We start from the raw sequence: 244,254 nt of genomic DNA on the forward strand, positions 1-244,254 counted from the left end.
AGCCGGGAATCGAGCCCCGACCTCCGAAGATGGCAGCTAATCACACTAACCACTACACCACAGAGGCGGACAATTACATATTTAATGTTTAAAAATGTAAAAATTCTGGTGGTATGCACCATACAGTACAAAAATATATCAGTGAAACACTTCTTCTTTCAGACAGTGTAATAGATTAACATATTAAAAAAAGGAATTCCGTGTTTGTTAAGAAAAGTACTTGTAGAATTGAGACAAATATTTTTTCCACCTAGAATGAATCCATGCCTTGGCTGGCGGGATGTAGTGTTTACAGTGCACTATGTCTTCTGGTATGGGCTAGAATAAATTTGATACTTTCATTGACCTGTCTCAAGTCTCTTCCTTGGCTTTGACAATATGAAAGTGACCGAGGTATGAGCGATTCTAGTAATTCCGTTCCTTATGAAGTCAGTCCCTGTTATGAATGGTGTGAAAATATCGCTCATAGGGTCGGTTGGTGCATGCATTTCAGTGGGCTTGGCAGACTGATATGTAATAGCAACTTCTGGCTCAGTGAGGAAAGCAACAGGAAACTACTCCTCATTTCCCTAGTATGTCTCTTCAGTGACACCTAGGCTATTTATGACAGCTGTTGGTGGAGCTGTAGAGGATCAAACCAGCCTTCGGGCTGAATACCCAACATACATACATACATACATACATACATACATACATACATACATACATACATACATACATACATACATACATACATAGAATGAATCCAGTCATATGGCCCTGAGGTTCACTCAACCTACACCAAAAATGAGTACCAGGTTAATTCCTGGGAGCAAAGGCGGCCAAGCGTAGAGCTAACCACTCTACTCCATCACATGCCGAGGTTAACAATGGTGGAAGCCTTTACCTTCCAGTCCTCCAAGGGCCTTCATGGCCTGTACGGAGGTGACTTTGCTTTGCTTTTAGAATGAATCCAGTGAGTCCGTAATGGACATCCTGAAAAAATAAACTGAAATTAGTATAACTGAAATCATACTTGGCTTTATCACACTAGGGTTACAGAAATTGGAATTCGGAAACCTTACCTCAGTTGGCTTCGCAGTATATCACACTATTCATCTCCAGGTTCTTAGCTCCAAAGGATCGTCGGTTTTCAGACAGCACAGTGTTGTAACTGTTCGCTCTCCTAAGCTTCACACTAGAGAAGACGAAAGTTAATAGCTGGGGTCACATGAATATAAATATAAACTATATGTGGCTTGCCCGCAAATTGCCACGCAAATAGAATCAATTATCACTCCATGGTTTCCTATTTCTCTATGTTATGTTTGGGCGCCAGCTTTACAGTTTTAAACAAAACTGTACAGCAAAGTTTATATTTACTAGCACAGAGACTTATACTTAAATCACCGGAGTAGGATTTTAAATAATTAACCATTAAGTATCGCTTTGAGACAGAAAATTAACGCAATATTTGGTCAAATGAATTTATTAAACAAAAATAAAAAATAAAAATGAGATGAGTCGGAAAAGTACCTTTTAGCTTGGAGGGAATTAAGAATTTAACGTTACTGTAATTTACTGTTGCTTGCATTGTCTAATTGTGGCTCACCAATTTGTAGCTTCCGTTGAGGTCATCTGTATTCCGTGGTTACTCGTTCCCCTTTTCTCGTTGCAGACTGGCTCCATGGACATCCGTCCTTCCTTCTGCGATATGGTGTGGGGTATCTGGACTAGCACTCCCTAATTGCCTAGTCTTTAAATTAGACATTGGCCCTATACTTGTAAAAATTGATCACCGTTGATCGTATGAGGAGAAAATTCAGTGTTGTGCTTCTTTCGTCTCACCCTGATCCGACAACATCACAGCAGATACGTACTGTGTCTTGAAGCGACAACACACTGTCCCGAAAATAATTATGTCTCGAAGCGACCACTCACTGTTCCAAAAATAATCAAGTAGTTGTGTCTTGAGGATTGCTCCGCGCAAGATAATATACAGGAACTCTCCCCACTCTTGGTAACAGCTCCATACCCTGTCTCTATACAACGAAGCATCTGATTCGTAGATCTCATATATCTTCCCTCTCTTCATTCTTCACCCGTAACCAGTAGCCGTGTCGATGATGTAGTCTCCTAGCTTGCTAGCCTTGCACGCGGGTCGCTGTATAGTACAGTAATCTTGAGTTAAACCCAATGACTCATCATAACTTCTCCGCTTCAATAACTTTTCCGTGCACACAATATGAGATGAAATGACACAAACTCAGACTCAACATATTTACAGTACATAATGAATTCCTATCTTATAATTTAAATAATAAGTGATGTTCTAATATATACAATATTATTCCAAAAGCCTTATTTACAACTGATTGAAGTTAAATTAACATGTGTTAATGAATAACTTCCGATGACGGATCATCTTGATATCGAGTGATATCACGTAGACCGTACAATAAATTAGTATGGCTGGAGAAGCCTGGACGGTTAGAATGTGAAACATCGAGAAACTGCTCTCCGCACCAACGGATATTTAACGTTCATACTTGGAGCAAGGGAGATCTTTCCCTTCAAAAACACTCACATCAAAATTTTCTCCTTTCAATATTTCACTTATCTTGCACATAATTTGATACTCTTGGATATTTCAAGCACTAGTTTAATTTTCAATTTCATTTCATGTTCTCTCTTTTCAGACATGGTTCAAATATACGTATTACTAGAGAAAAGATGTTTAAGAGGTGGTGGAGGAAGTAATCATGATTCGTATTGAAAATGGGCAATAAAAATGCAGACGAAAGAAGGTAAAGTCGGGAAAAAACCGTTAGATCTAAAAATGGCTAACAAAGGATCAATAAGCTAAATACTCCTGAAAAGGCAAAAAAATTACAAATAAAATCATCCCTTTTCTGGCATACAATGACCCAGAATGAGCATATTATGTTGGGCCTTGTCTTCGGACACTCAAGGAAAAGAAAAAATAAGATTTTTCCTCAACTTTCGAGGTCTAGTAATAAGGGTAATTATGGGAGGGGTGGGGCACGCATATGCATTTTTTAAAATTTTGTGCAGCCCTTGTAAGGCAGACCCCCCGATAAGGGTGGGAGCACTGATCTCTATACCTGGATGGCTGGTAGCTTGGGTAGCAGTAAGCCGAATAGAAGATGACTGGCGTCGTAAGATGGCAGCGAGCGCATGGTGCAATAGACCACGAGGAGCGCGCTTGCTTTGTTTATGCTTAGTTCAGTGACGCCAGGCCTCTTGATTGTAGTTCCACGAGTGTTCTGTGCTGTGTTATTGCAAAGTAAATAGTAGTGTATTTTACGAATTTAGGTTCGTTGCCTTGTAGTATACTTGTGGATTACAAAATTCAATTTAAATATGTATGTATTTATCTGAAATATGAATGAAGAAACATTCTACGGGGTATTAACATACCGCAATATTCAGCTTATGGATGTACAAACAGAACCGATCAGCAGAAGGAGAAATCATTTCATCGGGGAGTTTAAATAATAATGTTATTTGCTTTACGTCCCACTAACTACTTTTTTAAGATCTTCGGAGACGCCGAGGTCCCGGAATTTAGTCCCGCAGGAGTTCTTTTACGTGCCAGTAAATCTACCGACACGGGGCTGTTGTGTTTGAGCACCTTCAAATACCACCGGACTGAGCCAGGATCGAACCTGCCAAGTTGGGGTTAGAAGGCCAGCGCCTTAACCGCCTGAGCCACTCAGCCCGGCTCGGGGAGTTTTATACTGTACATAAGAATCTTCCTAGGGTAGTGTTTTGAGTTTTAGGTTTATTGTATCTTATTTCGCATATTCCGGGAGCAAAATAGCAATTAATTTTTGTAGGTTTCCTTTCTCGAGACCCGAACATCTAAGATCATCGATTAGGAGTATCAGGCGGGAGGATTGGGAGCCTTCTAAAACAGCTGTTCTCTGCTCGGATCACTTAGAGGAAGACTGTTTTGATAGAAATGGACAAACTGTACACCTTAGAAGTGATGTACAGCCAACTGTTTTCAATTTTACTGAATATTAACTGCAAGTAAAGATTTACTTATATATATATATTTTTATTTCACACAATTAAACTGACGGTTTCGATTAAATAATTGACGTGACCTTATAACAATCTTAGAAAATGAAGTCTGGAGGAATTCTAGACCTTATTTACATCAGTAATAATTATGGGTTTCAGACACTGGAGTGGTGGGAGAAGGGAAAGTGTGGTGGGTGTTTGTGGCTATTCCATTATACTATTCGTGGTATTTGGGACTCTTTTAACTGGTGTTACATATTTCTGATGATGACTATCAATATCGCTTTGCTAGCTTAATTTAATTAAAGAGGTCTGTAATAGTAAATTAAGCTGCAGGTAATGTGATATATTGACTAGTTTTGAATATTTGCTGGTTTTACAAATGTGTACATTTGCTTTAATGATATTTTAATTTAATAATATGCGCGTTATTTCTTGGAAACAAGAAACAGAAATTCATTATCAAGCACCGATTACGATATGTTGAATCTAGGCCTGTATAGTGAGCTACGTTTATAGGTACATCATTTTAAGAATGCATAATTTCGTGGCATACATGTATACAATTTACAGCAATGTTTCCAGAAACTGGTTTTCACTCGTATTGTGTTACCGATCGCTAATTGCATGTATTCAGCACCTAAGTTAATATTTGCCGGCCGTTATTATACACTCATGTGTATTGCTATCCCGGAGATTTACCGACCTCGGAATGACGTGTCAGTGATCCCAATATCCTTATGCTTTGAGTGAACATGTCTCTATATTTTTAATTATTCCAATGCGCCATTAATTGCGACTTAAAATTGACTATATTATCATTGCTTCCCCATAAGGAGAGCTCTAGGTTGGGTACGCCAACATGGCGAACCGCGCGCTCAACTTGGCGTACTTTCTCCTGCAGCGGAGACCTGCCATCAGCGATCCATGTATAGAGATCAGTGGGTGGGAGGCATCTGCCATATGTACGTAACTGCGTGTTATTGTGGTGGAAAATAGTGTTATGTGTGGTGTGTGAGTTGCAGGGAATTTGGGGACAGTACAAACACCCAGCCCCCGGGCCACTGGAATTAACCAATGAAGGTTAAAATCCCCGACCCAGCCGGGAATCGAACCCAGGACGCTCTGAACCGAAGGCCAGTACGCTGACCATTCAGCGAACGAGTCGGGCCGCATATGAAATGAGGAACAACTAATAATGGAAACATTCCTATGTAATAACAATATTCACTAACAGAAAAAAACCCGGGCGAGTTGGCCGTGCGGTTAAGAGCGCGCAGCTGTCACCTCGCATCCGGGAGATAGTGGCTTCGAACCCCCCTGTCGGCAGCCCTGAAGATGGTTTTCCGTGGTTTCCCATTTTCACACCAGGCGAATCCTGGGCCTGTACCTTAATTATGGTGACGGCCGCTTCCTGTCCTATCGTCGCCATAAGACCTATCTGTGTCGGTGCGACGTAAAAGAAGTAGCAAAAAAAAAAAAAGAAAACCAACAGAAAAAACAGAACAATACCGTAATGGAGCTTGTTTCTCAAATACATTTTTGAACGAGTCTTTCGTACGGAGCTTTCAATAATATTCACAAGTAAACAGAAAAATATAACTAGATTCATAAATAAATGTTTTGATGGAATGTTTTATGTACGAAGCTATCAAACATAATCATATGTTTAAAAAAGTAGAACTTGCTTCATAAACACATTTTCTGAATAAATGTACAATTACTGTATGTAGGCTATATTGTTCATTTCATGATACGAAACGTGAAAAGCTCTACTACCTGATGTACAGCCTGAACATTCTCCCTTGGTAAATGCAGTTCCCTAAAGGAATGTCCGCTTTTTAATGCCATTTCTTAATATAAAACCATCTACTATGGTACCTTCTCCAGATTTACCGCCTCAGCAGTCTCCAAAGACTACCAAACGCCACGTTTTAAGGGGACTTACCATCTAGGAGGAGAATTTGGTGGGGGAGGGGGGATTTGCAAAATTGGCACTCTACCGCTTAAGGTCATTTTTGGGGGGTAGAAAACGTCGGCGCCACTGTTAAGGTAATACAAAATTATTCCGCATTACTACGGATACATCCTGGTAGAAACATCAGCTAAAAAAAATCTCAAAAAATTTAGGCTACCGATAAGAGTAGATTTTTATATTTTTAAATATTTTTAAATTTACGATTTGCTTTACGTCACACCGACACAGATAGGTCTTCTGGCGACGATGGGATAGGAAAGGCCTAGGAGTGGGAAGGAAGCGGCCGTGACCTAAATAATTAAAGTACAGCCCCAGCATTTGCCTGGTGTGAAAATGGGAAACCACGGAAAACCATCTTCAGGGCTGCCACTTGCTCGCTGATAAGAGTAAAAAAGGGAGAAAATAAGAGTTCCTGTGATATGCTGTGCCCGTCGTTTGTTATAAATCATTATGCTTCATAGTTACGCGGCTCCTTAGCTGAATGGTCGGCGAAGTGACCTTCGGTCGAGAGATCTCCGGGTTCGATTCCTTATCGGGTCGGATAATTTAGCCACGTCTAGTTAGTACCTCTGGCTCAGAAACTGGGTATTTGTATTCGTCGTAATGCACACTTACATTTACATACAGCATACCACATTACCGACCGCCACAGAAACACACAATAGTAAACACAAGGTTGGGCGTTATGCATCCGGCATAAAACCGGGTTTTATCTACATCCAATGGCGACCTCTACTTATTGGAACAAGTTTAGGAAGAAGAGGAAGAAGAACAAGAATAATGATTCATAGTTGCGCTATTATGCGCAGAAGTGTACGGAAAGATTCCTGTTTTTCATCAAAGGTTTCAGCTTAAGTTCTCAAGTTCGCCGACCACACAGTATGTCTAACCAGGATCACATTTTTTTTTTACAATATGTTTTTCGTTGCACCGACACAGATAGCTCTTATGGCGACGATGGGGTAGGAAAGGCCTAAGAGTGGGAAGGAAGCGGCCGCGACCTTAATTAAGGTACAGCCCCCAGCATTTGCTTGGTGTTAAAATGGGAACTACGGAAAATCATCTTCAGGGCTGCCGACAGTGGGGTTCGAACCCACTGTCTCCCGGATGCAAGCTCACACCTGTGTGCCCCTATAACTGCACTCCACCTCACCCGGTATGATCACTTTATTAACTTGTTCAGTCTTGAGACTCGAACTCTGACATTCCCTACCAGATGGATGCTGGGATGATACCTAACATTTAGGTCTTGAACTCTGATATTCCCTGCCAGATGGATGCCGGGATGATACCTAACATTTAGGTCTTGAACTCTGATATTCCCTACCAGATGGATGCTGGGATGATACCTAACATTTAGGTCTTGAACTCTGATATTCCCTGCCAGATGGATGCCGGGATGATACCTAACATTTAGGCCGTGAACTCTAATATTCCCTATCAGATGGATGCCGGGATGATACCTAACATTTAGGTCTTGAACTCGGATATTCCCTGCTAGATGGATGCCGGGATGATACCTAACATTTAGGTTATGTCCTTTCCTTCCCCCATTTATTTACAAATACTCCTTACCAGTAGAGACATATCAGTTGCATAGGTTATTGCAAATGAAATCTATAGCCTATATATATATCAAATAAGAGTTTTGTCTGTACATTGTTTAGAATTTGAAAAGAATGGCATTTCTGTATCGGTCATGTCCATAGTAACAAGGAAATGCACTTTTTACTTTTCCGTAATTTCTGTCTGTCTGTCTGTCTGTCTGTCTGTCTGTCTGTCTGTCTGTCTGTCTGTATGTATGTACACGCATCACGAGGAAACGGCTGAAGAGAATTTAATGAAAATCGGTATGTGAAGTCGGGGGATGAGCCGCTACAATCTAGGCTATAAATCATTTTACTGACGCTGAGTGAAATGGTAGTTTAGGGGAAGGCCTAACATTTAATTCTCAAATATTTATATTATTAGTGGTCCTATCGACAAATACTACATAACTAAAGTTATATAGAATTAAATTTCCGATCATTCATGTCATACATTGTTACCGTACCGGCTTTGATAACACAGATATTCATGAATTTGTATTTTTGTTGCCAAGTCCATATCAACGCCGAGCCACGAGAAAATGGGTGTAGAGAATTTAATGAAAATCGGTATATAGAGTCGGGGAATAAGAAACTACAGTCTAAGCTAAAAACAATTTTATTCACCCTGGATGAAAATGTAGTTTAGGGGAAGGCACCTAAAAATTAATTTTTAATTACCTACGTTATTGGTCCTATCAAAAAGTACTACATAAAGTTATAGAGAATACAATTTCCGAACATTTATGTTTTATTCAGTTTTACCATACCGGCTATGATAGGAGTGGTATTTCAGAGTTGGAAGAAAACTAAATGTGAGGGCCTACAATATTGAGAGTGCATATCATTGATCAACAATAACATTACATTGACCATTGTTTGTGGTGATGTTCTTTGTCTCTTATGCTGCCGTTCAACTCCGATAGACGGGATTACTGATGCGTACCGAGTATAACAGCCTGACTGAATATTGGCGGGAAATAGCTGGGGAGTTAGAAAACTTTCTTCTTTAGCATGTCATTCCTCTGGTTCATACATTTCCTGATACCGTACTGCTGGTTCGTAACTCACTGGTTCATCATAGTATTCCAGCTTTTCAATCCCTACTCTGACGCGCTGTTTTGAATGAGCAGTGTGCACTCTTAAGACAGAGGCTCTCTTAGTAGAAGAAGTAGTAGTAGTAGTGGTGGTGGTGGTGGTGGTGGTAGTAGTAGTAGTAGTAGTATGACCTGGTCCAGAATTACAATTTAGGTATATTTCAAATTATAGCACCACAATTTACTAAATTACTCAAAATTCAACCCTGAAAAGAGCCGTTTCTTAAAAAGAGCTTCTTCCTCTTCACTTTTATTAACTTCTACATTCATTTTATTCAAAATTAGCAGTGAAGAGGGTGTTTCTCCTCCGGCTTGAAGGAAAAAATTGCCTCCAAGTCAGGTAGATTTTTCCGCTGCCAGTGTAGTGAATTGAGATTTTCCGACTCATCGGGAACTCCTAGGAAACTGATTAGTAAAAGGGCATAGTTTTTGCCCTGGGACTCTCCACTATTCGATTCCCCCCCTGAAAAAAGACTAAGAGTGTTCCCGGATCACGGCTGTCTGCGGCCTGGTTATTCCAGCTCTGGGACTTTGGACTGTTAGATCGGCAGCGTAGTAATGTTCGTTAAAAGTGAGAAAATGTGTGGTTTTTCATTTGATCACGTATTTCATGTGAAATCATTGCTTTTACTCGCGCCATTCTTACTGACATCGTTGTAATGACCTATGTTCATTTCAGTTGGGTAAACCACTAAGACAGTCTTTCTGAAGATGTAAAAAGGCAGGTGGAGAGTGAGTGTCTGTCATTATAACGCAATTCCCCAACCTGATTGTGACTGATGGTAGGCAAGCGGGCCTACCATTACAATGAAAATTCCCTAACATAGTCTTCATATGAGAAACTTTTTTTTGGTGATTTCTCCATCGCGTTTCTAGGGTAAAGTTAAGAGCTATGCAATTTAATACAGTCTTGCTCACAACGTGTACTTTACCTAACCTACAATTTTGTATACAATGTAGAATTCCGTTGCGAAGCACGGGTACATCAGCTAGTCTATATGTATAAAATAAGAGTTTTGTCTGTACATTGCTCAAAATTGGAAAAGAATGGTATTTCTGTATCGTTCATATCCAAAGTAACAAGGAAATGCACCTTTTACCTTTCCGTAATTTCTGTCTGTCTGTCTGTCTGTCTGCCTGTCTGTCTGCCTGCCTGCCTGTCTGTCTGTCTGTCTGTCTGTCTGTCTGTATGTACACGCATCACGAGAAAACAGCTGAAGAGAATTTAATGAAAATCAGTAAGCAAAGTCGGGGGATGAGCCACTACAATCTAGGCTATAAATGATTTTACTCACGCCACACTGAGTGAAATGGTAGTTTAGGGGAAGACCTAAAATTTAATTTTCAAATATTTATATTATTAGTGGTCCTGTCGATAAATACTACATAACTGAAGTTATATAGAATTAAATTTCCGTCATTTATGTCTTATACATTTTTACCGTATCGGTTATGAACACAAGTATTCATTAATTTGTACGTTTGTTGCTAAGTCCAATTCAACGGCGAGCCACGAGAAAATGGGTGTAGAGAATTTAATGAAAATCGGTATATAGAGTCGGGGAATAAGAAACTACAGTCTAAGCTAAAAACAATTTTATTCACCCTGGGTGAAAATGTAGTTTAGGGGAAGGCGCCTAAAATTTAATTTTTAAATACCTATGTTATTGGTCCTATCGAAAAGTACTACATAACAAAAGTTATAGAGAATACAATTTCTGATCATTTAAGCTTTATTCAGTTTTACCGTACCGACTATGATGAGTAGTATTTCAGAGTCGGAAGAAAACTAAATGTGAAGGCCTACAATATCGAAAGCGCATAAGTAGAGTTTGTGATTTTTAGCATTTGCGATAAATGCGAATATGCCGAAACTTTGTCAGTGTATGTGCCTTCATCTTATATGACCCGTACGGGTGGTTTTTAGCGATTTCGAATTCGCGATAAAATGCGAAATTGGTTCAAAATGCGAAATTATACAATTTATGCGAAATAGATGCGAAACTCTCAGTTTTATACGAAATAAACATATATTTTTAAAAACTACTGCATTTTTCTTAAAAATAAGAAATAAATGTTGTTATTTATTTCAGGAGAAATAATTATTACGGCGCCCATTGCGATCGTAAAGCGGTAACATGCTTTGACGGACACTTCCGTCTTGGTGCACGGAACATCTATAAGTTCATTATCGCAGTTAGCTGGTCGGAGAGATTTATTCTCTTTGTTTTGCAGCCTAACCGATTGATGTCAGATGATACCTGAAGCTATTTTCTCTGTGTAAATAGTAACTCTGAGCTGAAATACGGAAAATAAAAAAGCACCTCATTTTGCCGCTCGTTGTAAACAATCATGGCGGCATGGATGAGTTTATTCGTAACTGGCTTGAAAATAGTGATGTTGAAAGTGGAAAAGATTCTCTGGAAAGTGAAAATACTTCTTCTTCAAATGACAGTAATGAAAGTGATTCCGATTTCAGTTCCGAGATGATAGTGCTAATTGAAACTACGTGACAAAACCAGAATGCAACAAGAGCGAGTGAGAAGTCTAGTTTCTCTTCTTTTTTTTTTTTTTTTTTGCTAGTTGCTTTACGTCGCACCGACACAGATAGGTCTTACGGCGACGATGGGACAGGAAAGGCCTAGGAATGGGAAGGAAGCGGCCGTGGCATTAATTACGATACAGTCCCAGCACTTGCCTGGTGTGAAAATGGAAAACCACGGAAAATCATCTTCAGGGCTGCCGACAGTGGCGTTCGAACCCACTATCTCCTGGATGCGAGCTCACAGCTGCGCGCTCCTAACCGCACGGCCAACTCGCCCGTTGAGAAGTCTAGTAAAATGATACTTGGAATTATGATCTTGTTGACAATAAGCATCTTTCTGTAACGTGTAAACCAGTTTTTGAAATTCAGTCTATAGTGAGGAGGGGGTTGGGTAATAATCTGAAAGAAATGGACTTAGGGAATGAATTTCTAACCCCACAGTTCTGGGATCACGGTACTAAGGAAACCAATACCTATGCCTCTACATTTCTTGCTAATTTATCTGCTTCCCTTGAATCCAGTAATACTTACGAACAAAAACATTGGTTTCCTGTTACTATAGACGAGCTAAAAGCTCACTTTGCTTTGTGTGTTCTTATGTAGCCTATGTGATTAATCAAATTTATGTTAAAGTGACAAAAAATAAATAGTATGTAAGGGAATATTTCCTTTCACAAGTAATGGCAGGCCAAAGGGTGAAATCATTCAATGTGTGGAATTTCTTTCACTGGCTAAAGAGCACTGCAAAGACCAGTCAGTCAAACAGCAAATACACTTTCAAGCACCACGTTCATTCTCTTTGTGTGTTGACCCTTGATCTTAGTCGGTTATTCTTGACATTGGTGTTGAGTAGTAGTTCTGTTTAAAAGTACAGTAGCGATTTATTTTATTGTCTGTTAGCCATGGGTAGAAGCCAAGTGACGATCAAACAGCATGCCGAAAGTCACAAATTGGGACATTTTTATGTAAGGATACAGATGGCCTATATTGATGTGCCGACTCTGCAATCAAAAACTTGAAGAAGAAAAAAATGTTTTGCAAGCTTTCCTTGGCAGCACTTCTGTGCATTTGGGCCTCTACGGACAGTGTCGATGTAGAGTTTTTTTTAGCAAGTACAACATAATTGTAACTGATAGGCGGTCTCAAATGAAGGAGGACACCTTTTAAATAATTGGCATGTTGTACTTAAATCATCATTAAAATTCCTCTCCCTTGTAGGTGTGTTGTACTGTGATAAATAAATACGTTCAAAATAGTATTTTTCACTTTGAAATTGTGTTTGTAAATTTGAAAATAAACATATTCCTGTGTGTTCGTTAATACTTATTGCAGTCTTATGTTGGTGTTTGTCTTATTTTCCATAGTGAATTCAAAACTGCATGACGAGCAATGTGTGATTAAACAGTATGATTTTACTCCCAACTGTTGTGTGTGCAATTTAGCAAATTATGCCTATTTTTAACCAATTTGCTACAAAATGCTAAATTTGAGAAGTTTAGATGCTACAAAATGCTAAATTTGAAAACCAAAACGCTAAATCACTGATTTTTAAATGCTATAAACCGCGAACTCTACGCATAAGGTTTATCAACAATAACATTACATTGACCATTGTTTGTTGTGATGTTGTTTGTTTCTTATGTTGCCATTCAACTACGATAGAGGGGATTACTGCTGCGTACAGGAGTATAATAGCCTGACTGAATATTGGCGGGAAATAGGTGGGGAGTTAGATAACTTTATTCTTTAGCATGTCGTTCCTCTGGTTCATACATTTTCTGATACTGCTGGTTCGTAACACACTGGTTCATCATAGTATTCCAGCTATTCGATTCCTACTCTGACACGCCTTTTTGAATGAGCAGTGTGCTCACTTAAGGCGGTGGCTCACTTAGTGGTAGTAGTATGACCTGGTCTAGAATTACAATTTAGGCCTATTCCAAATTATAGTACCACAGTTCACTAATAAACTCAAAATTCAACAAGAGCCGTTTCTTAAGAAGGGCTTCTTCCTATTCACTTTTATTAAATTCTACATTCATTTTATTCCAAATTAGCAGTGAAGAGGGTGGTTCTCCTCTGGCTTGGAGGACAAATTTGCCTCCAAGTCAGACAGATTTTCTCCGCCGCCAGTGTAGTGAATTGAGATTTCACGACTCATCGGGTACTCCTAGGAAACATTAGTAAAATGGCATAGGTTTTGCCCTGGGACTCTCCACTATTCGACACTCCCCCTCCCCCGCCGAAGAACGACGGAGAGTGTTCACGGATCACGGCTGTGTGGCGGTTGGTCATTCCAGCTCTGGAACTTTGGACTGTTAGATCGGCAACAGAGTACTGTTCGTTAAAAGTGAGAAAATGTGTGGTTTTTCATTTGATCGAGTATTTCATACGAAGCATTGCTTTTGATCACGCCATTTCTACTGACGTTATTGTAATGGTCTATGTTGATTTCAGTTGGGAAAATCACTAAGGCCGTCTTTCTGAGGATGTCAAAGGCAGGTGGACAGTGCGTGTCTGCCATTATAATAAAACTCCCCAACCTGATTGTGACTGATGGTAGGGAGGCGGGCCTACCATTACAGTGAAAATTCCCTAACCCAGTCTTCATTATGAGAAAAGACGTTTGGTGACGTTTGGCTACGAGCTCAAATTCGTCAATCCTTGAGCTCTCAGCTCACAACCACAAAATACCAAAGGGCAGAACGCCCCTAATTACATGGAGCACTAGTTCCCAGCAATCTTGCTCACAAGGTGTACACTACCTGACCTAGAATTCTGTATACAATGTAGAATTCCGTAGCGAAGCACGGGTACATCAGTTAGTAGGCTATATAATAAGTGTTTTCAAGGCAAATAATAATAATAATAATAATAATAATAATAATAATAATAATAATAATAATAATAATAATAATAATAATAATAATAATAATAATTGTTACGGAGTTATCCGTGGAAGGCAGAGGTGAAAGAAGGTGCGGGCTGGAATGGGTCTAACTACAAGTCTTAAAGATGAATTTAAAATTTAAATAAAGGTTATATTTTCAACAGATAACAACATTTAACAATTTTCACTAGGTGAAATAACAAAGAAAATCAGGTACAATGCAACTTTACAAAATAAAGCACAAGTTAAGGGGTCTTTACAAATTCTGGGCTACGAGCTCAAATTCGTCAATCCTTGAGCTCTCAGCTCACAACCACAAAATACCAAAGGGCAGAACGCCCCTAATTACATGGAGCACTAGTTCCCAGCAATCAAAATGTCACGCCTCCCCGAGGCACCTTCAAAATACCAGAAAGAGCTGACCCGTTCTCAATCTTTCAAGCCTATTAAGAGGTTATAAACGGATTTTACTACAAACTGCCCTCAAGGCACACTTATAATGGCACAGGGGTACCTCGTACCCAATCTACTGGGCCTTCTCAGGAAGGAAAACAAAAACGGGTTAAATTAATGGCCCAAAATTACAAAATTGAATGGAGGCGAGTACTTGCACTCCTAAATACACCTTTTAAAACCTAAGTGGCGCTATGCCGATTACACAGGGGCTAACCCCAAGCTAGGGAGGTGACTCGTATGAGAAAACTTTGATACATCAAGGAAGAGAAGAAACGGTTATGAAAACGTAGTCACCTCAACTTCAAAATGAAGGGGAGCTCGAGAGGGTAAGGCACTCTCTATCCCCGCTTTACAGTTGAAGAAATTTGTAGTTTTTACATAGACTGAAAAGGGATTTACATTTTAAAGAGATAGGTTACATATTAAAGGTTTCGAACCTTCCTCGCGAGTTAAACTGCTGAGCTAGCAAAGAGGAAAGAAAGATGTTAATCGGCCATTACCTTGTTGAAGAGCTGCTGCCTGAAGAACGAGGCGCTTCCCGCCCCCTGCTACATATTCACACACTGAGAAAGATGTTATACGAATGGCCCGGAGACAAGAAAATCAGCAGTTTTATACCCTCGTGGAAAATTCGAGACCTTTCAAGAATGATAACAACACACCCCCAAACGTTTATTGGTTACAGTACACAGTTACACACACAATTGAAGAAGAAAGCCCCGATTGGCCGAAAATTAAAGAAATTCGGGAGTGGCTAAGTTCAAAACTGGCGGAAAGAAAGGATTAATATTGCCAACCCTCCATTGACAGAACAAAATTAGTAAAGACCAAACTTATGAATACAAAATTTCTTCAAGAAGGTTCATTCCTTTGCACCACAGTGCATTCTCATAGTTTTTTAGTAGAGACATCTGTTAGAGAATGTCCACACTTCTTGATCAAAGAAAAACAAAAACAAATCAAAAACACCCAGTGACATCTTCTGATAAACAGTAGAGTTAGTTCAGTTTTTAAAGTTCAGGGTTTCTCCAGTAGAGAGGTACTTTAAGGCGGAAAATTCAAATGTGCGGCGTATAGGTGTACCAACCGGTACATAATAATAATAATAATAGTAATAATAGTAATAATAGTAATAATGATAATAATAATAATAATAATAATAATAATAATAATAATAATAAATGGCAGAATTCGTCTTCTTAATTTGTTTACCCTCCAGGGTTGGCTTTTTACCTCAGACTCAGCAAGGGATCCCACCTCTACCACCTCAAGTGCAGTGTCTTGGAGTGTGAGACTATGGGTAGGGGATACAACTTGGGGAGGAGGACCAGTACCTCGCCCAGGCTGCCTCACCTGCTATGCTGAACAAGGGCCTTGTGGGGGATGGGAAGATTGGAAGGGATAGACAAGGAAGAGGGAAGGAAGCAGCCGTGGCCTTAAGTTACGTACTATCCCGGTATTTGCCTGGAGGAGAAGTGGGAAACCACAGAAAACCACTTCGAGGATGGCTGAGGAGGGAATCAAAACCCCCTTTACTCAGTTGACCTCACGAGGCTGAGTGAACCCAGTTCCAGCCCTCGTACCACTTTTCAAATTTCGTGGCAGAGCCGGGAGTCGAACCCAGGCCTCTGGCGTTGAAAGCTAATTACACTAACCACTACACCACAGAGGCGGGAATAATAATAATAATAATAATAATAATAATAATAATAATAATAATAATAATAATAATAATAATAATAGTTAGTTTTTGTGTTTATAATTAACTATGGTTAAGGATGGGAAGGAACCAATTAAACGCCTGTAAGTGTATACCTGTATTATGTACCGGTAAACTTGCAGGGGTGATGGGGTGTGATAAGCTCAGGGGCTCAGCTGCTGGTTTCGCACCCGGAAGGCTGAACTTCGAATTCCGGTCGATTCTGGGTCGAGATTTTCATCTCAAGTATCACGTACCCAAAACCACAATCAGCCTAGGTGGCTCTAGCGACCTCAGAAATACCTGGGATAAAGTGAAGAAAGTTTAAACTTGCAGGGGTGTGAAACATATGTCCCGCGGCCAAATGAGAATTTTCTGTTTTTTTTTGGCTCTAATTAATTAAAGTTCTTCTTCTTCTTCTTCTTCTACCGGTTTTCTCACACTCTGGTGGGGCCACAAATGCGAACTGCGACGAACATATGGATTTGGCCATATTTTACTGCTGGATACCCTTCCCGAAGTAAACCCTATGTGGAGTAATGTATTCATTATTACGTATTTCTGTGGTGGGTGGTAGTGCTGTGTGTTGTGTGTGTGTGTATTGGGACAAATACAAACGCCCGTTCCCCGATCCTGAAGATTTAACCATATTAGATTAAAATTTCCCGACCCGGCCGGAAATTGAATCTGGGATTCTATAAACCGAAGGCCTCAATGCTGACCATTCAGCCAAGGAGTCAGACAAATGTAAATCAATCAATCAATCAATCAATCAATCAATCAATCAATCAATCAATCAATCAATCAATCAATCAATCAATCAATCAATCAATCAATCAATCAATCAATCAATCAATCAATCAATCAATCAATCAATCAATCAATCATGCAACAGAACAGCTCTTCTTTGGCAGGTATCAGTATAATAGAGAACTTGGTCCCAACTACCAGCCAGGTGACTCTACACCTGGAAGTCACCTCAAGATACTGCAGAACGCATTGTCCAAAACCAGATTGAATTCATTCTGGTAAACCAGCTCTTCTGCAACAGTTTCAAATTGGTTTAAACCTATGCTGGGGCAGACATTGGATCAGACCATAATCCTGTGATGGCATGCATCCAACTGCGCTTCAAGACAGTTTGTAAGACCATGAGAACTGCAAGGATAGACATCAGCAAGATTAAGAATGCAGAGATTCATAAGAGGATTCAGCATGACCTGTCTAAAGGTTTTGATAAAATGAAGAACACTGATACAGGTATAGAAGTCTTGTGGACAGAAATGTAACAGATTCTAACAGGCACAGGGAAACAACATTTAACATGTGATAAAAAGATCAAGAAACAACCATTAATGAACGATGAGATACTGGAATTCATGGATGAGCGGCGGAAATGAAAAAACCGAGAGATAAATAAATACAACCAAGTGCACAAAGAAATTTAGAGGAAGATTGTAGCTGCAAAAGAACAGTGGATGACAGAAAGATGTCAAGAGGTAGAATTCCTGCAGCAAAAGAATTACACTTTTAATCTACACAAAAGAATAAAGGAATGCCTTGGGTTATATCATAATAGAGGGCATCATGTTCTGGTGGATAAGAAGAACCACATTGTGACTGACATCACTGACAAACTCAGGTTCTGGAAGTCATATATAGAAGAACTGTTCAACGATGATAGACCTAACGAACATGGTGTGAACGAGGTGAACACAGGTCCTGCCATTTTGAAGGACGAGGTGTGGTGTGTCATCTTCCAAACGAAGAATGGAAAGGCCCCTGGACCTGATGAAGTAGATGCAGAACTCTTCACACTCCTGGACGACAATGGTATCAGTTTTCTGACAGAACAATTCAACAAAATCTACTCAACTGGAATAATCCCAGAAGACTGGCTTAGGTCCACTTTTATCACTCTCCCCAAAAAGGCAAATGCCAGACGATGCAAAGAGCACAGAACCATCAGTCTGATGAGCCATTTCCTAAAGATATTCTTAAAGATCATTCATTGCAGAAACCGTGCTAAATGTGAAGAAGTGATAACTGAAACACAGTTCAGATTCAGGAATGGTCTTGGGACTAGAGATGCACTTTTCTGTATTCAAGTACTTGTCCAGCATTATCTGGAAATGAACAAGGATGTCTATGCATGTTTCATAGACTACGAAAAGTCATTTGACAAAGTTCAGCATGGGAAATTGATGGAAATTTTGCAGAACATCGGACTTGATGACCGAGATATTCGGATTATTGCCAACTTGTACTGGGGTCAGAAAGCAGCAGTCAAGGTTGAGAAATACCTGCCAGAAGAAATAGACATCCGCTGTGGCGTTCGACAAGGCTGCGTATCATCACCTACTCTTCAACATTTACTCAGAGGATATCCTTGCAGAAGCTCTAGAAGAACCATCTACCATAGGTATCATTATCAACGGGGAACGTCTAAACAACCTCCGTTATGCTGTCGACACGGTATTGCTAGCAGACAACGCACAAGACCTTCAAGTATTATTAGACAAAGTGAATATTGCTTGCAACAACAGAGGACTGAAGATAAACATTAAGAAAACCCAGTTCATGGTCGTCAGTAAACGGCAAAACATCCACGTGCAGCTCATTCTCGACAATGAACCCATCGCTAGGGTTCACCAATACCAGCATCTAGGATGTTACCTCAACCAGAAATGGGACTGCAGCCAAGAAATATGGGTCCACATTGAACACGTGAGAAGCATCTTCATGCAGATGAAGAAACTGCTCAACAACCACAACCTACAACTGAACCTAAGGCTCCGTCTAGTCCGTACCTACATGTTACTTTATGGAATGGAAGACTGGACTGACAAAAGAGCCACCATTTAGCAATTGACACTGATGCACAAAGACTGTATTTTAATACTTTAAGGCAACATTCAATCACAGCTGCACATATCTACCTTTGGTTACACATTAGACTTGTCATCAATAACTGAAGATTCTATTAATCAAACTAGTGGATAAACCTAACATATAGCAGAACCCCTAAAAGCACCGCCTATGAATACGGACATTCTCCATTTATATTGGATAAAAATAAGACAATGGACAACGCAAGATGTTAAACTCATTTTAATGAAGTGTTCCTAGTCATCATAATTGATTTTAACATGAACTACATATTTTAATATGTGATTTAATATGTAAATATATTTTTTAAAGTGTTTATGTACCTGTACTTTTAAAATAGGTTAATCTTAATCCACATAAATTTTAGGCCTAAAAGACACACCCACACTCATTTTTAGATTGTACATATAGTCAGCTTTTACTTTGAAACATGCCCAATTTGAACATTGGACACACTCCATTATTATGACTTTTCTATTAGGCAAGGCATATTAACTAACTTTGACTTATGTGAAGGTACTACAGTAATGTACAGCTGAGGATGACTGTATAAAAAGTCAAAACCGGTACTGTAAGTAGAATCTTATATAAATAAAACTTGTATTGATAAGGTGGATTCTTTCTTATCTATAATATACGAGAACTATCAATACGGAAAATGAAACTAATAAATCAAGTCTCTCTTCTGTGTTGCTGCATCGAAATTCAAGATCGCCATGTTGACAGCCAACCTTCACTAGAAGATGGCACATTAAGAAGAAGAAAAGGATAACGCCAAATTCAAATAATTGAATGAAATCAGCTATGTCTACCATCACACATAGTCTTCTAGAACAGAGGTGCTCAGCTGGGCACCTGTTGAGGCTAGCCCAGTGCGGCTGGGCTGGCGTGAGGTAATTGTGGGGAGCTTACATAACAAGCTTACATCACAGTGAAGCGAGAGACCGTACACACTTTGCAGGGAAATGAGGGAGCATTGATGTTCGATTGTGATTACGAAGCTCTACTCCACTACTCACCAAAATGCTGATTGGGATACATTATTTAAAAGAAAACTCTATAATCGCAACAAAAAAACCCTGACGTTTCCAAGATATTCTGGTTTGATTTATACTGCATTCGATATAAACAGTCAAGTTTTATTCTCTTATATTTATTCATACAAAGAAAACTGACACGTTATAATGTTTGTGTTACCATCTACAAAGGTACAGGGTTTAAGCATACAAGCTATGATTTACAATTTCTTGCATGGGAATGACAGTATTTTTGTTTTTAAAAAGTAAAAATTAATATAATTACATAATGCAAGAATTATTTTGCACAGGTTGTAATGTTGTGTGACTTTCTCTGTTCACTGAATTTCTGAAAACAGGCCTCCGGTGATAATAGCTAGCCTCTAAATGGCGAGAGGGAGTTTCATCACGAGTGAGGACATAGATATTTACTATCCAAGATTAAAGTACAACAACAATGTAAATATATCTATCAGGTAGATGTACAGTATGCCTTCAAATAAACAATGTCATTGATGTTATTCCCGGTAAGCATGATTGAATGGTTAGTGACTTTATCAGATAACTAGCAAGATACCCGTGCTTCGCTACGGTATTATACTGAAATTTATAATTGAATGCTTATTGTTTTAGATATATAATCCGCCGAAATTAGCGATCTGACTCGTTTTCTGCGAGGTTCCGCCAAAATTCGCGATCTGACTTTTTTCTGACGGATTACGGCAACGTTCCTCCCATTTTTCAATCTTTTTTTCCAGCAATCGATTTCGAACTTCCCGGGCTAGGTCCAGGTATTTTACCCGGTCAGTTGGGTCTCTAAATCTTTGACATCTTTTTCTATAAGCATTTTAAATATGGATCAAATCATTCAGGAGATCCGGCGTGGTGTCGTCTTGGGTGCCTTGGCGGTACTCAACCCGCGGCCGGACTGCATTCTTAGTCGTTACCCGTCCAGGACCCGTTTCCAGCGCGGTCCGCACATTTGACGAAGGTTCAGAACATTATTATTATTATTATTATTATTATTATTATTATTATTATTATTATTATTATTATTAGATATTCTGGACCCCACAGCAAAATGCAAGACCGCTACTTGGCGATAAATTACATCTGCTGCCATTGTCATTTTTGACAATGTGACCAGTACCATTGTCGCGCGTAGGCAAGTGTGCGGGATTTCTGGCGATACGAATGACATACTTCCGTGCATTATTGAGCTTATTATAGAGGTAAACAATTTGACGGTCAATCTCATTCCTATCGTTTATTTCAAATGTGTTTACATTTTTATTTACATGGCAGGTAAATGTTCTCCGAAGGAAAATATGGCTGTTGAAAACGAACCCCAGGAAAGATTAAAAATGATCAGTTTATGATCAGAATAAGTACATCGAAAATGTACAGCCTGTTTCCAGTCATTCGATAGGGTCAGGAATGGAATGAATAAAGCCCCATCTAGCGGCGACAGTAGGAATTATGCCGGCTGCCGAAGTACTCCTCTGGGGCAATGATCGATGAATGGCAAATAAAATGAAATATTGGACAGTGTTGCTGGAAGGAATGATGACAGGGAAAACCGGAGTATCCGGAGAAATCCCTGTCCCGCCACCGTTTTGTCCAGCACGAATATCACATGGAGTGACCGGTATTTGAACCACGGAACACGGCTGTGAGAGGCTGGCGCGCTGCCGCCTGAGCAACGAAGGCTCCTTATAAGTACATTATGAACAGTAAAATCAATTGGTCTCACCTCCTTTTACACCCCACCGCCGTTGAGTTTATTTACCCCCCCCCCAAAAAAAAATTAAAAGAAGGCGTGTTTCTTTATGTTTAAAGGAGATTCCAAACACCAATGTTCACGTCTATTACCTTCAGTTTTGAGATATAAGTGTCTTCATAAAAATAATTCACTTTTTTCACTTCCTTTCACACTCCTCCCCCTAAATGTTTTTTCCGGCAAAAAATACTTGTTTCTTTAATAGTAAAGGATCTTTTAAATACCAATTATCACGATTCTAACTTCTTCAGTTTTTGATTTATGTGTCCTCATGAAAGGAATTCAACTCCTTTTCACTCCTGCCCCCCAAGAAGTTTTCTCCCCCAAAACGCGTTTTTCTTTGTTTTTAAAGGAGATCCAAATACCGATTTTCACGTCTGTAACAACTTAAGTTTTTATTAGATGAATGTATTCTCATACAATTCAGTCAATTAATTTTCAATTCTTTCACCCCCCCCCCCTTCACTGGATTTTCCGAGAATACGTGTTTCTTTACTTTTAAAGCAGATTCCAAATATCAAATTTCACGTCTGTAACGTCTTCATTTTTGAGATATCAGTAGCCTAATTTAAAAAATTCAACACCATTTTCAGTCACTTTTACCGGCCCCCCCTCCACCCAAGTGGTAATTCCGAAAACTAAAAATATACGTTTCTTTAGTTTTAATAAAGATAAAAAATACCATTTTTCACTTCTGTAACTTGTTAAGATTTTTTGAGATATACTGTGGATATTCTCATTTTGAAATTTCACCCCTATTTAGTTCCCATTAAGTGGAGTTTCCAAAAACAAATCACCTATGTTTCTTTACATTTACAGGAGATTCCAAATACCCACTTTTTACGTCTGTAATATTTTAAGTTTCTCAGATATTCTGTAGATATAGTCTTTCAAAAAACTCACCCCACTTTGTCACCCCTGTTTAACCGCCATTAATTGGATTTTCCAAAAACAAAAAAATACCTGTTTCTTGATTTTTAAAGGAGACCCCATATACAAATTTTCAGTTCTGTAATATCTTCAGTTTCTGAAATATATGTATCCTCATTAAAGGCATTCAACCCATTATTCACCCTTTTACACTCCTCCTATTGGGATTTACAGAAAACAAAAAAATATGTGTTCCTTTATTTTTAAAGGAGATTCTAAGCACCAATTTTTACACCTGTAAACTTTAAAAAAATTTAAGATGTAGGCACACTCATTTTAAAAATTTACCCCCCTTTTTGCCACCCATTATTTGCATTTTCCAAAAATGAAAAAATACCTATTTCTTTATTTTTAAAGTAGATCCCAAATATCAATTTTCAGGTCTGTAATATCTTCAGGTTCTGAAATATAAGTAGCCTCATTAAAGGCATTCAACCCCTTTTTCACTCTTTTCCACCCTTCCTGTTGAGATTTTCCGAAAACAAAAAAATATATTTTTCTTTATTTTTAAAGGAGATTCTAAATACAAATTTTTACACCTATAAACTTTAAAAGTTTTGAGATATAGATACACTCATTTTAAAATTTCACCCCGTTTTCAACCCCACATTAATTGGATTTTCCAAAAACAAAAAATACTTGTTTCGTTATTTTTAAAGTAGATCCCAAATACCAATTTTCAGGTCTGTAATATCTTCAGGTTCTGAAATATAAGTAGCCTCATTAAAAGCATTCAACCCATTTTTCACCCTTTTCCACCCTTCCTATTAGGATTTTCCAAAAACAAAAAAATACGTGTTTCTTTACTTTTTAAAGGAGATTCAAAATACCAATTTTTACATCTATAAACTTTAAAAGTTTTGAGATATAGATACACTCATTTTAAAAATTCACCCCCTTTTCACCCCCACATTAATAGGATTTTTCAAAAACAAACAATACGTGTTTCTTTATATTTAAAGCAGATCCCAAATACAAATTTTCAGGTCTGTAATATCTTCAGGTTCTGAAATATAAGTAGCCTCATTAAAGGCATTTAACCCCTTTTACACCCCTTTTCACCCCTCCTATTGGGATTTTCCAAAAACAAAAAATACGTGTTTCTTTATTTTTAAAAGAGATCAAAAGTACCAATTTTCAGGTCTGTAATATCTTCAGTTTCTGAGATATAAGTACCGGTATCCTGATTAAAGGCACTGAACCCCTTCTTCACCCTTTTTCACCCCTCCTATTGGTATTTTCTGAAAACAAAAAAAATACGTGTTTCCTTATTTTTAAAGAAGATTCTAAATACCAATTTTAACATCTGTAAACGTTTAAAGTTTTGAGATATAGATGCACTCATTTTAAAATTTCACCCCCTTAGCAACGGAATATCCAAAAATCCTCTCTTAGCGAGCACCTACATCTTAATATGAATATATCCCCAAAATTTCATTTCTTTATATCCAGTAGTTTTGGCTCGGCGATGATGAATCAGTCAGTCAGTCAGGACAAGTTATTTTATATATATAGATTTAAAACCAAAAAACCATAAGCAACAGCATATCCGTCTTAACTCCGTATTAAATTAAAACTGCTTCTAAAGCACCTCTTAAAATGTAATAGTGAAAATTGTAATTCATTACGTATATTATAAAAATATTTGAGGTTGAAGGCCTAACTCTTTTCTGCATCTGGTCAAAATGCATAAACTGCAATGAACATAACTAACATTTTTCTTATAACGGAAATTGAAAATGAGGTGGATTTCTGCCCTCTTTCTTTCATTATTTTCTACCTCCATTTCAAACTCAGATATCGCAGCAGTGATCGAGAGTGACTGGGAGAACTTCGCACAACCTTCATGGCCAGTGACATAGCCACGTCACTGTGGTTGAAGAGCATTTGTTGTGTTCGTAGCTTGCCAGTCCGCCCACTTACGTGAGCACCTCTGTGCTAGAGAGATGAGACTTTGCTGCAGGCAAGCACATAGTTCACTCTAAGATACTTTCAATGCTCAGTAGCACATGTATTTGTGAACAGATTTTCTCTCTCTTCAAGCTGAACATTTAATCTGTATTATTTTTGTCCCACCTTCAGTAGTAGACGATTAAGTTTGAGTGGTGTTTATAAAAGTAGAAATATTGCAATACGAAGATAAAGTTGGAATTCAAGAGGACAAATTGGGGCACATATTTGTTTATAGGAAGGGGAATTAGGGATTGGAATAATTTACCACCTCAGCCATCTTCGAAGTGGTTTTCCATGGTTTCCCACTTCTCCTCCAGGCAAATGCCAGGATAGTACCTAACTTAAGACTGTGGCCGCTTCCTTCCCCTTCTTTGTCTATTCCTTGCAATCTTTTCATCACTCCCACAAGGCCCCTGTTCAGCATAGCAGGTGAGGCCACCTGGGCAAGGTACTTCTCCACCTCCCCAGTTGTATCCCCCGACCCAAAGTCTCGCGCTCCAGAATACTGCCCTTGAGTCTGAGGGAAAAACCAACACTGGAGGGTAAACGAATTAAGAAAGATTCTGATTCATTCTTCTGGCTCGGAGACTGGGTGTTTGTGTCTGTCCCAACACTCTTCTCTTCATATTCAGACAACACACCACACTATCAACCACCATAGAAACACACAATAGTGATTACATCCCTCCACATAGGGTTGGCATCGGGAAGGGCATCTGGCCATGAAACAGAGCCAAATCCACATGTGCTCCGCATTTCACATCCGTGACTCCACAGGTGTGGGAAAATCGGTAGAAGAAGAAGAAGATTCATTTATAGGATGAGGAGTATAGGACTGGAATAACTTATCAATGGAAATGTTCAAAAAATATTAAAGTTCTTTGAAAACTTTACGAAAAACCTAGGTAAACAATTGATAGGGAATCAGCCACCTGGGTGACAGTCCTAAAAGCAGATCACTGTTGATTGATTGATTGATTGATTGGTTGATTGATTGATTGATTGATTGATTGATTAATTGGTTGATTGATTCTAATAGGGTAACATTTATATTACTCCAATTCCAGTAAGATGTATAGGCCTATAGCACATTCAAGTTTTCTTGTCTTGATATGGCCCGCTGTGCTCTATTGATTAGATTATACGGTACAGTCAGCATACCAGTGAGAGTTTGATGCCCCTGTTATAGATTAAAAATAAGTATTAGTGAGAATTTATGGGGATAATAAAGAGTGGAAACTGAACCTAGATCAAGTGGATAGGAAGTTAATATCCTAATCCCTAGGCCACCACCACAATTTCTTCAGTTCACTTTAATAAAACCATTTCCATTCACCCAATTTCTCCCTTTATTACAAAGTGACAAATTAATTAGCGTGCATATACAATATTGATATATTTTTCTCTTTTGGTTTGTTAGAACAGAGTATAAAATTCGGATCTGGAATTACAAGCTGTAGTCCAATTACTCTAATAGCCTAGCTCAGTTGCATCGTTAGTCATTGTCTTTCTGTTCCCAAGATAGCAGGTACATTCCCAGCTGAGGTTGATGACATTTGATAGTGTTTTGAAATTACTTCATAACTCTGCCATTGGGAGAGATCACGGATCTCCCAGTGCAAGTCTCAAGACTGGAAAATGGAGGGGGCCGATGACCTTCGATGTTAGGCCCCTTTAAACAACAAGCATCAGGAAAATGGAGGAGGGACAGAGAAAGCAATGGTGACTTATTCCACTATCATTCATCAAAATACTTTATGGAATAATTCCAATATAAATGATCCGTTGTTGGAAATTATAACATTTTCCAGGACAAATATTTCAGGTTCCCTATGGGAATAAATAATTATCTATATCATACTTTATGGATATGAGGAATGTTAAAGATTGGTACTGAATAGTGATACCCCTGGGCCAGAAGGTGTTAACAGTGTGACCAGGGAAGGGCAAAGTAGTCTGGGATTTTATGATGCGGACAGGAGAAACCCAAGTGGGTGCCTGTCTGCCGATGCTAATCACAGTGAATGGAATTGCCTGCTCTTTGTGAAAAAAGAAACAAAACACCCATACAATGAGCACATGGAATGTGCAGTAGCTTAAAGAAAGAATGAGCACATAGTATTGTATAAGTTGCTCACAGGTACACTTTTCTCAGAAACAACTGAACCTGTAGGTATAATGTGTGTTGTGGGTATCTTCAGGGTTTGTATCAATATGAGAGGTAAATTATATTTTGATAATAATTAAAATTAATTCTGATAAAAATTAATTGTGATGAACATACAATACTATTCTCTCTTCTTTTTTTTTTTTAGAACAACTGTACAAGGAATGAGCATCGGTAAATTAGAGATCATGAAACAAAAATGAGCCGGCTGAATATAGAACTTTGAGGAATAAGCAAAATGCACTGTAAAGGAAGTGGTACAGCTGATAACTTCATGCCTTATTACTAGAGCCCTGCACGGATCCAGATATCCACAGACTTATCCGCAGATATCCATGAAGTTAGTGTCTTGGCGGATACAAACTGTAATGGCAGTGCGGATAATTTTTCTGATAATTTCTAAATAATAACGTTTATTGATTTTTCACTCAGGTATACTCTAATTTTTGCTTGTGGTTATGTGACCCTTGACAGTGGTATGGGAGAATAGTGATATGTAAAGAGCCTTGAAACCATAAAGCCGTAAATCTAACCTAAGCTTAACTGGCTCCTGCCCGCAATTAATGGAAGGAACAAAGGTCAATACGCCGGTAGTTGTCGCAAGAGAAAATCCCTCATAAACCTGTGACTGTAGGGGTTGTAGTGCCAGGTGTCAGGCCTATTGTATTATGTTAACAGATCTATATGTTTCAATACCTTGGGTGTAGTTTACTGTAGTTAAATATTTACAATATCTGCAGATAACCATTTTGTGGATGCGGATAACCATTCACGGATGCGGATGCAGGTGCGGATGAATGAAGTGTGGATGCGGATATTATTTTGTATATCCGTGCAGGGCTCTACTTATTACTCAGAAGATGGTAATATGAAAATGAATGAGCAGCATTTATTAAGAGCAAAACAATTGTTAAATCAGTTCTTAGTTTTCAAACCATCAATGACAGAATCATGACTATCTGCATAAATGGAAAAGCACCAGCATAACCATATTGCAAATTTATGCTCCAACCATGGCTGCATCTGACGAAAGAAAGATTCTACTCTGGATCCAGTAGGGGAACCTAATTCTGAAGAGGGATGTCATCTATAGGCAACCAAAAATTATGCACTTACGTATAATAAGAACAATGGAGATATTCAGAATATTACATATTTCATAAACTTTCAAATATCTATACAAATATAAAAGGTGATCCTAATGACAATTATTAAAAAATCTATGTTTCAGTCTTGTTACCAGAGAAGCTACAATAATTGAGATATTCACAAATTTAGTTTTTTATTGCAAGTCCATCAATGGCAAACATCGCCGACATTTGTCATAATAACTAATTAGCTGGTGATGGTGGGTGTTGTTGTAATTGGTTTTAAAATCTAAAAAAGTGTGGTTATTACCAGATATATATAAAGAAGATAATGAAGAAGACTATCAAAATGGGAAGGAAACCATGAAAGAATGATCACTTGAAGAATAGGGAGTGAGGAATTGTAGAAGAGGGGCTTGGAAACTCAGGCATCGAATGCTTTAATATCACTGATCCAGAAGGAAACAACACGTGATGGTCTACAATGTCTGAAGTGCCTAAAACTTATCACCATTATTACGAGGCACGTCCAGAAAGTAAGTTCCGTTTCAATTTATCTCTGCTGCAGCGCTGCGATCGCAGTTCCGCACATGCACGGTAGATGCTCTGTATCAAGGAGAAGAAGCGTGTGCCATTTTGAGATCACTGTCAGCCATGTACGCTTTGTTGTGCTTGTTTACAATGTCGGTGTTGATTGAAAATCCCGCCGCTTGTGAAATCAGATCTGTGATTCGTTTTCTGAATGCTAGGAAAGTGAAACCAATTGAAATTTATCGGCAAATTTGCGAAGTTTACGGACAAAATGCGATGAGTGATTCAATGGTGAGAAGGTGGGTCCGACAGTTCAATGAAGGACGTAGTGACGTGCACGATGAAGAACGAAGTGGGCGTCCATCTTTGGTTACAGAAGAACTGGTTCACGCGATTGATGACAAGATCCAGGAAAACCGCAAGTTTACAATTAGTGCTCTCGCTATGAAATGTCCCCAAATCTCACGATGACTAATTCATGAAATTGTTACCGAAAAACTGAAATTTCGTAAACTTTGTTCACGTTGGGTACCAAAGATTCTTACTGAGCAACACAAAACAAAACGGATGGGTAGTGCACTTCAGTTTTTGACCCGTTATAATGAAGGCGGCGAAGAATTTCTGACACAGATAGTCACAAGAGATGAAACTTGGGTTTCTTACGACACTCCTGAAAGTATTGCAAGTTATGAATCTCATTCCGTATTGACGGTTATCACTTTACAAAAGAAAATATTTATAAAATCCTCCTATCAATACAAGTCAAGTCATCTGTTGAAGCATATTTTCTTTTGTAAAGTGAAAAACTCCTGAAAGTAAGTGGCAATCAATGGAATGGAGGCACACTTCATCCCCAGCAACGGTTAAGCCAAAACAAATCTTGACACCTCGAAAAATGATGTGCACAGTGTTCTGGGACTGCAAAGGCATCTTACTCATTGATTTCTTACCGCGTGGTCAAACAATGAAAGCAGATGTTTATTGCGAGACACTTAGGCAAATGCGCCGCGCAATACAGAATAAGCGCCGAGGATTGCTGTCAAAAGGTGTTGTTTTCCTTCACGACAATGCACAACCACACACTGCAAATGTGACAAAAAACCTCCTACAGGGATTTGAGTGGGACGTGTTTGACCATCCTCCGTACAGCCCTGACCTCGCTCCTAGCAACTTTCATCTGTTCTTACATCTCAAGTCTTTCCTTGATGGTCAACACTTCAACAGTGACGAAGAGCTGAAAGAAAATGTTTCCAACTGGTTGAAGACACAGGCGGCAAACTTTTATGAAGAAGGTATATAAAAACTTGTGCCCCGCTATGACAAATGCCTGCAAAATTTCAGCAGTTATGTGGAAAAGTAGTTTAAGAGTTGTAGAATTTTGTGCAATAAATAATTTTTCTGTATCTGTACACAATTTAGTTTTATTACCAAACGGAACTTACTTTCTGGACTACTTCGTATTAGCTGAGGTGTGTTTGGTACCTTTGTCTATTCTTCTGCCCACTCACTTCCCAACTCCTAGATGGTGTTGAAATATAGTACAAATAATATAACCAAAGAGATTGGAAGAACCTTTTCAAGATAAGTTGATGGAAGTGATTAATGATCATTGATCAAATTAGTAGTCTATGTGAAGATACAAAGAAATCCAAATGAGGAAGGATCCGAACTGAGAATTTTCGATGAACCAGAAGCAATTATTTTGTAACCTGCAGAATTCAAACCCAGTAAACCTGAATGAAAATCCATCGATTAAGGACGCATTGGATTTCTGGGCTAACATTTGGGCAAAGCTTAAAGAACATAACTTGTAGGTTGAATAGCTAAAATATGAAGCAAAGTATGCTGAAGCAGCCATGAATGAAATGAGGTAGAATAAGTTCAAGCTACACAGAACTGTGGAAGGTGCCTGGGTCAAATTCAGTTCAAAATTATTGATATGAAGTGTTCACAAGTGAACATCGAGCTATAGTTCACAGAAATCTTTTGGTTTCCGAACACTATTCTGAATTTTTTTTTCAAGAGGGACATGCTCTTGTTAACAAAAGGCAAGCTATTGAGAGACCCTTCCAAACACAGGCCCTTTACCTGCCTATCTGTGCTTTACACATCGTCGCCATAAGACCTATCTGTGTCGGTGCGACGTAAAGCCCCTAGCAAAAAAAAAAAATAATGTGCTTTACGCTCATGCCAATAATTGCAGAGTGTGTATTTGGGCATCACAAAGAGAATGGAATAATTGAGGAATAAAAAGGATGCCAAAAGATGACTCAAGGCTGTGAAGATCAGATCAGATAGTAATTGATTCAGTTATTTTGAATTTGGCTATGAAGAGACAAAGAAATTTATGCATGGCTTACATTGTTTATAACAAGGACTTTGTGGTGCATTCATATTTTATTGAGATCTTGAAAAACTATAAGTGTGACCCTTTCAACATCCGCTGTTTACAGTCTACCATACAAAGATGGAATGTAAAACTTCACCTGAAAAGTTACTGCCAAGACACCATGACTTGCTCAATGTGGATCAAATGGGAAATCTTTCAGGAAGATTCTTCCAGCACACTATGTTTCTGCTTATGTTTGAACCCACTGCCCAGACATTTTAAAAGAAGTGGAACAGGGTTTGAGGTGTATGCTGGTGAGATGAAGCAAAATATTTCCCATGGATGACTTTTAAGTCTGTGCTAGCATATGGAGACGAGGCAACTGTAGGAGCTCTTAGATATTAAGCAGAAGTTTAGCATGGACATAGTGATGGAACCTGGACTTGACAAATGTAAAACAATCACTCTGACATAAGCAAAGCTTGAAATAGCAGAGGGCTTTGATGTAGGTCCAGGTGAGCTCAAAGAGTGTTTGGTTGAAGGTGAGATATTAAATATATTTTCTTCAGCTTTGTAGTATCAGCCACACTTAGATTAATATCTTAAGTAATATTTAGATGCCAAGAGAAAGATAAAAGCCATTAATACCTGGGTAATACCAATACTTACATATTCCTTTGGAATTCTCAAATGGTCTATGATAGATCTGGAACAAATTGAATGGAATGTGTGACTGGCAATGATAAAGTGTTGATTGCACCATCCAAGGGCAGCCCATTGAGAGCATCACACTTTTCCAAAACAAAGGCAGATGGAATGTTATAAACCTCTTAAATGCCCAAAACAAGCAACTGGAAAATCAACGGCAGTACTTTTCCTCTGTTACAGATATCCCCTATATGAAGCGATTGTAAAAAATGATAAGAAATGCACATGAGCCACTGAGAGCCAAGTGGTATAACTCAGATTTTCCCAATTCTGAGAAATGAAAGGTTTTGCATTTCTTTAAATGTAAATTCATGCTTTACAATAATTAATGACTCATTTCATGAAACAAATGAAATATTAAAATTAAATTTACTAAAGACTTACTTGTACCTTAAATTTCTTTTTATAGTCCCTCAAAGTCATGGTACCACTTCTGCTGTCAGCAATTTACTCATAGTCAAAGGTAAAGTGGTATAAATCAAGAGTTATACCACTCTTCCTTATACATGTTTTGGTGAAGTTGAGTGCAAGGAAAGGATTAAGTGCGTCTTAACCTCCAATATTGTAATTTATTTGTGAACTAATTCTTAATGAAATATAACATTTACAGTAAATGTGAAATTGCACTCATGACTCCTATTACATATTTTTCTCTCATGGTTTGAGTTAAAATAATTGCATTGTTGTTGTTAAATGCTAGAATGCTACCTGCTCAGTCTGGTCTAGTAGTTCTGCAGTATCTATCTCTACCTATAGACTGTAATTAAATTGTTTATCTAAATTTCTCAAAATAAAATTCTTATCATGCTGTTTATTTATTTATTTATTTATTTACTTATTTATTTATTTATTTATTCACGAAGCACAAGATACAGCTACACTGAGCAAATTTCACTTGCCCTGTCAACAGACTAATTAACAAGTGTTAACTGTCATGATAACATATAACAAACGTAACAAAAGATAACAAGATCAGGTACACAGCCTACTAATAACAATGTCCAAATTGAAAACCATGAGAATGTCCATGTTCACAGCCAAGTCATCGTGGGTCAAAATGGCGGTACAACCACTTCACAATCAAGTTATCCGTAAGAGACTGTTTACACTCCTCTCGAATATACTTTTACTTGATGCTATTTCAAGCTCTTGTCTCCTATTAATATTGTTAAAGAGAGTTGGGAGGCAGATTAGGAAAGGTAGTTGAAATATTGAGTGCTGAGTGTGCGTAATGTCTTTGGTTCTGGTGGAGCGGGAAGGAACTCGGAGAGAGAAGAGTGAGACAAGATGTTCCGAGCGGTAATGCCTATTTAAGATCCTGTGGAGGAAACTCAGGTCAGCTACCTGTCACCTGATGTGCATCGGTGACACATTTATTGCCCTTGATACCTGCTGCATAGACAGATTTATGGGCTTGGGTATTGTGTTTCTAACAATTGCAACAAAGAAGGATACTGCTCTGTCTAACTGGTTCATGTTGGAGGTGGGAGGCTGTTGTCCAAATCAGAGAACAGTAGTTCAAGAGAGGTTGAATGATCGTGAGGAAGAGGTGATGAAGAGCAGTGGGATCAGAAAATTCTGTGAAGTGGTAGAGAATGCCTAGTAATTTCATAGCCTTCGTTGTATATGAATCGTTCGTTGTTGAAAGGCACTAAGTCCACATTTTTTACAAATTTGTTTTACAGCGATTTTGCGTTCTAAGAAGCAAGATGCATGTTTTGGTGCTGAAAGAAACCATTTCCTGGCAGCGCTTGTGCCATTACCACAGCCGTCAGGTTAGTCATTCCATGTTGAAAGGAACTTAGTCCTGCACTTAGTTCGTTTCAACATGGAATGTCTACCAGCGCCAACCAACCTATGCAGAGAGCACTGCTGTGTTTTGGATGTCAAGATTGGCGTGCTTGTTTCATTTGTTTCTATGTGGTTGTTATGCTCTGCACATTATTACTCTTCTTCTTGCTGTGTTCTTAAAGATATTTTCATCATGGACAACGAAGTTATGGCAGGAAAGGAATGTAAATGCAACAAAGAAAATTATGCCAGGAATAAAGTAAAGCAATCAAGGGTAAAGGGTACTGCATATACAAGCTATGCAGGAAAGGCAGTTCCTCAGAAAAGTATTGGACCTCCCTGCAGGTATGATGGAAATTATAATTTTTACCTAGATAGTATCTGTTCAACCATTTCACGTTCATAAAAGGGATTCGAACGATTATTGATCCTGAAGTTATGATTGGTTAATGGATGTCGGACAAAGAATTTACCTAGGTAACCTGTTTGTTTTAGGTACAAGCGTCACTGCTTCAATATATTGCAAGAAGAAGAGAGGCTGCAGATATTGAGTGCTTTTTACGATTATGAAACCAAAAATGAACAGGATATCCACTTACAGAGACTGATTGAATGGCATCCCATTAAACGGCGAAGACCTAGGGCTGTTAATCAAGATGGAGAATGATCAAAAGTGGAACGTGAATCAGAATATACATATTTTGTTCTTAAAAATCAGGAGCGTCTGCAGGTCTGTAGGAATGCATTCATTAGTTTACACGGAGTAACACAGAAGCGTGTATTCAGGATTGCTAAGCTGTTGGCAAAAGGCGAAAGCCCAGTGGACAAGAGGGAATTCAATAAGAAGACGCATGCTATATCACGTGAAATCTGCACTGAAATCAGGACCACATTTTCAAGTTTCCAGTCGAAACTTCTCATTATATCTAAGGCAGCTATGGGTACATGTATTTACAATATCCAACCTCCAATACAATAGTTCCAAAGTATACATGTATCATGAGGGGCAGGCCAAGAAAGGGGCAATGAAGTGTGCACATTCATATTGGACTATCTCACCAGCGAGATTAAACCAGGCACGAAGAAACTTCACTTGTACTCGGATGCATGTCCAGACCAAAATAGGAATCATTCATTTATTCATTTCTGCATGGGCTTGGTCGAAGATAAACGATTCGAGGAAATTATTCACCGCTTCCCTATTAGAGGTCATTCCTTCCTGCCTTGCAATAGGGATTTTGGTGTTTTCAAGAAACAAATTAAGTGCTACGACAGAATATACACTCCGAAAGAATACTGTACAATCATTGCTAACGCAAAAAAAGGATGTTACAATAAAAATGGTCAAAGGAGCTGACATCATTGATGTGGATGCGTGGTGGCCTAAGCATTATAGGAAAACAACTCTAAGTGATGAATCAACAGGAAAGGACGTTCCTAGAAGTGCGAAGGTGGTGTTTGCTCCTGCATCATTTTCCTTGTTCCAGTATTTTGCAGATCACCCTGGCAGAGTGATTGCTCGTCCCTTCATTGGGAGTAAAGTCCATCACACATTCTATTTGTCTCAGCCTGGGCCAAGAAATGGTCCTCTTATGAATCAGTTGATGAAGGCCTATGAGAAAGGACGAGTACCAATTAAATCAACGAAAAAGGATGATCTCAAGAAGGTTCATCGTTATGTAATGACTTCTGAGGCAAGTAAAGCATTCTTTGATGAATTACTAGAATGGTCGTCAGTGAAAAAGGTTTACCTGTCTTTTCGAACAGTATTACTTGTTTTGCTAATATGCTTTTGTTCCTCGATATCTGTGACTACAGTGCAGCTGTTTTATTAATGATGGGTTTATTTAAACATACAGCATAACAAAATAATAAACAATTCCATGTGTTGTTTGAAGAAAATAACAGTTATTCCATTTAAGTTACCTTTTATTTTCATGCTTGCATATACATATATTCATTTAGAAATAAAGGAAATAAACCAAGAATGTAAATATTATTGCTTGCTTACAGGTTCTGTTCGTTCCATGTTGAAAGGAACTAAGTCCAGTTACGTATTTTGTCTGTAAAAGTGTTAGTAGCATACGGAACAATACAATTTTTACTTTATTATAACGGTGTGTGTGTGCACTTTACATTGTACAAACAATTATGTCTCATATTACAAACAAGAGCGGAAAAATAGTTTTTTGTGTTTATCTCAAAACTTTAAAAATTGGACATAGTGCCTTTCAACAACGAGCTATTCATATGTTTTATGTGGTTCTTGAATTGAAATTTTGTATCGAATATTACACTTAAGTCATGTTGTTGAGTAACTATGGTGATGGGCTTGTTGAGCAGGTAATATGATGTCGGTAGAGGAGATTTACATAGTGTTATGGTCATGTGGCTGCATTTTTGTGGATTGGGGATAAGTTTCCAAATACAGTACCAGTTTGAGAGGGAATTAAGTGAGGACAATAGAAGAGCTGCATATTCTGTATTCCTGATCTCCCTAAATATCTTGCAGTTGTCAGCAAAAAGTAGGGTATTTGCTGTTTCATTGAGTTTGGATGGCAGATAGTCCATAAACAAGGAAAATAGTAAGGGGTCAAGAGCAATACCTTGTGGGACACTGGAGGTGACTGGTAACCATGAGGATGAAGTGGCTGATATTACCACTCTCTGTCAACGGTTATGTAGGAAGCCAGCAAGAAGGGTCAGAAGGCTTGCATGTATATTGAATCATTCAGAGAGTTTATGGAGCAGCAAAGTATGGTCTATAGAATCAAAAGCTTTTGAAATGTCTACATAGCAGATATCCAGCTGAGGGCATGTGATGCAAAACTAAGCAGAGTGGCCAGGTTTGTTAGATAAGAGCCACCTGGTAAAAAATCATGCTGATTGGTTGAGATATAGGACGAAGTGAATACGAGGAGATGCTGGTGTATAATTTTTTCAAAGATAAAGGATGGTGTGGGGAGAATAGAAATTGGTCAGTAAGATGAAACATTAAATTTGTTGCCTGATTTGAGAAGTGGGACAATATTTGCCTGTTTCCAGGTAATAGGAAAGCCCATGGCAAAACATCTGTTAAATAATTTAGAGAGAGGGATACAAAAGATGCTGGCAGTATTTTTTAGGAAAAGAGGACCTATAGTGTCAGGACCGGTAGCTTTGTTGGTACGAAGAATTTGAATAAGGTTATGAACTTTACTTGGTGTGATAGTTATACTTGATAGGGTTCTGTTTGAAACTGTACCTATGGGAGGAAGCGGTTGCTTTTGTGAGGGAGGGGAGAAGTTAGAGAAGAAATACCTGTTGAACAGTTAATTGTGATCGGCACTGTCTGCTGTTGCATCGTTGTGTTTCTCATTGACAGGAATCTGCTCCGTCCTTCTGCGTGTGTTGATGAGACTCCAGTAGCGCTTGGGATTGCCGCGGACGATTTCAATGACTCTGTCTACGCGTGTTTTGTAGTCTCTTCTGACCATAAACCTCACATGTGGTGGATTTTAATGAAGGTATTGTGAGTGTGTGAGTTAGGGAAATCTTCCCATAGGTGCCAAGCTCTCTTCTTATTATTTAGTATCAGTCTGGTCTCTTGTGATATCCAGTGTTGATATTTGCTGGTAGTAGCCCATTGTGCAGTTTTGAAGCTTGCAGCCAGTCGTATAGCAGGTCAATAGCCGTTTTGATATCAGTTATTTTGAGAAGGCTCCAGGGAAGGCATTCCAGGGCATGACAAATTGCAGGCCAGCTGGCACGGTGTCAGATGTAGGTAGGGCGGAGGATGTTCTGCTGTGGGGCTTTGAGGAGGGGTGGGGTAGGAGGAATGTAGCATCAAGAGACTGGTGGTCGCAGAGGAAAAGGTTTCTGCCTGGGGTTATTGTTTTAAGTTCTGATGAGGAGAACATGAGGTCCAGGGTGTTGAGTCCATGAGTTGTGTACATATTAAACTGTTTCAGTCCGAGGCCATTAATAAAACTGTCTATAAAATATGTGTCACAGTTGTTAGCTGACAGTCCGGTAGTTAGAGAAGAAGTTTAAGTTGCCCATTAAAATTACTTCACTGTGAGAGAGAGCTGCAATGAATGAGTCCAGGCACTGTTCAAGGTCACAGAATGGGCTATTTGGTGGTCTATAGTAACATCCCACAAGTGCAGGGTGTCGAGGAGAGAGTAGCTCCACCCACACTAACTCACAGTTCTGTTCGAGATCTGTCCTTCATTTACATGGTAACACATTGTTCATTGCTAGCATCATTCCACCAGAGTAGCGTGATCTCAGCGGAATATGCTGTAATTAGTGCTGAGTGGTAATTCACTGTCACTAGCCCACGAGAGCCATGTTTCAGTAAGTCCGATCACATCAACTTCTCTTAAGTCGAGCTGGGATAATTCATAATCAGACAGCTTATTATTTAGGATTTGCACATTCTGACAATAGATGTTTAGATCTGCTTTCATTTCACAAGTGGTGGGACCGGGCTTTAAATGGATATCTCCCATAGTAGTAGGAGGCAAAGCAAGTCCCTGGTTGCTGAGCGCCTATATGCCTGGAAAATGGTGTATCCTGTCAGAGAGAATGCGAGAATGTAGTAGTTTCTCTCTGCTAATAACCATTTAAAAGGAGAACTCCCTTTTTCACTTCCACACACTGATTCCTTAACTCGAATAGAACCATACAGAGAACTGTAAAGTGCAACAACTCTGATTATTACCACACAAACAACACAAACTGCAGCAGCACTAAGCTTACACATGTCTGCTCTTGCTGCCATGTCATCTTCCTCTGCTAAAGGGTCGACAGATCCAGGTCCAGATTTCACAGCCGAACTTGCAGTTGTCAGTTAGTTGAAGAAAGTGTGGTGGACCAGAGGGACGTATGGGAGAAGAGTAATCATGTCTTTTTTTTTTTTGCCTCAGTGACCAGTCGCACAGCATTGTTGAGAGGGATGAGCTGAACACCAGACAAGTGAGGATGACCACAAGCATGACACAAAGTTGTAATATCCAAAGTTTTTAAGGGGATTCCTTGTACAAAACGAGATGTCGACAGTCTTTCTGGAAACAAAACTATCAAAAATGAAGCTTGTAGAACTTTCGATTTTGCATGCTCTTCTTTCTAAATGTTACACTTTTCTCTAGATCCTTTGCTGAAACAAAGTCATTAAGGGACATTCTATGAAGGGTAAAGGGCTGTTTTCTCTTTGTCTTTAAATAACATTATACCAATGAAATGGCGTATGGCTTTTAGTGCTGGGAGTGTCCGAGGACAAGTTCGGCTCGCCAGATGCAGGTCTTTTGATTTGACTCCCGTAGGCGACCTGCGCGTCGTGATGAGGATGAAATGATGATGAAGTTGACACATACACCCAGCCCCGTGCCAGCGAATTTAACCAATTAAGGTTAAAATTCCCGACCCTGCCGGGAATCGAACCCGGGACCCCTGTGACCAAAGGCCAGCACGCTAACCATTTAGCCATGGAGCCGGACATTATACCAATCATCCGGGGAGAAAATTTGAGCAGTTTCTGATTTTTTCTCATTAACTTGGAAATCCAGATTGTTTGGCAGAAAGCAGTGTCCTGATAACAGGGTCAACCACTTGGATTTTGTTTCTTGAATTCTTCACAATTTCTATCCAAATTAGCGAACTTCCCTTATAAAGACAATATCTGCTTTAATAACATCCAGATATTACAATTCTAAAGAAAGGAAACAATGCTAATATTTACCAGCTTATTTGCACAGACTTCTTGATTTTAGAGCATAATTCAAAATGTAAAATAACACAGAAAATCATGACCACGTGTTCTTGCCGCTTGACTTATACCACTATTCCCACAAATGCATTTCACTCTGGAGTGAGAGGAGGAATGCATCCAGCGATCTCAAGTGGGTCCTATGGGACGTACCGTTATATAACTTCTCCACAACAAATTTCCATGCAGTGTGTGTACAATGAGTGGTATATCTAAAAAAACGAACATTTCCTGACTTATACCACTTTGGCTCTCAGCGACTCATATCATTATAATTTACAGATGTAGAATTTGATGCCAGAAATAATTTTGTTTCTCTCAATGAGTGCAATATGATATGGAAGCAAAAAGAACTGCATGGTACACACCCAATATGCTAAGCCAACATTATGTTGACCATGTACTGCTGTTGAACTTATGGCTAAAGCGTGATTCATTTTTAAGTGAATAATACCAATATAGTTGATCCGTTATTGGACATTATCAATTTCTCAGCTAACTCATGCCTGGTTGCCAGAGTTTTGCCCCAGTGTGGTAAGTTGGGCTCATCAGTTGGTAAATAGCACACCTACCAAAACACATGGCTAGTGTATTGAAACCAAGTAGTTTGCCATTGCAGTTTTATTGAAGAGCATATCATAGCTACAAGGAACTACAGTAAATGTGGTATATTTTAAAATATATGACAGATGAAGATGCCGCAGATGTACCTTAGCACTAGAAACCATTGATCACATCATTGGTGGTTGTCGCATGCTAGCTGGTGTGGAATACACTAAGAGGGACAATGATGCAGTCAAATTTTGCTTCAAGAACTTTCAGTGGCATGTAGACTCCTAGAAATGAGTGTGGCATACTACATGGTTGAAAATGAGAAGCACAAAATGTATTGCAACACTTCTGTTTTCACTGAACTGACAATCCTGCAAACTGTCCTGATTTTGTCCATCTCAATAAGGGTGAAAGACATTGGTGTCGCAGTGAACCACAATATTCAAACCACCCATGCAGAGAAAATTAATACAGGTAAGTATGCATCACTGTGAGAAGACACTAAATCACACATTGTGATAGGTATCATCCCTTAAGTGCTACTAACAGGTTTGGAAGAATTAGGAATGATGCATCTCATTGCAAGAATGCAGAGATCAGTTTTGTTGCACTTGTGTCATACAGTTAGATTGTTTTTGTCACAACAATGATGCATATTCTATGAATTACTTGACTGTATAATCGGTGAAAATGAAAATCCACAACCTGTTTCCAGTCATTTGACCGGTTCAGGAATGGAATGAATGAAGCCCCCATCTAGCGGCGAGGATAGGAAATGTGCCAGCTGCCGAAGCCTGTCGCACTCCTCTGGGGCAATGATTAATGAAAGATTAATGAAATGAAATGCTATTGGAGAGTGTTGCTGGAATGAAAGATGACAGGGAAAACCAGAGTACCCGGAGGAAAACCTGTCCTGCCTCTGCTTTGTCCAGCACAAATCTCACATTGAGTGGCCGGGATTTGAACCACGGTATCCAGCGGTGAGAGGCCGGCACGCTGCCGCCTGAGCCATGGAGGCTTTACTGTATAATCTGTATTACGTGTAATACCATATTTATTGAATACTGTATACCAAAAAAAAAAAACCAGACAAAATATAAGCGGGGAACACTATGCATAAATATGCATAAATATCACCAAAATAGATTTCGTCGTTGCCGGGACGAAACCTCCTATCTGTTAATATTTTTGGTGATATACTGACCCGCAGCACATACATTATGAAGAGCGAGAATGCCTTGACAACTGTCACACAATATTGGACCTTAGATGACAGAACCTTACCGGCCAAAGTTCTAAGCTAAAATATTTCACATAGGAGGTCTTGTCCCGGCAACGATGATTTATTTAAATAAAGTACCAGTAACAGAATAATCCATAAATAACTCAAATACCGTGTAAACCAGATATTTATTTAGTCCACCTATGTGAAAATGTGTTATCTGCCCCAAGACAGTTGCTCCATTCAAAGCTCAAGAAGAGTCTGCTAGAACAGCAGTATGTCCTCTTGTCCCAATAACTATTGGGTAAATTTGTCTCCAATAACAATAGCAGTTTATATAGGCCTACTATTTATGTTGAAAACTGGTAAGTTTGTAAACAATCAAGAATAAAAATAAAAATAAATAAAATAAAAAATAAAAACTCCAAAATATCAAGATATCAATGATGCTTCCTGGGGAATCTTTATAGTCTATTAAAATGTATGACTTCGGACTTGGGAAGAATCTAAAAGAATCTAGAGTGAAAGATGGCCTAAGAACTCAGAATATTGTTCCACAGATTTCCTATATTACCACGGCTGTTTATCACACTTGTTTAATCATTGACTACAGGGTGTTTCAAAGTTTGAGGTACAACCTTTACAGGTGAGTAGAGGCAAAGGAAACAAGGAGAAATGTCCTAATAAACATAGGTTGGGAATGAATTGTTTCCATTATTTGACATAATCATATTATAGAAGGTTGATTTATACTGTATATGACTGATTTTCTAGGGTACTCACCTTATGAGACCTTCGTTGCCACCACCAGTCATGCTCTACTGCACCCCCAGCATTGTGGACTACAGCCTGATATAAAAATTCCCATCAAAGCAAACTCCAGCAGAGCACACACATGGAAATTATCCAGAGTGTGTGAACGGCAATATTGGAGACATCTTTCCAACAGTCCAAATGCCAGAAATCCATTAGACTGGCATCAGAGCCATTCATAGGAATGTGTTGAAATGGAATTACTCAAATTACTAACTCCCATTCCATTTCCTGATAGAAAAGCAGAGATGTTCTGGTGGTAGGACTTGAGGCCTTGTCAACAGGTTTATGTCTGGTTTAAGTCCACTCCATACAATTGTGGAATGTCTGTCTGATAGATAGATGTGATAACAGATTCCTGGAAGTATCTTGCATTTACTTTCATATTCTTTTTAACCATGCATATCATCGAGTTATTCACACAACGGAATCATCTGACAACCATAAATCCATATGGGAACTGTCCTGGCAGTGTCCAACAAAGTTACTGTGCCACTTGGCATTGACGTCACGATATGTAATCACCCGAATGTGACTACCACCAGTGAGATGGATATATGCTTCATCCATTGTGATGACTCTTCCATTTTGACCTCACCAGCTGTGTTTACTGTGGGTGTGTGTATGAAAAATGAGCATAAAAAAAGGTTCATACCAACATGCCCTCCCCATTAACAGTTTATTTTCGGTGCCACAACACTCACACACCTACAAGGTCAGACACAACACCATTTTTGGCAGGTGACCTGTAGGTCCAATAGTCATTCACCAGGTGGCAGGCATTTTTAAATTGAAGTGTTGATGCCACTTTATTTTAACCTTAATCATCAAGATCTCAAACTAACATACTGCCAATAACATTATGGACTCTCTACTCCATTGATTAAAATTTTGTACACTTTTTCTTGTTTAATTGTGTTCCTTTTTTTGATTGGACTCTCACAGTCCCCTTTTGACTTGTTTTTAACTACACAATTCGCCTGGTTCCATGGCTAAATGGTTAGCGAGCTATCCTTTGGTCCAGAGGGTGCCAGGTTCGATTCATGGCCAGGTCGGAGATTTTAACCTTAATTGGTTAATTCCAATGGCTCAGGGGCTGGGTGTGTTTGGTGTATTCATCATTAGAAATCATCCCAGGTAGGGCCCTCATCTTCACAGACATGCAGGTCACCTAATAGGCCGTCTTGTATTTGTAATGGCATTTGAAACACTTTTCATGGCACCTCACACATCTCTAACATGCAGTTGTTATGACCTCACACTTAGGGTTATCACCTTTTGCCAAATGAATTATGGGACATTCTGTGGAAATAATGGACACTCCTGATTTGAGAACAGGATTAACAAAAAAGAGATGCCAACTTCCATTCCATGTATGGACAAACCAATGTGTGAGGTGCCATTACAACTGGTTCAAATGCCGCTACAAATACAAGATGCTGTTAACATCCAGTGTGGAGCCTAGTACCTGGAACATAAAGCAGGAAACAACGTTTTGCATTTTGTGCCTATAATTTTGAAACATCCTTAAGTATGTGACAAAACAATACTGAAATTGCAAACATACTCTGAACGTCAAGATATGTCTTCATAACATGCAAGATGATGACAGTAACATGTATCTACCTATTGTGGTACAGCATGTGTTCAAAATGTGCACCCTCACATCTCATGCATTTTTCATGACGGTCCTGTATATTTTCAAACATATTGATAAACTTATGTTACACCAAGGACACAAAAATTGACTGTATCTTCTCTCACAATTCAAGAATATTCTTAGGTGGTTATCTGACAGGAAAACAGATTCTTTCAGCATTCCCATCTGGTGGCATGAGATCCGGAGAGTAAGAAGGGTACAAAAATTCCATTCCATAGGAAACTGAGATATTTCCAAAGTGTCGTTGAAGAAAGGCAAGTGACTCCCATGCACTGCAGGCTATAGCTCCATCTTGCTGCATCCATTTTCATTGCAGTGGCAGGTTTCTGGTGACATTCAGCACTGTTTGATGGTCAGATCATTTTTGTCAATTGAGAACTGTCTATTTTACTGCATACCGTTTCACACTTAGGGTTATCACCTTTTGCCAAATGAATTATGGGACATTCTGTGGAAATAATGGACACTCCTGATTTGAGAACAGGATTAAATTACCTTATTTCTTCCAAGTGTATTTGCTATTTGACTTTGCTGCCTGTGAAATTTCACCATGAGATATTGTCACTGTATATGTAATTCTTGTCATGGCATTTTCATATTTATTGAAATCAGAAGTTCACTCTTTATCAGGGATACTAAGCATCTATTTCTCATATCAATCCATTTGCTAGCCATCCAGGAAGATATATGTTAAACAAAATTTGAACCAGGGACACTAAGTACAAAACACACCAATTTTACAAGTTCCTTAAGTTAACACACTTCATTGTGGTCTGTAAACACTTTTAACCACTTCTGTGCTGAACCTTCACCACTTCCCATGATGTTTGAAGGGATGTCTCTAAAAGATTCAGAACTCTTTATAGAGCTCTTTCTTATCAATATCTCTGGTTAACTGAAGACATTGGATTGCAACTTCCAGACAAGAAACAAATGTAGAGTGAAAGTGCTAAATGATCTAAGTGCCAAAATTTTTTAAAACGTTTTTCTCATTGATGTGATCTAATGGCAGCACCAGTACAGTGCTATATGATTTAAGTTCCAATACTTTTACTGGTAGTTGTAATCGTTAACAGACGACTGAACCTGTATGCTCACTATTATATTACTTTTTATTCTTTTACTCAAAACTTACTTTTTGGCACTTAGATCATTTAGCATTTTCCATTCTACATAATGCTTTTCTTCAAACTGAACATTTTGGCATAACATTTTCTTCAGAGGACTGAAAGAGATGTTTAGGAGCTTCATCACATAATTGTAGGAAACTCCTGTCTCAATCATATATTTTGTAGATATTGTTGTTGAAAAATAAAGGACAACAGCAGATAATATGGAACATGTCAGTTTGCCTGAAATATGGAACAGGTGACAAACACTATTAAAATAATTTAGTAGGGAAGAGGAGAAGGTGCAGGGAAGATGAGATGAAAATAATGTAGCAATGTGATAGAACAAACAGAAATATATTTCTGCAATATGATTAAGAAATGAATGATGAATTATCATTCTTTTTAACTGAACATCATGGTTCTTTGAAATAACCCCATTTACTCACATCGTCAAAACACTTTTGAGATACAGGTTTACACTATCAATAAACTGCTGGGGTTTCTTGATATCTTCTTGTTTATGAAATAATGTCAACATGTTCAAAAAACACATACCCTACCGCATGTAAGGTACCACTGTTCATTGTATATATATTTTTATTTGGATCGGCACACGAGTCAGAACACACTTGTTTTGGCACAACAGGAAGTAAGAAGGTAAGTGACTGGTGTTCCTTATTCTTGGTGCTAGATATTCATGATACTATTAATATTTCATTTTTATAGATCAATTTAAATTAATTATATAAAAAAAATCATTCACAATTGGCAGCTCTTCTCTGTAACAAGCACTTGTATAGATAAATACAATATTCCTTTAGAAGATTGTCAATTCCTTGTTGATTTGTACATACATATGCATATATTCTGGAAAACATAACATTATAATGTAAACTCTTCACAAGACAGAAGTGGATTGGTATGTTAATGATTAATAAGGCTTAGATTTCTATGTCCTTTGCACTTATGCTCTAAAAAATTACCAAAATATGATATAAAAACTTAGAAATATATCTCAAAAGAAATTAAATGTTGTCAAACATAGTTTAGAGGAGTTGTTTTATTTGCCATTTTATGAACTTTTTATTGGCCATAGTGGACTTGTTCACCTTGAAAATAAGGTAGAATAAACTCAGTTAATTTTTCCTGCAGTTACCAGAAAATATATTGATAATAAAAGGTGGGTAAGCAAGGTTGATCAGCAACAAACTAGCCACATCCTAACATATTTTTTTCCTTTTTAATTTCATAAATTTCAAACATAATTACTGTATTGATGGGGTGAAAGTACCTTATGGGGATCACTGTAAATTCTGTACTTAGGTAATCACATTAATGAGGTTGTACATCAAGGTTATAGATCCACAGTTATGAGAGTATTTAAGGGTTGTAGTAAGGATGTAAAAAGAGTATCAATCAGAGTATGTTTCCAGTGCATGGGACCCACACCAGTATTACTGTACATGATACGAGATCTGGAAAGATCCAAAGGAAAGCAGCACAATTTGTTCTGGGTGATTTCTGACAAAAGAGTAGTGTTACAAAAATGTTGCAAAGTTTGTGCTGGGAAGACTTGGGAGTAAGGAGACAAGGTGCTTGACTAAACAGTATGTACTCTAGAATAAAAGACTTGAGGATTTCCACCTTTTCAATACAATTCCAATCACACTTGGTGATTAAATTACATTATCAAAATTAGTACCGTAGTACATGTTTTGTCTACTGAGAGACATTTTCAGCTGCTTGTTAATAGTTTAGATTAAAATATACATAACAGACATTAACAGATAATACTGTACATAATAGTCAAAAACATTTAAAATTCCTAAAACTTAAGAAGCATGCACTAAGTACACTTGAATTAAAGAAGAATTTCATGAATAATGGGTTCATATTAACCAAATGCAAGGACAATTTTACCTTATTAAAAATGTTTAAAATGTAACATGAAGAAACAGATGGTGTTTTCCTGTTCTTAAGATTCTGATCATTAGGTCTAAACACCAGTTTTTATTTCTAGTGTACTCAGTGCATGCTCGTTAAGTTTCAGGAATTTTAAAAGTTTTTGACTATTCTGTATAATTTGTTAATGTCTATTCTAATGTAAACTATTAACAAGCAACTGAAGATGTTTCTCATGAGATGAAACATGTCGGCCTACTGCTAATTTTGATAATGTAATTTAATCGTCAAGTGTGATTATAATTGTATTGAAAAGGTGGAAATCCTCCAGTCTTTTATTCTAGTGTATCTCACAGTCAATACAGAACAATTATGAAGTTTGAAATTTGTAATAAACAGTATGTTCTGAGCTATCAATAGAGAGATAGCATGGAATGTTGTTAGTAGACAAATAAGTTTGAGTTTTGCTTTTAAAGGTAGGTATCAGTTAAACAGAAATCCAAGCCCTACAGTATGATTATGAGATGAAGTGGAACTCAAAAGGACAAACTGGGGCAAATATTCATTTATAAGAAGAAGAATATTAGTGAATGCAATAACTTATCAAGGGAAATGTTCGATAAATTTCTAAGTTCTTTGAAATCATTTAAGAAGAGACTAGGTAAACACCTGATAGGAATCTGCCACTTGCAGGACTGCCCTTAATACACATCAATGATGATTGATAAATTGAAATCTAAAATAACTAAACACAAAATCACTTGGCATTATCACCTCATAACATGTGGATAATAGTAGGTTATAATATGACCAAAATTAGCTTTAACCTTTTATGCCATTTCTGGGTCAAATATGACTTAATGATAAAATCTAGTAAAAATACATTTAAATTAGCAAATAAAAATTACATCAGTATGTTCGCAAGAGCTAGAAATGTGTTTAGTTTAACTTAAGTTTGTAGAAAGAATATTGAAAAAGGTGGACCATACGGCATTAATTTAATAATTATTATTGTGATCACAATTCAATACGGATCAAAACCATGAAGTTTATATCCTATGATTGTAGAAAGAGACCGGGATAAATATATGACACATGCCATAGAAATCCAAGCCCTACAGTAATGATTATCAATATGGTACAAAATAATATAAAAAAAAAAAAAAAAAACACATTGATCACAAATACATACAGTAGAACCTTGATTATCCATCTCTTGACTAACCTATCACAGATCATTGGAATATTTGTTGGTCTTTTAAATTTTTTTTTAAAAATAAGCAATAATTCCAGCTAAAATTCTGTGGCTTGAATATAATACAGCACTGCATTTCTTCTAAGGGTAAGATACAAAGCATCCAAGAAGAGATGCTGTGTGAGGCTACAGCTGCTATTAACAGCAGGTGTTATGCTCGTTTGTTATGTAAGTGGGAATGTTATTAGCTGCTGCTGAGACTAGCTTGCTGAACATTCACGATGAATCAACTACAGTCAATTTAGCTTCAGTTCTCACTTTGAGCACCGAGCAAGTCAGCTGCATGGTTCAGGCCATGTAGCTGTTAGCTTGCATTCAGGAGACGGTAGGTTCGAACCCCACTATTGGCAGACCTAAAGATGTCTTTTTGTGGTTTCCCATTTTCACACCAGGGAAATGCTGGGGCTGTAACTTTATTAAGGTCATGGCACAGTCACTTCCTTACCAGGCCTAGCCCTTTCTTATCCAATGATTAGCAAAAATTAAGTGAATAAATAAATATTTTCTGTGATGCAATGTCTTCAGAATAAGTGTTAGTAAGAGAAAATACAAAGTGTTTTAACATTAGAAACAAAAGTTAGAATAACTGAAACATTCAAAAACAGAAAATTGGTGGAGGATTAAGAGACTGTAGCTATATCTCATATTCCTCTACACACTTCACTTGAATCGACAGAAACTTTCATGCAGTTTATGGAGCATGAAGATGACACTTGATTATCAGATATTATTTTACTCCAAAGAATTAGTCATAAAAAATGCTCGTAGTAGAGTTGAGAAGAAAATTACAACCTTAAAAGCAAATAAAAATATGGTAAGAAGAAGTAAAATGGATTATCTATCTTTTTCAACTATTCTTACCTTCATTATGACAGATAATCAAAGCTTTACTTTGTGTTAATATCGTTATGGTAATATGAATTACTAGCTTAAAGTAGGTAGTGTTCCTAAATGTTGAGTAGAGAGTCATGAAAGTAATTCTGAGAAAACTGAAACTACACATCCATGTGTATATGTGGTCCTCCTAGTAAAATGAACTTCCTTGATGTCACACTGGCCCCTTGCAAAACCATTCCTTAATAAATCAAGTATGTTTACATATACAGAGAGCTAGAAATGTGAAAGAGAACATACAACAGGATAAATAAGACTGGTCAGCGTGAGAAGAGGAATTAACAAGAAGAGAAGACAAGGAGAAACATAAAAACACAAAAGGGCTAGGATAATCTCAACAAATATTGAATTTTCATGACTGCATTTTAATCAAAATCAACTTTCATCCTATTAGGACATGTTACATACATATGATATGTGTTGAAGAGATTCACTAGATTAATTTAAAAACTTGATAGGAATGTTCCAATTGTGTACAGGTTGCATCATACAAATTAGCAATGTTTTAAAATATTCAAAACAAATTACAGGCAAAACAACCTGATCATCTGTTCATCTGGAATACAATGAGTCCTATGAGAGTAACACATACAGGGTTATTCACCTAACAAGTTAAACAGAAATAACTTCTAAACGATTAAAGATATCAGCATTCTGTTTTCATATTTGTAAATGGTATGCAGGATCTTGTAAAATAACGTGCTACTTAGTCTCATGGGGTGATTAACAACTGAGATATTGATACTAACTCCATATTTTTAAATGGAATGGCACAAATTCATACAGCTGATTTAAAAGTTCATCTGCGTACAAGTTCAAATATGTAAGTATTTTCAAAATTGGACAATTAGTTTTTGAGATATAAGTAAGAAGAGCATGCGCGGTTTGGCTTGCCGCATCAGACGGCGTGAAGTCGGGCAAGGGCATATTGAGGCGCAAGCAGTTTCCTAGGAGTGAGTTCAGCCTCAGAATGGATACCAGGCACGTAAGCACCTCGCACACATGTGATGGGTTTGCAAAGTGTGTATGACAGGCGAACACATGACAGGACAGAAAGGGTTGATGGGTTTAAAAGGAATAAAATAAGTACTTTGCCTTGAAAGGAACATAACAAAAGCTATAATTGTCACTGGTTTTAGTGTACAGTTCATACTACTCTATGAGTTGAGAAATAAACATAACACAAAACACCGGAAGAGCTCCTTCTAGAGAAGCAAATGTTCAGAGCTGATCGTGGTGAGATGGCAGCAACACTATTTATGTTTTATTTTACACGCATTAATCTCCGCAGAGCTCCAGCACGACTGTAGTAGCATGCATTTGGGAGAGCATAGGTTCGAGTCCTGCCTTACCCAACCTGAAAGTGATTTTCATGGTGTCCCATGTTCAACACCAGGCAAATACCGGATAGGTATCTTTGTGATAGGCCACGGCAGACTTCCTTTCCAAATCCTTCCCATTCCCATCTGTGAGAAAAAAACGCTAAACTGAGCTCAACCTATTATGTGTCAAAACAAAACAATACAACTTAATCTCCCTTCCCTGTCGTGTGTTTGCAGTCATACTGTCACCAGTCGGTGGGACGGAGAATTGGAATTACAGTGTGTTTAGAAATATAAATTTTAAAGTTTTTGTGTGGCTTATCTGAAGGATTTCATTTTTGTTTGTAATATTTTGAGAAATGAAGAAATTGAACTCTGGACTCTGCTCGAATATTTTTTTTATGTAACTGAAATATGTTTGTAAATTTTTTAAAATATGGAAACATCACGATAATATGGAACTGTAAATGAACATTGCGAGATACGAGAATTGTTTTCGAAGTGATTTTTTTTTTTGTATGTAAATTTTATGTAATTTATAATTTAAATTAATGTCAGCAAGGGTGTAACTTGTCCAAAGGTTGATTTGATGTTTGTAATGTGATTTAAAAACGTAAAAGGTTATTTAAATTGAGTCACCCTGTACCACACGTGTGGTTTCCAATGATGAAATTTTGGTGTTTTAATCGTAATGTTCCTGAACTTGTGCAATTGCTAACGATGTTAAAATGACCATATATGGTCACAAGAGTTCCTATTGGCAAAAAGGTCCAGGAATCTAGGGTAAGTTTAATCTTATTGGTTAATTGTAATCGGGCCATTTCCGGCCTGGTGGCCGGCTTGGAAAAATGATGCGTGAGCTCGGCGTCAATTTCCATCCGACCGCCCAAGCGAGCGTTCGCGCTCGAGGGCTACTACCCTCGGGAGCTCCATCTTTCCGCGGTAAGTGTTATTTCAGTGTTTTTGCAATGTTATTTTCAATGTTTTCTGGTTTCGTTTCATTTAGTTTAATTCCTTTTGTGTTTCGTTATTTCTTTGCTTAATGTCATTTTAAAAGTTTAATTTAATGTGTCCGAGTTTACCCTAGGTTCCAATTGCCGTAGTTTCAATTCTTTCATCCATTAAATACTTTCGCTTTAAACTATACCTTTAATGTAGCATCACCTTCATTGTTAAATCAAATTTTATGTTAAGTTACTTAAGTATGTCTTGTTTCCGTGTCGTGGAACTGTATTTTGTAAAACTTTCTTGTCATTTTTAATATAGTTGAGCTAGAGGGTGTTTCTTGTAAGTCTTTTCTCCCCCATAACGTCATACGTTCCCATGGACCTCATAGATAGGGCTTCCCAGCACGTTCCACTATCCTGTCTTAGTTGTCATTTTTAGGCCTGTAAGTGTTCCCTGTATTTGGTTTATATGAATTCTCCGCCACTGCGTCATTTTCCTATCTCATTATTATTATTACTCTTATATTATTTTCTATTATTATTCTTATTTTATCATTATTTTTTTCGATGTTATTATTATTATTTATGTGTAACTGTAGTTGTCCCGAAATTACGGTTACATTTGGTAGCAGAGCGTGGTTATGTAAGGAACGAAGACTTACAATGATCATTCTCGGCTAACTTTTCTAAAATTAATTTTAAATTTTTTAAGTTTGAATATAGGTTGTAAGTGTTCCGTGTGTGTTCTTAATTCCCGCTTTTGTTTTCATGATCCTTGAGAGTTAATCTCACCACGTGTTTTTCGTTCCGCGATGTGCAGTCTTGTGTTACTGTGTTTCTCTTGTAATTAACGGTTGGAGGAAATGGTATGTCACTATTTGTAACAAGTTTTTCGGTTTCGTTAATTTTAATAAATTTTCTTGTGTGGCAAGGTTTCGCTTGACCACGTGTTTTGTAGTAAAGTGATATCTTCACATTTCGTGTGCTGTGTTCGCTTTCCGAAAGTCTTCGTTGATAGATTTCAATATGTTTGATTAAGTCTAGTTTTCTTCCATTTGTGTTCCGATTGTAATATTTGTGTAATTTCCGGTTGTTTTAAACTGCGTCGTAATATCGTGCTAAGTTTTGCCTCGATACTGTATTTGGTACTGTACTCCCGTGTTTGAATTCATGTTTATATCTTGAACAGCTGAAATGTCTTGAAAACAGCTGAGCGTTTGACCCACTGCGAAGTGCACACTCTACATCCTTAATAAAGTTGTCGAGTGTCGCGTTCTGCTTTGTTTTCCTTCTAGACCACGTAAATTGTAGTGTGAATTGTCAGAGTGATCATTGTGTTCTGGTTAAATTTTAGCACGGAGTTTTAGTTTTTCTGTAATTTCTCTTTTGGTAAATTTTTGGCAACAATTTTGAGGTTATGTTGTAAAGTTTCGTATATTTCTTCGAGCGTTTTCCTGTTCGTAAATCTCGTGTTTCGGCAAATTATTTTCTAAATTTTGTTTCTTGTTGCCTGGTATGTTATATTTGGTACTATTCTACGTGTGTGATCTTCTAAAGTAATTTTTACGTTGTATTTTAGCTCAGTATATATTTAAATTTCCGCTCATGTGTTGTGTTTGGTCTTTTGTTGGATCTGGGTTCGTTTCCAAGTAGGTATGGGACTATTTTGGTGACTGTTTCCCAACTAGCTGCTAAATTACGAAAGTTTCCTAGTTTGTCTTGTGCTTTTCCATCGTTTAAGTGTCGGTTTCCTTGTCACGTATATTTATTTACCCGTGTATTCCTATATTTGCTAGGGAGGGTTCTATGAGGACTTGGGTAGGCTCATAGGGTGACACGTGTTCACCATATCTTTAGACCAGGTAACGCTGAGGCTCATTTTGGGCAAATTTGACGGGTTACGGATCTGCACTTGTGCTCGTGACATGTTGGAAATCTAGTGCATCTGGTATGAGATTCCTCGTAATCTTTTTCTTGGTATTAGGTGCCTAGATGGAAAATGATGTCCCTTGTTATTGTAGAATGATTACTAGGAAGATTTTCTGCAAATGTTCATTTTGGTGTCCTTACGCTGAGCTATAAATTGGTTAATTCTTAGTAGGTCTGCAGGTTGTCAAGATTTTATTTCTGTTATTTTAAATTTGTGTCTGGTGAAATTTTGAGGTTATTGTAATTTAGCTAAGCCATTCAGTTAAATTTTCTGCTTGTTTTCTCATGTTCGATTTAATCGATATTAAGAGTTTCTTGCATTACGGGTTCGTGTCTTCTAAATTTATGTACTCAGTTTGTAGAAGTATGGGATTCTGTAGACTGAGTACGGTTCTAAATTTGTAGGTGTGCTGTATCTGTCCTACGATTGTTGTATATGATTGTGCCTTTGGTAGGCATATGTGTGTGTGTACTGAGACTTAGGGTTAAGGTGCTGAGAGGCCGTTCCTCTTCTAGGAGTACGATATTGGCCCTAAGAGTCTCATTGTCGTGTGATAAGTTCAAGGGTACTTGAGGTCAGGTTCTGATGTTCTGTCCTTTTTTTTTGTGGGTACTTCTTGATGTGTCATCGCACAGGTGTTTTGTTTGTATGTGTGTGTACTGTATTTTATGGAGAGTCAGTATTGAGGTCGTCCGTGCCTTTTACCATTCGTTGGTTATGCTGATTCAGGGATCGTCGCACTTGTTTTGGTGGTTTGATGTTGTCTGTGGGTATGTCGAAGGACAGATAAGCTTGGTAGTTTTGTGTGTCATGCGGTTATCTGGTAATCTCTGGTATGGAGGTTGTACTTGTACCTTTTTTATTTTTTATATCAGTGAGTTGGATTTCTGCATGTGCACTTTTGCATCGCTTTTGTTTTTCATATTTGAGTTCCTGTTGATAAAGTAATGCGATTTACATTTGGTATTCCTGGCTTTATTGCGCCTTCATTTGACTGGTGTGACACGTAATACGTTATGTGAGTTTATCTATGTAAAAATTTTATGAGTACATGGCATGGTAAATAAATAGTGACTTACTATCCTCAATTCATTGAAGGTGGTTGCAAGCCAACGTAATTTAGTATTTGTTTCTTTGTTTTGAGTTCCCTTGTAACATTCTAAATTCTTCCTTTTATTTGTTTCGTTCTGTTCCTTAATGTTGGGTGATTAAGAATGCACACTGTAACTTAATTTGGTAGTTATAAGGAATTAGTTGTAAGCAAATTTTAATTAATTGGTGCATACCATTTTACGGGTTCTGTAGTTAATAATTTAGTTAAGTCATGTTAGTTGTAATGGGAAGGGTTATTTATAATCATGTTAGATATAATTTAATGTAATGTCTGTTAGGGTAAGTTTAGAAGTTTATTCATGATTAGTTAGGAATTTTATAATGTTTTTGGCACTAGGGTAAACTCTGGCAAATTTTCTTTTAGTTTTTTTAATTTTCCTAAATTTTGAAATTCTGAAATAGCACTTGCCAGGAGGGCTGGGGTTTCCCAGAAACATGAGAGGGAATCTCCCTAAGGAGGCTTGTTATTGTTAATGAAAAAAAACCACAAAAATCCCACCCTCGGAACTCAACTGTTAGTTCTTCGATAGTTCAGGCCAGTGGCCTAAGTTCTTCAGTTCAAAATTTCTGCTGCGTATGTTTATGTTCCAGTTACTGCTATGCCACTGACTTTTCGAACTGGGATATCTATTTGGAGTCTGCAACGCACCTATTGGCCACTAATGTCTGATGGTGGAATGGAAAGGTGTTTAATAGTGGCAGTAGTCTGTGCTGTGCCACCTACCTTCGCCAGTTATGGACCTATTCACTAAGTTGGGTGGGCTGTGCTGAGGCTGTAAGTGAGCAATGGTTGGACTGCAATAGGGATGGAGACGTTGGCAACGGCCACGGTCAGCGACTTCGTTTGACAGCGATACCTACGCTCTACTTGTTTTTGCTTGTATGGACGTTCCTGAAGAGAATGATGATAAGAAATTGTGGTGCGGTGCAATTTGTGGCGTTGTGAAAATATTCTGATCTCCATTAAGCCTCCCATTTTAAGTTCATTTATATTTTGTTATTTTTGGGTAAAATTTTTATTTGTCAAAATTGAACTCTGGACTCTGCTGGAATTTTTTTTTATGTAACTGAAATATGTTTGTAAATTTTTTAAAATATGGAAATATCACGATAATATGGAACTGTAAATGAACATTGCGAGATACGAGAATTGTTTTCGAAGTGATTTTTTTTGTATGTAAATTTTATGTAATTTATAATTTAAATTAATGTCAGCAAGGGTGTAACTTGTCCAAAGGTTGATTTGATGTTTGTAATGTGATTTAAAAACGTAAAAGGTTATTTAAATTGAGTCACCCTGTACCACACGTGTGGTTTCCAATGATGGAATTTTGGTGTTTTAATCGTAATGTTCCTAAACTTGTGTAATTGCTAACGATGTTAAAATGACCATATATGGTCACAAGAGTTCCTATTGGCAAAAAGGTCCAGGAATCTAGGGTAAGTTTAATCTTATTGGTTAATTGTAATCGGGCCATTTCCGGCCTGGTGGCCGGCTTGGAAAAATGATGTGTGAGCTCGGCGTCAATTTCCATCCGACCGCCCAAGCGAGCGTTTTTGAAAATACTTACATGTTTGAACTTGTACACAGATGAACTTTTAAACCAGCTGTATGAAATTGTGCCATTCCATTTAAAAATATGGAGTTAGTATCAATATCTCGGTTATTAATCACCCCATGAGACTAAGTAGCACGTTATTTTACAAGACCCTGCATACCATTTACGAATATGAAAACGGAATGCTGACATCTTTAATCGTTTAGAAGTTATTCCTGTGTAACATGTTAGGTGAATAACCCTGTATATCACTGTCTATTGATGATGGCATTGTACGAAAGTGAAACCATGGATGATAACTAGGTCAGAAAGGAAAAGAATATAAGCTTTTGAAACATGGTGTTACAGAAGAATGCTGAAGGTGTGATGGATAGATCGAATCATGAATGAAGAGATACTGAAACAAATTGGTGAGAGGAGGTCGATTTGGCTGAATTTAAAGAGAAGATGGAATGATAGGACACATCTTAAGACACCCAGGACTTGTTCACTTGGTTTTTAGGCAAGTGTAGGGGGTAAGAACGGTAGGGGTAGACCAAGGTCATTAATATGACAAGCAGATTAGAACAGATATAGGATGCAGCAGTTATGTAGAAATGAAGAGGTTAGCACAGGATAGGGTGGCATGGATGCTGCATCAAACCAGTCTGCGGACTGATGACTCAAACAACAACGTTGATGATCCATAGTATGATTCTGTTGTATGTAGTTCATAAAATAACTCAGTAACCAAAATGATCAATCATCAAAGATGGAATATTTGAAGGATATCCCAACGTTCTTAAAGTTAGTTTGCATCCGTCCTTAAGGGAGTTAAATGGGGGATATCCTTCGAGGTCGCTGTGTGACACCTGACTCAGCTGTCAAAGACACATGAGTGTCTGTTATCATTATTTCAGAAGACTAGTGTCAAGTGAAAATTCAAGAATTTTAACGTGGACTAAAGTGTTTTACAATGTATTTATACTTTCAACTCAGGATTTACAAACACTATTTTATTTAATGATTGTGTCCTTATTTTAGTTTAACTTGTTTAAATGAATAGCTGAAGATGACAGAGTCATACGGTCTAAACTAGTCCTATTCGTATAGAATATATGTATTGATTAGGTGGAATAAAACATCAAGTTACAAACTAAGATTGTTAAAAGTGAGTTACAGCTATCAATACAGGCAAAAAATAAAAATTATTTCTTACACTGTTGAAGAGATGTTAACTACAGAATAAAAATGGCCAACCAGACACCAGTAGCATCCGAACCCACAACTCCCGATTTCGCGTTGGTTGCTCTACCATTCAGCTATGGTAGCCTTTCCAATAGAAAAAATATGATCTAGGCCACCATAGCTCAATGGTAGAGCAACCGATGCAAAATCGGGAGGTTGATGGTTTGGATCCCACTGGTGTCAAGTTGGCCATTTTTGTTCTGTACTTAACATCTCTTCAACATGTGGTATATGTATGTAACACGACCTAATAGGTTGAAAGTTGACTTCGATAATCTCAATATCTTCATACTGTACATTACAATTTAAATTGTCCTTTCATGTTCTTACGTTCATCCCTATCTCCTCTTTCTTCCCACATTCATTTATCTTGCATATACTGTACAGTTACATATTAAGAAATATGCAGACAACATAGGAACTTTCAAGTGATTTCTTAAAACTAACAAAGTGTTTTTCCTATTATGTGTTCGCTCTCATGTTGCTCTTTTTTCTATATATTAACTCCTTGATTTTTCACTTCTTTTCTTTACCATTCAGAGGTAAAATAACATTTAAGGTTATGATTCTAATTTAAAGATATTAACTTCATTAATGTTTCCGTATTGAAGTGAGATCACGATAAGATATCTATTAGGTTCAACCTTTTCAATACTAATTAGGTACGTGTTTATGTTACAAATACCTTTTATTCAACTTGGGGACCGGTTTTGACATATATAATGTCATCATCAGCCATAAAATTTCAAATATATAAGCAAAGACATAATCTGTAACTATCCATTCACACCATGTGTCATAACAGAAGAGTAATTACATTATATATGTATGTTGAATATAAGGTATTTGTAACATAAACACGTACCTAATTAGTATTGAAAAGGTTGAACCTAATAGATATCTTATCGTTTATGATTCTAAATCATTATTTTTGCTCAACGCAAGAGTTTTATTTTTATATGATATACAGAAGAAAATGCTAAGCTTTCTGCTTCTGATTCAGGTTATTTTTATATGCAGTTAATTTTGGTTGCTGATTGAAGGAAGTTATGATAGCCCATTTCCCAAAATAATAAGTTTAAAGGATAATTAATACTTTATGGTCCAATGGTACTTATATATTTTTCCTACTGGAAGACTGAAATTGATTGGAAGATCCACCATAATACTGTGATCAATCTTGAATCCTTTCCAATTCAGAAAGGAAAAGAAAAGCAAAGCCGATGAAGTTATATACCCTATATCACTTAATTTCTTATACCTTCTAAACTAAATATTTAATATGAACTAAACATGAATAATGGGGCCCTCAGTTAATGTTGCACAGGTAGCAAGACATTCCAATAGAGGTATTTATGACTAAAAGTTTGCCTGCCTAATTCTTCGTCATCCAGTGCAAGAATCAAGTTGCCGTATATTAACCTGTGATCACTCATATATGTTTTTCTCATGCCATCTTTCCTGTGGTAGATTTTATCTAACAAACTCTGATCAGAATTATTTTTGTTTAAGTGGAACATTCCTAGATGTACTATATGGGGCATATGGATTGGAATTCCTGTCATCAACTGAATCATTTCCTTTGGCATCTTCTTATAACCATGTCAGTATTTTTCTACTATATAAGGCAGTCTATACTTAAAACCCTATCCACCTACTCAATTATTTTCTGGGTGTGCCCCTGATTGCTGTCATCATAATAATTATCATGAATGGATGGAAGCAACACATCATTTGAGACAAAATTATGTGGACTTACCTATCACACACAACACCGATCAGAAGCTACAGTCAACACAACATACTGATAAAAAATTTACATCACATTCATAAGGCAAAACTAACTAGAATTTGATTGTACACAGCACATCAAAGCACAGACTAAAGCCCCATTTACAATGCAAATGTAACATAACATAAACTTAAAATTAATGTTAACTTAGAAGTTTATGGCCATGTTATACGATGGAATCATTCACAATGCGTTGATATAAACTTAACTGCGAGTCCGTAAAATTAAGGGATTGCAAACTCCAAGCTCTTGCAGTTAATTTTACATTAAGTTTAAGAACCTACCAATCATAGCAGACATAAACATTGTATTTTGTGCAAAATATAATTACTTCTTTTGACAAAACACTTGTAATTCTCTTTCAAAACAATCCTTGTTTGTAAATATGATAAAAAGAAAATGAATTACAAAGATGCTGTATGGAAAGAGAATACGTGGAAATATATTACAGTACTGTAGCAATGTAATCTGATGGTATTTGGTGGGAGACAAGCTCGCAGCACTAGCGACTGGGTGAGTGACAATCCCCGTTGTAGATAAAACAATGTTCCAATATATTTCTTAACATTATGACAGACTACTGATTTAGAAAAATGATATCATACAAAAACATCTCATCAGAGTGTGATAGCTAGGCGCATACATGCTGGCAAAGGAGGCCAGGGACCTTACACTTCTTTTTTTATAAATGGGGACAGAAATCATAAGATAGTGTCAAAGAGTTCAGGTAGTGATGGGCGAATGATACCCAAGTTCGAGCAGGCTTGAGCCGGCCCGATATGCTACGTAGGCTCAATACGGTATCAAACCTGTTCGAACTGTCAGGCGACCCCACACATAGACTATGCGATGCGCTGTCGGACCAGTCGTTGTATTAGACTACTACACTCAGCATATTTATGTGTGTGGGGTGGTGAACACAACGTTCTCTGTGAAGGGAAAGAGCATTTGTTTATTAGTCTTTCTGGTAGTACGAACAACAGATTGGTAAAAGCAATTTTATGGTGAGCTATTTATTTCGTTAATATTTAACTTTGCACTTTACATTTTGTTCGCTCTTCAGAAATGCTTTTCTTTATAACTTTGTTGTGTTTTGCAGGTTTAATATTGTTAATCATTACTTTCAACTATCGATAGTTAACATGTTTTCATATGCTACGAGTTATTATTTTCTCATTAATAATTATTAATAATATATTACAATATACAAACTTGTTATTACTTCAGACAGAGCAGACAATGACCGGTAGAAAAAGGTCATGGACTAAGGACTACTTTGAAGAGCTTCCAGACAAACAAGTAAAATGCACATGACGTGTAAAAATATTTTAAAACGATAGTAAAAATACATCGACGATGATAAGACACTTAAAAATTCATAATGTTCGTCCTTCATCGAATGAAACCACGTCAACAGGGTGAGTTGGCCATGCAGTGAGGAGTGCGAAGCTGTGAGGTTGCATTCGGGAGGTAGTGGGTTCGAACCCCACTGTCGGCAGCCCTGAAGATGGTTTCCCATTTTCACACCAGGCAAATGCTGGGGATGTACCTTAATTAAGGCCATGGCCATTTCCTTCCTATTCCTAAGCCTTTCCTATCCCATCATCACCATAAGACCTCTCTGTGTTGGTGCGACGTAAAGCAAATTAGCAAAATAAGACGTGGACATATGCAGGTAAAAATATACTTAATAGGCTCCTTTCTTTTTCATGAATAGCACAGTGGACGGTCGCTCGCATTAGACAGGTGAAGGGCTCAGAATGTCTGCCTGGACAGGGTCTACAAAGTTACTCTACTGTTGAGGTATACAGCTTATACCGATTTTACGTGCATAAGCATTACGTTATGAAACCATCAATTTACTCATTGATTGACAATTAGTCTGCCTCTGTGGTATAGTGGTTAGTGTGATTAGCTGCCACCCCCAGAAGCCCTGGTTTGATTCCCAGCTCTGCCACGAAATTTGAAAAGTGGTACGAGGGCTGGAACGGGGTCCACACAGCCTCGGAAGGTCAACTGAGTAGAGGTGAGTTCGATTCCCACCTCAGCCATCCTTGAAGTGGTTTTCCATGGTTTCCCCACTTCTCCTCCAGGCAAATGCTGGGATGGTACCTAATTTAAGGCCACGGCCGCTTCCTTGTCTATCCCTTCCAATCTTCCCATCCCTCCCCGCAGGGCCCCTTTTCAGCATAGCAGATGAGGCCACCTGGGCGAGGTACTGGTCATCCTGCCCAGTTGTATCCCCTGACCCAGAGTCTGAAGCTCCAGGACACTGCCCTTAAGACTGAAGAGATGGGATCCTTCACTGAGTCCGAGGGAAAATCCAACCCTGGAGGGTAAACGAACTAAGAACAAAAATAAATTAATAATAATAATAATAATAATAATAATAATAATAATAATAATAATAATACCAAGCTCAGTAGCTCCAGTCACTTAGTTGCGGCCAGTATCCAGTATTTGGGAGATAGTCGGTTCAAAACCCACTGTCGGCAGCACTAAAGATGGTTTTCCGTATCTTCCCATCTTCACACCAGGCAATTGCTGGGGCTGCACTTTAATTGAAGCAACGGCCCCTTCCTTCCCGTGTCCATCCCTCTCCTATCCCAATGTCGCTATAAGACCTATCTGTGTCGGAGCGAGATAAAAGCAACTTATAAATAATTGTCTAGTAGTTATAAATAAAAGTACACAATAATAATAATATAGATTATTCCCCCCACCCACCATCCCTGATGCACCTCTGACTTCTGGCCAGGACGTAATAGTGTCGAGGATAGTAACAAAAGTATGTTCCTGCAATGGAACAAATAACTCGCATATGTACAAAGAATGTTGCCGCAACATTGTAAGAAGAACTTGTTGTGACGTGTCATCTTTGTAGTGTACATTCAAATTAAGTTATGGAGGCAGTCTGTATATTCTGGGGAGGCATTTGCAATGAATCATCACACATACACAAATTTTGACTGTCTCTAAATTGCAGATACACTTTGAAGGGATTATACGCTCAAAATATACAGAAGTGCACGGCAAACACAGGACGAGGCGGTATCGCCTAGCTCAGTAATCTAACACAGCCTTCTTGAGGTTTCTGGCTGATAACAAGCAAGCCTCGGTCGCAGTGCACCCAAAAGCTCGAGCAAAACTTGAACTTGTTCAAACTATGACGTCATGTGTTCGAGCAGCTCGAGCCGGGCTCAAGCACATCGCTAAGTTTAGGTTTCATCTGTATGTACACAATGAACTGATGAGGGTCATTTCTTGCAGTAGATTACTGAAATCACCTTGAGATAACCTTCTTTGAATCAAGGGATGAACCCATCTTCTGCGCTGTTGTTTACTTCACCTCTTCAAGTACACAGCTCCCAGGAGCAAAGTGAGAGGTTTGAAGTAACATGAATTCCACTAGCATGTTTTTTGATTCCATTGTGGTATTAAAATATAAAACTGCGAGATAGCTTAAAGCCCAACTTTCCTTCTAATACCAATATACTGTAGTTGGTCCATTATTGGACATTATAAATTTTCCAGCTAACTCATTCCTGGTTGCCAGAGTTTTGCCCCAGTGTGCTAAGTTGGGGTCATCAGTTGATAAATAGCATACCTACCAAGACACATGGCTAGTGCATATCGTGGAGGCCACTGCATAGGCTACTTGGAGCCACCGGCAGTGTTCAGTGCACTATGAGAGACTTTGTCTCATTTTCAAAAATTGATGCCTGCCTGGCCATCAGATGATATAGATGTTGATTCCCATAGGGAACCTGAAATATTTGTCCCAAATGAGTAAATTTATAATACCAATATAGTTGGTCCATTATTGGACATTATACATTTTCCAGCTAACTCAGATTTATAATAACAATAGAGTTGGCCGTTATTGGACATTATAAATTTTCTAGCTACCTCATTTATCATTCGGGACAAATATTTCAGGTTCCCTACGGGAATCAACGTCTCTATCATTTCCTTCTAATAACATGGCAATGTTTTGATTGGCTGCTGTGTACTCCTTACGTTCATGTTATGTTCTTCATTGTGGATACCACAAATTTTATGTTAATTTTATGGTTACATTACGTTGTTAAGTTTATGGTTACATTTGCATTGTGAATGGAACTTACCTTCAACTAACAACAGACTGTGATTGTTGCATTCTTAGCAGCATCATCACACCATCACTCCCATGGTAGATTTTATCTAAAAAGCCACGTTTCGGAAATTTGACTGTTGAGAGCCTAATGACTTCCTGTTGCATTTTGAACTGATAACATACATCAAGGAGGTGTTGGCAGAAATACAGTAGTTAATATTAAAAATATACCATTTTTAGATTTTTTCTAATGGCATGAGCAATCACGGGTTAAGAGAGAGAGGAAGATGAAAATGTACATGTAATAGCATAAATGCAATGGCAGATCAATGTGGGAAGAGGGAGGAACAGAAAGAGGAGACAAGGAGAGATATGGAAAAACAATAGGATAAGGAGTGTCTTCATGTCTTCAAAGACTGAGATAGATGGAATCTCTTCTCATTATGAACATGGTCCCAGAATCACAATGCCTGGTGTTTCATGGCTATAGAGATTTTCTGAACATATTATTCAAATCTGATTGGTTTAGAGTGAAATATTCATTAGATATTATGGAAGTTATAATGGCTCTGTTTCAAAAAACTCCTTTTACAAAACTCAACAAATACAGTATGTTGAGATCTTTCAGAAGGTTTTGTAAGAAAATAAAGGAAAAATACACTAAACCCAAGGGACATTCATCTCATAACAGCCTTGACCTGCCAAAACGCCTGCTGATTAGCTACTTGGCCTAGAGATAATGGAGTGTTATGGGATCTGCATGACAGCTTCCACAGTCATATTACTTAAATTTATTGACTGGGAGAGTTGCCTTTTATTTTGATAGCAATGTGCGATGGTAGTAGTTGTTGATGTGGCATCAACAATTATCAACCTAAACCAGGGGTGTAACGAATGTGATACGGTTCCACCTGCCAAAATAAAAATTTGGGTCCCCTCAAATACAATGTAAAACCTATGAATAATTTAATATAAATTTAATTACAGCAGGTAGATGCTATGCAATATATCATCAAGTTATATGAACAAAGGGATTGTTCGCCATTGTAAGATTACCACAATTTCATGTTTCTGTATTGACAGCTAAATGATTATTCTTTAAATCACTATTACAATGCTTCTTGTTGAACAGTATCCTCCTTATTCAATACATTATGGGTAATGTGAATTTTAAAAAAACTTAAATTTCACATTTGTCACATCTATACATGTTTTGATCCTAATCGGATTATCTTCAGTAGACTGCTAAAAATGGCATTACATATTGTAGTTAAAAACATTTAAAATGAAGTAAGAATGATGTTACGAATGTTAACTTTTTCTTAATAGGAACATGTATATGTGACAAATGTGAAATTTAAGGTTTTTTAAAATTCATATTAACCATAATGTATTGAGTAAGGAGGATACTGTTCAATAATAAATCATTTAATAATTTAAAGAATATTAGTTATTTTAAGATTATTTTAAAATAATGTTTAATAGGTTTTATTTGACGACCTCCATGGTTTAGTGGCTAAGCTGCTGAACTTCCAACCATGAACCACTTAGATGTCCATACTTAACTTTAATTGGTTTCATCCTTTCAGTAACTACAGAATTATACGGTACTCTGTTATCGATACCAGTCTCAGTTACAATAATTTATTCAATTAAAACTATGTGAACAAAATTAAATCAATAACTTTTCAAATAAAGTTTGAAAAATATTAAACCTTAAAATTTACAAGCCTATTGTTAACTTTACGCAAGGAAAGCTCATTCAAAACTGAGTTGATTGATTGGTACTACAACTTCTTACTGGCCTTATTAAATATTGTGACAAAAGTGAAATGTTCTGCAAACTTTGTGTATAATACTCTCTCAGATGCACTACACAACAAGAAAGTATCATTTCCTAACTAAAATATGATATTTTGGTATCAATTTTCATAGCTGTAATTATTTTTTTAATAATTTGGTGCAGGTCTTTTCTGAGGAACGTGTTGCGGTGTTGCAAGAGACAGCAAGAGCAAGTATATTTTACAGCTGTGCTGTGTTACATTCAACACAATAAACTGCTGCTAGATACAACCAAGTGGCAATCCCTCTACGAGCAAATTGTAAAAAACAAATTATTTTGACTGATTCTGCAAAATCACCATTCCTGTACAGGGTGACATTAGGCTAAGGGATATATTTTATTTTGTTGTGCGAGGAGTCTGCGGAGCCCTTAAAGAGCCATTGCAGGCCCTGAAGACTCTAACGTTATGCCCCTTACCTAAACTGCGATGTTCAGTTTAGGAAAAGAAAATGCTCCCATTTTATTAGCTGCTATAGCTAGTAAAATGGTTAATGGCTTGACAGTATTTTTTTGTGGAGAAAAAGCCCAAACTAAGAACATCCGTAAATTTTGTGAAACTGTGAGAATAATTAGTGGGGTTCAGCTTACATGCACATAATTTATGGATTAATATTTTTATTACTTATATTTTCATTATTCCTCCTGTCTGAATATAGTTTGAAGATATCCACTGAAGTTCATGTGCATTCTTAATTACTTTTCCCAAATTTCTAAAATGCTGAGAGATGTCATGGAAATGGACAAATCAATAGCATCCCGGAAAATGGAGAAAGACAATCGAGTTGGAATAAAAAGAGTTCAAGGGGCAAAGCAAGGACAAATTTAGTAGAATAACTTTCTGACAATAGTTTCATTTTTCTTTTTTCTGGTGTCTTTCCTTAACTGTTTAACAAAAGGATTAGGAGTGGAAAGGAAGCGGCTGTGGCCTTAATTAAGGTACAGGCCCAGCATTTACCTGGTGTGAAAATGGTAAATCACGGTAAACCATCTTCAGGGCTGCCGACAGTGGGGTTCGAATCCACTATCTCCCGAATGCAATCTCACAGCTGCGCGCCCTTAACCACATGGCCAACTCACTCTGTTAGGGCTAATTATTAAAGCCGACAGATCACCTCAAAAATGAGTTATGGCTCAATTTTGCATATTGTTGCAATTCTAAGTTGCTTCTAGTAGCTAGTGTTGTAATGTGTTGTATAGAAATTACAAACTCTGAAATTAAGATCAACTTATTGATAATAATAATAATAATAATAATAATAATAATAATAATAATAATAATAATAATAATAATAATAATAAGAGTATGGCCTCAGCTGCCGTGTGCAGACATTTTGATTTGACGCCATCTGGCTGTCTGCTCGTCAATTTCAACGTTCCGTTTTACTCTAGGTCCGCTAGATGGCAGACAGAGTAAACCGGATCTCTCTTGGGCGTCTATGGCTGAGATTTAATTAATTTTGTCGGGTAAATACCAAATGTATCACCAGATATCTTTTACATGCCGACATCGTACGACATGGAGTGTCAAATGGACTTTTTTCCGCCCTTTAAAAATCCGACTACCTCTGCTGGGTTTGAACCCGCTATCTTGGGATTCAGAGGCCGACACTCTACCACGGATCCACAGAGGCAGCTATTGATGCCTAGAATACATACAAGATGGCAGGAGTTAAAAGTAAATGTTTAATTATTAGCTGTTACAGAGAAATGATCAGGCTAACAAGGCTGACGACAATATTATAGTGGGAGAGATTCTTTGTTCACAATCTTTCTGGAGAATTGTTTCATTTATCTGGAACAACGTTTTAATCCAAATTACAATCTTAATGAAATCTCAGAAAATCCAAAAATTTTATTTGATGCAATTACGAATATCCCTGTATATAACAAATACAAATCTGGAAAGTATAGAAAATCCAATTCCCCTACCAACACTCCACCACCCCTCCATTCCTCTCCCTTAGCCCTCACTCCTGTTATCAGCCACCACTCTCGCACTTCATTCAGTGCAGTGCAAGCTTCTGCAGTCAAAAGACTCATTTGATGCTGTAAATTAGGGGGACTGCTATTTAAAAAATGACTGGTGCCAAAGACAAAACATTGGTTGCAGGTAGTTAAAAAGAATTAGAGCTATCAAGAGTTCTCTGTAAATTGTATGGTGTCAGCTACTGTGACTAAGCATTCTCACATTTATTTACACACATTTTCTACATTGCTTTTAAAAAAGTATCTTGGATTTTGACCATATTAACATAGCAACCCTGCTTATAGTACTGGTACCTGGCATTGCCAGATGTAGGATATTTTCTCAATTTATGAACAATAAAAATACAAATGTATAAGCATTTTAGGTAATATCACTATTGCAAAAAATCACCACCTCTGTTTGTCACTGCTGGTTCTGATCACAAAAGCTGTGTGCTCTTTATGTTATATCCATTGAGAGTAGCGTCTTTGGCAGGATATGTACGTGGATCTCTTTCACTTTGTTCCTGGACTGCTTTGTGAATAGACTTGAGTTGCCAATGGAAGTTGCACATGCCAAGTGTGACAAGAATTAAAAGGAATTTCACATACACCAAAAAAAGGACAAAAAAAAGAAAAGAAAAGTTGAACAAGAAACTGTTAAACAGTTTAAGATATATTTTCAAATGAGAAGTACTTGTCAAATTATATAAGTTTATACTGATTAATTGATTACCAAGCTCAATAGCTGCAGTTGCTTAAGAGCAGCCAGTATCCAGTATTCGGGAGATAATGGGTTTGTATCCCACTGTCAGCAACCCTGAAGATGGTTTTTCATGGTTTCCCATTTTCACACCAGGCAAATGCTGGGGATGTACCTTAATAAGGCCATGGCTGCTTCCTTTCCACTCCTAGCCCTTTCCTGTCCATTGTCACCATAAGACCTATCTGTGTCGGTGCGACGTAAAGCAACTTGCTTCCTTCCCACTCCTAATCCCTTCCTGTATCATCGTCACCATAAAACCTATCTGTGTGTAGAGCAACTTGTAAAAATAAAAAAATAAAAAATGATTAGTTTGTAATAAATATTTTATACTGGTATATTATTATTTATTAGTTAATAAATGACTGAGAGTGAGTCAAGGCCTCGGAAATGATTAGAGCGTCCCCCCGAAAATGAGGTGCAGTTCCAGATGTTGTTGTTCTTGAGGAACTGTGAAAAATAGAAAATTGTGGAAGTCCTTGATTCACAACCTGACCCAAAAGACTGGAAATGGGAAATGAAGAAGAAGAAGAAGAAGAATATGATGATGATGATGATGATGATGATGATGATGATGATGATGATGATGATGATGATGATGATGATACATGATCTCTTCTTTCCTTCATTAAATGTCTGCAGTGTTTTATTTTTACAATATAAGAAAAGAAACAATTGAAGATGTTTGCCATCTGGAAATCTGGCAACCCTAATAGTACCGGTACCCTTACCAATTCTGCCTTTATGTCTGCACCTCAGTTACTTCTCCACGTAACACTGAAAATAAATAATAAAACTTGACATACCGGTAGCAGTTTTGTCTGTTTTCTTGTAATGGCTGCTCTTCGATATGTTTCTCTTTCTCACTACCTCCTCCTTCGTGCCTATGCTTGAAAACATAGCCTTGATACTTCATGATTTGTAATAATTCAATAATGCTAAATGACAACATACTGGTGTGTTATTATTCAATTCCTTCAGAGATCAGTATAGAAGGCCTAACACCAAGAATGAGTTGAAACATGGAGAGAAATACACAATATATAAATAGAAACCTAGAAAGTTGAGAACAGAACATGTTAGTAGGCCTTTAACAATAGTTTTGCAAGAATTGTGCACCAAAAAGACCTCTTATATCATAATACAGTCTAGGCCATGGTACTTAAAATATTCAATATAAATTATTTTTCCTGTGTGATTGATTAGAATTGTTGTTTGTACACATGTAAAAAGGGGCAGAAGTGTATTGGAAACAACTGTAAATAGTAGACACAACTGCTTGAACAATTAATCACATGTTGCAATAGAATATTTTGAGTACTGATAACCAGAATGCATATTAAACTGTTCACACAACAGGATCTCCAACAGATTCTCTCTTCATAATTATAATTATGAGTGACAAAACTGAACAAATGTAAATATGATATTCATGCCTAAACGTTAGCATTTAGTTTGTTTCCTAGACCTTTCTTACTTTTGAACATTAGACATGACCACCAATTTTATGTAGGGCTAATAATTTGCAGTTTATAATTCTGTCACACTTCTTATAAAATTTTATGTTACAGTGAAGAAACACTTAAAGTTTTTCCAGGTGCACTGATAAAAATAACAACAGAAAGATATTTTATGGCTATCTTGTACTTTGAAGAATGTTATGGTTTGAAATCCACTCCTTGAAGTGAAGTACTGTCAATGGTAATGTTTTGCTCTTGATTACTATTAGACTTAGTCTAATAAAACTACATAGAGAAATATCACACTATCTCTGAGTTAAATGCAGGCTTTGGCTGTGCAGCACATTTTTACACCTCTATCTCCTTTGTCATATAACAATATTGTATTTATGAACATAACATAATTTTGTTTCAAAACAGATGTGAAGAAATACTGTCAGTAGAAAATATTGCAGAAAATAGTAAGAGTGCTTACATATGGATAGAGGCTTCTTAGTCAAGGCTGTAGAAGTATTCTTGGTTTTTCTTCTAAAAGGATTGGTATTGAATTCTCCATCATACATACATATATCTCCAACATGAACCATTATGCCTTTCTATAAATACTATTAAACATATTAAACACAATAATAAGATCAACCACTTGGCTCACATTCTAAGGACATGACAGGAGGTTCGATCTGCTCTGTCTAACACCAGCATTACACAATTCTGTTCAACCTGTTCAACAATTTATAGTCGAAGGCAATTGTTCATAACAGATCTTATGAAGAGTAACAATTTAAGGGAGGATAAGATCATTTTAAAAATATTTTTAGCAGCTACAATTCCAAGATTTTAACTTCTTCTGACTTTATCCAAGAAAAAACAGATGACTTTTTAATATGTTTTTAAAGTGTTCTACCACAATAGAACAACAAATAGTACCAAGAAAACGTTTTAGTGTGTGTGTGTGTGTTAAAATAAATTTACGATTTTAAATGTTTTCTGTAGACCCTATAAGTGTAGGTTGTAGATCCTAGAATATAGGAAGTTTTGTGTTGTGATGTAGAAGTCACTGATGAAGGAAGTGGCATCTCCCGAAACATGTACGAGTCAAAATATTTGCATAAACTTAATGAATTTGAGAATATATTGACAGGGCGGACCCAACTATTACCTGTAGTATTTATGTGAGCTTAGTCAATAAGGACCAACTAAGGACCAAACATGCTTAAATTTGTTGATTCTATTATTTCTTTGAGCATTCAGTCTGCAAGCTGTTGTGAATTAACTGTATGTCACCACAATCCTGCATTTGCAACTAGCTCTTTGGTTTTGTTTAGTTCTGCACCTGTTATTTTTTAATGATTAAAAACCAAATGTAACTATCTTCATCTTAGTTTCCATCTGCTTCCTTTAACCTCCACTATTCTCCTAGGCAATCTACCATCCTTGATTCTGCATCAGAAAGTTGAAAAATTTAGAAACATGAATTCTACTTTTGGAGGGACACATTACCCAGGGATTCACCTAACCTATATTAGAAGTAATACCAGTGTCAAGTTAATTTCTGGGAGCAAGCGGCTATTTCTAGCCAGGTGCAGCCCTTGTAAGGCAGACCCTCTGATGAGGGTGGGCGGCATCTGCCATGTGTAGGTAACTGCATGTTATTGTGGTGGAGGATAGTGTTTTCTGTGGTGTGTGAGTGGCAGAAATGTTGGGGACAGCACAAACACCCAGTCCCCAAGCCAAGGGAATTAACCATTTTAAGGTTAAAATCTCCAACCCAGCCAGGAATTGAACCTGGGACCCTCTGGACCAAAGGCCAGCACACTAACCATTTAGCCATGAAGCCAAACTTATTTTTCACTCATTTAAGGGCTTCGTGGTCTGTATGGAGGTGGCTTTGCTTAATGCTTTTTATAAGGGTGAGTACAATAAACAAGATGGAATGAAACTGAGATTTTAAAAATTGGGTGTAAAATTTTGTAGGGAGATTATAGAAGAAATAAAGGGCATAGAAGAGTTCTGAACTAAACAGCAGCTTCAGGCTTTTATGGATCATAGTAAACAAAAGTTTAAAGAAATTAATTAGTATTCATTCACCGATTCAGTGATCAATAATACACAATAGATTTCAGTTAGGAAGGGGAACTAGAGGCACTTTTCTGTGTCCAAGTCCTTATCCAAAATTGCTGTGATCTTCACAAAGATTCCTGTTTTATTGAATATGAAAAAGCCTTCGATCAACTTCAGTATAATTGCTTAACAGAAGAACTACTGTGGATGAATAGGAAATCCGTTGCATCCAAAATCTCGACTTGCATCAAGGGGCTTACATAAGGACCAACAATGCGGTGACTGAAGACATCAAAATTTCAAGCAGAAAGCTAAAAGGATGCAATTTATACACTATACTTTTTAACTTGTGTTTTGAGACAATCTTTCTTGATGTGTGTAAAGACATCAATCAGTACAGGAATTAAATATAATGACAGGTAGGCTGCAGCAAGAATGTATCTCATGCTGATGATCCGATTTTACTTGTTAATAGCTCTGAAGAATTTCAACTTTTTGTTAAAAAATTAGAACAAATTATTGCAGTATATGGCATAAATAAATATAAATTTATTTAAATATTAATGTATGATAATTAGAAACAAAAATCTGCACATTGTACATATGTTAAAGATTAATGGCACCAATACTGAATGTGTTAATAAATTTAAATTTTTGGGCAGTTGGCTTCATGAAGACTGGGACTCCACTAAAGGAATTATATGTACAATTGAAATGGCTAGAAATTCTTTATACAAATACAAGAAGCTTTTAATTCCTGGGAAATTAATTTGTCTGGCCAGGGTTACTGTAAGGCACAGAGATCTGGATGCTGAAAGCTTCAAAAAAAAAAAAAAAAAAAAAAAAAAAAAAAAAAAAAAAAAAAAAAAAATGGAAGTGTTTGAGGTGTGGACATACCATTACCAATCAAAAGTTTCCCATACTGATCAAATATGGAACAATGACATTTTGTAAAGAATGGGAAAACAGAGAGAATTAATCCAGACAAATAAACAGAAAAGCTTATTTAGGCCACATAATGAGGAATCCCAAATATGAAATGCTTCAACTAATATTTCAAGGTGAATTAACTGACAAAAACTATCTTGGCTCAGAAGCATAGAAGATATGGACATCATTGAGAATCTGTGGCATAGTCAAGAACAGAAGATGTGGACAGCTCACTCCTAAATTATATGCAAAATGTGACTTATAAGCTTGGGTTGGTAGCATCTGTGGTTTCACAAATAATTTGAGAGATGGTTAATTCAGATTCCTATCTCCATATTATCTGCTAGTTAGGAGGTTTTCTTCCTTCCTTGTTTTGCAACAAAATAGGTGATCCTTTTCTCTTTGTACTCACTTTGAGTCCACTACCAATTTGAACTAATCTGCACTGAAACCTGTAGCTTTAGTATAATGTGGTAAATATATTGGCTAGGTAGGGCTGACCACAAGAAGCTTAAGAGACAGCTAGAAACCTATTCCATTGATTTAGGAAGTGCTTCTAATTAACGATACTTGTGTTTTGGTTCACAGCAAAGGAATACATTCACTGAATAGGATGTAGACAAAAGCAATCTCTATTTATATGGCACTTGTGATATGGATTTAATTTCAGTAAGTTCAGTTTCAGATTAACACATTGAGGTCTTGCTCACTTTCATACACTTTAATTCTCTGGACTAGCCATTTTTCACTAATTTCAGATTTTAAAGGTAAATACTAGTTTTGAAGTTTGGTAAATTTCTATTTCACTATATTTGAGTTCATACTTTCTACTTCATATCTATAAAACTGTAATGATATTGATAGATTCCTTCCCATGGAAATAGTGGATTGAAACCGGTAGATTTTTATTTTCTTAAAAAGTTCAATGTAAAACCTTAACTAACAAAATACCTGATGGCTGATATTGAGTTTATTTGTTTTCTAGGCCATTCAGAATTGTTTGTATAAGAGATACATCTATGTAATAATTAGTACATAAATATTAAGTGTGATCTCTTAGGTCTGTTCAGTTGTTATAAATCACTGTTGTTCAGTCTATATTCGCGCACGATCGCCATTATGTGCACACTGCTGTCGAGTCGGAACAGCCCTGAAACGATTGAAAGGAAGAATATGATGTGTAGAGCTGCAGTTCCCTGCCATCTATATTTTTTTTTTGAGAACTACTGTATATGATCCAATTTTTATACTGTAGTGCCGATCAATGCACATAGTTCATTTGTTTTGTAGTAACAACAATGAAAACCAGAGAACGTACGCCGTGCAGGCTTTGTTCTCCGCAATAAATGACACAGTCTGTACAGTGTATGGCCTTCGATCTCACTGTGTTAAGATAGCACAGTCACAGGGAACAGACAGTTCAGTGAGGTCATTGTCGGTAGAAACACAAGAAGTGGATTGTGTCTTCATGCTTTAAATGTGATTAAAATTTGAAAATATTTATATAAGAATGGAGGGGGCTTGAGCTGGGTGAGCCCTCCCCGCTGTCTATGATACTAGTGAGAACAGATGGTCAACTCCTCTATAAAGCCTCTAACCAAATGAAATTCTGAAATGTTATTGCTACATCTGTTAGTGGATAGATAGTGGTAGAAGCACTAGAATTCTGTTATGAAAAGCAGTACTTTGTTAGTACAGATTAATTTTATGACCACTGGCCAAATGTCATCAGAGCATAACATGCCAAGGTCTTGAAAGAGTTTTATTATGAATTCATAGCTGCAGTCACCTGACATCATACAGGCACGATAATAGGAGGTCTGAAAATCGGAGCATTAGGAGGGGAGAGTACTGAAATTGAAGGAAGTTGTGAAAATGGGAAAAATAAGAGATATGACCAAAAAATAAAATAAAAATCAGTTTTATAAAATAAGAGCCATGCCAGAGCTTGCTTGGGTTGTCCTATACCAGGGATGGAAAACTTTTACCGACTAGCATGACAAGGTCTTGTTTATCACTTTTTAGTGTCTGGTGTGCCACTGATTGTTTTTCTTTAAAATCATCATGAAACCCCTCATTTGACTTTATTTAGGTATTAGATTGCATTAAATATAATTCATGTCGCAGACAAGAAATTGAAACACATGTAAAGCGGAAACTACGTCAGATCCAACCACGTCCTCCACCCACCTTTAGATGTGACTTGTGTGGTCGCATGTTTCATGCAAAGATTGGCTTGATAAGTCATCAGCGACATCTCCACAGAGCCAACAGACTTTAAGAGGAACTGCAGGAGAGAAAAAAGTATTCTCGATAACTGAATGTTTCATGATTTTATTTTGCAAACATCACTGAAAATTGAATTTTTAAAATGGTAAATTTGAAAAATATGGTATATATTTTCTTTGACCTAATAAAATTTGTAAAAAATATGGCCATAGAATTAATTGAGACATACTTATTTATTAAAACGTTGTGTTAAAATATGCTATGCTGCCAGATTTTTGACCTATTTATTACATGTTAAAAGCATTAAAATATGTTAGTGTATTGTCTGATGTGCCACAGAAGTCATGTTTGCGTGTCACCTGTGGTAAAGGTTCACAATCTCTGTCCTATACCATACATGTACGCAGCCAAAATTTCTGAATTTTTAAATTTTGTTTTAATATCTTGGCTTTATTAGTTGTCTTATTGTCACTTATGGGCAAGTTACTGTCTTTATCAGTTCCAAAAGAATTACACTTTAACCACTGATCATGACCATGACCATGATGTTTAATCCTTATAACTGCAGTCAAAATCATCATCATCATCATCATCATCATCATCAGTTTTCAGGCTTGCTAATTTGCTTTCTATTGAGCCCTCAATTTTCTCTTTAGATTTAGTGGCTAACATTCGAAAATCACTGTTTACAATGAGCATTTATTTCTGAATAATATGTAGACTTAGGGATTTGAAAGGCAAAACATAGTTTTATAGTTCATTAGTCTGAGGTGTACTTTTTCTGAAAGTTTCATGAAGAATACTTTTGTATAGTGGAATAGGAAGGAATCCTTTTTCACTGTATAAAATTCGAAGGAAGTTACTTTTAATTTACTATGTGCTAATTGGAATTAAATTATTGATGGCCTTGGTGAGAACCTAGCATTGGTGAGATAATGCTTTAACATTCCTTAGTTCTATAAACTAAATATAAGTTACTGTAAATTAAATGATCCAAGACGCTGTTCTTTCCACTTTTCAAAGGTAAAAGGTAAGAAAGAATGTCATCGTTGCAGGCAAGTAATGTTCAGAATAACAACCATCTGGATTAATAAAGAAAGAAAGAAAGAAAGAAAGAAAGAAAGAAAGAAAGAAAGGAAAAGGTTTATTGCTAAGATTGTCTAATAGGTATGTATAGGTTTAGATAGCCTTTCAGTCATATTGTAGCACTATGGAGAAGGGATACTCAAAATATTTTATAGTAAAAGTATTTGTACTGAAATCAAATGTATTTAGAGTCTAAGAAAATAACTGCAATTTTACCAAATAACTGGACTTCATTTCAATGAGTGAATATAAGCTATGATCCTTCAAAAATACTTCTTTTCCCATAATCACACTGAAATTTCTTGTATTTGCACTCGTTTCTTCATTGTACCAGGAGTTTGTGGGCACCCTTGTTGTCTAAGAATCCCACCACCTCCTGAAGGAGTCTGATTACATGCTGTTGGAGGCTGTGCTTTTGGAGGTGGTGGGGGCTCAGGTATAGAAGGGCTAGTCAGAGGTTCTTCCACTGTTGTTGTTGCCGTTGTTGATATTGGCTCATTAGGAGCTACTACATAACTTGGAGGTTGTTGTATCATGACTGGCCCTGTACAATTAGCTCGTTTTACCCCTGAAGTGGGGGAAGATTTGAACTCTTGTAGAGGTAGCTCCACCATAACTCCAGAAGCTGAAGGATGTGATGATGAAGGTGGAAGATGATCAACCAGTGCATGTTTACTTTCAAAATGATGTGTTTCACCTGAACTACTACTACAACTACCAGCTTCAGCTAGTTCCTCTTTTTTCTTATCCCCAAAATGTCCTCCTGATGACCCTCGATCACGCTGATGATAGATTCCAGCAAAAATGAGGATATTGAGCAAAAGCAGGAAGCAGCCTACAGCTATAGTAACAGTCAGTGCAGTGGTGTAGCTCTGATAGTGACTGGACGCCAGTTTTCGTAGAAGGTTGTTGTTGTTATTGTTGTTACTTGAGGCAGGGCGGAGATTACCAATTCCAGTCACAGGATTGCCTCCTGTAGCATTTGGTGGGCACTCGGTGGTGGTTGTGACGTGATCTCGTTTAGTGGTTGGCATCATGCGAGTGCTTGTACTGGGGACAGGAGTCGTACTAGTTGTACTTAATGGATACTGTCCCACGTTTGGTCGCATTAGTGTCTGCTGTCGGACCAGTCCTGTAACATAATGAAAAATGTTACTATCATTATCACTCTTTTCAAAGTTTGTTTGTTGGTTCACTGAGTTGTGATAAATTTTATTTAAGAGGTGGAGAATTCAATGGATATTAGTGTGTGAGAGGTCATGGTATAGGCATTTGCTAGTGTAAAGTGGCACGCTACACATGCCACATTTTGTCTATAACAAGCTACTGTATCTCAGATAATATTGGAAGTATGTCAACAATATCTTCTTGGCAAGTTATATGAAGTATCGTTCTTAAATTTTGTGAGTTGATTGATGCATGCTAATAATTTTTAATAAGAAACCAAACCCCATGGCACTACAGTCCTTGAAGGGCCTTGGCCTACCAAGCGACCTTTGCTCAGCCCGAGGGTGTCGTGTAGTCAGCACGACAATTACTCTCGGCTGTTATTCTTGGCTTTCGAGACCGCAAATAATTTTTAATGCTCTTGTAATATTTTAAAATCATTACTAGTACATTTGTTTTGTATGTACACTTTGAGAATAGCATCTATGAGCGATGACAAGTTACTGAGTGATGCCTAACACCCCTTGTTGATTTGATGGAGTGTCTTTTAACATAACATAGGTGTTGTGTAGAAAGAAAGGCCAATGGAAGATTTTCTTCATACAACACTGTGCCACATGGAGAGGAAACTGTTTATTGGTCTCCCAACTGTGATGCTGTTCTTAGTCTGGAGGAATTTTCCAAAGTGCAACACATAATATGTAGTTTTAAAGATCCGTTTGCACTACTAGGTGTACTGTATGATAGTGATAGATTTTTGTACTCGGTGAGGAGTAAGAAGGGAGCACTGCTGGTTCCGGTAAATACTGCCAACTGAATGGAAATGAAATCTGAATTGAATCGATAATATGATCGATCGATATGAATTTTCTAAACCTTTATTATTTTAACGCCAACAACTGTGTCACACACACACAATATATAGTACTATATAACATTTCTCGATGCGAAACGTGTTCCTAGCATGAATTCTATAGTTTGGCTTTGCTGTGTAAACAACAACAGTATGAGTACGTAAAGTGTACGCCAGATGTCGCACAGTGATGATAAGCGATTCTTAGTTTGTGTTTCATAGGTTGCCAATACGAATCTCGAAGATAACCGAAGTCGACCGATTCAGCACTAGGGTGTAAATCTATCGCTAAAAAGTGCGCAGATAGTAGTTATATTTTTATTCATATGAATGCTTTTGTATATCAGGTGTGTAAAACTAAACTAGAAAACTGAAATCACAAGATTAATTGTATCCTATAATGTGAGAGGGAGCTAACCCACAAATTGTTAAAAAATGAATTATTGACATACTGTATTTTGATATTAGTATTATATTTATTATCCCAAAACATATGAATAATTATTATCCACTTTTACTCTCCCTCGGTACAAAAGAAAGATTTTGAAATATCCCTGATACACAATCTTGCAGTGCAAGAGGGAGCTAAGCCAAGCAGTGACATTATGTCAGCTAGTGGTAGCCAATAGCACATGTGCTTTCAAGCAGCAACTTCAAATCTAACTAAGAAACACACATACACATCTGGGGAGAAGGTAAAATTTCACAACATGTGTGTAGTGAAGATTGAAGTCAGGAAGCCTGGAATTATCCAATTTAAAGAAAACTACTCTACATTGGATATCTGGGAGAAAGTTGAGGTTCTGAACAAAAGTACTGGACGACCGTGGAAACACAAAACATCAACAGATTTCAACCCCACCACAGCTTATTCATGCTTACAAAATGCGGAGTGCTCGTGTCTTGTTGGCAGAAAGATTGCTGCTGAGAAACACAAGGACTTGATGTCCCTGCTCCCTTACATCCCTGAAAACCAATATGCTGTGTACCATGCTCTTTAGTCAGACACTCAAGGTGAAAACAGCGAGGTGCAGGAGGATCCAGATGGCTTAAAGTAAGTAAAGGTTTCACTACAGATGGCTGCTTAGAGTCAGTGTGACTTGAATCCCAGACACTATTAGTAAACCTTAAATGTAACAAGAAATTCATGTTGAAGTAAATCTGAACCTAACTGCATTTTAAAACAAGTAATTGATGAAAATTGGACTGTCATAAAAGAAACCCAGGTTTTAAATATTTTTTTTCTCTTCAGATTTGGCGATTTGGAGCTGATGTTTTTCAGATAAATAATGGATATAAGAAGACAATTTTAATTTTCCTATACTTTTTGGACTATAAATAATGTTTATGAACCAAAAATGTGACTGTTAATGTGCTTAATTTCATGCAATAAAGACAAACGCAAAATTCAAAATATCTCAGTTCCATGTCTGTGTGGATTAGCTCCCTCTCGTATTCTAGTACTCAAATGTAATTTGAAAATTTTCTGTACAGTGTGCAGAATTAACTGCAATATTCACAGTATATATATTTCCATGTGTTGTAATATGTTCTTTAAAGAGCCAGATATCTTGTATATAAGTAAGTAGCTATGGATATTCATGCTTAGTATAAATAGTAATGTTTGAGCAATTTATGTTATAGGTTTTTATATTGCTTCTTCCCATTATAGACAACTAAAGGATAATATGTAATCTGATCATATCTGATATCATTGATTGGTATGTATATTACAAATCTATCCAAAATTACCAGAACTACAATAGTTGAAGTTCCTCTGGCATCCCTTGAAAGCAGGTCAGTTAAATCCACCTACCCTGAAAGATAGTATTTTGAAAATATAGTTCTGTTTATTCCAAGAATTAATCAGAACTTACTTTATGTATATGCTTTATATATTTTAATTATCCACTTAAGGTGCATTTAAATCCTTTTTTAAATCACACAAATGTTCTTAAAGAATGTCAGTCTCATTAAGAATAATTCATTTTGAGTTGTTACATTCAGGTCAGGTACATCCTGCTACTGTATGCGACAGTAGACGGTACTACCTGCGAGTGTCTGGCCAAGGGTTGGGGGGCTGTTACCAAACTTGACAAACTAAGGGAGAACCAATGGCTATGGGCAGAGGAGTTCACCCTTAGGGGTCTTGTTGAAGCCTTTGTGTAGTAAATTATAAATTCAGCAGGAAGCTGCTGCCTTGCAGATGTGGCAGGGTACTGCTTAAGCCTAAGGGGGACAACCCTGACAGAAAATCTTCTCTAACGTTAGGCCTAGCAAGTCAGTTGGAGAGTAATTGCAATCGCTTTCAATACAAATACAAGCCTCGGATCGAAGAGTTCAAGACAACGACAACAGCTAGGTGCGTATGCAGCCTTACAGACTGAAGCTTGACCAGTTACAAAACCTAAAAATCAAGATCCAGTTGCCAGATTGGAACCCAGAATATTCTAACACTGACAAATAAAACTGAAGAAATAGTTGATATGACAGAAAGGAGGAAAATTCTTATCATGGGGATGAGTGAAACCAAATGGAAGGCAACAGGAATAAAATACCTCCATCTAGACTATAAACTATACTGGTCTTGAAATAACTTGGGGAGTCAAGAAATGAAGTGGGCTTTATACTTCATAAAGGTATTGATGTTTGTAGCCAGATTGAATTTTTCAGTGATAGAATAATTAAAGTGTCAGTAAATTGGAATGGAGACAAATAGCATATAATCCATGTCTATGCTCCACAGTCACGATGTTCAAATGAAGAAAAAGGAGTCTTCCTGTCCAACTTGGAAGAACATATGGATTGTGAAAATTTGGTAGTAATGGAAGATTTTAATGCTCAGGTTGGATCAAACAGACTGGGCTATGGATCCTCCCTGGGTCCTCATAGAATGGGGAATAGGATGACAGAGGGCAAACATCTTCTATGTCTTTGTATGAGGAACAATATGGTTGTAAGTAACACTTGGTTCAAGAAAAGGAACACACATAAAATCACAAGATATACTGTAGTTGGGATGATCAATATGGGACTGTGATTGATTATATACTCACTGACCAAGAAGTTTGGAAGATTGTAAATGATGTCAAAGTAATTCTTAGTGAAAACTTGGATGGAGACCACAGGCTGTTGGTTTTAGATATCACAAAGAGAAGACCTTCTAAAGTCTACAACAAAAGAACACCAAAAATAAAAACTTGGAGACTTTCTGAACCAAGAGTGAAGGAAAATGTTTTGAGAAAATGTTTGGAAGACGTTACCAAAGCAAGAACTGAAATCTGCAAATGAGGAATGGGATAACCTGAGGAGAGTATTGGTGAAGACAGCTGAGAGAGTATGTGGAAGGCAGAGCCAAATAAGAAAATCCAAAGAAACAGCATGGTGGAATGAGGATGTAAAAGCTGCTGACAAAGCTAGAAATGGCGCAAGAAGAGCTTTGAACTGTGCCAGAGTGCGAGGAAATCCAAGTGAAATCGAGAATAAACTATCATTTTACAGAGAAAAAGGATTACAGGTCAAAAGAATAGTTGACACTGAGAAACAGAAATACAAAGAAGATCTTGCTAATAGGTCAGGGCAAGACAAACACAAGAAGCTCCTGTATAGCATTGTTAAAACAAAAGAAATGATAATAGTACTATCAACACAGTAGAGCTTCCAAACGGAGAGGTAACTAGAAATGAAAATGAAATATTACAGGAGTTCAGTGGATATTTCAATCACTTACTGAACTGTAATACAACTGATGACAAAAGATAACCCTCTAAACCCTATAAATTATAATGTAGAAAGTTTAACCTGGCTGGAAGTGGAAACCACAATATGTAAAATGAAAAACAACAAGTCTGCAGGATTGGATGAGTTCAGTGTGGACATGATCAAAGCACTTGGAGAACCTGGAATACAATGGTTGTACAGAGTACCGTAATAAATAAAATTTGGGAAGAAAATGAAATCCTCAGTGACTGGAGGCAAGGCGTGGTTATTCCACTATTTAGGAAAGGTGACCGAAAGAGTAACAATTATATCTTCTATATCATGGGTTAAAAATATATGAGACCATCCTGGAGACAAAATCAGAAAATCTTTTGAACCTAAACTTGAGGAAGAACAACGTGGATTCAGACCTCATTTTTTTTGACAAGAATTCTCTTTGAAAAATACTGAGGTAAGAATAGAATGATTATAGTTGTATTCTTGGATACTGAGAAGGCATATATGATCATGTACCATGTAAGCACATATGGGAATGTCTGAGATCAGATAAAAATTAGATATATGGCTTTTCAGGCGTTTGCTCTATTAACCAGCGTTTTGTCTTAGGTCTGACACTAGACTGAGATGTAAAGAAGTGCCAGATGAGATTATAGCTTGGGTAAAACAACTATATCGAGAGACAAAGAGCTGTGCGCAACTTCAAGGAGGCAGGTCACACTGTTTTGAAACCAAGAGCGGAGTCCACCAAGGAAGTTGTCTATCACCACTTCTCTTCATTGCTATAATGGATGAGGTTATAAAAGCAGTGAAAATGAAGGATCAGACAACAAATACACTTGTATTTGCAGATGATGTTATGCTATGGGGTGAGCAGAAACAGAAGTTCAAGCTAAACTAGATCTTTGGCCAGAAGAATTTGAAAGAATGGGAATGATCATCATCCGAACTAAAACCATTGGTTTAGAGATGAGGTGAAATCCTGAAGCACTCCACCTGTGAGTGCAAAGTGAAGAAGTAGACATTATCAATAACTTCAAATACTTTGTTTCTTCTGACAATACCATAAACCAAGAAATAGGCAATAGAATACAAGCTGCATCAAAATTCTACCACTCCATCCGTCAATTATTTTGGGATGACTCATTTCCCCAAGCTTGCAAGCTCACACTGTACAAAACATATTTTGTACCAATTCTAACATACGGACTGGCAGCAGCAACATTGACTAGATCTTCACAAAGTTGAATACAGGCCACTGAATGAAGTTCCTTCGGTCATGTCTCCAAAAGACAAGGAGAGACAAAATAAGGAATGAAAGTATTCAGCAACAACTTGGATTGGGCAGGAGCCTGTTGAAAACCTTAGAATTAAGCAGATTATGATGGTATGGACATATGAGAAGGATGACTCCAATTAGGACAGTTGTTGTTGTTGTTGTTGTTGTTGGTACGAGGCCCAGAGGGAAGCCTTGTGATAGTTGGGAAAAGCAAATTTTCAAAGACCTTATGATGTAAATTGGCAGCAAAAGGTATATCAGCTGTGGATGGACAGAACAAACTGGAAGAGGCTCGTAAACACCCACACCCGGCTTTCCGGAGTGGAAAATCAATGATGAAGATCATGATGATGATGAGTTGTTACAAAGAATATACTGAAGAACACTTCATCCTTTCCAAGTTAATGTATCAAGGTCAACCAGAAAATATGATCATGATAAAAGTATCATTAAGAAACCAACTCTTCAACTCTTCAAGAAACTTGTTGTACCAACTGAAATATACATCTGGAAAGATAGAAGTGAAGAGCCAAGGTAATTAAATGGCCAATATTTCCCAACAACAATGCCCTCAAAACATTCTCAGTGTCTCATAATGTGTTCACATCTCAAATTAGAAAGTATTATAAAAAATTATACATATCCCTTTCAGACCTGAAAGAAAACTGGAGGTGTGAATTTTTGTTTGTACGTCAAGAACTGACTAAAATGCTCCTCAATACACATATTAATAGTTTATTTTACAAAATAAAAACTAACATCCGAAAAACAGGACCCACACAATTGTGCGTATCAAAATTCAAAACCTCGTTGTATCACGTACGATGGTGTAGCTTCAAAATTTACATTCACTAACCAATGTACACAATTCATTGAATATATTCCGGTATTCAGTAAAGCTTCTAGATTGATATAAACGCAGTAAATAAATACTTACTTTCGGCACTACTGCTTCCTGCCATCTCGCCGATCAAGTGTGCTTTTTAAACTCTTCTTTCTTCGCCCTGGCGGTCAAGCGCATACTAAAATCAATTGAAATACACGCCACATGTCCTGCACAATCACTGCAGTCCGGTGTAGCGCCGAAAAAACATCAAATACGGTCAGGGATAACTAAAATACGAACCCGCACAATTGTGCGTACTCGGTCTGAAAGGGTTATATACCTGTCAGCAACTGTGACTGGAGACTAGATGTAATCTACTGTATACTTACTCTGACTGTATCTACATCCAAAACACCACACTATGGCGGACACCCTCTGGGCAGGATAGAAAACAAGGCTGAATTTGAAGAACTTGATGTCAAATATATAAAGAACTCAGAAAAGTTAATGACTCCTAGGAAGATGCTGAATATGTTATGATCAACCACCAATCCTTGGAGAGTACTTGCTGCCCAATGTGCTTTGTTCAGGATTAAAAACAGTGATGTTCAGTATAAAAAATTTGGTATCATACTATATTTACATATGTATGACACGATGATTACTTTGAAGAAACTATGAATTTGTGGTTTTTATTTTAGGCAGTGTCATTAAACAAGATAGGGAAACCAAACGTGATAGCCTATTATGACAAGTATCTTATAAAAAATGAAAAATAGTTCAATGGCCATTTGGATGCTGTAGTGTTTTGCAAGGTTGAGTTTCCAAATGTCACAACGGGATCACAATGGAAGATGACACTAAACACACTAAAGCTCCAGACTCCCCTTTACGAGGGTAGTGTCCGCAACTGGAAGGATTTGGCTTATTGTTGAAGGGTACACTATTTCTGCCTCATATACAGACATCTGCTTCAGGAGAAACTGTATTCTTAAACCTTTCTTTTTACATTCTTCTAATTGTTTCTAGTAGCATCCCTAGGGACTGAAAGTATGCTAAAAAAGATTAAAACCCCACCTTCGTAATACTGTGCTCCTTCTTCTTGAAAATGATGGTGCCGCATACTGAGGTCATCCTCTCCAGGTCTGTGCAGCTGGGGTATCAGGTTCAGCCACAGGGACATTTTGTGACCTCGATAATGGTTCCGCATTTCCGATTTGACCCCTGAAACAGGAGTAAGTCATGGGGCACATCCATTTTGCAAACACATCATTACTGTCAATCCTCCTTTTTCTTTTCTTGCTGTATTGTGTACTCTTTAATCATAAGCAGAAGATGTGTTGTAAGCATTCAATCTGCCACCTGTGTGAGTGCAGATCAGTGGTGACTGATGGTGATGATTATGACTGAATTACATTTTATGGGTTTCAAACTTATAGATTAGTTCAAAGTTACTGTAGAGGTATTCACAAGTGTGGAGGTGTTACTGTAGAGGAAGTCTTTGTAATTTGAACCATTTAACTTTAAATGTCCATAACTCTACTGACTGTAATGAAAATTTCCCCAATTTTATACATGATAATTAGTACAATGTATCAAATAATTTGGTGAAAATAAATGTTAATATTTTCTTTAGGATTTGTTTAAAAGTAATAATTATTCTAAAATTTGTTACCGTGTAATTTGGACTGATAGCGTGTAACTTGGACCAATTGATTGTGTAATTTGGACTGATAAATATACCGTAAACACTAACAGGTATTTCATGTATTTATAATGAAATTCTAAGCAATAAAATACGACACTATGAATTGTGGTTGTCACTTTTGGTATGTAGGACAATGATAAAACAATTCAACCTGAATTTTGGTGCAGTTTTCATGGGCCCACTTTTTGCAACTATTGCACTGAATCCAATCATCATCATAATGCCTGTCATATACAATGCAGGTATTTTTGACTTCTTTTCTTGTGTCTGTAGTAAACAGTTTTTTGACCGCTCTTCAGCCTGGACGCCTGCAGATTATGAGGAGTCCTGTCGTCAACACCACGAATCCTCTCGGCTGTTTTTATTCTTGGCTTTCTAGATTGGGGCTGCCATTTCACCATCAGCTAGTTTCTCAATTGTAATCACGTAGACTGAGTGAACTTTCAGATTACAGTCAAAATCCCTAACCTGGCCAAGAATCGAACCTGTGGCTTCCGAATAAGAGGCAGGCATGCTACCCCTACACCATGGGCCGGCCTCAAATTATAAAACAAGTTCCTTTAGAATAGCCAGTAAAATGACGAAGAAAATTATTACAATTGTTTCAATGGTGTAAATTTCACACTTTTGTCCAAATTACATGACATGCAAAGATTTAATCAAAAAACCAAACTAAATAATATGCTTAAAATTTATTAATGAAACTATGTTAAAACTTACCTAGTGTATTTCATCAGTATTTGTAAAAGCTGAACACCCTCTTGGCTGATATAACTACTTGACAGAATATTTACTTGTCATTATATAAGCTTACAAGGTATGTGAGTATTAAGATTTAGATTTAGATTTCAAGATGGCGACTACTGTGTGTGAGTCTGTGATATCCGTAGTAGATAATGGTGTAAGATGCAGTGAAAAACGTGGCAAATGCAGAAGAGTAGTTAAAAATGGGATTCTGTGTCGTAAGTGTGATGAATGGTACCATTTTCGTTGTGCAAATATTGTAAATAGGACTGATATTGAAGAAAGTGAGTGGCTGTGTCCCGAGTGTAAACAAACTGATAGTGAGGCAGAACAACAAGAAAGAGAGACTTACGAAACTATAATTAAGATTTTAGGAGTGCTACAAGAGGACTTATGCGCTCTGAAACATGAAAATGAATGCTTAAAGGACAGAATAAAGAAACTGGAAGATAAAGAAGACATTGGAGAAGAAAGATCGCCGTGGACGGAAGTGGCGCGTGGCCATATGGGAGAAACTACGTACAACTTAAAACCGGGAAAAAACTCTATGCAGTGCCAAAATAGATTTCAGTTATTGCAGCAAGTTCCAGAAGAAGACACACCAAGTTTTCCAAATAATTTTAAATCCAGTGGAGGTAAGAAAACCAACCGAAAGTCAAGATCGCCAAAGATTCATCTCTACGCAGACAGTCAAGGGCGGGGTATGGCAGAAGGCATCAAGGATGAGCTGCAGAATCCAGAGACTGAGGTTTTAGGACTAATAAAACCAGGTGCCAAAACTGAAGACGTCCTTTCAAGTTGTGATCCTGTGTTAGAGAAGGACAATTATGTGGTGATTGTGAGTGGTACAAATGACATTGCTGCAAATGAAGGTGAGGAACTAATTACGACTCTCAGAGGTAAGATTTCCAAACTACCTGACTCAAAAGTAATTGTAGTAAATGTGCCACCCAGGTATGACCTTTTAGAGGACTCATGTGTGAATAAAGCTGTACATGATGTAAATATAAAAATCAAGAGATTATGTAAGAGTTTTAGAAATGTCTATGTAGTAGATACTTTAGGTCTTGGCAGGCAAATGTTCACTAGACATGGGTTACATCTAAATGGTAATGGAAAAGCAACTCTCTGTAGACAAATTGCTACAATTATCAACAGAGATTTGCAAACTAATCGGTACTTAAGAAAACCCATACCACTAAAGTGGCACATACAGGGAAACTTGTCAGAAAACCCAGACCCTTAAATCAAGATCTATGTACAAGGATCTGGGTTCCAGGGAAGTTCTCAACTCATGAGTCAAACGTTACCCAATTGCAACAGTCAAGTTTTAGGGAGGAAGGAGGTCTGAGATTGTTCTTAGTAAACTGTCAGAGTGTAGTAAATAAACAATTAAAATTCGGTACATTGATGGAATCTTATGAGACGGATGTGGTGATAGGAGTGGAATCCTGGTTGAGAGAAGGGGTGGGTAATACAGAAGTATTTCCAGAAGGGTATACAGTCTATCGTAGAGACCGAGGAGATAAAAAAGGAGGAGGGGTATTTATTCTTGTGAAGGAAACTTATTGTTCGCATGAATGGTTTACTGATGAAAGGGATGAAATATTAGGGATAAAATTAATTTGTGATAATATGAAGGAGGTGGGAATTATAGGAACATATAGGCCTGGAAGAGAGGAAAGAGTTATGGAAATATTTGAGAAAATAATAGATTATACTCATAAAAACAATAATGATAAGGTAATAATTGGGGGAGATCTAAACTTGCCTGAAGTTGAATGGAATGGAGCTGCAAGTGAAGCCCATGAACAGAAACTGGCAAATAAGTTAATTTGGGAGGGAGGATTTACACAAGTAGTACAAGAACCAACTCGTCTCAATAACTTGCTAGATGTATTCTTGGTTAAACCATGGGAAATTGTTGATAAAACTGAGGTAATTGAAGGAATAGGTGACCATAAGGCTGTAATAATGGATGTAGGACTCGTACCAAAAATGCTTAATAAGAGGGTCACAAAAGACAAGAAATTATACAGAAAAACTAAAGTTGATGAATTTGGGACTTACCTTAAATCACAATTCAGTTGTTGGATAAGTGAAGGGAATAATGTGGATACACTTTGGGCTAAATTTAAAGGAATCATTTGGGAAGGAGAGAAGAGATTTGTACCTGTTAAGAAGGGTAAAATGACCTCAGACCCTGTTTATTACACAAAGGAAATAAGAAAATTAAAAAGAAAATGTAGAATAGTAAACAGGAAAATCAAAGAAGGTAGGGAGAATAGAGAAACTAGAAAACAACTAATGAGAGAACTGAATAGAGTGAAAAAGGAAGCAAAAGATAATTATATGAATGGCATTCTTCAAGAGGGTAATGACCACAAAGGGAAATGGAAAAAGCTGTATTCATATATTAGGAATCAAAAAGGAAAAGGAATCCAAATTCCTACAATGGTGGGAGAAGGGGGTGAACACTATTTAACAGATACTGAGAAAGCAAACCTCTTTAGTAGGGAATTCCGAGATTCAGTAGAAGATTGTCAGGACTTGGAAACCGTAACAGAAGATAGAGAGGGAGAGACACATAGGGAAACAAGAAGCTTCTCATTCACAAATGAAGATATTTTCAGAGAAATCCAACTGCTTCAGCAAGGAAAAGCAGCAGGAAGTGATCAAATTACTGGGGAGGTATTAAAGACAATGGGGTGGTATATAGTGCCTTATTTAAAATTTCTCTTTGATTATGTCATAAATAATAGTGTGATACCAAAGGAATGGAAGGAATCTATAATAATACCAATTTATAAAGGAAAGGGTGATAAAAGGAAACCAGAGAACTACAGACCAATCAGCCTGACCAGTATAGTTTGTAAAATACTGGAGAGTTTAATAGCAAAGTACATCAGAGGGATATGTGATGATAAAAATTGGTTCATGAGGAACCAGTATGGATTTAGAAAGAAATTTTCTTGCGAGGCACAACTGGTGGGATTTCAGCAGGACATATCAGATCAGTTAGATTCAGGAGGCCAGTTAGATTGCATAGCCATAGATCTTTCCAAAGCCTTTGATAGAGTGGAACATGGAATATTATTAAAGAAATTGGAGGGAATAGGATTGGACGTAAGGGTTATACGTTGGATAAGAACATTTCTAAATTCAAGGGTTCAGAAAGTCAAAGTAGGAAGTAATATATCACAGGAAGAGAAAGTCTGGAAGGGAATTGCACAGGGTAGTATAATCAGTCCGTTACTTTTCTTAATATACGCAAATGACTTAGGGAACAATATAACATCGAAAATAAGATTGTATGCAGATGACATAATTGTTTACAGGGAAATAAATAACATTGAGGATTGTTCAGAATTACAAAGGGACCTTGACAGTATCCAAGAATGGGTTGAAGAAAATAATATGAAGATTAATGGAGGCAAATCAACTGTTACAACATTTACAAACAGGAGCTTTAAAACTGAATTTGAATATACTTTGGATGAGGTAGTTATCCCAAAAGATGGCAAGTGCAAATACTTAGGTGTGAGATTTGAAAGTAATTTGCACTGGAAGGGTCATGTTGATGATGTTGTTGGGAAAGCATACAGATCGTTACATGTCATAATGAGGCTACTTAAAGGATGCAACAAAGAATTAAAAGAAAAAAGTTACTTAAGTATGGTTCGTCCATTATTGGAATATGCAAACAGTGTTTGGGATCCTCACCAAGAATACCTAATAAAAGAACTAGATGGTGTGCAGAGGAAAGCAGCAAGGTTTGTAACAGGGGATTTCAGGAGAAAGAGTAGTGTATCAGAAATGTTAAAGGAACTTGGGTGGGAAACTTTAAGTAAGAGAAGGGAGAAAAGTAGACTTATAGGATTATATAGAGCCTATACAGGAGAAGAAGCATGGGGAGATATCCGTGAGAGGCTTCGGTTGGAAAATAATTATATTGGTAGAACTGACCACAAGTACAAAATTAGAAGGAATTTTAGCAGAAGCGATTGGGGTAAATTTTCATTCATTGGGAAGGGCGTGAAGGAGTGGAACAGTTTACCAGGGGTAGTGTTTGATCCTTTTCCAAAATCTGTACAGATATTCAAGAAGAGAATAAACAACAACAGAGATAATAAATTAAATGTTAGAGGGCATTCGACCAGTGCAGGATATTGTAAATAATAAATGTGTGTGATTAAATTAATTCCATCCCCTGGTCTAAGGAGTTTGGACAGCCCAAGTAGGGGACTGCCTGTAGGGGTGAAGTACAGTGGGGACTTCGAGGGCCCTGGGACCGCTACGGTAGCTGTGAAGGCCCTTCAGGAACTCTGAAAAGTGGTGGCAAAAGGGGCTCTGGTTAAGACGCAGCAGGTCGTTATGCTACTTAGGTTCCAAAATGGATAAAATATAAATATGTAAATAAATTCAATGTTAATTTTAATCTTATACCAGTTGTATAGTATTATTAGATGTAATTTCACATACCGTACTGTATATGAGTTGACTATGTTTGTAAGATATTATAAGTAGAATTTTGTAAACAATATAAATTTATTAAGGATGATGTGTGTGTTTAATAGAAAAAATTATTAGCATAAATTGTATAATATTGTATTCTAGGAAAATTTTCTTTGTCTCCTGTTAATTTAAAATTTAGTGCTTGACAATAATGTATTTTAGTGTACCATTTGCCACCGAGGTAGACACCTCATTTGCAAATAAAGAGATTTTGATTTGATTTGATTGTTTTTCTCTTCAACCTTAAGTCCATTAGCAAAATAACTTCCAGGAATAAAGCTACCCTTGACTATCTTGTTGACGTTGCCTCAGATAGGGGGTGACCAAACTTTTAAATACCGGTACCAAAATTATTATCGGTTCAAATTACATGCAGGTCCAAATTACATGGACTTCCCCTATATTGTATAAATGACAGGTCTTCCATATGTATTGTAAAAGGGCAGCATATATAAAAGAGACCAGTAGAGAAATGATATTGTTATAACTGTGTAAACTGGTATTACCAAATTTACTGCTGTTGGTAGGTACAAGTGTCCAGGAGGCATTATAAGTAATTTCCTTGAAAATTTAGATGAGTCAGAGGTTGATATTGTGGACAGAATAAGAAAGTTGTTTTGCTAGGAGATCTAAATACAGATAGTGTTTACTGAAACTGTTCCTTGTCAAAAACTGCGGGATGTACTTAGTACACATAACACTAGAGATATTTTGCAGAGTCCAACAAGAATTTTACCAGCCTCATAAACAGGAAATGATTACATTATAACAAATATAGATTCAAATTCTTACTTTGCTAATGTTAAAAACAGTTGTATTTTGTATCACAGTGGTAAAAGAATAGATAGGCCTATATCACATGGGAATTCAGACCAGCATAACACCATAACTAAAGGGACATATCATCATATAAGTAGGCTATCCTCAACATTAATTACTTAAAATGGAGTCTTCAAACTGAAAAGTTGCATCCAATCTTTACAGACAATAATTTTAATAATATGTGGGATATATTATTTGAATATACACTATGCATATGGGATTTTCAACCAATTCAGAATATCATTACAATTAGTACAATTTACTCGGAGCTCACTGCAAAGAGACTTTTATTAGCTTGAAAGCTGAAATGTTAGTAGGAAGCTAAAACCAATCCAGTATTGTAATGAAATCCATGTGGGAAAATTGTAAATAAAATAAGAAGGGGAGATGAACTTCACAACAACATACCTAAAACATATCTTTACAAGTGAATGAATTTAGTCACTTACAAGAAGTGTGCACTACTTTCAGTAAATTTTTGGTAATGTCACTAATGGAAATAATACAGGAAATTGTCCTCATGAGATTAACAAACTGTCTAGATATAAACAACTAACATACAGGCCAATAACTATAAGTACTGGTACTGCTTTAGGTAAACTCCTGTAGAAAATTATTTTAAATTACATGTATCTTTTCGGTCCGCCTCTGTGGTGTAATGGTTAGTGTGATTAGCTGCCATCCCGGAGGCATGGGTTCGATTCCCGGCTCTGCTACAAAATTTGAAAAGTGGTACGAGGGCTGAAATGGGGTCCACTCAGCCTCGGGAGGTTAGTTGAGTAGAGGTGGGTTCGATTCCCATCTCAGCCATTCTCGAAGTGGTTTTCCGTGTCTTCCCACTTCTCCTCCAGGCAAATGCCAGGATAGTTCCTAACTTAAGGCCAAGGACACTTCCTTCCCTCTTTCTTATCTATCCCTTTCAATCTTCCCATTCCCCAACAAGGCCCCTGCTCAGCATAGCAGGTGAGGCTGCCTGGGGGAGGTACTGGTCCTCCTCCACAGTTTTATCCTCTGACCCAAGTCTCATGCTCCAGGACACTGCCCTTGAGGCGGTAGAGGTGGGATCCCTCGCTGAGTCCGAAGGAAAAACCAACCCTGGAGGGTAAACAGATTAAGAAGACGTCTATCTTTTGGGAAACATTTACTTCCTAGAAATTTTTAGTATAGATTCAGGAAAGGTTTTTCAACAGTTGCAGTGGTCTTTGATAGTGTATTCCATGACCAATTGCTAAATAAATTAGAACACTGTGGTGTTCATGGTGTCACTTCATATCTAATAATTTCTTACTTACAACAGAGTAAGCTGTGCATTGAAGTAAATTATGTAATAGGTTACGAGGCAAAGAAAGTTAGATCTACCTTTTATATCACAAACTGTGGTATTCCAAAGATAGATATTTTGGGGATCTTTCCTTTATCTAGTATATGTCAATGAAATGCCAGAGCTAGTTATCTCCATCATTGTTTCATATGCAGATGAACATATGTTACATTATTACTTGGGGAAAAGACAGGAAATGAGGGTTACAAAACCTTAATACGTCCTTAAAATATATCTATTGCCAGTTTTATTATGTTGAATTCTCACAAAACCAATGTGATGAACTTTGATTTTACAAGGAATTGCAATGATGATATAAGTACTCAGCTAAATGGCACAAACCTTCAAATGACAGATTCCACTAAATTCTTAAGCATTGTTCTAGACAGACATCCATCTTGGAAGAATAATTTTAATTGTGTTTGTAAAAGATTAACACTTGGAATATTTTTATTATGTAGGCTGTCAAAAGATGTAGATACAAATATATTATGGTACCATACTGAAAATGTACTATGGACATTTTATTCTACAAAAGAAAGCTTTAAGGATCATTTATCACATTCTGAATCAAAGTAGGAAACATTCTTTTACAACTAATAATATTGTGGCACTTTCTTCTATATAAAAACTACAGTATTCTCTTTTGTGCTTTTTGAGTATTTATGTAGTTTTATATACGGTAGTTACAGTTGCAGAGAGATCCAAAATCATAGCCCAAGAAGCAGAAATTATTACCACATGAGTTTCCACCACAATAAAACATTGGACTATAGCTCATTCATGAAGGGTATGTTACTCTATAACAAATTGGCTAAGCATATCAAAAAATTTCAAACATCATTAAAACATCCATTAATTAACATGTGCTTGTACTCCATAAATGAGCTGTGAAATCAGAAGTTGTGATTTTAATATATAAATTAGAATATATGGTTCTGTTTTTTTTGTATATAAGGTATAGCATAATGTTTTCTGACAACTGTAAAGTTCTATCAACGATAAATAAAAACTGAACTGAATTGAATTGAATTGAATTGAATTGAAGTTTGAAGCATGTTTCAAGTCCATATTCGTGTACTCACCCAGCTCCATATACAATTGATTAATAGAGTCATAGGTGTCCCAGAACGGAGCAGGCTGTGGGGCAGGTTCGTCACTAGGACTAGGCTGGAGTTCAACTCTTCCTGTCGGAGTGCTGTTAGGGTCCCTGAAACATATGACAAAAATTGAAATATGAAACAAAAAGATTATATTTCTGGAGTAATTATTAACAATTTGACTTCCTGTCCATCAATGTTTTAACAGATATATTCTGGGCCATCATTATTTTCCAGGTTGTGAAAATCCTAGAGCTTAATGCAGGCAGGACTGTTTACTTCAAGAAAATGTAGAGAAGGAAGCTACAAAGTGCTCCAGTTGCTGTGGCAAGGTCCCGAGCAAGGCTACCTGCAGTACTCCGTGGCCGTCTGCGGGCACTGATGGTGAGATATCGGTCTTCTTGTGGTGTTGTACACTGCCGACGTCCCGTACTGTAGTGCCTGGACACGTTTCCTGTCTGCTGGAATCGTTGCCATAATCTTGAGATCACACTTTGTGGAACATAGAGGGTCCGTGCTACGACCTGCTGTGTTTGACCAGCCTCCAGTCGGCCTATTATTCTACCCCTCATAACGTCATCAACATGTGTTCGTTGAGCCATTTTCACAACACAGTCACCATTATCACATCTGGAAACATCTGCACACTTACTCGCTACACCGTACTCTGACATGCACCAACACACCTCTGCTATTTCGACTACTGCCAGCGCCACCGTGCGACGTGCCGCAGGTCAAATGCACCCCATGGTCATACCCCGAGGTGATTTAAAACAGCAAACCGCCCACCATAGCGTTGTTTCACCATGTATAAGCATTATCCTTAATTTCTGAGCATGAGTGTAGTTAGAAGTTGTTAAGTTTTGTTGCTACTTGTTGTTTCCTTTAAAAGAGAGAAAAATATAACCTTGTTACAGTTTTAAATTAACTTTAATTTGGTAGTTAGACCCATTCACCCCGGCACCTTCTTTCACCTCTGCTGATCCACCAAACCACGGTAATAATAATAATAATAATAATAATAATAATAATAATAATAATAATAATAATAATAATAATAATAATAATAATAATAATAATAATAATAATAATAATAATAATAATAATAATAATAATAATAATAATAATAATAATACAGTTAACTGGACACAAAAGAATCCCATTGAATTAAGCTATGTCATTGGTTTCTTACCGAGGTGGCCGTGATTAGAATCCTGGCCTAAAGTGAGATTTCTGAAATGGAAAGCCACGTCACTGAGATTCAATTTCCTCTAAAACTGGTGGTCCCGTGGCTCTAATCGCTGTATCAACAGTCATGTAAAACTACAAGCTTGCTTGCTTTCGAAGTACAGTATACTGCATATCTGAATGCATAATCATGGTGTACACTCTGTTGGAACTGTTCATATACTACTAGGGATCTGACTGCTTTTATACACCGTTACTTAGCAAATGTATCTGTATTTTGTATTCTCTTAGTACACTGGCGGAAAATGAAATCCTAACACCAAGAAGACATTAGTTTAGAGGAATGCGATTTAAGCTAAGCAATTGTGTAGAATGCGAGAGGAAGCTAACCCACAAATTGTTAAAAAAAATGAGTTTTTGACATATTTGGATATTACTATTACATATTTATTATTCCACAATATAGGAAACATTATTATCCAACTTTACTCTCCCACTGTATAAAATGAAGATTTTGGAATATCCCTGAAGAGCAATCTTGCAGTGCGAGAGGGAGCTAAGCCACGCGGTACATTACGTCAGCTAGTGGTGGTTAATAATCACACGCACTTGCTGTCATATTTTAGAGTTGACATCATGGCTGACAGTGACAAATGGCTGCTTAGAGTCGGTGTGTCTTAAACCTCATACACTGTTAGTAAACCTTAAATGTAATAAGAAATTCATGTTGAAGCAAATCTGAACCTAACCTCATTGTAAAACAAGTACTAATTGTTGACAATTGTAAAGTAACTGATTTTTAAAATTTAATTTTTCAGATTTGGCGATTTGGAGCTGACTTTTTCAGATAAATAATGGTTATTGGAAGATGATTTTAATTTTCCTATATTTTTTGGACTATAAATAATTGTTTATGAACCAAAAATGTGACTTTTAATGTGCTCAATTTCATGCAATAAAGACAAACGCAAAACTCAAAATATCTCAGTTCTATATCTGCGTTGATTAGTTCCCTCTCGCATTCTAGTACTCAATTATATAGGCTAGATATTTATTTGATTAACCTTTCCAGGTCACAGGTTCAAGTATGCGCGAGAAGACATGTGACATGGTGGTACAGTAATTACCGATGTTGTCGTCACGAGTGTAAATTCAAGCATGCAAACGTGCATGCATTATGTCATACAGATACCGTATACCATTTTGTCGGGTGAAGTTCTATGCCTGTTTCACATGATCAGTCAAATCAGCAACGGTTAATGCTGGTATCAGATAACACGGAATTTGTCGTACCATAATGTCCAATACGTGCTCAATGGGTGAAAGGTCTGGTGATCTCGCAGGCCAAGGCAACTGGTCGACACTCTGTAGAGAATGTTGGGTGACAGCAGCAGTATGAGGACGAGCATTATCCTGGTGGAAAACACCCTTGTACACTGCGAATGAATGGCAGCACAATCTGTTCAATCACCATTCTGATGTACAAACCCTCTGTCAACGTTCTTGAGATAATGACGAGAGTGCTCATGCTGTCAAAGGAAATCACTCCCCAGGTGTAGGTCCAGTGTGTCGACGCTGCAGACAGCTTGTTTCCGAGCGCTCATCTGGCCTCCTGCCATCACTGGCACTGGAACGGCTCTCATCTCAGAACACAACAAATCTCCACTCCACCCTCCAGTGACCTCTAGCTTGACACCAATGAAGTTGCAGATGGCAGTGATTCGGAGTTAGTGCCATGAACGCTACAGGACGTCTAGCTCGGAGGTGACCCCCGGCCCTTGGCCGAACCTAAAATTGTATAAAAAGGCCTGCTGCTCCACCTCCGTGCATGTATATGAATATTTACGCTCGCAAAATATCGAACACGCACTCTTCCTTCCTTCTTATCAGTCTAACCTAGTCAGCGTTCGGTGGCAGACGTATTGTGTGGAGGTGTCAGGAGAGCCGGCGTGGAATGTGAACGGTGGCCAGTGAAGTAATTCGAGAGGGAAGAGGAAGATGATTGGCGTGGATCAATATCGTGTGGCTATTGGAAGATGGCAGATGAAAGGGAAAAAGGAGATAGCTAGAAATAAAGGAGTATAATGGAAACAAGAATGATGGACGAGATGATATTGGCGGCAGTGGTGATTATGATACTACTAGTTATAGGAGGAGTAGAGGTAAACCCCGGCCCGACTTCTAGTGGCAACATGAACTGGGAAGACGTGGAGGTCATTAGAAAAGTGGTGAAAGAAGTGGTGGAAGAAGTATGCCCGTTTGAGCAGATTAAGAATATGATGAAAGAGCAAATGAAAGAACTTGAGCATATAAGGCGGTGGATACAGGGAAAAACAGACGAGATAATGAGTAGAGTAGAAACCAACGAGAGAGAGATCATATCACTCAAGTCAAAAATAAGGGAGATGGAAGGAGAGGTGGTGAAGTTGCGAGCGGAAATTGCTGTAACCGAGAACGGAGGAAGAAATGCCTATTCATATATGGAGTACCGGAAGACAAAGCAGAAGATAAAGTACTGACAACATACAAAGTAGTGGAAGTCATCCAGAAAATTATGAGAATTAATTTTAGCGAAGTTGATATTGATGATGTAGAAAGGATAGGTAAAAAACGGGGTGATAGACCGATAAAACTGAAGCTTTCTCCACCTTGATGGCGGAAGTAGTGATAAGAAATGCAGATAACATACGGAGCACAAAAATTTGGATTAAAGAAGACATTGGTAGAGAAGGGGTAAAGAACATAAACACTCTGAAGAAACATTTGGCCAGGGCTAAATTACAAGGGTTAAGAGCTCATATTAAGGGTCAAAAATTAGTAGTGACCAACGGTACCTGGACTAGAATGTGGACTGCGAAGAAATTACTAGAAATGGAAGATGACAGGAATGACGAAGTGGTAGTGGGAAAGAGAGTGGAGGAAAGACAAGCCAGAGACTGTAAAGTGGGGGATGAAGGATATAGAGGCAAAGAAAGAAACAAGGATAATAAGGTAAAGGAACCAAGCTCGCAGCATGAAGGAAGTAAATTGATAGATTTGTTAACCATAGCGAACAGGGAGATAATGGCAGAGATGAGGAGTGTGATAAGGAAGGAAACCAGGGAGACCTGGGCATTAACGAAGGAGTCCAGGACGGAGGCCAGTGGGAGAGAAGATAGAAGGATACAGGGAGATATTGTAGGAGTAGAAACACAGGACATAACAAGAGCAAGCAAACGAAGTGAAAACACGACTGGGAAGCAAGAAGAAGAAGCAAGAGGTGCCCTAGTGAGAGGGAGAAGTCTGAGCCTAAGAGAGTTATGGGGCAAAAAGGACAGAGTAGACGAAGGTATAGTGACAAGAAGCAAAAAGTTAATGTGTAGTGAGAAGTAAATGGCTGTATACACGATAATAGTGGAGTGTGTGCGTGTTATTCATAACTATGTGAAGAGCGAGTAAACGACTGGTGTGATAGAAGAGGCAAGTGTCCAGGCAGTCAAGTGTGTAGTGAATGAGGAAGAGGGTGAGACAAATTGGTCAGATGATAAGGAGAAAGATAATATCTGGTGACGGTTGGTTTATGAGCTGGGGTCCTAGTTATCCTAGTTATCCTAGTTATAAGTGAGTGAACATGGCTTAATTTAAGGTGGTAGGTTGCATGGGTTTTAATGTTAACAAATATTAATAGAGGTTGAAGAGTGATCAACAAGAAAGAAATGTAAAGTGTAATAAACTGCACATCGGCACTACAGTGGAGATAACACGTAGTCAGGTTAGCAATATCTGGCCGGCAAAAAAAGTGGATCACTTTGAAAATGTTGATTTTCTGTTCGCTAAAACAAATTTTTAAGGACATATTTCATTTTGTGATGTTCCTCTTTATAAATAAATGTTTTCAGCACTCTCTGGTAAGTGTGTAGTGCATATGGTCCGAAATGATCGACTATTAGAGATAACTTTCCATGCCATTAGCTTTTATGACGATCCCTTTTAACTTTTATGGTTTTATGACGGTCCCTTTTAACGTGGTTCCTCGCCCCCTAATCAAGCGTTAAAGTTACTGTAAACATTTGCAGTGATAAGATGTTCTTTGTAAAAACTCTGGGGAGTTCCAAATCAATTTTTGTTCGATCCTTGATGAGTCAAGATGCCTCTAAGTAGAGAAAATGTTGCACGCGTAATCGCCTTGGTTGAAGACGGTCGCAGCCTTCGGTATGCGGCCCATGCTGTAGGAGCATCTTATGGAAGTGTACAACGGGCCGTGCAACGTTATCGTGAACGTGGAACATGCGAAAGGAGACCGGGATCTGGACGTCGACGAATTACGAACGCCAGGGATGAACGATTTCTTGTCCTCCAAGTCTTGAGAGACCGAAGAACAACAGCGGTTCAGGCGAGAAATCGTCTAGAGGCTACAAGAAATGTCCGTGTGAGTGAGAGAACCGTAAGACGAAGGCTCCAGGAGGCTAACCTTACTTCAAGAAGGCCCGCTACAGGGCCACTATTAACGGGGCAGCATCGGAGAAGACGACTCGAGTTCGCGATGCAGCATCGAAACTGGACCATTCAGGACTGGAGCATGGTGCTTTTTACAGATGAGAGCCGCTTCTGTCGGAGATCTCCAGATGGGCGAGAAAGAGTGTGGAGGAGGCCTGGAGAGCGATTCACACCCGTAACTCTCTCCCAAAGGATACCATTTGGGGGAGGCTCTGTGATGGTGTGGGGTGGCATAAACTTTGAATCCCGTACCGAGCTTGTGATTCTTGATGGCGGTTCTCTCACTGCTCACCGCTATGTGGAAGAAGTTATGCAGGATCGTGTTGTCCCATTTGCACAATTTACGGGCGACAATTTCATTTTAATGCACGACAATGCTCGCCCGCACGTCGCCCGTATCGTCACCCGTTACCTAGAAGAAGTTGGAATTCAAACTCTAGACTGGCCAGCAAGGAGTCCTGACCTAAATCCCATAGAGCACGTATGGGATATGATTGGGAGAAGACTTCGGTCTCAGAATATCGAGACTCTGGCTGAACTGAGGGCACGATTGGTGACAGAATGGAACAGTATTCCTCAGGAAACAATTAGGAATCTAGTGCGCAGTGTACCACAACGCCTCCAGGAGGTCATCACTGCCAGAGGCGGAAACACCAGATTTTAATGTCTCTAGTGGTTTGCTAAAACATTTTCTGACAGTGTAAATCAGTGAAAGTGTTAAAATTGGAGTTAACTTAAATACAGTGAAAGACATGCAAATGAGTAAAAATTTCAGGAATTACAGAAACGATAAAATGTCATAATAAAGTGAATGTCAGATACATTTTGAAAGTGAATTTAGTGTTAAACGTGAAGGTAACATAATGTTTGATTAGTATTATCAGTATTATTATTTATTTAGGACACTGGACTAACACTATATCCATTGAAACATTTTTTTTCAAAGTGATCCACTTTTTTTGCCGGCCAGTGTAAGTAGAATATAAGAAAGGTCACTGTCTAAGAGAGAATGTGCTGAGTGCGAACCCGGCCGGAAGTGGAATAGTTTGTGGTCTAGTGCAGACTCAGCCCGACACAGCACTATACTCTGCTCAGTTATATGTTGCCAGTTTTAGTTTCACATTGCCATTAATGCCATACAGTCTATAGATGGAATTACCCTGTTGCAATAGTTCTTTTAGTCTTCGTTTTATCCCTTTTCTTAATAGCAATATTGAGTTTTTACTTTTATTATTTTCAGTACTACTAGCTTTCGTTTATCCCTTGTCTTAATAGCAATATTGAGATTTTTTGAGGTTTTGTTTATATCTGAAAAGATAACATTGACTCATGGACATTTGATTAGTATTATTTCCAGCAACTTTGTTTTTCCACATTTGGTGTTAGCTATGTTTACTATACGAGTATTATTTTATGTGTATAGCATATTAAGCTGTCTAGGTTGGGCACTATTATTTTTCTCCCTTAATGGATCAATAAGGCTTCATCGCTGTAGATCTGGAAGAAAAATAAAGGCTTTACTTACTTACTTACTTACTTACTTACTTACTTACTTACTTACTTCTTATCGGTTGTCCGTGTTAGTATTTCATCACTGCTGGAATCATTTGCCGTCCGGAGACACGAATCCTCGCTACTTACGCACTGTAATTATTGTAAAGGTTACTGTTGACGAAAATTTAAATCTGGCAGCTTGCGAGTACGGGCAGAGGGGGAAGGGGGTGAAGAGGTCTAGGAAGTGAGCGGGAGGGGACAGGGGAAGCACGGTGGAATGCGCATGCTATACTATATCTTTGCATCAGGTAGAGAACTTCCAGTTCACCTCTGATTATTGAACCATTCGTAAGTTACAACTGTAATGTTTTTGTAAAATGGATAGAATATATCCTAGTGGTGCCAAAAAACGTAAGTTCTGTTTAGTATGCCGATTTGATAGTGATGATGAGACCAATGTAAAATATGTTTTGGCATTATGAAATATTAACATGAAAAATAGAGAAAAATTGTAGTCTATTTCAATACTTCCCTATTCATTAATTTAAGTGCAAGTAGTTCTATAACGACTTCAGTATGCTAGTCTGACGTGATGTTACGAAGAAGGGGCCCCACATTTTTAAATAGCCCAGGGCCCCCAAACACCTTCATCCAGCACTGCTGTAGAATGAAAATACATCTGTGAACAATCATTAAGTATGAATATAATTAAAATCACGTTTATAGGCCGCAGAAATACCTTACCGTACTAGTTTTCACAAGATACTGCACAGAAATAATTTAACATCGTTCAGCAGTATTATTTCATGTTTCTCTAATAACGTATATGTTATATCACAGTTTGATGTACGCTATGCTACAAGTTTGAGAAGCGTAAATCTCATTAAGACGAGGTTATGTAGTTCCTTTCATCACAGTTTGATGAACAGTTCTATCCAACACTCTCTTCGTAAAAGGGTTTCTTTCATCTACTCTGTCCAAGAAGGGAGATGGTGAGCGGAGTCTTAAGACTTATACTGTCCCTCAAGCTTAGAGATAGATGTTACTACTGCAATCCTTTTCGTTTTTTCTTTATGTATTTTCTCTGCGTGGTAAACTGCCAGTGACTTGGTAGAATGAGTAGGCTAAGAGGAGACTAAGACGAGAGAGAGGGAGAGAGAGAGATTAATTTCATTAGCGCATTCCGAGCCGGTAATTAAAACATTCCCAAGCCCCTTCTCCTCCTTGACGTTCGAATTACTTTCAAAGCCACCGCACAACGCTTCTGTTAGCATTCGTGATAAGAGTACTAGACAGCAATTGCAACCTAGGGTAGGCCTTGAATGATATGCTTCTTTAAGATATAATGCGTAGGTTGCGTCACGATTGTATTCGTAACAAAAGAAAAGCGAAATGTTGCGTATAAACAGGACAGAGATGAAATATAGAATCAAGATTAATGCGAGTCTGAAGATGTTTCTTTTCATGGTAAGGCAATTTCATTTCATGATTGCCTATATAAGCTGTCAGTAGCTATATGAATTTAAGCCACCAGGGATGGCCTGGAGTCTACAATATGGCAACATTGAAGACTCAGTCAAAAATATCGTGCTGCCAAGCTAAAATTATGCTGCAGAATTTCTTGCGTGTGTCTAAAGAAGTAATTGAACTATGCTTTGACGTATATAAAAACATATTTTAAGAAATAATGTGGAAAGAACTGTATAAAAATATACTTGCTTCATGAGGCATGTTTTAATTTTTGGTTCCAAGGAGTTTTATCATGACTTTTGAAAAACATACTCTTTAACCTGAGAACTGTAATCCGCAACCTGCGTTATTATTATTATTATTATTATTATTATTATTATTATTATTATTATTATTATTATTGGAGATATCCTGGTAGCAATCTATGTTTAAAGCAGTATAGCAAATTTCTTCTAAAATGTAACAATCAGTAGTTTTAAACGATTACCTTCAGTTAACACAAAATATAATTTAAAATAATCAGAAGCATGCAAAACAAACCGCAAAAAGTTGTACAATATAATGCAAACATTTTTTTCTAGTGGTTTAACGTTACGCTAACACATTGAAGGTTTGAAGGATATTGCATAAATCTAGTAAAAAGTAATAAACACCACTACTAGCACTGACTACACTTTAATACCGGGTGGTTCACTCGCGCCTTGCGATCTGGTTTCATGCAACCGGTCGCGTTTAGCCTACTATAGTTCTGAGAAACATCGGTCCCTCTCCCTAAACGGGGGTAATATGAGCGTAATTCAGAAAACTCTGGAAAGGAGAACTCTGAATCTGTTAAAGTTCATGAAGGGGAAAGGAAGAATTCAGTATTTTATTCAATGGAATCGAAAGGTGTCATAAGCATAATATTTAAGTTAATCCACTGTAGTGGCAGTGATTTATTCATTCTCCTGATAGTAATAATGGCAAGGATAAACACGCATGCACCTGATAAATTTGCACTAATATGTTGGACAAATATATTGTTTTAAAGAAACTAAACTCATAAGCCATACATTCTTCATAATCTCCGTAATCTCTGAGGGTGACAATAAGTGACATATTCCACACAGGAAACAGTAAACTTATTTTAATATTGCCATGCAATAGAAACAGAGTCAAGTCTTTCTTATTCCTCTACTCACCCTTTCCTAGCGAAGTTGGCGAGGTAGTGCATGAGCAGGCGAGCTACGGCAGCATCCTGTCGAGTGTAGTTGTGAGGGAAGAAAGGTTGCCCGCCCACCAGGGGCAGTCCCAGGACATACGGTACGTCTTCCCCTCGTACACTGCCCATACGCTGAAAGAGAAAGGGCACGGGTTTTAATAATGAGTTTGTCAGACCGTTAAACTGAATGACATAGAAAATGCTAATAGATTTAAGGCAAAATATTTAAAAAACGCAAACAATACGTTGAGGGGCTGATTTATGAACATAGAGAAATGAAATGTTAGAACACTATATTTCCTAAAAGACATTAGTTATTGCAAGAGAGAATTCGATAAAGATACATATCTGTATGGGAGCGAATCATGGACGATTATTTGGAGGAGGAAAGGAGTAAAGGCTGATGCTACAGAAGAATGTTGAGGATGATGTATAGAGGTAATATCTCAGGAGGGCGGAGTATTACCTAAGTATTAACACAAAAGATTAAGTATGTTCCAATTACTTTATACACTTTGACGAATACTAAGTTACCAGTACAGTTATTTCGAACATTTTGACGAGTACCAACTTACTAGTGAAATTATTTTAAACAGTATTTTTTAATGATTTCAAACTCGTCCATGCATTGTCCTAATATTCTTCAAAATAGGAAGGTAAATGCAGCCGCGCGGATAATGACCAACGGGCGAAACTGATGCATACCCTAGTTTGATCATCGATTGCAGCAGATGCGTTCCGATTAGGTATAATTTTATCTTGAGAATAACTGATGAACTTCCACGAAAGAAAAATATACGCGAGGATGAAAATAGAGGCTAAAGAGGAATGTATATATGTGTCGATCGTGTAATAAATTGGTAGAGGTAATTCCAAACTTAGCTCTGGAGAGGACAATGAGTCGTGATGTATTCACTATTTTTATAACAGTCGCTAGGCTTTAGCATTCAATCGTATGAGCCAATAAAAACCCACAGGCAATGAGTGTGTCAACTACATGTCAGGAACCCTGGAATCTAGCAAAGTAATAAACCACTACAGTCAAACTTCTATAAATCCAATGTCTATAACTCGAATTTCCGATATGTCGAAGGTATTTTCGTTTCGCAGCATAATCTTACTCGTATATATTTTACGTGTAATATATTTTCTATTACGCGATGTTTTTGATATCTCGAAGAATATTTCAAGTCCAGATGTAAAGTATGTTCTTGTAACTCGTTATTATACGGAACATTCTGCACATGAGTATTCATTATACCCACCTAAAACTAGTTTCTGCAGTAGAAACCTGAACGTAAGTCGTCTCCTTATCCACATTGTCTAAACCAGGGCCTCTCAAACGCCCAAAATCTCACGCGTGCAGATAGAGGCGCAAGAGCTCCGTGCACTGTGCATCGCTGCCGCTCGGCATGGCTCGGATCAACGCTTCGTCTCTGGGCTACTCGGCTAAGCTCGGCTCAACTCGCCTATACTCGGCTCAAGTCAGCCCGGATTTGGAGCGCTACGGCGCAAGTGGGGCAGAGGGAGACAGGCGGAGCGAGCGAGACAGGCGTGAGGAAAGAGAGAGTAAGCGCTATTGCTCCAAATCGAGGAGTGGGGGGTCTGCACTCTGGTCAACCAAGGCAAGTCGTCTTTTGCACCGTGCACAGTGCATGCACCACGCGCATGCACCTTGAGAGGCCCTGGTCTAAACTTTAATTAAAGTGTATGTTTTACTAGCCACGTGCCACAGCACTTTGCAAACTTGAGTAGTCGCTTACCATGGGAGCTTAAATCCTACTTTAGGGTGCTTCGCGACTTTCAACAAGCTGTTCACATCAGTAGCGGCGATTGGGAATTGGAAGTGGGCGGCTCCAAAATTTATAGAAATCAAAATAGAACCGGGGGCCTGGAGAATATAGTGAGTTGGGAGAGGGGTGTAGACAAGAACAATGAAACACAATAGTTACAAAATGATAAGTTTTTGATGCTCTGAGTGAATTTCGACAGAAATGTAAAGGTTGACAGTTTACCAACTTAACTGCAGTAATCATAGTTTTATTTGAGATTTTGATTCAATACTATACAATTAAACTTTCACCAAAGGAATAATTACACATGTACGCAACTGAGGTTTTATGCCAGCCAACGAGCTAGAAAGAGGACTATAGAGTGGCTATTGGACCGCCATATTTGAATCTACTTGAACGCCGCGTCCACCATATTGTAAGCGATCAAAACATGTGGGTGTGGTAATAAAGCAAGTACACAGGTTGCGGGAATAAATGTTTCACAGTTTTCTTAATTAGGTAAGCTACATACTTACAGATTGTATAAAAAATAAAATGAACAATTTAGCCCTACTTATAGAGAATGGAAATATAGAACAGAAAACATTGAACAAAATAATATAGAAACATGGATAAATAATTCATAAAATAATAATAATAATAATAATAATAATAATAATAATAATAAATGAAAACAGAACAAGAAGTTGTAGGATAAACAATTTTAAATAATGGTTTAAAAAGAGGACAGTCCTTTTTGTGTTAATGGTCTCAAATCGCATACTTACCTGAAAAATTAACTTCGATATTTTTGGACGAAGACTCTGGTAATGCCGATTCTTTTTGTTTGCCGTATGTTGCACTCACTCAGACACGTTCTTATGGCTAGTGTGGGGTAGGACAAGGCTAAGACTGCGAAGGAAGTGGAAGTTGCCTTAACTGACGTGCTGCAGCCTCCGCATTTGCCTCATGTGAAAATGGAAGCCGCAGAAAACCATCTGTCAGGACAGTCGACAGTGTGATTCGAACTCGCTATATTTCGAGTGCAAGCTAAGAGCCATGTGCCGCGAAGCACGGAGCCAACTCGCTCACTAGTAATGGTGATGTAGGACTGAAAATCCTCATATTACTCTGTATCGTGGGCAGAGGGGATGAGTTGACTAGGAAATTCGAAACGTTGTAGATGTGGCGTTCGACGGCAAGCGTATTTTATCATCGTTGTCCTCCACATATTTTTTTTCAAAATGCTGGGGAACACGGCTCTGTAGGATACAATTTAATAATAAATAGTGCTATTGGTTTTTCGTCCTACCAACTACTTTGTAAGGTTTTAGGAGAAGCTGAGGTGCGAGAGTTTTGTCCCGCCGGAGTTCCTTCACGGGCAGGTAAATCTACTGACACAAGGGTGACGTATTTGAGCACCTTCAAATACCAAATATGTCAACTTGGCCTCAGAAAGCCAGCGCCCTACCGTCCGCGGAAAACCGTTTATCATGTTTCGCTTTTTGGTAATTTCCTACAAGAAAAGAAAAGTAGGCCTACTGTATACATCCTGGATTGTGTTACAAACACAGGAACGTAATTCTGGCAATCGACAAAAACTGTGCACTTCGGTAAAAAAAATCTTCTTTGGAATATGATATATTCTTTGTTCTTCTCGACAATTTGTGCATAATTTATCCAGTTTATTTATTCAGTTTAATCTATTACAAGAGACCCTCCGTGGCTCAGACGGCAGCGCGTCGGCTTCTCACCACTGGATACCGTGGTTCAAATCCCGGTCTCTCCATGTGAGATTTGTGCTGGACAAAACGGAGGGGCAGGTTTTTCTCCGGGTACTCCGGTTTTCCCTGTCATCTTTCATTCCAGCAACACTCTCCATTCTCATTTCATAGCATCTATCAGTCATTAATAAATCACTTTGAGAGTGGCGACCCCATCGTACTAATAGCCTTTATCTGCTTCATTCATTCCATCCCTGACCCGGTCGATGACTGAAAAATAGGTTGTAGGTTTTTCAATCTATTACAAGTAGCGCACTCTAAGTGGAAGGAACTATAGAGATGGCACTTAAACTATGGTGTCGCTGTTTCACCTTGGCACCACCCAGAGCGCTGTAGCAGCCATGTTAGTCACTCTATAGTCCTCTTTCTAGCTCGTTGGTGCCATCAGATACTAATCGCGCTTCCACACGCTGCCACACGAGTTTCCACTACTCGCTGTGGCGTTGAAAAATCGATTAGTTGCGTCGAATAACATTTTGTGCGTATTTGCACTAAGTATTTTTTTAAATACCACTATTTAAATAAATGAAAGGGAATAGGCTAAATAGATAACAGACCAAACCAAACGAAACCAAACCCCATGGCACTACAGCCCGTGGAGGGCCTTGGCCTACCAAGCGACCGCTGCTCAGCCCGAAGGCCTACAGATTGCGAGGTGTCGTGTGGTCAGCACGACGAATCCTCTCGGCCGTTATTCTTGGCTTTCTAGACCGGGGCCGCCATCTCACCGTCAGATAGCTCCTCAATTCTAATCACGTAGGCTGAGTGGACCTCGAACCAGCCCTCAGATCCAGGTAAAAATCCCTGACCTGGCCGGGAATCGAACCCGGAGCCTCCGGGTAAGAGGCAGGCACGCTACCCCTACACCACGGGGCAGGCTTATAGATAACAGACAGTAGGATTTTTATAAATTGCTTTTCTTATAATTCCTAGCTTTAGCTGGCTAAAATGGAATAAAGGTGTTACTTTTTCTCCAGAAAGGGAGGGCTCCCCCCCCCGTCGCCCCCGTTAATCGCCGCTACTGTGTACGGGGTGTTGTGTTAAGTTGCAAGTTCCTATGTCTCTAAAAAAGCACTGATCACGTTTCGCAGCTTTGTTCAAGGGCGGGCATCAGTTATTGGTGAAGACGTGTTTTTGCTGTTAGCCTGCTAGAGAAATTCGTAGAGAGCATAGTGTTATAGCAAAAATGCAAAAGGAAAATGACTTAGGTAGGCCTACTTCTTTTCAAATATGTGAATTTGTAAGTAACCCAGAATGAGACATATCCTTATTAAGGCATAATAAGGTTTTAATGCTCGACAGTGCCGAATTATAAATATTATATGCAAGAAAACTGAATCTTAATGAGGCTCATTATATTTCAAGTTTCATTATGATACAGATTTTCCACCAATCAGAGTTCAGATTTTCATTATGATACAGGTTCTCTACCAGTCAGAGTTCATATTTTCATTATGATACAACTGTTTGACTAATTAGGTAAGGATAGCATCGCACCTGCGCTTCGCACTTGTTTCCAAAATCAAACATGTCGGACACACATATTAACATCAATGCACCTTCTACTTCCAATATTCCACAACCACACGGCATATTCCTGCAAATTCACTTCACCAACTGTGCAATAAACAATTTGTATTTGAAATAAAGCTAGGTTATTATAACCTTCTATCAAAGCTTTGAAAACACATGACATTGACTCACAGAAAATCAATAACCTAGCGCACGCGCTCTACGCTCTGTTCAGTAAACTCAACTGTTAAGCGACATATCGACAGAAATTTATGAATATCTAAAAATAGAGTTATAATTATCGTCGAGCATAAACAGTCGTACACAACTCGCCTATAATGGTAATTAAGACACGAGTATGTTTATAAAATGAGCGAGGCGAGTTTTATAATTTCCATACGAGTTGCCATTATAGGCTTGTTGCATAAGGTACTATCAAAACACTGATTTTAGTACGATATCTAAAAATATGAACATTCTAGATGTAGAAAAAAGATAATAGCACTTGTGACAACAATGAGGAAGTTAATAACGGTACAGTTTATATTTTTCTTCGGTCAGCCAATATGTATGCGCATTTTTCTATACCTTGAATTCCCGATAACTCGAAGTATTTTCAGCCTCTGTAAGCACTTCGAGATATCGAAGTTCGACTGTATGCGCACGAAAGGATAAAACATATCGTAGAAAATGAATATGGATGGAAACTAAACATGCTAAAGAGGTGTATTCGACGATGTTTCCAACAATTAGAAGAGTTTGAGGAAGGCCATATCATCGCAGTATGAGTGCAGACGCATATACCGTTGTATGGCGGTCCTGGGTGCAGAGGGAACTTGATGGAAGATACCTTCATGGGCAAATCTTTGGAAAATATCAGTGGCTGAAACATTTGTGAATGGATGAGAAAAGCTTAGTACAGATTGGCTTTTTTGTAACTTTAATCGAATTTGTATATGGTTCAAAACTTGGGACAAAACTAAGAGAACTATAATTAATTTAATTATGTTTTATAAATCTCTTGATAATGTGAAGTAATTTAAGCTGTGAGTTGAAAGTTGAACTTTGTTGACATTTTTTTAATGAACATTGTCGTATAGAAAGAGACATTAATATTAACAAATCGAATAAGTTAACTTAAGTTATGAAAGAGTCCGCCTCTGTGGTGTAGTGCTTAGTGTTATTAGCTGCCATCCCCGGAGGCCCGGGTTCGATTCCCGGCTCTGCCACGAAATTTGAAACGTGGTACTAGGAATGGAACGGAACGGGGTCCACTCAGCCTCGGGAGGTCAGCTGAGTAGAGGGGGTCCGATTCCCATCTCAGCCATCCTCGAAGTGATTTTCCATGATTTCCCACTTCTCCTCCAAGCAAATGCCGGGATGGTACCTAACTTAAGGCCACGGCCGCTTCCTTTCCTATTCCTTATGTATCCCTTCCACTCTTCCAGTCTTCCCCCGCCCCCACAAAGCCCATGTTCAGCATAGGAGGTGAGGCCGTCTGGGCGAGGTACTGGTCCTTGTCCCCAGTTGTTTCCTAGATCCAAAGTCTCACGCTCCAGGACATTGCCCTTGAGTCGGTAGAGGTGGGATCCCTTGCTGAGTCCGGGGAACGGTAAACGGATTAAGAAAGAAAGAAAGAAAGAAAGAATGAATGAATGAATGAATGAATGAAAGAAAGAAAGAAAGAAAGAAAGAAAGAAAAAGAAATAAATCACCGTTCGTGTAATTTTAATAATAACTAGCTGATGTACCCGTGCTTCGCTACGGGATTCTCAGAAAGACTGTGGTTTTCTTAACTGATTTTAACATAGGTCATTACAAAAACTTCAGTAGGACTGTAGCGATCGAGAGCAATGTTATGATATAAAATACTCGATCAAATGAAAAACCACACACTTTCTAACTTTCAACGAACAGTACTACGGTGCCGATCTAACAGTACAAAGTTCCAGAACTGGAATGGCCAGGTCGCAGACTGCCGGGAACACTCCTCTGCCATTATTCCGTTAAATTGCACACTGCTCATTCCAATCAGTGCCTCAGAGTAGGGACTGAATAGCTCGAATGCTATGATGAACCAGTGTGTTACGTACCAGTAGTATCAGAAAATTTATGAACCAGAGGAATGGTATGCTAAAGAAGAAAGTTATCTAACCCCCCAGCTACTTCCCGCCAATATTCAGGCAGGCTGTTACACTCGGTACGACCGGGCGAGTTGGCCGTGTGGTTAGAGCCGCGCAGCTGTGAGCTTGCATCCGGGAAATAGTGATTCGAACCCCACTGCCGGCAGCCCTGAAGTTGGTAGCCTATTCGGTGGTTTCCCACAAGGTAAGTGCTGGGGATGTACATTAATTACGGCAAAGGCCCCTTACTTCACACCCCTAGCCCTTTCCTATCCCATCGTCGCGATAAGACCTACCTGTGTCGGTGCGACGTAAAGCAAATTTAAAAAAAAAACTCGGTACGCAGCAGTAATCCTATCTATCGGAGATGAGTGGAAACAGAGGACACAAAGCACATCACAACAAACAATGGTCAATGTAATATTATTGTTGATTAATTTTATGAGCTTTCTATACTGTAGGCCTTCACATTAGTTTTCTTTCGGCTTTATAATATTAGGGTGTCTTATAAAATTATTTATATCGTAGACTGTAGTTCCTTATTCTCAGACTTTACACACCGATTTTCATTAAATTCTGTTTACCCGTTTTCTTGTGACTCAGCGCTGATATGGACTTAGTAACAAAAATCCAAATTCATGAATATCTCTCTGATTATAGGCCGTACGGAACTTTACATACCAATTTTCATTAAATTCGCTTCAGCCGTTTTCTCGTGATGCGTGGACAGACAGACAGACAGACAGACAGACAGACAGACAGACAGACAGACAGACAGACAGACAGACAGACAGACAGACAGACAGACAGACAGACAGACAGACAGACAGACAGACAGACAGACAGACAGACAGACAGACAGACAGACAGACAGACAGACAGACAGACAGACAGACAGACAGACAGACAGACATAATTGATCGTAAATGTAATAACTTTCTACGTAACTACTACTAACTTACTACATAACTAAAATGTTAATTCGCGCGGCTGTGAGCTTGCATCCGGGAGATAGTAGGTTCGAATCCCACTATCGGCAGCCCTGAAAATGGTTTTCCGTGGTTTCCCATTTTCACACCAGGCAAATGCTGGGGCTGTACCTTAATTAAGGCCACGGCCGCTTCCTTCCAACTCCTAGGCCTTTCCTATCCCATCGTCGCCATAAGACCTATCTGTGTCGGTGCGACGTAAAGCCCCTAGCAAAAAAAAAAATGTTAATTATGTAGTATTTATCGATACGACACTAATAACAAATATTTGAGAATTACATTTTAGGCCTTCCCCTAAACTACCATTTCACTCAGCGTGAATAAAATTATTGATTGCCTAGATTATAGCGACTTTGCATACCAATGTTCATTATGATACGACCACAAATAACATAAATATTTGAGAATTAAATTTTAGGCATTCCCCTAAACTACCATTTCACTCGGCGTGAATACAGATATTAATGGCGTAGATTATATCGACTTATTACCGCGACTTCGCATACCGATTTTCATTAAGACATGGCTACTTATAACATAAATATTTGAGAATTAAACTTCAGGCCTTCCCCTAAACTACCATTTCACTCAGCGTGAATAAAATAATGTATAGCCTAGATTGTAGCGGTTCATCATCCGACTTTACATACCAATTTTCATTAAATTCGCTTCAGCCGTTTTCTCGTGATGCGTGGACAGACAGACAGACAGACAGACAGACAGACAGACAGACAGACAGACAGACAGACAGACAGACAGACAGACAGACAGACAGACAGACAGACAGACAGACAGACGGACATTACGGAAAAGTAAAAAGTGCATTTCCTTGTTACTGTGGACATGACCGATACAGCAATACTATTCTTTTCAAATTCTGAGCAATGTACAGACAAAACTCTTATTTTATATATATATATAGATTATATGAGGTAGTAGGACTGCATGAAAGTACCTGAGAAGCTACTCCATGGGAGTCTTCTGCTAGTTTTCATGCCTTTTGCCATGACATTTTTCCGGACACTACGACTTTTAGCAGCTCTCTCAATGGCAACGTAGTTTTATGTGTCTCTGTACTCTATGATCTGCTTTAGGAAAGTCTTTCCTGACCCTCCTCGAGGCCTTTTACTAGTAATGAAGCCTTCCACGAAATTGTTCATGAATGCAGAATGGTGGAGTGTATGACTCTACTTAGATAGGTGACATTTAACAAATAATATTCTTAGCTGTGATCTCCTCTGCTTCACATTTTGAAGAACGTAAGAATTTGCAGGTCTGTGCCTTCACACAACGCTGAGCATGGGAAAGCACTATTGATCCTGCATTAGCAATTCTCTATACTGTCGAATTGTTAGACCCCAGTGTCAGTCGTCCAGTTCTTTTTTTGGCCACACACACCGCCGTTAATCGCATCTATCCTGATGGTAGTGGTGACATTTTTATTTATTTTAAGAAGCAAACCAAGGAGGTCGTCAGCCCTTCTTAACATTAATCGTGGAAGGAAAAGGAAGAGGTCTGAAACTCTTGAGTGTGACAGTATCGGCTTAAAAGATGTACGGTCCCTCAAAGGCAGAAAAATGGAAGACTCCCTGGGCTTCGCTAAGCTAACAAGAATGATTGATCAAACATAGCCAGACTTCTTCGCTGATCGAGCAAGTGGCCGTGCGGTTAGGGTCGCACAGCTGTGAACTTGCATTCGGGAGATAGGGGATTCGAGCCCACTATCGGCAGCCCACTGTGGTTTCACATTTTTACACCAGGCATATGCTGGGGCCGTACCTTAATTAAGGCCACGGCCGCTTCCTTCCCACTCCTAATCCTATCCTGTCCCATCATCGCCATAAGACCATAAGACGCAAAGCAAATTAAAAACACCCCCTCCTTGGTTGAATGATCAACGTGCTGGCCTTAGGTTTGGAGGGGAACGGGTACGTTTCTCGAGCTGAAGGTGATCGGGATTAGATATCGAGAAAGAGATTATCTACAATTGTTCAAAAATCAGTCTGAAAATCATGGAATATGGCAAAGAATATGCGGTCCAGAAGGGAGCGGGGCAAGTGCCATCTCCTTTTCAACGTTTATACAGAACAGGTGGTAAAGGCTTCCTGCCTAATCCTAGGCCTTCACTATCTCATCGTCGCCATAAGACATTTCTGTGCCGGTGCCACATAAACCATTTTTTTAAAACTGTCCATACCATTCAGCAATTTATCTAAATCGTCTGCAGACTCTGATAAAGTAACAATATCATCGGCAAATCTCCACCATTCCCAATGCGAGGAGTGTTTGCGTATTACCCGGTTGAATGAGTCCAGCATAATGTTGCGAGTGGTATTCACAGTGCGTTTATTTATTATGTCTACTTTATTTATTATAATGCCCTTCTATGTATATCTAACACTTCAGAAAATTCAAGTCTTCTTAAAGGTTGCCTACCCGAGTACGAAATGAAAATTAGCAACGCGTGAGCGACGTAGGGTTTGAACCCTCACTGTTCCGTGTAGTCAGTGAAATCTACCGTGCATAATTCCACGCAGCTAGTTCATGCGTGAAACTCAAATATTATAACTCCGTATTCAGGAGGCCAGCGAAAGTTCTGGCTTCGGAAAATCACTGATGTGTTACAGCCTTATGTCCAGGTTTTAAGCCTTTATAGAACGCTGTAACGGTAATAATTATATGGCGTAAGCTATCAAACCTGCCGTACAGCATTCACGTGCCATAGATTGCAAAATACTGTGAAAAACAGGTTTCTATCAATTTCGATGTGATAAGACTGTACAGTCCGCCTCTGTGGTGTAGTGGTTAGTGTGATTATCTGCTACCCCGGAGGTCCGGGTTCGATTCCCGGCACTACGACGAAATTTGAAAAGTGGTACGCGGGCTGGAACGGGGTCCACTCAGCCTCGGGAGGTGAACTGAGTAGAGGTGGGTTCGATTCCCACCTCAGCAATCCTGGAAGAGGTTTCCCGTGGTTTCCCACTTCTCCTCCAGGCAAATGCCGGGGTGGTACCTGACTTAAGGTCACGGCCGTTTCCTTCCTACTTCCTTGTCTACCTCTTCCAATCTCCCCATCCCCCACCAACGCCCCTGTTCAGCATAGCAGATGATGCCGTCTGGGTGAGGTACTAGTCATCCTCCCCAGTTGTATCCCCCGACCCAATGTCACACTCCAGGACACTGCCCTTGAGGCGGTAGAGGTGGTATCCTTGACTAAGTCCGAAGGAAAAACCAGCCCTGGAGGGTAAACCGATGAAGAAAGAAAGAAAGAAAGAAAGAAAGAAAGAAAGAAAGAAAGAAAGAAAGACTGCACAAAATGGCGGTGAATTGATATGTCTGTAATTGGTCCTAACCTCTTAAGTTTTCTATGATATCGTGACCACCCTTTTCTATCAAGATCTTGGACCAATCAGATGCGCAAATCTCTACCGACAGCTATAGGGGTGGATATGGTTTATGCATTATAGAAACATTTCTTAAAAGTGATTAGAGAATTGGACTCCTCTCTGCATAAAAGGTACAGTGTTTTCGAGATGGGTCTCACTGCCTCTTTACGGTTTTTTGAACCGGGTGAGTTGGCCATGCAGTTAGGGTGGCGCAGTTGTGAGCTTGTATCCGGGAGACAGTGGGCTCGAACCCCACTATCGACAGCCCTGAATATGGTTTTCCGTGGTTTCCGATTTTCGCACCTGGAAAACCCTGGGGCTGTACCTTGATTAAGGCCACGGCCGCTTCCTTCCTACTCCTAGGCCTTTCCTATTCCATCGTTGCCATAAAACCTATCTGTGTCGGTGCGTCGTATAAAAACCACAACCAAAACACCAAAAAACGGTTTTTGCAATATCCGGGGAAGCCATATTGGGCTAAATGTACATAAAATTGCTATAAGATGTTGCTTAAGATATGCGTAAGAGACATTTAATTCCTAGCAGGTTGCATATGTTTGAGGAACAATAGGCGCAACTGTACCACCCGGTCTGTACAACGTGCTTCAGCCGTCCCTTCCAATGTAGTTTTATGCAACCCACAATATTCATTCCGACCTGGAAACATCTGTCCTGCCGGTATGCTCAGACAACACAACCGGATATCTTGGTATTTACCGCCTCACTATGTTAGGACGCCGTAATATTATCTTTCTTTCTTTCTTTCTTAATCTGCTTACGCCCCAGGGCTGGCTTTTCCCTCGGACTCAGCGAGTAATACCACTTCTTCCGCCTCAAGTGCACTGTCCTGGAGCTTCAGACATCGGGTCGGGGATACGACTGGGGAGAATGACCAGTACCTTGCCCAGGCGGCCTCACCTGCTATGCTGAACAGGGGCCTTGCGGGGGGATGGGAAGATTGGAAAGGATAGGTAAGGAAGAGGGAAGGAAGCGGCCGTGGCCTTAAGTTAGGTACCATCCCGGCATTTGCCTGGAGGAGAAGTGGGGAACCACGGAAAACCACTTCCAGGATGGCTGAGGTGGAAATCGAACCCACCTCTACTCAGTTGACCTCCCGAGGTTGAGTGGACCCCGTTCCAGCCCTCGTACCACTTTTCAAATTTCGTGGCAGAGCCGGGAATCGAAGCCGGTCCTCCGAGGGTTGCAGCTAATCACACTAACCACTACACCACAGAGGCGTACGCCGTAATATTATACTGTTATTAAACACTGGAAGACATGCGTGTGCCTTCTAGATCATATGAACCTGACACGTCGGCGAAACACTAAATTGCTATTGTGACCGCAAGTAAATCTAATACTTGCTATAAGCTGCCCAATGTGCCGTCCGGAACCGTAGTGTAGTTGGTAAAGGTGTGGCGGTGTGGTCTTGCATGTCAGGTGGGAGGCTCGAGTCCGGGGCGAAGATTATAAATTTTTGAAATATTTGTTTAATACGTACCGCATGCAATGTAAGTTCAATGCCCGCTTTCATGCAAATTTTGTGTGAATGAATGTGTTTGCGACTCTATGAAGGGCCGATTAGTTAGCAGGCCGGACACATACAGACCGGAAATAATAGGAACACAACTGCCCTGACAATGTTTTATCGCATCAAATGCTCGATGTGATGACCGTTTTGGTTTATGCATGGTGTCCAATAGATCGTCTTGTGCGCTGGAGCATTCCAGGTATAATTACTCAGCAGGCGTCCGTGATGAGTTGCCGGAGCTGGTCGGGGTTTTCCGGCGCTTGAGTGTAAATGACGTTCTTCAAATGTCCCCACAAGAAGGAATCTAACGGCGTTAAATCCGGTGATCTGGCGGGCCAAGGAACAGGGCCTCCTCGTCCTATCCATTTCCCTGGTAGTTCCTCGTTCAGATGGTTACGAACTGGCAAAGTCGATGTGGTGGAGCTCCATCCTGTTGCAACCACATCGTCAAACGATCGTGCAAGGGCACATCCTCCAGCAGCAGTGGGCGTTCCTGACGCAAAAAGTGCAGGTAGCGTGGGCCCATCCAATGGCCCTCAAAGAAATAAGGTCCAAGATTCCACACCCAACATTCACTCCCCATCGTACTTGATGGGCCGCCCGTCGCACCCAGTGAGGATTGTCCGGACTCCAATAGTGCATGTTGTGGCGATTGACGTTCCCTTTATTGTGGAAGCGCGATTCGTCCGAGAAAAAGATATGCGATACGAATGGTGCATCATTGTCCAGCCTACCTAATAGCCGCCGACAGAACTCCATTCGAGCTTCGAAATCCCGCCCATGGAGCTCTTGGTGTAGCTCAAGATGGTATGGGTGAAATTTATGTTCATGCAGTATTCGCCAGACGACCGGCTGGCTGGTGTTCGTTCACCTGTCATGCAAACGCTCTTGTACTGGTGTGTGGATTATTACAAGCTGCCCCCAGAACGGTCTCTTCTGTTTCACCCGATGAAACGGGCCTATCGCGGACTGGTGACTGGTTGGACATCACGCCTGTTGTCCTTAGGTGTCTTTCAACACGGCGGAATTTCGTAGCAGCCGTGTGTCGCCTGTCGGGATACCGGTCCTGGTACAGACGTAGTTCCTCGCACGCGTTTGGTCTTGCTTTCCCATAAATGAGGAGCATATTAACGTATTCATCTGTGGAAAACATACCGATGACAGCAGAGATTACAGTACATTCAGGCCCTAACCAGCGGAGTATGCGCAAGGCACAAGATGAATAACAGCGTAATTCTACTGCTTGAGCAAACGTGGGCCTGTATTTACGTATTCAAACATCATACCGATGCAGAAGTATTTGACCGATGCAGGATTCGAACCGCCGCTGGCACATTCATCGATTGCTAGGCGTACGCCTAACCACATCCGCTACGCTACACTGCTGGAAACATACTGGTAGTACCACAAGAGCAGAGTACATACGGCATCCGGTTCTGTGTTTAAGACATTAATTACTGCACTGTTACCTAGTTTTATGCATTGATTCCCCTCTTCGTTACATCCGGTCACGGGGTACGACACATGTACGTAGTTACATGGCAAAAGGTAGTTGCTACATGATTTCAAGGCGTCATGTTTTGTGAACGGACGATATAACATTTCGCTAGGGTTGAGAATCGTGTGCGAAATGTGCTCACTGAACGTTAGTAGGCCTACCATACAGTATGCCTGCAGGGGAATAGCACTCCTATAACCATGTGCACGTTAGTTGGGCTGCAGCAAACGATATTGGAAGGGGCTGCTGAATCACATTGTATAAGTATGTAATTAAGCAAGTCAGCTTATCTCAAAGACGTTAACATCACAAAAAAATCAAAAATACTTTACATAATATCTCTGATACCTTGACACGATTATCGCATTCTTTCCTGATCAAAATTATTATTTATTAAATAGCATTTTTACCCGTAATTGATTTGTTACTCTTTTCTAGCATCCTTGGTGCAGGTCTTCGGGGCCGTAAAGATATAGGCCTAAACGTTGACCAAGGGAGTTCGGATTAGGGACGATGGCAGGAGGAGATTGGCGAAAGTAAATAGAAGCAATGAAATATAATTACCATTAACTTCTCACAAGCTGCAAGCCTTTGATGGGAGACATCTAATAATTGCAAGATGAAAGGATGGTTCGCTTTAGTAGTAGAGTTGACACTCCTCTGTAAACATACACTTTGTAACTCACCTGAGGGAAGTCTCGTTCACTGGACTGGTGGTGGAAGTGGAGGAAGTAGGTGCGACCTCCCCTTAGCGTATGGAGATACCCTACTCTTATTAGAGGCGCCACTGTATGACCGTCACTTAACACTTCTAAGGTAGCGTCTCTCACATTAAGTGGGTTTTGTACAGGTCTTTCCCAGTCAGTATATTCATTCTTGAGCGTCGAGAAAATCTCGTTCAAATGATAATAGTAAGCATTTCGGACGTACGTTCTCAATATTCTGTCCCTTCTACTTTCGTTAAAGCCAAATTCTAAGTCCTGAGCACTAAGGTCCAGATAGGACTCCGTGGTGGTGAGACCAAACAGAAGGTCTCTTTCGGGAAAGTCCGCCATCTCGAATCCCGGGGCTGAGGATGCAGCTTGTTGCCCCGCTGCCCCCAGAAGGAGACCTGTCGCCGAGTCGTCGGTCGCCGTCGTCGACGTTCTCGAAGTGACGAGTACGGTGCCGTCGATGAAGGGTGCGAAGCCGGGCAGGAAGCGTGGAGAATCCACTCTCACCGCCATGAGCTCTGCGAGGGACTTGTCTCTCAAGCATGGGGCCAGGTCATCCTCCAGCAGATCTCCGTGACAGCCTGTCCGCTCCGCCACTTTCCGCTTGACGAACAGCGGATCGCGCTGCAAGGCCCAGGGGCTGAGTCCAGAGCCGCTCAACAGGACAACCCGATGTAGCAGTTCTGGAACAGTCAAAATACACTCTCTTAAGATCTGCTATTTCTACAAGACAAGACAAGACAAGACAAGACAAGACAAGACAAGACAAGACAAGACAAGACAAGACAAGACAAGACAAGACAAGACAAGATAAATAATAATAATAATAATAATAATAATAATAATAATAATAATAATTGTAACGGTGGTACACCTTCTCCGTGCATTTGGACTGAGCGCCATTTTAGAAGGCCATCTGTGATGTAAAACCTGAAGTGTGTATTGGAAGAAGTTTTGAACTTTAATCTTCGGTGCCTCTACTATCGACTTATGTGCCCCCTCTGGTGGGAGGACGGACAATTAATTTTCAAAGGAAATCTATTTAATAACAAAAAAATTGTGGGTGTGTACAGGCCATCGGGCTAGAGAGTTCTGGATAGAGGATAGTTGCCTAGTTGTACTTCCTCTTAAAACAATAATCACCACCACCACCTAGAGAGTTCTGGAACTTCCCCTCCGCTATAAAAGCTGCGAGCTTTCAGGCCATGTTGTCTTCTTCATCGCTCCCGTCTAGAGTGCATAAATAGTTCAGGCAGGGGAAAGCCTTGCTCGCCGTCGGAAGGCCCACCAGCTCAAGGTAATGGCAGACATCTTTCAAATATGTGATAGCTCCATTCATAATGTAAATTTCAAAAGTTTAATATCATCTTTTGAATTTATTATTATTAATATTATTAGTAAATTCTGACTTGAGGGAAGGTTTCAAAATTCATTCATAATGTAAATTTCTAAAGTTTAACATCATATTTTAAATGCAAATATATTATTATTATTAATATTATTATTAGTAAATTTTATTCAAATCCCTGCTGGGAAAGGTGTAACTTAGGGAATAAAGAATGTTCATCCTCTTTTAATTCCCATTCAACTTGGTATTGGGGAAACTTTAAATTTTATCTCTACCTTTGGAAATTATTTTCAGCGTCTAGTCACCCTCTGTAACTTCGGGCCATAAGTCCACATAGGGTTTGAAGTGTTCCAGAGTGTATTTTGAAACGAGTGCAACTGTTCGCCTCCCAGCATTTTGTTTACGGCCAAAAGCTTAAACCTTTTCTTTGGATCACTAAGGCCATTTAGTATGGACACTTCTTGTCCCTCTTTAATTAACTATTCATCGTCAAGTGTGAATCGGACTGTCGAGCGGGTAAGACAGTAAAAACTGTTTTTTGTAATGATCTAATGTAAAATTTGGATTAGAAACTTGTTCTTTTGAGGTGCTGGAAGGTTTTTGAGCTCAGTCTCCTAGAGTGTAAGCTAAGTAGAGCATAGGTGCTCTTTGGAATAGTGTAACTTCGGAGCTACAAGTTCATTCTGAAAAATATTGTGTACCTGAATGTTAACCGTTCCTGTTATTTGTGCCGACGAGCTCCTGATTTGTTGTTGTTTATCAACGTTTAAAGAAACAAGAAAAAGAGAAAGGAAATAAATAACATTTCAAATTTTAGTGTTTTAAATTATACTTTGATCTTTTCTCTGTCCACTCTTTCACCCCGGCACCTTCTTTTGCCTCTGCAATATACGCCATCCCCGTAACAACAACAACAACAACAACAACAACAACAACAACAACAACAACAACAATTATAATAATACCGAACAGATGTAACAACACAAATCAATCGTTAGGAGGAAATAACCAACAAAACAAGTTTGAGAATCTCTGTAGAAATTTTTCTTTTACAAGTTGTACTCTCGTTGTTGTTGGGTAGTTATGTTTTAACCTTACTTTATTATTATATTACTGTAAGTGACCACTGCCACCGGGATATTTCCCAATTGCGATGTATTTGTTAATAAATAATTAGGGCCCGGATTTAAAAAAATGCATATGCGCATACGCAAATGCATATTCTGAACGTTAGTGCATGTTTTGAACGTTAGTGCATAATATAGATATATTTTTCTCTTATGTGTGATCAATTATCTAATATTTATGAACGAAATGAAAAATCTAATGAACTCTATTTATTTTGTACATCCCTTGGCAACACGAGAAGCCTTCCTTGATCAAGGAAAGCGCTTTCACTGTCGCAGGCGGATAATGGCCCTTTTCACAACAGCTATTCTATTCTTTCTGACATTCAGTACATAAGCAACTACATAAGTGGAATCAGGCAGTTATTACCAGAAGAATGTTCTAAGCAGTCTGTGCCAGTGTACAAGTAATTCCCAGTTACGTCATTCGACGTAGAACGATCATTTTCAGCGTATAAATTAATTCTGTCCGACAACAGAAAGTCATTCACCCCTGAAAACATTGAAAAACTGTTAATAAACTACAATAATGCATCATTTTGCAAGGAATGGAACACTTTTCTCAATTTAACACTGAGTTAAAATTAAATAATGTGTTTGGTAAGTGTATTTTGTTTTATTTTAGTGCATATGTGCATGCATATTTTTGGAGTTTTTAGTGCATTATGAATCCGGGCCCTAATAATACTAATATTAATGATAATAAGTTGCTTTACGTCAGCCCGACACAGACAGGTCTTATGGTGACGATGGGGCAGAAAGGGGCTAGTTGTGGGAAGGAAGTGGCCGTGGCCTTAATTAAGTGTGTGAAAATGGGAAACCACGGAAAACCATCTGCAGGGCTGCCGACAGTGGAGTTCGAACTCACTATCTCCCGGGTACTGGATTCTAGCTGCACTTAAGCGACTGCAGCTATCGAGCTCGGTTTCTGTAGAAAAAACCCACATTTATTACAAAAAATGTTCCAAACTTTTGGACACATATTGGTCGAATAGAGAAAGTAAAGAAATTTAAATATCTGAGAGAAATAATTCAAGAAAGTGGTGCTGTAGAAGAAAGCTTACACAAGATGGAAAGGGCGTATGGTATCACTGAGAATTTTTACAACAAGAAGTAATCTAAAAATGTTAAAATAAGGCACTACAATACAGTGGTTAAACCAGAATATCCTTACGCAAGTGAATGTCTAGTTTTGAAGTATAGTTTAGATAAACTGGAAGTATTAGAAAGAAAAATCGCGAGAAATATCTTAGGACCAATAGAAAATAGGAAGTGATAAGGAAATACACCAGAACATAGAAAATATAACAGAAACAATAAGAAAATGCTATTTTTTGAACATACAGTATCTGTAGAATGGATGGTGATAACAGATTGAAAAAAGGTATTCAAATATGGTTGGGAGGAAAAGTCAACAACAAGCTGGATTCAAGGGTTCAAGAAAGATTTAGAAATAAATAAAATAAGAAAAGAGGAAACTACAGAAAGAGAGATTTTAGGAAGAAACTTTTAGAAATGGAAAGATTCCAAGGAAGAAAAGGAAAACGGTTTGCCGCAGACGCAGACAGGGGGCGGGGGGAGGCATCACATTGATTGCATTCGCACACGACATACAGCACCAACTCAAGGCCTTGTGGTGTGGGGTGCTATAGGGTATAACCACAAATCACAGTTGGTGCGGGTTCAGGACACTGTGACCAGTTTGACTTACGTGAATGACATCCTGCGACCCGTAACCGTACCCTTTCTGCACGACACCCCAGATGCCATATTTCAGCAGGACAATGCGCGACCACATGTTGCTGCACGAACACGTACCTTCTTGTCACAGGATGTCGGACTGTTGCCCTGGCCCGCCCGTTCACCGGACTTGTCGCCAATCGAAAATGTGTGGGATATGGTGAAACGACGAGCGCGGCTGTGTGATCCAATACCAACCAACAAAGATGAACTGTGGAACTAGGTGCATGCAGCATGGATGGCTATACCCCAGGGCGCCATTCGCGCCTTATACGCGTCGATGCCATCACACATGGAACAAGTTATCAGTGCTCATGGAGGACCCAGTGTCTAATAGGCAACAGGAGACATGCTGAATCTAGCTGACTGAAATGGTAATAGTTTCTGCCTTGAAATCAGCAATAAGTATTTTAAGAAACCACCTGTCCCCCTCTGTGGTGTAGTGGTTAGCGTGATTAGCTGCCACCCCCGGAGGCCCGGGTTCGATTCCCGGCTCTGCCACGAAATTTGAAAAGTGGTATGAGGTCTGGAACGGGGTCCACTCAGCCTCGGGAGGTCAACTGAGTAGCGGTGGGTTCGATTCCCACCTCAGCCATCCTGGAAGTGGTTTTCCGTGGTTTCCCACTTCTCCTCCAGGCGAATGCCGGGATGGTACCTAACATAAGGCCACGGCCGCTTCCTTCCCTCTTCCTTGACTATCCCTTCCAATCTTCCCATCCCTCCACAAGGCCCCTGTTCAGCATAGCAGGTGAGGCCGCCTGAGCGACGTACTGGTCATTCTCCCCAGTTGTATCCCCGACCAAGAGTCTGAAGCTCCAGGACACCGCCCTTGAGGCGGTAGAGGTGGAATCGCTGAGTCCGAGGGAAAAACCGACCGTGGAGGGTAAACAGATTAAGAAGAAGAAGAAGAAGAAGAAGAAGAAGAAGAAGAAGAAACGTATAACTGATCAGCGAGTGTTTCTTCTGCTAAAGTGGTGGCAGTATGGCTGCGACTTTCCTAAAGTAAAAACAGCTTTTGAACACCGAGTTAGTTGCTTAACAAGAAGTTTGAGACGACTAGTTCGGGGCGGATTCACCATGCTCCAGGTATGTACAGCAGGAAATATGCAACATCTGACTAAAATTATTGTTAATTATCAAAGGAAGTCAGCTGTAAAGCCATCGGGAGAGACACAGGTATCACATAGATGAGTAAGAAGAATGTTAAGAAATGAAAAAATACAGATCTATGCTACTATACTATTAATCGCGTTTGGTCTCCCGAGAGGCCTGGTGCAGGTCTTTTTCTAGTAGATGGCGTATAGGTGACCTCCATGTCTGTGACGATGGAACCCTGCCTAAGATGATTTGTAATGGTGAAGACGACACACACACACACACACACACACACAGAGAGCCTCCGAACCAACCGAATTAACCAATTAAGGTTAAGATTACTGACCCGGACCCGAATCGAACCCGGGACTCCTTCGACCAAAGGGCAGAACGCTAAGTATTTAACACCTATGCTACTACAAGCTCTACATGAAGATTTGGAACAATTGAAAGAAGTTAGAGTCCGTAAATTTTTCGGAATATTTCCATCCTGATTTGCGTAACAGAATCTGTAGGCCTATATCTGTTATTACAGTACAGTAGATGTGTTACAGTCCACCTCTGTGGGGTAGTGGTTAGTGGTTAGGAGGCCCAAGTTCGATTCCCGGCTCGGCCACGAAATTTGAAAATTGGTACGAGGACTGAAACTATGTCCACTCATCCTCTGGAGGTCAACTGAGTAGAGGAAGGTTCTATTCCCACTTCAGCCATCCTTGAAGTGGTTTCCCGAGGTTTCCCATTTTCTTCTCGACGCAAACGCCGAGATGGTACCTAAATTAAGGCCACGGCTCTTCCTTGTTCTATCCCTTCCAGACATCCCACCCCCAATAAGGATCCTGTTCAGCATAGCAGATAAGGCCGCCTGGACGAGGTATTGGTCCTCTTCCCCAGTTGTATCCCAAACAAAATGTCTTACGCTCCAGGATACTGCACTTTAGGCGGTAGAGGTGGGATCCCTCGCTGAGTCAGAGGGAAAACCAATCCTGGACGGTAAACTGAAAGAAAGAAAGAAAGAAAGAAAGAAAGAAAGAAAGAAAGAAAGGAAGAAAGAACTGTTACGTGTATTAAAAACCACAGTGATCTTTTCGAGCAGTAATTATAAGATGTAAGCTATTTGCAGTTAAGAAAAGCCACTTGCATTTCTGATAAACTAACTTATGCCGGGCCCTGTATTTGTTGTGCTTTCTGTGGTAGATTTTAGGACATTTAAATGTGTCACTCTTTGAGAATGAATCCGTAGTAAGATGGATTGTCTGTCTCTATTTAATTCTAACTTGTAACCAACGGCAGTGTAGGGCTTTTTCTCCTTCAGAATAAGATGTAACAGAGTACCGATGGACCGTAAAAAGAGCAGGCCATTGTGTGGAGTTACATGAATCCATTTCATTGGATGCCATACTTGAAGAGAGACGTTTCCGTGCGGGCGGGATACCATACATCCTTCGAGTATGGCTTCTTCCGCTTGCTAGTGGAGACGTTGACATATGCGGCCAACACAATAAGGAGACGTATAGAAATGGAGACATACAGTGGCAGCAAGAGGAAGACAAGGTAGCACAGTTATAAAACATGTGCTGAAGCACTTCACTTACGACAGGAGGGAGACAGCCTACCAGCAACTTCTGAAGATAATAAGGCAATAAATAAGTAGTCTAAAGGAATGGGGCAAAATTCCTGCTTGACACAGTTTCATGTATTGATAAAGTAGCTGAGAGTGAAATATAGTGAGATGGAGATCATTGAAAGTAAAGGTTTCGAAGGAAAATCCATGGTGGTGGCAGTTTTTGGCTAAAAAAAACGATGCGATAATTTGAAAATAATATCTAGGCCTATCTATATACGAGCGAGTTGGCTGCGTGGTATTGGCCACGTAGTTGTTAGTTTGCATTCGGGAGATGATGAGTTCGAAACCCATCGGAAACTCTGGAGACAGTTTCCCGTGGTATTTTCACATTAGCCAAATGTTGGTGTTGTATCACGGCCACTTCCTTCCCAGCCCATAACCTTTCCTATCCCAACGTCTGTCGAAACCTGTCAAAGAGCCACGTCGAATCTGCTAGCAAGAAACCTATCTATTTATGAAACTGTCTTTCTTACTGTACGTTTATATTTTTCAGATAATACTTAACTCAGACGATGCATCTAATGATTTTTTTCCAGTTTTATTCCTTTCTCTCTCTATTTGTTTGTTTCGCCGGGCTGAGTGGCTCAGACGGTTGAGGCGCTGGCCTTCTGACCCCAATTTGGCAGGTTCGATCCTGGCTCAGTCCGGTGGTATTTGAAGGTGCTCAGATATGTCAGCCTCGTGTCGGTAGATTTACTGGCACATAAAAGAACTCCTGCGGGATTAAATTCCGGCACCTCGGCGTCTCCGAAAACCATAAATAGTAGTTAGTGGGACGTAAAGCAAATAACATTATTATTATTATTATTATTATTATTATTATTATTATTATTATTATTATTATTATTATTATTTGTTTGTTTCCCTGTTTGTGGAAGTAACATGACACATCTGCTGGTATTTCAGTAGAAGGTATGCTGGAAGACAAATAGGCCACAGACAGTGAAAATGTTTGTAGGTAGGCAGAGGGGGCTCCTAACTATATTTTGCACATATTTCCCCAATGTTAACTTTTTCGAAAAATGTACATGTAACAGAAGTTATAGGGAAAATAGTTTGAATAATTTTTGCTCAGGTAATTTTCCGTAAATACGAGCCAAATATCTGATAAATCTTTGGAAAACCGTTCAATGAAAAGTATAAACACAGTAAAAGCTGTTTAATCCGACACCTTCGGGTCCGAGGGATTGGCGGTTATTGCAGTTTTCCGGATGCTAGGACGCCGTTTCATTATTACTTTCGCAACATGCGACGTGTAATTGGTTGGTTATTAGTTAATACTGTTACATTTTCTCGTACAATGAATTAGCTTATCCTATAAACATTGGTCCAGAGACAGGCGCCACCTAATTCATTTATGCGAAACAACGACAAGTTGCTTCAGCTTAGATTTCCGTAGAACCCGGTGTCCAGTGACGCCTTGGTTGATTATGTTGTTGAATCTGAATGGAATTTCAGCTATTCCTCTTTCTATTTACGTTTGTCATACTGCAGGGAGACTTAAACAATGTCGTGAGATGGGCAGCAGACAATGGTATGAATGTAAATGGGATTAAAATTCAAGTTGTAAGTTTCGCCAATAGGAAAAGTCTTTTCATTTTCAATGGGGAACACTGTAAGTATCTAGGTGTTAATACATTAGGGGAAATTATATTAACGAGGTTGTTAAGAAAGATTACAGTCATATGGTTGTGAGAGTATTTAGGGATGTAAAGGAGAGGGCGTATAAGTCTCTGGTAAGACCGCAGTTAGAGTATGGATCCAGTGTATTGGACCCTCACCAGGACTACTTGATACGAGAACTGGAAAACATTCAAAGGAAACCAGCACGATATGTTCTGGGTGATTTCCGACAAAGGAGTAGTGTTACGAAAATATAGCAAACTTTGGGCTGGGAAGACTTGGGAGTAAGGAGACGAGATGTAAGATGCTCGACTATGTAGTATGTTTCGAACTGGGTTCGATTTCCACCTCAGTCATCCTCGAAGTGGTTTTCCGTGGTTTCCCACATCTTCTCCAGGCAAATGTCGGAATGGTCCCTACCTTTTACCTAGAGGGTAAAATAAATTACATAAATAAATAAATAAATAAATAAATAAATAAATAAATAAATAAATAAATAAATAAATAAATAAATAAATAAATAAATAAATAAATAAATAAATAAATAAATAAATAAATAAATAAATAAATAAATAAATAAATAAATAAATACATAAATAAATAAATAAATAAATAAATAAATAAATAAATAAATAAATAAATACAATTATTATTATTATTATTATTATTATTATTATTATTATTATTATTATTTTGTGTGACTATGCTAACCTGGTGTAGCGCTTATAAGGCAGATCATCCGAACCGGATGGGCGGCATCTGTTGTGTATGGAAAACTGCGTGCTAACGTGGTGGTGGATAGTGTCGTGTGTAGTGTATGAGTCCCAGGAATGTTTGGAAATAGCAAAAACACCCAGCCGCGAACCAAGGAAATTAGTAATTTAAGATTAAAATACCAGGCCCAGCCGGGAATCTAACTCAAGTTGTTCTGAGTCGAAGACCACTACATTGACCATTTAGCTAAAGAGTAGGACAAAGGTAAAAACGTGTCCTCATCCCGAACTGAGGCAGCTTTTACCAGGCACACCCCCAATGGAGGTGAGCTGCACGTACATTTTCATTTTTCGCCCACATACCAGCTACCCTTTTAGTCTTACATTTCTGGTAGTTCTGGGAATCGAACCCAGGCCTACGAGGATGGCAGGTTATAGCGCTAACCGTTACACTACGGAGGTGAACGATAGTTTCGGTATATAGCTGTGAAAAATGAAAATCCACAGCCTGTTTCCAGTCATTCGACCGGATCAGAAATGGAATGAATGAATCCTCCATCGAGGAATTGGGCCGGCTGTCGATGCCTGTTGCATTCCTCTGGGGCAGTGACTAATGACTGACGGATTAAATGAAGTGATGTTGGAGAGTGTTGCTGGAATGAAAGATGACAGGGAAGACCGAAGTACCCGGAGAAAATCCTGTCCCGCCTCCGCTTTGTCCAGCACAAATCTCGCACGGAGCGACCGGAATTTGAACCACGGAACCCGGCGGTGAGAGATCGGTGCGCTGACGCCTGAGCCACGGAGGCTCTGCATAGCTGTGATTATTTCATAATCTCTAGTCTTAAGGGAAGAGTGGATTGAAATCACACTTTCTGGTTGTATTTGACAAGCTAAAAAATAGGGAGAGTTTCATTCAGTAATTAAAATCTTCTAGTGAGGGGTTGAAGTGGCATGAAAAGAACTGTTCAGAATATCCTAGAGCTTCCAAACGAGCGGTCCGAAACCTTTAATTAGTTGAAATGTAAACTTAAAACATTGTTCGTGGCTTTTAAAGAACTCCAGAGCTGCTCCATTGTTAGGTTATTAGACTATGCAACCAAAAGGGAATTCAATTACTTTCGGTCGGCTTGCGGTTACAAAGCAAAGAAGTTCTCGTTCTTTCCTCCAAAAGTGCAACCTCTTCACTCAATGCAGTGAACGAATCAATATGTCTGTCAGTTATCACCTGGGACTGATGTTTGAGGTTTAGCGGGGCGTGGGGAGAGTCGGCCCCGTGGTATAGGAGTAGCGTGCCTGCCTCTTACCCGGAGGCCCCGGGTTCGATTCCCGGCCAGGTCAGGAATTTTTCCCTTGATCTGAGGGCTGGTTCGAGGTCCACTCAGCCTACGTGATTAGGAGCTATCTGACGGTGAGATGGCAGCCCCGGTCTCGAAAGCCCAGAATAACGGCCGAGAGGATGTGTCGTGCTGAACACAAGACCCCTCGTAATCTGCAGGCCTTCGGGCTGAGCAGCGGTCGCTGGGCAGGCCAATGCCATTTCAAGGGCGTTAAGTGCCGTGGGGTTTGAGTTTTGGTTTTGGGGTGGGGAGAGTTGCATGTTGATCATAATTCCGAGGATGGGAATGGAAAAGTTCACAATGAGTGAATCAGAATCAGCAAGATGAAGGGTAAGGGAAAATGAAGAATACCGAAGGAGTTTGGCAGGGAAGATGAAAGAGACAGACCATCAATTCGAATATAATTCGGAGTTGTCTCTTCACCAACAACCTGAGAAACATAATATTTAATTAAAAACAAATACTGTATAACATGCTATTAAATATTTTGTTTTTCAGATACTTTGTAATTTTATAAATCCTACATTAGTTTCGACCGAGTGGAAAACTTCACAGTCATGAATTAAGTCGAAATTCCTTGGCTGAATGGTCAGTGTTGAGGCATTAGGTTCAGAGGGTCATGGATTCGATTCCCAGCCGGGTCGGGGATTTTAATCGCTTCTGATTAGTTCACCTGGTTTGGGGACTGGGTGTTTGTGCTCATCGCAACATTCTCCTCTTCATATACAGACAACACACCATACTGCCAACCACGTCAGAAATACGCAATATTGATTACATCCCTCCATATAGGTTTGGCGCCAGAAAGGGCATCCGGCTGTTAAAACAGACCCAAATCCATATGTGCGAAATAATTCGCAACCGCGACCCAACAGTGTGGGAAAAACGGCAGTAGAAGAAGAAGAAGAAGAAGAAGAAGAAGAAGAAGAAGAAGAAGAAGAAGAAGAAGAAGGATTAAGTCGAAACTGAAATGTTTTGGCTTCCATTATAACAAAATATAAAAATAAAATGTGGTCATCAAACTAGAATGTCTCTATGGATCAGAAGGATTGATTTTGAACAGGTTCTTTTTCCTTTTTTTCTTTTTACAAGCTGCTTTACGTCAACCGACACAGATAGGCGACGATGGGAGCTGCCGTGGCCTCAATTAAGGTAAATCTCCAGGATTTTGCTTGGTGTGAAAATGGGAAACCACTGAAAACCATCTTCAGGGCTGCCGACAGTGGAGTTCGAACCTACTATCTCCCGAATACTGGATACTGACCGCACTTAAGCGACTGCAATCATCGAGCTCGGAGGTTTTGGACAGGAAAACGGTTGTCGAAAACATTCAGAAAAATAACACAAAATCAAAAACCCCATGGCACTAGATCACTGATGGACCTTGGCTAACCAAGCAACCGCTGCTCAGCCCGAAGGCCAGCAGATTACGAGGTAACGCGTGTTCCGCGTGATGAATCCTTTTGGCCTTTATCCCTGGCTTTCTAGACCAGGGCTGTTATCTCACCGTTAGATAGCTCCTCAGTTGACATCAAGTGGGCTGTGTTAACCTCGAACCAGCCCTCAGGTCCAGGTAAAATCCCTGACCTGGCCGGGAATCGAACCAGTGGCCTCCGGGTCTATACACTCAGATTAGATGTACACAATACCAAAAATTAATATTAATAAAATAAAATTAAAATAAGTTTAAGAAATAATTCTATAATGATAGTGCAAAAAGATCCGTTGTTAGCTCCACTTAGAGCTAGGCACCTCAACTGGTTTGGGGTGAGTCTGTCTTGTCGCCTTGCACCAGCTTCAAGATAGGGTGTCCAGTAACCCACGGACGCCATGGACTTGCACGGATAACCGCATTCGGTCTTCAGTTGAAGATCTTGTTGCCCGTTTGGTATTAGTCAAGTTTCAGAATGTAAGAGATCGTCGTACCTTCCAGTAATCTTTGCTATTCTTCCATCCAAATCCCTATTCAGCGTTTTCCTTTTTACTCTTTCTAAATTCAAGCCCGTCCTCAGATTCTTGTGATTATATTTCTCAGCTTCAAAGTTTAATTAGTGAGGTGGTTGGCACTGGGGCGTGGTCTTCTAATTCGACTGTTCAGTTTATGATTCCACCCTTCAATTGAATTGCTCGTCCTATGACGTCGCCGGTAACAGGTCCATAATTCAAATGGATTTTGTAGCCATTAGTCTACGAAGTGGTCAAGGACTTCGACGAGCTTTTCTCCTTCTGGTGGATATATAGGCAGCCTTCTTCAACATTTTCAGGCTTGAGAAGAACAGGGACAGCACACATTTGTACACAGTCTGACGTTTTTATTTTCCTTGTATAGTGTAGTCATACCAATATACTGAACCCTCCTCCAGAGACATTGCGTAAAATGAAAAAAACTGAAAAACACCAGAGGATATTAAATGAGGAGAATATCTCCTTTAAGGTGGAGATAGCCGACGTTGCAAAATCAGTATTTACCGTCTCAGGCTGCCGATCAGGCAATTCTCGGAGAAGCAATCGTAGCAACCGTAAATTTCTTTCTGTCAAGAAGAAGAGCAAATACGACTGGTGCAACTTTTGTTTCACCTTCTGTACTTCCAAGATCGACATGTATAGAACAGATTTGATTAGGACTACTAGAGCTGTTGAATGTCCAGTCCATGAAAAAATGCTTTTCTGTTCTTAAAATCTCCTTTCATTTGCCTCCACCGAACACCAACAACCTATCTTTTACACCATCATCATTCAGGAGAAAATTCTCCCCGTCAGACACTTTTACGATTTCCTCACGAAGAACAACCTCCTCGGAACTTCTTGGCTCCTTTTTATACTCCTTGAGCATGGTTTCTATTTCGGTACAACGTCTTTAAATTGTAAAATTGCGGCGTTCTTGTAACGAATTCGTAATCGCTGTTTATTACAGGCTGAAGTTCTTCGTCAAATACCTGAGGAACTGCCGCACTGTGGCCCTCGTGAGATCGTTTCTTCGCTCGAAATATAGCTTTCTTTACGCCTAAGTTTACCTCGTCAGGAACGCATTGATGATCGATCATTCTCACCACTGTGTCTTTTTGATATACTACTCTTCTTTTACACTGGGATTTGTTCTGTCTTAAACATACCCATCTCACAAAACATCCTTGATTTCCCGTAAATTTCTGTAAGAGTATCCATTATATAAAGCACAAGGGTTGCCTCTTTTCGTCTCAGTGAACTCCAGGTGGTAAGTAAGCACTCAGATAATAACACAAGCTACATCAACGGTCGATGTCTACAGCGGGAATAAGTATGTTGAAAACTATAAAATAATATTACCTCAAAAAACGTTCAAGAGAGAGGGGACGGGTTGGTTATCTGGAGTACGTCCTAATTATCTGTCCCTCTGCTTCAAGGACGCATAATAATAATAATAATAATAATAATAATAATAATAATAATAATAATAATAATAATAATAATAATAATAATTCGAATAACCCTTTTGAGGGTACGATAAGTCAAATTTCGTTACTTTTCTTTGCATTGAACTTTCTTCGTTTACAAACTTCCTTCATTTTCTGAGAATGTTGTTCCTTATTCTCTTGAGTCCATTTTCTTCCAGTTGTTAATTTCTTTCTCTCCTGAAATCGTGCCTTTCGTGTTTCTTCTCTGAAACGTGTTCTGTTTTCTATCGTATCTATTTTAATTCCAGCGTTTTTCATGTCCTTTTCAAATTCAATGAACCACGTTGGCTTGGATTTGTAACTGCTCAATAAGTTGAAGATTTGTTTAATTATTATTATTATTATTATTATTATTATTATTATTATTATTATTATTATTATTATTATCATTATTATTATTATATAGTGTAAATGTAAATATTATTATTATTTTTATTATTATTGTGTTAGGTTATCAGCCGAGAGGCTGGTTGGATCCTCAAATAGCACCACCAAAGGTTATGCGGTTATAAGGAAACCCCAAAAACCAATGGCAGCACCAAAATGAGGCGTACTAGGCAAGATGAGGAGTGAGGTAGTTTGCCATTGCTTTCCTCACTGTGTCAGAAAGTACTATTGCAGCACGACTGACCCTATGAACAGCACCCTTCATAACACTCAGATGCACTAGTCATGCTCTGAATGTCATTACTCAGCACTACCCATACCCTAGCAACTTCCATATTGTCACAGCCATGGATGTTGACTGGGACTTCGGTGGAAGCTACACTTTACTCTGGCCTGTGCCAAGAGATGGATACAAAAGTACTGTATCCATCAAGAAATGACAGCAGGCAATTTTTTATTGTTATTATTATTATTATTATTATTATAGTGTAAATGTACATAATATTTCGCTTTTTATGGCCATTTGCTTTATTACGTATTGTGTTCTCTTTATGCACTGCTTATATTTTTCAGTTTGTATCTTACTTATTCATTATGACTTTGTCTCTTTCTCTTAACCTTTATGCTCCGGATTTCTTTTCTTTTCTTTTATTCTATTTTATTTTGTTGTCCAAATCTGTAATTTTGAGCGTATCTTTGATTTTATACTAGAATAGTACAGTTCTTTTATATATGTATTATCTGTAAGTATAAGAGAGGGCCACTATCCCCAGCTTCACCACTGCTAAAGTCAATAAATAAATAAATAAATAAATAAATAAATAAATAAATAAATAAATAAATAAATAAATAAATAAATAAATAAATAAATAAATAAATAAATAAATAAATAAATAAATAAATAAATAAATAAATAAATACATAAATAAATAAATCAATAAATAAAATAAATAAATCTCCATCCCCTTGTCAACTCTTGTTCTCTTTCGTCCCCTCCGGTATTAGGTTTGTGAGGGCTAGGAGGTCTTTCGTTTTTACGCTCCCTTTCTTTTAGCGACGTCCTCATCCTCACGTTTACATCTTTTCTTCTGTTCAGTAATTAAAGGGGAAGGTTGCCTGGTTGTACTTCCCATTAAAACAATAACCACTACCCACTCCAGCCATCACTAACATTTTTCATTTGGAACTCCTTGGCTTTTGTTGATGGCTTGTTTTGTGTAACCTTTTCTTTTCCTTCTTAAGGTCTTGTTGTATCGGTAATTATGCCCCTGTACATTTTTTATGGTTCTTCGGGTAACCGTGTCTATGTTTAGTTTCCCTTAAGGAACAGTACTTAACCTGATTGTGACACTTTGTAATGGATAAGCCCAGCATGGGGCAAACTCTTTATGAACACTATGAAGTGGGGTCACTCTACGGGTTACCGAGTGTAATTGCAATTGTAAATAGCAGCTGATTGTTTGATTGAGGATAGCCGCTGTGTATTTTGGAGCTCAGACTCTATAATATCTTACCTGTCAGGAGCTTATTATGCTCTTTCAGGTGTAGCTTAACGACTGGGAGTTTCTCCCAAGTAATCTTATACCTGATTAAGGACTTCTAAGTCTAATGCATTGTTGGAGCTGACGAGCTCTTTGTTAACGTGAATATTTTTCTTCTTGTTATTTTCCTACCGCTTTTTCTCACACCTGTGGTGTCGCGGGTGCGAACTGCGTCGCATATGTGGGTTTGGTCCTGTTCTACGGCCGGATGCCCTTCCTGACGCCAAACCCTATATGGAGGGATGTAGTAACTATTGCGTGTTTCTGTGGTGGTTGGTAGTGTAGTGTGTTGTGTGAATATGAAAAGGAGAGTGTTGGTACGGACAAAAAACCCAGTCCCCATGCCAGAAGAATTAATCAGAAGCGATTAAAACATCCTCCCGGCTGGGAATCGAATCCGGGACCCTCTGAGCTGAAGGCCAGCCAACAAGTCGGACCTCGTTGTTAATGTGAATATCCCGAAGTACTATTTCAACTGTTTCTTGTTATGTCATTAAATTACTCTCTCTGAATTTTAAGAAGAAAAATAAATAAAATTTCCAATTTTTGTTAAAGTAAGTGTTTGCTCTAAGTTATCCCCTGTCCAGCCATTCAACCTAGGCGCTTCCTATTCCTCTGTGAGCCACGGAACCACGATAATAATAATAATAATAATAATAATAATAATAATAATAATAATAATAATAATAATAATAATAATAATAATAATAATAATAATAATAATAATAATAATAATCTGCTTCACGTCGCACCGACGCAGGTAGGTCTTATGGCGAAGATGATGGGATAGGAAAGGGCTAAGAATGGGAAGGAAACGACCGTGGCTTTAATGAATTAAGGTGAAAATGGGAAACCATGAAAAACCATCTTCAGGGTTGCCGAGAGTGGGGTTAGAACCGAATATCTCCGAAATGCGAGCTGATATCTATGTGACACAAACCGCACATCCATTTGTTCGGAATAATAATAACAATAATATAATAATATAATGGCTTCAGCTATCATGTTAAGGCATTTTCATTTTACACCATTTAGAGTAGGCTAAATGCGTGTCAGTTTTAACTTTCCGTTTTTTTAGCTCAACAAATGGCAGAGAAAGCGGAATAAGGCAGGCACGATACCCGTACACCACGGATGTGGCTTAGACCCTAAAACAAATGTTACATTTGGGGAGTGTATACAAAGGCGCTATTTCTAACATAAGAAAAATATGGGAAAACTCAAGAAATATATAATAAAAGGCACAAGGAACGTACCCATGATCCGATATGGTAGGCTACAACGTTTAAGGAATTGGACTACATATTTTGGTTTGGATTGCTCATTGCATTCGACAGTATACAACAACTGCAATGTTTGTGGACGAAATGGAGAATATTTGTTGAACTGAAAATATCACGTCTTGAACAGACACTCCTCTTTCCTGTCAGAGCTTGGAATCGAACCGAAGCATACTGGGCGAGTTTTTACCATGTTAGTACCTTAATCACAGTGGCGGACTAGTTCTTTCTTTTCCCAAGACTAAATGGAGCCTGTACCAAGCTCATAACAGAGATTTAATCTATATAAGCCGATTGACCCTAGTGTATAGCGTTTATCGCTTAAGATTATCCTCTGAATAGAACTGAATAAACCATCGAGAGTTTACGATGCATAGCTGATGGATAACGGTCGTTAGGGTGTATTTATAATCCCACACAAATAGAGTCAGTCTGATATTTTGAAATGCATTATATTTAGGAAAGTACCAAAAGGTGATCCTCGAAACCCTTCACGTGATTTATTGTTATTCAAGTGAGTAAACTTTTATTGACGAAACCTACATTCGAACGGGGTAAATATTACATTTCTGAGTTGAAGGCTGAGGACACCTCACAGACGACAAAATGTCCTCACAAAGGGAAGATGTAGCTAGGGAAGATCGGTTATTGCGTAGCACAGGAGCACACGAATCGATATACAGTTGAGAGTCGGAAGGCGTGCGTAGAGTCGGGGCTCTCGGTAGTATACGTATACTACTGCTTTGTGACATATCGAGACTTTCATACAAAGAAGATACAGGGTTCGGTAAGCAGGAACAAAGAGTATCTGAAGTTAAGGATTGGAAACTCCAATTTGGACCACACAAGTTCATTTTTGTTAACTCTCGGATTTGGGACACTATTTACTATGCTATTGCTTTCAGACACAGACAGATCTTACGACGACGACGCGGCAGGACATGGCGACGACTGGGAAGGAAGCGATCTTTGCCTTAATTAAGGTACAGTCCCCCAGCATTTGCCTTGTGTGAATACGGGAACCTCTGTGGTGTTGTGGTTAACGTGATTAGCTGCCACCCGCGAAGGTCCGGGTTCAATTCCCGGCTCTGCCACGAAATTTGAAAAGTGGTACGAGGGCTGGAACGGGGTCCGCTCAGCCTCGGGAGGTCAAATGAGTAGAGATGGGTTCGATTCTCACCTCAGCCATCCTCTAAGTGTTTTTCCGTGGTTTTCCAATTTTCCTCCAGGCAAATACCGGGATGGTACTTAACTTAAGGCCACGACCGTTTCCTTCCCTCTTCCTTGCCTATCCATTCCATTCTTCCCATCCCTCCACAAAGCCCTTGTTCAGCATAGCAGAGGAAGCCACCTGGACGAGGTACTGGTCCTCTTCTCCGGTTGTATCCCCGACCCAAAGTCTTACGCTCCAGGACACTGCCCTTGAGGCAGTAGAGGGGGTTTCCCTTGCTGAGTCCGAGGGAGAAACCTACCCTGGAGGGTAAACAGATTAAGAAAGAAGAAAGAAAGTGAATATGGGAAACCACGGAATACCACTTTCAGGGCTACTGCTTTGTGACATATCGAGACTTTCATACAAAGAAGATACAGGGTTCGGTAAGCAGGAACAAAAAGTATCTGAAGTCAAGGATTGGAAACTCCACTTTGGACCACACAAGTTCATTTTTGTTAACTCTCTCTCAGTTGCTAGATATTTAGCGACTCACAAACACTGGTAAGTTGTCCGACTGTTTGGCTGAATGGCAAGCGTTGAGGCCTTCGGTTCAGAGGGTATCAGGTTCGATTACCGGCTAGGTGGGGGATTTTAATCGCGCCTGATTATCTTTCTGGTACGGGCACTGGGTGTTTGCGTTTTTAAAGCAATTTGCTTTACGTCGCACCGACACAGATTGGTCTTATGACGACGATGGGATAGGATATGTCTAGGAGTGGAATGGAAGTAACTGCGGTCTTAATTAAGATGCAGCACCTGCTTCGCCCGGTGTGAAAATGGAAAACCACGCAAAACCATCTTCAGGGCTGCCGACAGTGGGCTGCAAGCTCACAGCTACGCGCCCCTAACCGCACGACCAACTCGCCCGGTGTTTGTCCCAACACTTTCCTCTTCATATTCATACAATACAAGTCACTGCCAAATACTACAGAAACACGCAAGAGTGAATACTGGGTTGGCATCAGGAAGGGTATCCGGCCGTAAAACAGGGCCAAATCCACATGTTTGACACAGTTCGCACTCGCCACCCCACATATGTGGAAAAAATTGGTAGAAGAAGAAGAAACACTGACAAGTTTTAGGCGACGCTATGGTAGGAATGGGCTGGAAAGGGAAGGTAGCAACCGTGATTTTCTTTTGACATTGGCATTTGCCTAGTGTGAAATGAAAAAGAAACCCACTAATCCCCTGACTATGACCACCGATCGTGAACTTCAGTCACACCATGTTCTGAGTGCATGATTTCAGTTACACGAGCCATGCAGCGTAGTCAAGTTGTTCTGTTGGAAATTTCTGATCAACGACCCCACACAGTTTTACCTGTATTGGTAAGTGCATTTGCAATTGATTGAGAAATAAGAAACGAACACTTGGAGTTTAATAGGGGAAAGCACTTCGCTCTTAACTGGCAATGGGATTTAACTCACTTTGAGTCCACTTCGTTCCAGTTCCTAAAACTAGCCTTAAATTCGCGCCGGAGTTGGAAATCGACCCGGGCCAGCCAGACGGGAGGCTACTTTGCTAACCCCTAGACCAAGCCTTTTCAACTGGTGTGACACGAGAGAAAGAAAACAAAAGTGTAATATAGATGTGTGACCTCCGGAGAGGTCTGGTGCAGGTCTTTCCAGTTGAGGCCCTATAGGCGAACTGCACGTGTATGAGAATGGGGCCCTACCTAATTCTAATGACAAAGACAGCACAAACACCCAGCTCCCAAGCCAGAGGATTTAACAATTTAAAGTTAAAATCCCCGACTCAGCTGGGAATCGAACCCAGGACTCTTTGGACGCAAGGCTAGCACGCTAATCGGTTAGCCATGGAGCCGGACAACAAAAATATTAATAATGCAGATATCTTTTATGAAATAACACACACATTATAACAGAACAGTTAAAAATGCCAAAATTAGTACTTTTCGGGAGATATAATTAAGAAACATAATAAACTTGACTAGTGTGATTAGTTGTCATCCCCGGAGGCCCGGGTTCGATTCCCGGCTCTGCCACGAAATTTGAAAAATGATACGGGGGCTGGGATGGGGTCCACTCAGCCTCGGGAGGTCAACTGACTAGAGTGGGGTTCGATTTCGATTCCCACCCCAGCCATTCTCGTAGTGGTTTTCCGTGGTTTCCCCTTCACCTCCAGGCAAATGCCGGGATGGTACCTAACTTGTCTATCCCTTCCAATCTTCCAATCCTTCTCCACAAGGCCCTTACTCAGCCTAGCAGGTAAGGCCACCTGGGCGAGGTACTGGTCCTCAACCCCAGTTTTATCCACGACCCAAAGTCTCACGCTCCAGGACACTGCCCTTGGGACCGTGGAAGTGGGTTCCCTCGCTGAGTCTGAGTGAAAAACCAACCCTGGAGTGTTAGAGATTAGGAAAGAAAGAAAGAAAGAAAGAAAGAAAGAAAGAAAGAAAGAAAGAAGGAAATAAATAATAAACCTGACATGTATGAGCTCACAAAACACTGTAAAATTTACGTACATCCTCTAATATTAATTTCAGATACAGTACTTTGTCTTTAAGTATTTCCGAACGCTTCAATCAACTTCGTTCTACTGTGTGACAACCCTCTTTGCTACTACTGTTCTTCAGTCAGTTGAATTGAATGTCCAGAAAGAAAAGGAATTGGTCGATGTGAGGAATGCCTGTGGTTTGAAGATAGAGCACTAAAAATTAGACATGGCATCATTCTGTATTTCTGTTCAGAAAGTAGGATCCAGTTATTTCTATAGAGGTCGTGAAATTTCTTCCCTTTTCTAAGTATTATTTACGTAAAACAGGATTATCTACAGGGATTATAATGAAATGTAATAACTGGTCACAGCTGTTAACTCTGGAAGGGTTGGTTTATGAAATATTCGAGCACAAATAAATGAGACAAGTTGCTTTACGTCGCATCGACGCAGATAGGTCTTACGGCGATAGGAAAGGGCTAAGAGTGGGAAGGAAGTGGCCGTGGCCTTAATTAAGGTACAGTCCCAGCATTTGCCTGATGTGAAAATGGGAAACCACGGAAAACCATCTTCAGGGCTGCCGACAGGGGGGTTTGAACTGACTATCTCCCGCAGCTATCGAGCTCGGTAACGAGATAATTAAACGTAACTAACAATATGCTTATATTGCACATTAGCTGTACTTCCTATAGGATTTTGTTTTAATTATTCATCAATAAATATAATAGTGTCCGCCTACTTACTTAAAACTATTACAGTGTAAGGTAAGCATAAAAATGTATATATTATAATTTTTGTTTGCATACGTAAACTATGGCAAAAATACTACACCCTGAAGATGGCTTTCCGTGGTTTCCCATTTTCACACCAGGCAACCTTAATTAAGGCCACGGCCGCTTCCTTCCCACTCCCAGCCCTTCCCTGTCCGATCGTCGCCACAAGACCTATCTCTGTCGGCGTTACTGTGTGTAAACACTAAAAGTGTCTTAAATTTTTTCTTTCCATGTACCCGTTGTCGAGTAACGTAAGTCTACATTAAAACTTTTGTTCGGTTCGATTTCACTCATGGATATCCTTAATAGTCGTGTTGCTCTGAATTGATCTGTAGACGAGTAGAGTGGCGAGATGGATCTAATATTGAACAAATAGGCGTAAAGCACGATTTGGTACACGGGCAGGAGATGGGACTGAATGGCTGTGTACAGTACGTGTTTAAACCCATTCACACTTTGATAAACCTAGCGTATTACGAAAGCTGTGTTCTAGAGCTAAGCTTAAGTGGAGGATAGGTCGTTTGATAATGTCGACTGAAGCTGGTAGCTGTTGTGTAGGAAGACATAACTTAGACAAAAGGCTCTAAAGCACATTAGTGTCACATTAGAAGGTATCCAGCTACGTAACGCTCCTACCCTTGCCCCCTTTAGGATTTAATCACTCCTAAACATATAATCTCACTGATATCCCCCATTATTTACATGAGCTAGGAGTAAGAGCTCCGAGAGAGTTAACGGAGATATAATACCAACAGACAGCACCAGCATCAATGGCATTTCAACTATCAATCAACGAGTTGCTACCTAATCAACTGGTGTAATGGAATTGAGTGTATAGCAAATTAACATCCACGACTTTAGATGAATATTGATATACAGTCATGCTTTTTTTCATGAATATTGACGGTGAGTAGAAGTTCTAACTTAAGAATTCTAGATAATAATAATAATAATAATAATAATAATAATAATAATAATAATAATAATAATAATAATAATAATAAATGTCCGCCTCTGTGGTGTAGTGGTTAGTGTGATTGGCTGCCACCCCTGGAGGCACGGGTTTGATTCCCGGCTCTGCCACGAAATTTAAAAAGTTATACGAGGGCTGGAACGGGGTCCACTCAGCCTCGGGAGGTCAAATGAGGAAACGGAGATTTGATTCCAACCTCAGCCATTCTCAAAGTGGTTTTCCGTAGTTTTCCACTTCTACTCCGGGTAAATGCTGGGATAGTATCTAACTTAAGGCCACGGCCGCATCCTTCCCTCTTCCTTGTCTGACCCTTCCGATCTTCCCTTCCCCTCACAAGGCCCATGTTCAGTATAACAGGTGAGGTCGCCTGGGAGAGGTACTAGTCCTCCTTTCCAGTAATATCCCCGACCCAAAGTCTCACGCTCCAGGATACCATCATTGAGGTGGTAGAGGTGCGATTCATCGCTGAGTCCGAGGGAAAAACCAACCCTGGAGGGTAAACGGATCAAGGAAGAAATAAATAAATAAATAAATAAATAAATAAATAAATAAATAAATAAATAAATAAATAAATAAATAAATAAATAAATAAATAAATAAATAAATAAATAATAGCAGTTTTTTAATAAGTTGCTTTACGTTGCAACGAGTCAGATAGGTCTTATGGCGACAATAGGATAGGACAGGGCTAGGGGTGGGAAGGAAACGGCCGTGGCCTTAATTAAGGCACAGCTCCAGCATTTGCGTGGTGTGAAAATGGGAAAACACAGAAAAACGACAGTGGGGTTCGAACCTACTATCTCCCGAATACAAGCTCACAGCTGCGCGCCCCTAACCGCACGGCCAACTCGCTCGGTATAATAATAATAATAATAATAATAATAATAATAATAATAATAATAATAATAATAATCGTGTGGTCCTAGCTGCCAAGTTGCAGACCGTCTGAAGTGGTGACATCGAGGCGGCCTGCTCTCCAATTTCGACATTCCAATTGTGCTGCTATCTAGCAACGACAAGACCATAGGAACACAGAAAAAGGTGGATGACATTATTTCGTTTCAGGCTGTCTCTGTTTTAATTCTTCTATATAATTAAGAATACTTTTCTGGGGCGGACAGGTTGGCGCCTGCTAAGCATCAAGGAAGGATCTCTCCTCTACTACTTCAGATTAGTGCTGGGAACGAACGGAGCGGAGCGGACCCGGAGGTTCCCGCGAGTACACGCGCAAGTGAAATCGTGGCGGGGAACAATCGTTTCCTCCGAAAACTCCGTTCCACTCACCGTTTCCTTCACAGGTAGTAGAGTTGCTGCATTGCCATTTGGACGTTATGTGTATGCTGTATACTGTTTTAGAATGAAATTGTGATGATTGGGTGTAGGTGTAGGAACTATTTTCTTCATTAATGCCTGAATCCATGGCTAAATGTTTAGCGTGCTGGCCTTTGGTTACAGGAGTCCGGAGTTTGATTCCTGCCAGGGTCGGGAATTTTAACAAACATTGGTTGAAACTTAATATATTTTTCTATGTTCCTCAAACTGTAAAAATGTGTTACTTCTGTCTTATGTAATTAAATTATATTAATGGGAACTGCCTCTGAATTGATTAATGGCGTATGACATCACATTAGATATCTCCTACAACACGAGTCACTGTCGGCAGCCCTGAAAATGGTTTTCCGTGGTTTCCCATTTTCACACCAGGTAAATTCTGGGACTGTACCTTAATTAAGGCCACGGCAGCTTCCTTTCCAGTCACAGCCCTTCCGTGTCCCATCGTCGCCATAAGACCTATCTGTGTCGGCGCGACGTAAGGAAAAAAAAAAAACCCCACGAGTTCAGATCTCAGAACTTGTGTTGTAAAACCCATGTTTATAGACGATCTGGTTGTTGGTGTCGCTGGTAGAGTTATTGTTGTCATTATGGTTGGTCTTTTATGGATGATATAAAGGAAAGAGCACGAGGACTGTAGTGGGTGTCTCTTGAACTGAAGGTCCGTATGACTTCATCTTCGCCATAATTGGCCACTGACAGATATCGTATAGTTCAGCGCTCCATCCTTCCTTAGGACTGTACCTATGAGCCACCTGTGGTCACGAACGGCTTACCGCCACCGATATTTTTTACCTATTGTCTACTGTCAACAATGCATTGTCGCTGCGAATGGAATTGTTTACATATTCATTTCTTTGCAATGTTGTACCGATTTGAATATCAATATATGTACGTATATGTTGTTTTATACAAAATAGCAATAAAAACTGCAATTATGCATTTATATACACATAAGTCAAGAATTGCGTGTAGTCCGTGTATATGCATTTATATGCACTATAAAACTTAGCGATTCGATTTAACATGGTATGAATCACCTTTGTTCGTCTCTGTGGTGTAGTGGTTAGTGTGATTAGCTGCAACTTCTGGAGACCCGGGTTCGATTCCCGGCTCTGCTACGACATTTGAAAAGTGGTACGAGGGCTGGAATATGGGGTCCACTCACCCTCGAGAGGCTCACTGTTTAGAGGGGGCTCGATTCCCTCCTCAGTCATCCTCGAAGTGGTTTTCCGTGGTTTCCCACTTCTCCTCCAGGCAAATGCCGGGATGGTTCCTAACTTAAGGCCACGTCCGCTTCCTTGCCTATCCTTTCCAAACTTCCCATCCACCAACAAGGCCCCTTTTCAGCATAGTAGGTGAGGCCGCCTGATCCTTCGCTACAATTGTATCCCCCGACCCAAGTTCTCACGCTCCAGGACACTGCCCTTGAGGCGGTAGAGGTGGGATCCCTCGCTGAGTCCGAGGGAAAAACCAACCCTGGAGGGTAAATGATTAAGAAAAAGAAAGAAAAAAAGAAAGAAAGAAAAAATGAATCACCTTTACTTTTTACGAACATGTTATATCCTGAAACGAACAAAACGTGCAAATATGCCAAATTCCGCCCTCTAGTGATAATAGTTTGGGTGTTCCCAATACTATGCAGAACTTCTACGTAAGTATTGGACCTACTGGATCAATTTTTTTCCTTAAGGCCCTCTCCGAGAGTCGTTATTACAATGTTCTCAATTAATTGTCATTTACTCTAAGTTTGAAATTTCTAAATAGAACTGTGTGAGGTACCTTTGGCCACAGGTGACACGGCGATGAAGTTAGCCAGCGCTGCTCCTGTGCCGTGACCCATGATAGTAATGCGCTCCGGGTCGCCGCCGAACGCTGGCAGGTTCTCCCGCAGCCAATGTAGTCCAGCTACCAAGTCCATGAGCCCGAAGTTCCCCTGCGCACTTCCACGAGCTCCAGTCTTCAAGAACCCTGAAACAAAAAATACGAGCAACGTGCCATGACTGCATGACCCTCAAACAGCGACATTCAATATATACGGAATAATAATACAGTAGAACTCCGTTTATCCAAAATAAAGGGGGCGTAGCCACTTCGGTTGACGTGTTTTATCGGATGACACATGGTAAATATTTTCGGGACTTAAATATCGAAATAAAAAAATGCATAAACTTTGTTAAGCAAAGGTGCATAATGAATACTAACATTAAAATATTTACATAATGTCACCAGCCCTGAAGATGGTTTTCCGTGGTTTCCCATTTTCACACCAGGCAAATGCCGGGGTTGTACCTTAATTAAGGCCACGGCCGCTTCCTTCCAATTCCTGGGCCTTTCCTATTCCATCGTCGCCGTAAGACATATGTGTGTCGGTGCGACATAAAAAAAAAAAAAAAGCAAAAACATAATGTCACTCATTATATAAAATCAGTGATTTTCTACTGAATTTTCTTGGTGCAGCGCTGTCGTGCGGCTACATCGCGCCACCGTTTAATCAACAATACATCAGCTGGTGTAGATTCATCGCTTTGTTCAACAAAGCGCAAAGCAATCTGAAATAATAAAACCATTTTTTGATACTACTGAACTGAATACTGCATACAGTAATTTTATTACAGTACTGTAATTAAAGCATGTGGTACTGTATTTTAATAAAAATTCGAAATCACTCTTACCTCCAATGCACTAATTCCATTATCTAATGTAACTCGATTCTCAGAACTGTTAGTGTCAAGGTCGGAGTCGTCTGCATAATCATGACGAATAATACACTAATACCAATGATAATGAATAATAATAACAACAACACAATAATAATAATAATAATAATAATAATAATAATAATAATAATAATAATAATAATAATAATTCCTGTTTGTTCAAGAAAAAATGTATCATGGAACGAATTAGGGGGTAAGAAACTGTTTTGTTTTATGCTACACGTGTATTCTGGCGTAAGTCATAATATAAAAGTAGGGTTTGCCTAGTAGCTCTCAGCACATATAGCAAGAGAATCAGTCATCTCTACGGCTAAGAACGAGAGGGTAAAAACAAAATATTAAAAACAATTTTGCAGAGCATTTCGGTTAAGCCGGGTTTCGCTTTAGCGAAGTTCGGTTAAGCGTGGTTCTACTGTAATAATAATAATAATAATAATAATAATAATAATAATAATAATAATAATAATAATAATAATAATAATAATAATAATATATAAAGATTACTAAAACATATTTCTTTCCAGTCCATCCGGCCGTTATACTGGGCCGATTTCCTTCATTCATTTGTTATTCTCTTCGGAATTACCTGCCAGTGAATCATCTAGAATTTCAGTCAACATTAAGTAATCCTAAAATCAAATCACTAAATGATCACTCCAGTAACTGCAGGCAATACATTCTGTACTTAGCAGGTTGCTAAGCGATTAACACTTTCTTTATTCTGATATACCGGTATATGATTTTCATCCTTAGTAATATACAGCCATGTTTGATTACTGCTTGTCAAGCCAGAGAGTATACACTTCCTTTGATCATGGAAGCATTCTCTGCTAGATACTCTTTGATTTTCTGACCTTTTCCAGCTTCTAAATAGACTCAACAGATGGCATAACGTTCCTAATAACTTACATGCTTCTAAGAGAAGTGACGTACCCACAGACAGGAAGGTATCAAATATGTAGTATTATGACCATTACTAAAGTCCAGAGACAACCTCTTGAAAAAGTGGGTGTCTACTTACCCCAACCAGTATTCAGTCATGGCCAATCGTATGTTGCACTATCTCGGGCAAGATCGTTTGAAAATTTAAGATCCGGATACGCCCGAATGGTCGAATCACAGTGAATATTGTATGAAAAGAAGTGTTATGAACTATATTATGAATGGATCAATTATTATGTAGCCGACCCCGCTGTGTAGGGGTAGCGTGCCTGGTTCTTACGCGGAAGGCGAGGGTTCGACTCCCGGACAGGTGAGAGATTTTTACCTGCATCTGAGGGCTGGTTCGAGGTCCACTCAGCCTACGTGGTTACAATTGAGGAGCTATCTGACGGCGAGATGGCGGCCCCGGTCTAGAAAGCCAAGAATAACGGCCGAGAGGATCCGTCACGCTGACCACACGACATTTCGTAATCTGCAGGCTTTCGGGCTGTGCAGCGGTCGCATGGTAGACCATAGCCCTTCGGGGCTGTTGCGCCATGGGGTTTGGTCTGGTATTAAATGTTCATAAAACTATTTGAAAAGGGCAGGCAAAACAATATAACTATGACAGGAATATCAAGACGTATTATCTGACCTATTTATAACGAATGCTGCGGAGGAGTACGGCTCCGCTAATAATAATAATAATAATAATAATAATAATAATAATAATAATAATAATAATAATAATAATAATAATAATAATAGGTTTCTTGTTATTATCTAGGTCATCAGCCGCAATAATAATATGCCTGATCTTATTGATCTTATATCCCACTAACTATCCGGCTCCATGGCCAGATGGTTAGCGTGCTGGCCTTTGGTCACAGGGTCCCGGGTTCGATTTCCGGCAGGGTCGGGAATTTTAACCATCATTGGCTAATTTTCCTGGCACGGGGGCTGGGTGTGTGTGTTGTCTTCATCATCATTTCATCCTCATCATGACTCGCAGGTCGCCTACGGGAGTCAACTCAAAAGACCTGCACCTGGAGAGCCGAATCCGTCCTGGGATCCTCCGGCACTACAAGCCATACGCCATTTCATTTTTTTAATCCCACTAACTATTTTAATGATTTTCGGAGACACCGAGGTACCGACATTTTGTTTTGAACGAGTTCTTTTACTTAGCGGTAAATCCATCGACTCGAGGATGGTGTATTTGAGCCTGGATCGAAACCACCAACTTGGACTTACAAACCGTCTGTTGGGGCTAGTAAAGATCCTCCCACACTCTCGTCGTGCTTAGAATGTCGAGATACAGTATGTGCTCTTACAAATTTGAGCTACAAGTGTGCATTTTTTTTTTTTTTGGGAGATATATGACAATAAATGAGGAGGAAAGTTACGAGTGTTTGTGAGTTGTGTTTGTAGGAGAAACAAAAATTCTTCAGCTAGGATTAGTCTGGAACCAACAAACTGCATCCTCTCACATTGTTGAAACAAAAATGTGTGGTTTTATGGGTTTCTTGCAGTTAATCCAGCTAGCACCCATCCATACTGATGAGCGCTCAAAGCACGGAGAAGGACAGGGCTATAAAAGGAAAGAAGCGACCGGTCCTTAATTAAGGTACAGCCCCAGCATTTGTCTGGGGTGAAAATGATAAACACAGAAAAACATTTTCAGGGCTGCTGATCGTGGAGTTCGAACGCACTATATTCCGAATGCGAGTTCACAGCTCTGTGACCCAAACTACGTAGATAACTCGTTTGCAAATAATTATGTTCAAGTCGGAATTAGTAGCTCAGACGGTGGAGCGCTGATTTTCAGGCAGCAAATCTTCTCTTGACGGAAAAAAAGAAATTGTACAATTTCCATACCATCGTATTCGGCTTTAAAAACCATGCCTGTGCGCACATTTTTACAATAGGACCATTCGTAATAAAAGATAAAATACGATAATAAAGGAGAAAGGAACACCGCGGGAGTTGGCGGTGAGCTTGAATTCGGGAGATAGTGGATTCAATCTCCACTGTTAGAAGCCCTGAATATAGTTTCCCGTGGTTTTCCATTTTCATACCAGAGTAATGCTGGGGATGTCTGCACCTTAGTTAAGGCCACGGCTGCTTCCTTCCCACTCCTAGCCCCTTTGATCTCCCATCGTCACCATAAGACCTGTCTGTGTCGGTGCGACGTAAATCAAATTGTAAAAAAGAAAAAAAGAAAAGAAAGAGCACTAGGTAGACAAACAGCGCGCAGATTAATACAGCGTTATGCTGTTGTAGATGTAGCTCTTTGTTCAACTGTGTGCTTTCTATCATAATCTTGGACATTATGAATATATTAAATATTGCAAAAGCGTTTGTTATCAGATTGCAAGTGAAAGGCTATGAAACTTCTTGTGTTTCAGAGACAGAAAGGGAAATTGCTGATGAAGTGTATGATTTGTTAAAACACTACGTTTCATAAACCGTGGAAAGAAAAGTAACTTTAAATTTTGACTTGACTGAACGAAAGCAAGATGGAGATGAAAATGAAGAAGGTGAAATAAATGAAGAGTCAACGAAGAAATCTTCTTCCGTAGGTGAGTCGAGCAGTTCACAGCATTCATAGTAATTTATTTTCCTTAATAAAACCACGCAGAGAAATTTCTACAACAGAAAAAGTGAAAGTCGTGAATTATTGGCTGATTCCAGGAACGCCCAAACATCACAGGCCCTAAAATATGTCCTTAAGCTCGTCAAGTTCGATGACGGTCTTGTGATTAAACTGAACAACGATATCTTAATTATGATTATGATTTAAGACTTTTCTTGACATGTGTTTAAACGTTCTATAGATTTTCTTTTTCTTATAATTTGCTTTCCGTAGCACCGACACAGATAGGTCTTACGGCGACGATGGGAAATCAAAAGGGCTAGGAGTGGAAAGGAAGCAGCCGTGGCCTTAATGTACAGCCGCAGCATTAGCCTGGTGTGCAAATGGGAAACCACGGAAAACCATCTTCAGGGCTGGCGACAGTGGGGGTTCGAATCCACTTCTCCCGGATGCAAGCTTACAGCTGCGCGCCTCTAACCGCGCGGCCAACTCGCCATGTTTTTTGCAGACAATGAATGTATGCATATGTACTCAACCAAAGCCCATGGTACAACAACCCTGAAGTGCGTTGGCCTACTAAGCGACCGCTGTTCAGCGCGAAGACATGAAGATTAATAGATGAAGCGTGGTCAGAGCGATGCATCCTCTCGGACTTTGGATTTGTGGACCGGAGCTGCTACCTCACCGTCAGGTACCGTAGATCTTATTTGTTCTTATAAAGGCTAAGTGAAATTGGAAAATCCATGGCCTGGCCGGGAATCGAAGTCGGTGGCTCTGGGTAAGAGGCAGACTCGTTATCCCATAACCACGGGGTCGGCTTTATTTATGTTTTACTAGAACAAATATAAAGCCATCACTTTGGAAAGGACTAGCTTCATGTTTTCAATTGCATCCTTTTCTGCTGAGTTCTCTTCTCACATCTTTGTCGCATACGTGAGGATTTCAACTAATTGGTGTGAAGCATAGTGAGTAAACACTTGTTCATTTACTAGCACCGTTTGAGCTTTATAGAGAGAAGAAGATGAAAGGAAGGTACGGTGACGTTCTAAGTGGAAATCAGTTAAATAACGGACTCAGAAACGATGAGACGTCAGCACAGAGGGCAGTGTGGGGTGTTAGAGTGAAGCAGGTCGATCTGAAGTCACTGAATCGTTGACTGCTGTTTTCAGGTGTTCGTTTCAATAAATAAGAAGGAAAAAAAAAGCTCATCTCCGTGCAGGAAGTGACGGCTCATGCGGAGTGGAAGGTAAAAGCTTCCACTATCCGTAATATCGGCACTGTATGGGATAGAGTGGTTAGGTATAAATCTAGTACTCATTTCTGATGTTGTCTAAGTGAATCTCATCGCTATGTACCTTTCCAGAAGTGAAAATCTCGTTTCTATTTTCTAAAATTTCCTGACGAGGAATGGAACCCGCGTCCTTCCGGTGATCAGAGAACGTCTTTACAGCCTCGGCTAGGCAACCCCTCATTTCAAGTAAGTGCTAAGATTGCCCTTTAGTAACGCATTGAAAGGTACAACTTGATGGTATGTCAAATAATTGCATTTGACGAGCTGATGACCTCTAATAGTAGTGATGGTGAGAGGGGGAGGGATGATAGTCAAGCGGAATAGTCACTGGCTTCTCAGCCTGGCTGAGTGGCTCTGACCTTAGAATACTGGCTTCCTGAGTAGTCATAGGATATCCGATTCATTTTATTGAATCGATTCACTTGATTTCGTTCAGGTTACTGAATCGATGCAGTGATGCGATTCACGGCACATGAGAGTCACTGTTCCTATTACATCTGTGTGTAGTCCAAATGCTTTGTAAACGTCCTGCGCGGGAATCGGCCGCGCATGTGTGGAGGGGCAATCGAAGAGGGGTGACTCGTCTCCCACTCCTCTCGCTGCCCAGTCTTCGTCTACACATTGTGTCAACAAGCCATTTACGAGACAGCGAATCGGTAAGAGAGAAAGAGAGCGCTAACCAGACCTTCCAACCCACCTACATGACCACGGCCCGCCGGTCATTCAGAAGGACGTTTACTAAGTACTTGGACTATAGTATGTACTGCCTAACAGCAGCAACAGTATTGGATGCATTCAAATTCAAGTTTCTCCTGCAGCCACCTCTTCGCATCAACTTTTGATGTTACAGAGCCTTTCTCCCACAGTGAAAACTCCATTAAAAATATATAGAATTAGACGAAAAAATATCTGAACACACAATCATCAGTGATCTACATTTAGCGTCATCGCCCAGGTGGCAGATTCCCTATCAGTTGTTTGCCTAGTCCTTGATTTCAAAGAACTGTATTCAGGGTTTTCTGATTCAACATCTTTATAGGAAAGTTATTGCATCAGTCGGCTTACTTACTCACCGTCCTCGTACACCGGTGATCTCGTGATTCGATGATTGAAGTCTTGTGAAATGATGCGACATACGAATTGAGAGAATACTGAGTGCTTCTTCCCAATATGGACAGATCATTTTGAGTGTCACGAGCATGACTCATAAGCATAGGGTAGGCTAGAGAGCTTAGTTGAATTAACTGTCGAATGTCAACTAAGTTATGATACTAAGATTCATCAAACTAATAAATAGAATAACCTAATAGCCTACCTACTTATTAGTTCCTTCGGAATTAAGTTTTGGATACCATTTTAACACTACCAATGAATCCAAATATTATTTTAAACCTCCCTGTAAGAAGAGGACGGTAGATAGAGTGGGTATTAATTTCAAATTAGCTGAGAGCGAGAGTCCGTTATGGCATACGATTGTGTCCGTGAGCCATGACTCTGGTATAACGATGAGTGCGCTACTCAGCACTGTCTGCTGCGAGTCATCTCGCCGTTGCTGCGATTCGATTCACTGCTTCGAATCATTCACTCAGTAGCCAAAACTACTCCTCAGCCCGAATACTGAAGGTGTTCAAATACGACATCCTCATGGAAGCCCTTTACCTTGCACTTCTCTAAGGGCCTTCATGGACTGTACGGAGCTATTATTATTATTATTATTATTATTATTATTATTATTATTATTATTAATAATATTATTATTATTATTATTCATCGGTAGGGCCACTATGGACCGCGGGAACTCAACCGTTTGTCTTCTTGCGAGCCCAACAGGTTTTCATTCTTTCGGAGTGTGCTTTCTTCCATGCATCAGAATGGACATGCTTCAGTCGAGTTGGGACTTCTTCTTGGTGAACCTGTATAAGATTGTGTATAAGTGGTTCTCGGAGTTGAATGTCTGTTTCTGAGATTCCATACTTTAAAAATATCTTTATCGATCTCTACCAACCAAGGAGGAATCGTTTTGAGACTTCTAAAGTAGGATAACAAACGTTTACAGATCCTTTCAGCTGGCAATCTGAAGAGGGGTGCATAACATTTTATCCTTCTTTTCCAGATACTGCTACTACTACTACTACTACTACTGGTTCGTGGTATAGGTTACTGTAGTCACGTCCTATTTCGTGAAAAATGGGCACGGCTGAGTGGCCTAGTAAGTGGTCCTGAGAGTCGGGATACCAGTTAATACGGAATGGGAGTGGGCATCTCGGACATATTCTGAGTCATGACCATCCTTGTGCTCAGGCGGCTAGGACTATACAATTCACCGGTGCTTCATAACTCGTTAGAGGAGAGATCCTCACTTGGACTATGTGCAAGTAGGGTAGCATCCTGCTTCATGAATTTACCGAGCTCAGAACATTTTTAAGCAAGCCTCGGACCTATGGGAGTAACGGAGTCCCACTCCCATTTGACAGGCGAGGGACTCCTTGGAAACAACTTGGCGAACGAAATGGAATTCGATGGGGAGCTATCAATATTAATGGGTCTTATGGAAGAAAGAAAATAGAACTGGCTGAGTCAGCAAAGTGGTGTTAGAAAGGGGGGGGGGCAGAGTCTGCGGTAGGGCTGTTTATCAGGAATACCATTGCACGCAACATAGTTTCTGTTAGGCTCGTAAATGAGCGAATGATGATGTGGGTAGATTTGGCAGTTGGAGGGATTAGGACGAAAATTGTCTCAGTCTATTCACCATGTGAGGGAGCAGATAAGGATGAAGTTGACAAGTTTTATGAAGCATTGAGTGACATCGTAGTCAGGGTCAAAATCAAGGATAGGATAGTGCTAATGGGCGATTTTAATGCGAGAGCTGGAAACAGAACTGATGATGATGATGATGATGCTTGTTGTTTATAGGGGCCTAACATCGAGGTCATCGGCCCTCGAAAACAGAACTGAAGGATACGAAAGGGTGATTGGTAAATGTGGGGGAGATATGGAAGGTAATGGGAATGAGAAGCGTTTGCTGGACTTCTGTGCTAGTATGGGTTTAGCAGTTACGAATACATTCTTCAAGCATAAGGCTATTCACCGCTACACATGAGAGGGTAGGGGTACCAGATCCATAATAGAATATATCTTGATCGACTTCGAATTCAGGACATCTGTTAGCAATGTAGGTGTTTTCTGGGCACTTTTTGATGATACAGACCACTATCTGATCTGTAGTGAACTAAGCATCTCTAGGCCTAGGATAAAGAAAGTGAAATCTGTCTGCAAACGAATAAGGGTAGAAAATCTCCAGGACGAGGAAATTAGACAGAAGTACATGGATATGATTAGTGAGAAGTTCCGAACAGTGGACAGTAAGCAGGTTCAGGATTCAGAAAGAGATTGGGTGGCATACGGGGATGCTGTAATAGAAACAGCAAGGGAATGCCTAGGGACAACTGTGTGTAAATATGGGAAAAAGCGAACATCTTGGTGGAATGATGAGTGAGAGCAGCTTGTAAACGTAAAAAGAAGGTTTATCAGAAATGGCTTCAAACAAGGGCTGATGCAGACGGGGAATTGTTCGTTGATGAAAGAGACAGAACGAAACAAATAGTTGTTGAATCCAAAAAAGAAGTCGAGAGAAGAGTTTGGTAATAACATGGGAAGGTTAGGTCAAGCAGCAGGTAAACCTTTTTGGACAGTAATAATCTTAGGAAGGGAGGGGAAAAAGGAAATGAACAGTGTTTTGGGTAATTCAGGTGAACTCGTAATAGATTCGAGGCAATCACTGGACAGGTGGAGGAAATATTTTGAAAATCTTCTCAACGTAAAAGGAAATATTCCTGGTGGTGTCGCGAACAATCGGGCTCATGGCGAGGAGGAAAATGATGTTGGTAGAATCACGCTTGAAGAAGTGGAAAATATGGCAAATAATCACCATTGTAATAAAGCAGCAGGAATGATTGAAATTAGACCTGAAATGGGAAGATATGGGTAAAATGGCTTCATAGAATAAGAAAATTAGCATGGAGTGTTGGTAAGGTACCTTCAGATTAGACAAAAGCAGTAATTGCACCTATCTATAAGCAAGGGAACAGGAAGGTTGAAACAACTATCGAGATATCTTACTGATTAGTATATCAGGCAAAGTATTCACTGGCATATTGAAGGGAGGGTGTGATCAGTGGTTGAGAGGAAGTTGAATGAAGACCAGTGTGATTTCAGACCACAGAGGGACTGTCAGGTTCAGATTTTGAGTATGCGCCAGGTAATTGAAAAAATGCTACGAGAGGAATAGACAGTTCTGTTTATGTTTCGTAGTTCTAGAGAAAGCATATGACAGAGTACAGAGGGGAAAGATGTTCGCCATACTAGGGGACTATGGGATTAAGGGTAGATTATTACAAGCTATCAAAGGAATTTATGTTGACAATTGGGCTGTAGTGAGAATTGGTGGTAGAATGAGTTCTTGTTTCAGGGTACTCAAAGGGGTTAGACAAGGCTGTAATCATTCACCTTTGTTGTTCGTAGTTTACATGGGTAATCTGCTGAAAGGTAAAAAGTGGCAGGGAGGGACTCGGTTACGTGGAAATGTAGTAAGCAATCTGGCCTATGCTGATGACTTGGTCTTAATGGCAGATTGTGCCGAAAGCCTGCAGTCTAATATCTTGGAACTTGAAAATACGTGCAATGAGTATGGTATGAAAATGAGCCTTTCGAAGACTAAATTGATGTCAGTAGGTAAGAAATTCAACAGAATTGGATGTCAGATTGGTGATGCAAAGTTGGAACAGGTAGATTATTTTAAGGATTTAGATTGTGTGTTCTCCCAGGATGGTAATATAGTGAGATTGAATCACGGTGTAATAAAGCTAATACAGTGAGCTCGCAGTTGCGATCAACAGTATTCTGTAAGAAGGAAGTCAGCTCCCGGACGAAACTATCTTTACATCGGTCTGTTCAGACCAACTTTGATTTACGGGAGCGAAAGGTTATCTTATTTATAAGTTAGAAGTAACAGACATGAAAGTAGCGAGAATGATTGCTGGTACAAACAGGTGGGAACAATGGCGGGAGGGTAGCCGGAATGAGGAGATAAATGCTAAGTTAGGAATGAACACGATGGATGAAGCTGTACGCATAACCCGGCTTCGGTGGTGGAGTCATGTGATGCGAATGGAAGAGGATAGTTTACCTAGGAGAATAATGGACTCTGCTATGCAGGGTCAGAGAAGTATAGGATTACCAAGACGACTATGGTTAGACTCAGTTTCTAACGATTTAAACATAAGAGGTATAGAACTAACTGAGTCCACAGCACTAGTTGCAAATAGAGAATTGTGGCGACGTTTAGTAAATTCACAGAGGCTTGCAGACTGAACGCAGAAAGGTATAACGGTCTATAATGGTGATGTATGTTATTACTATTATTGCCTCTCACCAAGGTAGCCCCGGTTCGAATCCCATTCAACGGATGCGCTATTTTGAAACGTAAATTCACAAGCCTGTGGTTTGGATTCCACGTAAAACTGTAGGTTCCAGGATATGATCACAAAATCAACATTCACGTAAAATTACAAGATTGGCGTTTGCTGGTAACTTAAGAGTGCGAACTGCGTAGCACATGTGGATTTGGCTCTGTTTTAGGGACGGATGCCCTTCCTGACGCCAAGCCTCTCTGGAGGGTTTCTGTGTTTCTGTGGTGGTTAGTAATGTTGCATGTTGTATGAATATGAATAGTAGAGTGTTGTACATACACAAACACCCAGTCCCCGAGCCAGAATAATTAATCAGAAGCGATTAGAATCCCCGACCTTGCCTGGAATAGAACCCGGGACCCTCTGAACCGAAGGGCAGTACGCTGACCATTTAGCCAACGAGTTGGACAACTTATTCGTCTCTTCTCTCACAAATGAATTATCGAAAACACGAGAGCAATTTCTTCTTCAACATCTTCGTGCTGTGTTGATACATAATCTTAATGTTCGTAATATCCAGGTAAAGAAGTAGGGAAACTACCTTCCCGCATTTGATCGAGCAGTGGGACGAGTCCGAGAATATGTGAACTGAAATATCTGAAATGGCAGGAATGATTTTATAGTAGGCCTAAATCATCTTTTAACATCTTAATATTGGAACATTTATTATGAGTTCGTTTTGAATGACACATTGTTCACTATTCTGACCAGGTGCAAACCTCTCCGTAAAATGCAACTAAAAAGAGAGATTACTGGCCATCCAATGATGCAGAGTGACACCACGTGACTGAAAACAAAGAGAGGTCACATCCTATGACAGGTGTCCAAACATAATTATTTCCGTCATTCAGTGACAGGACAGGCTGACACTGACAGGCTACGAATCATTTTTGTTCTTTCTATAGCCCACATTTCACTCAGACACGTACTTACTGGGTAGTAAGCAATTCTAACTTTGTACAGGCCATGAAGGCTCTTGAATAAGTGGAAGGTAAAGCCTTCCACTCTTCGCAACCCCGGTACTAATTCGGAAAGAATGATTAGCTCTACGCCCGGCTGTCTTTGCCCGCATGAATGAACGTGGTACTCATTTTTAGTGTAGGCTGAGTGAAAATCAGTGCTCAGGATGCAAAAGTGAAAATTTCCTTTCTAAATTTATCGACTACCTGGCGGGGAATTAAACCAATTTCCCTCTCTGAGAAGCGACCACGTCTTTTCCACCTCGGCTGGCCGCCGCTACTTGCTAGGTATCGGTAAGCGTATTACTGAGGTAAACCAACATAACCTCAATTTTTTATCTTGCATTTTCAGTAATTTATAATTTGCTTTACGTCGCACCGACACAGATTGGTCTTGTGCCGACGATGGGATAGGAAAAGGATAGGAGTGGGAAGGAAGCGGCCGTGGCCTCTACTGGGGTACAGCCCCAGAATTCGCCTGGTGTGAAAATGGGGAATGACAGAAAGCGATCTTCAGGGCTGCAGACAGTGGGGTTTGAACCCACTATCTCCCGAGTGCAAGCTCCCAGCTGCGTGCCCCTAACCGCACGGCCAACTCACTCGGTCATTTTTTGGGAATTACGTTGAGTGTTGTTTTAAAGGGGCCAAAGCAATATAATTGTCGGTCACTTTAAACAACAGACATGGGATGAAGAGGATGGACTCTTCCAGGTATGAGAGTATCAGGCAAAGATTGTGAAAAGGCGTGAAATATACTTTTTAAATATTTGTTTTACGTCGCGCGGGTTCAGACATGTTTTATGACGACAATTGGATAGGATAGGCAGCGACCGAGGTCTTAATTAAGGTACAGCCCAAGCAATTTCAAACCATTTTCAGGGCTGCCGAAAGTGGATTTTGAACCCAGTACCTTCCGAATGCAAGCTGGCAGCTTCAGGCCTCAAACCACACTGCTAACTCACTCGGTATCGCAAAGACGTGATCACGTGATCGAAAGGGTACAAGAGTTGATCAAGAAAATGTGAAAGTGAGCAGGCTGATACAGTTAAGTGGACTCTGGCATGGGCTCCGCGGTTACCAACCAGCTTTCCCCGTGTTGAGAGACACCTTTAGTCGTTTATTACGACTGCAGGAAATACCGTCGATATATTAGTCACCCCCACCCACAGTGGATAACTCTGCAAGCAGGACGCCATCGGATAAAAGTTCATCGGCAACGAAGTGGTAAAGCTGACTGGATGGCAAACACGGCTGCCCTTCTAAGGTGAAGGTCAAACATTTGTTTTGGATCTTCGTCGCCTCGTTTGCGAGAATCAGCTGGATTTTAGAACTTCCTATTCTTCGTGTGGCGGGTGGTCCAAGATCAAGGGGTCTTTTGGCTACTACGTGGTTTTCGTTCTTTTCATAGTATGAAATAATTTGTTATATGAGCAGGGTATGTCTGAATGAGGAGTTGAAACACAATGGTTGGTATCCCTAGTGGGGTTCAGTTAACTTCTTGCATTTACTTACCACCCCGTTCAAGTCAGTACATGGATTTCATTGTTCACACTGTAATGGGATGTTCAATCGCGTACAAAGCGTGAACTTAATTTTTTGCCACATGTAGCTTTGTTTATATTCTGTGAGTGTTCTAAATGAAGTAGGGAGTCAGAAAGCTTTTTTGGTATGTGCACTTAAGAGTGGTAAAATCCATAGTAAGTTATAGAAGATTTTCTGTTTATGTTGTTTCGAGGTGATTGTACAGTGTGTCCCGCTCCCAGCGGGGCCGGCAGTCGACATGCACACGCACGCTCCGAGCAGTGTATTCATAGCCTCATGCTGACTCACTGCATAGCCACGATCACTCGAGTCCGCGTGTCGTATGGAAAGCCGTGAAGCCGTGAAGATACGTTTGTTGCAAGAGCACGTGTGGCTGAATTACAGCAGAATTAATTAGATTAATTACATTAATACATCGTTGAAATGCCAGTGAAATTCACGCTTGGACAAAGAGATTTTATATATAACACACATGTAACAACCAAGTCATGTGCCGGGCTGAGTGGCTCAGACGGTTAAGGCGCTGGCCTTCTGACCCCAACTTGGCAGGTTCGATCCTGGCTGAGTCCGGTGGTATTTGAAGGTGCTCAAATACGTCAGCCTCGTGTCGGTAGATTTATTGGCACGTAAAAGAACTCCTGCGGGACTAAATTCTGGCACCTCGGCGTCTCCGAAAACCGTAAAAGAGTAGTTAGTGGGACGTAAAACAAATAACATTATTATTATTACCAAGTCATGAAGAGAGGTGTGTAGGCGATTTCAGGAGATATTTCCCGGGGTTCCAGTTCCAGGTAGAGAAACAGTTAAAAACAATATAACAACAGTAATTAGAACAGTTACGCATCAGGAACTTATGCGTGTGAACAGCAATTTCATTAGAAGATGCCGGGAATGTTTGAATGCTGAAGGACGCCACTTTCAATAACACCTGTAAAAAAGGTTAGTACTAATAATAAAGGCTACTGGGTGCATACATAAGCAATAAGATCGGTAATAGAATACGCGGGAAATTATGAATATGCCACTCGGAGCGTGCATGTTGTCTCCCGGCCGCGCTGGGAGTGAGAAACACTGAACTTCTCGTACAGGCAAGGGTTGTTCAGCTTCATCTGACACACATAATTCATCGTCCCGGGATAGGTATATGGTAAGTAAGAGGCACTTTTTTCAGAATGGCTGCTCTGGTAAGTACTGTATAAACCATGAACCTCGAGCTGCAGACTGGATCCTTTCTGATGAGTTGATAGTTTTCTCGGACCAGTAAATACAGATGCATCTCTGTTGAGATTTTTACATATACCATGAAATGTTTTACACTCAGAGGAGAACTTAGGGATATTATAGAACTTTTAGTTTTAACAGCCACTGTCATTTTCTCAATTCGTAGCACGGGACTACCATATCTATGAATTAAACTTTGACCAGATAATTGAACTTAGAGGGAAAAACAATAACTAGAACTTAATTAAAAATAATGGTATTTCTCAAACTGTTGAGGTTCCCGTAAATTACGTATAAGATAATTTATGCTCTATGCGACAATTCTCAGGATAAATAAATAAATAAATAAATAAATAAATAAATAAATAAATAAATAAATAAATAAATAAATAAATAAATAAATAAATAAATAAATAAATAATCCGACCCCGCGGTGTAGGGGGCAACGCGTCCGCCTGTCACCCGGCGGCCCCGGGTTCGATTCCCGGCCGGGTCAAGAGTTTTTAATTGTGAATGATTAATATCCCTAGCCTGGGGACTGGGTATTTGTGTCGTCCTTAACGTTCCTTTCCTCATACTCAACACTCTACACTTCTGCAATTCCACTTACACGCAGGTTCATCTCAAATGGTGAAAATAATGGCAAAAGGTCTGTATAGGTCGACGCCACGAACAAATATCTAAAAAAATAAATAAAAATAAAGAAACAAATCATGAATATATGGATGATTTTGTTATAAGTATATATATATAGACTACTGAAATTCGTTATTTTCAGAAGTGCCGCCTTTCTTATAACTGAAGTTTCCAATATTTAGGACAAGGATTCCACCAATGCAACACAGAAAGGATATACTGTAGTACAGTGACTTTAAAGTATCACTCAAAATACTTCATGTTATGGCATTTTAACCCATCCAGAAGAAACTAAAGGAACTGCAAGAGAATGAAGGAAACAAAATACGGTCATTCATTTAAGAATATAATATTAGCAGGAAGCTTGCGTATTTGATGGCATTTCAAAAAATTAAAAATCTGGCACTCGATTTGTTTTAGAGATAAGGCGTACAAAAACAGGTAACACATGATTATCACCGTACGGCTTTGCTTATGGAACGAATTAATTCTATTTAATAATTTTTTTGAGAAATATATAGTGGTGGTGGTGATTATTGTTTTAAGAGGAAGTGCAACTGGACAACCATCCTCTATTAACACTCATCAGAGGAAAAACAGTGGAAGGGGTCCGACACTTCTAAAAATGAAGGTATTGGACAAAGAAAGACAAGGGACATGAAGGCCATGAATATGACATACTCCCTAGACCTCAGTAACCTAACACCTTCGGGTCGGTAAAGAACAAAAATTGACCAAGAGAGGTCAGACAGGATAGATAAAAGTGAGAAGTCTGGCACAATTAAGTGGAAGGTTAGGGCTCATTTAAGGGTCCCATGGTTGCCAACCCACACTCCCAAGTTTAGAGCTTCGTATAGGCAACCTGCGCGTCTGTGAGGATGTCGTCCTACCTAGGATCATGAAAGCTCTATACTCTCTCCCCAGCTGATGGCTATCCGTGGCTGGGTAAGAAGAGGGTTTATTCACTAATTTACACACGAACACGATTCAATCATGAAATCATTCATTCGGTTAAATTCATTCATTCACTCATTCATTAAATTCAATTCATCCATTCATTCATATAACTCTTTCCCAAGTTGGTGGTTATCTGTGACTGGGAGAGAGAACTTTTATTTTGATACAGTTCTTTCGTTTATCCATTCATTCATGAATGCTCTCTCTCAAGTTGGTGGCTATCCGTGACTGGTTGAGAAGAGTGTGTATTCATTCACTCATGTACGAACACAATTCAATCATGAAATCATTCATTCGATTCAATTCATTCACTCATTTATTAAAGTTATTTCATCCATTAATTTACGTGGCTCTCTACCAAGTTGGTGTTTTTCTCTGACTGCAAGAGATAACTTTTTTAAAAATACAGTTCTTTCGTTCATCCATTCAAACATGAATACTCTCTCTCCAGTTGGTGGCTATCCGTAACTGGGTGAGAAGAGGGTTTATTCATTCACTCATGTACGAACACAATTCAATCATGAAATCATTCACTCACAAATTAATATAGTTGTTTATGCATTCCTTCATTCATTAAATTCATTCACAATGTAAGTTGTAATTGTAATAATAATAATAATAATAATAATAATAATAATAATAATAATAATAATAATAATAATAATAATAATATTTGCTTTACGTCCCACTAACTACTCTTTTACGGTTTTCGGAGACGCCGAGGTGCCGGAATTTAGTCCCGCAGGAGTTCTTTTACGTGCCAGTAAATCTACCGACACGAGGCTGACGTATTTGAGCACCTTCAAATACCATCGGACGGAGCCAGGATCGAACCTGCCAAGTTGGGGTCAGAAGGCCAGCGCCTTAACCGTCTGAGCCACTCAGCCTGGCTGTTGTAATTGTAGGATAACTCTATAAATACTGATGACACAAAATCAAGCACTAATACAACTTAGGGAGGGTAGGATACATGCCCTAGACTATATAACTCTGTTAACATCTAGCACAAAGTAGGTAGGTAGGTAAGGGTTATTCTGCCCGAAGGCAGGTCCGAACCTCCGCAGAGGTGTTCCTGAGCCGGAGTTTACGTGCGGTAGGGTGGCCAGTTCCTTTCCGCTCCTCCATTCCCTTACCCCCTACCAACAGCGCGTGGCAACCCATCCAACTCCTGACCACGCCCAATGTTGCTTAACTTCGGAGATCTCACGGGATCCGGTGTTTCAACACGGCTACGGCCGTTGGCATAGCACAAAGTAAATAAATAAATAAATAAATAAATAAATAAATAAATAAATAAATAAATAAATAAATAAATAAATAAATAAATAAATAAATAAATAAATAAATACATTTTAAGGAAAGGACTACAATTTAGAAACTATATTGAAATAGTTAATAAGTTTATGTGTAATGTTTAATGTAGTAACAGGAAAAAGAATACACGTATCAAAACACATTTTGGATTACGATACATCATTAATTCCTCTCCAGTTTCTGGTAATCCGAAACTGGGGGATGAGAAAATTCTATTCTATTCTATTCTATTCTATTCTATTCTATTCTATTCTATTCTATTCTATTCTGATGACTGTTGTTTTGAGGAGCTTAACGTTTAGGTGTTTGGTCTCAGTGTTTCAAAGACAAGATCTCAACACTCCTCTAGCGAAGCTAAGGCTTCTGTTTCGGCCAAGTAACACATAATATGGTAATTAAAGCAACTGCTAATCAAGATATATCCTGCTAAATTATGAGTATTTGTGCATGAAGAATGAGAACCAAGTAAATCCGGGTGGGAACATCATGTGGACATGTGACGCGAGGCTCGTTTGTCCAACTGATTTACAGGAGGGACGTGCCCGGAATAACTGGCACTGTCGCTCGTCAGCTAAAGGTCGTCCCTCAAAGTTGAATTAACAACTGACTACGTATAGGCCACAACAAAGCTGGTAAATGTGGCGCTAGCGACATACAACCAGAAACCAAATGCACAAATCAGACCCGTGTAGTTTGACATCAACAGGGTAAAGAACTCCACATCAACATATCTATCACTAGACAACAGAGCAGATTTTAAGCTTGTCTTGAAATAAATTAGGGAAATACAATACGTCACTGATTGATTGCATGACAGTCTTAGTCCTAAATGTGCACCCTGTGTTACACTTTGACTCAAATCTATTGATTAAGAGTAGTACCGATGCCGAATTAGGGACGAATCTTTTCTATCACTTTAATTTTTACAGTTGTGTCCCAATCCCATGCATTTTAAGCTCTGTATTAAAAAACAACAGAAAAACAAAAACAAAGAAAAGTTTGGCGGTAGGCTGTCACTCTGTAACGGCCACAGGGTTTTGAAGATTTCATAGACTTACTTATTAGAAATAAAATACAAGTATTATGTGGATAATACATTTAATTCAATATTAAAAACGACAGCTAAACTCCAACTGAGTGCGCGAATCAACACAGCGCCATCTTATAACAGAGTATGCGTGTGACGTCAAATAGTTACCAAATTTTTTTCCTTAAGTGCTATTTCATTAAAACTACTTTTAAGATTTTCAATTATTCTTTTTTTTGCAACAGACAGACTTCTCTTTTATCTGTCAACTGCGACATTAAACATGATCGTAAGTTAAATACTTCTTGGCGATATACGCGTTCTACCCGAACACTAAAAGCGTCTTAAAACTTTTCTTTCGTTGTACCCGTTATCGAGGAACGTAAGTCTACGCTGAAAAAACACGAATATACCGTATTTTGAGACACCACGTATGTGGAGAACTTACAGGTTTCGAACGTCGATGGGATAGGAAAAGGTGAAGACTGGGACCGAGTAGCGTAGGCTTCGGCTCTGGCTAGCCTTGTAGCTCTATATTCGGGAGGTGGAGGAGCTGGTCCCCTCCGTGGGCTATCTCGAGAATTGTTTTTCGTCGTTTCCCATTCTCCTGCACTAGGGAAAATGTCTGGACAGATCCCTTTATAAGCCACAGCAGCTACTCCCTCACCTTCCCCGCACCTCATTTACACAATTTGCCTTACGTCGCATCGAGACAGATAGGTCTTAACCCTTAAATGCACGGCATTGCACATTATGCAAAGGAGTTTTTGTTTGCTAGTTTTATCTGCTTCACGATTGTAAAAGTGTGCAGTTACTTTTACCTCGCAGACGAACTCGCTACGGGTCGCTAGTGTATTAAAAATGAACAATCTGTTATTTTATGATTTTTCTTGTTTATCATTTGTAGTGAAGTGTACATTTTTGACAGTTAAGGTAAAAGAAATAAAATGCTATTTACCTCAGAGAAGTCGTGAGCCAGGACATCCCCAAGACTGAAGTATGGCAGTAGCTACAGCAATCGTACAGCTTTGCATATTCCGGTACGTAAAATATTCCAAACTCTTAACATTTTGACTGATCCAAATAAATAATATAAATACTTTTAACAAATATTTAAAAAAATATTTTCTGATAATAATGTATTACTTTTAGAATGAAAACTATTATATTAAAAAATTGCGCATTTAAGGGTTATGGAGACTATAGAATAGGAAAGTGCTAGAAGTAGGAAGGAAGCGGCTGTGGCCTCAATTAAGTTACAGCCCCGCCATTTGGCTGGTGTGAAACTAGGAAACCACGGAAGACTATCTTCAGGTGGTCGACAGTGGGGTTCGAAACAACTAGCTCCCGGATACATGCGCACAGCTGCGACGCCCCTAACAGCACGCCCAACTCACTCGGTTCTCGCACCACAAATCACCTGTACAAATCTCGTTGACCTTAGTGAGGGCGTTACACTCTAGGAGGCCCACGTGCCACTTTAGGGTACAAAATGATAGCTTGTAAAACGGAAAAAAGGAAGCGGCCATGGCCTTAACTAAGGTATGGCCCCAACATTTTCCTGGTGTGAAAATGAGAAACAACGAATAACCACCTTCAGGGTTGCCGGCGGTGGGTTCGAACCTACCATCTTCCGACTGTAAGTGTACAGCCACAATGTCCGTATCGCCCAGCCAGCTCAGCCGGTCAGGGAGCCTTTACATGTTAACTTAAACGACAAGGTGAGGTCTGAATTTTCCAACTTAAAACATTTACTGAACTAACTTTGTCTGGGATCGAACCCGCAATGTTGGGCATAAGAAGCTAGCTCGTTAACCACTCGACCTGCAGCGCAGTAAAAATAATAACTATAGTCTGTTTGTCGAGTTGATGGATTCTTCCCACCTAGTATTTGAAGTTTTCCTCTTCAACGGGACAGGCAAGGGAGAGCGGCGAATTCCTACCACCTCTGGCGGTCACCTACAGGGAGGGTGAAAATACTATCACGAGGAAATGGGTAGTGATAGTTTTTCGAAGTGGTTCAAGGAACAGTTAATCTCCAGTACACCTCCGAAATCTTTGATTGTGATGGACTAATGCGAATAAGGTAATGCAAATATTATGCAGTAGGCGTTTTGCTTTTCGATTATTTAGGGTGACTAGTGAATATAATACGAACATTATAATCAGGAATATTGTTGAAGGATGTTCTATGAATGTGATTAATATGAATCAAGCTGTGGTTGTCTAATTTTTCATGCTACGTGTGTTAACAGAAAGACAGCCGTGAAACCTTTGATAAACCCATTGCTACGTTAGTACATTTCTGGATTATTTTAATTATTAATTGTTTACAATTATTTGAAAATAGTATATAATTTTGCCTATACATAAGCCAGAATTGCTACTTTAATAATAATAATAATAATAATAATAATAATAATAATAATAATAATAATAATAATAATAATAATAATAATAATAATAATAATAATAATAATCCGGCTCCATGGCTAAATGGTTAGCATACCTAGTGATTGTGATACGAGGTAAGGTGATGAGTGTTATTCGGCACCTCATGCAAAGATCACTTAACCATGTGGAGAACTGGCGTCGGGAAGAACAACTATTAGTCAACCCGATAACTCTGGTCCCTTTCACAAGAAGGAGAAAGAGGGAAAGAGATCTCTGAAACTCTTTGGGCAATATCTATCTATCTATCTATCTATCTATCTATCTATCTATCTATCTATCTATCTATCTATCTATCTATCTATCTATCTATCTATCTATCTATCTATCTATCTATCTAATCTATCTAATCTATCTAATCTATCTATCTATCTATCTATCTATCTATCTATCTATCTATCTATCTATCTATCTGAAGAACACGCACTGCACCTGGGTGTAGTGTTAGATAAAAATATAACCTGGAATCCACATACAGAAAGGAACATAACCCGGGTCAAGAACTTGCTGTATGCCTATAAAAGAGCATCGGGAAGACATAGGACCTAAGACTATGAGTGGTAATGTGGATATATACAATTATCATTAGACCGTTGATGACCTGCAGCAATCATCTGGTGGCAGAAAGTAAGCCAAGGAAAAGTCAGTAGTAGATTGGACAGCCTACCAGAGAATGGCATGCATAGCCATGACTGGGGCTATGTGAACTACGCTGACAGAAGCCTTGAATATTTTACTAGACCTTCCATCACTATGCAGTTTCGTAAAAGGACAGGCTAGAATGAGTTCATATAGATTGGCACAATCAGAGTGTTGGATTGCACAAAGACCCAATCTAGGACACTGTAAAATTAACAGAGTAATAACAGAGGAAGATCTACTCATGCCTTCTGACCATACGATACCAAAGTACAACTTTGAAAAACCGTTTGAGACCCAGATAATAAAAAAGAAGACTGGGTTATCAACAAATGGAATACTGAAAAAGAAGATATACAGTAGTGTGGTGGACTGATGGCTAAAAGACTGTGGATGGCCCAGCAGGAGAGATCAACGGGGGAAGACGTGAGAGATCAATTCAGATGAGTCTGGGCAAACACACTACAATCTTTCAAACTGAAATGATAGCTATCACAAAATGTCTTGAAGAAAATCTGAAAATGAACTGTAGGAATAAGAACATTTTCATTTTTACGGACAGCCAAGCGGCCATTAAGGCACTAGAAGCAGTCCGGATAATATCCAGAATTGTCTGGTATTGCCATTCATTTCTCCTGAAGCTCTAAAAGTACAATATTGTCAAAATAATATGGGTACCAGGGCATGCAGGTATAGAAGGAAATGAAAAGGCAGATAAACTGGCCGGGAAAGGGGCAAAAACACATTTTGTAGGCCCAGAACCTGTATGCGGGATTTCCTATGGACAAGTCCGACACTACTGTACATAGGAAAATGGGTACAAAAGAAACAAATGGAGAACTGGAAAAATACTCCAGGATGCAGGCTTGCAAAGGAACTGATAAAGGGAACAAACAAGAAGCATACTAAAGAACTGTTGAAACTCAGCAGAGAAAATATAAAATGGGTAGTAGGACTGTTGACAGGACACTGCCATCTGAAAAAATACATACATAGAATTGGAGTAATAAGAGACAATATATGTAGGATATGTAATGAAGCAGAGGAATCAGCTGAACACATACTTTTCGAATGTAAGGCACTGGGTAGAATCGGACTCTCCACTCTAGGACTACCAGGTAAAGAGGGAGAAAAAATCCAAGAAGACCCAATAAGAACAACCTGAAGCTTTGTGAAGGGAGCAGGTATATCTAGGTCGGAATGAAGGCAAGGAATGGTAGTAAAAGATCTTAGAGGTCGACGCTAATTAGGAACTAATATTTAGAGGCCCCATGAAGAAAAGAAGAATAAGAATAAAAAGAAGAAGAAGTGGTTAGCATGCAGGCCTTTGGTTAAAGGGGTCCTGGGTTAGATTACTAGCTGGGTTGAGGATTTTAACTTTCATTAGTTAATCCCTCTGGCTCAATGCTGGATGTTTGTGCCGTCTTCAATATTAGAATTCGTCTTAGGTAGGGCCCAACCTCACTGACGCGCAGGTCGCCTACAGGGTGTCAACTTGAAAGAAAGACCTGAACAAAGTCTCTCCGGAGGCTACACGCAATAATAATAATAATAATAATAATAATAATAATAATAATAATAATAATAATAATAATAATAATAATAATAATAATAATAATAATAATAATAATAATAATTCTTTTCCTCTTTCTTCTTTTTCCTATCGCTTTTCCTACATCTGTGGGGTCGCGGGTGCTAACTGCGTCGCACATGTGGTTTTGGCCCTGTTTTACGGCCGGATGCCCTTCCTGATGCCAAACCTATATGGAGGGATATAATCACTATTGCGTGTTTCTGTGGTGGTTGGTAGTGTAGTTTGTTGTCTGAATATGAAGAGTAATGTGTTGGAACAAACACAAATACCCAGTAGCTGGGTCAGAAGAATTAATCAGACGCAATTAAAATCCCCGACCCGGCCGGGAATCGGACCCGGGATCCTCTGAACCGAAGGCCTCAACGTTGACCATTATCCAGTGAGTGGCACAATAATAATAATAATAATAATAATAATAATAATAATAATAATAATAATAATAATAATAATAATAATAATAATAATAATAGACACTAATGATTTTTGTCCGGCAGGAGTTCCTTTGAATGCCAGTAAATCTATTGATGAGGCTGGTGATTTGAGAACTTTAAATACCATAATATTTTCACGTCTATTTTATTAAGATTTTACATCAGTTTCTATGTGAAACTATCATTAGTTTACGAGAACATGCAGTACTTTTGGAGGGAGAAGGGAGGGGAAATGAATCCCTTAAACTTTTCGCAAATAAAAACATTTCTTTGACTTACTCCAATACGTTAAATATTCAGTCAAATCTGTACAGCACAAGTTGATACCTTTTTATTAGTTCTTTTCTGATAAGCGTACTTAATGAATGCTAAAAATAGAAACAAGTTGCATTATCAGAACGTCCAAAATTTAGGGGAGAGTGACCGCGTGATCATCTGATCTGTTACTTAATCTTTTTTACAATTTGTTTTTCGTGGCACCGACACAGGTAGGTGTCGATGGCATAGGCTTAGGGGTGTGAAGGACCCGGCCGCGGTCTTAATTAAGGTACAGCCACAGCATTTGCCCGATGTAAAAATGGGAAACCACGGAAAACCTTCTTTAGGGCTGTCGACAGTGGGGTTCAAACCCATCTCCCGGATGCAAGATTACAGATGCGCGCCCGTAACCGGACGGCCAACTTGCCCGCTAATCTGTTACTTATTTCTGGGATCAGGTAGTATTACGAGAACTGTTCTCTGGTGGTATGTTTTATTGCTCTTTTTTTGGAATTCGGGATGTGTAAGAGGTCCTGTATTAATATTAAGTACTATCAAAGTATATTTTTGAAGAAAGTGGGGTATTATCAAGGAAATGTGTCTGTCAGGTCATCAGCCCAGAGGCTGGTTGGATCCTCAAATTGAACCACCAAAGGTTATGCAGTTATAGGGAAACCACAAAAACCAATGGAAGCACCAAAATTAGGCTTATTAGGCAAGACGAGGAGTGAGATAGTTTGCCATTGCTTTCTTTCTAGAAAATATCTCATGCAATTATCCTTTTTAGCGATTTAATGAAATATCTGTCCACTGTCACGGGCAGCTTCTGAACACTCTTATTTACTGTCCTAAATATTGCCTTCTTTCTTTGTATCTACAACACATGCTTTTATGTATGCAATTATTATTTTTGTGTGCTGTTTTCGCAAAAGAAGTGCACAAGTTCGCAGAAGATTCATATGATTTTCTTTGTTCGTTGTAATTAGCGTAGTTGTTGTTCAGTCAAATCAATATTCAGCACATTTAATTCCCCCTCGCAAGTTCAAGGTTTCCGCTTCTTTGTTCTCCAAGTACTGGCTGGGAGAGGTCGTGAAGTACTCTAGGCTGGGGGAGGAGGTAAGGGAACGGAGTGTCTTCATTATTCGCCTTGTGCGAGCAAACAATGCAACCCGCGCTACACTGTCGAGTTGAGTGTTGCCGTCTAAGCCGAGGCCCAAGACAGGGTATAATCCTTTCGCAGATCAAGAATATACTGCTTTAAGCTGAATAGAGAGATATAAGTAACGTTTCTATATTTAGCTTAGCTCTGAATAACGCCATTCACAGGATTTGAAAGGCGGCAAGATCTACGGTTTTGCACGTAAACGGACTCAGGGATAACTCAGCATAATACTAGCAATAAATGGATTTCGTTCCGACTGATATGCATAGCTATGTGAATATTTATCTATATAAATATAATTGTAATTTTGTCAGCAAACTTCAAATCATTGCTACTACTTCGTTTTTATGCCTACTTAAATAGAGAAAAGATGAAAGTAAGTTCAGTTCAGTTTTTGTTTAATAAGTCTGTTAGTTTGTACAAAGCCTCCGTGGCTCACGCGGCAGTACGCCGGTCTCTCACCGCTTGGTTCCGTGGCTCAAATCCCGGTCACTTCATGTGAGATTTGTGCTGGATATAGCGGGGGCGGGAAAGACTTTTCTCCGGGTAGTCCGGTTTTCCCTGCCATCTTTCATTCCAACAACACTCCCCAGCATCATTCATTTCATCTGTCAGTCAGTCAGTCTGTCAGTCAGAGGAGTGCGATGGGCTTCGGCAGCCAGCACAATTCCTATCCTCACCGCTAGATGGGGGATTTATTCACTCCATTCCTGACCCGGTCAAATGACTGGAAACAGGCTGTGAATTTATTTATATCTGTTAGTTTGTACAACTCCGTGGCTGAATGATCAGCGTCGGTTCAGAGAGTCTAGAGCTCTATTCTCGGTCGGTTCTGGGATTTTTAATCGTATCTGATTAATTCCTGCCACGAACCTACTACGCTGGCGTAGCAGGGGGAAAGGTGATACTCCCACATGGTGCGTCCCAGGTAGCGGATAGGGGGGTCCTAACCGGCTTGCCGGCGGGCTTGAGGGAAATAAAATACCTCTCGCGGACCAAACACACAACCCCCTCTGGGTGGGGGACGCCCACGAAGAATACACCCACGGTATCCCCTGCCTGTCGTAAGAGGCGACTAACAGGGACGGCCAAGGGATGATTGTCTTGGAACCATGAAACTACTTGTGATTAGTACCACCACGCGGAGAGCATCATGGGTAGCTTTTACTTGCGCGTAGTACCACTATGTTAGGTACCAAATAGATTTGTGATTAGTAACACACAGGAGCACCGTGCGGTCGGCTTTTGCAGTACCTGTGATTAGTACCACCGTATGAGCAGGACCGTGGGATGATAGCTACCATGGTCCTGCCTTGCCTATGATTAGTACCCACTATATGAGGAACACCACGGGATAGGGGAAGGTCCCTGTGGTTAGTACTCTTATGTGATGAACACCATAGGGTTGCGTTGCCTGTAAATGGCGCCGCAAAGTGAGAAAAACATAGGTCTGTATTATATGTCGAATTTCATAACCTGTGAGTAGTACAATAATATGTGTAATACCGCAAGTCTCTGCTACTTTTGATTAGTACCGCAACAGTACAAATACCATGGTTCTAATTTCCTAGCGATCAGTACCGTTATGAGGGGCCGATAACTTGTATTTTGGACCCCCTTTAGACTGCAAGCATCATCGTTTTAGTGTTATGCTATAGCAGCAGTCCCTTGGTCAGTAATCCTATTCTTTTACGTCAGTTTGTGTGAATGTAAAGCATTGCGGGTGGTATCCACTGATTGTTTTAAATTCATGTCCATCTATTCATTCTTCGTTCTCTCGCTTTGAATTCTGGTCAGTGGAGAATTTTAGACTTTTAATTTGTCATTCCATTTCGTCTAATTTCGTACCATTAGGGGCCGATGACCTCGATGTTAGGCCCCTTTAAACAACAATCATCATCATCATCATCAACGATTAATTCCTGTGACACGGGGATTGGGTGTTCGTCTTTGTATCAATACACTCCTCACCAACCACCACAGAAACACACTATGGGGAATACATCCCTTAACATAGGGCTGGAACCAGGAAGGCGTCCAGACGTAAAACAAGGCCAAGTACACATATAGAACACAGTTGAAATCGCGACCCCACCAGGATGTGGGAGAAATGGTAGAAGATGATGCATGTTGTTTAAGGGGGGCTAACATCTAGGTCATCGGAATAATAATGACGAGTACAGGAGACGGCATAAAAATGAACTGTATCTGCATGTGTAAAGGATAACGAACACCATTCGGAAACGGAAGATTAACTTTTATTGCCATATAACACGTATGAACTCGCAGAGATTGACGAAGGGTACTTTTCCTACTTTGTAAAGAAGTAAACCAAGGGAGCCTGGTTCACTGAAATTGAAAAAGACCTTCACGGAGCAGTGATCACACATGAAGACATCCGGGAACGTGTTAATCTCCAGAAAAAATTTCGAGCATACCAGCGATTCTAAGAAAAGCCGAAGTTGAAAACAGGCAAGAAGCGGACTGATGAAAGAAAGGAGGCTCACAGAAAGCGAATGCAGGAACACTGGGAAAGAATTAAAGCTCAAGGATGCAAACGGTTGAAATAACGTGGTTCACAGCCGGCTGAAACGAATAATAATAATAATAATAATAATAATAATAATAATAATAATAATAATAATAATAATAATAATAATATCTGTTAGTTTCTTTTTTGTTTGTTTCGATATCACGTGAAAACGGCTTAACAGCCTAACTTTTACTAGGATGCTCCGACTTCGATTTCCGGCCACGTTAGGGATGTTTATGTAGATCTAACGGCAGGTTCGAGGTCCACTCAGCCTACGTTATAACCATTGAGGAGCTATCTGACGGCTTGAGATGACTAATCGAAGAAGAACCACTTCGCCAGGGGTGGATTTGAGCACGGACGTCCGAGCTTACAGGATCGCGCCATAGCAAGTACGCTACAGTGACACTGGCTGAAACCCATAGTGTGTTGGTGTTTGATCCTGATGTCTCAACATGGCTCTCAAGTCGGTTTTAAGCCACGTGCAAACTTACCAACACCGCCTCGTAAAACCCATTTGAATTCGCGCGGTAAGCGATCTGATTGGCTAAATTCAGCAGCTGATAAAATCACAACGGCGTGAGATATCGAATTATTTTTCAAATCGTTTATCTATATGGCCACCCCTCTAACGCTCATATACCCGGTTCACGTTGTTTCCGACCACTCTGTGTTATGTTATTAAAAACAATTTGAACATTTATTTATTTATTTATTTATTTATTTATTTATTTATTTATTTATTTATCTGCTTACCCTCCAGGGTTGGTTTTTTTCCACGGACTCAGCGAGGGATCCCACCTCTACCGCCTCAAGGGCACTGTCCTGGAGCGTGAGACATTGGGTCGTGGTATACAACTGGGGAGGATGACCAGTACCTCGCCCAGGCTGCCTGACCTGCTATGCTGAACAGGGGCCTTGGTGGGGGATGGGAAGATTGGAAGGGATAGACAAGGAAGAGGTAAGGGAGCGGCCGTGGGCTTAAGTCAGTTATCATTCCAGCATTTGCCTGGAGGAGAAGTGGGAAACCACGTAAAGCCACTTTCAGGATGGCTGAGATGGGAATCGAACACACCTGTACTCAGTTGGCCTCCCGAGGCTGAGTGGACCCCGTTCCAGCCCTCGTACCACTGTTAAAATTTCGTGGCAGAGCCGGGAATCGAACCCGGGCCTACGGGGGTGGCAGCTAATCACACTGACCACTACACTACAGGGGCGGACTGATCATTTATTTAACATGCATAAGTGTAAAATTCCCTACTCCCTTTAGAACATTTAAAATTGAAACAGTAGAACACAAATTAGGACGAAATACATTTTTTAGTCTATAATATTGTCATTAAAATTTTCGTATAGCAGAATGGTTTAAAGTTTTACAGGAATGTGCTGAATATAACTTATTGACACGCTTCATAAACAAAACGTACGTGTAAACCGTGTAGGGTTCCTTATAATTCCTCTCAGTTGTCGAATACGTACTCTAGTTGTGTCTATTTTTCTGGAAAGATATGGGTGTATTGATATCTATTATTAAGATTAAAACATTTATATACTAAACCGAAACTGAAATAACATTATTTAAATGATTACAGGAGAGATGTGAATGTAGAGTTTGTAGGTATGATTCTCTTATTCACTTTAATTCTATATTTAGGATGTCTCAAAGTGTACACATTGATGATGGCCTAATTGTATTAACTTTGGGGAAAATGTGGACTTCGCTTTGTCTTTCTTTGTTTTGTCTTTTACCACAAACAACACACTCCGTTGTAATCTTATGAATGTGTGGTTAAATGTAGCGTGTCGCCATAAGACCTATCTGTGTCGGTGCGACGTAAAGCCCCTAGCAAAAAAAAAAAAAAAAAAAAAAAAAAAAAAAAAAAAAAAAAAAAAAAAAAAAAAAAAAAAAGTAGCGTGACATCCTGTTCGGCAGCTCCTCGTCTTCACAGGCAAAATCTGTTCTGAATATCATGAACAACCACTTTACAGACGTGACATTTTTAGTTGCTAAAAGTTAAAACCCTGCCGTCAGTGCACGTTATTATTAGAATCATCCGGCTCCATGGCTTAATGATTAGCGTGTTGGCCTTGGGTTACAGGAGTCCCACGTTCGATTCCTGGCAGGGACAGGAATTTTAACCATAATTGGTTAATTCCGCTGGAACAGGGCCTGAGTGTATGTGTCGTCTTCATCATAATTTCATCCTCATCACGACGCGGAGGTCGCCTACGGGAGCCAACTGAAAAGACCTGCAACTTGCGAGCCGAACTTGTCGTCGGAATACGCGGCACTAAAAGCCTACGCAATTTCATTTTTATTATTAGAATAAACATATGTTCGATAAGCACTAAAACCTCCTTTAACCGGAATGGAGGGGAGTTAAACGATTTCGGGCAACCAAAATTTCCGATCGTAAGTAATCTTCTGGTGTCAAAAAGTAGAGAAAGCCTCATACAGCAATTGACATTGAAATCATTGTTTTGATTGACTGTTTTTACAAAATCAATATGTCAAATAGATGCCCGACTCCTTGGCTGAATGGTCAGTGTTGAGGCTGTCGGTTCAGAGGAGTCTCGGGTTCGATTCTTGGCCGAGCGGTTTTAATTCTTTCGGCTTGGCGACTGTGTATTTGAGTTTGTCCCATCACTCTCATCTTCATAATCAGACAACACACCACACTACCAACCACCACAGAAACACGCAATAGTGATACTGATTACATACCTCCACGTAGGAATGGCGTCAGAAAGGGCATCCGGTCGTAAAACTGGGTCAAATCCACACGTGCGACACAGTTCGCGCCCACGACCCAACAGCTGTGGGTAAAGCGGCAGGAGAAGAAGAAGAAGTCAAAGAAATATGTACACAAATTAATATTGAACGAGTACATTCAAACAGGTAAAGAGAAATAAGATATTTCGAACCAAAACCCTTCAATCTGAGATTTTTATTTCTGAACTTTCTTTGACAGGCTTTTCTTTCAGCACTCGCTATCGTTTTATTAGGAGTACTATGATGGCCTAGCTTCATTACTTTGTTCAATAAACTGTAATGCTATCTGCATTTTTTGTAGAAATGCCTTAATTTATGGATAAACTACTCACGCTGTAGGGAAAACGCTTGCCTCTAATGCATTAAATCTATCATCAGTGGTGGCAATACAGGGCACGTATACAAGTACAGGACACGTAATGGCAACGCAAAACACTAACAGGTCCACTCGAACAAGGTCACAACGAACCTTTATTAAGAGTGTAATGAACTGTAAGCCGGCCCCGCGGTGGAGCGGTAGCGTACCTGTCTCTTACCCGGAGGCCATGGGTTAGATTCCGGGCCAGGTCAGGGATTTTTACCTGTATCTGAGGGCTGGTTCGAGGTACACCCAGCCTACGTGATTACAATTGAGGAGCCATCTAACGATGAGATAGCGGCCTCGGTCTAGAAAGCCTGGAATAACGGCCGAGAGGATTCGTTGTGCTGACCGCATGGCACCTCATAATCTGCAGGCCTTCCGACTGAGCAGCGGTCGCTTGGTAGACCATGGCTCTTCGGGGATGTTGCGCCATTGAAGAGTGGGGCAGGGTAGTTACGAATACTAACCACATCTACGTGGTAAGACACTGGCTAGGTAGTGACTCAAGGCCGTATGTCTCAGTGACTCACTCTCGTTTTTATACTTTTCTTTCATCTTTTCGGAATAAATCTTATACTTAGAAACAGCTGATCATTTCGGTTAAACGGTAGGTGTTCATACACCGGAACCTTCAAATACACAACAGGACTACAGACACCACATCAACAGCATGCGCACCGTGCGAGTTGGCCGTGCGTTTGGGGGCGTGTGGCGGTGAACTTGCATCCGGGAGATAGTGAGTTCGAATCCCACTGTCGGCAGCCCTGAAGATGGTTTTCCGTGGTTTCCCATTTTCACACCAGGTAAATGCTGGGGCTCTACCTTAATTAAGGCCACGGCCACTTCCTTCCAACTCCTAGGCCTTTCTTCTCCAATCGTCGCCATAGGACCTATCTGTGTCGGTGCGACGTAAAGCCACAAGCAAAAGAAACAAAAACAACAACAAAAACACGTGCATTGGCCAGGGATAGGCGCGCTTTACCATGAAAAGGTATGAAAACAATTCATGATGATGACACGCGCAGAGAGAAAGGAAGGAACACGCCCCTCTTCTACTCCACATCACCAATACTCCAAATGGCAGTTAACCCATAGGCTTTGTTTTAGTGTGTAAACCCCTAGCCTTTTTTGGGATTTTGGAAATGGAGGTTTTTCTGTATTCCGGTATACTGTACCAGGTATGTCATGGTCACGAGCTGACTGACAGCTTTTCGTGCACGAGAAACAGCTGTCACGAGCGCTAGCCCAGGACGTTATCAGATAGTGCAATCCTGGAGGGGTGTACATTACACTTTCATAGCTACGGTACTCCGTACAATACATTTATATATTCTTTCATATGAGGACGTAGGCCTTCATAATTAAATATGTTCAAATCGGCGTCTGTATAAAATACGCGTGACACAACGTGCTTTGTAATCACCAGAAAAATAAAGAATTATTTTAAAGGTTGTCATAAGTAATGGAATACAAAATAAAAGGCATTTATTTTTAGGGCTTACGATGGCCAACTCCCCAATGAATCAGAACAGTACCGAACACTATACCGCTACTATATCGCTTCTGAAGCAAAGCATGATGCTTTTATAAAACTAAACAAAAGAAAATAGGCTATGATAAAAGCAGCATCTCTTCAAGCTGCCATGTTGATACAGAAGTACACAACCACACACTAACAAATTACTGTGTCAATATCATGCCACAGGCTATGCAGTTGAATGTTACAACCATTACTTGTAGACCAAAACAGATAACCGGAGCCTGTCATCGGTAGGTGTGTACAGCCCTGAATCAGCAACGTGGGGAAGTACAAGCTGACTGATGGGAAGAGACTTGCGCCCTCGTGCACGGTTATTTCTAGCACGGGCACTGTGCTTACGGCGGGCAGGCTTTGACACCCGTGCGGTATGCTAACACACGTCGGTAGATGCAGAGTGGGTCTCGGCCCACAAGTGGCCACGGCTGGTCCGTGGTCCAACAGCTCTGCAGTCTGACCGGCCAACCGAGCAGAGGAGGGGTGGCCATGGCTCCACCGTGGCTCTACGTCTCTGTATTCGGTAGACGGGAAAGGGATGGACCTCATGGCTGGTCCCCACCGTCGGATGTTCTGAGAATTGTTTTCCGTGGTTTTCCATTCTCCTGCACTAAGGTGAATGCCGAAACAGTTCCTAGTTTCTCACCTTCTCGGAGCATCTTCTTCACCGTAACAAATCTCCTGCCCTGAGAGACGGCATCACTGTCTAAGAGGCCCGCCTCCCCCTTCAGGGGAGGAATGAAAACATTTTAGTGGTAGTCAACTGGAGACTCCCATAGACAATTGAGTTTGTCAACATCTGTTACCTAATATTGACCTCGGCATGCAGAGGTTAACTTACAAGAAGTTCTCTGTTGATCTCACATACGTGACGTATAAATATCAGGTGATACTTAGCAAACATGTCACTATCGTTTCCTTCTAGTTAAATACAAAAGGATGCACAAATGCAGATAGCGGTATAAAAACTTTTCGCATACAACCTTTGAGGGTCTTGCTTTAGCAGATGGCCAACCAGTAATTATTTAATTTTAATTTTTTATTAACGAAAATTAACTTAGTAAATGATTTCGAGACATCAACCAAGCAATTTCGATCATCTCAAGTGTAGAACTTTCATTATATATTATCATATTTTTAAAAATGTTACAATTATTACAGCAAGATTTTCCTAAAATAAGTAATGTGCAAATTGAATCTATCACGCATTAGTATTCCTTTGTTAATTAGTACATCAACCTAAAACGATTAAAATATTTGAAAGATTATGGAAATTGTTTGTTTGCAGTCAAAATATACAATGTTAAGTCATCATGGGTCCACCTTCCAGCCAGGTTACCCTACCCCTGAGATCTTATGCGAACCTACTGGCGAAGCTACCGCGACAATATTTTGTTTTTCGTGGTATTTGTTAATAACATTTGTATTTACATTCTCCATGAGGCATTACATAACAAACACACGAATATACAAAAAATAAATATATATACAAAAATCATTCCAAGTACAAACAGAAAATAAGACAGCAATTCCACACCAAAATCTGCTGTTGAAATAGAAAGACTTGTGCTTCTTAATCACATTTCATTACTACACACAGGAAATGTGTGATTAGGAAAAAGTTTATAATTATTCCGCTATCATAACGTTTACACGTTTGCATCTAAAAATAATGCAGGAGAATATCAAGTTGTTCACATAATACTTGAACTAAAAAAAAATCAATCAATATTTCCCTTTTCACACTTAGAGCAGCGAAATGTGTGTCTAGCATCTCAGTTATCATGATCATCTTACAGTATATTCCTAGTTATACTAAACACAAAATAATCTTCACATTGACATAAAATTTGATAGATTTTACACAAAACACATAATAGGAAGACACTTCAGAATTTGAAAAGATGTTTCCCAACAGTTTCTTGAAGACACTTCTCTCTGACCATCTTCCAGCGTTATTTCCTGAGGTGATCCAGAGACCCAGTTAAAGTCGCACTTGATATTATAGTGAATGGCTCCAGCTATTATCTATATGCAAGCGTTTCTGCTCTCGTTGTGCCCGCGATCTAGTTCCAGGTTCAGTATTTTCCTCACGCTGGCACTGGTTGTTGTTGTCCCTGATATCCGGTGGATAGCTTTTGGAGTGTCACCTGGTTAGCGTAACTGCATCGTTTGACAGAATATCTTGACTCTTGTGACCGGTATGCAAACCAATTTCCATACAATCCACGACTGATAGCCGATTGATAGCTTCGTGGGCAGGTATAGAGTGGGTCTCGGCTCACAAGTAGCCACGGCTGGTCCGTAGTCCAACAGGTCTGCACTCTGACCGGCCGACCGAGCAGAGGAGGGGTGGCCATGGCTCTACCGTGGCTCTACGCCTCTGTATTCGGTAGACAGGAGAGGGATGGTCCCCACCGTCGGATGTCCTGAGAATGGTTTTCCGCGGTTTTCCAATCTACTGCACAAAGGCGAATACCGGGACAGTTCCTAGTATAGGCCACGGCCGCCAACCCTTCTCCGATCATCTCCTTCCCCGTAACAAATCTCCCGGCCTGAGAGACGGCGTCACCGTCTAAGAGGCCCGCCTCCCCCTTCCGGGGAGGAATGAAAACATTTAAGTAGTAATAGTAGTAGTAGTAGTAGTAGTATCGTCGCCATAAGACCTATCTGTGTCGGTGCGACGTAAAGCCCCTAGCAAAAAAGTAGTAGTAGTAGTATTAGAACTGGTAACTTCAGCACTAAATGGGATTAAATGATTGGCTCTATTTCCGGACGCCTTTGCTACCAGAGATAAACATAGTACTCAGGTTTGTATAGACTGAGTGGACCCCACCATCATGTGCCTGTCAAGAAGTACAGTAGAGGTCTCGTTTCTTCACTTTTAGACTTAACGGTGAATCGAGCATCCGGGTTAATAGAGCACATCTTTAGCTCCCCGGATAGGCATCCTCCCATAAAAAAATATAGCAGGACCGAGAAAATGGCTGTGCAATTTGGGTCACGTAGTTCTCATCTTGCATTCGGGAGCGAGTAGGTTCGAACCCCACTGTTAGCAGCCCTAAATATGGTTTTCTGTGGTTTCCCATTTTCATATCTGGCTGTACCTTAATTAAGGCCAAGGTCGCTTCCTTCCCACTCATTGCCTATTCTTATCGCATTGTCGCCGTAAAACCCATCTGGGTCGGTGCGACGTACAGCAAATTGTAAAAAAAATATATGGTGGGTTACGAGACAGACTTCATATTCATGAAGTACCATTGAAGTAATGGCAATAGAAACTTTTCCAAGTGTCTGAGAAACTGCCTCCGGTAAGGCAAAGTAATAGTGTCACATTCAACAGCCTTGACAATTCTATTATTGTAGTACATTATGTTTTTATTGCAAACTGTAGCGTATCCCTAGTATATTGTATCTACAGTTTGACGCCTTTCACCCCATCTAAGAAATTGGATCGTCAGCTTGAACACAAAAAAGGATCAGGGTTTTCTTTTCAACACAAGAACAATTCACTCCTTTCAGTGATGCGCATCTCTGGATGATGTAGCAGTCTACTGTGTAAAACAGAGAAATACCGACATATTCCCAGATATGTATGAAACAACCGCCTGAAATGTACCACAGTGCGCCCTTGGAGCTTGAAGTGCTTAGCGCTAGTGGTTGAGTGTTGAAGAGTCCGAAATACTACTGAAACGCTGGCATTCATTACTGAGCGCGCTGGTAGCGTCAAAGTCGAGAAAGCTGACGACTATCGATAACAGGGATTAATAGTTCGGATACTTTCACTCTCATTCCAGAAAAAATCTGAAAAATTAACTATTTTTATTTTCAGAGCAATCCTAAAGCCAAAAATTTACAACTTCACACTGATACGGATACTAGAGTATTACAGTTCGTCGGTTAGCTCCGTACCTACATACAGAACAGTATACAGATGTGATCAAAGACTCCATAGCTTTTATAAATAAATAAATAAATAAATAAATAAATAAATAAATAAATAAATAAATAAATAAATAAATAAATAAATAAATAAATAAGAGGATACAAGACTCCCTAGACTGTATAAATAAACAAATAAAATAAAAATAATAAAAATGTATATGGTTAAATATTAGGCTAGAATTTTATTGGAAATAATGACGAGATTGAATGTTCCTAGTTCTTAGGGACGATCCTCGAAGTTCAAAATATAACAAGAGGATAAGGAAGGCACAAAAAATATGCGCAGAGCCCTGTTGGTTAAAATGATAAGGCACTGTTTTTTCAAATATAAAGACAAATTTAATCCTCATTTTCAGCGGGGACTTAAAAACTATTACCAACATTCCAGACGGCGCTATCTGTGAACTCAGCCAACTGTACAAATGAGGACAGGAGGAATGAAATAAATGAATGAATGAGAGTTTATTGTACATATATCGGCCTATACTGACTCTCGGAGACAAGCAGGATTATACATTTCCCTCCGACTTACTATCGCTAACTTTGGGATCACAATATTCACATTTTATGTTCTCTGCTGATCTCACATGTTGGGTTTCCCTGACGTATAAATACCAGGTGATACCTAGCAAACATGTCACTATCGTTTCCTTGTAGTTAAGTACAAAAGGACACACAGATGCAGATAGCAGTATAAAATCCCGTCTCACACAACCTTTGACAGTCTTGGTTTAGCAGATGGCCTACAGGTATTGGAGTGTCACATGGTTAGCGTGACTGTATTCTTTATCAGAATGCCTCGGCTCTTGCGACTGGTAAGCAAAACAATTTACATACAGCCCATGAGTGGTGTCTTTATAAAAGTAGGAAAGATCACTAGTAAGATAAAGTTGGAATTCAAGAGGACAAATTGGGGCAAATATTCGTTTATAGGAAGGGGAGTTAGGGATTGGAATAATTTACCAAGGGAGATGTTCAATAAATTTCCAATTTCTTTGAAATCGTTCAAGAAAAGGCTAGGAAAACAACAGATAGGGAATTTGCCACTTTGGCGACTTCCCTAAATGCAGATCAGTAGTGATTGATTGATTGATTGATTGACTGATTGATTGATGACAACCAACTGGTAACTTCGGCACTGACAAGGAAATCCTTCCAGCTGTAAGGGTTTCCTTGTGAGTGGAATTGAGCGATTAGCTCTATTACCGGCTGTTTTTCGTACCATATATTAACCTGGCACTCAGTTTTGTATATACGGAGAGGCTGCGTAAAATGTTCAGGAAACATCCGAGGAAGTTTTACAAAAGGTCCAAGTGACAAGTGTATATCTCTACAACTTCCCTCACAACAACCGCTTTTATATTTGTGAAGCGTAGGTATGGGAAAAACATTCCTGTGACTCGGCTTAACGCTGCTTAAACCATTAAAGATACCCACAGACTATGTGTGTAAGAATTATTCAATAAGTTATACAATGTTGTCATTAATGCTTTCACAACCCGTACTTATAGACATGATATTGTACGGGCTTTTGGGCTTGTGCCGTATCAAGAAAATAAGGTGAAATTCTTAACGTTTCGCAGAAAACTGTGCTCTGCGTCCTCAGAAGAATTCTCGACTGTCCACGAGAAAGCCCAAAAGCCTATACAATATCATGTCTAAAGGTTATACAATGTTCTGTGAAAAATTCCATCGAGTGATTTGGCCGTGAAGTAAGGGATGTGCAGCTATGCGCTTACATTTGGGAGACTGTGGTTTCGAACCCCACTGTCGGCAGACCTGAAGGTGGCTTTTTACGTGATCTCCCATTTTCACACCAGGAAAATGCTGGGTCTGTACCGTAATTAAAGTCACAGCCGCTTCCTTCTCATTACTTGCCCTTTTCAGGGCTGCTGACTGTGGTATTCCAACCCACCATCTTCCGAATGCAAGCTCACAGCTGCGCGCCCCTAAACTTACGTATAACTCGCTCGGAACATATACGGTTTAATTGGCGAATTGTTCCAAATAAATTTTAGCTCTAATCATATTCAAGTCACTTCTGATATTCGCTTCCTTCCCACTCCTAGCCCTTTCCTATCCCATCGTCGCTATAAGACCTATCTGTGTCGGTGGGACGTAAAGCAAAATTAATGAAAGATAATTGAAAGATACCAGATTTTGGAGTCTTGCCGGAGGGGCTTGATATCTGATTGATCTCGTTACTGGAGTCAGCGAGATAGTCGCAGCTTAAATACCGGCCAATGCCTATGGGATTTTTGAAATGAAAGAGATACGTCTTGTGGTTCGAATTACATGTAAAGTGGAAGTCTCATAACACGCGTAGAACTACACCCTCTGATTAAAGAGACAATCTTACTTACCAACAAACCTACTGACCCAAAGCTGTCGAAACATTCAAGCACACTTAAATTCCATCATCTGCCTCTTTAGTCGTCAAGCTGACATATTATGATAGTAAGTATTATATGTTGTAATTATTTTCGATATTTAACCTTCCGCTGGGTTAATTTAGTAGTAAAAACGATCGAAGAACGTTTTAAAAGTCTAGTATATGAAGAAGAACGGAACTGACACCGGTAGTTGGGAGGATGCAGCGCCTTGACAAACATGATGAACAACATAAATAAAGGCAAGAGTTCTTTTTTTTGCTAGGGGCTTTACGTCGCACCGACACAGATAGGTCTTATGGCGACGATGGGATAGGAAAGGCCTAGGAGTTGGAAGGAAGCGGCCGTGGCCTTAATTAAGGTACAGCCCCAGCATTTGCCTGGTGTGAAAATGGGAAACCACGGAAAACCATTTTCAGGGCTGCCGATAGTGCGATTCGAACCTACTATCTCCCGGATGCAAGCTCACAGCCGCGCGCCTCTACGCGCACGGCCAACTCGCCCGGTAAAGGCAAGAGTTCAGTAAAAGAGATCCTAGAATAGAAAAATCAGAGCAGAAATGACCTAACTAGCTCTGGAAAACAAGAAGATTCAGTAGATTTGATGCGCCAGCTTTCCAGCAGGGCTCTGCTTGTAGAATTTGTTTCTTCAGCTATCTTCGATCAGATACGGTAATGGATAATATGAAAACAACCGTTATAACACCAGTGAGTGAATGCCATTGAGGATGATGGTGATTATGATCGTAGGACCTCAGCTTTTGTATGCAGGCATTTTGATTTAAGCCCGACTGAGTGGTTCAGACGGTTGAGGCGCTGGCCTTCTGAGCCCAACCTGCCAGGTTCGGTCCTGGCCCAGTCCTGGCTCAATTACGCCAGCCTCCTGTTGAAGATTTAATGGCACGTTAAAGAACTCCTAGGGGGAAACATTCCGGCACCTCGGCGTCTCCAAAATCCGTCAAAAGTACTTAGTGGGACGTAAAAATAATACGGTACCATTAATTACCGGTATTTATTATTTTAATTTAACGCCGTTTAGGTCATCTGCATGTAAATTTCTACGTTCCGCTTTAGTTTTATCAGATCAGATGGCTGACAAATATATTTTTTCCGTCGATTTATGGATCAGTTATTAATTAATTGCCGGAGATCTTTTACATGCCGGCATGGAGTACCTAATGGAATTTCTTCCGCCCTTCAAGAATACTAACTCTGTCGGGTTTGAGCCCGCGATCTGGGACCTGGAGATGATGATGATGATGATGATGATGTTGACGACTCATTAGCGATCGAAACTAAGATAGTGAATGTTAATGGTTTGAATATTCATCCCGACTCGAACTACGCGCAGGGGATGAGAAAATTGTAAAATGTTGTTGTAGTAAGAGCCATAATTGGACGGTATTATTTTATGTGAATATCCTCGCAGAAATATTGAACAATAACTCAGGAAATCTCGTGGCTCTTAGGTTTTTAAAGCACGTCTCAACTTTCTGAAAAGCTTTTGTTTTCATAACTGTTCATGTAGGTACTATATCCATTTACAGAACCTTGTATATCTCAAGAACGTGCACAAAGATGAGAAGATGCTATTATACAGGATTGGACGTTCCTTTCACAGAGATTACTGTTGCAAAATATCTGCTCTTCTACGACTGAATGTAAGTCACACGCGGGGTGACATGAGATTCCTTCCGTTACTCAGAAAAACAGCAGGAGGCAGTATAATATGTGATCTAGATCGACAGATTTCAACCAAGTTGTTTGGCTCAGTTGGGGTAGAGATAAGGGAGGAGTGAGGAAGTCACTGCTGTTACATCCAATTGGGGCTTAGACCAGAAATCTGTACAGAACAACATTCATATGGAATAAACTAGTGATAAATAGAGAATACTCTATTCGGATGAATTAGGAACACAACATTTTAATTCATTTAAAAGTAGATGTACAGTGGAACCCCTCTGTTGGACACTTAAGGTTCGTTAAAAAATGTGTCCAATGTAGTGGGGTGTCCAATCTACAGGGTGGGTGTTCAGTATTTCAAAATTGCACTGACAGTGCAGGAAAGGAAAAACTCTCAGCTGGTGTCTACTCTATATACACTGACTGACAGAGCAAATGCAACACCAAGAAGGAGTGGTCAGAACTTTATGCCAATTGCAGGGTAGACTGACGTCACTGAGGTATGCTCATGATGTGAAATGCACCGCTGTGCTGCGCACGTAGCGAACGATAAATGGGACACGGCGTTGGCGAATGGCCCACTTCGTACCGTGATTTCTCAGCCGACAGTCATTGTAGAACGTGTTGTCGTGTGCCACAGGACACGTGTATAGCTACGAATGCCAGGCCGCCGTCAACGGAGGCATTTCCAGCAGACAGACGACTTTACGAGGGGTATGGTGATCGGGCTGAGAAGGGCAGGTTGGTCGCTTTGTCAAATCGCAGCCGATACCCATAGGGATGTGTCCACGGTGCAGCGCCTGTGGCGAAGATGGTTGGCGCAGGGACATGTGGCACGTGCGAGGGGTCCAGGCGCAGCCCGAGTGACGTCAGCACGCGAGGAGCGGCGCATCCGCCGCCAAGCGGTGGCAGCCCCGCACGCCACGTCAACCGCCATTCTTCAGCATGTGCAAGACACCCTGGCTGTTCCAATATCGATCAGAACAATTTCCCGTCGATTGGTTGAAGGAGGCCTGCACTCCCGGCGTCCGCTCAGAAGACTACCATTGACTCCACAGCATAGACGTGCACGCCTGGCATGGTGCCGGGCTAGAGCGACTTGGATGAGGGAATGGCGGAACGTCGTGTTCTCCGATGAGTCACGCTTCTGTTCTGTCAGTGATAGTCACCGCAGTCGCAGACGAGTGTGGCGTCGGCGTGGAGAAAGGTCAAATCCGGCAGTAACTGTGGAGCGCCCTACCGCTAGACAACGCGGCATCATGGTTTGGGGCGCTATTGCGTATGATTCCACGTCACCTCTAGTGCGTATTCAAGGCACGTTAAATGCCCACCGCTACGTGCAGCATGTGCTGCGGCCGGTGGCACTCCCGTACCTTCAGGGACTGCCCAATGCTCTGTTTCAGCAGGATAATGCCCGCCCACACACTGCTCGCATCTCCCAACAGGCTCTACGAGGTGTACAGATGCTTCCGTGGCCAGGGTACTCTCCGGATCTCTCACCAATCGAACACGTGTGGGATCTCATTGGACGCCGTTTGCTAACTCTGCCCCAGCCTCGTACGGACGACCAACTGTGGCAAATGGTTGACAGAGAATGGAGAACCATCCCTCAGGACACCATCCGCACTCTTATTGACTCTGTACCTCGACGTGTTTCTGCGTGCATCGCAGCTCGCGGTGGTCCTACATCCTACTGAGTCGATGCCGTGCGCATTGTGTAACCTGCATATCGGTTTGAAATAAACATCAATTATTCATCCGTGCCGTCTCTGTTTTTTCCCCAACTTTCATCCCTTTCGAACCACTCTTTCTTGGTGTTGCATTTGCTCTGTCAGTCAGTGTACATAATAAAAACAGTGGTTCTTTGAATTTACGTACAGTAAAGTACACTGAATTTCATGCCTACTAAAACTAAAAAGGAAACCACCGTATTGTCTTACGTTTTATATTGCATATTGTACTGTACAATATTCACTCATTACTGCTTAGCGAAAAACATCACTCACAGGAGGGGTTTATTTTTCGACTTTTGTACGTGCTCATTCTGATTAAATTTTCCTACGTAATGCAAAAGAGAGTTTCAATCATTTTTGGTTGGTTATACACAAACGCATAACGTTCTAACTTATTAATACACTGCACGGATTTTTGATGAGTAGGTAGCTCCTTGGGGACAAAAGCTTTCTCCTTCTTAAGACAAGCTTTATTCTGAAGAAATAACTTTTTGTAGCAATACATCATTATCATCGTGGACTATCAATATATTATCGAAATCACAAAAAGAACCAACGTCTTGCAATTCACTGCGAGGGACTTCAGGGAGACATATCAATTCCAAAACACATTTCACAGTTGTTTCTTTAGACGCGTCCATCCAAGCACCATGGATCCAGCACATTGCATCGAGGATGGTCACACTCCGTGTGAGGGATTTCACTGTACTTTGTTTACACTTATTCCGACTTTAAGTTTTGTCTTACTCTAAGCCATACATTTTATTTTGTGGCAGTGAATTCCTGAGAAACTGGATTGTACTTATGTTAAGCTACATGCAAGGGAATATTTAAACGTGTTTTCATTGTAATTATTATGTTAAACTCAAATCAATTAAATCCACGTCTGAGATGGACGTTGGCGATCTAGTCACGAGCCACTGACCAGCCATCCTGAGCCGGAGTTTACTTGCTTACTTTTCGCTCCTCCCGCAGCGAACAGCATCCATTCAAGTCTTGACCATCTCCAATATAACTTAATTTCATAGTTCTCACGGGATCCGTTGTTTCAACATGGCTATACCGGTGACTATGCCAAACTACTTTTTAACAGTCATGGATTTTTTGTTTCTTGTGTTTACTTCTTCTTCTTCTCCTCCTTCATCCGTTTACCCTCCAGGGTTGGTTTTTCCCTCAGACTCAGCGAAGGATCCCACCTCTACCACCTCAAGGGCAGTGTGCTGGAGCTTCAGACTCTGGGTCGGGGATACAACTGGGGTGGATGACCAGTACCTCGCCCAGGTGGCCTCATCTGCTATGCTGAACAGGGGCCTCGTAGGGGGATGGGAAGGTTGGAACGGATAGGCAAGGAAGAAGGAAGGAAGCGGCCGTGGCATTAAGTTAGGTACCATCCTGGCATTTGCCTGGAGGAGAAGTGGAAAACCATGGAAATCATTTCCAGGATGGCTGAGGTGGTAATCGAACCCACCTCTACTCAGTTGACCTCTCGAAGCTGAGTGGACCCCGTTCCAGCTCTCCTACCACTTTACAACTTTCGTGGCAGAACCGGGAATCGAACCGGGGCCTCTGGGGATGGCAGCTAATCACACTAACTACTACACCACAGAGGCGGACTCATGTGTTTACGAATTACGTTATCTATTCTTCATTCGTTATCACGATTTTTTTGTTTTGATATCGTTTCTCCTAAGCCGGTCCCGCGGTGTAGGGGTAGCGTGCTAGCCTCTTACCCGGAGGCTCTAGGTTCGATTCCCGGCCAGGGCACGGAAGTTTACCTGCATCTGAGGGCTGGTTCGAGGTCCACTCAGCCTACGAGATTACAATTGAGGAGGTATCTAATGGTGAGTTAGTGGCCCCAGTCTAGAAAGCCAAGAATAACGGCCGAGAGAATTCGTCGTGCTGCCCACACGACACCTCGTAATCTTCAAGCCTTTGGGCTGAGCAGCAGTCGTTTGGTAGGCCATGGCCCTTTGGATCTCTTGCACCATGGGGTTTGTTTTTGTTCTAATATCTTGTTTTCAATTAATAGATTGTTGTTATATAATTGATTATTTTTGAAAGTGTATTTTTTTACGTCGCACAAACTCAGCTAGGTCTTTTCATCACGATGGGATAGGAAAGGGCTACGACTGGGATGGAAACAGCCGTCGCCTTAATTTAGGAACAGCCCTAGCATTTTCCTGGTGTGACGTTTACTTTCATTTCAAATTTGCCATAGGCATTGGCTGGTATTTGAACCTCGGCTATTTGGATGAAACCAGTGACAATATCAGTTAGATATCAAGGCCCTCCGGCAGAACTTCAACATCTTAGCGAAAATGAAAATCCACAGTCTCTTTCCAGTTATTCGGCCGGGCCAGGAATGAAATGAATGAAGCCCCAATCTATCGGCGAGGATAGGAATTTTGCCGGCTGCCGAAGCCTGTCGCACTCTTCTGGGGCAATGATTAGTGACTGACCGATGCAATGAAATTGTATTGAAAAGTGTTCCTGGAATGGAAGATGACGGGGAAACTGGAGTACCCAGAGGAAAAGCTGTCCCGCCTCCGCTTTGTCCAGCACAAATCTCACATGGAGTGACCGCGATTTGAACTACGGAACCCAGAGGTGAGAGGCAGGCACGCTGCCGCCTGAGCCACGGAGGCTACACCAACATCCTGGTATCTCTAAAAATGTCGAACGTGTAAAGTTAACTGGGCCATTTCGAACATTAAAATGCTTTTGGTTTCTCTATTAATAAGGAAAATGAGAAAGGAGGCTTTCTAAGAAGTTGGCTCCGTGCGCCTAGTTCACCGTTACCCCTGCCAATAAGGATTCTTGCGGTTTATCGTCGCACTAACACGTACAGGATTTCTGCCTTGCTGGCATGGGAAAGCGCACGACTTGAAAGGCAGCGCCCGTTGCCTTAATTAAGGCACAGCTGGTGTGAAAATGAGAAATCAAACGGACCAACTGAACTCAACATCTTCCAATTGCTAGCTTACATTTACACTTCCTGTGCCACGATATCAACTTTCATGTTGTTGGTGGTGGTGATTATTGTTTTAAGATGAAGCACAACTGGGCAACAACCTTCTCTTAACACAGATGAGAAATGAAATGAAGAAGGTCTGATTCTTCGATGTATTTGCAATAGAACGAGAAGGCCAATGAAGAGTATGAAAATAAGATTCCTTAGGCCTCTAAAACCTAATATGATTGGGGTCGGAAGAGAACACGAGTTAAGCAAGGAAGGTCGGATAGAAAAGATGAAGTGAGGAGCCTGGTATGAGAAAGTGGAAGCAATACCAGAATGCGGACCTTGGTACCAGTCTACGTTTCTAGGATGAGATCCGCTAGGATTTCCTCCTTCAGCCGGCTCTTACGACAGGCAGTGGACATCGTAAATATATTATTATTGTTTTTATTATTATTATTATTATTATTATTATTATTATTATTATTATTATTATTGTACCGGGCGGTACACCTCCACACCGTTTATTTAAAAGTTGCGCCAGGTGAAACTCCTCTTCTGGAGGAAGTCTGAACTTTATCTACGGTCTTAATTTCCAAATTTCTCAGAAGATGTCACTACCTGGAAAATTTTGAGTTTGTGAACTGTGTCATTTTCGACGTACTTTTTTCTTGCTTGTATTAAGAAGTGTGAACTTTCTCTTCTAGAGGACACTACTGAAGATCAACAATAGTGCACCCTAGTGCGGAGTCAAAGAACTATTTTGTTGGAGAAAATTTAATTTCAGGAGTTTGTTCTTTGTTAAATTTCTTTCTGTCATTGTTTAAGTTGGCGATATTTACCCCTTTCTTCCCCTTGTTTTGAATGTATCCAATCACGAATTTTTTCAATTAATTTCTGACCAATCTGGTGTATCTTTCCCCAACTTGAATCTGTTGCGGGGTCCTACCCAATAAAATCTTTGTGGGAGGGTGTTTTCTTTCCCCTAACGCCTAGAACTTTTTGCGAGAGTATTTAAACTGCTGATTTTAGGGTCTCCGAGCCACTTCTGTTCCATCTTTCAGTGTATTAAGTACATAGCAGGAGGCGGGAAGCGCCTCTTTCCTCGGCAGCGGTCAACAATAAGGTAATGGCCGATTAATAAATTTTTTCTTTGCCAGCTCAGCAGTTTAACTTTCGGGGCAGGTTCTAAGCGTTCCCCTATGTAACCTTTTCCTAAAATGTAACTTCTCTTTTCTTCTATTCTCTTGTAAAGCGACATACTGGGATAGAGAGTGTTAACCCTCTCGAGCTCCCACTCACATTGTTTGAGGTGAACTTATTTTTCGCAACCTATTCTTCAGTAATGTAAGTTAGTAATTTCTTAAGTCACCTCTGTAGTATGGGATTAGCCCTTGCATCAGTGGCCTTAGAGCCAAAATAGGTCTTAAAGACAAAGTGTATTAGGAGTGCAAGTTCGCCTCCTCTCAAATTGTGATTTTAGAGGTCATGTATTAACTTTCTTGTCATTTAACAGACCTCAGTAGATTGGGTATTTTGCCCCTGTGTATATGTCCTTTGAGGACGGCTTAAAGGTGGAGTTCGGAGTGGCCTATGATAGGCTTGTATTTTAAGGGAAAGTTGCCCTTTTTGAAAATTGTGTTTCTGCCTCAAGGAGGCTTTTGGATGTAATTGGAAGCCGGTGTTTCTGGCATGTTTGGGGGTTTTCGGCCCCTTTGTTGTATGGTGTTCATTGTAAGGTTGGGCTCATGGCTCAAGAATTATGTTTCTGACTCTTTGAAGCCCCAAATGGGGTACCTATGTAAATGTAATTGTCAATCGTGTTTCGGCTACTAAGTACCTGTTCTATTTGTTGTTACCTAATTTTGAAAAGAAAATATAACCTTGTTAAATTTTAAAATTAATTTCACTTTAGTAGCTTGAGACCCCTTCACCACCCAGCACCTTCTTTCATGCATAACTACCCCCAAAACACGGTAACAAGTGGTAGCAGAGCGTGGTTGAATGGGTCTCAATTTAGCCCCTTTTGACGGCTAAGCTCTGTTTTGATCCGAACTCTAACCATTTTCTCAGTTGCTGGAAATTTTTTATTGAGGTTTTTCAAAATTTTTCTGTTATCATGCCCGGCCCTCGCGATGTTCTCCTCCTTAACTACTTGCGCAAAGAGGAGTTGATCTACGAATTAACTATTAGAAACGTGCAATCTGGAGGCACGGTTGCTATCGACACTAACAAGCTTAGAGACTCCCTTGATTTGCCCATTTCCATCCCCAATTTGGGAGAGAAAGAAATTGATGACTCTCTTTCCACGATCGTCGAGAACATTACTGGGCTAGCATCGGTCGTTAGTTTCTTTGATGAAAATGATCCGTCTCCTAATCAAATTAAGCGTGTGCAAGGCAGGCTATATCATTTTTCAAATAGAGTTAGTGATCTGTTGTCTCTAAAGGTGAATGACGTTCAGAGGAAGGAAGCTAATACGCTCCTTGAAACTATTTCTGAATTGTCTAGTAAAGTCACTCAATTGTTAACTGGGGAAATTCCTCCCAAATCTGATCAACCCACCATAGTGAATGTAGGTAGTGAGGAAGAGTCTCCTAAGGGAGAAGTAAATAGGAAAACCCCCACTGCTCAAACTATTTCTGCCCCATTGGACAACGAGTCTGAACGCCGTGCATCGTTGAGTAACATCCGTGCTGAATTAACTTCTTTGCCCCTGAAACCTCTACCTACTATGTCACCCGGGTTTAGCAGCTTGCCTCATCCATTGGCAATGTTGCTAAGAGGTATCTCTAAGTTTTCTGTCAACACCACCAGTGAAGTTATTTCATTTTTAAGATTTTTAGTTGAATTTCAGGATCACGCCCTTGTGTTTTCTCTTTCCCCTTGTCAAATTTTACAAATAACCTATCCTTATGCTATTGGTGTTCTCTCAGATAAAATAGTAAGAGCTATTGCTGAACAGTCATCTATTGAAGATTTTCACGCACACTTGCTTGCAAATTTCATTCCTGCCCGCGCGAGGTCATCTCTGATTCAGAAATACTATTATCGGGTACAGCGCTTGGATGAAAACTTGGCTGATTTCATACAGGACATTAAGTTTTATACTAGGGTGTTTGCCCTTCATTTTCCTGAAGATCAGATTGTGCAGGCTATTGTAGAGGGAATTTCACCTCCCTATAGGTCATATTTGTGTTTCGCGGCGTGCCCGCAAACCTTCTCGGAACTTGAAGCGTTGGCCGTCTCGGCGGAAGGAGTTAGATACGCCGATTCTTTGCGTGTCGCGAAAGAACCCCCGCCTTCCTTTAGTAACACTCGGCCTCCACCTCGCCGACCAGTCAATCCCCGTAAATGTTATGCGTGCGGGGCGCCTGACCACCTGCGCAATAAGTGTCCTCTGATCAAGTCTAGTAGGGCAAATAATGGAGCTGGTTCATCACAAGGCTGTTTTAAATGTGGGGCTTTCTCACATATCGCCAAGAATTGTCCCAATTCGAATAGCACCCCCTCCTGCTCAACTTCTGGGGTAACTTCCAACAACAATCAAAAGTGACTAGTGGCTTCGGCTGAGTCAACTAATTCATCTTCCCGAGGCTCAGCCCCTGGTAAGCAGATCGAAAATCCTGGGAACGTTAAATCTGCTAATCTGTCCTTTGAATGCCCCAAAGAGTGTCTTAAGATTGCGGCGGATACCCCCGCACCTGTTCCTTTCCTTAAGATTGAGGTAAATAACGAACCTATAACAGCTCTATTAGATTCAGGCAGTGTTTGTTCCATTATTTCGGCTGAATGGTACTCGAAATTGAAGTCTGTTTGTAACCTACCTGTCTATGACTCTTCTCCTGTGAAATGTGTTTCTGCTAATACATCTCCATTAGAAATTCTAGGTTCCTTACTGGTCAAAATTCGTATTTTTAAATTTACATGGAAAATTAAATTGTTTGTGGCCAAGCAATTGTCTTGCCCCATTATATTGGGAGCTGACTTTATTTCTCACACTGGTCTTGTGCTCGATCTCCAGTCTAGGTCGTGCACATTCAAATTTGCTTCTAGTTGTAAAATTCCACTATTAAAGTGTAATTCTGTGTCATGTTCTTCTATTTCGCCTACCCAGGATGAGATGTTGTTAGACCTTAGACATCTACCTGAGGAGCAGGCTGATAGTATTCGCAAACTGTGTCAGTCGTTTCCCGAGGTATTCTCTGATACTCTTGGCGTTACTGACCTGATCGAATACAAAATTGAGGTCACGGATTCGATTCCTGTCCGTTTTCCACCGTATAGGCTATCTCCACCTAAAATGAAGGCTCTGAAAGAAATCATCGATCAGATGTTGAAGGATGGTATTATTAGGCCCTCTAAGTCAGCGTATTCTTCGCCTATTTTTCTAGTCCCGAAACCCCAAGGGGGCTTCAGGCCTGTAATTGACTACAGGGCTCTCAATCGGAAGGTGGTGTTACAATCTGTGCCCCTTCCCGACCTTCATTCTTGCTTTTCATGGTTTCGTAAGGCCAAGTTCTTTACTATCTTGGACTTGAATCAGGCCTATAATCAAATTCCCCTTGCTGAAGAGTCTAAACACCTTACAGCGTTTGCCACGGACTGGAATTTATATGAATACAACCGCGTACCTTTCGGGCTCCCCACGGGAGCAGCTGTACTCACTATGCTACTAGATAGGGTCTTCTCCGACATCAAATTTGAGTACTTATATCACTACTTGGATGATGTCGTCGTGTTTTCGGAGACCTTCGAAGAACATCTAGATCATCTGCGAGAAGTTCTGAATCGCCTTCGTAAGGCTGGGTTAACTGTCAAGTTGTCCAAGGTCGCTTTTGCTAAGCCCTCTATGTCATTCCTAGGGCATATTGTGTCACCTGATGGTGTAGCAGTCGATCATTCTAGAACACAGGCCATCCGTGATTTTAAACCTCCCAAGGACATTAAAGGTATCGCCAGGTTCATTGGTATGGTGAATTTCTTCAGAAAGTTCATTCCTAACTTTGCTAATAGAGCGGCGCCATTGAACCTTCTTCGTAGGAAAGGCATCAAATTCGAGTGGGGACCTTCTCAACAAGCCGCTTTTGAAGATCTGAAATTAGCTCTTTGTAATGCCCCTGTCCTTGCCATGCCTGATTTCTCAAAGAAATTCATCGTCCAAACGGACGCGTCGTCGTCGGCGGTAGCGGCAGTCCTTCTTCAAGAGACTGAACTAGGGAGGCGACCCATCGCCTATGCATCTAGGACTCTATCGGCTCAAGAAGCCAAGTATTCCATCAATGAGCTCGAAGGGTTGGCAGTCTTATTTGCCTTAGAAAAGTTCCGTCTCTATCTGGAACATGTCAAATTCGACCTGGAGACAGATAATCAAGCATTAAGCTGGGTCTTAGGTAGGCCGCGTCGTACTGGTCGTATAGCCCGTTGGGCCATCCGTATTTCTGCCTTCCAATTCAATGTCAGGCATATCCGAGGTACCGAAAATGTTGTCGCTGATGGACTCAGCCGTATGTTTTCAGACGACGTTGAGAAGCATGAACAGGTCGACAGTCCATCACCTCCCGAGTCCATGCTATCTGAGGTTAATGCCATCCTAACAGATGTTCCCATGCTGTTTAGGGATATCGAGAAATACCAACGTGAAGATCCGACGCTGGCTCCGATAATGGAAACCCTTTCTTCTGGGGAACATGTTGTCCCTTATGTTCTGAGGAATGGAGTTCTATGTTGCCCTTCGAGGCATGATAAGATGATGAAAGTTGTTGTTCCAGTGGTTCTTGTACCTATGATCTTCAAGTATTATCATGAGACCCCATTAGGAGGGCATCTTGGTATCTTTAAAACTCGTGAAAAGATTCGTGATATGTTCATCTGGAAAGGTATGGACGGTGAAATCCGTGAATTAGTAAAGGCATGTAAATCCTGTTTGCTTAGTAAACCGACCATGTCCACTAAGGTAGGTCTTTTGTCTTCTCATCAAGCGTCGCGCCCCATGGAGCGCCTGTATATTGATTATGTGGGACCCTTCCCCCAGTCAAAGGGGAATGCCAACAAGTTCATCTTTGTATGTGTAGATGGTTTTACTAGATTTTCCTGGTTATTTCCGACTAAGCTGGCTACCGCTCAGTCCACCATTTCTTGTCTTAATACTATCTTTGCTTCTTTTGGTCCTTGTCAATACATAGTTTCCGATAATGCTAAGGCTTTTACATCTAATTTATTTCGTAAATTCTGTTTTGACTTATCCATCTCTCATGTAACTACTTCTGCTTATTATCCTCAACCATCTCTGGCTGAACGGGTTAACCGTAATCTCAGGTCCGCACTCATTGCCTATCATCATGAAGATCCTTCCAGGTGGGACACGTCCCTGCATTGGATAGCTTTTGCTTTGAATTCAGCGGTTCATGAATCTCACAAGTTCACTCCAGCTTCTTTAATGTTCAAGTTTGTTCCCAACTCGCCGCTCTCTAACCTCTGGTCTCTGAATGACATTCTACCCGAGATAATAGATCCGGACAACATTAAAGATCTTTGGAAGAAGGCTAAAGCCAATCTTAAAGTGTCTCATGAAATGGTTAGGGAAAGGTATGATCGTGGACGGAGACCCACCCCTTTGAAGGTAGGTGACCAGGTTATGGTCAAAAATTTTGTTCCCGCGGGCAAGCTTGCCCCCAGATTTCATGGGCCTTGTATCATTCTCGATTTTCTTACGCCGGTTACCTTATTGTTAAGTAATCCAGCCACCGAGAGGATATTTAGGGTTCACCTGTCCCAGGTGAAACCGGTGTAATTTTGTGTTAACTTGCTTCATATTATTTTGAAAGGATATGAAGGTTATATTTTTTTTGAGTTTCACTTTTATGGCATTCTGCCCCTTCTATAATATTTTGGTTTTAGATGTAAGCCTTTTGTAAAACCCGCCCCGATCCGTTAAACTGCCATCCTGTTCTTGCCACGGCCATTACCACGCTCCCGTCTCCTGCTCCACCTTACACTGTGGCTTCATAAGATTAAATGCCACGGATATCCACACGCCGCTGGCCCCTCAACCTCTCCATAATGCCTGTGCCTTCAAAAAGACGATGGTCCAACACAATTCTGCCGCCTAGCCTTAATGTTTCAGTGCCCCCGCAGCCGCGCAGCGCCGTGCAGCAACTGGGGAGGGGGATGGGCCCCCTCCTCTCCAGCGAGGACGACATGTGCACGGCGAGCCGGAGCTCTCCTCCCGGCCAAGGCTGATGTGCGGCGCACGACCTGCTTCTGGCCCGCAGCCTGTATATGTTCACCGCGGGCGCGGCGTGTTTCAACACTCTGCTCCCCTCATAGTGCGGGCGAGCGGTATCTCAGGGTACTTAAGGGGTCCGAGCGGCCTCCTTTTGGACGCAAGCTGCAACGGCCGGTCCGGCCATCCAACTTCATCAACATCAACTACATGGACAGTTACTATAAGAGATAACTACATTTGGGAATCCAACAGCAATATCTGATGGACATTGCAAATTTTTCCTTCACTTTTAAGTAGTAAAAGCTTATCTTCAGAAATTCAACTTCTATAAACCTAAAGACTTCACTTCACCTCCAACAACAAAATTTTGGAACCGAATTAAGAAATTTCTCAAATACTTCTGCAAGTTATCTTAATATCAACATCAAAACTTGGAACTTATTTTCAAACAAAAGTTTATGTTCTTCTGTGTTACCCCGTGGAGGAACTTTTGGGGGGGGGGGGGGAGGTCTGTACCGGGCGGTACACCTCCACACCGTTTATTTAAAAGTTGCGCCAGTTGAAACTCCTCTTCTGGAGGAAGTCTGAACTTTATCTACGGTCTTAATTTCCAAATTTCTCAGAAGATGTCACTACCTGGAAAATTTTGAGTTTGTGAACTGTGTCATTTTCGACGTACTTTTTTCTTGCTTGTATTAAGAAGTGTGAACTTTCTCTTCTAGAGGACACTACTGAAGATCAACAATAGTGCACCCTAGTGCGGAGTCAAAGAACTATTTTGTTGGAGAAAATTTAATTTCAGGAGTTTGTTCTTTGTTAAATTTCTTTCTGTCATTGTTTAAGTTGGCAATATTTACCCCTTTCTTCCCCTTGTTTTGAATGTATCCAATCACGAATTTTTTCAATTAATTTCTGACCAATCTGGTGTATCTTTCCCCAACTTGAATCTGTTGCGGGGTCCTACCCAATAAAATCTTTGTGGGAGGGTGTTTTCTTTCCCCTAACGCCTAGAACTTTTTGCGAGAGTATTTAAACTGCTGATTTTAGGGTCTCCGAGCCACTTCTGTTCCATCTTTCAGTGTATTAAGTACATAGCAGGAGGCGGGAAGCGCCTCTTTCCTCGGCAGCGGTCAACAATAAGGTAATGGCCGATTAATAAATTTTTTCTTTGCCAGCTCAGCAGTTTAACTTTCGGGGCAGGTTCTAAGCGTTCCCCTATGTAACCTTTTCCTAAAATGTAACTTCTCTTTTCTTCTATTCTCTTGTAAAGCGACATACTGGGATAGAGAGTGTTAACCCTCTCGAGCTCCCACTCACATTGTTTGAGGTGAACTTATTTTTCGCAACCTATTTTTCAGTAATGTAAGTTAGTAATTTCTTAAGTCACCTCTGTAGTATGGGATTAGCCCTTGCATCAGTGGCCTTAGAGCCAAAATAGGTCTTAAAGACAAAGTGTATTAGGAGTGCAAGTTCGCCTCCTCTCAAATTGTGATTTTAGAGGTCATGTATTAACTTTCTTGTCATTTAACAGACCTCAGTAGATTGGGTATTTTGCCCCTGTGTATATGTCCTTTGAGGACGGCTTAAAGGTGGAGTTCGGAGTGGCCTATGATAGGCTTGTATTTTAAGGGAAAGTTGCCCTTTTTGAAAATTGTGTTTCTGCCTCAAGGAGGCTTTTGGATGTAATTGGAAGCCGGTGTTTCTGGCATGTTTGGGGGTTTTCGGCCCCTTTGTTGTATGGTGTTCATTGTAAGGTTGGGCTCATGGCTCAAGAATTATGTTTCTGACTCTTTGAAGCCCCAAATGGGGTACCTATGTAAATGTAATTGTCAATCGTGTTTCGGCTACTAAGTACCTGTTCTATTTGTTGTTACCTAATTTTGAAAAGAAAATATAACCTTGTTAAATTTTAAAATTAATTTCACTTTAGTAGCTTGAGACCCCTTCACCACCCAGCACCTTCTTTCATGCATAACTACCCCCAAAACACGGTAACAATTATTATTATTATTATTATTATTATACTTATGAAAGCCGGCCCCGCGGTGTAGGGGTAGTGTGCCTGTCTCTTACCCGGAGGCCCCGGGTTTGGTTCATGGCCAGGTCAGGGATTTTTACCTGCATCTGAGAGCTGGTTCGAGGTCCATTCAGCCTCTGTGATTACAATTGAGGAGCTATTTGACAGTGAGATGGCGTACCCGGTGTAGAAAGCCAAGAATAACGGCCGAGAGGATCTGTCGTGCTGACCACACGACACCTCGTAATCTGCAGGTCCTCGGGCTGAGCAGCGGTCGGTTGGTAGGCCATGGCCCTTCGCGGCTGTTTCGCCATGGGGTTTGGTTTGGTTTGGTTATTACTTATGAAAATACAATGTATAAGGAAGGGACTAAATCAGGTTTCAACAATTAATCACCAAATATGGAAATATCGCTCAAGTAGACACATTTAAGTATCTAGGTAGAATTATTGAACCAACAGGGTTAAATCAGCAAGCTAACAAAGAAGGAATTGAAAAACTTCAAAGAGCAAACACAATTACTTGTAACAGATACAATAAAAGAACTAAATCAGAAAAGGCAAAATTACGATATTATAACACAGTAGTTAAAACAGAAGCACGATATGCAACTGAATCTATCATAATTGGGGGCAGATCTCGAATAAAGGTGATCCAAAAACAAGAAAGAAAAATCCTCATGAAAACCTTAGGACTAAAGTGAGAAAATGGAATTTGGATGAAAAGGAAATCTATCAAGTTAGAGAAAAAATTACAGATACCATCAGGAAAAGACCATTACAATTTTATGGTAACTTATATAGAATGGATAGTAACAGGCTCACGAGGAAAATTTTAAACTTGGCCTTATCAATGAAAATATCACAACAATTGGGTAAAAGAAATCGGTGAAGACCTAAAGAAATTGAAGAAACCATTCAAGAGAGAATAGAATTCAGAATTTTAATTCACAAACATACTTTTTTTTGTAAAGCCCACTCGACTAAATTCAGGATGGACTGAACATCGTAGAAAAGAACACAGCGAGAGGATGAAGAGATGTTGGGAAAAGAAGAAGCATGAAATGCTAATAAGTTCAAACGCGCTCTTTAGTTGGGCATAAGGAATCTAGGATTATTATTATTATTATTATTATTATTATTATTATTATTATTATTATTATTATTATTATTATTATTAACAGATACACGACAATTCCGAAATATCCCGGTGGCAATGGTCACTTACAGTAGTGTGATAATAAAGTAAAATAAAAACATAATTGTCCGCCTCTGTGGTGTAGTGGTTAGTGTGATTAGCTGCCACCCCCGGAGGCCCGGGTTCGATTTCCGGCTCTACCACGAAATTTGAAAAGTGGTACGAGGGCTGGAACGGGGTCCACTCAGCTTCGGGAGGTCAACTGAGTAGAGGAGGGTTCGATTCCCTCGTCAGCCATCCTCGAAGTGGTTTTCCTTGGTTTCCCACTTTCCCTCCAGGCAAATGCCGGGATGGTACCTAACTTACGGCCACGGCCGCTTCCTTCCCTCTTCCTTGTCTATCCCTTCCAATCTTCCCATCCCCCACCAAGGCCCCTGTTCGGCATAGCAGGTGATGCCGCCTGGGCGAGATACTGGTCATTCTCCCCAGCTGTATCCCCCGACGCAAAGTCTCACGCTGCAGGACACTGCCCTTGAGGCGGTAGAGGTGGGATCCCTCGCTGAGTCCGAGGGAAAAACCAACCCTGGATGATAAAAAGATTGAGAAAGAAAGGAAAAATTAATTATCCAACAACAATAGCAAGAGAAAGAGGAAGAAAATATTCCATGAAAAGAAAATATTACCCTAAATCCAGCATCATTGTATACAAATTCACACACACAACTTAAGTATTTCAAAGTTTTACACTATGACTTGCAGTAGACTGAGCGGTCCAATTACTTACTATTATCTTACCATCGTCCGGCTCCATGGCTAAATGGTTAGCGTGCTGGCCTTTGGTCACAGGGGTCCTGGGTTCGATTCCTGGCAGGGTCGGGAATTTTAACCACAATTGGTTAATTCTGCTCACACGGGGGCTGTGTGTGTGTGTGTATCGTCTTCATTTTCACTTCATCATCACGACGTGCAGGTCGCCCCCGGCCGTCAAATAAAAAGACCTGCATCTGGCGAGCCGAACGTGTGCTCGGACACTCCCGGCAATAAAAGCCATACGACCGGGCGAGTTGGCCGTACGTGTAGAGGCGCGCGGCTGTGAGCTTGCATCCAGGAGATAGTAGGTTCGAATCCCACTATCGGCAGCCCTGAAAATGGTTTTCTGTGGTTTACCATTTTCACACTAGGCAAATGCTGGGGCTGTACCTTAATTAAGGCCACGGCCGCTTCCTTCCAACTCCTCGGCCTTTCCTATCCCATCGTCGCCATAAGACCTATCTGTGTCGGTGCGACGTAAAGCCCCTAGCAAAAAAAAGCCATACGCCATTTCATTTCATCTTACCATCGGAAATACTACAATTGTCCGGCTCCATGGCTAAATGGTTAGCATGCTGGCCTTTGGTCACAGGGGTCCCTGGTTCGATTTCCGGCAGAGTCAGGAATTTTAATCATCATTGATTAATTTTTCTGGCACGGGGCTATGTGTTTGTGTCGTCTTCATCATCATTTCATCCTCATCACGACGCGCAGGTCGGCTACGGGAGTGAAATCGGAAGACCTGCATCTGGCGAGCCGAACATGTCCTCGGACACTTCCGGTACTAAATGCCATACGCCATTTCATTTCAATACTACAATTTACAGTGGGTTGAGTGTTGCATTAAAATATTACGCCATCACATAGAGATTTTCACACAATTTACAGAATTCTGGAGCCTATTCTTGAAGCATCTTACCTTTTTGGGAAAAGGCTCGAAGACAGCTACAGGTAATGTATTCCAGTCATCAATTCCCCGATTTACAAATGAATATTTACCATAGTTAGTTTTCTGCGATCTTACTTTTACTTCATGTGTATGATCTGTCCTGGTTATTTAACACGGTTTTTCTAGTCGACTGTTCAACTCTTCCCAAGCTGGTTTATTGGTGTAAGCATTATAAATATTAATATTTTACTTTTTACCTCTCAATACATTATGCACAGGCCAGAGGGTTTAAGGTCATAAGGGAGGTGATTAGTACTTCTGAATTGCGAAATTTGGCTTCAGGATGGGGCGTGTGACCACAGAGCAGACGTTTAATGTACATGGTCTCCAAACGTTGCCATTGGCTCTGCTTCTTGGATAAGTGGACTACTGTAACGAGAGAGGCTCGGTCACAAGCAAACAGTGACCGAGGTGGGTAGCAGGTATTTGTCTGGAAAAAAGAAAGATGTGCTGTTGTTGAAAATAATACTATAAACATATCAGTGACTACTGTGGAAGGAGAAAGGTGTTTATCTACATCAAATGGATTAAACATTTTCCTGAGAAGTGAAATGGCTACTGACAGGTGAAAACGCGCTGGCTTTGATCGATAGTTTTGTTACAGATAAAGAAAGAAGAGTGAATCTGACATAAGTATTAATGATAGGGTAAGTCTAGATGTGTTTTTGCAGTTTGTCTTACGGCTATACTTACATGTGTAGTTTAGACTTCTGTTGTCAGTGTCTGTACTTATGCCTTAACGTGACCCTCATTTATGAAACTTCACGAGTCGCTACTGGTCCCTAACCACAGTGTAACAACTTTCAGGCATACTTTCTACACGCTTGAGTACATAGATTCATGGACCAATTCATATACCTACAAAGTATTCGGTTGTCTCCAACGTTCTTTAAATTGCAACTTCGGTGAGATACTTGTCGTTTAGTTCACACCGTTTCCACGACCACTGACCTATGAGAAAACAAATACAGAAGATTTATAATCGAGGTATGATTGCTTTCTCTTCTTATTCTTTGCATCCGAGTCCATTCAACGCATGCGAAATCTCTCGTAATTTCTTCACGTTACATCATTTTTCCGCATTCCTACTGCTTCAGATGCATTGTCTTATCTCAAGAACCAGTTCCAAACTTGACTTTTATATCCTCATTACGTTTTCTCTCTAATTATTGTTCCCGCTCCATGGCGCAACAGCAGGGCCATGGCCTACCAAGTGACCGCTGCTCAGCCCGAAGGTCTGGAGATTACGAGGTGTCGTGTGGTCAGCACGACGAATCCTCTCGGCCGTTATTCATGGCTTTCTAGACCGGAGCCTGCATTTCACCGTCAGATAGCTCCTCAGTTGTAATCACGGAGGCTGAGTAGACCTCGAGCCATCCCTTAGGTCCAGGTAAAAATCCCTGACCTGGCTGGGAGTCGAACCCGGGGCCTCTTGGTAAGAGTCAGGCACGCTACCCGTACACCGCAGAGCCTGCATTATTGTTTCCAGCTATTCGTATCTCCAGGCTATTTCCGCGATTAACTGAAGCTTATGGTTAAAATTTAAAAGTGTCCAATTGTTACTATCATACAGCAGTAGAAATACTCCTTGTCATATTCAGTCCATTAAAGACCTTAAGTAGCCAAGACGACTGCTACCCAGTAGATTTGTAGTGCACGTGGTAGCGTAGCCACTCTGCATTGCCTTCTTGACCGGGTGAGCTGACTCTCGTATCATCCATATCCTCAGTTGGCGTCGCGATGGTGCGCGAACCTCATTCCACATCAAAATACTCGGACTGGCCGGGAATCGAGCTCTAGGTCTCTGTATGAGAGACATGCATGCTACCCTCTACCTCATGGATGAATAACGAACGTACAATCTCATATATAACCCAAGAGATGAAATAAACTTCTCCAGAGAGAAACTTGAATAAGGACCTGATAGGCTCACCCCACAGCAAGCACACTACCATGGTATTGGTTGAAACCCACGGTGTGTTAGTGTTTGATGCTCATTTCTCTGTCTCTCTCATTGCTCTCAAGCCCGACCTAGCCACGTGCAGATTTAGCATCACCGCCTGGTAGAGCCGTCCGCGAAGCGATCTGATTGCCTAACTTCAGCATTTGTTGAAATGACAACGGTGTGGAACATGTATGAATTTTTTTTTCAAATTGCTTATAAGTATGACCAAAACTCTAACTCTCAAATACTCGGTTCACGTTGTTTCTGACCACCCTGTATATGTAATTTCTTACTGCTCATTCGATTTCTCAGTCAGCAGTAACGTCTGATCGCCCATTCATTCACTCATCCATGCGCTTCAGCGTACAAGTCTCACATTAATTCCCTCGCATACTCATGCAGCATTTCGTTTAAATAACTTTTTTCTTCGTGTACAACCGACATTTGGGAACTTATAATGCACTATGTCTTCTGCTATGAGTTAAAACAAGTTGTTGCTTCCATTTGTCTGTCCATCTCCTTGACTTAATAATGAGTCAAACATCCAGACTGACAACTCACTCTACATATAAAGGCGAGAGAAATATAGTAGATATTGATTGACCTCCAAGGGAATCCTTTTAAGGAGAACTGGTCTGAAGTCTCATTACTAATAGTACTTGCAGGAAAGTTAAAATATTATTTAAGAAATAATTATTTGTGATATGAAAGTAGATTTGAGGGATGCCAGTTTGTAAAAAGTGTCGCGTTAGGGTCAGATGCATTTCGGCGGCACTAGCAAAATGATATGTAATAATATATTCTAGCTCGATGGGAAAACAACGGGAAACTGCGCGATACTATTTGCATTCTATGAACCTTGAACGGCGGCTAGATTTTCAATAATAACTGATCGTGAAAATGTTGGGAATCAGACTATGCTTCAGGCTGAGGCCCCAATTCACATACAATTGCGAATCAATTGAATAGATTTACTGACCCTTAAGCGACAGCTTTTCACTATAAATCTGTTATAATGGGCTTTACAAGACTGATATTACTTGAAGGAAAATAATAATAAAAATAAACTGAGCGAGATGGTCTTGCAGTTAGGGACCCGCAGCTGTGAGCTTGCATTCGGGAGGTAGTGTGTTCGAACCCCCTGTCGGCAGCCCTGAAGATGGTTTTCCGTGGCTTCCCATTTTCACACCAGGCAAATGGTGGGGCTGTACCGTAATTAAGACCACGGCCGCCTCCTTCCCACTCATAGCCCTTTCCTATTCCATCGACGCCATAAGACCTATGTGTGTCGGTGCGACGTAAACCAGATTTTAAAATAAATAAATAAATAAATAAATAAATAAATAAATAAATAAATAAATAAATAAATAAATTTTCTCAGCTTATCTCAGATATTTATCGGGCCACTGGAGCCACCCTGATTCATTTTGGTTTTGGCCAGGGGTTTAAGGCCGTACGCCCTTACTGAAATATCGTATGGCTTTTAGTGCCGGGATATCCCAGGACGGGTTCGGCTCGCCAGGTGTAGGTCTTTCTATTTGACTCCCGTAAGCGACCTGCGCGTCGTGATGAGGATGAAATGATGATGAAGACAACACCTACACCCAGCCCCCATGCCATTGGAATTAACCAATTAAGGTTAAAATCCCCGACCCGGCCGGGAATCGAACCCGGGACCCTCTGAACCGAAGGCCAGTACGCTGACCGTTCAGCCAACGAGTCGGACCGCCCTTACTGATGTCTCGTGATTTTCCATGGGAAAGTTTCAACCCAGAATCGACCTGGATTCAAACCTTGGCCATCCAAGCGGAAAGCCAGTATCTAAGCCGCTGCGATTTTCCCACCAGTTTCACTGTGGCTTCCCATTTACACACCAGGCAAATGGTGCTGGTATTTTGTACTTGCACAGAGTAGTGACTAGTGAAGAAAGAAACCTTTCACGCAATTCTTAAAATCAATCAATCAATCAATCAATCAATCAATCAATCAATCAATCAATCAATCAATCAATCAATCAATCAATCAATCAATCAATCAATCAATCAATCAATCAATCAATCAATCAATCAATCAATCAATCAATCAATCAATCAATCAATCAATCAATCAATCAATCAATCAATCAATCAATCAATCAATCAATCAATCAATCAATCAATCAATCAATCAATCAATCAATCAATCAATCAATCAATCAATCAATCAATCAATCAATCAATCAATCAATCAATCAATCAATCAATCAATCAATCAATCAATCAATCAATCAATCAATCAATCAATCAATCAATCAATCAATCATTTAGGGCAGTCACGTAAGTGGCAAATTGCCTATCAATTGTTTACCTGGAATTTTCTTTAATAATTTCAGAGAATTTGGAAATTTATCGAGGATTTTCCTTGGTAAATTATCCCAATCTCTAACTCCTCTTCCCTTAAACTTATATTTGACTGTTTGTCCTCTTCATTTCCAACTTTATGTTCTTATTGTGATCCTTCCTACCTTTAAATACAGCACTCAAACTTAATGTAATTAATTCAATGTACATAAGTAAGTTTTGTTCACGGTTTGCGGTTATAGTAGTTTGCTATTTGAATAGAAGAAAGAACAGTTTCATTACGTACCCGGTAAGCAGTGCTATATTTTTGGCCAATTTCTTAACTTTTTCTTGTTCTGCTTTAGCTTACCTTATCGTTCTTATTTACTTTATTTATTTGGCACTCGGCTAGTAGCTATGGAGCCAGCAAAAACATCATGTACAAATACATAAAGTACATACCATATATAAAAGAACACTATATCTAAAAGAACAAGCAACTGATGAAATATCTCAACACAAAAGAAATACAGCGCATTTTATTCACTTCACGGCACACCCAAAATAACCTTCGGCGATAAATTGAGATCTTCAGATCAGTCATAATGTAAAAATCGGGCAAGTGCTAGGTAAATGTCAGTATCAGATCTTCTTAGTAAGCATATAACACCGGTAGGAAAAGGGACATGAATAAGGGCCAGTTTTTAATATAAAGCACGTTGTGACTGTCGATATTTAGTGCAACCGAGAATGATGTGGTTAAGATCGGCAATTTCCTCTTGGACCTTGTCGCACATATGAGAATCCACTATTCTAATTCTAACAAGATGATATGGGTAGCAGCCATGACCGAGACGGATGCGTATGATGGACGTAAGATGGCGCCTACTAAGACGTAATTTGTCAAACCAGGGTCTTGTTGGAATGTGAGGCTGATGAGCAGAGTAGTGTCGTCCTTTAACCTCCTGCGTTATGTTATTATGTTATTCGACCAGTAATTGTGAGATTTGCTGCACAGTAATGGTATGAAGTCCGAGTTGATCAGCTATTTTGTTAGGCTCTATGCCAGCGTCTCCTTTAAGCCAAGAAAATGTATGTCAATGATGATGATTTTTGCTGTGTGTGCCATTTGCAAAATGTCAGAAAGGTAGTGATTAAATTTTTTGCGGTTCATTGAGGGTGTTGTAGTCGCTGTAGAACACTTTGGGCATCCGTAGGAATTAATATTCCTTGTGTTTGCTGTGAAAGTCCAAAGATGATTGCAGTACGAACAGCGAGTAGTTCTGTCGTGAATATGGACGTCTGCTGGGATAGTGAGTACTTTTCAGAAGTATTCAGAGTAGGGCGATGATAAGCATGTCCAACACCGTCGATAGGGTTTGATCCATCCCTTTATATATGAAGAAAATTGGGCCAGATTGATTGAATGAATGCCATTATGCTATTGCTCCTTTTACTGGAGTGGCGTAGGTAGTCTGGGAGGTAGAATACTGCAGGTCGAAAAAGAGATATTTCATATGGATAACGGGAGCCTGGAATAGAGGTATCGCTTAACACAATGGGTATAATATACTTCAGTTCATTGTAGCTTTTGTCGAAGACTGGAATTCGCTGAATACGTTCTTAAATCCAAAGTGTCCGCTGTTAGTTTCATCTTCGGCAAGAGACAAAGATTCTTGAGTGTAACTCGCCGAAGTAGGAAAATATTTGATAATAATTGTCATCTGAGAGAGAGAAAGACATTTCATTTCCTTCGATCAGAATAGCGGCTGTTGGTGAGGATGTCATAGCACCGATGCACAAGCTAATCGTTCAGTACTGTATTACGTCTAGCTTATGAAGAATTGTGTGCGATGCATTTGCAAAGAAGATACTGCCGTAGTCTAAAATTGGTCGTATTAGAGCTTTATACATTAGTATGGTTCGATCTGCTCCCCACCAAGTACGTGTGATAGTTCGAAAGACATTCAGTACACAACTGGTCTTCTTTATGACATGCTCAATATGTATGTTCCATGTAAACTAGCTGTCCAAAAACAGCCCCAAATATTTGGCATGCGATTTTTACGGAAATGAATAACGGCCACGGCCCCTATCCCTTTCCTATCCCATCGTCGCTATAAGAGCTATCTGTGTCCGTGCGACGTAAAGAACTTGTATAAAAAGGATGTATTTAATTGTAGGTGTACTGTTGAGAACACGTTTGGTATGTCGGTTTCTCAAGGGAGCGTTTACGAGAAACCATTTCGATCCAAGGTACAATTAGTAGGGCCGATGACCTTCGATGTTAGGCCCATTAAAACAATAAACAAGCATACAATATTAGTAGATAATATTAATTGTTAAGACAACTTGTGTTCTACACAATTACATGTGACGGGAATGTAACAAGGAAATTTTGGCACAAGATGCGTGTTTGAATGCGATTCCGCGTGTAGGCTGAAATGCAACGCAAGAGGCCTTTAACACACGGGAAGAATTCAAGCATTATTTCATGAACGAAGGAAGTCTTCCGTCTCAACTTCAGTTTTTCCGTAGAGGTAGGAGGAATGAGGAACTATGGCACCATTGTTTAGAAGAAAATGCGATGACTACGATGATGTTTATAATAATACATTAGTATTATAACAAAATATGTTTTGTTTGTAAACCAATTGAAACTATTAATAGTAAGATTGTGTAGCTAAAGGCCCAGTCTAAATCTATGTATAAACACTGTATTTAAAACAATCGCTCAGTACGACGTCTCTTATTATGACATATCGATCAAACGACGTATTTTGATCACATATTTGGATAAATGTATCGGCTATAACGTCCAATGTTGATTTTTATTTGTTACGTATTCGCGGATTGCTGACTACAATGTAACACTAATTATTGTGGATTTTAAATCAGTCTATCTGTTGAATGCTCAAGGCAAGAATCACTGTAAAGATGTCACAAAAGAAAATGAAGGTGTTTAATACTGAAGAAAAGTCACACATCATATATGGCGATTAGAAAATGCGGAAACAAATGTCAGCATCGGGAAGGAATTGGGCGTATCAAGCTGAATGATTTCTACAATTCTGGACAGAGAGAAAAGAGTCTCTTTTCGAAGAAAAATCTTTAAACATCGAGCAGTCCTATCATCTGAGAATATAGATGTTGAAGAATCTTTACTTAGATGGGTTAAACAGAAAAGAACAAATAATGTGCCGATCAATGGGCCTAAGCCAATTAAGTTCCCCGCAGTCCCACTCCACTATTATTGTACTTATTTCAGTTACCGGTACCTTTTTAAGTTTTAACTTAACTCTGTTAATTAAGGATGTAAGTGTGCAGCCTAAAATCTACAAATATGAAAATTATAGCTAAAAAACCGGTTTGTGCGACTATCAACTATAACGACCGCTGATTGAGTCCTTTCAGGGCCGTTATAACAGATTTTGGCTGTATATAAATGGTAGTCTATTTACAATCAACTCGTAGTATTGTAGTTATTTTCTGCCAACAGTTTTCCTTTTCTTTTGGTCATATCTCTGTAATAATTTGCTGAGGTATCATAAATACAAGGATATTATTTCACCTCTTGAATTAGGCTTTCTTCTTTTTGTCCGACATCCATTGTATTACTAAAATGAAGTGCCTATATCTCTACTAAATTCAGACGACACAACTCGACAGACGACATTCCGCCAGACCAACTGTTAAGAAATGAAAAGTGCGCATTTGCCAAGCCAGCTACAGCCTGCTTGGCAATTTGTCTAGCTTAGCTTAGTTTAGCTTAGCTTAGCTTGGCATAGCATAGCTTAGGAAAGTGGCGTGTGTGTGTTACTGTTCTTATATGCACCGAGAGCGATACTTTTCGTAACATCGCGTAGATTAGCTTGGCTTGGCTTAGCTTAGCTTTCTGTATATAGTGACTGTAATAGTTTCAACAGTATGTTAATTTGAGAACGTTTCTTGTAAATTGCTGGTCACAATGAATTGAAATGGTACAGTTTCTTCGATGTTCCTGAAGCCTGGTCTTTGATACAAACCTGAAAGTTCCGTCTTCAATATATTGTACCTTTCTCTAGCATGCAGTAAACAGTTCTCTCTCAGGTAAAATGATTTCAATACTTCTCAAATTTAGAAGAATCAATAGTTTTGCAGCCTCTATAAGGAGTCATATTTATTGAGTAAGGGGAAGTAGGGGGCAACGCGTCCGCCTGTCACCCGGCGGCCCCGGGTTCGTTTTCCGGCCGAGTCAGTGGTTTTTAATTGTAATGATTAATATCCCTGGCCTGGTAACTGGATGTTTGTGACGTCCTTAATCTTCCTTTCCTCACATACAACATTCCACACTACCGCCATTTCAATTACACGCAGGTTCATACAATATGGTGCCAGGAGGGGCAAAAGATCCACATAGGTCAACGCCCCGAACAAATAGCATTAAACAAGGGGAAGTAAGCAATCCCCAACGTCCTTACTGTGAGTGTGCTGATTTATTGCCACGCATGCGCATATAGCATGTTTATACGGAATGTTCGTGCTCTTGCGTGACGTCGTAAGAACTCTCCAGAATTTCAGTGCGCGGTGTCGAGGTTAATTCCTTTTGATCCGAAGTCAAGCCAGCAGTTCAGAGATTTCCGTCCGTTCCTCAGTTTCTTTCGAAAACCGACGAAAAGAATAAAATGTTGTTCTGTAAGATAGAATTATCAATAGTTCTATAGCAAATCAGCACATGAGAAGCAGCCGCCACCAATTAGAACGCTGTAGAAAACAAACTACTACGGAAAATAAAATCAAATCAACATAACTTTATTTGCAAATGAGGTGTCTACCTCGGTGGCAAATGATACACAAAAATGCATTATTATCAAACATTACATTATACACTAACAATTTTTCTATTAAACACACAGCTCGTCCTTAATAAATTTATATTATTAAAACAATTCTACTCATGACATCTTCTGTACTTACTCACATAATCAACTCATATAAAGTGTGTAGAATCACTTGAAATAAGAAGAAGTGCAATAAGATTTAAATTAACATTCCTTTTCTTTTTTACCCCTTTTGGTACCTAACATACATAACGACCTGCTGCGTCTTAAACAGAGCCCCTTTTTGCCACTACTTTTCAGAGTTCCTGAACGGCCTTCACAGCTACCGTCGGAAGTCCACTCCAGAAGGGTGGTCATCAAACCTTAAGGGGATATAGGGGGATAGCTTTAAACGTTCTGGAAATAATGGTGTTAGAAATTAGTTATTAATTGAAATAGATGCTATGTTATGCACTATCTCTTGCCTCTGAATGTTGCAGTGTCATGTTTTCGAACCCCTTTCCAGCCATAAGACACTAAACAACAATAGTGGCTTTGTGGCTTTGGCTTTAATAATTTAGGAATGTTTACTGCCGGAGAGGAATACGGGCAGAGGTCGTGCACGTGGCTAGGACGCGCTAGAAAATTAAATTTGCGGCAATGGCAAGGTCGCAATTTGTAAAAGGAGCATTGTCGTATCCCTGTGGAGCAGAGGATCTGTCGTAAAAACGTGTATATATATGTAGTTCATGCGAAGTTAAGTGAGGACGAGTTATATTCCATGATTTAATTAGGGTTGCAGCAACATCTGTGCGGTACACTACAGAGAAACGCAATTTATCGTCGGTGAAACTGTTATTAGCGGGTTCTAGCTCTTCTTTAATGAACAGTTAAATTTAGACCCGTGTCTAGCATGCAGCATAATGCGAGTGTGTGAGGAAGGAAAAAACATATAAAACGCTCTAGCTTTAGGGGTTTCTTCGTGTATTTATCGGAGAATAAATCTGCTAAGAGTAAGTACAGTTTTGTATCCTGACAACCGTCTCTCGTTTGTTCAGACTATCTTTCTCAAATTAAATACACACATAACTCAGGTAGGAAATATCCGAATACTAGGATATTATGGAAAATAAAAGAACACAATGTGCTCTCGAGGACAAAGATAATACTGGGTGGGCAAAATTAAACTGGCACGGAAAATATTTATAAGACTGACTCTGAATCGACCCTTGTTAATGACAGTGGCGGCTCGTGACTGTAAAGTGTGGTGAAGAGCTATAACCCGTTCGGTTTCGAGCGACAGATTTAGGAACTACATGTTGTTTTTGGTTGTTTTGTACTCGTACCTCGTACCTGTGACTGGCGGAGCGTCCAGCACGTAACCAAAAATGTACACAGACCGGAGCGCTGTGCAACGTCATAGCGCGGCAACCATGTGGCTGCCTTTGCTTTACAATGCAAAGTAGAGATAAGATCTGATCGGGAGACTAACAATTATGGAAGCGCGCCACCCTCGGGAAGAGCTGGACATTTTGTCGTGTTTTCATTTACGACGCACAGCTGTTTACTGACGCTAGAAACCTAAAAATTATAGTAGTAAAGAAAATATACATATACATTAATTGTTTTTCTTAATAATTGAACTCACCTATTTTTTGTACATCAAGTCGCTCCTCCGGTCCTTTAAAGCTGCAAACTTGTCGGTAATGTCTTCATAAAATGGTTGTTTGTTCATTAAGTGCAGTAGTAGTTCTTTCTGAACAGCACAACCATGACAATTCCTTCAACCACGATCGTTTGAAACTAAGATTGTAAGATTTATCGGAATGTTTCACTTCTTTTGTAGCACAAACTTGCAGTGATTCAATGGGGCGGCCAAAACGTAGAACTTCATTCTGCTCTTCGTTTCTCCAACGTGAAAATGGTGTTTCTAATAAAATACACACTATGTCATAAACAGGATACATGTTTAAATAAAACAGCACAACGCTACGGATGAACCACGATGCGTAAGTACTCGTGCTTCACACAGGATGATGCAGGGAAGACGAAATATTCCGATCTTCCGGCAACTTCACTTGCACATTCGGCTATGAGGAAAGGACGCCGTTGACGTTACGGTTGCCAAGGCAAAGCGGTACGAGGGAGTACTTGGAAGGTAGAGCCAGCTGCGGAATCTGTCGTTTTCAGTCAATCTCACGCGCCGTACTGTGGCCGACACCCGGCGCTTTCGTGAGTTCCCCTGGTTCTCATCAAGTGATGCGAGCTCTTGGTGCTCCAAACGCCGTACAAAATAACATTTTCTTTCCGTAAAACCAACAAATGTCACACGAATAATACATTTAAAAAACATTAATTCTGGTAAAAATAACTTCACATGAAAAGCCGCCCCTGGTTGGTGAAGAGGAGAACTACCCATCACGGAAAATGCTGGAAACCGTGATTTCGATGCACCAGTCTGTTGTTCTCACATGTCTACGCATGCGCATCTCCCGCAACTCCCGAGTACGTCGCTGTGTCATTACGTGTGAGTGAGTGACAATCAACTCGGCTTCGTATTGTCAAACGTTGAACCGATTGCGTAAGGCAATTAAAGAAAAGCGGTGGGGAAAATTGAGCACCGATGTGATTTTGTTGCACGATAACGCAACACCTCACACAGCCCGCCAAACGTCCGAACTGCTGCAGTGATTTAAGTGGGAAGTATGGCAACATCCACCATACAGTCCAGACTTAGCGCCATGTGATTATCATGTGTTCGCTAAGCTGAAAATGTAACTGGGTGGACGACGATTCCGAAACGATGGGGAGGTGTAAGCAGCTATCTCTAGGTGGTTACATAGCCTGGAGGTGATTTCTACGTATCCGGAATCGAACAGTTGTTTGACCGTTTCGAGAAATGTTTACTGTCTCTTGGGAACTATGTAAAAAAAGTGAACTGATATTGTATGTTGTCATAGCGTGTTGCCTATGTGTAGGTGGTTTCATAAATGGCCATAACAAGGAAGTGTAACTTCGTACATAGGTGTTAGTATTGCAGTTTTTTTCACAATATTGTGTTACACGTTCAAATTATCTATATATATAGATGATATGGTTATTAGTAGGGTCAGGATTGGTGCAGGCAGAAGTTTCTTTCCCATTTCTTTATTAACTGGAATGACGTACAGTATTCTAAATAGGATAGAATTTATACTGTACGCCTACTCATTTATTGTTAAGTTTATATACGAATATTGCTTTATGCTGCTACTAATACATTGAAGGTATAAAAATGTAATAAAATGTGTTATTTATGTCGTTTAACAACATTGGCGAATTATCCGGATTGGACCTGCTCCTGTTTGAGCGGGATTCTACTGTACATAATCTAAACACGTATCTGTGTGTCCCGAGCTTGTCTGCTTGTTATGTACTACATGATGATATACCAGCCCTGAGATACATGTCACGTTGTATTTACAGCGGTGTGCAAACTAATTGCTTTTGTTTGTGTCACGCTGCCTTCTGTCTAGAACATGCACAGAAGTAAGGAAATCAACGGAATGAATGTTTAACATTACTTTCTGAGAGACAGAGCGCTACAGTTTAGTTCGCTTACTTTGTGTTTGTTCTCCTAGTTGGAGACTTGAGGTAGGAAGTAAACTACACAGCTTTATCGATTGCGGAAGGAACAAATTGAGATTCAACCGTGAACGTCTTAGTTAAGCGTAAGCTTCTTACAAACTTTGCTACATCACATAGACATTTTCTCGTAGACTCCCTGCATACTAAAATGTATTCGAATAATAAACACCAGGTAATCATGAGAAGAATTTTGACAAAATCTTACGACTTTTTCTTTTGCTATTAGAACTTCCTAGCCTTTTTTCACAATTTATTGAAGTGGAGTTGACCCTGTTTTTGGGCCGGATTACCATCCTGACAGTAATTTTTTGAGGAGCGATGTATTTACTACTACGAGACACAAACTCATGTTTTAAAATTTACAAATTCATCGAGTTGAACATATGAAACTTCTGTTATTGCTCCTTCAGGGAAGTTGTATCCTGATGAATAACCATGTGTACTTTCAACCCACTTCGAGGTTTGAGGAGCACAATAATGTTAAAATCGTTGAATGCGCCACAGATGGTGACCGACAAGGTCAAAAATCTTGGATCAGTCATCAGAACTCATGATAAAATCGATGCAGATATCAAGCACCGCATCAGTGTTGGTTGGATGAATTGGCGGTCTCTTACTGGTGTTCTGTGTGATAAGCGGATGCCAGTCAAATTGAAGGGTAAAGGGTAGAAAACCACTATCCGGCCTGCCCTCATGTTCGGCTCCGAATGTTGGGCAAGGCCAAGAAAGCATGATAATCGAACGCATAGCTGCCTCTGTGGATCCGTGGTAGAGTGTCGGTCTCCGGATCCCAAGATAGCGGGTTCAAACCCGGCAGAGGTAGTCGGATTTTTTTTGAGGGGGGGGTGGGGAAAGTCCACTCGACACTCCATGTCGTACGATGTCGGCATGTAAAAGATCTCTGGTGATACATTTGGTATTTACCCGACAAAATTAATTAAATGTCAGCCATAGACGCCCAAGACAGATCCGGTTTACTCTGTCTGCCATCTAGTGGGCCTAGAGTAAAACGGAACGTCGAAATTGACGAGCAGACAGCCAGATGGCGTCAACTCGAAATGTCTGCACACGGTAGCTGAGGCCATACGATTATTATTTATTTATTATTATCGAACGCATGTCACAGAGATGCGGATGTTGCGATGATCGGCGGGCGTCACTCTGCACGAGAAAGTGCGCTATGAGCATGCGCGAGGGTCATTTAAAGTTGTGCCCATCAGCGACAAGATGGAGCAAAATCATCTCCGCTGGTGCAGAAATGTTGGACATATTCTCTCCGAGTCAGAGAAGCTGACCTTGAGTGACCTTGATAGTACCCGTTTTATGGGTACATATACGTTCAGGGAAGAAGAAGAAAAAGGAGGAGGAGGAGGAGGAGGAGGAGGAGGAGGAGGAGGAGGAGGAGGAGGAGGAGGAGGAGGAGCTGAAAGCGCCACAGAAGGTACAGTGTAATGTTGGTTGCTTCTGCTGATCATATGATGGAAAGTTGACGTGTGAGTGGTATGAAGGACATCTGTTTCAGAATAGGAAGATCATTTATGGGGCATGTAATTCACAAAGTGGCCATCATTTAGAGTTAACAAAATTATCAGACCAAATTTACACCGTGAGTAGCACGTGAAAAATAAGTCGCTGCAATAATCATAAGAGTTCACTCCATTTAAATCAAAAGCGAATTGCTTCAGAGTTGTAAACCATTGAGTAAAATCAGATCTGTAACCACTCTTGAAGAAAACATATTGAATACCATGCAGTACATACATAGTCTAGAATGGTTTCCCAACCGAAGGAGGAGGTGGCTGTGGTGTTGGTGGTGGTGGAAGTGGAGGTGATTTTTAAAAGGAAGTACAAAAGGTCAACCATCCTCTATTAACATTAATCAAAGTGGGCGGGTTGGGAAGGGAGGTAAAATATCCGGCCCTTCGCAACATGAAGGTATCGGCAAAAAGAAAGAGAAGGCAGGAAGGGCGTGAAAAGGGCTTCGCAAATACAGGGACATAGTTTTATCTATGACGGGGATTGTCACTCGCCCGCTCGCCAGCGCTGCGAGCTTGTCTCCCGCCAAACACTTCGCTTTTGTTTACTTGTGCCAGGCTCCTCACTTTCGTCTATCTTGTCCGATCTCTCTTGGTCAACTCTTGTTCTTTTCCGACCCCGACGGTATTAGAGCATTCGAGGCCTAGGGAGTCTTTCACTTTCACGCCCTTCGCGACCCTTGCCTTTCTTCGTCCGTTACTTCATTTTTCGAAGTGACGGATCCCTTCGTTTTTCTTCTTTTTTTTCTCTCTCTACCCCCTGTGGGTGGGGGACGCAGACGAATAATACACCCACGGTATCCCCTGCCTGTCGTGAGAGGCGAATATGAGGGGCGACCAAGAGATGAATGTATTAGAACCATGAAACTACCTTTGACTAGTACCATCACGCAGGGAACACCATGGGTCGCTTTTACTTGCGAGTAGTACCACTCTGTTAGGTAGGCAGTAGTTTTGTGATTCTTAGCACTCAAGCGGGGTTCAGTGTTGGTTTCCAGTACCCGTGAGTCGTACCCATGTGAGCAACATCACGGGCCTGGGCGTTGCCTGTGAGTTGTACCACTATATGAGCGACAACGTGGGTCTGCGTTGCCTGTGATTAGTACCCACTATGTGAGGAACACCACGGGAATACCGGCGCTCGTGATTAGTACACCTAGGTGAGGAACCTCATCGGTTTGCGTTGGCTATGAGTGCGCCATTGTGTGAGACACACCATAGGTCTGCGTAAACTTTACGACGTACACTACTTGTGAGTAGTACCACAATGTTTGGAGCACCGTGAGTTTATGCTACCTTTGATTAGTACCGCAACTTGAGAAATACCATGGTTCTCCTTTACTAGCGATAAGTGCCATTATGCGGGATCGTTGACATAGATATTGACCCATTCAGACAAGCATCATCGATTCAGGATTGGGCTTTGGAAGCAGTCCCTTGGTCAGTAATATTGTTTCTGGAAATGTGAGGCATTGCGCGTCTTATCCACTGATTGTATTAAATTTATATTCATCAATTCATTCCTCATCATCACGTTTTGAATTCGGGTCAGTGGATGAATTTTGTACTTTTAAATTGTAATCCCATTTCGTCTCATTTCGTACTATAGGGCCGATGACCTAGATGTTAGGCCCCTCTAAACAACAGGCATCATCATCATCATCATCATCATCATCATCATCATCATCATCATCATCATCACCATTGAGGCGTACTGTAATCAGAAATAAAAAAAATAAAACTTGTTAAAAAGTTATTGTTTGTATTAACGTCCAAGTTCTTGAAATGTAGAAAACTATAAGTTCAAATTTACCTCAAACATATTGCTGATCTTTCTCAGTGATGTAAGTTGTAGTCAATTTGTACCTTTTTCATAATATCTTTTTCAATAATTGATAATAGCTCATTAAAGTGGTTGCGATTCATTCAGAAGTAACTTCTACATTTTTGGATCAAATGATGGAATTCAGCATAAACTCCCTTTCCTCTTCCAATACGATGTACACATATACGCCTTCTTTTCGTCGTTCTTTCTTCATCTTCATCTTCATCTTCATCTTCATCTTCATCTTCATCTTCATCTTCATCTTCATCTTCATCTTCAACTTCCAAAACCACAGCCAACAAAGGCTCTCTCCTTTTGTTTCGCTAAGTTAATTCGCCTTTTTGGTTTACAACACCGGTTAGGTTACCTTAGTGCCTTATTCGTGTTATAGCACCATAACAAAGCATTGTTTAGTTTACCTTAGCTTTCTGTGTGTGGTATAAATGACAACTGCTATACCGGAAATAAGGTTTTCTTCGCTCACCACAATGAAGAACTTCCTTAGAAATACAATGCCACAGCTTGGATTGCTATGCACTCAATTTATTGAGAAAAATATAGTTGACAATACCGTGTGTGTGTGTGTGGGGGGGGGGATGGATTCTACCCTAAAGTCATCGACAAATTCTGCAGTAGAAAACAGCGAAGTATGAATTTACATTTTTCGTCAGTGAGTACTTCTTTCTTGGCCCTTTTTCAGTCGTCTTAGATCGGCACTAATGTGCATTAAGCCTAGTTCTACGGCCAGATACCCTTCCTGACGCCAACCTTATGCCGAGGGATGAATTCACTATGCCGTATTTCTGCGGTGGTTAGTAGTGAAATATGTTGCGTATAAATTAACATGTTCATAAAGACGATCATAAATACCGATCCCTCTAGTTAGAAGAATTAACAATACGTGGTTTAAATTCTCGACTCGACCAAGAATTGAACCAGGGGCCCTCTGATCGGGAAGGCACTAGGTTAACCATTCAGCCAAAGAGAGGCAGGAGTGAGTAGTATACATTACTGTACTTATATATTTTTGGGAGTTTACTTATTATTGTTCGATTTCTTACTTGAAAAATGTAGCACACAGTTGAATTTCAGCACGAGCCCCTATTGAATTTAGCCACATATGGGTACTAAACACGAAAAACAACTCTGTGGCATGAAAGACCTTGGCCTGCCAAGACGACTGCTACCGACCCAAAAGCAGATATCGGCGTTTCACGTCGTCAGTGACGACTTCTCCAGCCATATTTTTTGGCTTTCCTGACTGAGTTCAGTGCCTCTCATATCAAGCTAAGTGATCTCGTGTTCTCATTCCGAAGTGGTGTAACTATTCCCCTCTCCCCGCCCCAGTTGTGGTGAGTTGCTTGCACCATTTTAACCACATACCAGCCCTCCTCCTATTCTGAAATTTCTGGCAGTGCTGGAGAACGAACCCGAGCATACGAGGACGGCAACTAATAGTACTAACCATTACGTTGCAGAGACTGAATGAACCCCTTAGTCTACAATGAAGGTCTTTGGATGAGCCGGGAATTAAACCCTAGGCCTGGGGATAAGGTTCACGCCACCCCTCCCTCACGGGACAGGCTAAAATGGACACTAGTTCTGTGTAGTCTCTGGGGTTAACACCAACACCAACGCCCGGCTCCTTGGCTGAATGGTCAGCGCACTGCTCTTCGGTTTAGAGGGCCCCGGGTTCGATTCCCGGCCGGGTCGGAGTTTTTAACCTTAAATGGTTAATTCCCTTGGATCCAGGACTGGCTGTTTGTACTGTCCCTAACATCCCTGGAACTCACACATAACACTATCCCCCACCACATTAACACGCAGTTACCTACACATGGCAGCTGCCGTCCACCCTCATCGGAGGGTCTGCCTTACAAGGGCTGCACCCGGCTAGAAATAGCCACACGAAATTTTAAACCAATATCAACACTCTTATGTCGATAGATTAACTGGCACATACAAGAAGTCCTGTGGGACAAAAATCCGGCACCTGGGCGTCTTCGAAAACCCGTCAGAGTAGTTAGTGGGTCGTAAAAACAATATTATTATTATTATTATTATTATTATTATTATTATTATTATTATTATTATTATTATTATTATTATTATATCATATTCTTCCTGCCCTTTTATCAACTTGTTGGAGTCACTAAGTGATGGGGAACATGCGCAGTTTTATGGCTGGTTGCTTTTACATATCAAACATTTAGTAGAGTTATGTATCACTATTGCGTGCTTCTGAGGTGGTTGGTAGTGTAGTGTATTGTATTTAAATGAAGGGGAATATATTAAGAAGAACCAACTAAACCCAGTCCCGGAGACAGAGGAACTAACCATACGCAGATAAAATCCTCGATCGAACCGGGAATCGAATACGGGGCCATCTGAACGGAAGGCCAATACGCTGGCCAGTCAGACAAGGAGCCGTGTAATAATAATAATAATAATAATAATAATAATAATAATAATAATAATAATAATAATAATAATAATAATAATTTTAAACAGGAAGGCAGACATTGAAGATATTAAGGAAACGGAACGTCAAATTTTAAGAAAAATTCTAGGCCAAAAACTCTTCGACGGACAATACCGACTCAAAGGCAGACAGGAAATCAAACAATACACTAAAGTTCACAGTGACATTAGAAAACGCAGGTTTAGTTGCTATGGATAGATTAAAATAATGCAGACAGACTTAAAAGACAAATAGTCGAATTCTAGGAAAACAGGAGTAAAGCCAAAACAAACGCAATGAATGGATTGGCGAAATCAAAACTGATCTGGAACAGGCAGGAATTACACCAGTAGATGTACAAGACCTGATAAACTTCAAATCCAAAATTTACAAATGGCAAGTTGACCAAGAGGAAAGACCAAAGAAGATCGGAACAAGTTGGTATGAAGCCCACAGTAAAAGAATGAAAGACATATGGGCACAAAGGATGGCAAACGCACACCTCTCTGCTTAGTCCTAATGGGCTTATTCGCAAATATATAAATGTATAAATCTGACTGAAATTTTATTTCTAATTAGTGAGACTGACCTTTTCCTACTGCGGTACATTATCTCTCTCTGGCTATCCTACTGAGTGCCCCCTGGAATCGAACTGACGGAGCCATCATTTCTCCGGCTACGCATACAGGGGTCTGCGTTTCAACAGTTGGGAACATTGAGGTCTGAACCAGGATCATTTGGTACTCCTGTTATTTCTACGCATTTTGTAGGGGTACCCCTTGCGTCCTGCTCACTATGTTCTGGAGTAGCTTGTTTGATCAGTACCGCCGTATTGACAAACATTACATGTGATTTCGGTCCTATTCTTCAAAATTTGCTAGGTTGTGCCCGATCGGGGAAATGGAATGGGCTTTTTTTTTTTTTGCTAGTTGCTTTACGTCGCACCGACACATATAGGTCTTATGGCGACGATGGGGCAGGAAAGGCCTAGGAATGGGAAGGAAGCGGCCATGGCCTTAATTAAGGTACAGCCCTAGCATTTGTCTGGTGTGAAAATAGGAAACCACGGAAAACCATCTTCAGGACTGCCGACAGTGTGGTTCGAACCCACTATCTCCCGGATGCGAGCTCACAGCTGCGCGCTCCTAACCGCACGGCCAACTCGCCCGGTGGATGGGCTTATAGGGCATATAAATAGCTGTATAAGGAACAGTGAAATAAAAATGAGCCACATGTTAAAAGTAGACTAGAATATTTAATATATCAAAAGTAATCACCAGAACTGTTAATTTTTTATTACAATTGGCTTTACGTCGCATCGACTCAGATAGGCCTTGTCCGACTCGTTGGCTGAACGGTCAGCGTACTGGCCTTCGGTTCAGAGGGTCCCGGGTTCGATTCCCGGCCGGGTCGGTGATTTTAACCTTAATTGGTTAATTCCAATGGCACGGGGGCTGGGTGTATGTGTTGTCTTCATCATCATTTCATCCTCATCACGACGCGCAGGTCGCCTACGGGAGTCAACTCGAAAGACCTGCACCTGGCGAGCCGAACATGTCTTCGGACACTCCCGGCACTAAAAGCCATACGCCATTTCATTTCAGATAGGCCTTATGGCGATGCTGGGATAGGAAAGGGGTAGGAGGGGTAAGGAAGCGACCGTGGCCTCAGTTATGGTACAGCCTCAGTATTTGCCTGGTTTGAAAATGGAAAACCACGGAAAACCATCTACAGGGCTACCGACTGTGAGGTTTGAACCCACAATCTCCCGAATGCAAGCTGACTCAAACCACGCAGCCACTTGCTGGGTGTGTTAATATATTTATCCCACCGAGTGATGAGTGATTCTTGAGAGAGCTCACGGGTTGTCGAAAGAGCCACATGTGTACCCAGTCACACATATCGTCCTTCGATGCGAACCGATGTCCACGACTGTCTTTCTTCAGCTCGTCAAAGATTGTGAAAATCGCATGTGGAGAGATCTGGGCTGTAAGGAGGTTGCTGAAGAGTTTCCTTCCTAAATCTCTGATGTGTATTCCCCACAGAGCTGGCGTTGTCATGAAGACGGATAATACCGGTCGATGGCATACCCGGGCGTTTGGACATAAATATGTCTTATGACCAGCGGTCATTGAATAATTTGTGTGACGGACGGAAGTGTAACCTTAACAACCGTGCAGGCTGTATGACTGGATGGCCAGAACTGTTATCTAGCAACCGTACAGGTTACAGTATATCTTACGGCTGGTGCTCATCTAAAATTAGCAGTCGTTGATGGAGGGTGCCATGACCGAAATACATATTTATGATCACTTAATTTTTGCCAAGGTATTTTCTATATCCATGACCGAAAGACATGTCTATGATCACTTAATTTTTGCCAACGTATTTTCTATATCCATATGGTGGATGCGATTCTGATGGAGGTTGCTAGCATTTAATTACTTTTTAATGCTACGAGAACTTCTAGCTGGAGTTACTGATATGTTAAAGAAGCCATTTTTACGACCAAACACCTATAATTTAGCCTCCAATAAGCACAATATTTTTTGACTTGACCCTAAATGCATGCATTATTTTAATTTCTATTATTATTATTATTCTATGCGAATGGGTCACTTTAAGACCATGCGGGATCGGCATTTGTCGAGCTTTCCTCCTTGCTCAATAGTTCTTCATTTTCATCAATTGTTGTGATTTCTCTTCCTCCAACCAAGTACGTCGTGTTGCTTTCTTTCCTATCTTCCTCAAATCCCCTTGTGTGGACAACTTTTCTGATTACATTTCTATCCTGCAGATTTGGTGATCCTAATTCAGTGAGGTCTTTCTCTACTTGCTTATGACATTTTGATCTCGTACGTTTGATTTGCAGATATTTTTCTATTTCATAAGTAAGTCTGTTGTTATCCATTCTTTCCAAATGGCTTAAACATGGAATTCGCGAGTCTCATTGTGTAAGTAAGTTTAATAATAATAATAATAATTGTTACGGGGCTACCCGTGGAATACAGAGGTGAAAGAAGGTGCGGGCTGGAATGGGTCTATCCACAATATGAAACTAAACTTAAACTTTTACTGAAGGTTATATTTTCAATAGATAACACGATTTAACAAATTTTCATTAGGTGAAATAACAATGAAAGTTCAGCTACAAGGTATAATTTTACAACCAAGAGCACGAAAGCACAAGTTTAGGGGTCTTAACAAATTCTGGGCTTCAGGCCCCACTTTTTACAATTTCTGAGTTCTCCGCTCAACATTTTTGTCCAAAGGGCAGAAAATCCCTTCATGCAAGGAGCCTTTGCTCCAAAAACCATATCAAGCCTCCTAGAGGCACTTTTACCACATATAAAAGAACTGACCCGCTCTCAATTGTCTGAGCCTATCAAAGGCCACAACAGACTTTACCATTAACTGCCCTCAAGGCACACTTACAAAGAAACAGGGGTATCTTGTACCCAACCTGCTGGGCCTTAGTAGAAAAATAACAGGTTAGGTTAATGGCCCAAAATGAAAAATGAATGGAGGCGTGAATTTGCACTCCTACATGAAACTTGTTAAAACCTAAGAGGCACTACGCCGATGAAACAGGGGCTATTCCCAAACTATGGAGGTGACTCGTATAAGGAAAATTTAAGACATTACAGAAAGGAAGAAAACCAATTACAAAACGTAGTCACCTCAAAACAGTATGAAGGTGAGCTCGAGAGGGTAAATCACTCCCTATCCCCGAATTACAGTTAAAGATATATGAAGTTTTACAAAAGTGACGGAAAATTACATATTTGAAGATAGGTTACATAATAAAGGTTTCGGACCTTCCCCGCGGGTTAAACTGCTGAGCTAGCAAGAAATAAAGATGTTAAGCGGCCATTACCTTACTGAAGATCTGATGCCTGAAGAAAGAGGCGCTTCCCGCCTCCCGCTATACGTCCATACACTTAGATGTTGATGATGGCTGAGAGACAAGAAAATCAGTAGTTTTTTTATACCCTCGAGGAAAATTCGTGATCTTTCATGAATAAAACAGCCACACCCACAGGCTTATATTGGCTAGCTAAAAGTTACACATCAAAATCGAAGAAGAAGGACACGATTGGTCAAAAATTACTTACAGTAATTCTGGATTGTCTCAATTCAAAACTGGCGGAAAGAAAAGAGTAATATTGCAAACCCACAAATGAATGAACGAAATTTAGTAAAGAGAAAACTTATGAATACAAAATTTCTTCAAAAAAGTTCCTTCACTTCGCACCAGGATGCATGATCATAGTTTTTTTTAGTAGAGACATCTGTAAGAGAATGTCCACACTTCTTGATCAATGGAAAACAAAACAAGTTGAAATCCACACAGTATTGACAACTTCGTAATCACAAAATTTACGGTAGTGACATCTTCTGAGAAACTTATGAGTTGGTTCAGTTTTTAAAGTTCAGAGTAGAGGAGTACTTTAAGGCGGAAAATTCAAATGAGCGGCGTAGAGGTGTACCAGCCGGTACAATATTAATAATAATAATAATAATAATAATAATAATAATAATAATAATAATAATAATAATAATAATGTTATTTGCTTCACGTTCCACTAACTTCTTTTGCAGTTTTCGGAGACGCCGAGGTGCCGGTATTTATCCCGTGGGAGTTCTTTTACGTGCCAGTAAATCTACCGACACGAGGCTGACGTATTTCAGCACCTTCAAATACCACCGGACTGAGCCAGGATCGAACCTGCAATGTTGGGGTCACAAGGCCAGCGCTCAATCGTCTGAGCCACTCAGCCTAGCCCAGTTAATAAGTTTAGAATTTTTGAAATATGTTTTTAATTCTGGGCCCTAAGAATTTTCTCATCATTACCCTTTCTTTTATCTCCAATTGTTCCTTTAAGTTTTTATGGTGTAAATTGAGCGTTTCTGAAGCATCAAGAGCTTCAGTTTTGATCACTGTTTAGTATTGACGAATTTTACTGTTCCAGGACAAGCAATTTTTGTTATAAACATTCTTTGTGTGTGTGGAAAAGCAATTTCCATTTTCTGAATTCTTGAAGTTACTGAGTTATTTTAATTGCCATTTTCAGTGATACACTCACCTAAGTACTTAATTAAATTATTATTATTATTATTATTATTATTATTATTATTATTACCCACTTGGCACTTCTGATTTTCTGTTGATAATAGTCTTTACATTGCATAGCATGAGCCTAAGTGCTGCTTTGTGTCTGTTATTCGAAATGATTTAACATCGGGTATTATCGTTTATAAATAAAAGTACATCCATTCACTTGATGTGTGTAAAAGGAATAGAGTATGAGGGCTTTAATCTGCGATATTCATTGTAAGTATTATAAAAATATAATGTTTGAAAGGGGTAATTAGCAAAACTAGAAGAATATATAACATTTCTGGGAACACAAAGAGAAAACTGAGGTAGAACCTATGTATTTTATTTCCTCGTATCGTTTGAAGTTGCCCCCGAGGTTTATCACGGAGAGGTATTGTACAGCTATTTCAATTCTGGGCTGGTACATACAGCATGTACACAGCAGTGCACCGTAAGTAATTTACTACGGCTTAGTGTACCGTTCGCAGTGAGCTATTGTTGAAGTTTCTCTTATGCATCGAACTTTTTTTTCCTTTTGCTACGTGTTTAACGTCGCACTCTACAAATAGGGTTTCGATGACGATGGGATAGAAGAGTTCTAGGATTCAGAAGGAAACTACCGTTGCCTTAATTAAGGTATAACTCCAGCATTACAGTAATAATCCACTGAAAACTACATTCAGGTCTGCCGATGGTGTGGTTCGAGACTCCATCTTACGAATACAAGTTTAGAGTTACATAACGCATTACGCGCAGCAAACTCTCTAGGACAGGGATGACAAGCCTTTTCCAACTAGCGTATCTTGTTTATTCCTTTTTACTGTCTAGTGTGCTGTCGGTTATTTTCATTTAAATCATCATGAAACTCTCTCATTTGATTTCGTTAAGGTACCAGATTGCATTACATATAAATCCATTCGACTGGATGTTTCATGGTATTATTTTCCAAACAACACTAAAAATTGCACTTTGAAAACTGGTAAATTTTAGGAATATGATACATTTTTTGATTTAATGCATCCTTGTTAGGCGGAAGGGTGCATTAACTTAATGCATTTTGTAAAATATTGACCAAATAATTAATTTTGACATACTTCTTTATAGAGCGTAATGCTGAAATATGCTATGTTGCAAGATTTTTGGTCTACTTATTACATGTTAAGGTTGTGTGGCGTGCCAAAGTAGTTGTGTTTGTGTGTCATAGGTTCGCCATCCTTGCTCTATGTAATTACCAGTAAAATGCAGAGTGCAGTTGGTAAGATATTTCTTCTGTTAGTTGTTTAACGTTGCACTAATAACTTACATAGAACGTGTCTCTACGAAGCAAGGATGAGAAAATTAAAAATATAAAATACATTATTTTTACATCCCACAAATCACGGATTTTAGAACGCTGAAGTGCCGGAATTTTGCGTGCCTGAGTACCTTCAAATACCATCGGACTGAGCTGAAATCGAACCTGCCAACTTGAGCTAATCAGCCCGGTGATGGAAAAGGTCTAGGATTGCCTTAATTAAGGTACAGCCTGGAGTGAAAATGAAAAACCAAGGAAAAATCTATTCTAAATAAAGTTTGCAATTATGCAAACCGAATCACTCAGGCAACTCACTTCATAGATGGAAAGAAAAAGTGCGGGACATCATTAGGGTCTCCGTCGCAGGTTACGAGAGACCATGGAGGAGTGGACGGTACAGGCAGTCTCAGGATAGAGTGGTTAAGTACTCTGACGGGCTATATCGCACCCAGGAATTGAAGAATGCAATCAGCAAGGAGAATATATGATTACCACACGATAGCGGAACACGAGTGCTGAAGAAGATCACTACGTGTTTATTTTACATGCTGTGTTATTCATTGTAGATTTGGTATTATAACCAGCGTTGCCAACCTCCGAAAATTGAAAAACCGCACAGGAATTCAAAATAAACCGTATTCTTTATCGTAAAACCGTACAGTATTAATATTTGCCCAAATGCACTAAAATTTTGAAATTCAATAGAATGCGTGTAATAATAGCAAGTAGTAATAATATTAAATAGAAATACTTAACTGAAACGTATTGCTAGAAGTAAGAAAATGCAACATATACACTTTGCCCTTTCTTCACCTTTCCTATATTATCTATAGTCTCCCCCGATTGACTGTACTTTTGTTTCCCTCTGGGTATTGTAACAGAAGTTTTTAATTTCGTGTGTGCCTACTTTATTTTTGGAATCAAAAGTTAACCGCATCTCTACTTATTTAAACATTCAAAATAAACGCCCAAGAAAATAATATATATATATTCGGGAGATAGTGGGTTCGAACCCCACTGTCGGCAGCCCTGAAGATGGTTTTCCGTGGTTTCCCATTTTCACACCAGGCAAATGCTGGGGCTGTACCTTAATTAAGGCCACGGCCGCTTCCTTCCCAATCCTAGCCCTTTCCTGTCCCATCGTCGCCATAAGACATATCTGTGTCGGTGCGACGTAAAGCCAATAGCAAAAAAACTTAATTAACACACACTGTAGTAAGGTAGCCAACAAGAAAAAGAAATTGAAGCACTGCACTGTCACGCAAAATAATTTGTAAGTGCATCACAATATTATTCATAAGTTTGACGAAATCACGTTATCCATAAGATTTACAACTAGACGCCGCACTGTCCCATGCTTGATGTTACACCACACTTCACACTGGTTAAGAAAGGATTGGCGGAGTTCGGTGTGGGCTGATTCAAGAGTGTGAGTAAATATAAGATCCACAGTTGATTAAATTTGAAGTAAGGTAATCCCGGCTGCGGAGTGAGACAGAAAAATCCCACGTGTCAGACTATTCAGGTGCTTCATTGATTGATCTGAAACTAGCTCAAAGGTGAATCACAACATTCAAAGCTTGGGTGTCCCCTGGAGAAATGGAGGTAACGTCAAACATGTCCAGGAAATGAAGTACGTTCAAAAAGGACAAAAACAAATTTTGCATACAAAATCTGAATATTTCCAATACGGTAATAAATAAAGTCCGGATTATTAGGTACTGATAGGTTAGAATGCAAACTTACTTAAGACAGTAACAACTATACCCTACACTGTACAACGGATGTGCTACGAGATTTGCATAGATGTTAGGGGTACAACCTATAGAACTCCTTGAATTTATGCTACTCTTCCTATATTATGGAACAACGGGTTGCATGACACTTACTACAAACCAAATTACTTTGCATTCTAACCTGTTACCACCTACAAATCCGAGGTATAGTAATAAATAATGTTTATTAAAAAAATTCGCAGAATCGTATATAACGTGCACGGGTTGACATTCGAACAGTACAGCGTGCATAGAGGGTTGGAAACCGTAAATGTTCCGTTCAAGCTGTACGATTGGCAACGCTGCTTATAGTACTCTACTTCTTCCTTGATGGGGATGAATGTTGCAAAGAAATAAACAAGACCATACCCTCCAGTTTTCTGAAGATGTGCATTGGAAGAGCATATTCAATCAAGCCTTTATCGAAAAGAAATATCTTATTAGTATCCGGTTCAGGCCTCCTTGTGTAGATTTATTTTATAATTAGTTATACATGTGAATATAAATTACTTCTGGAGTCTTTATGTAACCTAATTTCCTGTAATACTGTAAGTTATAAACTATAATATAGCCTGCGGAAATACTTGATTTTGATAATAATGACTAATTTCTGGTACTGAATTCTTTTGTTAACATTTTTAACGTTGCCAGGTTCTGCATTGTTTTCGTTTGGTACCTTCCCAAGTGCTCATAGGTTCTTCAGAACTGATTCGTGCTAAATAGACTTAAACGTAAACTATTCGACTACACGATTCTTTAAAATTGGGTTAACATTGATGAAGGATTACACCAAAACCCTCTATATTATATTTTGAAATTAACAACCTTGAAATTTAAGCTGTGTGATGATTCAGACGATAGAGTGCTGGGCTCCTTAGCCTAAGCTGGCCGGTTCGATCCCGGCTCAGTCTGGTGGTATTTGAAAGTGCTCAAATACCTGAGTCCAGTGTCGATAGATTTACCAGTACTTGAAAGAAATCATGAGGAACAAAATTACGGCATTTCAGGGTCTCCAAAAACTGCAAAATTAGTTGGATACCGGTATAAGATTAGTTATTATTATTATTATTATTATTATTATTATTATTATTATTATTATTATTATTATTATTATTATTACTGTGATTATTATTATTATTGCCTCCGTGGCTCAGACGGCAGCGTGCCGGCCTCTCACCGCTGGATACCATGGTTCAAATCCCGGTCACTCCATGTGATATTTGTGCTGGACAAAGCGGAGGCGGGACAGGTTTTTCTCCGGGTACTCCGGTTTTCCCTGTCATCTTTCATTCCAGCAACACTCTCCATTCTCATTTCATAGCATCTATCAGTCATTAATAAATCACTTTGCGAGTGGCGACCCCATCGTACTAATAGCCTATATCTGCTTCATTAATTCCATCCCTGATCCGGTCAATGACTGTAAAACAGATTGTAGGTTTTCATTTATTATTATTATTATTATTATTATTATTATTATTATTATTATTATTATTATTATTATTATTATTATTATTATTGTTATTACTATGCCCGGTTCCTTGGCTGAATTTTCAGCTTGATCGCCTTCGGTTCAGAGGCCCCCGGGTTCGATTCCCGGCCGGGTCGGAGATTTTAACCTTAAATGGTTATTTCCCCATGACTCGGTGACTGGGTGTTTTTGCTCTCTCCAACATCCCTACAACTCACACACCATATACAACACTATTCTCCACCACAACAACACGCATTATCCTACACTTGACAGATGCCACCCGCATTTGTCGGAGGGTCTGCCTTACAAGTGCTGCACCAGGCTAGAAATAGCCGTATGAAATTAATTAAAATTATTATTATTATTATTATTATTATTATTATTATTATTATTATTATTATTATTATTATTATTATACGACTCATTGACTGAATGGTCAGCCATGAAACCTTCGGCTCAAATGATACCAGTTCGATTCCTGGTCGGGCCGGAGATTTTAATTACGTTTGATTAATACTTCTGGCTCGGGGACTGGATCTTTGTGTTGGTTCCAAAACTCTTCCTTTCATATACTTAAAACGCACTACACTACCATCCACCAAAGAAACTCACAATAGTGATTACATCCCTCCTTGTAGGGTTGACATCATGAAGGGCATCCGGCAGTAAAACAGGGTCACATCTATATGTGCACCGCAGTTCGCTCCAGCGATCTCACACGTGTGGGTAAAGCGTTATTATTATTATTATTATTATTATTATTATTATTATTATTAAAGCCGTGTGTATATAAGCCATTACATTCCTTATCGTGTCAAGACTACTGCTGCCCATTCAGGTAACCTGCAGATATTGGAGTGACACGTGGTCAGCGTGATAACATATTATATTGCTTGGCTTCCGTGATGGAGGCTACTTTTTGTCATATCAACAGCTCCTCAGTTGGTCTCACAAGGCTGAATACATTCCGTTCGCTCCGGAAGTCGAACTGCGGACCTTCGGGTAAGAGGCAGGCGCGCTATCCCTATTATTATTATTATTATTATTATTATTATTATTATTATTATTATTATTATTCCTGTTGAAAAATCAACGGCTTTTTTATCGCCTTTTAACGAGTTCAGTTGGTATTTGTAGGAAAATGATAGAGAGGGGGATAATTTTCGTAGCTCTTGATATCAAAGAGAGAGTTTCTACTTCAAAAATATTTACAGCAAACAGCTGCAATATATTTTTCGAACGTTTATATTCAAATATTGAAAAGTAATATCAATGCAATGTACCAAATAACTAACAGAATACGCATAATATGGTTGATAAAATCGATACGTCGTGAAACTTGTAAAGTTTTCTTGTTAAGAAGACCTTCTATAAAGCGCGTATCCTCACTCTTATCTTCTACGAACCTAAAGAAGTCCGAAGGTCAGAAGTTCCATTCAGACAAGTTGTTTTGTCAAAGCGAGATACGTGGAGAAATGGTTCTCGATATACTGTTAAAACTTTGATAAGTTGTGTAAAACGAGAGTTATGTTCTTGTCTACAGCTGCCTCACTTCCAATAGTATTCTCTAACAGTCTTCACTGGGACATGGGGAGATTTTCAGATTCCATGGTGGTAGTGGTGGTTTAATTCAATTGTATGGGAATGTATCGCAAGTTGTGAAAGGTGTATAACTAAAACAGGAATACAAGTATTTTGCTAACAGAGGCGGCTGTCAAATAGAAAATTGGGTTTTCACAAAAATGAACAGTAATACTGTATTGAATAAAACTTTTGTCACTCACCTAACTGCGCTGTTGGTATGTAAAGGTATCATTTTTTAAATATCAAATATCAAAATAAATAAATAAATAAATAAATAAATAAATAAATAAATAAATAATTGAAACTGACAGATACGATTACTCCCCACGTTTTCGAAGCCAGTACATTCACAATGTTACACTACACAATAACAATAATTCCAACTAGTCTTCACCAACTTAAAGACCGCGGGATATCAAAGAGTAGGATAGTGCAGCATACTGAAGTCTAAAACAAAGACTATTGCTTTTTAAAGAAGTATGAGTTGGCACAAAATCCGTAGAGAGGGCAGCACCATTCGGTGAGGTTTGATTACAGGAGCACATTGGTTGTTGTGCACTTCCCATACAGTAACATCTCCGTAAGATATGACGTCACCGTCACTCGCGCATGCGCGAAACCAGCTACAGCAAGAGCAAAAACCGATGTTCACATACATGTGATGCTGGAAGTTTGAAGCGTAGAATCCCGCAAATGTAAAATGCGGCGGATTAGAATTCTAATTAATCTACAGTATATATATAATGGCATTTCGTGACTGACTGATTAACTGATCCATCATCGCCGAGACAAAACTACTGGACGTAAAGAAATGAAGTTTTGAGGATACATTTATATTACAATATAGGTGTTCACCAAGGGAGGATTTTTGGATATTCCGTCACCAAGGGGGTGAAAACAGGGGTGAATTTTTAAAATGAGTGTATCTATATCTCAAAAACGTAATACTTTAAAGACGTGAAAATTTGTATTTGGAATCCCCTTTAAAAATAAGTAAACACGAACTTTTTGTTTTCGGAAAATCTTTTTAGGGGGGGTGGAAAAGGGTGAAAAAGTGGTTGAATACCTTTATGAGGATACTTATATCTCAAAAACTGAAGATGTTACTGTCATGAAAATTGGTATTTGGAATCTACTTTAAAAATAAAGAAACGCGTATTGTTTGTTTTTGGAAAATCTACTTAAGAGGGGGTAAACAGGAGTGAGAAAGGCGTTGAACTTTTAAAATAAGTACCTCAAAAACGTAACATGTCAGATATGTGAAAATTGGTATTTGGAATCTGCTGTAAAAATAAAGGAACACACATAATTTTACTTTTCTGGAAATTCAAAGGGGCTGAATTCTTAAAATGAGCATATCTACAGTATATCTAAAAAACTTAACATATTACAGACGTGAAAATTGGTATTTGGAATCTCCAAAATAAAGAAACACTTATTTTTTTGTTTTCGGAAAATTCACTTAAGGGGGTTGTAAAAAGGACTGAAAAAGGGGTTGAATTCTTCTTATGAGGATACTTATATCTCAAAATCTGAAAATGTTACAGACATGAAAATTTGTATTTGGAATCTTCTTTCAAAGTAAAGAAAATTTTGTTTTGTTTTCATAAAATACGCTTAAGGGGGTCGGGTGGGAGAAAAGAAATGTAGAAAGTGTTGAATTACGAGTATTTTTATGAGGATACTTATATATCAAATACTGAAGATGTTGCAGAAAAGAAAATTGGAATTTGGTATCTCCTGTGAAAGAACACGCATAATTTGTTTTCTGAAAATACACTTAAGGTGGAGTGTTAAAAAGGGGGTGGCGGGCGAATGTCTAAAATGAGCACATCTACAGTACAGTATATCTCAAAAACGTAACATATTACAGACGTGATAATTTGTATAACCTCTTTGAAAAAGTAACACGCACTTTTTGTTTCGGAAAAGACACCTAAATGGTGGGAGTTGTAAAAATGGGCTGAAAAAGTGGTTGGATTCTTTGTATGAAGATACTTATATCTTAAAAACTGAAGATGTTACAGAAATGAAAATTTGTATTTGAAATCTCCTTTAGAAACAAAGAAACACGTATTCTTTTGTTTTTGGAGAATCCAATTAAGGGGATACATGAATTGAAAAACGTTGAATTCTTTTTTTTAAGGATACTTATATGTCGAGAACGAAGGATGTTACGGACGAGAAAATTGGTTTTTGGAATCTCCTTTTAAAAAAATGACACGTATTTTACGGCGGGGGAGGGGTGTGGAATCAACTTAAGGGGGATGAAAAAGGAGTTGAATTTTTTATGAGGATAAAAATAAGAACTGGACTTAAAATAATACACCCTAAGGGGATTTTGACCGGGGGTGAGGAATGATGATAAAAATATACATTTTTATAAACGTTTGAATTATGAAGTTACAAGTTCATTGATATCCTAGTTAAATAGCAGGAGGTTTGAAACAAATTTAACTGCCCAGAGAGTTAAATGGGGGTTAAGATCCGAAAAAAAGTATTCATTCCTTCCTCCGAAACGGTTTAACGTACGAAGACAAAATTTCAAATAGCGGTGTATATTTCAAATCCTAGGTGTGGAATAGGAAATATTTTTTTAACGTTCCACCTCTAAAGTGTTAAATGAGGTTAGCTCCGTAAACAAAATTATTCATCCCTTCGAAACCGTTTAACGTATAAAGTTGTGATTTTATGAGAAGGGTCTTTTATATGTCCTAGATGTAAAATATCGTATACCTCAAAATTTTTCTCCCCTAAGGGGTTTAGATGGTTATTGAATCTCAAAAACACAATATCCATTCTTCCGAAACCATTTCAGGCACGAACATAATTTTTTTATAGAGGATGGCCTTCTATGTCATATATATTAATAAATATTTAAAAACATTCACCCCTTAAAAAGTATTTTTTCCTCTATTACTGTTCGACTTACAAAGTCACAATTTCACAGGGCAGTCGTTTTTACATCATAGATGTTAAGTAAGATATGGTTTAAAACATTCAAATTCTTTCATATGAAGTTCAAATGACTGATAAATCAGAAAATAAATAGGCTAATCATTCCCTGAAAACCGTTTGACGTACGAACTGAGGGCCTATTTTACAGGCTCAACTGACAGTGGACTCTCCAAAATGTATGAATAATAACTTTCAGTTTAAAACCGTAGCGAAGCACGGGTATCTTGCTAGTACGTTGTATATTGAGTAACATAGGTCCTAGTTTCAAATTTTGGATATTCTCGTGCACTTGTGCCCTTGTACACGGGGCGCCGGTGTTACCTTCTCATTTTACGCCTCCTTCACATCTGGATTTTATTGTAACGATCACACGGATTTATGATGGCCAATGTGGTATGCAAACACCGATTGAAATCGTCGCGCTGACCTCGTAATTTGCAGGCCTTCGGGCGAAGGAATGGTCTCTTGGTAGCACAAGGTCCACCATGTTACTAAAATCCTAAAATATAATTTATTCCGGAATAAAATTGAAAAGAAAATGTCAATAGTATTCACAAGAACCTGCCTTACATGTTAGAAAATAAGAGTATACCCGTATTGTTATTGAGGGTTGGCTAGCCGAGGTTCACCCGGAAGAGCGCGATTTTGATTCTCTGTCAGGAAAGCAAAGAGTTCAGAAACAAGACTTCCAGTTCTTACAATTTGCTGTACTTCGCACCGGCACAGTCATGTCTTAATGCGACGATGATATAGGAAAGGGCTAGAAGGAAGCGGCCGTGGCCTTAAGTAAGGTACAGCCCCAGCATTTTTCTGGTGTGAAAATAGGAAACCGCGGAAAACTATCTTCAGGGCTGTCAACAGTGGGATTCAAACCTACTATCTCTCGGATGCAAGCTCACAGCTGCGCGCCCCTAACTGCACGGCCAACTCGCCCGGTACTTGCAGTTCTAGATAGGCACATCGTTTTGAGTTTCCCTCAGCGACAACCAAAAGTTAATTATAGGGTGCATAGATGGCAGGGAATAGATCTATTTCAGTTAGTGCCGAGGTTACGAATAATGATTGCCTCGAGGGAACTTCAAGACCTGTACGGAGAAAGATTGTTGGATTTTTGAAGGGCGGAAAGCGGCATTCCGTGTCGTACTATGTCGGCACGTCTCTGGTGAGACATTTAGTGTTAATCCGGAAAAACATAACGTAGAAAACAGTTTTTAATTTGGAAGATAGTGGGTTCTAACCCCAAGGTTGGCAGGCCTGAAAATAGGTTTCCGTGGTTTCCCCTTTTCACGCCAGGAGATGGCACCTTAATTAAGGCCACGGTCACTTCCTTCTCATTCCTAGCCATTTCCTATCCCATCGTTGCCATTAAGACCTATCTGTGTCGGTGAAACGTAAAGCCAATATTGTAAAAAAAAAAAAAAATCAACTGTTCTGGTGATTACTTTTGATATATTAAATGTTCTCCTATATTTTTAACAGGTGGCCCGTTTTCATTTCACTGTCCCTTTTCTTTCTTTCTTTCTTTCTTTCTTTCATTCTTTCTTTCCTTCCGTTTCTCTGCCGTGTGGTAGGCCTACATGTGGTAGAGTAAAACAGAACGTTGAAAGTGACACGAAAGAACTTAAATGGCGTCAAATTATTGTCCGCGAGGATCTAGACTGGGACTGACGTTTAAGTGAGCGCGCGATGCTCCGTGTTGCCACGTCGTATTATTCAACGAGGGCGGTTTCGCGGCAAAGTCAATAACATACATTAAAGATGCATTTTAAATAATTCAAGTAGACATTTAAAGTAAAATATAAAATTAATGAAATGTATAATTAGGATTGTTATTTGCGGCAATGTCAATAAATAAAATCCCATACTTTAGTTGTCCGTTTACAATAATCATATTTGTCTTTACCTATTTTAACTGCAGTGCTTATGCTTATTCAGACCACAGCTGCAGTTCTAACACTTTATTTACAGGAATATGAGGATAATTATTACCTCTCTCCCGTTCAAAATACTCTCGTATATAACAAATAACGTCCTGAGTCTGTCCCTTTATAGGAACGCCTTTGCCGAAATCCTGACTTTACTTTCCACCAGTCGATTAGAATTAAAGGATTCTAGGTATATAATATAAACACACGATATTTAAAAGTTAACTGTTCAAGTATAACTACACTATTATTATACAAACCCACACATCTTAAAATAAACTGAGTAACAGTATAATTACACACGGGGGGACACAAATACAAACAGAAAGTAACCTTCACTGTTAAGAAACTGACAGCACAGTTGTGATGTTTGGGACATCACTGCATGTATTAAATTATCAAAACGTGTAATTAATTGAAAATATGTATATATTTAATCACTGGTAGGTCATTTTAAAATTATTTTATATATATATATATATATATATATATATATATAGGGGTTTAATCATCCATTTCACATCATCATTTCATTTCATTGTATCGCGGCTATAACGTATTCTGAACGAACAACTTATTGTGTAAAATATTTCAACATCATTCGTATTAATAGCTTGCAGTAATTTTTCCAATAGCCGTAGTGAGGTGACCAGAGTCAGCAGGCAAAATTCAGACCATTACCAGGAAATGTACGTCATCAAGCTTACGAGAGACCGTACCCCTCCCATACTATGAAGAGACAGTTGAAACATTATTAACGCCTACTTTTCGAAGTTCGCTACCTGACGCTTGATTTCCGCGGGAACGTTCAGCCTATGTGAATGGACGTAATGAAGCAAGATGATGGATTCACAGCAATACATAGGAGAAGGGATGATACCTCGAATCTTACTGGACCATGTGATATGGTTGATGGAAGGAGATTTTGAAGGCTATATACTCGACGACAAGAGCTGGAGAGGACATTGAGATTCACATTCGCACTCGTACTCGTACTCTTGGAAGGAGACACTCTTACGACGATTCTACATCTGCACATCGGAGAAGATTTTAAGTTAGTTTACTTAGCATCTGAGTAGTATACTACTCAAAAGTTACTCTCATTGGGACCTGTTATCTCAATGACGAGAGGTAAAGTCAACGGGAGACCGGTTTTGACTAGTATAGGGCAGGAGAGCTACCGCTACTGCTACTGCTCCGTAATACGGAAGAATACAAGTGTATTATCTCCATGAACATAACCCATGGTGGTTTTGCTATTAAAATTAGGACTCATTACGACTCTATGTAACGAGTACAGTAGGAACTGTTGAAGGCAGGAAAGTCATAGTATAGCTAGTGTACTATGCACAAAGCAGAAGTAGGACTGGAACCCACAAGAGATGACGCCGCCTGTACGAGAGATCCATCAATCAACAGCTTCTACATAACAGAGTCTACAAATGGTGAGCTAATGGCATAAATTACTGCAAGACTTCGAGTATCAATTCTTGTTCTTAGAGTTTATTTCATTCAATTTTGTTTTTTGCGTAAGTTCAGATTTCGTTAATACGCCATCACATCACGTTTTTCATCCTAATAAATAGCTGTTTTAATTTGTATTTTCTGAAAGTATTGTTAATGATCCTTAACTTCCAAGTTAGTGTACTTAATGGTTAGTGTCACGTCACCCTACCCCTGGGAGTTTTTAGAGTCTCATTACGTATTATTATCATAATTATTAATTACAAACTATCGCTTTCAAGCCATAAGCTCGAAGGCTGGCGCCCATGGTATATTGTTTATGGAGAAACAATGATGTATTACTTATTTATATTAACATTAAGGTGACCCGACACATCATAATTTTGTCACACATCTGTGGGCAGAGTGGGTACGTCACACAGTGAAAGGGAAAAGCTCTCTCCCCCCGCACGTGCTCCGAAAACGGCAACATTGCCTTAAGCTTTCCCTCCTTTCTTTTCGCTGGCCCGCACTCTTTTGTGATTAGTCGCATGTGATTGGTCAAGACAACCTGCTAACGCTTTCTTCCCACTCCATCCCTATTACAACTGGGAAATAAGTGTTGAAACACCTGTCAACCCCAATAGTTTGTCATATAATGATGGTGATTATTATTATTATTGTCCATATCCATACATAAATGGTTAGCGTGTTGGCCTCTGGTCCAAGGGGTTACGGGTTCGATTCCCGGCCGGAGCAAGGATTCTAACTTTCGTTCGTTAATTCCGATGGCTTGTGTGCTGCTGAGTGTGTGCCGTCTTCAGCATCATATTATCATACGAACGGAAAATTTTACGTACATACATCTTAGTTATAGACCAGCGGTGGCCACTAACCTTAATTCTGGGAGCAGAAAATTTACGAGACGAATTTGGGAGCACGTTTAGAAAATGGTTTATAAAATGAAGACACGTTTCTCATTTTATAACAAATGAAGGAACATTTATTTTATACACTACACAGAACATTATTGTTCAGGTACACATCAAGGAAAGAGATTTTACTTTTGAGATGTGCTTTTTCGAATGTTCATTTTTGCTGTTAGTTTTTTGAAATCTGGCTGATAATTGGTAAGCGCATTGCGTAAGTTCACTTAAATGTTCATCAGTTAGTTTAGATCGATATTTAGATTTGATGAATTTAAGCGTTGTTTACAGTGATTCACACACACGTAAGTAGTCCCAAAGGTTGAGATAAGTCTCTTGGCACACTCTTTTGTTAGTGGGTATTTTTCTTCAGGAACATTCTTCCAAAATTCTATGGTAGGAATGCCACTTTGAATCCTATTTTTCCCTCGTCCTCTTGCAGTTCTAGTAGCTGCAACCCTACCTCTGCTGTATCGTTTGTTATTGGCGATGAAACAGGACAGCCATCGCCCACAACATCAACAGAAAAAGGATTTTTCAGAAATGAAAATGAAAGTTTAAGTGATCTCAAATCATTAAATCTGCCATTGATTTCTTCAGCAATAATCTTCAGTTTCCACCTGAACGTCAGGAAGGCTTTCAGTAATTTTCCTCAAACATTTGAAGTGAGAAAATGTTTTAGTCTGAAGGTCTTTCCCAAAAAGCTTTAACTTGCTACGAAAGCTAAATACAGTCTGGACCAAATCAGAAATAAGTTTTTCTCTTTCTTGTAAAGATGTGCTTAGCATTTTTCAATACTGGACCACATCTGTAAAAAAGCCAAATCTAACAATCACTGGGGGTCATTAATTTCAGGGAATGATTTTCTTTTTTATAAACTGTTTGATTGGATCAAGTAATTAAAAATTGGCCAACAACATTGCTTACTGATAGCCATCTTACTAAGCAGTACCAAGATACATCATCAGGAAGCTAATCATTGTTCATATCTTCTATAAAAGGTTTGAACTGTCGGTGTGTTTTGGCATATGAGCGAATACAGTTCACAATTTTTAGAACTACCTGCATAACATGCGGGTACTGAAAATAGTTTGATGCTAAATGTTCTCTGTGAATAATACAATGTACAGGTAGGAAATCAGGAAATGATGTGTCAGCATTTAAAAGCCCAATGAGCCCTTGTTTCGTGCCAGTCATAGATGGTGCACCATCGGTGGCAATGCTGACAATATTACCGATAGGCACTGAGTTTTTCTGTAAAACACCATCCAGGGCTTCTTTAATGTCACAACCACGAGTAGTATCCTTCAAAGGAAACAGGTCTAAAATTTCTTCCAACACCTGTTAGTCATTGACACATACCTCACAAATACGGCTAGTTGATATCAGTAGACTCGTCCAGAGCCAGACTTACTGCTGAACACTCGCTTAGATTTTTTTGAAAATTATTTAAAATATCCGCATTAATAACAGAAACTCGCCCCTTTATTCTGTGTCTAGCAGCGGACATTTAGTTGATCAGTTTTCACATTTTCTTATTTTCGGGTTCTAAAACAGAAATAAATAACTTGTGTCATGTTCTTGTTAATAAACTCCTCTTCTGTGTAAAGCTTTTCGATTTTGCAATATTAAAAGCCAAGATGAAGCCAGATTCGATTGTCAAATCTGCTTCCTCGGTAAAAATTGACATAACCGTACTCTGACCATGAAGTTTTTCCTTTAGTGATTTCAGTTTCGTTTTCTTTAACTAAGTGCCAACAGGAAAATCTTTGTTGAAACCGCTGTGATTAGTGTCATGATGGCGTTTTAGAATTCTGGCCTTGAACTGTTATTTGACACAAAAGACACATTGGCTTACCGTTTCTTTCTACAAAAACGAATTCTTCCTCCCAGCCGGTATTAAAAGCTTTATTCTCCTCTTCATATTTATGCTTCTTAGACAGCATCGCAACTGTTCGGACACCAAGCCACAACTGTACTGAAACAGCACACAACTGCACACAGAAAAGTTTCGGCACTCGCTACTGCCTATACGTGAACGCGACCGGCTTCACTTCACGACACTGACTCACTGACACACTCTCTCGCTCAAAGCACTATCTAACGGAAGGCCCCGGAACTATATTCACCTCCCGTCTCTCACCACTGACCTACAGCGCTACGTTAAGCCGCACATCGCTGCTACTAACTGCGCCGGCCACGAGCTGTCGTTAGATTCCATTAATTATATCATTTAATTTTACTCTAAAGTTGGTGTCAAGAGCCTCACGAAACTGACTCAAGAGCCGCATGTGGCTCGCGATCCTCGTTGTGGCCAGCCATGTTATAGACTGTTAGCCTATGCCTTTCTGCGTTCAGTCTTTAAGTCTCCATGAATTTACTAATCGCCACCACAATCCTCTATTTGTAAGTAGTTCTGTGGCCTCATTTAGTCCTATATTTCTTATCTTTAAATCATTGTAAACTGAGTCTAACCATCGTTGTCTTGGTCTCCCTCTACCCCTCTTACCGTCCATAATATAGTCCATTATTTTCCTAGGTAACCTATTCTCCTCCATTCGCCTCACATGACTCTACCACCGAAGCCGGTTTATGCGTACAGCTTCATCCATCGAGTTCATTCCTAACTTAGCCTTTATCTCCACATTACGAGTACCCTCCTGCCATTGTTCCTACCTTTTTGTAACGCCATTCATTCTCGCTACTTCCATGTCTGTTACTTCTGACTTATGAATAAGATATCCTGTGTCCACTCAGCTTTTACGCCCGTAAAGCAAAGTTGGTCTGAAATCAGACCGATGTACGGAGAGTTTTCTTCGTGAGCTGACTTCCTTCTTACAGAATACTGTTGATCGCAACTGCGACCTCACTGGGTTAGCTTTACTGCACCTTGAATCAGTCTCACTATACTACCATCTTGGAAGAACACACATTCTAAATACTTGAAATACTTATCTACCAGTTCTAGCTTTGTATTTCCAATCTGACATTCATTTCTCTTGGATTTCTTACCTACGGACATAAATTTAATCTTCGAAAGGTTAATTTTCATACCATACTCATTGCATGTATTTTCAAGTTACAAGATATTAGACTGCAGGCTATCGGCACATTCTGCCATTAAGACCAAGTCGTCAGCATACGCCAGACTGCTCACTACATTTCCACCTAACTGAATCCCTCCCTGCCATTTGACACCTTTCAGCAGATGATCCATGTGAAAAAGATGAAAGATTGCAGCCTTGTCTAACCCCTGTAAGTACCTTGAACCAAGAACTCATTCTACCATCAATTATCACTGAAGCCCGATTGTCGACATAAATACATTTGATTGATTTTTATGATATACCCTTAATCGCACAGTCCCCCAGTTGGGCGAACATCTTTCCCTCGGTAGTCTTATCATATTTCTTCCCTTGATCAACGAAACATAAACATTCTATTCCCCTCGTAGCATTTTTCATTTACCTGCCGCATACTGAAAATCTGATCCTGACAGCCCCTCTGAGGTCTGAAATCACACTGGTTTTCATCCACTGATCTCATCCTCCCTTCCAAGATGCCAGCGTACACTTTGCCTGGTATACTGATTAATGAGATACGTCGATAGTTGTTGCAATCCTTCCTGTTCCCTTGCTTATAGATAGGTGCAATTTTTAATTCAGATAAAATTAAACTTTGCTTTTGTAAATTCACTTTGCACTGATAAAGTTTGAATATTTTTTCTGCTTATTTGCTTCTTCTTATTCTTTCGTAGTTGCTCTCGTGTACAATTTACAATTAAGACTTTTTAAAGGAATCTGAAGGATTTATCATGCGTGAGAGACAAAACGCAATAACAACAGTGCGTCAGTTCTTGAGGTTTCCTTAATAATTTGATATTCAGTCCAACTTTCCTTGTAAAAAAGAGGCCCATGCCTCAAAGAACGAAAGAACTAGTTTAAAATGGAAATGTGATCCCATACATAGGTCATACGTAATGGTGAGAAAGTTGGTATTCATGTTAAAATAAGCTTCGGAGGAGAGAGCTGGGAAGAAAGTTTGTCGGGGAGAAAGGGAGAGTGAGAAAGCGAGAGGGAAGTTTTAATGTGTGGGAGTCTGGTGTAGGAGTTGAAATGAATGGTGTGACCTCAAACATCCATTACATATAAAGAGGACGTCTGACTGGACGAGCCTTCAAAACGTGAACATGATGGGTGGGATCCATTCAAATGTTCTGCATCCCTCTGTAGTTACAGAGGAATAACGAAGAAACCACTCTCCTCTTCCATGACTATGTTCGAATAATACGGTGGAAGTTTCAACCGGATGCAAAATATAATTTGCATTCCTATCCATAAAATGAGCTTAGACATTTGTATATGACATTAAAATCATACAGAAGAAATAGCAGGGAATCTAGCAGCACGTGAATCTCGTTTCTATCTTCAGACTAGGACTTCTAATCCGTGTACTGTGCGAGTGGACAATTGGACTATGGGGCTGTCACAAAGTTCATTAAGAATATTACATTTATTTCCATAAGACGATTTTATAAATTGAAGAATAGTAAAATTAGATTCCTACCCAAAATTGATAAAAGAGAAACAACTAAAAGGGTATTTTCAGAAGAAAAATGACAACGAAGATCAAATAGAATGCAATACTGGAAGAACAGAAAGAAAAAAACCATACAACATCATAGAAGACCGGACAGAAATTGACTACAGTGGTTCATCGCGGCCGTCAATGTAAATGGAGAACATCTCATGAATAGGGCTGAGGAACATAACATCCATCTTGTGTTCGATGCTGAAGATAGAGGCACAATTAGATCAGCTGCATGGGAAGAGGATTATAACCCGGACCTTGTTTTTGTATCCTGTGTCAACAACTATCGGCCTTTGTGTGCTGCGCGGGAAGTTATTCTAGCTTTTCCGCACAGTCAACACCGCTCAGTTTATCTTAAAATTGGAATACAGATTCCTCCTCGCCCACGCTGGAACTTCAAAAAAGCAGACCGGGAAGCTTTCTCAGAAGAACTAGCTAAATGTGTCCGATGGAAACACCCAACAAGTGACCATTATGTGAGATTTGTAGGAGCTGTAATTGCCATAGCCAAAAACACATTCCAAAAGATTTCAGGAAGGAATATGTTACCGGATGGACTGACACAAGTGAAAAGCTGTATGAAGAGCTCTTGGCCAGTGATGAACAAGAAATTGCAGAATAATTACTTAGTGGCCTTTATAACGCTCGGAAGGGAAAGTGCGTTGAAACTGTGAATGTATTAACTTCAGTAAATCCAACAGAAGAGCTTAGTCACTCTTCAGAAGACTCGGAGGAGGTACCCTAATCACTCGTGGAAGTCAAACTGTCACTGTAAAATGGTTGATACCCATATAGTTTCTATGTGTCGAACAGCTAGAGACAGAAACACACAAGATATATCAAGAAGGAGCTGGCCAATCTAAAAGCCAAAAGTAATTCTGTTTCAGAATATACTAGATAGACCCTTCACCACCAAGGACATTTATACAGCTCTGTCAAAAGCGGTAAGGCACCAGGGTTTGACGAAATACGTCCCGAATCTTGATAAATTGTGGCAAATACACTCGACTTTGGCTATCCAAGCTAGCCCCTAATATTGTTCAGACTGGCAAGCTACATCGTTTGTTTGAATTGATGAAGATCGATGCCATATTGAAGCCTGGGAAACCCAGTAACAGACCAGACAGGGGTATAGACCTATCTCACTGTTGACTGTATGCTACAAGTTAATTGAGAGATTAATCCTGAACACATTCGCCTGATAATACCCATAGAACAAGCAGAACTCAGACCACAACGGAGTTGCACGGACCAAGTACTCTCATTAACCACCTACATTGAGTCAGGGTTCCAGAATCGCCAAAAA

The 244,254-nt window shown here is 39.7% G+C and overlaps 1 protein-coding gene across 1 annotated transcript; it reads right to left on the reverse strand.

Moving 5' to 3' along the window:
* Positions 1-75,231: 75,231 nt before the first annotated feature.
* LOC136857334 (neuroligin-1-like) lies at positions 75,232-163,468 on the reverse strand. Its single transcript, XM_068225035.1, has 7 exons — positions 163,234-163,468; positions 143,916-144,104; positions 118,107-118,816; positions 102,806-102,957; positions 92,982-93,106; positions 83,864-84,010; positions 75,232-76,076 (listed from the first exon to the last, which is right to left on the reverse strand). Exons 1-7 carry the CDS (start codon positions 163,466-163,468, stop codon positions 75,232-75,234), a joined length of 2,403 nt encoding a protein of 800 aa, XP_068081136.1.
* Positions 163,469-244,254: the final 80,786 nt, after the last annotated feature.

This window comes from Anabrus simplex, chromosome 1 (genome assembly GCF_040414725.1).
Source record: "Anabrus simplex isolate iqAnaSimp1 chromosome 1, ASM4041472v1, whole genome shotgun sequence".
Classification (NCBI taxonomy): Eukaryota; Metazoa; Arthropoda; class Insecta; order Orthoptera; family Tettigoniidae; genus Anabrus; species Anabrus simplex.

Bases quoted from the DNA above. Each gene is read 5' to 3' on its own strand.
- LOC136857334 (XM_068225035.1), bottom strand. From the start codon at position 163,468: ATGAGGTGCGGGGAAGGTGAGGGAGTAGCTGCTGTGGCTTATAAAGGG. The intron at 102,958-118,106 runs GTGAGTTACAAA...TTTCTCTTTCAG, and splicing joins GTGAACGAGACTTCCCTCAG to CGTATGGGCAGTGTACGAGG. The intron at 84,011-92,981 runs GTGAGTACACGA...CTCCTGTTTCAG, and splicing joins TCAATTGTATATGGAGCTGG to GGGTCAAATCGGAAATGCGG.